Source organism: Blennius ocellaris (assembly GCF_963422515.1).
Source record: "Blennius ocellaris genome assembly, chromosome: 5".
In the NCBI taxonomy this organism is placed as follows: domain Eukaryota; kingdom Metazoa; phylum Chordata; class Actinopteri; order Blenniiformes; family Blenniidae; genus Blennius; species Blennius ocellaris.
In genome coordinates, this window is record NC_137654.1 from 26,310,886 (window position 1) to 26,588,385 (window position 277,500).

At 43.2% G+C, this 277,500-nt stretch overlaps 15 protein-coding genes across 19 annotated transcripts; 9 read left to right on the forward strand and 6 right to left on the reverse strand.

Moving 5' to 3' along the window:
- The first annotated feature begins 41,334 nt into the window (after positions 1-41,334).
- Positions 41,335-56,161, forward strand: LOC308130429 (rho-related GTP-binding protein RhoA-D). The gene is made up of 5 exons (XM_080496816.1): positions 41,335-41,433; positions 51,623-51,778; positions 53,228-53,348; positions 54,705-54,835; positions 54,950-56,161. Exons 2-5 carry the CDS (start codon positions 51,623-51,625, stop codon positions 55,121-55,123), a joined length of 582 nt encoding a protein of 193 aa, XP_080352942.1. The 5' UTR covers positions 41,335-41,433; the 3' UTR covers positions 55,124-56,161.
- Positions 56,162-56,558: 397 nt separating this feature from the next.
- Positions 56,559-68,449, reverse strand: LOC308130101 (putative helicase mov-10-B.2). Its single transcript, XM_080496293.1, has 23 exons — positions 68,186-68,449; positions 68,009-68,111; positions 67,199-67,380; positions 66,978-67,074; positions 66,747-66,888; positions 66,408-66,660; positions 65,301-65,414; positions 63,809-63,989; positions 63,468-63,610; positions 63,198-63,374; positions 61,933-62,045; positions 61,568-61,764; positions 61,244-61,341; positions 61,013-61,110; positions 60,821-60,919; positions 60,251-60,353; positions 60,034-60,151; positions 58,955-59,152; positions 58,216-58,287; positions 58,014-58,139; positions 57,854-57,942; positions 57,657-57,766; positions 56,559-57,084 (listed from the first exon to the last, which is right to left on the reverse strand). Exons 1-23 carry the CDS (start codon positions 68,314-68,316, stop codon positions 57,023-57,025), a joined length of 3,006 nt encoding a protein of 1,001 aa, XP_080352419.1. The 5' UTR covers positions 68,317-68,449; the 3' UTR covers positions 56,559-57,022.
- A 16,778-nt stretch (positions 68,450-85,227) lies between these two features.
- Positions 85,228-95,423, reverse strand: LOC308130001 (protein Wnt-2b-A). Its single transcript, XM_080496169.1, has 5 exons — positions 95,121-95,423; positions 92,296-92,516; positions 89,373-89,650; positions 88,351-88,615; positions 85,228-86,518 (listed from the first exon to the last, which is right to left on the reverse strand). Exons 1-5 carry the CDS (start codon positions 95,300-95,302, stop codon positions 86,289-86,291), a joined length of 1,176 nt encoding a protein of 391 aa, XP_080352295.1. The 5' UTR covers positions 95,303-95,423; the 3' UTR covers positions 85,228-86,288.
- Positions 95,424-114,311: 18,888 nt separating this feature from the next.
- Positions 114,312-117,135, forward strand: fkbpl (FKBP prolyl isomerase like). The gene is made up of 4 exons (XM_080497043.1): positions 114,312-114,402; positions 115,093-115,269; positions 115,370-115,650; positions 116,194-117,135. Exons 2-4 carry the CDS (start codon positions 115,095-115,097, stop codon positions 116,830-116,832), a joined length of 1,095 nt encoding a protein of 364 aa, XP_080353169.1. The 5' UTR covers positions 114,312-114,402; positions 115,093-115,094; the 3' UTR covers positions 116,833-117,135.
- A 1,018-nt stretch (positions 117,136-118,153) lies between these two features.
- On the reverse strand, positions 118,154-119,484 carry ebp (EBP cholestenol delta-isomerase). Its single transcript, XM_080497530.1, has 5 exons — positions 119,446-119,484; positions 118,969-119,281; positions 118,850-118,886; positions 118,618-118,748; positions 118,154-118,534 (listed from the first exon to the last, which is right to left on the reverse strand). Exons 2-5 carry the CDS (start codon positions 119,279-119,281, stop codon positions 118,314-118,316), a joined length of 702 nt encoding a protein of 233 aa, XP_080353656.1. The 5' UTR covers positions 119,446-119,484; the 3' UTR covers positions 118,154-118,313.
- Positions 119,485-120,810: 1,326 nt separating this feature from the next.
- On the forward strand, positions 120,811-122,307 carry vma22 (vacuolar ATPase assembly factor VMA22). Its single transcript, XM_080497124.1, has 5 exons — positions 120,811-121,023; positions 121,157-121,260; positions 121,349-121,446; positions 121,531-121,722; positions 121,919-122,307. Exons 1-5 carry the CDS (start codon positions 120,904-120,906, stop codon positions 122,119-122,121), a joined length of 717 nt encoding a protein of 238 aa, XP_080353250.1. The 5' UTR covers positions 120,811-120,903; the 3' UTR covers positions 122,122-122,307.
- Positions 122,308-123,335: 1,028 nt separating this feature from the next.
- LOC308130545 (zinc finger BED domain-containing protein 4) lies at positions 123,336-127,275 on the forward strand. Its single transcript, XM_080496948.1, has 6 exons — positions 123,336-123,691; positions 123,920-124,055; positions 124,107-124,210; positions 124,302-124,561; positions 124,653-125,253; positions 125,870-127,275. The coding sequence occupies exons 1-6, from the start codon at positions 123,449-123,451 to the stop codon at positions 126,710-126,712; spliced, it is 2,187 nt and encodes a 728-aa protein (XP_080353074.1). The 5' UTR covers positions 123,336-123,448; the 3' UTR covers positions 126,713-127,275.
- Positions 127,276-129,202: 1,927 nt separating this feature from the next.
- Positions 129,203-134,265, forward strand: apobec2b (apolipoprotein B mRNA editing enzyme, catalytic polypeptide-like 2b). The gene is made up of 5 exons (XM_080495998.1): positions 129,203-129,238; positions 129,395-129,720; positions 130,472-130,652; positions 132,043-132,390; positions 132,465-134,265. Exons 1-4 carry the CDS (start codon positions 129,218-129,220, stop codon positions 132,382-132,384), a joined length of 870 nt encoding a protein of 289 aa, XP_080352124.1. The 5' UTR covers positions 129,203-129,217; the 3' UTR covers positions 132,385-132,390; positions 132,465-134,265.
- On the reverse strand, positions 133,058-140,947 carry LOC308130546 (Fc receptor-like protein 5; the record flags this gene model as incomplete). The annotated part of the gene is made up of 15 exons (XM_080496949.1): positions 133,058-133,185; positions 133,283-133,351; positions 133,687-133,746; positions 133,851-133,919; positions 134,921-135,022; positions 135,132-135,289; positions 135,416-135,530; positions 135,611-135,883; positions 136,461-136,754; positions 136,843-137,112; positions 137,193-137,474; positions 137,574-137,864; positions 138,704-138,970; positions 139,668-139,955; positions 140,806-140,947. The coding sequence occupies 15 exons, from the start codon at positions 140,945-140,947 to the stop codon at positions 133,121-133,123; spliced, it is 2,745 nt and encodes a 914-aa protein (XP_080353075.1). The 3' UTR covers positions 133,058-133,120.
- Positions 140,948-144,396: 3,449 nt separating this feature from the next.
- mybpha (myosin binding protein Ha) lies at positions 144,397-161,314 on the reverse strand. Of its 2 annotated transcripts, XM_080496662.1 has the most exons (13): positions 161,045-161,314; positions 159,649-159,714; positions 159,363-159,428; positions 158,947-159,081; positions 158,372-158,539; positions 155,230-155,318; positions 154,937-155,132; positions 154,464-154,603; positions 153,523-153,682; positions 151,602-151,738; positions 148,671-148,857; positions 148,540-148,584; positions 144,397-144,720 (listed from the first exon to the last, which is right to left on the reverse strand). In XM_080496662.1, the coding sequence occupies exons 1-12, from the start codon at positions 161,289-161,291 to the stop codon at positions 148,550-148,552; spliced, it is 1,626 nt and encodes a 541-aa protein (XP_080352788.1). In that variant the 5' UTR covers positions 161,292-161,314; the 3' UTR covers positions 144,397-144,720; positions 148,540-148,549. The 2 variants fall into 2 exon arrangements, with proteins under 2 accessions (XP_080352788.1, XP_080352789.1); XM_080496663.1 differs by lacking the exons at positions 159,363-159,428; positions 159,649-159,714.
- A 297-nt stretch (positions 161,315-161,611) lies between these two features.
- On the reverse strand, positions 161,612-238,884 carry nav1a (neuron navigator 1a; the record flags this gene model as incomplete). 3 transcript variants are annotated; one of them, XM_080496784.1, is made up of 30 exons in its annotated part: positions 161,612-164,000; positions 164,696-164,884; positions 165,236-165,354; positions 165,443-165,648; positions 166,706-166,777; positions 166,867-167,018; positions 167,101-167,366; positions 167,790-167,961; positions 168,060-168,158; positions 168,248-168,336; positions 168,436-168,634; positions 169,028-169,190; positions 169,291-169,466; positions 170,277-170,398; positions 170,497-170,605; positions 171,378-171,461; positions 173,454-173,531; positions 174,023-174,075; positions 174,173-174,355; positions 174,460-174,608; positions 174,890-174,931; positions 175,598-176,119; positions 176,240-177,041; positions 180,595-180,898; positions 183,935-184,073; positions 212,688-213,029; positions 214,551-214,653; positions 226,603-227,427; positions 237,471-237,562; positions 238,019-238,884. In XM_080496784.1, 30 exons carry the CDS (start codon positions 238,882-238,884, stop codon positions 163,905-163,907), a joined length of 6,813 nt encoding a protein of 2,270 aa, XP_080352910.1. In that variant the 3' UTR covers positions 161,612-163,904. The 3 variants fall into 3 exon arrangements, with proteins under 3 accessions (XP_080352910.1, XP_080352909.1, XP_080352911.1); XM_080496783.1 differs by having other exon boundaries at positions 173,996-174,075; XM_080496785.1 differs by lacking the exons at positions 237,471-237,562; positions 238,019-238,884 and adding an exon at positions 227,670-227,692 and having other exon boundaries at positions 173,996-174,075.
- An 8,224-nt stretch (positions 238,885-247,108) lies between these two features.
- LOC308130110 (uncharacterized protein) lies at positions 247,109-251,690 on the forward strand. 2 transcript variants are annotated; one of them, XM_080496306.1, is made up of 9 exons: positions 247,109-247,159; positions 247,835-247,896; positions 248,052-248,249; positions 248,546-248,632; positions 249,308-249,561; positions 249,727-249,843; positions 250,382-250,522; positions 251,146-251,284; positions 251,357-251,690. In XM_080496306.1, the coding sequence occupies exons 2-9, from the start codon at positions 247,845-247,847 to the stop codon at positions 251,572-251,574; spliced, it is 1,206 nt and encodes a 401-aa protein (XP_080352432.1). In that variant the 5' UTR covers positions 247,109-247,159; positions 247,835-247,844; the 3' UTR covers positions 251,575-251,690. The 2 variants fall into 2 exon arrangements, with proteins under 2 accessions (XP_080352432.1, XP_080352431.1); XM_080496305.1 differs by lacking the exon at positions 247,109-247,159 and having other exon boundaries at positions 247,213-247,896.
- A 1,269-nt stretch (positions 251,691-252,959) lies between these two features.
- On the forward strand, positions 252,960-262,747 carry LOC308129938 (cysteine and glycine-rich protein 1-like). The gene is made up of 6 exons (XM_080496071.1): positions 252,960-253,193; positions 255,811-255,920; positions 257,517-257,685; positions 257,810-257,939; positions 258,032-258,128; positions 262,326-262,747. Exons 2-6 carry the CDS (start codon positions 255,812-255,814, stop codon positions 262,400-262,402), a joined length of 582 nt encoding a protein of 193 aa, XP_080352197.1. The 5' UTR covers positions 252,960-253,193; position 255,811; the 3' UTR covers positions 262,403-262,747.
- Positions 262,748-264,973: 2,226 nt separating this feature from the next.
- Positions 264,974-267,098, forward strand: phlda3 (pleckstrin homology-like domain, family A, member 3). Its single transcript, XM_080497125.1, has 2 exons — positions 264,974-265,613; positions 266,606-267,098. Exon 1 carries the CDS (start codon positions 265,175-265,177, stop codon positions 265,595-265,597), a length of 423 nt encoding a protein of 140 aa, XP_080353251.1. The 5' UTR covers positions 264,974-265,174; the 3' UTR covers positions 265,598-265,613; positions 266,606-267,098.
- Positions 267,099-273,829: 6,731 nt separating this feature from the next.
- Positions 273,830-275,791, forward strand: tnni1a (troponin I type 1a (skeletal, slow)). Its single transcript, XM_080496435.1, has 5 exons — positions 273,830-273,944; positions 274,285-274,416; positions 274,519-274,608; positions 274,700-274,876; positions 275,404-275,791. The coding sequence occupies exons 1-5, from the start codon at positions 273,885-273,887 to the stop codon at positions 275,506-275,508; spliced, it is 564 nt and encodes a 187-aa protein (XP_080352561.1). The 5' UTR covers positions 273,830-273,884; the 3' UTR covers positions 275,509-275,791.
- Positions 275,792-277,500: the final 1,709 nt, after the last annotated feature.

Genomic DNA, 277,500 nt, shown 5'->3' on the forward strand with positions numbered 1-277,500 from the left:
TTCTCGGTTGCTTAAAAACTGAAAGCATTTCTCGCTCTGTCCCCCGATGACTCAGCGTTCACACGCACTCAGTTGTGTGTCTGCATTGGCTGTAGGCACGGTTCGAGATATTTCAAGAAGTAACACTGTACGCACTCAGGCAAACAGATAGCGTGAATTAATTAAAAAGGCTAACGTCTGCTGGCTTGCTGTGGTAGTCGTCGTGAGACGTCATCTTGATCGAGGCCCTCGCCACGCCACCTCATCTGAGTAACGATTAATCACTCCCCTGCTTTTTATGAATCATGCTTACGAAGCACAGAGAGTGAGTTGACTTTCTCGTCGGTCTTGGAGGGAACGTGAGGAGACGCTGGCACCCAGCGCTCATCCACAATACCACACAGAACCGCATCTTCAGGACGATGTATTACCTGCCAAGCAAATGGAGAGCTTGTGTTTGTGCAGGCTGCACTCGTCCCACATTCGAAATAAACAGCCGGGCGGTCAAAGAAATGGAGACGCCAGATTAAAATAGATGAGTGTAAGACAAGAAAAGAAGGTAAAAGGCGCAAAGTCGTGTGGAGAGGAAGACAGACGGGAAGAGACAGAGGAGTGGTTAGTAGGTGGGGGACCTTGAAAAGATTTTGTTCTCTGAACACGGAGGGTTAGCGAGGCGGCACTTGGGAGTTGGTTCAAAGCAACCAACTCTAAATCAATCTTTTACAGCTTGACCAAACACACTCGCAAACACACACACACACACACACACACACACAGGCACGGACGAGGACGAACACACAACTGCAAAACAATGCCGACAACAGACTTTGTACTGTTTCAGACCTGCGTTGTTCAAAAAAACGAAAAGGTTTTCACTTCTTATGCATGATCTGGCTTGATACAGAGAGTGAGTGTGTTTATGAAAGTGTGTGTGGTCACTGGTGTGTTTCTTTAATGAGCTCGGTTTACACACTCCGTTAATTGGCTGGCACAGAAAGCAAAGGACTGTCGACGATCTACAGACTAGTCTACGCACACGCACACGCACACACACACACACACACACACACACACACACGCACACACACACACACACACACACACACACACACACACACATCTCCATTTCACTGTGCTGATTTATTCATGTATTAGTTAGTTTGTTCCACTAGGTTCACTTGCAGGCTGCTGTAGTAATTGCCACTATATTCCCTGCATTGATTTGTACCATTGCCTGCGATGCTGCATGTGAATGCACACGTGCACTAGTCACCGGCTCTGCCTGAAATCACATCTCCTTTGCAAAACGGAGAAAAACACTGAGAGCAAGTTTTATCCTCAGGCAAAATGGATAAATGGAGGAATAAAATGACTATTTCTCCATAACATGCATTGTATTCTGTAATAAAGAGACAGGTGAGAGGACAAGAAGTGCGAGCTTTCTAATTAAAGTGTCTCGGGAAGGAGGAGGGGAGGAGGCAAGCTTTCCTTCAGCTCATTCCTCATCACACCGGCTGTAAAAATAGTATCAACCCCACGGTCCCAGGCAGCGTTCTGTCTGCTTGCAGCTCAGGGCTTGTTTCTGGTGAGCAATATGAGGTACAGTGACGACATTCTGCTGTTGCTGCACAACAAATGCAGGCGGCGTCGGTCCGTAAAGGCATTCTGCCGGAGCCCAATGTGATATGTGAGAGAGCCATGCTAAACATGATTACTGAGTGTGTGTGTGTGTGTGTGTGTGTGTGTGTGTGTGTGTGTGTGTGTGTGTGTGTGTGTGTGTGTGTGTGTGTGTGTGTGTGTGTGTGTGTGTGTGTGTGTGTGTGTGTGTGTGTGTGTGTGTGTGTGTGTGTGTGTGTGTGTGTGTGTGTGTGTGTGTGTGTGGACAGGCAGGACAGGAGGTCTGCAGGGAGAGATAACTGCTCAAATCTGTCTTCTCCTTCTCACTCACGCCCTTCTGCTCAGACCTCTAAAAGCTTACCCCTAGGCCTACCCTGCATACACACTCACTCACTCAGACACACACACACACACCACACACACACACACACACACACACACACACACACACACACACACACACACACACACACACACTGGATAGCCCACATCAACCCTGTCCCCAACTCACATTTCAGTTGAAGTTAATTTGATAGAGACAAGAAAAAGGAGGGTTGGCGACAGAGCGCATTATAACAGGCCTCCGTCCCATCAGGGTTAACATCTATAAATGAGGTGTGAGTGTGCACGTGCATGCTCGTACGGCATATGCACAAATATGCTCGTCTGCACTTGCAAGCTTACACGGATTCAGACAGAGTGAGAGAGACCAAGTTGGAGGCGAGTTGTTAAATATTTAAACAGGATTCATAAATTGAATTAGGCCGAGCCCAGAAAGAGGCTAAACTTCCACAAAATACCAACAAAAGCCTCTCAAGCATTCTGCAGGTAATCTAAACACCATGAATGCTTTCTTCTAAATCTATATCCCGAATCTGTTGTTCGTGTTCTTCCTTTCAGGAATCTCTTTTTTTTTCTTTTCTTCAGCAGTTGCTCTTCCTTTGCAGTGACCTCTTGCACTCGCCTCCTTTCTTTCTCCCCCGTGAACAAACAAGTCCTCGTCAGATGGACTTTCAGCGCGCCGTGCCTCACTGCATTATCTCCTCTTCCTCACACACCTCGGGGTCGGAGGAATGGGTGCGGATGTAAGGATCATGCTATGTCAAGGAGAGTTTTAAGGCTTACGGCAGCTGAGACACACCACCTCCGCCTCCGTCAGGCAACCGGAGGGCAGCGCTGTCACCGCCGTGTGGGCTCGCCGTGAGACTCCGGGAGTCGCGCACGCAGAGGAAGGAGACGGGTTTGCGATCTGATGAATTCATGTCATCCGCTCTAAATGGGTTACAGCGACCTCTCTGAGAAGCCTCCCACAGCTCGGACGGCTTACAGCCTGATCAGCACCACGGACAGCTCCTCACTGTAAGCGGCGCAGCCCGATTACACGGGACAGCGGTTCTCAACGAGTGGTCCCAGGGTCTGCGCTGGGCCTCATTAGAGTCGTCACTGCACTGGTTACCTGTTGCTTTCAGAATCGATTTTGAGACGCCGAGCCTTACTTGCAAAGCTCCGAGAGGCTGAGTCCTTTGCGAAATCGCAGGGCTTTTAATTCCCTTTGTTCCTTCCTGTTCCCGGAGACCCTCTGATGTGTCATTGCTGGTTGGTATAAGGTCGAGATTTGTTCCGCGAGGGTGATAAAGGCTTTTGCAATTACAATGGTTAGCCTGTGTAGTCACCTGTTCTGGGATATCAAGGTATCGTCTGTTAAATAACCACCCACCTTTGTCATTTTAATTACAAGTGCGTCATGTCTTCCTATTAATGTTTAACAATTTTATTATACACATTGTGACTCCCAGATATTCTTTTCTTTTCTTTTCTTTTCTTTTTTTATTACACCAGAATTGATCCATCAGTAGCAGCAGAGTAGCGCCGGAGCCTGTGGGGACTGAGGATCTTTGTTTTTTGGGACTGTGGGAGGACACCCACACACACTTTGGGAGAACATGCAAACTCCACACAGGAAGGCCCTGGGCGATATCTAAACCAATGACCTTCTTACTGTGAACAGAGGGCACTAACCACTACTCCACCGTACGTCGACTACCACATTTTCGGGACTGTATGTCTGTTTATAGCCAACGATTAGCCTTGTTTTCTTCATTGTCTGAACAATTTATCTGCTTTGCTCTAGTTAGAGTTTTAGATTATGTTCTACTGTGTTTTTTTGGTGACATTGTTCTTGTGCTGTCAGTTAAATACGATAGAAATGCTGGCTTGTATGACTATTGTTTTACAGTGACATCTGGTGGTCTCAGATGGTATAAACCAATATTTTTTTTGACATGTAGGTCCGACTTATAGTCTGGAAAATATGCTCGTCCATAAAAGCCCTGTCCTATTTTTCTGAATTATTGAAATCCAATCTAAACAAGTTGCGCGACACCTATCAGGAAAGACCGTATAACCACTGTGACAGAAGAAGTGAATAACATCAAATTCTCTATTTATCATCGCACCTGTTACTGGTCTGGATATATTTAGTAGCAAGTGAACATTTTGCCTGCAGTGTTTAGAAGTAAGAAGCAGGAAAAATAAGCAAACAAGAGAATTTAAGCAAGCGAGACAAGTATACTTCTTTTGTGTGTTGCTGATCTGAAGTAGTTAGCATCCAAATCATTTTTGCAGGCAGGTCCCACAATGGAGCCTCAACAGGTATGGAATGCCTCATCAGTATAATACACAGTTTCAAAGAGTTGTTCATAATTCCACGTCGAATCAGTGCGCATTAGATCGTATCTGGCAGTGCGCAATGTAGATGGTGAAACGTTACCTCATGACCGCAGTTTCGATAGAGGGTAATTCAAGACAGATGAGTGACATTCAATCTAACAGGAATGGAGAACATAACAAGTACTGCCTGGGTGTTACATTACACACCCATGATGATGAAGTGTCACTAATAAACACTTATGCTCTCAACTGTGACTCGGTAACTTAATCACTGCAGCAATCTTTTTTTTTTTTTTTTTGTGAAAAACCAAACTGTTCGTGATCCGTGTCCGTACCTCAGAGCTGCAGGGATTTCCAACGCTACAATGCACTTGGGTTGTTATCATTTGTAAAATTATACTAATTTAATAGATTAAATCAGTGGAACTCAACCATTTGCATTGTGCTTTCTTACAACTTTGTAGCCGAAGCTCTTTTACATATTCAGAAATTGTTTACAGCATTGGAGAGTTTTCACCCTCGATTAAAGACCCTTTTCAAATGAAAACACAAAACTTTTATTGCGTTTTGGGGGTCTGTTTAGACGACAACGGTGGTCAAAACCCCTGAAAACCAAACTTTCTGGAAACGCTGAAATTGCGTATATCCACCACAGCTGTAGTAAATAGTTCTCCTGCACAGGCCCGGGTAGATGCACATTAACAACATCGCCACCCGTCATGACTCATCGTATCACAATAACAATCAAACTTCGTCATCTATCCAAATTAATATTGCTTTTGTTAATGTTTATAGCTCATTGTTGTCTGCATGTGTGTGTGATTTCATTATTGAAACAGCCAACAGTACCCACTCGTGGCCTATCATGCACATTACATCTTTTTCAGTGGTTCTGCAGTTTCCATGCAAATGGACATTGTTTTCAAAATGTTGCCATATAAACGCAAAACTTTTCTGGAACAAAAGCGGAGCAACGAGGCCTTTTCACTTCGTGTAAACGGGGTCTAAGCAACGTTCTAAGATCAAAAAAGGTCTAACCCTGGAAAGGTCACTGGATAATTTTACAGACAATTACAAGACTATTTTAAAACTACCAAATTAAATCAAATGGGTTTTTTTTTTAACCATAAGAGGAAAGCGGATTACCTGGCAAACTCCCAATGCACAGGGAGAACATGCAGACTTCACATAGAGTCCCATCTCGACTCGACTGACTGAACCGAGGAGGATCTGCGGTGATCCTTTTTGCGAAACCTTTGGTAAGTTCATTTTCCACGTCCTCTTCTGGAGAAACGTAGAAATAATAACGCTGGCTTAATCAAAAGACGTCGTCTATGGATCAAACCCAAAGCGTTTCAATTTAAGATAAGAGCGGGGAACATATTGACTAAAATAATTGACAATGTAACTCCTTGTGACCGAGAGCCCTGAAGCCATCGGCATCGCAAATTAAGCCCCTCTTTGTGCCCTTCGCTGCCACAGCTGCAGCCCTGGAGAGGACACAAGGCCGGCTCAGCCTCATCACATAAAGGCAAGCGGAATGCTAATAAAGTTGGATTCAATCAATTTGAAAGCAGTCTTTTGGTAATTCATGGCTTTAAAATTAGAATTCTTGTTCTGCATTCAGAGCCTCTCTCTGTCTCTCCCACACAGCGCGACTCTTATCCTGGCTCGACCTGAAAGAAAGTTGTGTTCCACGCTGACAGATGGATGCGTGTGGCAGAGTTTGACCAAATCTTAGGGAAGGGAGTGGAAAAAAAACAAAACACTTAATAACACAAGGATTTCATATTTTCAAGTGGTTGTGAATTAAATCTCATCTTCTTACCGTAGCGTTATCTTAATGTTTCCTTTTTTTCTGGAGATAGTCTTTTTGAAATCTTTTTTTTTTCCCATCTTGCACCATTTGTTGATTAAGTCTTGTTCTCTGCTGGCACTGACACGTATCTCTGTCTGCTTGGCCTTGGGCGGGGGGGGGGGGGGGGGGTGGGGGGGGCTATTGCTAAGTCCTTCAATGCAACAAGTCCTTGCGATGAACAACTGTGCTTCCTGGCAGCAGATTGAGGAGCATCGTTTAGATCCATCCACCAAATGTTGTTGTTTTTGTTGTTTATTTATTTGCTGAAAAATCCAGCTCTGTTTGTTACAGATTAAATTCTCAAATAAACACATTCTATTCATATATATAGCTTTGTATAATAGAATTGATGCTTGAATACTTGTGCACAGGCCACGTGTTATTTCCCCCCCACATGTGTAAGGACATACAGTAGATCCTCTCATGGTTGTGCCCTCAGAGTGCTGTGGCTAATAGCACTGTCATAATATTAGTCATATTAGGAGGGGATTAGTAAGAAAAACCATCTTAAGGATGTGATCCTTGGAAGGGTTGCCAGATCCTGCTTGTATTACTGTCAGCCGCGTCTCACGCACACATTGGGAGCCGAGCAGCCCTGCCTGCTTTCCTCAATGGGATCTGTGGGCGAAACATGACACACTGAAGCACACCACCTACTGCAAGCCCATTCCCTTCTTCCACACAAGTCTTTTATCTCATCTATTGAAGTGCTGGGGTGAAACATGTCTGGTAAGAAAACAGAAACGGCGCAACCGGGCTGAAGGGAACAGATTAGAAGAAGCAATCCTACGCCCCCAAGCTTCTTAACAAGGTGTTCGCTTTTACCAACAGATGGAAGTCACAAAGTTCTGTACGACTTCAGTACACGACTTCCAGTGTAGGATGCATCTTGAAATACAACGTGTTATAGATATCAAGTTAGTACTATAGGTAGTAAGTACAGTTGTAAATGGAATTTTATTTTATTTTTTTACACCAATGGTGACAAAACTCTGGGATCAATGTCTTGCCCAAGAACCCTTGGACTTGATGAGCTGGGGTCTCCAACCGTCATCCCTGGAATTGGGAAAACCTCTCGCTCTTCCAACTGAGCCACAAAAGTTTGAGAAAGCCAACTGAGTGTATCTCCCTCAACGCTGATTTCAACAAGATGCTTGAATGGATGCACTAAAGTAAAACATTTTAAATCTGAAAACAATGCAGACTAGATGAAGAAGGGAGACACGCTCTCAGACCAGAAAACATGCTGAATCTGTAGTCTGACAGAGAAGATTGTTCAGGATTCACTAACTTTGCCCCAAAGTACTAAAAATGTACAAGTGAGATGTTTTTAAATTAAAAGGAATTTAATCAAATCCATATTACCATACTATACCTGTACTTGTACTTCAAGGAGGAACGGCTGCCGTTTAGCTGACTCGTCATTTCAAATCACTACCAGAGATTTTTAATCTGTTTGAAATAGATTTGATATTTGAGTTCTAAATTGAAAGTATTCCCAAACTATACCCGGGGCCACACAGTGGTCTAGTGGTGGTCACTTTCTTGTCGATAAATCCCCCCTGTGTGGAGTTTGCACGTTCTGCCTGTGCCTGGGTCGGTTTACTCCCACAGTCTAATAACATGAGTTGGAGATTAATGAGTGACTCTAAGAAATTGGGATAGAGGATGGAAAGATGTTAACATTTGGTTGTTGTATTGCAGCCGGACGCTGTTACTTCTGTGACTTTTGCATTGTGGCTCCTCTAAACTGTCTTAGTGGAGAATCCTTCTCTGCAACTTGTATACAGAATAAACAATCTGACGGATTGTGAACACAAGCTCAAAGGTCCTCACTCTTCTTTTGTAGCTCGGTCCATAATCGCCAACCACTGGTTAATCAGTTGGCATAAAAGTATGAAAGTGGTTTGTTTGTGCATGCATCACTCTCCGTCATCTCCTTTATCTCTTTATCATTAGTGAGTCGTTCACACAGACCTCCGCCACCCACAAACTGTGCTAATTACTGTAGTGTATGTGTCCCAGCCCAAACATACCAGTCCACACTATATAAAGCTTCATACTGAAGTCATAATTGCATAATTAGACATAATTGCATGTGCTGTGGGTTTGCCTGACAACCTAATGAGGCAGCTGTAAAATCGCTTGTGGTTCCACTTATAAGAACATAATCAAAGACTACAAGATAAAAGTGCAAACACAGAGACACGCACGCAGCCGCGAGGCCAGGCCCTGAGCCACGCGCAGGCAAAAACAATAAAGTTGAAACCATTAAAAGAAAAGATTAGATGAGTGAGTGAGTTTAATGCTCTCATTATACTCCTGCAACAGTGGCTCACTTCATCAAGTGACAGAGAGCGTCAACGTGAATTCTGCGTCGCAGCCTGCAGGACGACGTCTTCTACCCACCTTCACTTTCCCCTGCTCAATCACCGCAGGACTGACCAAACATGCCTCAGGAGGGCGGAGACGGGACACACAAACAAAGCACCGCAACACAAGGCGAGGCGTAATTTGCCGGCCTTAATGACCACGGTGATTGTTGATGAAGAAAGCTGCCGGAGGGCTGCAATGTGCACTTTCGCTCTGACTCCTGGCTAACGTCTCCTCTTTGCCATCAGCCGTAATGAGTCAGCCCCCGACACTGCCAAAGCGGCACTGTCTGCGTCGGTCCGTTTATAATGGCCGCTGAAAGTAATACCACCTCCCAGCCCACACGCTGGTGGAGAGGCCTGTCACCGCAAACTCATTAGCGGGAGCTATCGCCGCGCCAAAATCAACAAATCAAATTGCTTCTTTAATAAGTTTGCAACATGTCAACAGGGTTGGATACTTTTATTTTAACCGTAGTTCACCTGCAGGCCTTGAATTTGCCATAAAATGCTGCAGCACCATCCACCGCTACCTATTGTTTCTGATAAATTGCTAATTATCTGTGAATGTGCACAACAATCAAAAGAAAACACAGTTTTACACCATCGAATCTGGAGAAACTGAAAAAAAGAAGAAAAAAAACAGCCGGTTCCCTTCGTTGTGTAAAGCACATTCAACAGAATTATTAAAAACACATACAAGAGAATAATTGTGCCGCCTCTGTTTTGAGCAAAGATGTGTCATCTGAGGAGGCAGATTTGATGTTCTTTGACAGTTTTATTATGTCCCTACCCTCCATAGAAGTGGTAATGTACTTCATGCATGTCAGACTTACCAAATGATCTACAAATAGGAAGCACTGAGGATTGCATGCAAAATAACACACTATTTGCAAAAATGTAAAATAACACATTATCAAATTAGCATGTTGCCTTCATGAATACAGTGTACCAGATCGTGCATAATGCTGGGAGGAGTTTATGCTGATTGATGCACAATGTGCAATGTGCTTTTCCATGTTTGTTAATGTTTGTTGGTGATTGTGTCTGTTTTTAATGCATTTTTCTGTTGCTTGTCTTTTTCCACACATGACTGGTGACAGAGCATCTCTGATATTCCCGGGTGGGTTTTTTTCTCTCTTTTTTTTTTGCCAAATTCAGATTTATTTTCTCCAACACTCTGATCAGTCTGATAGCTTCCTGCGCCAACACATCCAACTTCATGAAATCACATTTTATTTTGAGCTCGTGAGGGCTCAGCGCTCCATCCAGTAATAAATGAATACAAAAACAAAACTGTTTCCAGCAGATAAACTCAAGTGAAACAGCGATTTCAAAACTCTTGCTTGCACCTGATGAAGCTAATAGTGTCATTTTTCGTTGAGAGTGAAATGCATGCAAACTCAGAGCCACAATCTATTTGTATAATTGTACATGCTTTCTATAGGATCTTAGTAAATCAGGCCCTATGTTTTTGGATGGGATTAAACATTAGACACAACACAACACTGATCTGAAAAGTGGATTGAACACGTGAATAAATCGACATGGGACATAATGACAACAAACTGAAGATGAACAAAGGAGCTCAAATAGGTGCAGTCTTTCTCTGAGCCATACAGATTTCTTGGCAAAGCATGAAGAACTCTGATACAAGATTTGAAAACCAGCTAATAGTCATTGTGCAAGCTGGATATCAAAAGGTAAATTTAAGCTGCTTTATTGGTTTTCATGTGACTCGTGAAAAAAAAGAAGTCAACAAGCCTCACCAGCACAGTTGTGCTTTCTGTTCTCCTGGTTTGATATCTGAGCTGCGTCACTGAATCTATACATCAACACTGTTTTGTTTTTTTCTCCAGTTTTTCATTCCTCATACTGTGAGACACTGAGCTATTTTGGAATTTAATATCGACTGTGTTGCCTTATTTCTACGACTCAAAGACAAACACTGAGTGCAGTTTATGGCTCTCGTGGTTGCCGTTATGGTTTATCTAAAAAAACAAACAAAACAAAAAAAAAACTGTATGTAATCTCATCATCTTTGTGCCAGTTGTACGGATTTGGAAAAAAAACTGTTCGGCACATGTATGAATAGATATTTCTGTCCAATTGGTCCCAGAATAAACGAAGTCCTTAACAATAGACGTCACTACACGATGACATGCTCATAATAATAATAATCTGTGTTTTGCGCGTGCAGACTGAACTCACTGGCCTCCATGTCTCAGTGTCACAATCTGAGACACAATCATGCACTGATGTACTCCAGTGGATTTAAACAGTCATGTGTTCCTTTTCCCTTAGAAAAAAAAAAAAAAAGAGAAAACAATTGAAAGAGTGAGTGAGCCCAGAGTTTGGTGGAGAGAGAGAGAGAGCGAGATGGCTATTAACAGTGTAAATGAAGGGAAACTTGTAATGACAGGACCCCAGAGTCACTGATGAGGGTGATGGATGGTTTTCAGCTCAGATACATGGCAGTTCATCACTCACCTCAGACATAAACACCCACACTTTACTCCTCACACTTCCCAACAGTTGCGTCTGTCCCTTATTAACCTTCTATCTTCTCTATTGTTTCGTAGATGTAGCGCCGGCATCGAAACCGTGTACGCAGCCACTGAAGACGCCGCACAGCATTCCTCCTATTAGACGCTCTGGTCAGTGAAATACGGACGTCACTGAGCCTCAGTCCCATTATCTACTTTTTCCCATTTCCAGTAAGCGAAAATATCTTTACTGACTCTGAAAAGTTTTTTGTTTTTTTAATATAATATCTGCCTTGTACATATCACTTGTATTTTTGCAAAGTTTATTGTATACGTATGTATTTCTATTGCTCAGTGTTTGCATGCCACTGTTAAATTATTATGGGATTTTTTTAATTTATGTGGCATTCAGTGTGGGCAGCAAAGTAAGAATTTCATTTCACAGGGAAACACGTTTCTTTATTGTGCATATGACAATAAACACTTTGATTCTTCTTCTTGTGTACAAAAGAAGCATCTCCATGGGAATTGTCCATACAAGCAACCACCAAATGTTTGTTTGTTATGAATAACATAAGATCAGTCAGGCAAATACCTGATACGGGTATGTGTCAGAGTGTACAAAGTATACGCTGCCTTCATCCACAGTCAGCTGGGATTAGCTCCCAATAAATTAATTGCAGTTGATATATATATATATATATATATATATATATATAATGAAATTATCCAAGATATCATTATTTTATGATATCTTGGAATGGCTTTTTTATCAAAATGCCAGAGACAGAGCAATAGCTAGGGATAATAAACTGTTTGCTTTAGTTTCAAGTGAAAATGCTTTGTTTTTGCATTTTTCTTTCAGAAAGGTTTCATGTTTCCACGCCAACGTTTACAGGCGACTTTCCATTATAAAACCAGAGAGTCATGCCACTCTGCAGGCTGCCATTGTTGTTATTGTCCATCTACTCACGCGTGTGCAGAAGAACTATTTACTACGGTTGCAGTGAGCATGTGTGGTATCAGTGTTTCCCCTGTTTACACAGAGAGAGTCACAGCATTTTCATAAAGTTGCATTTCCCCCATTTAGACAAAGTGAATGAGTGAGTGAAAGCTGTTTCCAAAAAGTTGTGTTTTCAGTGTCTCTGGACCCACAAACTACAAGAGAGGATGGACAGAAACAGCAGCTCGACTAATGTTTTTACTGTAATTTCATCAGAGCTATCAATACACCTATATTACTGTTGAATGCAGTAGCAGCCGCTTCATGTTATTCCCTATACGTTTGTTCACTTTTTTTTTTCAAATTGTGGATCAATTTCCTCACAAATCCTTTAATATGACATTCTGGTCTGATAACTGATCCCAGTGACTCACTTAAGCTGGCATTCATTTCCTCCGCATTAATCAAACGAAAAATAATCAATTTACTTTCTTTCTTCTTTTTTTTTCTTCCTGATGAATTGTTTTCTACGCCGCACGTTGACCTGGATGAGACCGAAAACAGCGTTCGAAAAATAAGCTCTGTTTTCTCCCCTTGAAGCACCGCGCTCTTCCTCCAGCCTTCACCTGCCCTCGCTCTGCGGTGGAGGGAGGCGGCGTGGGGCCGAGAGGTGCTGGGTAAACACCGGTTCTGCAAAGTGCTTTTTCCCAGGCTGTGTATACCTGGGTAATAGAGGCAGTAATGGAGTTTGTTCAGGCTAAGGTAATCCTGGAGCAGCGCGCGCGCGGCATCCTGGCCCGCCGTGTTCTCCGTGACGCCGCTCCCCAGCAGCTACTGATGTTGTTCTAGCTGTCACCGTTACTGTCCCAACACAGGCCATTTGGGAGTAAAGCAATGTGTATTTATACGTGTGCGAATGTGTATTTTGAGAGAATTGTGTGTATCTTTAAAAAAAAGAACGAAAAAAGTAAAAACTGTGCATCTTGAGCAAAAAAAAACAAAAAAAAAAACCCTGCATGCAGATGGAGTCAAAGATATTTCTGTGGGTGAGAAAAAGATGTTTGGTGAAAACAGTGTGTGCAGATGTGTGCGTGCGTGTGTCGCAGGAGAGAGAGAGAGAGGGGGAATCTAAAAAATATATGTGTTTGGATGTTACAGCTCACCTTTGGGAGGTGGGAAGAGAACAGGGCTGGCGGCTAGGAATGAATTTACGGTGCCCGATCTCCCAGAAACAATTTCTTTATGTGGGTTACACACATTTAGAGTGGCTACTCGTCTCCCCTGGGCCTCGGCACACCACACACAGCTACTGGAGACGGCCAATGAAATACAGAACACCTTTTTATGGGACACATGCTTTTTATTTATTTTTATTTATCCCCTGTAGCTCCCTCTCTCTCTCGCTCTCTCTCTCTCTCTCTCTCTCTCTCTCTGTCCCTCCATCTCTCTCTATCTCAAAACTTTTTTTCCTTTATCTCCTCTCTTTTCTCATCACACAGCTTTGGAAGGTGGCAAATGGAAAAGGGAAGTCCTATAATAGGACACACACTTCTCATTTCTTCTCTCTTTGTCTCTCATGTTGTCTCTCTCGTTCTCTCTCTCTTTTTCCATCTTTCTCTCAGGCCAGGAGCTTTGACAATATTCCGACTGCCCGGGAGCCTTATTGATAGAAAAGATGGATAAAAGAAGTGAGAGAGCCAAATACAGGAAAAAGGGAACGTGTGTGTTAAAGGTGCTCTGGGAGATATGAAGTTGTGGGATGTGGAAACATGAGAGCTGGATTTTTGTGTCTTTTTTTTTTGGAGGGGGTGGGGGGGTCATGCTGCCACAGAGAAAATGGTCCAAAACTGTCGAGCTTGGATATGTCTTGCAGCTTTTATTCTAGATGATCATGTTTTACCATGGTGGGGTCTGTGAAGAGGCGGAAGGCAGCTTCAGAATGTGTCAGGGGACTGTTTCAGTGGTGAAAAATGCTGTTATCATAAGTTAATAATTGATCATTAACATTAACAGGTGCAACAGTTGTAGAGACTCATCACTGTGAGCTGTAAGTTTGAAGGCAATAGCATACAGGTTTACTCAATGCTTAAGAAGTGACACTTCTGCTTGAGTCACATTTAAGGTCTACTGTGGTGAATTAGATCACCTAAGTATCACACCCCATCCTGACACATTGCATCATGTGTCCAGAACTGGAGGTTATTGCAGGTAATAACTAATATTACAACTGTAAAATGATTAAAAGCAGTTTATAATTGCTCATGTTGAGCAATTAATACACTAGTTATCGATCTGTACTTCATTTCTATCTTACTTGTGTCATCTTACTCTGTCCCAACTCCGTATTTGAAGACCTTTACATTGAGGTCATTGGACATATTTTACGCCTTCCATCATTGAACAACAGCCTCTCTGCAGTACCGACATGTCAACACGTCTAAAAATAAGTGAAAGTCATCAATGAAATTGTGTTGGCGTCCATTTCTGCAGGAATAAATCCCAATCTTGACTCACTGATTCAGAAAGAAGACTGTCAATGTGGAAGGAGTTCAAATGTTCTCCCAATGTGCAAGAACATGAGAAAACTGTGTTTTTGTGGTTGCAATGGAATCCTGCCTCTCAGCAGACATGTCGGTGTGTTCATGTGCCTTATGCTGTCAAACACTTGGTTCCCTGCGCCTCTAATTTGATTAAGGATTTACACCACTCAATGGAAGGAATTTGCAGGAGATGCCCTCCAGTGGCCGTAGTGTTTATGACATGAACAACGCAGAATATGAGGACGCAGAGTGAGAACCATAAACACGTGAAAGTGGACTCGTCCCCGGTTGGGCGGTTTAATCCGCGAATGTGTTATGTGTGCTTGGATCTGACTGAGACAGTCAAGCTATTGAGACTTCTGATGTATTTTGTAACAAGTGCTATATAACTGAGTCCTTATTTATTTATGTTTGGAACTTCTTTTAATTTATAGCAGTCTATTAATCCCTGGAGGATAATAGAAGAACAGATAAGGGGCCCGTTAATAACCACACACCACACTACAAAGTATAAGTTAAATAAGTAAAGTTAGATTGATATATTTCGTTTTTTTCTTTTGCCATTTTGGAGTTTCATTGTAAAGAAATCTACATGAAAATAACACCACCTGTTATATCCATCCAGTCCCCTACATGGGAAAACTCCTGTGTTATAGTGTACTCCCTGCTTTTCTTAATTTTTACAGTTTGCGTCATTTGTGTATTTGTACATCTACTGTTTTCACATATGCAAGGAAGACGGCAACAACAGATCTGTGTTTCCCGTGCAAGTTCATGAATAAAATGTTGTCTTTTTAACATATACTTTATGTAACCTCTACCCACCAACCAACTGTTCTCACTTTTGAAAAAAAAGAAAACGTGCTTGATCCTTAACATGCACATCCTTTTCCCAAGGCCACACATTGTATCCATTATGTGATTTTTTTTCTTCTTTTATTCCGAACACTGAAAGAAAGTAGAGCATAATGTGATTCAGCAAATGGGGCAATTTGTATTGAAGTAATTGGAGGTGGTGTGCAGCCCTGGTGGGAGGAAAGCTGCAGCTACTAAATGTGGGGATATCAACTTAGTGCCATTATGTAACTTGCATCCACCTTGCATACCTGTAATAAAGATCTAAACTCTGTTATCTCCTGCTTCCTTCAGCTACTTCAATCCAGTGTTCATTGATATATGACATCAGCTATCCTTTTTTTTTTTTTTTTTTTTTAAACATTCTTGGGCAACAGTGACATGTGAGCACGTCGACTCTATTTCCCTTGCAGATCTTCTGGCCACCTCTGTGCCTTGTGCTCCTCCAGTCAGTCAGGTCTCTCTGTCAGTGTTCTTCCTCCTCATTTCAAAAGCTCCCTCTGTCTACTGCTCTGCCTCATTGCCTCTGTGTTTCTCACAGAGACTTGTGAAAGCAGAAGAAGAAGGTTTTGAAATACATGCACAGGAGGAATGACCATATTTGTTTAAATTAAAGCAGCTGCTAATCAGAGGACGCTTTAAATGCAGATCCAGTGCATTAAACGGTTGGAAGTTAGAGGATAATATTAATAATAATAATAATAATAATGTATTCATACTACTCAGAATGAAACAAAAGCTTCCACTGCAGCAACTCAGCAACTCTCTTCTGCTCCAATCTGGATGCTGCCATTGTAACCATGAAGTTGTCAATATCCTCCAGGAGATCAAGACGCCCACCTCTGGATCCAAAGCTCACATCTTTATACCCGTATGTGAAAACCATCAACAAATAAAGTTACAACATTGTGAATTTGAAACAAACCCTAAACCTGGAGCATCTGTCTGTAAAGAGCAGCTTATTTGTGCGTCACGGAAGGGAGAAACCTGAATGTTGCTCGTCACTTCGAGCAGTGTGTGTGTGTGTGTGTGTGTGTGTGTGTGTGTGTTTGTGTGTGTGTGTGTGTGTGTGTGTGTGTGTGTGTGTGTGTGTGTGTGTGTGTGTGTGTGTGTGTGTGTGTGTGTGTGTGTTGGCGGGTGGGGGGACACAATATACTTGTTGTTCAAGCACATCTGCAATATTTCCACTAAATCAACAAGAAGTGAGGTTGCTACTAAACCGCAGTTTTGCCCAAATATATATCTTTACGCAAGGACCTGCGCGCATCTATTTATATATATATATATATATAGAGAGAGAGAGAGAGAGAGAGAGAGAGAGAGAGAGAGAGAGAGAGAGAGAGAGAGAGAGAGAGAGAGAGAGAGAGAGAGAGAGAGAGAGAGAGAGAGAGAGAGAGAGAGAGAGAGGAGAGAGAGAGAGAGAGAGAGAGAGAGAGAGAGAGACGAGAGAGAGAGAGAGAGAGAGAGAGAGAGAGAGAGAGACTGTGCAACACCTGAAACAACCGCAATCATTGTCTTTGCTCTCTAAATCCCCACTGTGTAAACTAAACTCCACACCAACCCGGCTCAGACGGATGAATGTCCTCAAGATTTTTTTTTTCTTGGCGTAATTGTCACGCCTTCATTAAAAAAAAAAAAGACATGAAATCAATACAAAAATCTGACAGATACACTGCGTTTCATACATGTTGTATCCATCCATACCACAGTGGGAATTCACTTTTATCCACGCTCACTCTCCTCTGATTGTTTTGTGTTTTTTTTTTTAAAGCGCAGTGAGACCCGTGACTTGCACCAGGGTGCCGCCGTGCGCACACATGACGGCTCTCGAGGTGGTGATCCATACCTGTTGTTGCGGTGTGGTCTTGTTCCGTTAGCCCAGCAGGTGAACCTCTCTCCTCATAGCCGCTCCGCTATCCGAGCCGGAGGAGAGACACGCATCTCCGTCCACCGTCCACACTACACCGTGAAGCGGCTGCGCTCTGGCACCGGTCGCTCAGCTTCGACTCCAGCGGAAAAGTTATACCAAATCATCCACCCCCGGGGCCGGGCAGCACAAAGAAAGGGAATTTACCTCCTGGGAATTGGGAAAAAAAAAAAAAAAACAACAACCAAAAAAAAAAATACAATGTGCTCTCCTGCAAGAAAAAAAAGGTCCCTTGAAAGTTCCGGTCCTCTTTTGGCGCAGAAAACTTAAGTTATATTAAGCCATCTCGAGCGCTAGAGAAACACCCAACCTCAAACAGCCCGGTTTTGCTTTTGAACCGGGAATCAAAGCCGTTTATCCACAGTGAAGGAAGTGGAGAGAAAGTCTGCCGGTGACGGGACGGAGGTGTGATGCGGTCGGGGAGTCAAGCAGACTGTTGGTGCGCTCCTGCGCGTCCGCCTGGAAGATGGAGAGAGCCACCGGCGGCTCTGTCAGCTCCGAAGTGGAGCAGCACCGTCTAGTGGTTAAACGGGAGGACAACAGGCCGGGGAGGTGCGTGTAATAAACGTAAATGATACTGTACAGCGCTGTAGAGAAGGCCATATGGGCTGCGCCAAGACTTGTTGGATATATGATCTTGGTCATCTCTTGTCTGTAGAACGACAGTGAAAAGAAAACGAGTCACGTGGCTTCAGCACCACAACACAAAACACACTCACAAATGCAAAAATCTACACAGTCACACAACTCTGGATGAGTCAGAAATGCTTCATCAGAGGGTTGATGCTGGACAAGGGGTCAATGTTAAGAACTCAAGAAGGACAAATCTCTCTCTCTCTCTCTCTCTCTCTCTCTCTCTCCCTCTCTGTCTCTCGCTGTCTCCCTCACCCGGAGAAGTTCAAATTAACTTGAACTCACTTTAGCTGAGCTATGAGTATTTTCCCAGTAGACTACCCCAAGAGAAGTGGAGCAGTTGATCGACACTATCCGCTTCCATACCCCCCCCCCCCCCCCCCCCCCCCCCCCCCCCGCGCATGTTGCCTGAAATAACCTGAGCTGCCCAAAGAACTTTACTCACAACAAATGACTTTGTCCAGACTCAGTCACACTGACCAGTGTGCAGTTGATCTGAGGAAGTTTCCCCACTGGCTCTGTACTACTGCTGCTGCTGCTGCTGTGTGTGTGTGTGTGTGTGTGTGTGTGTGTGTGTGTGTGTGTGTGTGTGTGTGTGTGTGTGTGTGTGTGTGTGTGTGTGTGTGTGTGTGTGTGTGTGTGTGTGTGTGTGTGTGTGTGTGTGTGTGTGTGTGTGTGCGTGCGTGCGTGCGTGCGTGCGTGCGTGCGTGCGTGCGTGCGTGCAGTTCCTCCTCTGGTGGCAAGAGGAACAGCGAGACAGTAATGGGTATCAAAGCCACAGAAGTCAGGCAATCCAGAAAGCTGGTCATAAAACACTTCAAAGACTCCGTGAAACAAAGTACAGTTTAAGTTCCTCCGCTTGTGTGTGTTTGTATCTGTGTGTGCTTGTGTGTGTGTGTGTGTGTGTGAAGCATATACTGGAGTCAGCATACAAGTGTGTGTGAGATGCAATCGAGGTGATGATGTATGGCTGCACACACGGATGACAGGGTAATTGATCCATAGTGGGAGTGTGATTGTGCACGTGTGCGTGTGAGGAGGCCCCGCTGCCAGTCATATATCATTTCACCCAGCGAGATAATCTGTTACTCTGACAAAGAGTTCGGATTACCCCACTCTCCTCTCCTTTCTGTCCTCTTTCTTGGACGTTCAACACCCTCCTCTCCTCTCCGGCTCTCCATTCCGTTTTTGCCCAGCACCTTTTGTTTTTGTTTCTCGTAAAACACCAAAACATTCTCTTTCCTCCTCTGTCTCTTTCAGTGGTCTCTCACTCAAGTATCTGGATCGCGGATAACCTGGATAACATAACCATGGGATTTGTCTTCTCCGCTGCTCGCTGGCAGCACGGTTAAACTCTCCATGTGGACGGCAAGATAACAAATGGAAACACGCGTGTGTGAGATCCCAGGGCTGCTTGGAAGGCCTCAAAAATCAGCCTAATTCCTCTGGGATCTGTGGCATTTACACACATACACATCTTTAGCCACTAATTATACAAACACACACACACAGACCATTTGGTGGGCTCCCAATGAGACAAAGAAGGATTTAACACATGCCAGTCAGAGACCTTGGTGTATTTCTGTCACAGAATAGATAGCCAGCCTCCTCAGAGAGAAGCCTTGCAGATCACTTGGCAGCACACTTTACATATGTCGCATGTTACATATACATGCAAAGCGCGCACATAATGAAGACATAATAGCATATAGCAGATCTGTGTTGTGTAATTGCTTTCATTTGTCGTACATGACCTTCAATCAGATCACAGACAAAATGCGGGGAAATACGGTCAGGGTTTGTCATACTTCTCATAATCGCCGGAACAATTGATTAAACAAGGAGCCGTTTGACAGCTGTCACTTACACAAAACGCCAAGTGAACTTTGATTTTTTTTTTTTTAATAAACTGAGTGATTATTTGTATTTCTGTGACAAGGCACTCACAATGTGTGCAGCCTTTCTTTCACCCGGAGTTGTTTAGATAGATCCCGGCCCCCTGCAGCTCTCTACAGATTCTCAAGCTTTCTTTTCAGTCATGTAATACCTGTGAAATATTTTTTTCCAGCCAAGTAACCATTTTTTAAGAGAATAAACCAAGAGAAAGGAAGGAAAAATAGTCAGTTGTGAGTTTGATTTACTGTATCATAGAACAACGTCATAACCAACAAACTGTGGAAGCTTCATTTCTTAACTTTATGATGCTTTTTTTTTTCTTTGTTCCTGTAGTTGTGTTTCACTCCTCTCCTGAGCAGCTTTATGGGTGTTCAAGTTCTGAGGAATCCCTTTGAAGATGATAGTATTGAAGATACTTGTATAACTCACATTTACTCTCCTTTTTTCAGGTTTTGGTTATCAAATGTTTTAAGCCATACAGACTGTGTGTTTTAGTGAGTTACTTTGACAGTTTTAATTCACTCTCAGCGCGAGCTTTAAAAAGTTGATTACTGTAATGATAGCTTAATCAATTTGAGCAACAGGAAGTTAGAAAACCACTATACTGGCACTGATCTATCATTATGAGGAGAGGTTTTAACCTTTGCAACTGGGAATATATTCTGATATCTACTGTCAACATTTATGGTCGTTATTTATTTGTGGGCTGTTGATTCTAAACTGTACAATGAAACATTTTTAGTTGAATCTCGGGATTTAGGAACTTACAATGTGGAAATACAAAAGCAAATCTTTCTTTTTCGGGGGGACCGTAATGTTATCAAACTTACTGGAAGGGAATTCCTAATGCAATACAAGAACAACTTGGAAGTCACCTGCCTCTAGAAAGCAAAATTCTATTATTGGAACTGAAGCCAGAAAGTTGGCCAAAGAGAGATAAATATATGTTTAGTATCTAGTTAGCGGCAGGCAGAAAGAAGAGCCCAAGTCTGAAACTGTGGATGGACAGAACAGAGGATGCTAATATTTTCTACAATTTTTTCCCCCGGTATCGTTATGAACAACCAAATAAACTAAAGGGTTAAGAAGTGCATCGAGTAACAGACGAAGGAAATGGCTGTTAGTTGCAGGTGCACTAAAGATCAACCCTGCATTAACCGCTGAGCACCAATAACACACAGACAAAAGTAGCTGGTAAACACAGTGAGGCATTTAGTTGCTAAAGAGGCAGATATTTCCCCCTGGAAATGGTTAAACACCACAAACAAAGAGTGAACATTGGACTTACGGGAGGAAAGAAACTCGACTCCAAATGAATGAAAATGTTGCTCCTTAACTGCTGGGCAGGATGGCCATGTTGATTCTCAAAACATCAGAAGTGTTGACATTTTTTTTTTTTTTTAAGTAATATATTTTGCAAGAATTTGTCCCAATAAATCATCAATATGCAGGTCGATCTTGGATTAAATGCTGCTGGTTCACTTTGGTCAGCTGGGATGACGCCCTGTCATACTAAGCTGGATTAAATGATATAGAAGCTGGGTGATCGATGGTTCTTTCTCGTGGTTTTTTAAGATGGACTGTGATCCATCTACATGGTCACGTTATCTAAGTTTTGGTTGTAAGGAAACCATATCTGATTGTAACTTACTTATTTTGTGATAGGTAAGGTGCACCCTGAAATGGTCATCAGTCCATCACAGGGCCAATACACAATCACAAATTCAAATATACATTCACCAATTTAATAAACATAATGTCAGGAGAAAACGTGCAAATAGTACCAATCTTAGATAGCATTATTATCATGGAAGAAACCTGTTAGAATGCTGTTAATTGTATAAGTTGATCAGTGTTTTCCTCGGGTTTCTATTTATTATAGAATTTATTATAGGGCCGGCCCAGTCTGACATGTTACTACATTTCTGTGAAACATCCCATCTCATGGAGCGGCAACAAAGTGAAAATGAAAGCTTTTCACACAGCGGTGTGTGAAAACCATGTGTGCAATGGGCCGATGTTTCAAATCCCTGCCAGACGACTCTTATTATCGATACCATGTGGCACCGGCTCCATTGTTTCATTGGGAATAAAATCACACGCGCACATATTGTGTTTTTGTGTTGCATTGGCAGGCAGTTATAGCAGCATTAGCATATGAAAGACAGCAGCTGGAAGGTGTAGCTGTCGTTGCTGTTGTGTGTTGTTGCGGTATCTGTTGTGATGGCGGTTTCTTTTTCCGTCCTCGGTATCTTTTTGCTCATTAATGTTTGCTGCCGCTCGCCTTCAGTGTGTTTCTGTGTGTCTCCCTCTGTCAGTCTGTCATTCGGCTCCCTCTCCATATGACTCATCACCCTCCTGAGGGTGTGTATCCAGAATACAGTTTCTATATAAGCTTCAGATGTGAGCAGCCATATGCAGCTGGCTTTTACTTTTTTTTTTTTTGCAGGTTTATATGACTTTTGGTAAATCTTTCTGGATCAGGATATGTCTGCATTAGTTTACTGAAACCAAAATACTGCTGAAAAAGCCTGTTTTTTTTTTTTCACCAGAGCAGCTCTTCTTATCACTCCAGATAATGTGTAGCGAGTGTAACAAAGTTACAGTAGATCACTTATCAGAGACTGTAAGTCGAGTTGAAAGACGGCGCTGCTCTCAGCAGAGAACACTTCATCTCGGATAGCAGCGGGGTGCAACCTACTACTCTCGACTCACTCCCCTTCTTGTCTGCTCCCCTTCTCTCACTCGGAGATGTAAATGTTCAAACAGACTAATTCCTTCAAAGCTGTTATGAGCATGAAAGACCAGTCTCCGCCCTCATTCCTAATTGATGGCCTGGCATCACTGCTTGGAAGCCAGATGAGTCTTCCTTGAGACTCTCATTAGCTGTAACTACACTACAGTTAGCTCCACTAAAATTACATTACAGACATTCTAGACACACCTTATGCTGAACCCCTCTTAGACTGACTCGTAATGTCATGTACAGTACAAGAGAGTTTCTTTAAAGACAAGGAGCATGATTCGTCTCATTCAGTTTGTCTATATGTCAAGTTTGACATTTAACAAAAAAAAAGAAAAAAAAAAGCCCCTAATGTGATATCACAGTGTGATACTCACACTTTATTATCACCTCCAGCGCTCCTCTGCTATCCCTTGCCCTTCTCACAGCAGAGGTTACCCCACTGCCTTGTAGTGGCCAGTCAAAGACGACCACATGCTGCCTCTTTTGGATTGCTCCTTTTCTCCTGGGAATGCCGCTGGATGCCTGCGTGCAACCGCAGGCAGCTGTTGAACCCGGAGAGCAACGTGACGTTATGATTGACAACGTTTCAGGGCCGTCGTGGCAGCACCTGGAGATCCTCCAGGGAGCGCTGCTTTTAAAAGAACACCGGCGACGCTTTGATCACCCTGCAGACTACTCCCAAGACAAGGTGCTGGCGGGCGGGAGGATATAAAGATTAGTAACAGACACATGGCAGCAATGGAGTAGACTGTAAGCAAGCTTATTTACAATTTAAACTCATGTGGTGTCAAATTTTTGGTCCTTTAGTACGGGGGTGGGGGTGTCAAACACATTTTAGTTCAGGGGCCGCGTTCAGTCCAATTTCACCGAGAGGGAGTCGGATCAGTGAAAAAGTGCCAACCTATTTCTAGGATTCGGTGGACAGCCACATTGGGGCGCTCCAGGGAGTTGATCGACGTCAAGGGTCATGCTGAGGGACCCACAGTGGTTAACTCTCTGCAGTGGGAGTACAACCTGCAAACTTCTAAGTCACTTAGTCTAGTCTCTTGGACACTATTGCCTAAGCCCTTCTCACATCAGCAGCCAGTTGCAAATCACTCCCACACTTTTCTTTCCAGTGACTCTGTATTCTTCCTGATTAGTGGTTTGATAGTTGGATTTTCCACTGAAGCCCAGAGGAGATCGACACACTTGGTTTGTCGGTTGCTCCGAATGTAACAAGATGACTAACCACCTTACATCTCCATGAAAGATGGCGGCTTGAACTGTCCACTTTACACATTTGGGTGGGTCTGTGCTCTGTGCCACTTGTTCCCCATCAACAGGCTCCAGTGTCTCCAGAACTGAGTCACCTCTGCCTGCGTTGCTTGAAGTCTCTCCTCGGGGGAGCTGGAAAAAGTCAAAGCTTCCCACGTCCCCGCTGTGAGACGCTCCACGGGGCAGTAGGGTGTGACCTGCTGGACGCAGTTCTTCTGGCTCCGTACGGAGGCGTCAACTGAGCGCTCATTTGTGAGATTGGGAGTTAGATGAACAATTGTTTGGAGCTCACTGGAGCTTGAGTTTTTTTCATTTCACAGGTCATCCTGATTGATGGACAATCCACGTGACAAATTCTTTATTTTAGACTTAAACATAGGTATCCACTGCAGGATAGTCTGGACAGCTGCTTCCTCACATCCTGCCGATAAACACAGCAAATGGGCCACACATTGTGTCTCTGAGGCTGAAGAGAGAACTGTGCCACCGCTTGATGTTGTTTTCTCCTCTGTTCACAAAATGACACTTCCTTATGCTACCTTGTCAGGCTGTTCACTAATAACTGCTGCAACAGGGACACCTCTGGAACAGACTGTCCACGGCAAAAAATAAAGCAACACTACTATTTATGTCTTTATACAGCCGGCGCTTCGAGTGGTGTTTACACCGAGGGCCACACCTAGAAGTAGCGTGAAGCTCACAAAGCTTCTGACAGGATGCGAGAGGTGGGATTCCTTTCTATAACTTTCATCCGGGATATAATTTGTTCAAAGTGTGAAAAAAAAAAGACTTTTTAACACAGTTTGTCAGGGTACATTTTTAAAAACGTGTGTACAAAACGCTGCAAAATGCAACCGCTATAAGAGATGTTTTTTGGGGCGTTGCATTTAATTTTGCACCAGAAGGTTTGGCTTCATGTTGAGATTGTTGTCATTTTTGGTTTTTCAAAACTTCTACTTGACACCACAACAGTGAAAAACTTTATAGTTAATATTTAAAGGTTATCATGAATCTATTTTACCAGTCCAGCCCATTCAAGATTAAAAAAATGCACTTTATGTGGGTCCTGACGACAATGACTATGACACCCCTGATTTGAAAAATGGACAGCTGTGAATCAGTTGGTAAAGTGGATCATTTCTCAATCGTCCATCTCCATATATTGAAGTGTCCTTGAAAAAGACACTGAACCCCAGATTGCATGGATACCATCACTGCTGGTGTGTGAGTGTGTGTGTTATGAACATTGCACAATTAAAATGGGCTGCTAAATCAGTGAAAAATATACACGCAGATGTGTTTTTGTGAAGCACTTTGACTAAACATTGTATTTATAGGCTATATTTTAGTGCACAGTCTCTTAAAAATCGTGGATTATGGCCCTCTGACTCCATTAAAACCAACAAAGGTTACAAACATGGAAAATGTTAGTGTTTTTGTGAATATGTGCAGTGACACCTGTCACGTCCTGCATGAGAGGCCTTGCAGTGATGATCCTTCAACTGATCAGATGACGATGTGTGGACAGGAGTCAGTTATCTCATACGTCGAGGATGATATGCACACCAGCTGGAAAGCTTTCGCCGTGCAACAAGAGCGGGCGTAACGGACCAGACTTGTTTCCATGGCGTTTTAAAATATTCAGCGGTGAAGGTGAAGATTATGGCACAGGTTTGTGAGGCTCTCTATCCAGGACAGTGCAAATAAATTCATGTTGTTTTTTGTTGTTGTTTTTTTCTTTTATGTAGCAGTATGACATCCACTAGCTTTTATAATATCTGGGGACCAATAAAGAGAAAACATGGGGGGGATTTTCTGTTCTTTTTCTGTCATAGGAGGATTCTTGTCTTCATTTTTGGGCCAAATGTTCAAGGAAAACACCTCCTTTTTTTTCGCTCTCATCATCTCAAGTGTGCTTTCCTTGCATCTTGACCACTCAGCTGAGCAGCCAGGCTGTGGGGGTCATGTTTATAATCTGCACAGCACAACGAGATACAGGCATCACAATGCAACAGCCACTCATAATCCAAAAGCCTTTCAGGGAAAAACAACGTCCATAAAAATCTGGGATTATGTTGTTCCACGCTGCTGGTTCAGAAGAGGAATATCTCTCGCTTCTTCTCTCAATCTTCTTTTAATCCTCTCTCATTCTCAGCTTTTCTGTCTTTCACTCCCACCGCCTTACAATTGCTCTCTCTCTCTCACACGCTCTCTCTCTCTCTAAATCTCATAAACAGCTTTAGTTCTTATCAAGATGGAATCAGACAGAACGGGCTTCATTTAGAGGCTGGAGAGGAAAAGTTTTTCCTAAATGTATTTGTCTAGTTTTGTACTGGATGATAGTTCAGCTGGTAGAGACTCAAGAGAGGGGAAAGAGAAGCAGAGACAATATAGTTCAGAGGCTGTACCTTCCTACTTGCATTGAAATGCATTTGCAGATATTGTGCCCTTAACCCATCCCTGCTTCCTACATGGTGTCTCGGTGTACGTAAGCTGGATTAGAGTCTCACACGACACAGGCGCGGATGCTCGTCTTTAGCTTTACATATTTTAGCTGCACAGCTGGATATGGCCAAAGAGAAGAAGGATAAAACTTTTACTCTCTCTTCAGTGCCTCATTTTTTTTCCCCTTCTGTTTGTGGGCTCTCTCATCCCTGTAAAGCTGGTACAAGAGGGAGGCAATTGTTTTTAAAACTGCTCATGAACATGGCCTGCTAAACAAAAGCCTGGATTCACTTTCATACAGGTTTAAATTGCCTGATAGTCGCGCGGCCTCCCATCCATACAGATGTGCGTCTATGGAGGGGCATCGCTGTGCAAAGCACGGCCCTCAAAAGCAATTCAGTGTGTTTGTGTACGCTGCCAGTGGGACCACACTGCATCCATTCACCACCGCAAACCCTCCCTCACACTTCCTCCCCCCACCTGCTCACCCCTTGGCTCTCACGCCTCTCCTCTGACCTCCTCACTTCCCCCCCGATGACAACACCGACCAAAGATTAATGATAATCCATGCTGGTCATTGGCTGTGATGTAGCGCTGTTTTATATGAGAGGCACCGGGGGGATGTTTCTCTCACTCTTTCCCTGCTCCCACAAGCATCTTTTACTCAACTGACTGCGGCTTACTGAGGAAAAGACACCAGAGGGAGCCAAGATGAAAGACACTTTGGAGAGGAGAGAACCAGTGAGCCCACATTCATTGCTACTAATAGCACTATTTTGAAGAAAGATCAGTTCCAAGCAGGAGTGGGAGGAGGCAGACGAGGTCGGCGGTTCTAAATGTCATCCTGTGGAGAAATATGAATCTTTTTCTATGAATTTGGCCTAGTTTGAAAAATCCTAAACTTAACTTCGAGAGGGGTGAATGAGCGAGATCAGTAGACAGGTTGTGCTTCGAGGAATGTCGTATATTGTATGGTTTTTTTTGTGGGACAACGGATGGAAATTGGCCATGTACTAATTGTGGAAGAGACTGGTTATTCATTAATATTCACTATTAATACCATCCATACTTCTGAACTGTCCCAAATCAATCTATGTGCAATCTATCTATCTATCTATCTATCTTTCTTTCTATCTATCTATCTATCTACCTATCTATCTATCTATCTATCTATCTATCTATCTATCTATCATTTCAAAGAACTGATGACTGATATTAATGGTACTATAATATTACATTTCCATGTGTATGATTTGAGCGGCCTCTAGCGGTGAAACTTTGACATTGACTTTTACTAGAGGTCTGCGTTTTTAGAATGAAATATATAAACAAATATGAATGTAAATTTCAAAGATGTAAACACTTTTCAAAAAGCACACCTGCCCTGTCCAAATAAATATCAAATAGTGTAAAAAAAAAAAAAAAAAATGGGTAAATAAAATGGGTTAATTGAAGATAAAATGGACTGGTCAGTGCATACTAATGCAGCACACAAGAAAGGGCAGAGCAGACTTTACCTCCTCAGGAAGTTAAAATACTTTGAAGCCTGAAATGAAATGTTGTACCTTTTTTTTAAATCAATCTATTGTGGCAAGTGAAGGTTTTTTTTTTTTTTGCTGCTGTATGCTGGGGCAACTGTGTGGCGGCCAGAGAGAACAGACTGGACAAGCTGGTCAGGATGTGTGGATCAGTGATGGGGAGGGGAGTAGGCACTGTCGATGAGCTGGTGGACAAGAGGATGTGGAGCATGATCCAGACCATTCTCAAGAACAGTAGCCACCCCCTGCACAACATTATGGCTGATCAGAGAAGCCATCACAGTTAAGTCATCGCCATCAAGAGATTGTTCGTCCTGGCGGCCATATGACTGTATAACAAACCTCTGTAATGTACATTTTATATCTCTACTAAAGGTAGCTTTTAACTTATTGCAATTCTTTCTTTCATTTTTTTTCTTTTATATATGTACTGTTTTATATACATTTGTGTGTGTGTGTGTGTGTGCGCGTGTGTGTGTGTGTGTGTGTGTGTGTGTATATATATATATATATATATATCATACACTGGATGATGCTGGAAATTATGCTAAATTATCTTGTTCCCTCCTATTATTAACTTCAGGGAACAACTGATTACATCGTTTCCACAAGTTATTTTTATTTTTTTCTCGATAACCACTCCGAGGCTCCGTGTTCATTGTACATTTCAGAAAGCCAGTTCACGTCTCTTCTGCTTTGTAAGTAGCGAAAACTCCAGCTATAACTCTGCTCTTTCCTGATGACATATCTGGCCCCAGCCTGGTTCCTTGCTGGCCCAACGAAGATATGGAACCAGGATAGCCCTGGTTAAGCACCGGTTTTGGCGGTGGAAACACAAAGAACTGGTGCTTACTCTGGCCCTGGCTCCGAACTAGCCCCTGGTTCTTTCCTGTGGAAAAGCTCCCAGAAATATAGTTTGAGGGGGGTAGAGGAGAGGAAAGGATAGGTTAGGATAAACAGAGAGATAGATGACAGGGTACAAACCTTGGTTTAGGTAGGGGGCAAGAAAGAGCCCCTCCCATCTACTTTTCCTTAACCCCTGAAGTGTTTAAGTGGTGGCCATGATAAGGAACGTTTGAATTCACAATAAGCTAAAGAAAGTAAAGAGGCTCAACGCTTCATTTAGAACATCATTTAGTATAGCAAAGATTAATGCTTCATTTTCCAAAGGAGACCAAATAATGCTGCCACACAATTCCTTGCATCGACAACATTAAATGGGACCTGCTACCACGATGCAGATCGTGTTAAGTTACCAATGCTGTAATATGCTTTGAACAACTTTATAAAAGGGGTCACATCTTCTTCACCTGCTCAGAGAGGGGCCAGAGTCGGGGAGACCTCCAGGTGGGACATTTCAGACTCTCTCCATCCTCCCAGGTTCTCGCCCCACAGATCCAGGTCCACCAGTCTCCAGTTCCCAATCTCGTTAATCCCGTCAGCGCCAGTTCCGTCAGCCAAAGTCTCGTCAGTCCCATCAGCCCCAGTCTGATCAGCCTTATCAGCCCCAGCTCCATCAGCCCTAGTCTTGTCAGCCCCAGTGTCATCAGCCCTAGTCTCATCAGCCCCAGTCTCAGTCTCGTCAGCCCCAGTCTCGTCAGCCCCAGTCTCAGTCTCATCAGCCCCAGACACGACGCAAAAACAGACCCTGGCACCCCCCGCGGCACCTGCTCAAATGGCGTCGCCTGGCGCCTGGGCTGCTCCGTGCGCTAGTGTCACGGCGGGGAGCCGGCGCGTGGAGTGTCCTGAACCCAAAAGCAGACCTCAAGCAGAAAGTTGTTTGGAAACGTCAATGTTTTATTGAGGAAACAGGGAAAGGGGAGCTGGAACGGTGACGGGACCCGGGGGGAACTCTGGGGGGCCTCTTGGAACCGGGACGGGACCCGGGGGAATCTCTGGGGGGCCTCCTGGAACCGGGACGGAACCCGGACGGGGGACTTCTTGGAACCGGGACGGGACCCGGATGGGGGACTTCTAGGAACCGGGACAGGACCCGGACGGGGAACTTCTAGGAACCGGGACGGGACCCGGACGGGGGACTTCTAGGAACCGGGACGGGACCCGGACGGGGGACTTCTTGGAACCGGGACGGGACCCGGACGGGGGACTTCTTGGAACCGGGAGTCGGAACAGGAACGGGAACCACCCCAGGGAGGACAACACCGACTCACCTGCGGGGGCAACCCACAGGAGACTCTCCACACCGACTGAGGAATAGACAATCCTCTGGCACCGGACCCACCTCACTGCAGGGCTTAAGACTGCATGGCAATCAATTAGCTGATTGCCTGCAGGAGTGCCAGAGACGATCCGGTGCCGGAGCGAGGTGTGTGACTCCTGACAGCTAGCTTCTATCCCTGCGTTGTTGGGGCGGTCATAACCACTGAAGTGGCAGAGAGCCAGTGCCGCTGTATGTGACCGTCAGAGGCGGTTGGCGCCACTGGACGCGGCTGCCCCAGCCCCCGCGCCTGGCCGCAGTCTTCAACTCCCGCCTCCAGAAGAGCTTCTCACGGATCCCGGCGGAGGCTGGAGACATTGAGTCCAAATGGACCATGTTCTCCTCCATGTGACCCCAGCATTTTCCCTGTGTTTCCTCCTGTACTTCTCCGTGTTTTTTTTAACCTCTGCATGGATTATCGACAGCTCACCTCTGGGATCTTCCTTCTCGTTTTGTACGCCTGTTTTCATAATAAACCCTTGAGGAACCTAATCTGAGTCTGAGTTCACCTTGATCCGCGACAAACCATCATCCGCGGCAGCGACAGCGGCACCAACAGCGGCAGGCAAAGAAGAAGGACATAAACGACCAGAATCGAGATTTTGGGCGTTTGGGCATTTGGACAGGAAGTGCATTCATCACCTCCCTGACCTCTCTTTTAGATAAACCCTTCCACAGCAGCAAGTTGGGTAGCAGTTGCAGGTCTTCGCTGGAAGAAACAACAGCAAGTTAGAATCGTGCAGCTTCATCAGTGCAGCAGCACCAACCACAGAGGAATCACCTCAATATAAAAGAAACAGGCCACTGCTGAGAATGAAACCATTAAGTCCGTAACAAAAAAACACTGGTGAAAATATAATTGAAAGTGTTGATTACTGTAAACACTTCAAATGCAGATGGGAAGAGGAAAAAGGACACTGGAAAAACATTTAGAAGTTTAAATCTGAGTGACAAAAAGTGTTGAGAGAGCTCAAAATGAAGAATATGGTGGACAATTTCAGAGTAAAAAAAGTCAGAATAAAGAGAATACAAACCATCTATGGAAGACAAAAGTCAAAATGTGAAGACGAGAGGTAGAATATTTAAAAAATATAGTCCAAGTACATAAAATGAACATAATCAGAACCTATTGACTGTTAATGAAAAAGTCAGACTTTTGTGGAGAAAAAGTCAAAAGGATGTATGGATGTAGTTTTTGCGTTATTTGTAAAAAAAAATAGTGGTCTCAATAGTCACATTTCTTTATATGGCCTACATACACTCCTATCTGCACTCAATAATTTCAGTCAGGAGTAAAATCATCACATGAGATGCTTTGTTCACTAATCTGTAGCAGATACAATGGGGATAGAGAGCTCACCTCTGTCTTCTACACTCCTGCTGTGTGACCGCCATTATCAACTTCACTGCATCTATGTTGTTGTGGTTGTTTGATAATGTTATCACATCCTCGACTCTCAGCAGCAGTATGCTATAATTGTGGACATCTGAAGCCTGAAATGACACCAAACAGAGAAAAATCTTGATTGAGGAGCTGCAGAGCCACTGCCTCATTCCATCTTGGCCACTCGGTGGTGCTATTGGTTGTTTTAGTAATGAAAGCCCACATGTGCGACAGAGAACATTCTAGTGGACAGACCACCAAGTTGGATTGTCATTATGGTGACTGTCAAATTTAAACCACCAAGTTGTATTGTTATTATTGTGACTGTCAAAATAAAACTACCAAGTTGGATTGTTATTACAGTGATAAAATAAAACTACCAAGACCAGGAGAATGTGGACTGTGAGTCATGACACCATAGTGGAAACTTTGCTCCGATTGGCTCTACTGAGCATGTGCAGAACTACTAGTTATTACAACCACAGTTGCAGCTTTGCTGTAGTCTATACGGAGGCAGAGCCTGAGCGTTTTCAGAAAGTCTCGTTTTTGGCCATTTGATCGACAACAGAGTCGGAGCGTTCTCGAGAAGGTTGGCCTTGGTAGCAAGTCTTGAAAAGTTACGTTTTCAGTGGCTCCGAGCACTGCTGTTGTGTAAGCCGACATCCAAAACACCAAACAAAACTTTCGCATTTTCACTTGAAATTGTTGCCATTGAAATGGGCCCTTTGGTCACAGTCAGGCTTTACATTTGGCAGTAACGTTTTAGTAACAGATTTTTGCGAAACAAGCAAAGTTAGTTTGTGTCTTCTTTGTGATTTTACACAAAATGTAAGTTCGTCAGTCTATTGTGTGTGATTATCAGCTGACGGCAGCTCTCACCCGGGCTGAGATGATTCTGTGAAGCTGCTCAGCATCCCAGTGGACTGTTGTCCCGATGTTAGCACTCCACTTCTTCAGTTTTTTCCTGCTGGTTCCAATCAGATACTTGAAGTAAATGTGAACAATGGCCTTGTAGATGTCGTCCATCACTGCCTGAAACACAGAATTTGAATATGTGGCTCTGATGACGACTGGTCTGTTAACACATGATGCAAAGCCTCACCTCGTGTTCATCCACAACAAACGGCAGGCAAGGAAAAAGCTCCTCTACAGTGGCAAACGGGAAAGTCTGCGTGTTGTCCAATTTGAAGTATTGTTCGAGCTTTTGCTGCAGGACAGGAAACATGACCTTCGTTAACTCATACACGTTCTATATCACAAGAATCACTGTGAATAATGATCGCAGACAGGATCGGGCACCTCCACATCCTTGATCACGAATTCAGCGAGGAGGTCTTTGCTGAAAGCTATCATCTCCTCCAGCATCTCCACAGTTTCCTTGGTATTTTCAAACCCCTGCATGTGTCTCCTGAAACATATTATCATCAGTCATGTTAGTTTTGTTACGATCGTGTCCTGAAATAATATTTACGTCATCTGTATGTATTTCTTGATAATGGTTTTTGCCCCATTGTGGATGTATTTAGAATTGTTCCAAGAGGCTTTGTGACCAATCGAGGTATTTTTGTGGTTAATTTGTCCCATTTTCACCTCATTTGGTTTAGTTTTGTTTCTTTGTGTTGTTTGTTTTTTTTTGACCAGCTGTGTTAAATGTGTGTTTTCTGATTGTCATTTTTAGGTTTTCCTGCAGCCATTTTCATTCAGTTAAAAGGAGACAGTCATCTCCTTATAACCAATGTCTTTTTTTTTTTTTCACACAAATATTTGTCTCATTATTTGACTTCCTATGACATCTGGAGTTGCTTCCATTTTTTTTAAATCTCCCGCAGGTTTGTTTTTTTTGTCTTTCCTATTTCACTTTTATCAAAACAAAATATATTTACTTGAGAATGCACTTCTTTGAAGCCCTTTTACACATTTTCATTACATATTTGTGTTTTTTGTGTCTCACTCTGTTCTTTGTTTTGTTCCTATTTTGAGGCTTTATCTCTAGTTTCATGATGCAATACTGAAAATCGATAGAAGGGAAAAATTCTGGAACTCACTTGATTTCTCCACAGGTTTTCAAAGTCTTGAGGAAATGAATGGTTTGTGGTTGGGTCTGTTTGGCCTCTTCGATTAAAACCTCTCTCTGACGCTCGCTGTACCTGAAAACAAAGACCATGTGTTCATTCCACACCTCAAAACTCTCAGTTCAACCAGTGAACCACTGGAAGATAATAATGGTATCATTCAAGCAGTATAATTATTCTATTGAGTAAAGCTTAAGTCTTACCCTTGAACAAAAGTCAACAGCTCCTGAGAACAAACCTGCAGCATTTCATTACTCAGTTCCTCATCAATGGATTTGGCAAGTTCAGGCACGGTTAAGATGCACTTAAAGAGGGATAAACATTGTCAGGATTGTGTCATTAATCAGCAAATTAATGGACAAATGTTATTAACTTCAAATCAATGTATGCATGTACATTGTAAAATACAACAAGTTGACAACTTTTGAAATGTTAAGTGTTTCATTATTCTAAGTCAGCTGTGCGTAAGATAATTTAGTCCATAATAAATATCAGTATGAGCTCACACGAACTGAAAGTAATTTTTTTTAAACTTTGTGGTAACTGCTCCTTTTTAAGGGAACCTTATCTTGCATTTAACTAAGTGAAGTAAGCTTCAGTGAGCTTTTTTTTTTTTTTTTTAAATCACAATGTCAACATTTACAGTGTAGGAGTTATTTCGACATGCATTTCTACCTGAAGGACGTCCACATGAGTTGCAACATAATCCTCCTCAGTGTCGCAGGCCGTCTGTATTTTGTGATATTGCAGGATATTCTCAAGATTGCGTTTGATTTCTTCCTATGTACAAGAAATACAAGCACACAAAAATCACTCAGTCAGGTGCATTGGATGGAGATTTTAACCAAAACATCCCCATGATTTCCACCATGTTTGTGTCTAAAGAAGGAAGAGTTCTCACCTGCACACTTTGAAGAAGTTTGTCTTTTGTTTGTGTCTCCCACTCGTCCCATTCCTGGACCATCTGGCGTTCCAAACCGGAAAAGTACTTGTAACTGGGAAAACAATGCAAAGACCAACATCCGGCCTGGTTATCATCAGTTCTCAGTATTAACTTTACTTTAAACTCCCAATCTCAATTCAACGTGTGATCAGTGGGAGAGGGGGAATCGAACCTACAACCTTCCGATTGAAAGGCTGAGTCAGCCACAACCACTCCTAATTGTTGTTATTGCAATAATCTACATGTGAGGGAGGATGCAGCAGCTACATAATTAATACGGACACAGATCACGATAAAAAATGGTTTCAATTGATGAAATAACAGAAGATAACCTTGCTGGACTTTATATAAAATACTATAATATCCTTCATATTGGTAGGAGCCTTATTTATGGAATGAGAAATCTTGGTAATCAACCATTATTGGGGTAATCTGATTATTTCTGCAGCTTCGGTATGAATAACTCCACTGCTTTTATCCTTTCACCGTCACTGTGACTTGGTGGTCTTTCCACTGGTGTGCTTTCATTATTAACGTGTATGTGCTTTCGTTGCTAAAACAATCAACAGCACCAACAAGTGGCCCAACATGAAAACAGCATAGTTTTCAACATTTCTGCTAAACTGTTACGGAAGGAAAACCAAAAGACGTTTTCACTTGAAACGTCGTGGCGTAAGCTGGGCCAAAGAAAGGCTTCCTTCTAAGTGTGAAGAGTCCAGAGTTAACAGGAAGAAGATGAATACCTGACATGCTCGTTACGAGCCCAGTGCATCAGTTGGAAGTAGCACCTGCTGGAGCTGACGCGCTGGAGGATGCTCTGCAGGTGAGCGGCCATGCGGCGGCGGCAGCAGGCCACCAGGTATCCCATCAGCCCGTGAAACTGCAGCAGTGGTCGAAGTCTTTCCAGCTCGAAAATCACGTCCTCCTGCAGCTTACTCAGCTGCTCCCGAAGGTTTTCCTCGTTCACGTTCGCAGGCTGTGCTATTTTCTTCTCCCAGAACGTATCAATGAGAACGCTGCACTGTTCTTTGATGTCATGGCGGGAAACGCTCTCTGAGGGACCTGAGTGAGGAGGCACATCAAGACTATTAAGGACAGGGGACCCGTCTGGCTGTTCGTCAGCATTGTGGATAATCTGACCCTTGACCTTGAACAGCTGTTGTTTTTAGGCACTGCAAATGAAGCTAAATAGATCACTGTGACTCAAACCTGTGACATGACTTTAATACCTGCACTTCTGGAAGTAATTTCTGAACATTTATGAAAAGAGTAATGATGACTAAACTGTGAGTTTCAGCTTGTTATACAAGGATTTGGTCAAAACGTGAAAGAAGCTGTAGAGCTGCGGACCCAATAGCCTCATTTCTTTCTTTTAAGAACAGCTGATATTCAGCTGATTTTCAGATGATGGAGCATCCTCCTCCATTGACTACATTATAGAGCATCTTCCTCCTCTAACATCAGATTATAGAACATTTTCCTACTTTAACTGATGAAACGTTACTTGAACTTTATGAGTAAAACAAACAATAGGACCTGAGAGATTATTTTTAAAGGAAATTCTTGCTTTTCTTTTTTTTCACTGTATTTTTTTTGTTTGTCGCCAAAAACCAAAGACAGAACCGCATGACTTAAATCACGCCCCCTTCCCACAGTCCTGCTGTGTGAGAGGCCTGGGTCCTAGTGGCCGCCACAGCAGAACCTATTTTGTTTTTATGTGCACAGGGAATATAATCCAGGGCGCACCTCAAATCCTTTCTGCTGCCATTTGCTTCTTTACCTCAGACTCATATTTCAGGGAAAACCAGATCATCATATATCAGGGAAAACCAGGTCATGCGATCTGCTCCGGGACACACCGTGAGGTGGATCAGTTACCTCAGCTCGGGATTCCCCCAGACTGATCAAACATGGCCGCAAGTTTTATCACTTGTTAAGTTACTTCACTGCCTTTATGCCAACATTGCAAATCCACAGAGATGCAACTGCTGATGAAGTTGAGAAATCTTTGAGCTCACTATTAAAATAATCTCGCACTTTCACAAAAGTCACGCTAGTGTTTTAGTTTGTGTAGTGGGTCAAATAAAATTTGCAAGATTGTGTTCTGTTTATAATCTGGACATATGTTGGACCTGCAAGTCCCACCAGTCGGTTCATGTACATAACGCATAGACATGACTGGAATTTCCTCATGACTGTTGTTTTACTGTCTCCAATTAAAAATATCACGCTATAGCTTCAACGTGCCTTTAGTTTAAATCTTTGAATGTGTTTTACCTGAAGTCTTCACATACACAAAAAGCTTTTGAAAAGTCATTACTTTTCTTCTACAATTAAAACTAGAACGGGCACTCGGTAGAGCGCAAACCTTCGCCAATGCCACATTTGTTACCATCGAAACCAATGGATTTACAAGGCTATTTGATCCACCGCACTACTCCTTCCATCATTTGTCATTGTCATTTGGACTGCTTCATGTTAGTATTGTGTGACACAGATTTACACAAATTTTACAATTTCCTTGTGACCCCCAACCCCATGTGTCATTGCAATCAAGTTAGCATCGCTAGCATGATAGCCATTAGCGCCTATTGATGCACATGCAAGTAGCTACCTGATCTCCTTTGATCTTCTTCAGTTGTCATTTTTGGATAATTTGTTAACACCCTTTTGGAATGTATTCAGTCTGGCATTGAAGCTTCAGATGAAATCCTTGTACTAACTGGCTGAGATGATGACATTAGTGCAGTTGGGTTAGGATCAAAGGAGACGACAGGGGATGCAAGGAGATGAAAGGGACATATTTTCTCTCGGGATGGGGCTGATCTGAGCCAGCATCGGTATCCGATACCAACGCAATTCACTGATCCGAAATTTCCGATCCAATCTTCAGACATTTCCGATCCATGAAGCCTCGTCCACTTTACTGTTGCTGAAATGACTCCATAAGTGTTTCCCTTCCGCTGCGCTGCTCACTGGCTGCAAACTGTGGAATGGATTTCCTGAAGGGAGGGAGGTCTCAATGAGACGCGGAGTAAAGAGTCAGGAAATCCATTCCACAGTTTACAGCCAGCTGGCAGGCTAGCGTAGTATTAGCACTGTGCTATCAAACTTTTCATGACAACATGTTGCTGCTTGGACGTATTTTATGCTCAAAACACCGCGTGGCAACACACTTTCGTGGATGTTTGCAAAGCCGTTGTACAGTGAGGTGTCGCACTGCAGCCAGGCATCACCGGTTTAAAACGTCAGCTCTCAAAGGAGAATGGCACTTACCACGGCATCACGACAATGAACAGCATCTCCTCCGCGAGTGATGATTGAGTTTGAACGAATCGTTCAAAACCCGCGAGCCACTTTACTGAGCGGTGACTTACGAGTTATCACGTTCATAATCCGTTTACTGCCGGTTCAATTTACAAAATAGCTGCTGAAAGTAGCCATTAGCGACAGTAGCCGTGCTGCTAATGCTGATGGCTGCTGGGCACATGAGGCAGTTTCAGTTCGCTCCAGTTCGTTCCTCGGTGTAGTTCAGCACGCATGCTCGTCTCATTGGTTCAGCTCGAATGCTCGAGCGAGTTCGAAACTCAAAAGAGTCGTTCACCTACATTGAATCGTTCAGCACTGACGCAGTGAGCCCTCCGCCTTTCCCTCACCTGAAAGTCTGCAGCAGCGCTGCGCTCAGAAAGTTGCTGAATGACTCTGGAGAAAAAAAATTAATTGTTTCACAAAGCTTGTATAAATAAATACATGAATAAATATGCAATAAATAATGTTAAAATACGACTGTAGGGTGCATTGTGTCACATTTAATATTGTCCCCTATTATTAATTCTGCCCTATGAACATCACGTTATTTATTGATACAAGTAAAAAAGAAAATCAGAATGTTGGAGGAAAAAAATAAACTATGAAATCATATGTATCTATTAATATATACTGTATATATATATATATATATATATATATATATATATATATATATATATATATATATATATATATATATATATATATATATATATATATTCTGGTTGCCAGGTACTTATTCAGTTTAATAATTTATTTAATTTATTTACTGGTTCAATAAACCTCAGAAACAACACATTCTTCTATCTATCCATACAACAGAGACCAGATTCCGACTTATTTCTGTGATCTGGGTCGTGTCCGAAGATTGTTTGGGGAATTCAGTGACAGCTTCAGGTAATTTTTCCTCATAAGCGGCATTCAGAGTTGTACTAAGTCCAAAACACCACCGAGCGGCACTGTGTGCTCACATTTCAGCGGCTGCAGGCACCGGGGTGGGGTGAGGACATCTTGTCCACCTCGACTTCCATTGAGTCAACCTCCTGGGGGGATGTGAAGGGTGACTCAGTAGTTCACTGCAGCCTCCAGCTCGCTGTACACTTGTTTTCTTGAGTTCGCTGATCCATGCTTGGCAAAAAGATGAGAAATGCCATGTTAGGGTTTCACACAGGTTTTACTGACATTTTTAGTCTGTGTCCTGAGGGAAAAGCTACTTCATGGGCACAGTCCTGGATTACCGAAGGTTTGATAAATCGATGAGAGGTTTTAGGTCATTGGTTGTGCAAAACCTCTGATTCAGTCTTCTCAAAGTATTTTATTCTTCTTATCAACAACACAAGAGGCCACAAAGTTTGCTTTTCCTTTTCACTTTAATTGATATTGTGTCTGTTTGTACAAATAGACATTAAACTATATTTTACTCAAAATTAAGAATTTATGCAACTACAATGTTCCTATTTAATTTGCACAGGGAGGGTAAACGGTTGACCTTCTTGTTCCAGTGTGGTTTAATGACAATTTCATGCTCATTAGTATAGAAACACTCCAGTTTGTGAATTATAAGACACACAGTGTGTAAATAAGTCAAAGAGGGAAGCATTTTAAGTGAGTTGCCAGGAGAGTCCCAGAGTTTGGACCTATGAAATTTGACAGGAAGTTTATGTTCGGAGGTACGACAAAGTGGAAACAGCAAGTCTTTTAGTTCCCCGTTGGGTAGGAGTGAATGTCTGATTACAAGAGGAAAACGCTGTGAATTGTGTCTGGAAGGTCTTGTTCATTGTTAATGCTTTTACACATATGTATGAATGTTTGGGGAGTATTAATAAATTATTGGTAAAAACTTTTTAAACAGAGGTTTGGTTGGAACATGAGATCTTGAAAAAAAAATTTTTTAAATCTTTTTTGTCAGAGAAGTATTTGATGAAGTTCAGAAGAATGTGAGGCAGCCCAGAGGTGTGGATATATTAAACTATGGTACAGTGACATGAACCATGACTTATAGAATGAGATACCCTTGTTTGATCTCAAACACTTCCGAATATATCACAGCTTTACCATCAGTACCTCTGTGGCTCTCAGATTTGCAAAACCTTTATGTGAACCCGCCATTTGTGGTATTACCATAGAAACTGCAGAGGACTGTCCGAGTTCCTGTCAAGGAGCCAGGACACTGAGAAGTCACACACAGTATATTCAGCATGTCGGTGAAGCTTGTGGCTGCTGCCTATAAACAAACAAGTCTTTGTTGCAGCAGAAGTCTTTCCCCCCCTCGAGATGTTTTTCCTAGAGTAAACTTTCCTAGTTTGTCTTGAAGAGGATTGTGCCCTGATATGAAAGCGAGTGCTCATAATGGGCCACCTTCACAATCTGGGTCGTGAAATGTTCTTCTTACCCTTCAGCTGTTTGTTTTTGTGTAGTGTTCTCTGGGGTGATTGAACTTACGACCTCATTGAGAGAATGGCACGTTGCAAAGCTCAAATCCCTGTTGTGTGATTTCCTGTTGCACTGTGGGAGAAAAACACTAGGGTCAAAGTCCATGTACTTACACAACGAACAGCAATAGCAATAACAACAACAGCAACAACAATATTCAGTGGTATAGTAATAATGAGAGGGACGAGGAAGAAAAAGAAAAACAATGAGAGGACCGAAATAAAAGCCGGACAAAACCTGAATTAAATAAATGATGTCATTATGCTTTAACCGTAAAGGGGCGGGGCTGCTCGCAGTTAAATTATTTCAGCCAATAAGAAGCGAGCACCCCGCATCTCAAACGCCAACACACTGTGGTGCGTTCAAATGCAGCTGAAACTTAAATATTAGAGGGAAGAAGAAGAATAACTATTTAAAGAAAATCCCATAAACAATGATAAACATGATTTTCGAATAAACAAAGTTTAGAAAACGAAATTAAAGAAAAACACACACACGCGCGCGCGCGTGTGTGTGTGTGTGTGTGCGTGTGTGTGCATGCATACTATACATACACGTCTGTAAAGTAGCAAATACTAACACATTCCCCTGTGTTAATTCTCATTTGTAGATTTTAAAACAAATCTTTAATCAGCCTTTGAAAAAACAGTCACATCATTAACCAAATAAGACCTATAAAGAGTGTCGTCACATCGGCTGAGCTTCTATTTATTATAAACCTTCACTGGCCTTGCATTATATTCAGTTTTTCAAACTCTAAAAAAAAAATTTAAGAAACACACACCGGGGCATTTTTTAAATCTGGAAATAATGACAATTCCAGGAAAAGTTTCAACACAATTTAAAAAACAGTGTTCAGCACAGTATGTCTTTGATTAACGAGAGTAAAGTGAAAGTCAGTTCCTCCCTAAGAAGAAGAACAGGAGGGAAACAAATCAAACCCTAGAAATTGTCATCGGGGGTTTTGCTAGTCCCAATTCAGGTAGGTCCTCCCTTTGACAATCCCACAGTTAAATATATGTGCAAATTATATTTCCCAGTTTAATGAAGGATTATGGCGTGGAAGGGCTGGATAGGCATCTTGGTGTATTATTGATGAACATCAAGTTTGGACACTAATTCCCTTCTTTCTATGCTTGAAAGAGCCGCGTGTTAATTTTCCTGGATGTCCTTGAACGCAGCATGGAGGGTGGGTCTTGAGTGTCGGTTGTTCGGCTGCTTCACTTCACTTCAGCGGCTTCACGGAAAAGGGCGACGACCGGAGGCAAACACGGAGGACTTGGGCAACTAAAAGCACACTCTTTCGAGAGAGGTATGGCTTTAGACGCTCTTCGCCAGATTACGTTCATCGTCCGTGTGTTCGCGGAGTCGGGGTTTGAATGAGGAGCGTTTTGAATCGGAGGCTCCGGGCGGACTCGGTTCGTTAAAGCCGAGCTCGCGGCGGTGGCGGCTCCCGGAGCTGAAACCTGTTACTTTCGTCGAAGTTTGCCGGCGTGTATTCTCACTTTTACTCCGTAGAAATTCGACAAAACATGGTGTGGAAACTTGTGAACTCGCCTGTTTCTCAACCCCGACTTCATCCCGTAGAAGACGTGGTTTTTAAACGGCATTCCTGCCAGAACAACTAATCATTGCAAAAACATAGCTTGATTTTTATCACAGACTTCAGCTGTGTTTAATAACTCTTAATTCTGAACTTTATCTTCTCTCTCTCTCTCTTTTTTTTTTCTCAATGCGTTTTAAGCTCGACTTTGGTACTATCGTATCTTCGCCCTGAAAAGAAATCCCGGAAAGCCCAAAAATTATAATGTAATATATAAGAATTCCCTCCACATTACTGCTTCTTTTTTTTTTAATGGAATAATGCGTGTTGAGAGGAAGAAGTTGGCCCTCCTCTGTGGAGTTAAAATAACACAGAAACATTAGTCTGTCCCGAGGAAATTCCTTTCTCGGAGTCACCACACCCTTGTTGTGCTGCTCGGCTCCTGTAGAGCAGAAACCTCCCATCTCACCAGTTCCCCCAGCCTGAAAAACTGAAAGTACACGGCCGGTGTTTGGCTCATGTGAAGTGTGTGTGTGTGTGTGGGGGGGGGGGGGGGGGGGGGGGGGGCTGGCCTGTCTCAACGGGACTACCCACACTGTGGGAGTGTGTGTCCCAGGATGTTGCATTGCAGGCATTCAAAAGGACAAAATGCACCACACATGCTGCTGGTTTTGTCTTCCCTTTGGCCTGACTGAGAGGAAATGTGTTTATGAAAGTGTGATGTGATTGTGGATGAATAGATGGGTGTGGTGGCATCACTGTGACACACACACACGATGGAAACTCTTTAAACTACAATAACGTGGGTGGGGGGAGAAAGTTATAGTCGACAAAAGTTTATCACTCGAGTTTGAATGCGTCTTCATGGATAAAGGCCCAAAGTCACATTTTGGTGCCATTGATTTGACAACGCTGTTGGTATTAAGAAGTTAAAGGAATCTCAATTGTGGAGGAGTGTGGTTGCACATGATGGGGATGATTGGGGGGGGGGGGGTCATCATGATCACCAAAGGTTATCTCAGTCGTCTCGACCAGTGGTTCCAGACGTCATCTTTCTGATCTATAATTTGGCTGAGCAACCAGTAACAGGAGCATTCAAAACAAAATGAATAGGTGTGCCGCTTTTCTGATCTCTGGCACACATGAAGTTGGAAAGGTTGGATTTTATGTTTTTCCTGGAGCTCCTCGCATTAAAGTGAAGCCCCATTCATCCATTTCAAGGGAAAACGCATTGTTTTTGTGTTTCCATTGAAACACATTTATGGTAGAAAATCAATATTATGGTAATTCTGTGCATAGTTAATTTCATTGTGCCCCCCATGTTTAAATCGTGTTTTTTTGTTTTGTTTTTTCTTACAAATGTTTGTGCTTTTATGAGTCTGGAATATTATGATGTATTGTTGAAGTGAAATCCATCAAATTCAGTTAACACACTGGTATAGAATAATTCCACTACAGATTTTTATATTGAGCTTTGATGGCATAAATGAGCTTGATTTAATAGTTACTGGTTTGATCGGAAGAATTCCAGCAGAGGTGATTCACGCTACATCCTGTGAAAGTATTGCTCAAATCTGTTCATTATTAAGTCTTTTTTTTAAATTGAAATCGTCTCTTCTGCCGTTGTCCTCGCCGACGTGGCCAACAGTGATGTAATTCTGAGCTGCTCAGTGGGAAGTGGGCTTTATTAGGGTTGTGAAAGTAATGGAATTAGAGGTATTATTTGCACACGCAAGCACTGTTATTATGCAAGAAAAAAGGACTGTGGCAAAAAAAAATGAGGCTGTTATGAAGTTAAAACATTGACATTGAATTTATTGAAGTGGGACATATGGTCCCAACACAATATCCTAGTATTAGAGGGTATTTTTGTGATAAGGATATGACAAAATATTTAATATATTCTATCAATAACAGCTCATCCAAGCCCTTCATGTTTCAATTGTATTTTAATTGGTTCTGGAGTCTTGTTTCCAATAGTGTGAGAAACGGCAAACGTTTTGAAAACAAATCATTTTTATAGGATTGATCGAGGATTCTTTCCCATTCCCAAGGTTTTCTAAAATCTCCTGTGAAAATTTACAAGTCCCTCAAAAGTGATTTCAACAAAGTGCCACAAATTCATGTATCCATCATTGACTTGATGGAGTCTCTTCAAAAAAAGGTAAATTAAAATCATAACTCAATTTTCAGTGTGAAAAGATATTCTCCAGCTGAGATTGCAGGGGTGGTTTGTTGATGTAATGCACTAGAAGAAAAATAAACTCACCCAAATCAGCCAAAAAAAATGAAACGGCAAATGTCACAATGGGGTTTTCTATAACAGAGGATTACATTTGTGTTTGTTACTGCGAGCAATGCTTACATACTGTATATGTTTCTTACAAAATACCTCTTGTAAGTAAAGACTCTTTAGTCGCAGCAAAACCTGCAGAAAGAACATTTAGTAATGTGCATTTAACCAATAAGATTGGTGTAAGCCATCTATTATTCTTGATTAAGATTATTTTATTCTTGATGTAATATTCGGCCCATAAAATGTCAGAAAACAGTGGAAAGTTTCCATTACACAAAGTTACTGTATAGATAACCCACTTATTGTTTTAGCTGTGAACCAGGTATCACTTCTGTCGTGGTGTTAATACTAAGACAATATAACAATGCAGGTGTTTCTCGTAGTATTGTACCAGAGGACAAACATATGAAAAGTCTCATCATCTTGAGTGTAATTAAAGTACAATTGACTTTAGAAAGTTTGCATATTCTTTCCTGTGCAAGCAAAGTTTTTTCTCCAGGAGCTAGATAACACTAAATCATTACGACTGGGTGGTCTGTTGATGAATTAGACATAACAATGCGTGTCTCCATTTTTGGCATGCTGTAATTCTCATTTTCTCGTTGCATTCAGGGCAGACAGACCATTGAATGGCTCAGTAGTTCAGTACGAAAGCCTTCATGAAAGACCAAAATAGATCAAAAGCAGCATGTTGGCTCTCTCGCCAGATGCCAACGCACCCCGGTGCTGCGCCTCGTTTTGTTCCTTTTGGTCAGCGACTGACCTTCTGTGAGCAGTTTATTTCGTTGGAAGTGTTGCGCGGACATGAGAAGAGACGAGCGGTGACGTTTCCATCCGTCCGTGGTCATCGTCATACAGCCGTGTTCATTGTTGTCGGAGCTTTATCGAAGTGTTCTCACACAATGCTCCAGTATCCTGTCTCAGATTAATGCTGGCAAATTCCCATGAAGAACAATTTACAAGAAGCTGGATGGCCTTCTGATAACTGATGTCTACACCTTTTTACCCCCCATATTGTTTTACTTTTCTTTTTTATATTGGAATATTCTTCGTTTAAGCTGTGAGTAATTTCAGTAGAAGTCTTTGTTTAATGACTGAAAAGCTTTTTCCAAGGCGAACTGGTGTCTGTCAGCTGTAGGTTTTATCATACACATCCTCTGGGTAAAAAATATCTGAGAGTTTCCTGTTTGGATCTTGGAGCCTGCAGAATAAGAAAGCCTTAAAAGGATGTTTGGAATTTTTTGACGAGGGATCGACCCCAATAGATGGTTACATTTTGCATTTGCTTGTTTTGATCAGCTCATAAAAGTTAAAACGTATTGTTTCTCACTGCCATGAATTTAAAATGACACGCATTCAACTGAAGTAGTTAATTATACTTATCTTTATTTTAGACATTAGTAAATTGATTTCTTTGAGTTTGGGGATTTTGTTTATTTATAATCCGCTCCCGTTCTGCCTTCGACTTCCTGTGGATCCAGATGACGCTATTGTTTTTCAGACCCATTGAACAATTCATTACATTGTGAAAGTCTGGATAGTCTGTGGAACAAGGCCACAAAGTGCCGAAGTGCTGAGCTTTAAAGGAAATGAACACAAATGTTGCGTGTGTTTATTTTTTATCAAAGAAGTCATAGTAACATTATAGATAAAGAAAGTTATTCTGAGGCTGCAATGGTAACAAGCTCATGTCGACGCACTATTTTTAGTTATATGTGCAAGATGATCTCAATAAACATGTAACTTGGTCATGCGATTACCCATCATGCTCCTCTCGTTTGGGTTGTTAACGTTACTTTGGCTGTCAATAACCGTTTCGGGATTTCATCTCTGCAAAGAGAAAACCACAGTTGGAGATGTATGTGGAACATACAAAGGATCTAACAAGATTTTAGTTTCAATACAGGATATGGCAAGCTGCAAAATTCTCCCACATAAAAGAAAGCATGTTGGAGGCGGTGACTCCGTGGAGGCATCCTACACGTGGAGCAGCTTTCATTTGTGCTGGGTGTGTGAGTCTGAACGGAGGGATGCGGCACCCCAAGGATACGCATTAGCTCCCTGATGGTGACATCACACTGCAACACAAGTGGAGAGCGAGAGAGAGAGAGAGAGAGAGAGAGGGGGCGAGCATGAGGGAAGGGAAAGGATGAGATGAGGACAGATTGAGAGCAAGAGCCAGGCGGAGGATGGCTACATGAGGAAAAAGCGAAAAGAGCAGGATGCGATCAAAGTAGCAGGTCCGGCCGAGGCGCGGTGTGTCGCTGCATACGCATGCTTCATAATCGTGCAGCAGCTTCAGACTGGAAAAAGCAGGAATCCGTTTCCGAACCAAATCCCTGTTTACTGCGTTCCCACATCACGCCATGACTAATTCATCCATTTATTTATTTCACACTCCTAGAATATTAATCAAAGCCCGACTTTTTAGTATTTCTAAGTTTCTCCACATCTGCTGGCGGCTTCAGATCTCTCATGTTCCAGTTTTGTCCGCCACGCCTCTTTATCTCTATCCGTCTGGCTTTCCTGCTTTTTGCTGCAACTTGTAGGCTCGGGGTGGATGAAAGGAGAATTCTGTGTGATATTTCTCTCTCTCTCTCTCTCTCGTCCTCTCTCCTGAGCCAAGCTGTGTGCACTGTGATAAATTGGGCCGGGGGAGTCTCAATGGTTCTGTCCTATTTTCGGCTCCAGCTCGGTTCTCTGACTTCAGCCGCTTCCCTGGCCTGGATCGTGGGCAGCAGCCTCGTTGGAGCCGAGCATCAACTTCTTTCATTGAACCTCGGGCCAAACTTGTCTTGTTAGAAGAAAATTAGAGTTTGAAACGCCTCTTTGGTTAACTTTTATGGGATGATCTGTACATTCTGCAAAGCAGTCTGCATGTTTATCAGCTAAATTACCAAAAATAAATGGGGTTGTCTTAAACCAGAAAAAAAAACAAGAGTTCAACAGTTTGAGTGTAAAGTCGAACAGACACATGTCAGATGGTATACTCGGAATATTCAAATTTGTTTCCAAGTATTTTCTATTTATTTTACTTTTGATTACGGCGGCAGCAAGAACAGCTAAGAGATGTGGGAATATCACACAGTGGGATGATGTTTACTTGATGTCCAGCCAAGAGTTGATTATTAGATTATGAGAGTTGTGTAGATGTAAGCAATGCCTTTCACGTTGCATCTCTTACGGCCTGGTCCCTGCTCTGAGTCCATGATCATGGCAGATTGAAGGGAATTACCATTGGATCAGTATTTAGCACAGCTCTACCTCACCTGACTTAACTGGCTGTAAGAATACTGGTTCACCCAACTTGACTTTCACCATTTTAGCTTAAAAATGATCTTGAGCAGAGAAGCACGTGACATGGCCGACTGATGGCTCTGCTTGGCCGATGATGTCACTGATCTAGTATCAGGTACAGTGAATTAGGACCAGCACATAGTTAAAGGTTTAACTCATTTATTTCAATCGTTGTGCCCTTAGCAAACTCTATGAATGTAGGTTAAGGTGGATTAGCACATGAGATTTAATTGCACACTACTTCTCTGTAGAACCAGTGAGGTCAAGTACAAAGTACAAGTTGGTGTGAATAACACGTGTCTGTTGATCCACGTGACTAAAGTCTGGTTAATTATGGGTTAGTTCTTTTTCTTTTTTTTTTAATCTTACTGTACATCTTCTATCTCACAGAAGCCAGTATTCCTTTAATAAAGAGAGCTGGCTAATGTGTTACCACTGCAGGTGTGACTTGACCTGGGAGGAGCAGCAAAAAGAGGCGTCTGTGCTGCTCGAGCTGGGCGCGAGAACTTTGCCCTCTGCCAGTCCACACAAATATTATGCAAGATAGAAGCATCATTCATCCCAAGACATGTGCAAAGCTGCAGTGTGATGCAGCTTTTATGACCCGTCAGTGTTTGTGCGCACGTGTTTTCAGATTTTATTTGGTTAATATGATTGGGTGTAATTTGTCCGTGGTAGATTTTCCGTTTCACTCTGGTTGTGTAGTCGGTTCAGTGATGCTTCTGTCAGGGATTTCAATAGCACACCAGCCATCTGCATTTAAATTATTTACGAGTGTATTACAGTGTTGTTTTATTTCCTTAAATTTATGTTTCCCTTGCGTTGATAGAGCACTACTTACCACAGCATAAAATCCAGGGCACACTTAATTATTGATTGACGAATAAATCACAATATAGAGTGTTGCAATACAAAGGAAATGCTCCACAATATTATCTTCGGCATTTATTGCTCTCTCACGTTCAGCGACATCATGCTCACTCCCTCTCAAGTCCAGTTGTCAGTGCAGAGTCAGCACAAAGTTGTGAAATATTTTAGAATTGTCAGGTTTTTGAATGGTCTGTATGTAAAGATTAAGTGATGTACTTTCTGAGCATTAGGTGGCCATATTCAGGCTGTGCTGTCCAATTTTATCTTCAGTCCACAAAATCTTCAACAAGGCCAAAGGTTACTAGTGGGAAAAGCAAATTTATGAGATGGACCTGTTAAGGAAAAGTGCAGTAGAAATAATTGGATAATATTCATCTGAAATAGAACAAAACCGGCTCCACGTGTGCCTGCTGCGTGACCAAACTGTAGCACATCAGTGTGAGAACAAACAAAGTCCTCCAATAGAGTTGAGCGCTGTCTGGTGTGAGGATAAAGATCGAGGGGGACTGGTTGTGTCAGTCTGCTCCCTTCGCAAACATAGATTATTTGAACTGACCGCGAGGGGAGAAACTCCAAGGAATGAGGGGGGGGAGTGAGGAGAAATGGCAAAACTGAGGGACAAGAAGGAGAACAACTGAACTTTCCCAGTTGTCATTTCTGTCTTAGCAGGAAGTTACTTATAAAAAGTAAACAAAGAGCCGTGACAGGAAAAAGCCACAAAACGCGTTGGACACCTGCAGGCTTTGCCTTGACAGATTTGTTTCTCTTGGAGGATTTTTCCGGAAATTTGGCCTTTTTATTAGCCAACAGCAATGCTGTTTTGTTTCACTTCTCAATTAGCATAACATCGGCAACTTGAAAATATAGGTCGTTGGGGCTGCAAAATGCAACAACGATGAGTCAACTCATTAAAGTTTTTGGAGTGAAACACAGCTTGTTGTCTGTGTAATCTCTGATTATCCTATGTATCACATGGATATTATACCAGCGCTGTAGGAGTAAATTGTTCCTCGTCATATTTTAAAGCAGTGAAACGCGTCTAAATATGTTCAACTGGGGTAAAGCGCTGCTTAAAATCTGTGGCTGAATCGGGTCAAAATGACCCACGGTACCTCGCTGTGGGATCGATGCTATGAGCTACAGCTACTAACCACAAATGGAAAGTGACCTGACAGTAAAAGCAACGCTGCATCAAAGCAGTGTGATATGGTGGATTTCATCGTCATACTTGGTGTACACCAAGCTTCTTCCATGCATTATGTTGTTTTACCCAAACAACTGCTTGATATTTTCATATCTTAATTTATTTAATTTCCTTAACATGTCAGCAGCCACGTAGACGCCGTGTAATTAATTGCATTGTCCCTGCTATGAAATCCACGTTGTATGTTTATGTAACTGTCTGAATTTCATTCGTTTGGACGCAACAGAACACACCCAGTGATCAACTGTGTATATTAAGGTAGAAGTCCTTGGAGTCAGTCGTCTGTCCTTGTCCAGGCGCACCGTTCACACACGCGCACAGAAACGCATTGTAATGCAAAGTAAAGGGGCCATTATCCCCATTAAGCACCATGTGCTGCCACAGCCGCGGTGGGGATCCTGCTGTGTGAGCCATTATCATCAACAAGCTGTTATTTTATCACGACACCAAATCTGCACGACGAGGCCCGTTTTCGGAGGCTTTCTGGAGCGGCCGCCGCCGTATGCGCAAGTGTTTGCAGGTATCTTCCCTCTGGCAGTGACAGTATGATGTATGGAGTAGCGGCAGCCTGCTATCACGGAGAACAGGTGGCTCCCTCTCGAGACAAAGTGACAACACGCCGGCCTGATTTAATGTGCCAGAGGAAGAGCAAACTGAACAATTGTCTTTTTCTTCTGCTGTTGGAAATGGAGGCTGTTGTTGCAGTGATTGAAGGGGGAATGACTGAAGCCTGGACAAGATGAGCGTGTAAACACAAAGGCAGTGGAGATATTGTTTATTTTTTCATTCTTGCATGTACACAGGAAACCTTCAGGCTTCTTGTGTATAGATGCCCCTGAATTGAATTTAGTTTAAAAGTAATATATATCACACGGTGAAGTACTAACTCCTAAAACCAACAGTGACTACTTTCTAGGGATTTGGGAATTCTTGGAATGAAATGCAAACGCATAGCTCAAGCCTCAAAATTAAATTCCATTTATATATATATTGTAGTTGAACTGAAACTAACCGAATGTGTTTGTCTCCAAATTCAAAGCCTATTTCCTTAAGAACCTAGTGCATTAAAAACAAATATTTTAAACGACAATCAAAACTGACGAGAGGCTTGCCCTTTCCCTGAACTCTTCCTGTGTAAACACAGAACACTGCTACTGCTTTGAACAAGAAAAACAGGCAACTATGCTGGCTGTCCTGGCTACTTGGTGGAAAGATTTAGTTGGAGAAACTTTAGTTGGAGCAGTTTCTACTTTAATTTGTGTGGACTTCAACGCAAATGCACTTAAAGTTGTGGTCACAATGTTTTCTTGGGAGGTGCCTTCCCTGTCTGTCAGTCAGTCGGTCCTCAGGTATCCAGGTATTTGATGTGTTCCAGTGAGATCTACTTACTGACCTCAGTTGATCATCCTAGACAACATGCTGGAAGGCTCACAGTATCCAATACACTGCTAAGAACTGCAATCGCTTTATGGGTTTTCCACTATTCCCGCGTCCTTCATCTGCGCTACTTTGGTGTGTGTGTGTGTGTGTGTGTGTGTGTGTGTGTGTGTGTGTGTGTGTGTGTGTGTGTGTGTGTGTGTGTGTGTGTGTGTGTGTGTGTGTGTGTGTGTGTGTGTGTGTGTGTGTGTGTGTGTGTGTGTGTGTGTGTGTGTGTGTGTGTGTGTGTGTGTGTGTGTGTGTGTGTGTGAGAGAGAGTGTGAGAGTGTGTGTGTGCAGTCGCCGAGGTTGTGACCGTCCTGTCGGTCCAGGTACTCTTGAGATCTGTGGAAGCTGGTACCACTGGCAGCCAGCCAGGACGTTGCCTCATCTCTGACTGCCTCCTCTCCATTATAGTCAGCCTGTGGGAGATGGGATGGCTATTGATCTCTCTGTGTGTGTATGTCACACACACCCCTTTCAGGGATACAAGCAAAGACAAGGGGGGAGAAATGTGAGCATTATCGAGGTGTCAGACAAAGCTGGTAATGGCTGTAAATCACTTGACCACAGGGATGCAGAAGTGACACATTAAAGTTCATTACTCATCTGATAGTGTGTCAGAGGTTGTGGGTGTGGAACGCTGCGTTTCTCCTGCTTTTCCAGAGTGGCTCCGAGCTTTCAGCCCAGGAAAAGGAAGAGGGTGCGGCTCCAAAACAGACCTCATCATGGTTTTTTTTCTTCTTCTTCTTCTTCTTCTTCTTCTTCTTCTTCTTCTTCTTCTTCTTCTTCTTCTTCGCTTCTCTCGTTCTATTTATGGTTTCATTCTTTCTTTTGCGGCCTCTGTTTTACAAAGCGTCTCTGTTTGGATTTAGATGGCTGCTATCAGGAAGAAGTTGGTGATAGTTGGAGATGGCGCTTGTGGGAAGACCTGTCTGCTCATCGTCTTCAGTAAGGACCAGTTCCCGGAGGTCTACGTCCCCACCGTGTTCGAGAACTACATCGCTGACATTGAAGTGGATGGCAAGCAGGTAATTTATGTTTAATGTAGTTAATGATGGAAATTTGTAAAAATACACTTTGTGCTATGAGGAACTAAAAGAGAGTCTACACAATATTTGCCAGAGGGTTATTATGTGAATACATGCAGGTATGAACCTCACCTGAATAGATATTAGGGAATTACATTTTATCCAACCAAACAGCGGCACATTTCTCCAGTCAGCTGTTGAGGTTGAGTGACGATCGATCACAGGAGATCTTTTAATAGTTTTAATTTTAATCCCGAAGTTCTGTTTTCTGAAACAGAAGTTTCTTATCTTTCCCCATCTGCTTACTCCGAAGTTAATGTTGTGATGATTAGAAATAATCTTCAGAATAGGAGGGCTCATGTGACCCTGTTGACCTGGTCCTTTGTGAAAAAGACTGCGTTGTGAGCAAATCCTTGTCCATCATTGTTATACAGTCTCAGACCTCCAGCCAACAACAGGAAGTGGTCCAGTGCCACCTTCCCGACTCGGCCTGGATCATGACTCATGTCCCTGTTCCTGTTTCCTGTGCTGCTCGGTCTGGGATCAGCTGGTTCAGCTTTTACCTTTATCCTATATATAATATATGATATACCTATAATCCACATTTGTCAGCTGTAGGAGATGGATATTTAAAAAAAACTTGAGGATAAATATTTCATTGCATTCCAGTTCCTGTGTACATTGTAGCTCATTAATCTTTAGTTACACTCAGTTGAGGCAGAAGTAACTGCCAAACACGAGTCTCCAGAGACTCCTGAGAGACACCTAGTGGTGAAAGAATCCAAAGGAGGGAAGATGTTTTGGAGCTTATGTCCTGTGGAAAGTATAGTCAGGAGGTGTGTGTGTGCGTCTGTAAGTCCAGATGTGCTCTTCAGTTGACCTCTGGGGGATAAATTAGACGACTTGTTTATGATTCTCTAAAGTTTTCAGGCTGTTTAACTTAGATCTGCAGAATAAAGTGGGCCAAGATTTTCATGAAAGAGAAAATGAAACTTTTATGTAAGAAACAAGTCTAGATTTTTTTTTTTTTTTTTTTTTTTGATGTGATGACACTTCAGGCTGCGGTGTACTAAACACAGTAGGAAGTGCTCCTCCTAAACTCCAACAAATGTTGGGCATTAGTTTTATTCAGAGCGGATCAGACACTCTGGGACTGCTAACCGTTTGATTAACAGCTGAAAGCCGGTGGGAGCGCCCGCCGCCTCTGGGGTCTGCATTCATGAAGGAATAAATCAGCTTAACTCTTTTTTTCCACTCTCTCTCTCTCTCTCTCTCTCTCTCTCTCTCTCTCCTTTCCAGTATTTTTGCTTCTTGTATTGTTGTATTTATTCCATTTTCATATTTACCATCTGGTCAGTGAATCGAGGACCTGTCCTAACTGTAATCATGTACCTGTATTGGTGCCGTGTGACTGCGGTCGATTACATCACCTGCTTGTTTTGCTCTCAGGTGGAGCTGGCGTTGTGGGATACAGCCGGACAGGAAGACTACGACAGGCTGCGGCCACTCTCCTACCCCGACACAGACGTGATCCTCATGTGCTTCTCCATAGACAGCCCAGACAGTTTAGGTGAGGCTCAATACTCTGCGCTCAGCCACATACCTTCAACCAGAGTAAGATTTCGAGATAATTAGGAAGCAAATCTACAACTTCACATGAGGCTGATATGAGATTTGCTCTGTGAGGCGTGGGACTGATTTGCAGCCACTTCAATGAATAGGACTCGGTTACACGCAGTCGTCACACACCATAAGCGCGTCGGTTAACTGCATAAAGATTTTAAAGAGGCTTTGCGTTTAACTGTAAATTGTTGTTGTGATTCCGACGTTTCACTGGATAACAAAGTCAGAATAGTAGCCTGAGATCCAGATCAGTGTGACCTGTTTGAGTAGGTGTCAACGTACAGTCCAATCCGCCCAGTTGGAAAATTTCAGAATGGTTTCATTTATTTTCCAAATACAACAAATGATTTTGATGTGCAATGAATTTGCAAAATTCTGAAAAAAATGGACTCAAATTTTTTTCGAGCTTATCATGTTGGGGTCCAACACACCACCACCCAGTGCACCTTGTGCTATACTTTCCACCTGTGAGAAATGATGGTCGTAACTGCAATGTATTTATTTGACCACCAGGGGCGCACTTTAGTTTGTTTTATGTGCGGAGTAAGTTCACAGATGAGCAGGATTACTATACAGAAGTGTTGACATTAAAGAGTGTCTGGAACTTGACAGGTTCTTGTGATCGTAATACCAGCCTGCCTGCTATATTCTTGAGTTCCAGCTCCATGTGGCCAAACGTTTAATTCCTTTGAAGATGTAAATGGTTTCACAAAAAATCCACTCTGGTCTGTCAGTTGTAGCACATGGTGAATTGAGGCAGGGTATTTTTTGAAATTGCGGTTCTGTTATTCAAATTTCAGGTTTGTCGTGTGTTGTAAAATAATAATTCACTAATTGTGAATTTCTTAATGATTTCTTAATACTTTAATACGAATTTGACACACCTTGTGGTCTAAACCTCTTTCTACCTTTTTAGGAGAAAGCTAAAAAAACAAACGCAATTGCAAAAATGTAACCAAGTTGTCTTTGTTTGGTACGCTTCATGTTTATGATCACAAACGTTTTCTTAATTTTTGGGTTGTTGCGTTCTTGGCACTCAAATAACCAAACGAAACATTTGTTTTTGAAACGGCCGTAATGGCCTTGTACCCTGTGTTTTCATTCGGGCATTCCCACACATGGCATTCCTACTCCATCACATAAAGACGTGTCCTCCCAGGGAACACTGCTGCTTTTGGCCACATGTCAGCCAGAGGTCAGCAGCCTCTCCGTGCCCGTGTCTGCAGTCACAGGCGACGCCCCCTGAAAGTCTGGTGCTTCCACTGCAGTGACATTTTTCTTCTCCTTCTCCAAATGAATCCAGAAAACATTCCAGAGAAATGGACACCTGAAGTGAAACACTTCTGTCCCAATGTCCCCATCATCCTGGTGGGCAACAAGAAGGACCTTAGGAACGACGAGCACACACGCCGGGAGCTCGCCAAGATGAAACAGGTGTGTGTCTGTGTGTGTGTGTGTGTGTGTGTGTGTGTTTCTGTGTCCTGCTCGGTTAACACGCCAGCAGATCGTCTCCACGTGAAACTCACTGTGTCTCCATGACGCCTGCAGGAGCCCGTCAAGTCCGAGGAGGGCAGAGACATGGCCAACCGCATCAGTGCCTTTGGCTACCTGGAGTGCTCGGCCAAGACCAAGGATGGCGTCAGGGAAGTGTTCGAGATGGCCACCAGGGCGGCGCTGCAGGTCCGCAAGCGCAAGAAGAGAGGCGGTTGCCAGCTGCTGTGAGAGGGTGTTGGTTGGCCAATCAGCACTCGAGGGAGGACTCCTACCCCCCCACCCCCACCCCCACTCCCCCCACCCACCCAGATACACCGTGTAAACTTGGAGAACCCCAAAATCAATGGCTTCCATGGATTCTACTTACTTCACTGGCAACATGAAAGACTGACACACCCGTTTAAAAGCAAAACAAATCAGCCTTTTTTTTTTTTCTTTAAAAACAAAAAAAATATTCTTCTGCAACTCACTAAGTTGCCGCTTTTGTTTTTCGTTTTTCCCTCCTTCATCTCACCAGCCTGTACTTCTACCTGTATGAATGTATGTCTATTTATATGTGCATATACTTTGCCTCTGTGTAATGATTGTTTACAGAGAAGGTTGTCGTGGTCCAGGTTGTCCACTGACCGTCTTTTCTCTCACGGCTGTGAGTCGCAGACTCTTAGATTCCGTTTCCCTTCCTTGTGTTGAAACTTGCACGCGACCACTCCTCCGCTTCAGTCTCGACTCTTCATAGGTTTCCTGATGCCCACTACTAATTTCGCACCCTGCAAGTTTAGTTTCACTAAGTGCTGTGTCTGCAGAGCGCCACTGCTCACTGTTTTTGACACGATGGGACTAAATTTAGAGCATCTCAGTGCGTCGCTCCAGTGGAGAGGTTTTTGGACTGCCTCTCTCCCATGGCGATGGTTTTAAGCCGGCACTGGAGACGGTGGTCTTTTTTTTTTTTTTGTCTTTATGGACACAGAATTTATAGCCGATTCTGACGGACGCCTGTGTTCAGTCTGCAGTTTCACGCCACACTGTGCTGGATGTTACTGCACACTGTAACCTGTGTACAGCCACATTGATTGTATAGTACGAAGCTTATTCTGTGCATACAAGTCTCGATTAAATACCCAACTGACAATTCACACTGTAAACGTCTTTACCGCCACTGTACCAAACTATGATGGCCCTCGACTCGCCACGATTTTGTAGTACCGTTGACACTACAGTGACATTTATTCAAATGTGATTGGACTAATAAATGACTGCTTAAATCGATGTCTTATTTTTTTTTTTCCTTCCCCTCCCCATAACAATTGATATTGGACTTAAAATGGCAGTCTGAGGATGTGCCCAATTTTGGAGGAACTTTAAGCTAAAACAATAAAAATTAACTACAGCAGATAAGGCGGCTCCGAAAGAGCCCAGAACGTTCTGTATGTCAGTTATTGATCCTATCGCAAGCTTCAAACGTTCCGTTGTGACCTTGATCACAGTCCAACGTGCCGGGGATTCTCCCGTAACGGTGCCTCGGTATTCAACCCCCTCAGTTCAAAATGTTGCGACGACTCTTTACGAACAGGAGTGTGCGACGTGTTGTATGTCTGGATGCGACGAGTGTGTTAATAAAGTATTTTTGAAATACTACAAAATTGAGTAGTTGTTTTTGGTCGGTCAGAAAATAGCTTTATTACAACCTGCATTCATCATAAATTACAGCTGCTTCCATTCTTTGTGCCATGAGAAAGCTAAAAAAAACATCCAGCATTTCGAACCAGATAACTACATTTCTTTGGACGTTTCACGTTTGTTATATTTGTAAAAATACCAATTTAAGCCATCAAAAGTACATTCGTGAAAGTCAAGTGATTAAAAAAAGTTGCTTTTAAGGCACAGATCCTGTTGTACAAAATACATTGAATAAGTGCTGGGAACAAGTGACTGATTATGTTAAGAACAGTGAATTACAGAACACGCCTGAGATTCAACAGCTTTGATTGGTTAATAATAGACGTGATTGTCATGGGATGAAAGCAGCTGTTGGAGGTTAAAAAGTGTGACAGGTTAATTTGCTGGAGCGCTGGGGGGGAGGGGGGCGGGGGCCGCCGTCTGTCTGCCGTCGTCTTTGCTCGACTGGACTCAGATGTCGTTCCTCCACTCGGGGTCCAGGAGCTGCTGGACGTCGCTCTCCGCCGTCTCACCTGACGAGAGAGAGATGCAAAAAAAAAAAAAGTGTTTCTGGACTTGGATATTGTGGACCGCTTAAAAGCCTGTCGAGAAGACGACGTTTCAAGTTGAAACGCGTCGATTTTCATTTCAGAAACATTTCGCTTTTACTCGGCAACAGTGTGAAAACTTTCACGGAGAGCCACTCGAGGGTGCTGTTTGTTTTGTAATGAAAGCGCACACCAGCAGGGAACAGTATGCTATAAACAATGGTGACTACACAGACATTCCTATGGACAGACAGAGGACCAAGTTGGATTGTTATTACAGTTTGTCTCTGCTTGGGGGCGGGGCTTTCCAATTGGCAATTGCTATTACAGGATAATTTCCACTATAAAGCTCACATATAAAAAGTCACTAGAGAATATGGGGCAGATTTATGACACTCGAGGCTGCCATTGTTGTTAATGTCCACGTACAAAAGAATCATTCACTGCAGCCCGCATTCAAAGTAGCAGCGTTTCCACGACGACTGAGCCCCAGGCGTTTCGAAAAGTCCCACATTTTCAGTGGCTTCGAACGCCGTTGCCGTGTGAACCGGCGTTACCTTGAGGCTCCACCTTGAGGCTGAGAGCGGCGAGCCTCATGACCATGTTGTCGTCTTCCTCCGCTTCGATCGGGATGAAGCCTCCCTCGTCGTCGCAGTACTTGATGAAGCTGCGAACAAGCGGATTCGGGCGTTACATGTGAACGTCGCCATGCCGCGCGTGTGCTTGAAGGAATAAGTAGCAGCACGACACGTACTGAGCCCAGGTGTGGTCTGTGTTCAGCACTCTGGGGTTCCCCACCACGATCAGCAGGGCTTTGGCTCGAGTCACCGCCACGTTGAATCTCTGCGCGGGAGAGAGAGAGAAAGTGTTGGAATCAAGCTGGCAGCATGCGAGCGTGCACATTTGGTGTTTACCTTCTCGTTCTTGACAAAGCCGAGGTGGAAGTGTTTGTCTATGTTGAGATAATCACAGCTGCTCCGGACCGTGGACACAATGATCACTCGCCTCTCCTGGCCTTGAAATTCCTCCACTGAGCCGACCTGCCAGACCCACGGGATTACTCACAACATCCTGAAAATACTGCATTTCACGATATTTCAGTGTGAAATAAGTCACCTTCAGGGCATTCATGTACTTAAATTTGAAGTCCTTCTCGATCTTTCCCAGGGCCTTACGGATTTTCAGCACCTGTGTGAACACGTGAAAACAGCCACAGCTTTTAACGATAATACAGATTTTTACAGAAAAAAAAATACCTTTCTGTGTTGAGTTTGCATGTTGCATCTATTTACTACAGCTGTGGTGCCGGCGTCTACGAGCCCAGCTCTATTATTTCATATGGCATATTGCATGTACCTATACATATATTTATACATGTGCAAGTACACAATTACCATTAGTATTATTATAAGTATACTATTACTATTGGTATTATTATTATTATTATTACTGATATATATATATATATATATATATATATATATATATATTGCTACTTTATTGCTACCATATTGTTATTGTTATATTATTGCTACCATTATTAGTAGTACTATACACGAGTATTATACACTATTACATTGTTATTATCTGTATCTTGCTTATTTCTAAGTGCCCATGTTCCGTTCTGTGTTTTACTGTATGTCTTATACCCAGAAATTATTATTTTTTACTTTTATTCTATTCTATTGTATTTTATAATATTCGTATGTACCAGATTGCTGCAACAAAACAATTTCCCTTCGGGGATGAAGAAAGTAATTATCTATCTATCTATCCGGACATGCTGCAACATGTCGAGATCGAGACGAGCACCACTTTATTTGTTAAATTTTTTTTCCGTTTTATATTCAGTCACCTGCTTCCTGTAGGGAGCGATGATGCCGATGTCTTGGGGTCCAATGGTCCCCTGGCCTCTCTTCCCGTGCGACTCCAGCAGCTTCTTCACATAATCCACGAGGATTTCCACTTCTGCGATGTTGAAGAAGGACGGACTGCTGGCCTCGCGCTCATCAACACCCGCCACCCCGTGGAAGATCACCGGGAAGCCCAGCTTCTGAGAAAGAAAATCGAGCTTTTACATCGATGTCAAAGTTTTGTTTTAGTTCTGTGGAGAGGGGTGAAATAACCAAGGATGCAATACTTACCGTTCCTTCAACTTAAGTCTTTACTGGCTTAATAGGAACATAATCTGCTTCAGTTTTAGATTTTCTCCTCCATGAATATTTGCACTTTTTCACAGTCAAGTCAGTAACTGAATCCAGATTTGTATATTTGAAAAACAATTTACACAAAATTAGTAATTAGATTAACATGTATGCGTTTGTCTTTATCGTTTTGTACCACTCACTAAAAATGCTTAAAAGGGTCAAATTTCACCAAAAAACATTCTAAAAGTCACATAAGTGAGCTATTAGCACCACTATGTGTAATTCATTTATCATGGAATCTAAAGGGAAAATGATAAAACGTCCTTAATATAGATAAAAACGGTGTGTCAATGGGATACATTTCTCACTGGATTCTGTAACAAGCTATAAAAAAAAAAGATGCATTATCCCACAATGCAATGGGCTAAATGCTCTCCACAATCGCATTTTCTTTTGGGTACTAGAATTTGGATGTGACATTTTTACACACCGTGGGAGTAAAAAAAAAAAAAGTTCAGGTATCTGCTGAGCAGTTTTGAGAAGTTTAAAGCAACATAGTCATGCCAATGCATGACTATTTTGCCAATGCATTACATTGCTTGCATTGACGAAATCAGGAAATGACCAAATATAATCTGACAGAGGTCAAGGGTGAAAATGTAATTAACTAATGTCGTAGAATAACTATGTAGCAGGTAAATTATAGCACTGAGGTGGCATATTGAGGTGTTTTTGGAATACTTTTTGATATAAATGGGCTGCATCTGCTCACAAGGACACCACTTACTGGATTTGGGAGGTATTCCCATCGGCAGAAGGAGTTTCTCAAAATTTCATCCGCACAGATCTGCAGCTCGTTGTCATAGAAGCACTCGTTGGGAACCTTCAGAATGGCTGGATGGGATCTGTGTGAAGAATTAATATGTGTCTGAATTGCAGGGGAATTGTACATGTCACTTCTAACAATGTGGGAGCGGCCGTTTTTTGTTTTTTTTCAACCACACCTGTAGTTTTTCAGAAGTTTGGTGACGAAGGAGTTGTTCAATGTGTCGTCCTCTTTCGCGTACAGAGGGAGATCCGTCATCAAACGCTGCAGAAGGGACACTCCTGTAGAAAGTAGCAGTACTGTGTAAGTTACAGCAAATTGAAGTAACTTGTGCATTAATTTTATCGTCACTCTCGATCAAAATATATTGCATGAATAATGTCGTTTTCATGTGCCGTTTGTTTTTGCGAAGTTTAGCATTTTCACTTAAATGTTGCAGCATACACAGGCAGTGGATCAAACCAGCAACATGCAACACAGGTACTGTGGAGGTTCTTCCTCACGGAACCTTCAGTGAGTGTAATAGTAATCAGTTATTGGCAAAAGGTCGTAGTAATGTGTTCTTAACAGTGGACATGAGAGTCTGATGAAACGCCTGCATACGTTAAAACTGAGGCCGTCTCAACATCTGATAGCAGTATTTCTGTGAAGCTATCAGTCAGCTTTGTTCAGTCCAGTTTTTTAACATTGGGCTGCATGTACTCGATTAACAATTTGAGGTGTTTGACTCTACGTTTTTCTCACTCACCTAAGCCGTATTTCTGTGCGAATGGAGATCTGACGATCGGCCCAAGCTGCTTGGGATCTCCAGCCAGAACTACTTGACCAGATTCTGGATCGAGCAACCCTATTTCATATCACAAACAATAAAAAAACAAAAAAACAATTGCATTATAAAGCAGGGTTTAGTGCAAACTGCCGGCCATGATGCCGTCTTCACCTGCCAGTGGGATCAAGCACTCGGTCTCCACGGCGTGTCCGGCCTCGTCCACGAACACGTGAGTGAAATGTCCCTTAGGAATTCCTCCCGTCACCAACCTGCAGATAGCGCCGAGGTCACAAAGAACAGCAAACTCCCACCGCCCACAACTTCACATCCAAGTATGTAAATAGCACGGCGCGTGACGAGGACGATGATTAGAATGTGGCGTGCAGGCCAGCCTTCTACAACCTTCCAGCCGTCATCAGCGTGGTGACAACGATCCTGTACTCCATCAGCGTCTCTTTAGCAGGGAAAAGGTAACAGTCGCCGACGAGGTTAGAGCATGCCTGTGAAGCAGCACAACGAGCGTTTCAAACCAGTTGCGAAACGCCGTATGAAATTAACCGCGTGATGAATGCACTCGAGCCCACTGGGTGGCAGCAAAACATGCAGGAGAGCAAACGAATGAGCAGTGAATATGTTATTGTCAAAACGTTTAACTCCAGAGTACAGATTTAATGCATTTAAAGGTGGTTTGCAGTTACTCGGATTAAAGGAGCATCCAGCACTGACCTTTAGTTTCTCGGGGACGAATTTGGGGTCCCGGCTGGCGGCGAACATGCGGTAAACTTTGCGTTCATCCACGTGTTGCAAAATCTTCGTGCAGAGCAGATCGGCAGCGCTGTTGGACGGAGCGCAGGCCAAGATGTGACAGGAGGCCTCGGTCTTCTCGATCTGCTTGATGGCCTCCACCACAGTCACAGTTTTACCTGAATAGACCATCAGGATATGTGTTAAGTTTTGTAGTGACGTACACTAAAATGTCCCACGATTGGACAGTAAGATCCCCCGAGAGCGCAATTCAAATGGTAGGAAAACAGATCAAACCGAACTTGCTCTTAAAAGGTGGAACAGAGGAGGCGCAGTGGCTGCAGTACCTGTCCCTGGTGGACCAAACACCAGGTAAGGAGCCGGTTTGGATGAGCCAGCCACGATGTGCTGGACTGCTAGGTACTGCTCCTCGTTTCTCTCCAGCTGCCAGTCGAACAGCCTGCCAACAGAAAGAAGAGGGTGTGACGTTTGAGCTCAATCACGCATTTGAATATTACATATTTATGTTGTTTATGGGTAATTTCATAATTATTTTTTCCCCTTTATCTAAAATGGTGCGCAAGATATTCACGAGTTGAAATTTAGGCCCCATTTACACAACTTTTTGAGTTAAAACACAATTTTTGCATTTCCATTTCAGAAATGTTCCACATTTACACAGCAACATCGTGAAAATGCTGTCCATTTCCACAGGAATGGTAGAAATGCTGAAAACAATGTTGTTTTCCTGTTGGGCCACTAATGGATGCTGTTGTTTGTTTTTGTAATGATGCCACACGTAATATGTTTGTTTATTACTTAATCATGTGGCACATCAGAGGATAGGGAATTGCAAACTGAACATTGGTTGGTTTGACATGAATCGGATTAAAACTGACCACGTTATCACAAAAATATGTTTTTGACTTTTCATGGCATCGACCTTGACCTTTGACCTAATCAGTCATCAATTGGTCCTTGGGTGATGACAAATCATCCTGAAAATTTCATGCAATATTGGTCAAAAGTTTTCACCAATATTGACCTTGATAAAAGTTGGTAAAATACATAAATACAAACTAATAAAAAAATAAATACATGCGGCCAAAAATATAACCGTCGCCAAACTTTCGTTTGCGAAGGTAATAATTAAATTGCACCATGATTGGCTGAGAAGTATAAACAGGAGCCATTCCACCCCTCAGCCCCTGAACATGAATTACAAATGGTTGCGCCAGCCAATCCTGTGCATCTATGCAAACTAGCCACGGTCCAAAAGAGACGCCTAGCAAGTTAAAGCTAAACCAGAGTGTGAGACTGGCACACTTTAAGTTTATGTTCAAAACGGTTGCTGGTGCAGTGGGCAGAATGAACCTATTAAGGACCAGAACAGAGAAAGACCAGCAGGCGCTGAGCCAAAGCTAATGTTAGCCGCTACTGATACTAGCACCGGCTGCTAGGACAATGAATGGAAATGCTGCAAGTTGATATTTGAAGGGTTCTACTCTGGTTTTGGTTGAATGAGAATCACACAGCTGGTGTTTCATTTGTTCTTGTAACCTGACGAACAAACAAAAAAAATAAAAATAAAAAAAACAAGTTGATGACTAACTTGAGTTTAGGAAGCTCATTATTCTGGCCGGAGGTCGGCGGTGCAGCAGGAAACAAGACATCTTTCAGTTCGTGCATGGACGCAAACTCTGCGGCTCTCTGCTGGAGACGCATGGTCAGGCGGTTCACGGTGAACTCCACGTTGAACTTCATCCCATCGATGAAGCGATCCAGCAACCTGTCGGGAGAAAATCCCACAAAATGGAAGCTTGAATTGCCAGAAATGACCCGCTTGTCAAACGACATGTCTACTGTATCGTCATGAACTTACTCCGAGCCGAAGCCCAGTTTGACCTGGTCCAGCTGCACGCTGTGGACGTAACCACGGTACTTCACCCCTTTTTGTCCTACGGGACGCACCAGGAGCTCGTCTCCCCGGAGCACGGACGGACGGTTCTCCGACACCCCCGGTACCTAGGGCGAGCATAAAAAAACAAAAATCAAACAAGATTTTACTTTCACTTATGGCAGTAGACATACAGGGTGTGTGCTTTCAGAAGTCCTCAGAGTACACAAGGAAATTGTGCAAACAATAATTCGGTAATCCTATTTTCTGTATTCGTGTCGAAAGCAGAAAAATAAACAGGACAAGACACGTTTCCTCGTCTGCACCTCCAGAGTGAGGAGTCTCCTGTTGAATGTGTCTCTGTACATGACGGCAGGATCGTCTTTCTCGTCGTTGGGGATGTTGTATCTCTTGATGTCGACCACCATCTGAAGCTCCTCCAGAAACAGCAACAACTGGAATTTCTCGGAGTATCTCTCCCAGCTTAAGGGGCTCTGCAGCAACTCCCTGAAAATGAAAGAAAAGGCACAAAGCTGTTGTACTCAGGATTGTTGGTGGCAAACATCTGCATTGTAACTGTTCATGTCTACAGATCATACTTGTAGAAAGCGCTGTTTAAAAAAAAAAAAGGAAAAAGCTATGTTTGGCTGAAATGAGAGCGTGGCCTTCACAATAGTGGATGTGTGAGGGAGTAAATTTAGGTTACCATGGCTTCGGTGCCAGTGAGTATATTTGATTAGCATGGAACAAACTATGTTCCCTTTATGGGTGCCGATGATTTAATATGATTCTCCAGCTTTTATTGGAGTCAACTTAATTCATCCATATTGTATACTTTACTTTACTTCCTTTTATTGGTTTTTTCATTTTGGAAAAAAATTATATATGGTTAAAATAAAGTGTTACTGATTGAATCTGGGCCCCGCCCCTGCGTACTACTACACCCACTTCTATTCAATAGCTAACTGTGGCTGGGGTTACAAACGTGAAAACCATATCATTTCAAAGTGTCCTTTATTTTGAAAACCGAGAGTTTGACCCTGCTCCAAGACGTTACCGTAAAATTTTACAATACGAGCGACCATAAAAATCTCGGAGCGTCTCACTTCACCAAACAGAAACGTCAGGGGCGTCTCTAGACCCCCTGGGAGCCCGAGGCAGGAAGGACTATGGGCTCTGATGGGATCATAAATAAGGTTGCAAAAACCTCCTCTGGTCCAATAATTGAAAGTGGAAAGTCTAATCGGAAGTGTCTACATGACACAAGTTTAATCAGATTACTTGACAGTTATTTGGGTTGATTTTTTTTTGCAATATTTTTTAATGGTGCTAAAAATAAGAAATCTTTAACCCAGTCTCAAAACAGGCAAAAGGGTTGGGCTTGTGTGAATGTCATTTTATGAGCAATGCTTTAGTGGGCATGTAAAACAGAAAAGTTTCAGTTTTCTGAAATGGCTTCCAGTTGATCAATTCCTTAAAATACTTTTGCGTAAAAGGAATATTATTTGTATTCTAATTTTTTTTTTTTCTGTGTCATTAAAAGTGTTGAATTTATCTGATGTAGCTCAGTTAAGGAGCTGCTTGGGTTTCATTGTGCCGTTATTATATGTTGTTGATGCAGAAACTGGTAATTAAATGTTTTGATTTCAAGTTAATCTTTTACTCCTTCACTGTTGTATTTTGTGGTGCAGGTGAAAACTTTGGCATCAGTTTGAATTTCAGTCTTCAGGTCTCTCTCACTGGACATCGACTACACGGCAAGACATCCTAACTATGAAAGCAAAGACAACCACGCACAGGAAACAGAAATTAACGTACCTTTTATCTGAGAAGGCATTGGGCTGCTTCAGCAAGTTGATGAGCTGGTTCATGTACGGCGGGACCTGGTACTTTTTCAGCGGAACCTCATTTTGCAGCTTAATCACCGACAGCCTGGTCAGAGGAAAGGATGGAAAAGATAAGACACGCATACGCGACTCTCAAAAAGTTAGGGATGTGTGCCTTTTGGCTGAAATTTGAAGCTGGACCTAAAATGTACTATAACGTTTGAAACCACGTGTCCCAACTGTGCAACGCTTTAGTCCTTTTTGCGCAACAACACGCTTAACGGGAAACTTCACAACAGGAGTTTGATCTATGAATGGACCAATACATTTCCTGTTCAATTAGAATTGGTATTTAAATGGTCCTCCTCATCACGGGTACCCAGGCAGACATTATGGCCACTAACGATGTTGAAGACGCCAAGGATCATGTGACGCATCAGCCACCGTTGTCACGAGACGAGCCTTTGTTGGTTGGCGGTGTTGCAGTGTGGGCAGTTGTCTCTGGTCAACACGGGACTGACCCACGCTTCGTGAGCGGTACACACAACATGAATGGTCTTAATCCAGTCATTGGGTTCCTGCATGAACAACACGGGCTGAATTTCACCTTCATGGACGACGATGCTCCAGCTCATGGAGGCCAGGGTGGCTTGCACTCTCTCAAGACCTTCTTCTTCTTTTGGGTTTAACGGCAGTTTGCGCTACAGCCATCTGCTGGTTCTATCTATTTTAGATCGTTTCCCACCGATCTCGAAGTCCCTGATGACCGTTTCCTTCACTCTCTCTTAACACGAGCTTTTTCGTCCCTGATGATTGTTTCCCTTCTTCTTCACTTGGCATCTGTGAAGTTGCCATCTGCTGGTAATCAATACCATTCTCACCACTCCAAGGAGGAAAGTGTGTGTGTAGCTGAAATCACCAGTGCATGCTTGTAACTTCAATGCCGTCGTTTCATGATACAACATTGCTCTAGCATGAAGTTGTTTTTTTTTAACGGTTTCCATCAATTTCACTCAAAAGCCAAACATCTGTAACTCTCTGTGACGAGTCCATATGAGACAACGTGTAGCAGGCAGTGCGTCGAGTGAAACGCTGGTACCCTTCAGGTCGCTGCCCGTCCACAATCGTGCAGGTCGTCTCCTCGGTCCAGGCAGGGATGGAGCGAGCTTTGTACGGGGCGATGGCCACCAGCTCCCGCCCCAATGAGGTTATACATTTCACCTCAATGGAGCGCACAATGTGGAAAGGAGTGGAGGAATCCTGTCGATCTGCTTGGAACTCCAGGGCCAGCATGGCCGGATAGCAACCCACAAAGCGGCAGTTGAAGCTCACCTTGATTTCATAGCGGTCACCTGGGAACAGAGCAAGGTGACGATTAGTGGCCGCCACCGTCCCGTCCGTTTGCTTCAAAAAATGTTATCGTGAATTCAAAAGCTACCTGGCTGCAGTAAGAGAGGGTTCAGACGGGTCACTTTTTGCTCATCGGACAGAGCGAAATATTTGAGCCAGTGCAGCGGAGTGTAATATGTGAAGTACACAAGTTCAGTTCCAGTGTTTTCCACAAAGAGATTTATGACGTACTGGTAAAATAAAAAAAAATAAAAATACATAGAAGTATATATTATTGATCAGCCATCAGCAAAAAGTAGAAATGTGGTGATGTAAGTACCTCGTATTTGTTTTCCACCAACACGCTGAGCTTTCCGTTTTCAAACAGATCATCGGACGTGACACTGATGCCCCGTTTGTCAGAAATAAACTGAGACCTGCGGTTCAAAAAGAGCAGAGGATTCACTCAACTGCATCTCGAAAAGGAAAAGAAAATGTAATTAAATAAAACAAAGCACAAGCCCAGAGAGAAGTGACTCTACAGAGGAGGGTGGCCATTACCTGTCTGCCTCCAATCTTTTGATCAGCTGACTGGCCAGTTTTCGTCGGGCTCGGACTCCCGTCTCGGCCTCTTCTGCAGAAGTGAATTGTTGAGGCGCCTCATAAGCGGCAGCTCCATTTTGAACTGGCTGTTTCTGACGGGTACAGTTTGTCTGCCACTGATCCACATAAAGATCTTTGACCTGTGCAGATGAACACGTCATGTCATTTTTGTTTGGTCTCGTAGCATCAGTAACAATCAGCACAATCAATCAATATATATATATATATAAAACTAGCATGATCTTAAAATATTGAAAATAACTTGTGATGCAGGGAAACAACATGGGTGCCGGAGCCATTATTGGTTTCTGTTTTAAGTGCTGGCTTGGGAGTTCTTGATTTGAGTGACATTCTAAAGGGTGCAGCACATCAGGTGATCAGATGACTCTTACTTTGTTTATACAGCTTTCAGCTTTTGATTTGACACTTTTGATGTCACCAGAATTATTGGACATCAACTGTGGCTCTTTATTAGCAGCGTGTTAGAAACTGTGTTGTTATACAGTGATCAATTGTTTTAGGAAATAAACATGTCACATGCCTGTGTATCAGAAGTCTTTATACAATATCACACAAATTGATTTCTGTTTTTATCAGTAGTAATAGATGATTAGAGTATTTTTTTTTTTAATTACACATCACAACAGAAAAAAACCCTGTTTAAATTGACATTTTTTAATCTAAAATGTTGAGACTATTATTCATAGACCGCTTCCTTGAAGCGAATAAAGAGAAAAAGATGTTGACGTCAGAGGTTCTTTAATTCACCTTGGGGTTGAAGTTTATTGTGTCTCGTCGTCTTGTTATCTTGTTGGACACTTTCAGAGCATAAAGAACTGAACCAAAGTTGGGATCTTTTCTATCCGGAGTCCTGATGAAATCGAATAAACATTAGCTTTCCAATACGTTCAAAATATCAGTTAAAACAATTTGCAAAGAACTCACCTGCTCCTGAATTCATCGTTGTAAATGACTCTGAGTTGGAGTCTGTCTGTGATGGAAACCCGTTCGGTCTCCTTCAAAAACTCGAAAAAGTCCAGTCCAATCTGGCAGCGTGACAGATTGGACAACTTCATGTTCGGTCAGATGAATTAGTCGATTATGTTGACAAGTCTCACGAAGTATTAGTCTAAATGCACAAATAATGAGAGAGAAAGAAAAAAAAAAAAAAAAAGGTAAAACGCCCAGCAAACAGGGAAGCTGCGTCTCCGAGCCGAGCGTCAGCAGCAGCGTGGTTCGTTGCCTTTTAAACCCCGGGACATTCCACACGGGCGGTGTCGTCTTGTTTCATAACACAGAGAGCGGCGGTGAAACCGGGCGGATTGCGACAGGCGCAGCTACACAACGGAGAAACGAAACTCTACCGAGTTCACGTTCGGAAACGAAACATAAATAAATCAGATAAAAAACAAAAAACATGTGAGTCAGATACAGAAACACGTCAGGAATAAAATTTGCTCTCCGTCACAGGTGACTTAAATGAACACATACAGCTCCAAAGTTCAGTGTCTAAAAAGCTTACATTATGAATAATGAATTCATCAATGTATTAATCTAATAACGTTTTTCTTCTTCTAGTATTGAATATTAGTTTCATGCGCATTTCTTCCAATCTCACCACAGTAGGACATAAATGTCACTTTAAGTGAAGAATAGATAATATGCTGTTTTTCTCTATTAATAGCTTTCATTTAATATGGTCTATATGGCTTCCATAAAGGTTTTCTTCCGCAATCACTCCTAAATGTGTCATATACTCTGTTTTCACATATCATTTCAATACAAACTATATATGTTTTCATTAGTTTTTAATGCAATCCATTTCCTTGTTACCAGAAATTGGAATTCAACAGAAAATTGAAATCCATATTGGAGGTCTGACACGATAACCTGACAGAAAGGAGATTGCACATTGTTTTATTTTTAGTATTTGTCACCCCCCCCCCCCCCCCCCCCCACACACACACACACACACACACACACACACACACACAAAATCCATTAACTTAAGTTCAACTATATTAATTGAGCACCAAATACAAAATACACATTTCTAGGCACTTTTTTGTGCAGTGTGACTCAAAAGTAAGGAACATTATTTATTGGTGGATTTGAATAAAACAGATTGTTTCTCAACATGTTTCTCAAACAGCTCTGCAACTTGGTCAAGTAAGAACAAATGCTTCAATATTTAGCCAAGAACACCAACACATGGTGTTTTTTTCCCCATCACATGCATAGTGTCGTAGATTTTTGATGAATTGCAGTCCTGGGCCAAGTGTGACGTCAGACGTTTTCTACGAGCATGTGACAATAATTCTCTAACTATACTGATACTCAGCTAGTCTACAAAACAAATAAAACAGGCTGGGAGACGAGATCTGGGCGTAAACAGCGTTCATCGTATGTTTCAATAGTGTCCGCCATCTGGCTTTACTCTGGGTTTTTCCATGGCTGTACTGGGATACAGTTATAATTGACTTCTGGTCTTTCCATGGCCCTGAGATCGATTTCTGGTCCTTCCACGGCTACTCTGAGACACGGTTGTAATTGTTCGAGCTTGCTTTCCATTTTAAAAAAACATTTATAATCTTGTTACATTGTTTTGGTTCAATCATCATGCATAGTATGTTCGATTACACAGGCACTCATGGTATTACAGAAAAGGATAATTATTCAACAATAGCTAAAAAAAACAACATTTTAAGAACACACATGAGTATATATGAAAATCTAAGTGAAACCCTTGTGAGTTTTTTTGCCCAAAATCTAATGTGATAAATTCATCACCTGTTCACCTGCACACTGAAAATCCCATCATTGTCCAATTTATGGAGGAATGAAATTGCTCAAGTGGCCATGTAAGCAGCATTATGTTATATTCTTTATTAGACACCAGCAAAGTTCTGACGATGACGAATCGGTTTAACACAGTTTTTATGTTTTCTATACCCATTTATCGGATTTAATACAGTACCTTTTCCCGCTGTTTGTCTAAAACAAATTACTGACATGAGCAGACAACCAAATACAGACAAACATGACATGGCATCAATTCAGTTATTCGTCTCGATCTTCTTCTTCTTCTCCTTTCTCAAAATCACCACGGCAGAAGTAGCCTCCTTTTTCTTTGCAGGAGTTTATGAACCTGAAAAAATAGAAACACAACAGTGTAAATGTTGCCGTGGACCTACGTTTCAACAAAGGGGGTTTTCTTGAAGAAGAAGAAGAAGAAGATGACATTCCTCCTCCAGTTGTGATTTGTTCAGCAGGGCTTTGGCTTGAGTCAGAGCCACCTTGAATCTCTGGCAGAAAAAAGGTGGCAGCTTTAGAAGTCTGCAACAGTTTCTTCACTCAAGTGACTTGAGTAAACCTGTTTCCACAGTCAGAATGACAATGAATTATATTAAAAGGGCAAAGGCCATTTTATTTTTATTATTTTTGTATTTGGTTGAGGGATTCGTACTTTTCACATTTGAACCAATACGGTACCGGTACCTGGGAATTGATACCGGTATGCAACGGTACCAATTTCCAGTACTTTTTATTTTATTTTTTTAATATTTTATTTATGAATTTTCAATATTTAAATAACAGAATAACAAGTATGCTGTGTTAGAGTTAGAACAGCAAACAGTATGATATTGAACAAGTGTTCATGATCAAACACACAGAATAAAAGCACAGACAAAAAAGCCAAAAACAAAAGAAAAAGAAAAAACCCTTGCTCAAAACAATATATACATTAACATTCGGTGAGTACCCAGTAATATATAAAAGTCCGATACCTGAAGTTACGTTGACGGAGAGAAATGTAAATTGAACATAGCTGTTACTGTGAAGTCATTCTTGACAAATATTGTAGGAATGGTCGCCACATCTTATCAAAGGATGCAGAGCGGAGAGAGACGTTGTGTTGGCTCCTATCCATATGTAATAAACTGGTGACTTCTGCAAGCCAGGCCTTTTAAGGATGGCGCCTCGTCACCCTTCCACCAAGTTAAGATGTTCCTTTTTTTTTTTTTTGCAACAATCACACCATATTGTATAGTTTTACGGTGCAGACTGGTGAGCAGATAGGTGTTGGGATCGGAGGGATATTGCATTTATATACCTCAGAGAAACATTTGAAAACGTCAGACCAAAACTGACTTAATTTGGGACAAAGCCAGAAGAGGTGGCCCAGGGTTCCCTCGGCTTTGTTCCCTCGGTAAAAATGCAAGCCTTGGCTTGCATTTTGAGCAGATTGAAGAAACAGAAGGATAGAAGGAATGAAGCTTGGTGCAAGAGTCATGTAATCTGTGGATAACTTTAAATTGAATGAGCTGGTGTCTTGAGTTTATTGAACATCGGTGAATATCACCAAGATAGGTTTATCAATCGCTGTCACTTATTGACAAAGCCAGGTCTTTTTCCCCAAGCTTCTTTTAAGTGTTGGGTTCAGGTCGTATTGAGTAACAAATTGTGAAGTAAGTCTCTTAGTCAGCGGGTTGTTTACATCTTTATACAACTGTCACTGGGGCCTGGGTAGATGTTTGCCAGTTGAGCATTTGTGTCGTGCACTCGGAGGACAACTTTGCATTGCAACAAGCCGTGCCTCGCACATATTGAAGAGGTGTGAACTAAGCACAAGAATTTGGTCGCATTTCCTATTTCCTCCTCCCAGGCCTGTTTCAGTTTGATTCGTCTGGCTCAGGTTGAAGGAGTCAATGGAGTTGTATATCACCGGGATGGAGAGTTTCTGTGTCGGTTGAGAGGAAGCAGTGAATCAATCGGAGACCCGGATGGGTGGTTAGGGAAGTGGGGGTAGGTGGTTTGGCTTGAAGAAAATAGAAGAAGTGCAAGTGGGGTAGTTCAAGCCCGGTCGCAAGCTCTGTAAAATCAGTAAATATGTTGTTTTTATAAAGATCCTCGACATGCAGCAGGCCCTTGTTTCGCCAGACTTGAAATGCAGGATTTGATAGGGAGGGCAGTAAAGGTAAATCCTGTAAATCTGTGAATCTCCCAGCTAATATTATGGTGTCTCTGAAGTCAATAATGATGCGCAGGCCTCCTTTATTTAGTGACACGTAGGTGAGCTGAATCTTGATCTGCGACACTCCAGAAATGGAGGTAAGTCGAAGGAAAAGTCTCCTGATGGTCGATTATTGCGTGTTTGCCCTGCGTGGGTGTTTGCACTCGAGTCAGCTGCAAGTTGGCCGCCCTTGAAACGGCCGGAGGGCTGCGAGGTGACACAAACAACCACAAATATACAAAAAGTCTAACACAAACAGACACATACCGAAGCAACAACTCTAAAGAAACATTTCCATGTCTCAAGTGCGGTGGAAAATTTCTGCGCAGAGGCTCTTTGTCTCTTGATACGCATATGATCTTACTCTATATTGTGTTATTTTTAACTTATCAGTTTTAGCCTTTGACTTTCCATTGAAATCAATTGATTATGATGGTGAAATCTGCCAGTACTTGTTTCAGTTTTGTTTTGGGTTTGGTTTTTTTTGTTTGTTTTTTTACTTTCAAACTTTGGCCACTAGGAGGAAACACAGACTAATTTTTTACTGGATGCATCACCTGATCCCAAAGATAGAAAACTGCCACTGTGGTCACAGTGAAGGAAAAGTTGATCACTTTTACCAGAGGAATAAACTGCAATGGATCATTTATTGACATATGAGAGTTGGAGCAGTGTGAATGTAATGTGAATTACTGTTTATGTTTGTATTCGTTTTGTCCTGATATTATCATTAATTACTGTTGCTTGAACATCAAAAGTCATCATTTAACAACTTAAACAATGTGAAAATCTGTGACAAACACATTTTTCCGTTACAAGCTTAATCCACATTCACTCATCCAGAGGTGTCAAGTAATTAAACATTTGTACTTCATTAGTGCACAGAAGTAGATTTAGAATGTAGTTTTTATACTTTTCTTCAGGAAGTTGGACCACAAACATCTAAGAGTCAAAACGGACCGCCTCCCACACACCACCATCAATGACAGATTCACAATCTGCTGTCTTTTCTTATTGAGCTTTTCCGTTTGAACTTTTTCCTAAAACCTTCCAAACAACCAGAGATGTATGTTTTTGTTCTAGTGTTTGTGTTGTGCGTGCGTCTGGTGGTGTGTTTCCTGGTGTGTTTGTCAGCCTCCCGTCCAACACATCCGGCTACATCCTGCCAGACCCTGCGGGTGACTCAACCGCCCGGGTCTTCTTACTGTAACCGCCTGTCATCTTCAGTCAGTCACCCTCCGTGGTGTCCTGGAGGCCGTGACCCTCGTGGCGGACGCCCAGAAATCATATGAGTACTTCTATGTGTGTGTGTGTGTGTGTGAGATGTGAGCTCATTGCGTGTTTATCAATCGCCTTGTCGAGGCATCGTGTGTTTGTGCGCATGTGTGTCAGTGACCCAGAGAGAAAGCAGGGCCAAGAAATGGCCGACTTAAACGGCCGCAGCTGCGTTTTCCACAGTAAGGGGGTGTTACAGTAAGGGGGTGTTTTAATGGAGGGACATTATGGGCTGGAGTGCAGGGTAATGACCGCTTTGGCTGTCGGAATGCCTTGATCTTATCACCATGGCAAGAGGGGATGCTCCCACTTTCTGATGGTCTAATAGCCCCTGCTCTAATAGACTGGCGGCCCGGGCCACCGAGGTCACCCGGAAACACAGACCTTCCCACACACGCCCACAAACTCATAACGCTGCCCTGCAACCCGAGATCCTCGCGTCTGCTCTTGCGATGACACACGGTACATCTGCTCACACGGCGTTGATTAATACAGGATGGAACTGGCTGCACAATGCGGGTTTATTTGGACTTTTATTCAGATTGATCGCTCCTCTCTGCATGAGGTTTCTACTCATGTCGCCTACAACATGTCGATGCTGTCTGTTCTTGTTTCTCCCTCCCATCCGCTAACACGGAGGTTAAACTCTCTCCATTGACGGTACACATAAAAAAGTTACATGATCTCAAAATGACACTCAAAGTTTACTCAAAGATGCCATAATCCTAATATAAGTTTCTCTTTTTTATGTTGTATAAGAAAATAATATCGCTCAATTACCTTTTTGTCCATACATATACACCACATCCAATCATATTTTAAAGATACTTTAAATATAGATCCTACTTCTAAACTGGGTATCTAATTATCTAACAGCCGCTTGTTTTTGACTACAAACAAGTGCAGACTGAGTCTATGACAAATAGTAAATAGATTTAATTCATGAAGCGCTTTCCCTCTGCTCCAGCAATCAACTGGAGCAGTCGAGGCTTCTGTCTCAAAGACACCGTGAAGATGTGGCATTGAACCTGCCACCTTGCAACTGAGCCAATACTTCAGTAGAAATATTTGGAAATAAGGTATTCACACACTCCATAACAGAGCACTGGGTTCAGACAATTCTTTAAAATGTAATTCACTGAGAGGAAATATTAGAAAGAGCGACTATTATCAGTGCATTAAAGTGCATGCGTTAGATGTGAAACCCTGAAATTAGTGTGAAATCCTTTCAGCCACTGATACACGGATTCAAACTCTCACCTTGAAGGTCATACCTCACCCACCGCATCGCCCCTTAACGCTTTACACACCCTGACACGGGCTTCCTGCAGCTTCCAACACGCATGTTGAAAAATCGCGTGTCCAGCGTGTCCGATTGAACACTGACCTGTTTTGGCGCGTGTGCCGCATATTTGACACTCCTGTCCAAACTGTAACCGTTAAGCAGAACGCGGGGAAGTCTGTTCTCCAGTTGTCCTCCTGTTAGGACGTTTCACTGTCGCCGAGCCCTGCGCTTTGCAGGATCGCGGACTAATTTATCCGTATTGTTAAGTGCGGCGAGATTATGCCGTTGTACTTGGAGGACTCACAAAACAAACTGGATGGAATAGAAAGGAACCAAAGCAATAGACGAGGAGAGAACAGGAGAGAGATGAGAGCTCGTTGAAAAGCTGTTTTTCAGAAAAATGGCCTGTCACTGTCTTTGGCACCCTCGTACCCGCACGCCCTCAACCAAATCTCACACGGCGCAGCCGAGTGTATACACGGACAAATCCTATAAGTCCATTTGAATACCACGACAGACTTCCTTCTAATCTGTTTGTTTGAAATTTGTGATGAATCTGCAATTTCAGGCCGGCCCAATGCGAGCCTTATCCTCACCTATTTGTCCCTGTTAAGGGTCGAGTTATTTCTCAGCACAGTTGGTCGGGTGCCAGCGGTGGAGTGTGTGTGTGTGTGTGTGTGTGTGTGTGTGTGTGTGTGTGTGTGTGTGTGTGTGTGTGTGTGTGTGTGTGTGTGTGTGTGTGTGCGCGCGCGCACGCGCGCGTGAACGCCGCTTTTTTATCTCGCTCAATGAGTGAGTGGAGGTTGGTTGTAAGGCCATCTGTCCTTCTCAGACACCTAATCTGTCTCTGTCACCATTTGTACAGCCTACACACACACACACACACACACACACACACACACACACACACACACACACACACACACACACACACACACACACACACACACACACACACACACACACACACACACACACTGTTAGATGAGTCATGTACTTTGCAACTGATATGAGAAACTAATGAAACTTTTTTTTTTTTTTTTTAAACCTAAATGTAATCAAATAATCCTGAAGCTATGGGACCTTATTTGTCGGCCCCCAGTTTTCCCTCCGTCATGACGGGCAGACAGACGGTGCTCATGCCGCGTCTCCCCTGAAGTGTCCCATTGAGTTTGCTGAAGTGGACTTATCTCCTTCCAGCCCCTCTTGCGTCTCGCTCATTCCTGAATCCAGACAGGACCGCACGCCACACTCGTCCTGCGCTCCTCGCACCCAGAGAGGCCTCTCTCTTCTGGGTTTATTCCCACACTCAGACACCCTCAGCCGCAGTCGCAGTGCGCCTCGTGACGCTGAGGGTTATGATCCCGTGTGCGAGTACCGCTGAGTTGATGGTGATGATCTGTGCAGATGCGCTCGCTCGCATTAGGTCGACCGCATGCACACTGGACCCGGAAGGCTGACGCATGAAACAAGACTGTTTGCTGTTATAGCATGCAGGCCTTGCACACCGTCCACATTGAAAACATGTATCGAATCATCTGCACATGTTGCACGGTAAGAATTCCCAACTGGCTCTTAAGCCAAAGATTTAGTAAAAGTAAACTTACATGCAAAGATCTGCGCTCCGAATTACAGATGTGATGATAATCGTTTCCATAAACAGTTCCTGGATCTGCAGCGTCGGTGTAACAGTGTCATCAGTCATCTTACATGTTGTACCTGTGGTACTGTTACACTGACGTTGCATGGTGGAGTAGTGGTTAGAAGTCTCGTCTCACAGTAATAATATCTCTGGTCTGAGTTTGGGCTGGGGGGCCGTTCTGGGTGGAGTTGGCATGTTCTCCTTGTATTCCTCAATTTTTTTTTTCCTCCCATGCCTTTTAGATTAATCGCTGTCTCTAAATGTGTGACTGTGTTAATGTTTTTCTCTCTTTGTTTGCCCTGTGATCTCCTGGAGACCTGTTCTGTTCATAATCTGATCAAATTCAGATGAGTTTTGACTGCAGTTCCTCGTGATCCAAAAAGCCACTTTCATTTCGTGTAGTGTTATAGGCAATTTTCCACAGCAGCACAACCACGATATCATTCAAAACAACCCCATACAGGTGACATACGCAGTAATATATTGAAGCTCCTGCAGCATCACTTTAGATAATCCAAACTAGACTTTCGATGCATTTAAAGTCTATGAGAAGTGACTTATGTACTGTTTGACAGGTTTAATTATTCACATTCAGACATTTGCTGAGTACACCTATAAAAACAGTGACTATAACAAATGAGATCTCGCTTTATTTATCTCTCCTACAATCTTTTTACCATCACTTATCATATCTAATTTGCTCATTAGTCGTTTGAGGTCACTTTCAGTGAGTTGCTTTCAAAATTTTGCACTTGAAAACTGTTTCTCTGACGATATAATATCAAAAACTGTGATCCAAGGTCCAGTATGAAAAGCTTGCAAAGAAAATAGAACCATTAACATAAATACTTGAATCACCTACAAAAGGCTTCTTATGATTCTCAACCAGTTCCATCAAAATGAAACACAAATGAAAAGGATGATCATTATCCAGCAGACAGCGACGCGGGAGGTCCTCGTTCATGGACACACTAAAATAGACACTTGAAATTTACACACACACCCACACACACACACACACACACACACACACACACACACACACACACACGCTCCATACAAACACAAATACTTGCACATCAGATTAAACACACTTAGACTAAACAGCCAGATTGAAAAAAAAAAATTATGTTCAATCTGATTACTCATTTTGTACAAAAGTGCAGATGCAAAAGTGTTTTTTACAGAAACTGTAGGAAGCCACTGTGTCAATCAACAATAAGTAAATGAAGTCATACAGTTTTCTACAGTTCCAGAAAGATAAAACATATAACAAAGTGGCTGTTTATTGTTTTAAAAAGACATTGAGTGCATGTTTTTCAAGCACCTTGTTGAATCTGTTTGTGGTGAAATTCTGTGGGGGGTTTTTTCCCATTTATTTGTGTTGATTTCTCTCACAGTTTCAATCCTTAATTCTTCTTTCAAATCATTGCGTTCATCACTCGACGTTTGCAATCACAGGTCATTTTCGTGAACTCAGTGCAAAGAAAAATCTACAATAATCATCAAGCAGACTTTCCTGAGTAGACCCAGCTTTTATTCACTCACTCACTCTCCCTTTCCTAGTTTATACTGGAGAGTTACAGCAGCTGGATGTCCATGCCCCCCTCCAGCCAACCTGAAACACAAACCATCTCCAGCATCACCTTCACTCGCAGCGTTTGCGGCTCCATCAGATTACATGTTTCTGCACAAGGTTGTTGTTGTTGAATGCGGTTTGGCTCTCTGTGCGGTAAACAGCCCTTGGTGTGCACTTTAGTGTCTGATAAACACATTAGGCCGTTGTTTATTCCCCTCTAAACTATCCCGGTTCAAACACGACACACATACGGAGCTCCGAGCCAATAATGGAGATGCGAGCATCAGGATCAACAATATCACGCTGCATGCTCGTATTTAATGATTTCTGCATTCAATCTTTGGCAATTACAGACACTTTTTAGGATAAAGGTTGCAGAGGTGGAGTTTTGCATGTTGTATATGTTAATAATGTACAGCGACGATGTAGCGGTGACTGGTGCTGCCTGCTGCTCTGCATCAGAAGATCAGATCTTCTTACTGCACTGTAAGTCACAGACTTTAGTTAATTAAAGGAGATGACAATGCACCAAATAAACTTGTGATGAGACGTCTCTTCTCCGGATGATGGGATTTAATGAATATACCAAACCTTATTCCAAGTGCATGTGCCCTTATCTAATAGCGCCTGTGAACATCTATAAATCCTCACACATTTGAAGTCGCCTGTTCAGAGTGTACCCTGACTGGTCCCTTACCTGATCAGCTGCGCCCTGCCGACCCTGACCTGGACGAAGCGGTGTAGAAGATGGATAGTTCGGAGGAAACCTGGCTCAGGATTTGAATCTTTCATCACGATTATCTAAAACCGGCTCGTGCAAGCGCTCTGTAAGACTTGATTGACTTATCTCCACTCACAAAGTGGGAGGCCCGAGCGTAAACAAGCCACTCCGGGACTGGCGGGGGGCGGGGGGGGGGCAGATGAGTTTCCTCCTGTTGTTTTTGTTACAGCAGCACTTGATTGTAAAAGTGAAATGATATTGTTCCCCTGGCAGCTCTGTGTAAATGTTTTGTGCGCGGTATTCCTCCGTTTCATGCTGAGTGGCTGCCATGTTTACCACTGTTTACTGAGGGACTGAGGCTACTGTACTGTGTCCTCACTTTGGATCAGCTCGCCGCCGTAACTGGTAGGAGCAGTGTGAACTCAACACCACTGCAGTTCACTTTAATCCCATGAAGAATTCATCGTAATAGTACACATTAGATAAAGAGAAGCTGAGAGTTATACAAGTCTTTTTTTTTTTAACGCCACGTGAGATCGTACAGTATGTTACCGGGAGATGCGTAAGAAAGTGAACCGTGGAGAAAGCTGCACCTCAAAACACAAACAAAACGGTCCGCCGCATTCCTCGCGGAGAGTGTTTGTTTGTTGCGGTGTGAGTTTTGGGACTCGTAGGGGTAAATTTGTGTGTGTATTTTTAGTGGTTTAGTGTGTTTTTGAAGGTGAGGAGTCTGGGAGACCGGGAACGGGACGATGGCTCAACTCATGCGATAAACACATCGATTCCACATGGAGCAACAACAAATACACGGTCGAGCTTCAGGTAGACACAAACACTGTAACCTTTCACCCATTTGCAACCTCGAGAGGTTATGACAGTTCAACTTTTTAGAGCCCCTCCTCATAAAACACAACTTTATAAACCTAGTTTTATTAGGAGGGGCTGATTCATTTTTTGTCTTAATGACTCCATTACTCTGCATTAACTGGACCTTCATGGACGTGAATGAAGCGGCTGCTTAGGGGCCACTAGGGGGCCGCCAGGGGGCCGCCAGGGGGCCGCCAGGTAGACGAGGTAAACGCATCTGGTGGCAAGTGTCTGTGCAATCAGCCAATATCCATACTGCAGGTGCAGACAGTTGAATTTAATGGGAACAGAAAACTAAGGGAGTGGTTAGGCTCTAATCCTTCCTCGTTTATTTTACTCACATTTCGTGGAGGGGTTTTGTTTCTCCCAAATATATTTAATATCGATAAATACTGTTCTTGGTCATGTTTTAGACAAGAATTTGATTTTTTTTTTTTTTTTATTACTTTTTATCTGGTTCACCTTGTTTGAACTCTATCTTGTATTTTGATTTTCTTTCTTCTTTTTTTTTTAAAGAGGCATCTTGACTTGCAATATTTGCAATTTTTAATTTACTTATTTTGCTTGTATATGAATGTATTTATTGGCCGTTACAATAATAAAAATGCTTGAAGGGTATATTGGAGAAAGAGTCATGGACCTGCTGTGGATCAGTGAAGACAACAGATGTTGTCAACCCTCCCACTGGAGAAGGTCACCTATGTGTTGAAAGGCAGACAAAATGTTTTTGAGAGTGTCTGGGGGCCATTTATGTTGTATTTTAAAGGCCTTTGAGTGTGAGAAATAGTGTGATGGTTTCCTTTACCTTTGTTATTTTTTCTAAATGGGCATTGTGCTGTTTTCAATGCACGTTGTGTGTTATGTTCTAAAATTTAATTTAAAAAAGTAGGTTTTGGAAAACAGAAAAAGCTTGAAGGGTCTATTTATAGAGTTAAAGTCGTTTTCTACTCAAACACATAGTTAAAGCTGAAAAATTATATTTTGGTCAGTGGGCTTTCAGTGTTTCATTAAGTGTGCTCAGTTAAACAGTAAACTTTACCCCAGCATGTTGATAGAGGCAAACACTTAATGTATAATGTTTATAAATGCATACATGGTCTGGTTTAGTATTTTTAATTATGACAAACCTTTCCTCCTCTGGGCCTCAAGATGTTCAGAATGTTCAGCTTCTCTTGTTTTAATTGTTGCAGCCTTTACATTTTGGTTTGTTAAAGCATCATCATCATATTTGTATGATAAGAGATAGATAGAGTATTATCTTCTTTAAGGTGAGGTCAGTCAACATGAGATAATGTATCTGAGAGCAGGTGTATTGTATAAATTTTTTTGTTTATTTTGACGTTTCCTTGCCCATTTTTGATGTAGTGAGGCTTCTTCCAGTGAAGTTGTGTGTCGTGTGCTTGAGAATGAGGACGGCATTTAAAGCCGCTCCAAAATGTGCAATCCGGCTTCACGGTGAGTTAAACTATTAAATGATCCGATCTATCCAGGCGGCTCGTCGGACGTCGATTGGAAGCCGCAGGATTGAGCACGACTGTAGGGTAGACTGTGTGTGCATGCCGGGATGACTCGGTGCCATCTATCAACGTCACTCAGGTGGTCATGGTATCACTGTTAGTGTCAGCATCAGTGCGTGTCAGCTGGTATCACTCACTGGTATCTGGGTCTGTGAGGCCTACACAGTTTGACCCTGACCCTGTATCTCTCCCGTTTCCCACACCTCCGTCTCGCGTGCGTATCGTCAGCCCAAACCCCCAGATTCCCTGGTATGTTGGTGGAATTTGGACTATTTTTCCAGGTCACCGTTGTTTGTGCCTTGCGAGGTGTGTCTGTAAATTCCCACACAGGGAGGCAGATAAACACACTCACACTGTCACATGCATATACAAACCTTGTCACATCGCAGCCCACACCTTGTACGGCGAAGTCTGAACTCGGCACCAACTCTCTCCTCTAACTCGAGTAACTTTCTCTCGAGCTGAGTATTCGGTGATTCAGCACCAAGTCCGACACCCGTTATGGATAAATTAGGAATGACAGACTGTAGCCAGGGGGGTCACTTCACGCGAGCTTTTCACAGTGAGATCAATGTGCATGTGGTATGCACAAGCAGTTTTTGAGAGACATGGGAAATTTATATCAGATTTCCAGATCAAAAAGAGTTGTTTGATAAACATGTTTGCAAAAAGAAAACTGTCCCTGTCAAACCAATACTTTATTGTTATTACTACATGAAAATGACAGATCAAATGGGGCAATTGGTGAGCAGGGTTTGGGGGTTGGTGCACAGTAGAGATATTTAGCTTTTCGTCTGAGCAGATAAATGTTTTATGTCATAATCCACCCTTTTCACCTCAAAGCAGAGCAATGAAATTCATACCCATACCTCCTCTCTCTCTCTCTCTCTCTCTCTCTCTCTCTCTCTCTCTCTCTCTCTCTCTCTCTCTCTCTCTCTCTCTCTCCCCGTCTCTACGCTCCTCCGGTTGGCAGGTCACGTAAATATTAGTTTGAGCTCCCTAACAAATCTGCACCTCCTGCTGCTCCCACAGCCTCCCCGAGCCAAACCTGTTTGCAGCAGTGTTATACCAGCCTAATGCCGGATGCCTGACACCCACCTCATCACCCAGAGGCAGAGCAGGAGGATGAAAGACACACGGCAGGGGTTGACAGTGGAGACAGCTCACTGTAGGCCAGATTTTAATCCGGCAAAGCAGGTGTTCTTCTGAAGCGCTCATCGCTGGCCGGCCGCGGCCGTGAGCTTTGCTACATGAAGCGAGCTCTTGATGTCCGGGCGGTTTCAGCAGTGGTCATTCATAATGCTGACGGTTCCCCTGATGATACACCTAAACTTCTGTCACCCCTGACCCTAAAGTCTTGTTTCAACCAGTTAAAAAAAAAAAAAAAAGAAAAAAAATGTGTAAGGTCCATCTGGCCCGAGGGGATAAACTCATCCCACACACACACACACACACACACACACACACACACACACACACACACACACACACACACACACACACACACACACACACACACACACACACACACACACACACACACACACACACACACACACACACACACACACACACACACACACACACACACACACACACACACACACACACACACACACACACACACACACACACACTTGCATGCTCTTTCTGGTCATGAGCAGTGAGTGATGGAAGGCAAAGGTTTGCTAACATGCTGAGGTTTTACCAGACAGGTGATGGGTGAGTTCAGGGGGCATGGAGAGGATTGAGGCGGGGGGGGGGGGGGGGGGGGGGCTTGTTGTCCTGGCCTGCAGGTATGTACATGTGAATATGTGTCCATAACAGATCGCATGGCTGACACCCAGACCACCCCGAGGTGGAAACCCCAGCTTAGGTTTTCCCCAAAAGGAGCACGGTGGAAGGGAGACGGTCAGAGGGATGCGCGGGGTAACGATGATGAATTGAGGGGAATGTGGTTCCACTCTGATTACGATCAGCTGATAAACATGCCCGCAAGTAACACTATACGTTTCTATCTTCTCTACATCTGCCCATTCAACCCCTTGTCTCCTTTCTCCTCCCCCTTGTTGTTTGTAAAGCCCAGCCAGGTCTTGATTTGAGGAAATAAGTTGCAGTCTCTCTCTCTCTCTCTTTCTCAAAAAGAGTAGATGGTGGACATAGTCCTGTCCATGTCCTTCCAGCATGTGTGTCCCTGCGTGCATGGATGTGTATGTAATCAGAGTGAAATCCATTCTCTGCTTGAAGGCTTGTCGTTATTTGGCGAGGAGGCGGACGTGCATTACAGCCTGGACACAAGGCCGATAAATCTTTGTGACGGTCAGTGCTGAGACACAGGTGGAGGCTGTAAAGGAGAGAATATAGAACAAGTGTTGTTTCCTTTGTTCTTAAAGTCAACTTTTGAGAACATTTTTAGTGGATGTATTTGTGGCGACTTTTACTTTTCAATAAGAAACAGAAAATTCTGTAAATGTTCAAATAAGACTACCTACCCTTTTATTTACTAAAAAGAATGAGATTTATACTTTACTGTCGCCCATAGCTGGGATTGGCTCCAGTGACATGCAACCCTGAACAAGATGTGGTGGTATAGAAGATGAATGGATGTATTTTTTTTAAGGGGGGGGGGGCAATTTGGATCCCATTTTGAGGCTTTAACTATTGTTTCTTTTGGCATGAAAAATGTCAACCTGGCAACCAGTCTGGTACCATGGCAACACAGCTTACACATTTAAATAAATGGACGTTATATCATAATATTACCAAAACCAGGTACAAATTTACTTTCCATTTAATTTTGATGAGCTTTTAGAGGCTGCTGATGGGCAAACATACAAAGAGAGGATCCAAATTATAAACTACGGTTTGTGGGTCAATATATTTTTCTCTTCTTCTTTGCCACTAATGCTGCCAGCCAGCTACTGAGACTAATGATTTGTTGGTGATACTGTTCAAGAGGAATGCTCTCAGCCTGGCATCCAGGACACAGATAGACTCTGCCACAGGACACTGGCACTAGAATAGTCTCGGTGACTGGAACGGCTTGATAATATTACCCAGAGGGACAATAAAGCTTATCTTATCTAACGATATTGGCCTCCCAAGGCTATTAAAAGACCACTTATAGTATGTTGATGGATTTTTTTTTTCTTTAAGTGTCAATAAAGTTTGTAGACTGTGAGGTGAATTATGAATGGACGAATATAGGTCTTTTGCAACAGTGATGTGCATCAATCTGATAAAACACAATAGAGTAACTTGATTTCATCGTCCATATGTGCATTTGTTTTTGACTCCTGTGAATATATGATCCAGTCTCCGACATAGCATGCTGTCTTTACACTTTACTGAAATGGTAATAAGACAAGCACAGGTTTGCTGCGGTGTGTTTTCTCTTGATATTACGCCGGTGTATGTGATATCCAGTAGAATTCAGGTTATCAGGAGCCTCTGGACTCTAATATAACGCAGACTGAACTGGGCTGAGCGTCTGGGGGAACGGAGGGGGCCGAGGCACAGAAGATTGCTGGAAAGTATTCCCTTTGATAAGCCGGCCAAGAAGCCTTTGATTAAATGTGGTCCCAGCAGGAGCCCACACTGGGTCCTCTGTGGCACGACCATGTCCAATCACCAAGCTATCAACAGCCCCGGGTAATTACAGCCATCTAGTCATTAGCCTGGGACCCACCTGGAATTCCACATAGTGAGGGCTGGGACCGGCCCAGCAGGGGTTGGGGTTTAGGCTGGACCTTTAATCAAACACTTCCCTCCCCTTGACTGATATAACACACCCCACCCCGATCCACACAACATCAGCCTTTGTTGCTGATATATTTCGTATTATTAGTGCTCCAGTGTCTGTCAGCTCGTGTGTGTGTGTGTGTGTGTGTGTGTGTGTGTGTGTGTGTGTGCACGCGTGTGTGCATGAGAACCCAATGGCAGAAGCATGGTTGACCGTGACAGCAATGCACAAGAGACTTGATTTTTTTTCCCACCAAATGTTTGTTTGTCGGAACAAAAAACAAAGATTCGAGTGTCATACTAAAGCACCGTATATTTCATATGACATCTGTTTAGATAAGGCAATATACACAATGTTATACAAGCAAGCTGGAGAGCAGGAGCGCTCGGATCCGTCTCGTGTTGTGACTATAGGTGACTTCAGGCCTTAAGTTTTTCCTTCTTCATTCGCCAGCAGTAGTTTGTCATCTCATACGCTGCAGCGACAGCACACCGTATAATCACAGCAGAGGGAGTACTCCTCTCTCTAATAGTGTCGGCCAATGTAGTGCAGTCTCATACACAGATGAGAAATGAAACAACACCTCACAATTTAAATAAATCACTTTAAACATTTTTTTTTTTTTTGTTAAAATCTTTTTGTTTTCTCCTTTTACAGTTGCAGTCAACGTTCCAATGACGTATCCGTCTATTTTTTTCCCCCCAGCTAGTGTCTTTCTCATCGTCCTCTGGTAGTCCTTTGCCCGGACTCTGGTTTAGCCACACAGAATCAAACACAGGCTTAGATGTCCACTTCTGAAATTGCACTTACCAAGCCACTCCCTAAGTCCACCCAAAGTACTCTTTTTTGGTAGATAAAAATGTAATTCCCCCATAAAAAAAAATGAAAGAAATTAGGTGAGTATATGATGTTGTTGTAATAATACTGGATATGTTTGAAAGGCTCAGGTAATGTAAAAACATGTCTTTAAAGCATCATGGAAGGAGCAAACCTTTTTTTTTTTTTTAACCCAAGAAAAACAGTCATCTGGACTGACAATAAGGAAATCCTCGTCCGCCGAGACCCCCCCCCCCTCTCCCCATTAGCATCACTGTTATCGCTGTTCATCGGATCCCGGCGGTTCGGCTGCAGGGCCGTTCACACACGGGGGGCCGGGCGGGCGTTCGTTCATATTGATGGGGACTGAATCGTAGTGCTTTCACAGACGGGTACAAAAGCCATGCAATGAGTTGAGCCGTGTGGAGGGAGTGGAGGCCGAGACGCAGTGCACTTTTTTTTTTTTTTGGACAAACTTTCCCACACAATGCCATGTTCCACACAGGATGTCCTGCAAAGGGGAAAGGGGTGGGGGGTCGCATTGCAGGGAGCCAAAAAAAAAAAAAAAAAAGTAGTGAGGGAGGGCATCCTCAGGTCTGGTCCAGCCATTCTGCTCGTTTCGGGGCCTTGCACGTGTGTATGTCCACCGACTCCTCGCAGTCGTTACACTCCACGGCGCAGCACCATTTGAACTTGCACTCGCACTTGGTGATCTGCTTCACTCGGGTGGTGTCGTACCCGCGGCCGCAGCACATGACCTCGCAGCCGTCCGTCCCGCGTGACGTCCGGTTGCAGACGCGTCCGGCCGTGCCGAGGGAACCTGCGCAACGAACAATAAACTGTTAGAAACTGAAATAGCTATAACAATTTCGGAGGCGTTTGAGCCTAAAGTGCAAAAACGTCTTCAACGCGTAGTGACGGATTAATTTGCAAAGTTTATTAGAGCCAAATGATGAAACTGGTCAACATATATTAATTTAAACCGAACTAAGAGAGAACTCTAGTTTGTAGTATTGTTGCATAGAAAGGTTAATGTAATGTTGCTCTGCACATTTTCTCAAACTGAAATAACACAAGAAAAATTGTTTATTTGTAGGGAAGGCTAAGCCATGTTTACAGGACGATTTGTTACTCACTTTTCTACATTTAACTACAGAGAAAGATAACTGGGACAACCTTCCATATTGTAAACACTGCAGCTAAAAACAGGACTTCTATGCAACAGTTTTATGCTAATTACAGTTAAAATTACTCACAAAAATAAACAAAAACCCTTTATGGTGTTTAGCCTCCCCTGAGCAATTTGTGTTTATTGACGGTCACTACACTATGTAACCAGGTTACACTGATGAATTTAAAGATGCAAGCCATAAGAAGCATTTGTACATTTGCCAAACAGACAATTTTGTGTGGCATTAATGTTGCATTCCACAGAACAATGACGGCATCCTTAGTGTTGCTGCAGGTTCGTTCCTACTGACTGAACTGTGTGCCTCTAAGCTTCAGCGTAAGATGTGTCACGTAGAAGCAGAACGACAGACAATTATCATAAATAATACCATATAATCTTCATTTTGCATTGAGCTCCCAGTTCGATTGGGTCTCGTTTGTATAATGCTAATCAGTGCTCATTACCTAATGCCGTGGCATGTTTTCGGTGTCTTATGTGAATGTCATTCCCCACAGAGATTAGAGCTCATGTTTAGTGTGAGAAGCTCCCCGTCTGAACTGCTACCTATCACAACAAGCTGCCCGTAGAACAACAGACCCACACACACAACTATGCAGTGTTGGTAGAGTGGCCTATAGTTACACTGCCTTTCCCAAGCCAGTGCTCCCTTTGAAGCCACTCTGTGTGTGTGTGTTTGTGTGTGTATGTGTGTGTGAGGGTTAAATGGACAGTGGAGCGTGACAGACAGACAGGCTCTCACACTCTGAGGCCCACTCTGCCCTCCAGCTACGCTTAGTTCAGACAGACAGAGAGGGAGAGAGACTGTGACAGACAGAAAGAGGTGATTTTTTTTTTCCTTCTAAATTAGCTGCTTGTGTCCCTAGGCTGTGGATTCCACTGTGAAGGTGAGAAAGACGGAGGGGGTGGGATGAGAAGATGGGGGGGGGGGGGGACTGGACAGTGATGGGAGGTGTTCCAGTTAAATGTCCCAAAAAGAAAACGTCCAACAGTGTTCCCAATCGATTACGATCATCCATATTTGATTAGCCGCGTCGTATAAGGGTTGATGAAAACATCAACCGACGATCAGGGTCGTGTTTTTATGTGTGTGTGTTGACAGAGACTGACAGAGGTCAGGTGGTCACAGAGGGACCAATGTCCCCAGGGAACAAGGATATTAGCTTCCACAGACATCACACGGGAGGCCTGCTGTGTTATCTGACCACCATTACACACACACACACACACACACACACACACACACACACACACACACACACACACACACACACACACACACACACACACACACACACACACACACACACACACACACACGCACACACACACAGTCATGCATGAACATACACACAACAGTACTAAAACACAACACAGTCGGGGCAATCCATCAACATCCATGAGAAACGGCCCGTCCTGTCTTTCAGTGTCGCCTCGTCTTCTCTTCCTCCACTCTCTTTTACCTGCTGATTTGTCTTGCAGGCAGTAATCCGGGGAGTTTTCGAAGTAGACCAGGTCATTCTTGGTGGCCTTCCTGAAGGCTTTGTTGGCCACAGCGAATCCTGTCCCGTCCTGATTCATGGTCACCTCGATGGCCCCGTTGTATTTCCTCCTCAAGTAGTCGCCGGTCTTCCTGAAGTCCGACATGGCCATCCAACACGTCCGCAGCGCGCAGGAGCCGCTCACGCCGTGGCATTTACACTCCAGCTTCATGAAACGTTTCACCGCCTAAACCCAGAGAGGTTTTGTTAATTTAGCCTGTCCATTGAATTCTTATGGTAGTTTTTAGTTTTCCAAAGGTTTGTGAGAGTGTATTTCCTCCTTCAGTGAAACTGTGGTAGTTATGGATGGATGGATGGATGGATGGATGGATGGATGGATGGATGGATGGATGGATGGATGGATGGATGGATGGATGACAGTCTTAGATTATGGTGATGTAATCTACAGATCTGCCTTAAAAAGCTCTCCTTCACAAGCTGGATTCCCTGATAAACTGCTGCAAAATATTTTCAACCAAACTTAAAACTCTATATTTATTCCAAATACTATAAAACCAATAAAAAAGTTGACATTATTATTCATTATTGATTGTATGGTATTTGTGTTGCAGACGATTTGCAGCAGAAAATTGAAATGACAAGTAAAGCCGTTATCGATTTGTTTCTTAGCATGTTAGCGTTGTAAATACTTTCTTTCTCATACAATTGTGTGACAATGTTTGTCTGTATGTACACATTTGTGTCTATGTTTTTCCTCATGCCTCCTCTCAGCCAGCAAGTCATTGCAAATAAGAACTTTTGCTTAGTTGTAGTGTAGTTTGACCTGGTAAAATAATGACGAAATAAATTGATAAAATCCAATGGTTGATTGATCAAATTAAACTGGAACCTCCATTTTATTAGCTAATAATTTCGTAGAAATGTGTTCCGTCAGAAAATAGCAGTTGAAGATGTTCACACCTATATAGTAATCAGGCACTTACTGTTCTGCCACATCGATTGTTGTGTAAGTTCATGAGGGCCCGGGCGTCTCGGACCGTTCTCTCTTTGGCGTCTATGAAGGCTTTGGCGAACTTGATCCCATAGTTGATGTTGTCACTGCAGCCGCCCCAGTCGAATTCCCCTTTCTCGTCGCTCGCTCGCCCACGCTTGTGAGGGTCGCAGTTGCACATCTTCAACTCCCCCTGGCTGCAGGCGCGAGTGAGTGCGTACACCACTCCCGCTGAGGAGATGGCGTAGACGAAAGCCGCCTCACGGCTGCCTGAGAGGGAGAGACGGGAGCAGAAGGCACAGGGAACAGGCGTGAGATGGAGGCGGAGGTTAAAATGACACACGGCACTCCTCAGGACAAAGACTGCAGTTGCTTGCAGACTTTCTAAGAGCCAAAGACCCGGAGGGTGTGAAGCCCACATGGTTATCGTGCATATACAGATCCTCGTAATGCCATGACGAGGCCTGGGTGTGAGCCATCGGGACATGAAGGTGCAGCTGACGGAGGATATCAGGCCCGATGTGGAGCGTAGACCCGCTCTGTTTAAATATTATCGTGGAAATAATCCTGGCTGCGGGGCTCTCCTCTGCTCACATAAATTGTTTAAATACAGACAACAGTGATACCCCATTTGTCAGCGCCGGGGGTGATGTCATGACAGCATTATCTGCCATTGCTCATCTGTTCTTTTCGGCCCACTTTATTTCCTTAGAATATGACTCATCGATTGTGCGGACGAAGACGGTGGGAGGATTAGATACAGCGTTTGGTCACAGTTGCTTTTTGCGGCGCCTTTGGGAATGACCCCCCCCCCAAAAAAAAAAAAAAAAAAAAACCACAAAAAAAACCAACACGGTGGGAAGAAACATTACAACCCGGTCACTCCTAATCTCTTCGTCGAACCAGCAAACATAAAAGGATTTTCACTTTGTGACTCCGTCCTCTTATTTGGAAACACTCAAGCTTTTCCAACTTTACAAAATTGTCAACAAAAGGAAGCAAGTCTGATTCAATATAAACCTGCCAGTTGGTCATTTTGTCTATGGTCCCGCTCAGTCAACACACTTTAACAGGCATTCCAGCCTTGTAATGATTGTGGTCCAGGACTTAAACAAGTTCGAGATCATTGGACTACTGTCATAGTACCACTATTTGCCTAACAACAATATCTAAAAGTGTTTCAGCTGCTCTCTTCTGGGTTCGTTTGATTTGTTTTATAGTGGACGCCTAACCCTATCACTCTCTGTCAGCAGTGGGAATCAAACCAGCAAACATCCTCTTATAAGCTTGATACTACTTCAGTATTGGATTGATAATTGGCCTCCAGCCACAGCGCTTAATTAATCTGAGAGCATGTGTCCTTTCTTGATCAGTCGATTCCATTGTAGCGCCCTGCTTTCTTTTAGCACAGGCCCAGAATGAGCAGCTGCCAACACATTTTTTCCCTCATGATTGTCAAATGTCATGTAACTTTCCCTTGTAACTTCACAAATGCAATGCAATTTCTAACCATATTTTCTGATATACCTATTCTAATCATGCTGCACAACATGTATGGATTGTCCAAATCATGCGTAACTGACCCAACGTGTGAAAGCATGTCGGTTATCTGCAGCACCGTACAGTCCTCCACAAGCTTCTAGCTTTCACTGTGCTGTCCAGATTTCCTGATAAGAAGATGTTGAATGCAATTTTTCTTGGTTTTATTGCTCAGTCCCTGTTTCTTCCAAAGCTTCCTTCCATCCTCGCGCAAAGAGATTATTTTCATTATGAAATGTGCAGTGAGCGAAAACTGCATCGTTCATTCTCAGCAGTGTTCCGCTTTCACCGCGAGTTGCAGTGACGGGGGCGTGTGTGGGAGAGGACTGAGGTGAGCGCGGCTTGCCATCCCTCAAACCTGTGCTGTTTGCCCGACAGAGAGAATATCTCTCTAAATATTTACATCTACATTACTGTTTATTCCTCTCTGCAGCCCTTCACGCTCAGGCGCTCTATCTCCATATCTGCTACTCCCCCCCCCCGTGCATCGTCGGCCCCAGCACATGCTCGGGATGGCTGGAGAGCTGATGACGTCAAAAACGGACTTTAAGGAGACAATTGAGGTGGTTATCTAACCTGAACACTGTAATAAACAGCAGCAAATGAGGCATTTAGTAAAATACCTCGCTCACTATCATAATCACAGGTGCAGTAGATGGTAAAAAGACTTTTATGTACAGAGCACACTGTGACTTTAGCTGTCTCACTGTGCCATCAGTCACATTCGCTGATTCACACACCAAAGGCTGCACACCATGAGGGGCAATTTGGCTTTTGAGTGTCATGGCCAAGGAATTCTTGACTCATGTTCACGTCGAGAAGACAGATCTGACTAACCAGGCAGAAATCTGTGCGTACGTCTGAGTAAAGAGTTTTTTTTTAGTAGTGCATCTGAATCTACGAGTGTCTGCTTTCTACCTTATCTATCACTGCTATCATTGAGTCTTTCAAGACCCCTGCAACAGTCCATGTCTCTTGTATTTAATAGCTGCAAGTGCACCGACTTCTTTCATTTATACAAAGGACGGAGTTGGCATGTTCCTGTCTACATAAGCCAAAATATGTGTGTGAACATGCATGTGTGCCTGTGTATGTATGCGCATGGCTTGTGTTACAAAACCGAGAGGTCTGGCAGGAGTGGAAAAAACAAAATGACGACAAACCCACGTCTCGAGGCCCGTGTGTTTATTGACGAGGCGTAAGGCATTGCAACAGACCATTAGTGACTATAAACATGAAGCGCAACATGCGTAGAGAAAGAAAGACTGGAGAAAAACAGAGTGAGGATAGTTGGAGATAAGAGGGGTCGACGTGAAGAGGAAAAGCGAGAATGAGAACTGGGACGCTAACGTTCACGCACACACATATACACTCACTCCGCAGCAGGACACGTCCGAAGACGGTGTGGTCTCGGTCCAGCGTGCTGCAGTTCCAGCGATGGTGTCTGAACTGGTGCTGGCACTCTCTGATCCACTCTTTGGTTCCCTCGCCGATGGCCTGCATGATGTCGGGGTGACGCTGGCAGAGTTGCCGCTGCTTGTTCACCAACCCGGGGATGTTGTCGCAGATGACGCGGGCCCCTAACGCACCGATGTACCTGAGGGCGCCAAAAAACAACAACAAAAACAAGAGACATTCAGCCGGGTCAGGCAGAAGGATCCGTTTATACAGTAGTTCTGGAGGTCGCAATGACCGATCCAATGTTGTGAGAGCAGATTATTCTTGCACACAATGTATGTCCAATGTATACACAAGTGGATACACACACTCTCATAGGTGGTGAGTGGCATGAAGGAGAGCTGCAGTAACACTCCTCTGTGAGTCAGAGTTCACTACACTTAACAGTTTAAGGTTTGCAAGTGGGGTTGGGGTGGGGGGGGGGGGACCATTTACTCCACTCTCCAAATAAATAAGCACTTAACCTCTCCCCACAGGACCTGCGTGTGTTTAAATGGTTCCCAATGAGATTGTCGAAATCACGTCGTCACAAATCAGGGCACAAAGTCTGGGGCCTCCAATAACCCTGTCAAACTAAGAACCCATTTACTCACTTTACTCCTCTCGTTCTTTCGCCTGACTGCTCTCATCTTGCTCACAGTTCTGCTGTCTGCTTCTCCCTGTCTTTTCTCTCTCTCTGTTAATTCCCCAATAAAAAGACCGTTGCGGTATCTTATCATGCTAAATGCAAGGAGAAGGCACAAAGCAAGCTCGTATTGCAGAGTGCTTCATGTGCGAGAGAGGTCTTGCAGCCTGGTGGCTGCAGGGCTTTGGCGGGTCGGCGACGTGAATCCCGGGAACGTGGAGCTGTGTGGTCGTGTTTTATGAGGCCGGGTGAGAGGACGGAGACTCTATACTCCCCAGAGAGGGATTAGAGAAGAGGGAAAAAGAGCGAAGTGCTCATCAAAGGAAAGTGCCAGAGCAGCAATTCACACTTAATTTTCTCTCTGTCTCTCTGGAGGACTTGTGGACTTTATAGGATAGTAAATCATTATCCACAGGTCTAAAACAACGTGCCGTAAAGTCCTGCGGCTCTCCCATGGATCACGGGGAGACAAGTGGGAGACGGAACAGGGACACTGGACTGACAGAATATGATGCAGCCACGTTGACTTTTGGTTCTTCTCAGTTGTAATTTAAATCCATCCTCCATCATAAAGAAGCATCAAAACAAAAATACTGATAATTTACTCAGTTCATCTCAGCTTTAAATGTGATGATAAATTTGCTAAAGATGCAAATAATAAGTACAAAATGTTGCTTGCAAGGACTTAGTGGAGGTTATGTACTAAAATGAATTAGTTTCTGCTTGTATGATGGGTTTTTGTTTTGTTTCCTTTTACAGTATATATATTTTTTTTTAAATACATAATTTTCAAGGGGATATAACATCCTGCAATTATTCCTCCAACCAGCTCAAGTCCATATTATCACTGGTGGGTGCTCTCCTCCCAGAATAAAGTAAGAAAGTGATAACATCGGTAGTGTATCCTCCATACATCAAGTTTCCCGCAAAGCCAGAGCATGCACATGCGCGCACACACACATGCACACACCACTGCTCTCCATAACTGCTTTTAATCTACACAAACTATTAGGCATTCCATCACCCCCACACCCGCCCACACACAGACACTTCTCCTATAAACACACTCACACACATGGACATTTTCACTTATGTTATTGCACAGGCAATGAGATATTTTTTAACCCTTCACCTATGCTCTAGATGGCTGGCTTTTGGTTGGAGTGTGTGTGTGTGTGTGTGTGTGTGTGTGTGTGTGTGTGGGGGGGGGGGGGGGGGATTTCAGTGAAGTCATTTGTGAGTGTGAGAGTGGTACCTGGTGAATTAATGACTGCTCTGCAGGCTCCAGCTGAGACGAACACGCGCTGCGCCAACAGTTGCGCACATAAATTACATTTATCGCTCTATTATTATTGCTCAGCATGTCAGGCCAACAAACTGACACCACGAATAGGCATTTTAGACACAGAAAAATCTTCATGCAGCTTGAATCTCATAATTTATGTTATTTCCACTCCTAATGATTTCTGCACAACGGGCCAGCCAAAATTAGCTGAAATTAAATGATGACAGAAAAACACTTTTTCTTTTTTTTTTTTTTCTTTTTTGCGGTCATTACCTCATAAAATCACCAAGCTGCACACTCAATCGTGGGAGAATAACTGCATGTGAAAGTACTTGTAATGCACATCCATGCATTTGATCATAGCAATTAAAATATTTAATTAAGCCCCAAAAAACAAATCTTAAAACGACGCCAGTTATTTTTTCTTTTTAATCAGCAGCACTGTCAGCAATACAGTCAGTCCGTGACAATAAATTCAATGAAAGAAATCCTCATAATGACCTTGTCTGTCTGTTGGAAAATCCCGCATCTGAATTAATTCGAATGTGGTTTGTTTTTGTTTAAAGAATATGGTTATTAATATAGTCATTAAAGAGTTTGCGACCTGTATGAACTCAAAAAAGTTTCCAAAGAAAAGCAAAATCCCTAACCTTTCCTTAACAGTCTTTTTTTTAATATATATAATAATGTGATTGATATCAATGTTGAAAGGCTTTGACAAAAATTTTAGTTGATACTTTATTCGAGGGGAAAAAAAAGAAAAGAAAAAAGAACTCAGCTGTAATAAATCAGGTTGGCGGGCAGGTAGGACTGTCTGATGGATGCAAACTCACCACCAAGACGAGTCCACTCGAGGCGTCACGAGCAGCAGCAGCAACAGACACGCACAATAAATCCTGGAACTGGCACCGGGGTTCTGGCACGAAGAAGCCCGGGATGTGAGTCTGGCTCCCGGCGAACCGCAGCGCTGAATCCGAGCCGCCCGGAGGCTGAGGATCTTGTTCAACCCCAGCATGATTTTTTCCCTCTGATTTCGTCTCCAAAACGGATTTCCCCAAAAACTTAAAAAAAACAAAAACAAAAACAAAAAAAAAAACTTTATAGGTAAATCCCTAACTTGAAAAGAAAAGTTTGGATACGAATTCTGTTGGAATAAATAGGCCTCATTATCCAGTGTGAGGCTCCATGTTGCGCAGCTGTCAGCAGGCTGAGGCGCGCGCTCTCGGTGCCATGTGCGTAAAAAAGTCTCCCCTTGGTACCTCTGAGATTTTACCTGACGGGGCGGGCAACAAGTCTGTCAGTCCAACGCTCACACGTATATCCTTGATTTTTGTGCTCTGTATTTTTTGTTTTGTTTTGTTTTTTGGGGTTTTATCCCCCACCCCCTCAGGTACAGATAGTAAAGTCCGAATCAGAGGTGAAGCCAAGGGTTTCTTCATGCAGGACTGAGTGACTCCGCCGGGTCGGATGCTCTTGTCGGACCTCTCCTTTATTAGTGGACAGAGTCCGAGCCGAGGGAGAGAGAAAGGGAACTGGGAGGAGGGGTGAGGGAGGACTGGCTGCTGACAGCTCCTCTCGCTCATTGGGCAAAGGCAGGGGTTACAGAGTTTGACTAGGAAGGAGATATTAAAAAGGGATGGATGAAGAAAGAAAGGTGTGCCGGTTCTGGGGTGATACTGGTGCTGATTTGGAGACGCACCTATAGTTCATCTGTAAACCACAGACAGGAGTTATTATAACTAATGATGGCGCCTTTTTTTACAACCTTGGGGAAAAAAACGATCATTAAACCACATAAAATTCATTTATTTTCATATTTTGCCTAGTCGGGGGTTGTGTATGTGTGCGAGGGTGTTCAATTTGGCAGTTTTCATGGGTTAATCCTGTTATTTTTCACTAGTTATGCACCCTTTCAAGAAATAGCCACTGCATTCCCACTTCAGTTTGTCCCTCTAATAATAAAATAGATACCACTCTCTATTAACAATGTTTTTTTCACCTGATTGGTCACTGTTATCAAACACGTTGGATAAACTTCATGTCTTCAGCCATGCATGTAAAACTTTTAAACAAGTGAAAGTCAGAAAAAAAGGGCAGGGAATGTGGGATTGAAAGAACAGAGCCAAATCATCCAGTGGAACAGCACTGTGGCTTAAATATGAACCACATGTGAGAGAGAGAGAGAGTGCTGAGACAGCGCTGAAATAAAGCACATGCACACACACACGCACACACACACGCACACACACCATCCTCACCTTGATTGTTTGTTTGTGTGTCTTCATATTTTCTTCAGATGTGGTCTGACACTCTGCTTCTCATGGTGCTTGAAATGGCTAAAAATGAAAAAGAAAATCACCTTCAAGTATCCAAATACTTTCACAAACCCCCCCCCCCCCCCCCCCCCCCCCCTAAAACAAAAAAATAAATCACTTTGCTGATATGAAATCACACATTTTCTCTTTTCCAGAGCTGAGCCTTTTGGGAGTTTGTGATATCGGACTGTGAGCAGCGCCGGCGATTCAGCTGACCCCATTAATACTGACAAACAAGTAAACAAATCAGGAAAATCCCTGTCGGAATTGAAACTATTAGAATTAGCAATAGCTGTCGCAAAGTGCGATTTCATCAAAAGCTTGAGAAAACGGCTCCAGTGTTTATGCCAAAGCCGCAGTTAAAGCTAAGCCTCTTTCAGAAACATTTGTATTTCTGCTTAGAGCAGGCAGGCTCCCGCTGTCACAATGAAACCCGTTTTCATTGTTTTCAGGGACATAACGACAACATTAGGTAGAGGCTTGTGAGACAACGTGAGCCAAAGAAGCCAATTTCTGGGGAATACTTTGTGCGTTTCAGCTCAGCTCCCAATTTTCTGTTAAATCAAAAGGAATTAGGGAAGCACAAACATGGCTGAGTTATGCCGTCTCTCTCTCTCTCTTTCTCTCTCTCTCTGCTTCTCTCTATCTTGGGTTTGGAGCTGGAACAGACTTTCTCTTTCTCTCATTTCCCCCTCCCAGCCTGTGAAGTTGACCCCAGCGTTCTCTTCATAAACAATAACAGAGTCAAGTGCCTCCTTGTCAGTGGGATGAAAAGTTTGCCCTGATGTCCAGGGTCCAATCTGGCAACCGTCTCCTCGGGGGAAAAGTACTGGCCGGGGCTGCTGTGTCTAAACGCTGCACTGGGGGTGACAGAGGGATAAAGGTGAGATTTACCGAGGCACAGGACTAATCCAATTGATTTCTGTGTTGATACATTATAATTACTGTGGATTATTTCCTGTCAGGAAAGTTGAAGTTAAAAAGGTAAAAGGCTGAATGAACCGGAGCCAGGCCGGAGTCATGCTGACGGTTGGACCGATGACCAGTAATGTATCCCCTTGTGGAGATTATGCCGTGGGTTGCTACCAGTCAGGCAACCCAGGGATGAGCTCAGTGCGTATTCCCATCCACTGGCAGGCTGCAGCTGGAGGGCAGCCTGTTGTCAGCCATGTGTGAGTTCCCCCAGATGGTGACACTCAACGGGGTAAAAAAGACAAGCACAATATCGGGCGTATTGCATTTGATCTCAAGCCCTCGTCACAAACAGTAAAAACACTTGTTCTCTACGGTGCGATTTAAGATGAAAGTGTGTGATGATGATGTGTTTGCTTCTGCTCTTTCTCTCGTCGCCTAATTGCAGCCGCGAAGCCAGACACATCAGCTCAGTCTGATTGGCCAAATCCATTGAAATACAAGTTATTGCCATACGTTGTGTCACTTGTTGAGATGGTGAAGGACGTTTGTGCCTTGAGGCGCTACACGATATGGATCTCATCATCTACGGCCTCTGCTAAAGAAAAGCATGCCATGTCCATATGAATAACTTCGAGGAACATATCAAGAACAATTTCGATATAGAAAAATAGAAGCCAGTGGGGATTGAACTTGAGAACTAAACTGTCATCTGAAATCCAATGTTGTATTCAGATAATTATGTGTAATTATAATCGTACTGTGGCTCTACAACAGCATCAGTTTCTCGCTCCTTAGTTTTCACGTTGGTTTGATCTCCTCCCAACCACTGGAGGGCGCTGGATGACGTGAATGTTAATTGTGATACGTTTTTTATTTGTTGCCTACTTTTCATTTGGAAAAACATCTGACCGTGACTCATATCGATCGAATGTTAAAAAGCAATGAGTAATATAAAAGAAGATCGGCTGTGTCTTGTTATTCTTCCCCTTCTTTTTGGCATGAAGACGATCTTTTTGTGATTTTCTTGGAATCGTGTGATTTTGGACTATGGGAGGAGGTTGTGGTGAGACCCAGCTCCCGACCCCAAACTCCTCTCACAATGACTTCTTCTGTTTTCTTAATTTCTGGATGAGTATTTAAGATGTTAAGTAGCCGTGAGGATGTAAAGGATCAGGCTGGAGGGCCTGGTAATCTATCAATCATCCGAAAATCCAGTAGCATTACCTGTGGAGCCAATGAAAGATCACACACATCACAGAGCCCAGACATATACAGTCCTCCGGGGACAGACAAACCACAGCGTACATAAACACGCGGGCAACCCCGAGACCCAGATCGGTGATTGTCTTATAAATTTAGACCTGCCGACGGAGATGAACTGCTTCGCAATAGCGTGGTTGAACTTCTGGCGAGCTCTCAGAGACGAGGTAAGAGCCGCGAGCCACACATACACAGACGTACCAAGTGTGACACTGTGTGCCCTGGCGTTATGTCATGGTTGGCCTGTACAATGGCTTAAGTTCTGCATGCATGCAAGAATTTCTTTCCTTTATCCTATGGTGAGACCGTCACTAGATTTTATCGCTCCCATGTACACACAAAATGCCCATACGTGAGATCGCTACACATTTTGGTTTCCCAAACATGTCGTCATGCTGAGCATATATGAACATCACACACAAAACACGCACAGGAGTATGACAGTAGAGCAGGTGCTACTGCAGTGTCACAGATATACAACACTTTCCATTATATAGACTGAGACAATGGCACACACAGATGATGATAATAATAATAATAATAATAACAATAATAATAATAATAATAATAATAATAATAATAATGATAATAATAATAATAATAATAATAATGATAATGATAATAATAATAATGATAATAATAATAACACACGTCAGTTAAATAAAACTTCTTTACAACATTAAGACATTTATTTGAGATTTTAAAGATAACAAAAAAAAATTGAAACGTACCTTTATGCATGCTGGTTGATTCCATTGTGGAGACAATGTCACTGCTCCCACTGAGTGGAACCGAGTTTGTGCTGAGCAGGTTCCTGTTTTAGTGGGGAACTGTCTGTGTGACGTACACTGCAGGTCATGGGCAGCCGATCACATGGCGGTTAGCTGAGGTAGCATGATGAGTAAGTCCAATATACTACCATTTTTTTTTTTTTTTTTATGGATTTGATAATGAATCAGCATCTTAAATAAGACAGAATCCCTATTTAGCTCTGAGACTTTGCTTTTACAGAAGTTGAGTTTAAAATGTTTCTCAAAAGCACTTTATCTGCATCAAATGTTGCTCAAGATTATCGGCTGTAATCATAGATGATTTCTCACTTCCAGCTCAGGGTTGAAAAACCATTTTTTACCATTTCTTTAAAATTGTCAAGGTCGCATCGACTCAGTTTTTAGCTTCTTTCTCTTCATCCACATTTCATTGCAGTGGCAGTATACAAAGAATATAAGACCCCACGACTTCCTCCAGCTCTTCTGGGGGGGACCCCAAGCCGCTCTCCGACCAAACGAGATGACTATTCTGACCTCGGCCTCCTCGCAGCTGAACGTACCCGCGCAGACCTCTAATTTGAGGCGAGCACAGGGTATCCTCCAACTACCTCCACTTGTTTTCTCTCAGTCTGAATAAGTAGCAGCCATTTCACTTTTACAGTCACGACCCAAAGTTCATGAACATATTTGAGGCTTTGCTTTACGGTTCAGCTCCATTTTTCCGCGGTAAAGGCGGAGTCCGCGATGTTGCCTCCTGCATCCTGAGCGCTGACTCTCGGTTGCAATCATTTTTTCAGGACGGCTGCATGGACTTTCCCGGCGACATTGAGAAGTGTGATATCTTTAACGGTCTGTTTATTCAGAAATCTATTAGTCAGATCGGATTGACGTCCCACTCGACATGGAATTCTCAAATATTTTCACGCAAGTTGTAGATTCCCTGTGAATGTAGACTGGTGTGAGTATCTGAAATTATATTCATGGAACCTATACAAAGGTATTGAGAGTAATTGTTGAGAGTACTTTGAGCTGGTCAAGTGGAGACATCAGCAGGCATAGGAAAACAGATGGATGGACGTACACAAAGGAGGTCACTATCTTAACTCACTGTTCACATTCTTCATCTGTAAGCCTAAATAAAACCCAATGCAGTTTCAGACTTAATGTGGAATTGCCGCGTGCCCAATAAAGGTTAACACCTTACAACGCAGGTGTCGCCATTCACGCACGAATGTGTGACCACTGATATGGCGTGCTTATCGGGAAACAAGAATACATCAAAATACTTCTTCATAACTGTCATTGAACTTCTGAACCCAACAAAAGGAAGAGTTAGATGAGCTCTGCGTGTCCTGTGATGGATGTGACATGATACAAACGGCCGCAGGAGTCCTGCTGCGTGAACGCTCACTGAGCAGACGCACTGTGTCGTTAACGCTTCGCTCCGAGTTGCTGGCGTTGTAGGTTAAATTCCTGAGCGCAGGTCATTGTGGCCCTTTGGCAAAAGGATGTGTGGCGTGGACTCTTAAGTTGTAGGAGGGGTCCCTCCACGCCCTGAGTGATGAGAGCAGGCTTTAACCGGCTGCAGGTGCGCTTGAGACAGGCGGGTCGGGGCCTTTGAAGTGCAAGCCAACTGGGACCCCGGCCCATCTCTGACCAGCAGCCAGAACAGACACATTCGCTTTCAATTAACACTCTCCGTTCTTTCTCAATCCTTCCCGCTTCACTTTCTGCTCTTTATTCGCAGCGCTAATCTGCGCGTCCGCTCGGGGGACACGACATGGCGACTGTCATGAATCTGCTTGTGAATGGCAGCTCATAATAAACTCATGAGTGTTGGTTTTTGCAGTTGAAGTTCGGCGCTCCGGTACATGAAACATGCATGCGTGTGTGTGTGTGTGTGTGTGCGTGTGTGTGTGTACGTGCGTGTGTGTGCATGCATGCATGCGTGTGTGTGTGTGTGTGTGCTCTCTGTTCTTGCTTCACTTCTCAGTCAGGCTTCATGTATGTCCATGTGTCTTGGGGCCAGGTTCTGTATCCAGAGAACTATGATTCCTGATTTATAGTTTCTCATCTATCTTTATGTGATGAAATCATGGATCTCGTCACTCTCAGGCCCGTCATCTAAACAGGATACATCCTGTCTTCGGCGCTGCAAGACAAGCAAGCAAAGTCATACTGGCTTGATTATTAGTTGTAAAAAAAAAAAAAAAAAAAAAGTGTGGTTTATTGGCTGAAACGTACATGCACATGCAATCATGTATGTACACATGCATGCACACATCTCATTAAAAAAAAAAAAGAGTGAAAATCAGAACGAAATGGCTGCGTCGATGGTAAGCTCCCTGTGGGCAGATACATCTGGCTCCTGTTAGCCACAAGCGTATAAAAATCAAATGCAGTTTAGTCCCAGGCATTCTGTACCCCACTGACACACACACACACACACACACACACACACACACACACACACACACACACACACACACACACACACACACACACACACACACACACACACACACACTGGGAGGTAGGACTCTCACATGGTGGTCACCCCCACTGGCCTCGGCCTCCACAATATCAACCTTAGTAGACTCCGCAGACATGAAGGGGCTCAGACAGAGACTTAGAATTCTGGCACAAAAAGTAACAATAACCCATATAAACAACGTGTATACCAAACATTAGAGCCTTAAGATGCACAGAACAGAAACCTTTCTGTTGGATTTCTAATAAGTCTGAATATGAGTGGGTGGGCAGTCAACAATGGGGGAAAAATTGAAAAAAAAATCCCCCACTGCTTGTTTAATGGTAGTTGTAATAGTTTTGAGTCATACATTTTGTTAAATTAAACAAACAAAAAAAATTGTATTTATACGAAGACAAAGACTTTTTGGTGATTTCAGCTTGAAGTTGACAATATTTTGTAATTCAGGCTTGCGATCTCGTACTTTTTTTTTTTTAATTTATCTTGATAAACACCTACATTATCCACAATGTGACTTCAGTTGGAAGTTCACTGTGTTCATATCTGCTTCAGGCACATATGAAGTGCAGTAATTTTCATTTATTTCGTTTTCCAAAGTCTTTATCCGACTGACAGTTGGGTTATACTGGAACAGGGAAGTTACTCGATATTACACCTGGACAGGCAAACTACCACACAGTGCAACTCAAGAGTCACCAATGATCTTAAGCGCATGTTTTTGGACTGTGGGAGGAAACTCACACATATACAACATTCGTGGGAGAACATGCAAACTCCATTCAGAAAAGAATGCGAATCCATAACCTTTTGCTAAAATACACTATTTTCTATTCTATTCTATTCTATTCTATTCTATTCTATTCTATTCTATTCTGTTTGGCCCTCAGTCGAAAAAGAATCATTTTATTTGACCCAAAGTAATGTAACTTTTCCACGCATACACCAGCACACCTGATAAAGTTAGACGTGTGAAACTTTAATTATCAAGTCTAACAGCAGAGTCGATACGTCTTAATTCTTTTTTGGCCAATTAATACCAAGAAACCTATATTCATAACTTTACTCTTGGAAAACTAAGTCAGATTTAGCAGTAGTAGTAAGAGTGAGCAGACGTAAAGTCCTCATGCGTGGATTTGAGAGCACGCTACTGTACAGAACGAGGACGGCGGAGACGAGTTCGTCGGCGGCACGCAGCGGACAGTTTATGCTGCATAAACACACACTCACAGACAAGCAAGTGAACTCGGGGCAGACTACCCCGACGACTCGGACGTCCAAACAAAATCCGGACACACTCGATGACACACGGCCGTAAGATACTGCACCAAACCGGCGACTCGCTGTTGCTGATAGTGAAACTGCTGACACACGCTGAAGGCATGTTCTCTGGCTTACGATTCATTCGTGATAGTGGATTCATACAGAAAAACAAAATCACATTCAAGTTGATCTCGACTTCACCTCATCCGAAACTCCTTTTTCATATGATTCATGAAATGTTTGTGTAAATGTCCCAGAGGTCAGAGTCGGCTCATCTTGTGTGTTCCTCCCATCCCACCAGGCTTGTCTGAGATCTTCTGAACTCCCGTGAGTCCGTCTCTTTCCTTTAATTTCCTGCCACGCTAAATCCTGCACACACACACACACACAAAAAAAAAAAAACAGCGATTTTTGATTTAATCTTGGGTGGCACAGAGAACCCCTATTAACTTTTCTTTCTTCTTTTTTTTTTGCTAATAGCATTTTGAGTTAAATCCCCTGATGAAAGAGAAGAATGGTGGAAAAAAAAAAAAAGGGCGAGTGCAGATCTCGGGTGTAAAGTATGTGCTTTACTCTTGACAGTTTGAGTGCTGGCAATATCTGAAGCATTTGTTACACACACTGCCCTGCGTAAAGTAGCGACAACATTTCACCGGCTCCACATATGAGTCTCTGTTCGAGCCAAACTGATGTCAAATGCTACAAAAGACTCCCGGCATCAAAAATGAAAACCTTTTTCTTCTCTCTCTCTCTCTCTCTCTCTCTCTCTCTCTCTCTCTCTCTCTCTCTCTCTCTCTCTCTCTCTCTCTCTCTCTCTCTCTCTCTCTTATTTGGTGAAGATGGGCCATAATTTAACAATAGTTGTGTTGTGGCCACATTGAGCGGTCCAGTAAAAAGCTGGCTTGTTGTTGGCAGCAGGCTGGCACTTGTCCTGGACTGTCAAGAGTGAAATGTTGCCCTCGTGTCGGCTCTCGGTGAACTCTCCCCGCCGTGATGGACGGGCCCTCTTGTGGTCTCCTCAGATCTACACACAGCGAGATGCAGAGAGGCTTAGATCAGCCTCTGGACCGCTTTTAAAAAACTGCTGGACGCAGCTCCCGACTCGCCGCTGCCAGATTTCAGTAGATCACAGAGTTTAAAGCCTGATTCTTTTGCATGGTTGCAATACACTCGAGGCAGTGATGGAAGAAGTGCTCGACTCTTTTTGCGTAACTGAAAGCAGGGGTGGGAGGTTGCAGGAGATCAATACTTTAGTTTTGCGTGTCACTCTTCTGGAGGTTTTCAGAAGTTTAATCCTATTTTGATACAGATATCTGCAGTTTTTAGTTCATGCATCTCCAAAATACGTCTTTAAATTTTTATTTATATTGTGTATTAATTAGTTATCGTTATGAATGATCAGAGATAAACATGGAGGGTCTGCATGTACAGATTATATCTCTAATCTCTTAAATCTCCTACAACTGCAATTATTTAAATTACTGGCAGTGGCATGTCAAAAACTTTCAACAGAGTCATGCTTATAATTGTGATATTTGACACATTTATCTGGAGGGTTTTTTTTTTTTTTTTGGAAAATGATTGTCCAAATGTTTTTAGGGAGTGTAAAGTCTGGATTTCATGCAGGTTTGTTCTGCACCCGGATTTCTCATCTGCCGTTTAGTGTGACATGTGCAGTATGTGGTTCTGGATTGTTTTAATTAAATCAGAATATTGTTTTTTTCCCCCCAACTCACGTCTTTTTCAAGGCCACAATTTGATCCTTCTAGTGTGCTGGAGCAGTACAAATCTTCATCTCAACTGTAAAATGGTAACAATTCCATGATTTCCTTCATATCCTTGCAACGTTTTTGGAGAACAGTTAAAAAAAATAAAAAGTTAATGAAAATGAAAGTGTTCACTGATGTGGCACTGGTCTCTAACTCAAAGGCTTCATTTCCTGGGCTCAGTGTTGTGTTATGATCACTTTTCAAAGTGCGCATTAGTCAAACTTCAAATTACAAACAATTGCTTCTTTTCAAAAAAACTGCAGTTAATGTCATCTTATTGATTTCTGCATTTCACAAGCTCAGTCTCGGAGCTGTAATCTGCTCTCTATGAAGTTGGTTTTGGCTTTGGAGCATCACACCCCTGTTATAAAGCCTCTTCCTTCAGCCTCGTGAAGAATGTCATTTGAACGTGATGAATGATGACTGTCGGTTCTCCGGAGAAGAGCACATCGACAGGAAGTATCCCGGCCCACTGTCCCGTCTGACATCCCGAAAACATATCTGACCTCTTCTACCAACTCTGGTCCAGAGCAAATGTTTCAATGTCTGAACATGTCAACATGTGCTTCCAATCTACCTCCAAGGCCCTCTTTGGTGGTCGTCTGCCTCTCCAAGCTCCCATGCCGAGCTTTCGAAAGTCTCGCTTAACCCCCTCTGATCTTCATCCTGTGGTTCATCCCGAACCTCACCGGGCTGTTCGACACTCATTTGTCTTTGAAAGGCCTTCACTCGCTCACATCGCTTCTATTTATCTAGAATTATGGGTGTCACCATGTCTCAGTTAAAAAAAAACAAAAACAAAAACATGTAATTCTGTTCTAAATGTGTTCCTTACTTTCAATATGTTCATGTGGAAACTCGTCTAATCTGATGACACTGACATTCTGTATACACTGAATTGAAATTCACTTACTTTCATCAGCAGAACTTTAGAAATGGCTGTTGTATCAAAGTTCAAAAGTTAATCAGACTGTTTTTTGCTCACCTTTCAGACACACTTAGCCAATAATTGATATGAGCTGCATCAGGCTTGTAAAGCAGCAAAATACATTTTTCTGGCACATTGTATCATCAAATTATCGTTCATGAGTGAAGACTTTTTTTTTTGTATAGAAATTATCTGGGTATGAATTATTTTCTTCCAATATTATGCCTAAAGTCGGCGCACTACCTAATTTTATTTTCACAGATTTTAAAATTTTGAGGTGAACTGCAATAGAATTTACATGCCGCTCCATGAACATCAAATTGAAGCTCTTGTAAATCCCGCAGACTATCAGATGGTTGGTTTCGTCTGTGCCCCGTAGCGGCCCGTCAGCGCAGGGAAACACATGTCCACATTAAGCTGTTTCACTGATGACGCTGATACGACTGCAGATGAAAGAACCGAGCGGGAAGCGGTGGCCTGGAGCACGGCTGCTGTCGGCAAAACAATACTCATGTCATCCTTAAAACAACTTAACAGTGTGCGATAAAACACAAAGGAGAGATGATCCGAGTAGATATGAGTGGTTTGGATGGTTTTATGTCTGACTAAAGGAACTTCACAAGGTTTTTGGAAAGGATAAGAACACCGAAGAGCAAAAGAAGGACAAGAGGTGCAGAGGAGTGACTGATTGCAGGGTAACGGACCAAATGGCAACCAGATACTGTGAAATGTCAGAACAGTGTTAGATTCATTTTTTTTCTTTTTTTTTTTTTTTACGTGCTCCCCCGAGATCTTCCACACATACACCTGCTCAGAGCGCGAACCGAGTCACAGGTCAAACGGTGCGAGAGGATGAGCAGTAAAGGCCCGCAGAGATGAGTGAGGGATGGAGGACCGGAGGAGGAGAGGAGGGCAGAGTACGAGGGGGAAACAGCAACATCAGCTGGCTCTTATTTAGATCAACCTTTTGTACTCCGAGAGGAGCCCCGCCTGTACATCTGCCCTCCGCATGTTGGACTGCGATGGGTGGGCTGCCCTCTTCTCTCACTGCCTGGTGTCTCCCTGCAGGCTGTGTGTATACCAACCATCTAATCCTTAATATGTAGAGAAATCAATGCTCCGGTTCGTTTTAACCATAAAGGATGTCCATTCAGATCAAGATTGAAGTCGTTTTTAATGCTTTTGCTGGAGCAACACATTTCCTCCTCAGCAGCTTCTTTCCCTTCATAAAAAGATGCAGAAATAGACGATTGCACCAAATTTCAAGAAACTTGGTTTGTGCTCACATTCACATTAGTCACATGAGACTATTTTGACCGATGTTATTTTCAGGGTGTCATTTCTGATGAAGGCGTAAGGAAGGAAATCAATGAGTTGATGGTAAAAATAATGCAAATTTTTAATCAAAACACAAAGTTTTGGAACTGCAAGTTTTCATGTTTTCTCATGAAGTCATGTAATAAATCTCAGAATGGGATTCAATGTGAAGTTGGTGCAGTTATTTTAGGTAATGAGCTTTTGAAAGCTGAAAGAAAGCAAATGTATGTTCAAATTGAACCTGGACATTTTTATTCATCATTAAATTGGCAAAGTAAAGATGAAGGTGGGTGTTTGTTTCATTTTATCGTGAGCTGGATTTCTAGAGTTAATCATGTGTTTCACTCTCGATCTGTAGCTTCAGTCTATTAGAGGTTATCAGAAGGGAGAATGCAGCTTATTTTTTTCTTTTAATGGGGAAAATCTTACCGGCTTCTCGGCTGGTTCTCACTCGTCACCGAAGAGTCGAAACATTAACAGGTTTTCTTCCTCTGCTCAACTCAACACCGATGATGAAGATATGCAAGGTGCAATAAGGAGAACCTGCTGACACCTGTCAGATCCTGTAGATGGTCCAGATAGACGTCTGTACTGCACAATATTCCGACTACATTCAAACTGCAGCAGCGTTTGGAGACTGAATGTTTTCCATCATGAAACATACAGTTGAAAACAGTAGATACCAGGATGTCCAATAATAGAATAAGTCACCAAGCTTAAATTATCACAGAAGCTTCACACATCTGTACTTATTCAACTCTTTTTGAAAAACTTGAAAGAAAAAAACAACTTCGCTGAGATATGCTACAAAATAGCTGAGATATGCTTTAAAAAACAAACAAAACAGAACTGTTTAAAGGATTTGTTCAGTCATCTAATGCTGATCTGCTCTCTTACCTTACTCTCACCCTCCAGGTAACCCCCCCCCCCCCCCCAACCGCAGACAGCTTGTGGAAACCAGTACATGAAACCACCAAGTGTGACTGACAGACATGCATGACAAGACGTGTCCCGGTCCACCAGGCATCAGACCGCAGAGCTGCTAGCAGTTACTTTGACCGGAGCCTGGTTTGAATTAAAGCCCCTCCTGCAGACCTCATACCCGGATCCAAACCTAACACCTGTATAAATCACATCTGATTATAATCAATACCAAGAAACACTGAATCCCAACATTTTTTTTTTTTTCCCCCTCCCAGGCCAACTTAGCCTCTTTTGGCCTCTTGTACTCTTTTATTCAGTCGACTTGTTTATAAGGACGAGATGGGAGCGGACGCGTCCCACCTGTATGTAGTTATCGCTCGAGACCTCGCAGACGAGGCCCGTCCCGCACGTAGCTATAAACTCTTTATGAATATGTCGCACCGAACGTCCTCACTGGCTGTCGGCGGATTGATTTGATATGAGCCGATTCAGTCCCACGCGTCAGCAAGACAAAGATCATTTCCTCTTATCGCATAAATTTGTCAGCATCGGGAATTTGTGGACTTAATATCTGGCAAAGAGACGAAAAAACACGAACCGGGGGGGACGGGACGGGACGGGATGGGACGGACGCGTGTGTCTGTCGTGTCATCGGGAACCGGCCCAGACGTATATGAGATCTAACGGGCCTCGTCTAAAAGTCCTCAGATGGTATTAGAGGGTCGCATGGACTGCCAGACCGTATGTAGGTGTAGCTGTTTGAGAAGAAGTACATCCAGATGTGTGGTACTACGAGTGCGTGCGGAGGCCTAATGGTCCACAGTGACTGTCTCTGATCACAGAAATCAACACACACACACACACACACACACACACACACACACACACACACACACACACACACACACGAAGAATTCAGCAAATCGACATATGAAAGCACTGTCCAAGAAAATCTCCCAAGGCCCCCTCACAGGAAGACCCCATTACAGCGTGTGCATCGATAAAAACGGTCCCCCCACCTGCCCTGTGGCTCCTGATAGCCATCTCCTCCCCTCGGTGGGTTCCTACTCAGGCTGTGGACGTCCCGACTGTATAACTGGACCCCAGAGGGGCAAAGTAATGGAGTTAAGGAGCCTCTTTATGCTCCAGATAAAACAAATTTAGCCTTACTCGATGCCAGATTCCCCACAGTGCCGGTGGGCAGATTCATGCTCGCATGTGGTGTTTTAAACGTGCGCCGTAATGGCAACATAGTGGTACACTGTTAAATGTGTGTGTGTGCTGATAAGAGAGGAAGTTATTTGTATCAGAAACGCAGCGTTTGAGATGCACGATCCTCTTTTCGTTACAGTTTAAGGTGTAAGTAGACACTTGAGCCGCAGGAACACATGCGGGCAGCGAACACACTGCATCCAGCCGTTCAGTTTAAACTGAACACCCATATAGTAAGAATGTTTGAATTGATTGAGAATTCAGCCAGTTTTCAAAAAAAACAAAAAAACAAACAAAAAAAACTGAACCGAAATACTTAATGTCTTTGCGAATTGGATCTTGTCCATCAGTAAATCGATCTATAAATGCATAATTTCAGGACTCCACAGCAAACATAACATCTTGGCGACTGTAATCTTTGTGTTTTCAAGACTTTTGTTCCAGCTGGACTTTAACAGGGAGTGTGTGTGTTTTCCCTCGCAGTTGAAGTAATCTCATCATGACATTATAATGTAGATAAATGACTCCGACCTGGAAACTCTCATTTTACTTCTCTGCTCGGAATTGCAGTTAAAAAAAAAAAAAAAAATATATATATATATATATATATATATTATTATTATTATTGATAAATCGAGTCACAGAAACCATACATCTGAAGGAAGGCTATATTTCGCCTTGCTCTGATCTGGCTCCCTTGACCCTGTCGTTTTAAAGGCTTTAATCAGCTGTAGGATCAACTTGATCTCCACTTGACCTGAAAACCTCAGTAAAACAAACTGCTCCGCTCATTCGTACAGTCTAACGTTTTCCCAGGTGACTCATTATATATGAAAAAGCAATTCAGATGTTGGGGGTTGAAACTGTTATAACTGTGTTCTGAGTTTTTAAAAAAAAGAAGAAGAAATTTGAAACTTTTCTTTGCTCTTATGACTGAAATTTAGGAAACTGATCAGTCTGAGTGTGTCGGAGGCTCTTTTGGTGTTTTGCCCCCCCCGTAGTTCCTTCTCTTCCTGAGTGCTCCAAGTGTGGCGGGCCGATGCGAAGCACCCAAACCCAGATCCTTGGATTACCTAATCTGACCTGATTTAAAGGTCTGGATGCATCAGCTGCAGGGTTTCTTTCTCCTCCCAGGCTGATGGAGGTTTGGTCGTAGTTCACACCTGGAATATTGATTCATATATATTTCTAACCTGTGTGGTCTTCTCAGACTTGAACTGGTTGATGAAAGTGTAAATTCAGCCATATTGAGCCATATTCTGTCGCATCTAATAATCCATAATTCCTCTTTGGTCTCTGATCACGGTTAGTAAAACCAATGAGGTGATAAAACAGGGGTGGTTGTTAATAATCAGCTTCAATTTAGCTCTTCACAAAGGAAATCCACTTCGACGGCTCAGATCCTGGAACGAACATCAACAGCTTTTTGTCTCAAATCTGAAACAAAAAGAAGAAAGAAAACGTTTGATTCCTCAGCAACAAAATTCAGTATCAATCGTTTTCCATATTTCCAGTGATTCGTTCTTCTTCCAATGGAGCAACGACTTTCTAAATCTGCTTCGCACAGAAAGGCCCTTAAATGACTGTAACAAATATGTGTTGTGCAGCTTGAAGAACGACAGGTCCTGCTTTCTGACTTGGTTTCACGTTTGAAAAGTCTGAGTCTGTCGTCGCTGCTTCTCATCCCAGATGAAATGAAGTAAAGCAGCATGCGCTTTGAGGTCCATTCCGCCGCGAGGGAGTAAACACCCGGTCGTGTGGCCCGACCTGCTCGCGAGCCAGGATCCATCCATCTATCTATCCATCTTAATGATTTCCTCTTTCATCCTCCCTCCGTTTGTCTTTTTTCCAATCACCTGCCCTCCTTCACCTCCTCCCAGAGTGACGCATGTCGAGGCCCTTCGGCCCTGGCTACTGATGCTGCAGCTGTCCTACTGGACCCAACTACTGTCGACTTGCTACGCCCTTCTTCTTCTTCTTCTTCTTGTTCGTCTTCTTCTTCTCCTGGCGAGCGCTCCGCTGATCCACGGGCCCTGCGATGCTTTTGAAACCTACCCATAGGAGATGTTTCACAAGAAGCCAGCTGGGAAGTTTCTGAGAGCCAAGAGGAAGAGGTGAGGGGGTTGAGGGAGACAATAGATGGGAGGAAGAAGGAGATGATGTGTGGAACACATGGAGGGAGATTAAAGAAGTGAAGGTTCTGGCTTGTCAGTGAAAAAAAGAGAGAGAGAGAGGTGCTGAGCACAAACACGCTCTTCGCTGTTGACACAAATGTGTAATGGCAGGTAGAAGTTTGCAAGCCTTTAAACAAAGGAGGTCGCAGCTCCGCATACTATCATAAGACTTTAGTTACTGATTCTTTTTGTTATTAGAAGAATTATTAAATTAAAAAAAAAAGTTGTGGCACACTGTTTTGAGTTAATTTATGCCTCCGAGAGTAATTATATATATTTATAATACAATCACAGTCATTCTGCTGATGTGCAAAAGTTGTTTTTTTTCCACACATCACGAATCCTCTAATGTCACAAATAGACAACAGATTCAGCCTCAGCTGCTTTTCTTGCTTATTTGGCAGAAGTTAGTCATAGCAAGTTCATAAAGTGGAATATTGGTTGAGTAGTATTTCCCCAGCTGGAGCCATTTTTTTTTTTTTTAAACAACCTATTTGCTGTGTAATCTGTTGTAACTTCGTGGCTGATGTGTTTTGAATTCGAGTTCAATCAGTCAGTGGTGACTGAGTTCATGTTGGTTCTTCCTTTATGGAGTTTGAATGGAAGCTCATGTCTCCTACAGTTCGTCACGCCATCAGTTATGGATGAAGACAGTTGTACCTTGTACGGCCAATTCCATCTCCCAAAAGTGGAAAGAAAAAAAAACTTTGTCTGCCGGTGTAAACTTCATTTCTCTGCGTTAAATCTTCAGTCAGGATGGACAGGCTTCAGTACATGGTTGTCCTTTGTAAGATAAACCAGGTACGGATGACGACAGATCCGTGCATAGTTTATGTTGTGTGTATGTAAGTGGAGAAATATCAACTTAAGATGAATAACTAATACGACACTAAAAGCAGCCAGTGAGTTCAATGCACTTCATGTGTGAGGCTCAGACCTCTGTCACGTTGTTGGAAATAGAGTGACCCCTACTGGAAAGTTCTGTTTATAAGAAATCCAAACTACAATTCAATATGTTGAAACGATAAATGCTTTCAAATTAAATGTTTTAGCTTCTTAAGCTTCTTTGCAATTAACTAAATGGCTCCATGAGTCATTTGAAATAAAACAACAACGTTTTTTTAAATGCAAAATTAAACTTGTTGATCAAATTCAGTATGTTTAATATAAAATCAAAAAGCTTGGATTAATCCCTTGAACACATTTTTTTGCAGCTTGTGAACCTTTCAATTCATTGCTGCATCAAAAATATTAAAACAAAAATGCTTCTAGTGAGGTAAAGGCAGCAGCCTCATGACAGCAGACAGTTTACTGCTTCTTCTTATTGTTTTCAAGGGTCAAGCAACCAAACACCCCGACAAGAACACAGTTTACAGAACAATAACCTGAAGCTGACATTAAAACGTGTTGAACATTGATTGCTCTCCCTCAGGATGATCAGTCCCTTCAAACTCTTCACAATGTCAGATTTAAGTTATATAAACAGATTCAAGTGGTGCAGGCTCGCACACAATCGCCACAGTGTGACATTCCTCTGACAGAGCTGAAGGCTTCTGGTGTTCAGACAATAGAGACGTAACTCCTGCCGACAGGGAGGATTAACACGCAGGCCTTCAGTGCAAGTGGAACCAGTCAAAGGTCATGACAGAGACAGAGATGTGGATTGTGCAGGTGATTCTGTACATGTGTTGGTGTCTTTAAGACTCCAGTGAGATACTAACCTGCTTCCGCTAAGGGGATTGTAATGGATGATGGACTAACGGACATCACTTGACAGTGACATATTGTACCCATTATTTCAATGGCAAAGAAACTCTTGTGGAATAGTAATGCAATGATCAACGAAGAGCCTTTTAAAATCCCTATTTGAATTAAACTTCAGGGCCTTTCTGTGTGAAGTTGTATGTTCCTCTTGTAAGTGGATTGTTAGTTTTTTTTTTCCTCCAGGCACTCTGTTGTGATTTAGTAATGTGTTTTTATTGTGTTTAGTTACACTAAGTGTTTTTGTAGTATTTTAGTGTATACTGGAGTTGTTTTTTCCACTAAAAGCTTTAAATCGTTACTTGCTGTTTGTGTCTGCAGGAGAAGTAGCAAACAAACAGAAGAGCAACGAGGTGTAATATTTCTGATCAAGGAGTGAGATGAAACAGGTAAGCCCCCTTTAAGTTTGATCTTAAATGTTTACTAAAATCATAGTGCAGCTCAAAATTTGCAAACACAATAGAAAACTTCATTTAATTTGATTCGAACAACTTCCATACAGTTTGATTTATTTTCCTTGTTTTTAAACATACAAACTGATTTATGCTGGGATTTGTTAATTCAGTATCTTTAACTCGTATAAGATATTCATCCATCTTTTATTCCACTTTATCCTATGCAGGGTTACGGAGCACTGGAGCCAATCCCAGCTATCTATCTATCTATCTATCTATCTATCTATCTATCTATCTATCTATCTATCTATCTATCTATCTATCTATCTATCTATCTATCTATCTATCTATCTATCTAACAATTGAATTTGGCTGGATATCTACTGTATAAACTATATGTACGTACACCGGCGCCCACCAGAAGGCGCCAATGCGCTTCATATTACCTTTCTATCGCGACACACACAGGAAGAAGAAGTCAAAGTAGAAGAAGACGAAGAAGAAGTGCTTCCTGTATTTTTGTTTATTCTTGAACAAATCGATCATTTTATTACTTTCTGATTTATGGGACTCTACAGTTTTCCTGTCAGACGTCCGTTAAAGGTGAACAACGTGTTTGTGGAGGTAAGCGTCCTCACGGAGCGTCGACCTTTTTACGTGGAATCATGAAATCCAGCTGGAATTTGGCACGAGAGCTAACTGTTTAAATGTGCACGTTTTGCATTTAGTCGTAAAGTTTGCTTTATCTGCAGCTCTCCACGGTAGGAAATCTCTTCAACGCGGTTAACTTATTTCGCCTGTGTCCATTGTCCTAAACCACTGGTTGCCTGTGTGTCCCGTCTGCCTTGTAAGTCTTAAATATGGGCGTAAACATGGACAGATTTAGAGTTTGTGTGATTCATGGACGTCTTCGACGTAATGGAATTTATTTTCTTGTTGGATTATTTCATGTGAGATAAGAAGTCTGGCCTCCGTGCAAGTTCGTGTTTGGTTAATGAAGCATTTCGTTTCTATTCTAACTTAAGAGGGGAATTATTTTACAGCTTCGCCCAACACAGAATCAATACAATACAGAAGTAAAATATCATAAGATAGGATAAAAATTAAATATTAATGTGGCTAATTGGTGACTTTGAGATGTTGATTAACGATGCAGTTTTTGCGTGGTTTGATGTGTATTCAATTTATAATATTTATTTAAATCTTTTAAGTGTTTGTAAACATTGTCGAGGTTGTTTTTTTGTTTGTTTTCAAATATCATTGCGACAATCATTTATATTTTTTTCCTTTTTGTTTTTGTTTTCCTGAGCTCAGTAATGGAACCCGCTGATCCTCAAGACCCTCCGCATGTCGATGAGGACGATGACGACGATGCTGGCATCAGCGTCGCATCCTGGCTGTCGGTGTGTCCTCGGGGACTCTGGAAAGTCCAGCAGAAACGATCACGTGAGAGTCGTCCGCAGACTCCATCGAACTCTGAACGTGATGCATGTATGGTTACTCTTTTCACGTTGAATATATGAATCTCATTGTCATTGTTGGAACTTGTTATAGTAATCGAACTGACGTACACTTTCTTTATGTCCTCCAGCGTGTCCGTCCAGGAACTGTCCACAGCTGGGTTCACTGTGTCGAGTCAGAGTGCGGTTAAAAGCCAGCGTGGACGAAGTGCAGAGCTCAGTAGCCGAAGAGCCAGATGAAAAACTGTCAATCATTGATTTGACAGACGCGACACCCGCAGCCTTTCCGCGGTGCCACGACTCTGTGCTGCAGATCCCGCTGGAGGAATGGACAACGCTGAGACTCGGAGACGGCCAGTGCGATGTCGTAGAAACGTGTTTGGAGACGATGAGAGCTGGAGAGAAATGTGAGGTAAGAGTTTACTGGACATTTACCGTTATTTTTAATGTTCTGTGACCAGAATATTTTGCGTATTTTCCTGTCGAAGCGGCACGTGTAAGATTATGTGACATTTATTATGAAATATAGATGTTTGTATTTTTTGTTTTGCATACACAGCATGTGAAGAATTGAACATGAAAGCATTCAGGAGGACTATCTTTATAAAAAAAAATAATAATAATGTATTGATAGTTTTTTTTAACGTTAGTATATCTTTCGCACTTTTAAAAAGTAATCTATCATCTTTTATTGTCATTAAACTACAAGTACAGTAATGTTTTAGGTGTTTGTGCATGTATTTCTTCAATAAATTTCATAAAAGACTGAATATTAACCCATAAAAAATAGCAGCAAACTAAAAAAGAATACAGTTTTAGAAAATCCTATTCAAATAGAAATCACCACGAGAGCAGCTTCAGCAGGAAAGGTGGCTGCATGAATTAAATTTTTCTAAATTACATCTCTTTATTCCATGTGTGTCGCAACCCTGACGCTTGTGTTCTATTTTCCAAGATTCTACTTACTGCAGTGGGAAAAGGACCAGATGTTTCCAAGGAACCAGGTGAAAATATTCCTCTCCACGCCACGCTTGAACTCCAAGCCTTCACGCCGGGCAAGGCATCCTGGGAAATGTCCCCTGTTGAAAAATGGGAGTGGGTGAAGTCGCACAAGGAGAGGGGTGGAGCGAGATTCCGGAGCGGGGACGTGTGGGGCGCCGCGCACAGCTACAGCCAGGCGATGAAGCTCCTCGTCACCCTCGCCGCCCCGGTGACGGAAGCGGAGAAAGGTGGACGCGAGCACGACGGCCACGAAGCGCGCCGTCTTCCCACCGCTCAAGAATTCAAAACGATGAAAGCGGGGCTCCATTCCAACATGTCGCTGTGCCAGCTCAAGCTGAAGCAACCGGAGCGGGCGAAGGACAGCGCCGCCAAAGCCACCGAGCTGGAAGCCGGGAACGCTAAAGCCTGGTACCGCCTGGGCCAGGCGTGCCAGGCGGTTGGCGAGCTGGAGGAGGCGAAGAGGGCCTTCAGGAAACTGCTGGAGCTCCAGCCAGAATCCCCCGCCGCTCTGAAGGCACTGAAAGACGTTGCAGTGAGAGAAAAGGAGACAAATGCACAGCTGGGACTGAGACTCAGCAAAATGTTTAGCTGAATATGAAACGCCGTACGTTTCTTTTTCATGACTTGCAGTTGAAGGCGTCTGTAGCCGTTGAGACAGTCCCAACAGTAATGTGAGCACTACGCTGTTAGTACGCATGAATGTAGCTTGAGAGTAAAAACAAAAAGGTTAATTTTGTTTTATTTATGCAACAAGGTTATGCAGAGATTGTGGTTGTATTTATGAACTAGAACAGGAGTTATTCATAGCTGCTCCCTGAAGCATTCCTGAAATCAGGTTTAAATAAACCTTTTTTCAAATCTGCTCATCAGTAAAAGTCTTAAACATGTGAGATGGATAATATACCTCAAAGATTGTATCCAATAAAACTGACATGGTAAAATTGTTCAAAACTTTAAAAAAAATACAATAAAACTGTAAGCATTCACGAAACTTCTATCTCTACCTTCTTGAGCCTTGTTGCCTCATTTTAAAGGTTCAAAATGTTTTGCGGCCCCAGATGAACTTTATTCGAGCTCTGAAGGTTGCAGAAGGCCCAACTGGAAGAATGTGATGTAGTTTCGTAAGTTGGCCACAAGAGGTCGACATTGCACCGCAATACACTTAAGCGTAAAATGCTCAGTGTGACGATTCGTATGCAGTGAACAGTTCACGAAGTAGCAAAATGCCGAAACCCGGGATCGAACCAGGGACCTTTAGATCTTCAGTCTAACGCTCTCCCAACTGAGCTATTTCGGCGAGATGCGCTATGAATGTACTGACATCATTCAAATATATGTACAAGGTTGCTCAATACAATTTTTTTTTTTTTTTTTTATGTTTTAAAAGTGGGAATAGTTTTGTGTTGCACTGAAGCGATAAATTAAGGGCTGTTGCAGAAATGTTGAATGTTGACATTTTTACCGAAGGTCAAAATTAAATCTCTATACTTCCATTTGTTTTACAGTAAATATGAATTGCTTACTAGTTTAGTAAGCATTAGCATAGCATAGATAGTACTCTATCCATCTCTATAAAATACACTTTCTTTGGAGGACAAATATGGTCCTGTGTTTATGTTTGTGATGGTGGAATTGAAAGAGCAATGCTGATGGGATATGAAGCATTACCAGTTGCATACTGTTGGATGAATAGTGAAATAAGATGCCCTTTTCAGTTCTTACTATTGTAAATCTGAATCCAGATGAGTAAGTGACTCACGAGCCACGCTTGTCACTGATGTTTTCATTCATAACCAATAGCCTAATTTAAAATAAGAACATTTCATAGTCTGAAACAGTTTTCACAAGTTTGCACAAAATAAAGAAAACAAAGTACATATAGAATTTGATTAGAATGTTTTATTGTTGCACACTTCAAAATGAACACCTTATTGCTGACGGATATATAAAAATGTTTTTGATTGACTCGATCTCCAAACATACGTGTAGCCATTAATTCAAAGTACGAGCTTTTCTTCGTCCAGTATTCCTTGCAGTCCAACAGTCCCAAAGTCCGTTCATGCCGTATTGCTTTTACTTCCTCTTGGCTTTGTGAGACTTCGCGTTATCGGCGTGCGTCTGGGCCGCTGACAGCTGCGTCCACGCGTCCACAATGAGCGCCAGTGGAATGATGATCCACAGCACGTTCATGAACACAAAGTAGAACCAGAAGTAGACTGGATGTCCCAGTTCACTGTGAGAATAACCGTCCCTGTGCTCGGTGAAGAAGTAGAGCACCGCCCCGTACAGCTGACCTGCAAACGACCGGACAAGAGACGTGAGATCCGGCAACGTTCTAATGAAGTCCCTTCCACGGTGCGCATCATTTTCTTCTTACCTAATGAGATGATGAGCTGCAGAACGAATCTGTAGGGTTTATTGGTTAAGAAAGCGTAAACAGCCCAGAAGCTGAACGGCCCCCACAAACACGCAGTCACAGTCTCCATGCAGACAGTGAAGTTGTCAGCTCTGGAGAGAAAATAAACTTTGTTTACACTTTTTTTCATGAATGATTTCTTAATATTGATTTGAACAAAACTTTGCAAAAAAAAAATTTTTTTTTTACTCACATTACATATCGACTGTCTCCTTTAGAGTACTCCTTCCCTGTCAGAGAAAAAAACAACAATATTTTGACCCAAAATGCCCCATCGGTGTTTATGTACTTTGCTAACTATGTTCTACTTACAGAGCTGCGACAGGAAGCCCTGGTCTCTTGGAATAATGTCATAATACAGGCAGAACCAGCCCTCGATGACTCCATGGATGAAGCCACAGACGGCGAACCAGCACACTGCCAGGCGCCTCCATGACCCCAGTCTGCCGGTGGCGCTTCCTCGGCCTGTGACGAACCAGGTGACCAATAGAAACACTCCAGACACCGAGAAGAGGAACGCGAGGATCTCTGACATGGATCTGTCATTGGGCACATAGGTGGGGATCAGAAGATCCCTGGGCCAGTACGGATGGAGAACCCGTCCTGATGAAGAGCTGTCCATCATCTGTATGAAGAATACACACAAATCCATAGTGAGTTTGACAGTATTGTGTTTACTTTCATTGCAACCTGACACTGAAGAATTTAATACAAAAACTTGAAAAGTGGTATATTTAAAAGTTATTAAATAGAAGAAAAAAAAGTCATCAGTGATTCTCATGTCCTTACCAGAGATCGATCCAGCTGCAGAGTGTAGAAAAGAGAGGAATCCCCTTTAACTCGCATGTAATAAAAGTGCACTTAACACGGAAATGGCTGAGGAGGGGGCGGGCCTTTACATGCCAGCCACCAATCAGACCGCGCTGCTGCTGGAACGCGTGCGATGGGCTGGCTCTGTGATTGGCTGCTCGCCTCGGAACATGGAGGCAGTGCATGGAGGCAGCGGTTGAATAAAACCAATAAAGATGCAGCTCTCGCTCCTAAAGATCCACCCTTGGGGTGATTATCTGAAAAATTTGGTGAAAGGTGAAATGCGGAGCTTTTCTGGAAGGACAGCGTTTGATCATATTTCAGTCATGAGGTATTTCACGTGGATGACGTGGAAGTGGAAGGGAACATAAATTATGCAGAAACTTCTTAAAAAATCACAATAGATCCAAATATTCCTGTTGTGAATATTCATATCAGTCGTTATAACTTGTAAAAGTAAATGAAGTGTTACGCGGCAAAAAGAACTCCCAAGCCGTGTCAGGGATTTATCCCTGCCGTGACCCGGATTCGAACCGGGGTTGCTGCGGCCACAACGCAGAGTACTAACCACTATACGATCACGGCGAGCTACTGGGAGCGATGCGTCAGTAGTCGTCGGAAGGGTTTATGAAAGCAGACGGTATACATACGAGCCACGTATTCTGATGAGTAATAGGTGAGATCGGTTCAGTTCCTCAGAGGGTCCCTGAAACTTTCAGAATCTACACTGTGAATAAATATTTTCCACATTGCTTGATGACCACTGATTCTCAGAGAGCTTGACGAGATGAAAATGGGAAACTGAAGTGTCAAAAAAAGAGAAGGAAAAAATAAGTGCATCCCACATTGATGTTAAAAAATGCTATCTTAGCATTATACACCGGTCAGCTATTTGAAAGATAACTGACCTTTTGGTCCTGGTGATAGTAGTGGCTTGGTTAGGATATGCAGTGTATAGCCACCCTGAGTACCAGCGACAACTCCTTCCTGTTCACTGAACAACTTGGAGATCAATGTGGTACCACTTGCCTATAGTTATCCTTTTAAACCGTCTAGGGTCTTTGTTAAACAGCGTCCCATATGGTCTAGCGGTTAGGATTCCTGGTTTTCACCCAGGCGGCCCGGGTTCGACTCCCGGTATGGGAACACCCCTTTTTTTGCTCCGAGTCATTTTAATTATACATTTCCAATAATAACTTTATATTATCGTGATTCTGAAGGTTTTATAATTGAGAATAAGCTCAAGATCATTAAATACAGACATAAATTCGTTATCTTGATCATATTAACTGCCAAACTGATGACGGTATGATCACGTGACGGAGTGTGTCACGTGACGCAACACGGAAGCTTGAGTCGCTTTCCAGCATCTGATCGGATAGTTTTGTCCCTTTACGAGTGCATCAAAAAGAGTTTGGACTTGTAGAAAGAGTCGAGATGGGTGTATCCGAGGTGGAAGAAGCGTCTCTGTCTCTGGACGAAAAGCTGCTTCGTTTTATGGACCAGCTGGAGTCGCTGGAGGAGAAACGAGCCAAACTCAACTCTCTGATCGAGCAGGTATCCCCTATATCAACGATAGTGTCTGCTCCGGAGGAGGCTGCTACTGTTCTTGGTGTGTCGCATCTTTAATCTGAAGTCTCGTGTTTCACTTTGTATAAATGTACAGCTGTTGTTGTTTTGATCCTCACAGGGATGGTTTTCCATATCCAAGGCTCGATATTCAATGGGAAACAAACAAGTCTCTGCACTTCAGTACGCCAGTGAAATCGAGCCATTGGTCTTTGTTTGTTCCAGGTTCGTTCGTTCGTTCGTTCAGTTTCGATCCATACGTAGGGTCAGTGTTGCGCCACTTTTCTGAGAGACCCTTCTTTGTGGCTTACAGAAAGCTGGACAACTGTGGGGTTGAATTCTCCACAGAGAGACTGAATAAAGAGGGAAACACGTCAAGGCCTGTAGAGGACATTGGACCGAAGGACATAGGTGACGTACAATCAAATATGCATATTTTTGATATATGGTAATCATTCTTTTCCTTTACCATTGTCACTCTTTTTGTTTTCACAGGCATCAGGAGAAGGAACAAACCACAAAAGGATGCCGCAGAAAAAGAAGGACGTGAGGACGCCAATAGTGAGAAAACTGCTGAATTAAATCCTGTCAAAGAAAGTCAACAGAGCCCTCAACAAGACCCTCTAAAGTGGTTTGGGATTTTAGTGCCACAGTCTCTCAAACAAGCACAGTCGTCTTTCAAGGAAGGTGGGTTTGATGATGTGTTGCTTTAAGTTGATATGTTCCAGTAGGTTTGGTTTGAAGCTGTACTTCCTGAAAAAAAGATGTTTTTTTTCCTTGTGACTCATGTTTTTTCCATAACTAAAAATATCTGTCACATTCTCATCAGCAAAACTCCTCTGAAATTATGCCATATATATATATATATATATCCATTTCGCAGTGATCGAACTGTCTGCAGAGATCGCAACGCTCCAGGATGCCATTTCAAGCAGCAGGCGGGAGCTGAGCCTCAGCTTGAAAAACAAACAAACTCCAGGAGAGAGGCTCAGCAGTCCCCTGGGACAAGGTGACAAACTGAGTGGCTCTGGAGAGTCAAAGCAGCAAGAGTTTGGAGACGAGGGTCCCACCACAGAGAGCCTATAGATTATGATTCACGGTCTGAAGAGCTCAGCAGGGTCTGTCTGGTGGGAAACAGCAGAGGTCCCGGATGAAGAAGTTCACACTGTTTGATTTATTGTAATTATTGTTGGTGTTGTGTTGTTTTGAATTATAGATGTTTAACTCGTTTGAGATACGTGTTTGTTAATGCAGTATTTGAGGATTTATCAAGTTGAGCAAAATGTTTTGTTAACTGAAATGGAATAAATATCCACCTTGAAAAAAAACTACATTTCAATGATATGTTTGAGTAGTGTGTGCTATATAACGTGTCTATAACTTACAACTATATTATATTTAGAGTATTTACAGATTTTAAAAAAACAATGCCAAATAAACTGGGATTTAAATGTATTTAGAGAAGTCCTGTTCAGTCTGCAGTAAAAGTTCAGTGATCTGACATACTCATTTTGGAAAATGAACCTGAGGTAAGATAATACTTAAATTCTGCTCCACTATGAGGAAAGATGCATTGCTGCAGCAGCAAGTAGAATGGTAGCAAAGAAAGAAAAAATACAAACGAATCAATGTGTTCAACAATATGATTTACATTCTGACAGGTTTTACGTCTCCCTATCCTTCTATTCAGACATGTTGAATCAGATATATGTGCTTTATGTGTGTTTCTGGACAGTATTTGTCTCTTGGTAGGTATATATATATATATATATCCTCCCCATTACAAAAACAAAGAATCGTGGATGATTGGAGACAAACATCGTCTCGGGCGGAGCTCCTCCACCCTCAGTCTGAGCAACATGACCGGGGACAGCAGCCGAACATTACCGGGATCTGCCGACACGGGAAACGAATAAGTCCCGTTTATTGTGTGTACTTCCTGGTCCAATTATCGCTGTGTGTGTGTGTGTGTGTGTGTGTGTGTGTGTGTGTGTGTGTGTGTGTGTGTGTGTGTGTGTGTGTGTGTGTGTGTGTGTGTGTGTGTGTGTGTGTGTGTGTGTGTGTGTGTGTGTGTGTGTGTGTGTGTGTGTGTGTGTGTGTGTGTGTGTGTGTTTGTCTCGCGCGCCGCTCAGCCTCTTTCTTTACTTGCGTCCGAGCGGCGGATGGCAGCGCAGGAACAACGGATGTGATGTGGCCTCACTATTATATTATTGATGTTACCAGACATCCGCTGCAGCCCGTGTAGTCCTGTCGGGGGGGACGATATCTTTTTTCATTCTATTTTATTTTTTTGTGTGCAAAGCGTCGGCAAAACTGCTGCTTGAAATTCAAATTTCTTTTGTCTGCGCGGCTGGAAGCAACATTCCCCGATGTGCGGTCGCGGATTCGGATGTAAACACGCCGGCCTGCGCTCATGATCGCGGGCGACGGGAGGAGATCGATACCCGAGATTGTCCTTGATCCGCAAGTTGATTCCCTCTCCGGAGCGGAGGAACTGCGGGCTCCAATGGCGTCAGTTTCCAAGGTCTCTATCCTGGATTACTTTAACATCGTGTTTGAAGGTGAAAATGGTAAAATCGAGTCCAACTGTAAGGCTTGTGGCACCAGAATCCAGGCGAAGAGGAGCGTCACGTCCAACTTCGTTACGCATCTGAAGGTAAGGATTTTCAGAAAAAATTCGCAACACTTATTATCCAGCCAAATGTGGGCTGAAACAAGCTGGCTCCAAAGCTCATCTTATATTGGGTCAGCTGTGTAAACACCACTCTAATGACAGTCTGTTGCTTCTCTCAGGAGGCTCAGTCTCCATCCACAGACGTCTAAGCATGCAAATCAAGTATTGAACGTGTCATCCAGTGGAAATCTCTGTCTCTCTCCTGTTCAGCGTAAGCACCAGGCCATGTACGATGACTTTGTGAAGAGGAAGGATATGAAGAGAGAGGGTTATTCCTCTGGTTCCCTTCACACTTTCGCCACCAACGGGGGCAGTGCACGCTACACTCTGCCCATCAGCACTGGAGGTGGTGGAGGTGGTGGTGGAGGAGGAGGAGGAGGAGGAGGAGGAGGAGGCGGAGGAGGAGGTGCTGTTGCTGGAGGGATGGGAACTCTTGAGGGAGGAGTCGGAGGAGGCTCTGGCGGAGGAGTGACAAAGTTTGACCGACATGACCCACGTCAGGTACGTGCTGCGGGCCCCCACGAACGCCGCACAAACAACGTATTGACAAAAATCTAATTGCCACGACGTGATTGGTTCCCTGTGGCTGCAGGTTCTGATCTCGGAGGCGATCGCCAAGATGATCGTGCGCGATCTCCAGCCGGTGTCGATAGTGGAGAATCAAGGCTTCAGGGAGCTGCTCCAGCTCCTGGAGCCACGCTACACCCCCGAGCCGCAGCACTACATCCAGAGTCAGCTCCTTCCAGCCTACGCCTACCAGGCCCAGCTGGCGACCCGTCAGGCGCTGGCCTCGGCACACGCCCTCAGCCTCAGCCTGGATCTCTGGAGGGGCTTATGCGGAGCCGCTTCAGGGTAAGGAGGTAAAATACACTATAGAAACGCTCAAATTACACCTTGACTTGATGATCTCACTGAGAACTTTGCTCTTGTTCGCACGGTGCAGGTACCTCGGCGTCACCTGCCACTTCCTGACCTCTGACTGGCAGATGCGCTCGGCTCTCCTCGCGTGCCTCCCTCTGAGCGGCGGCAGCTCGGGGCACCGAGTGCTGTCAGACTTCGACGAAGTGTGTCACTCTCACGGCGTGTCCGGGAGGGCGTATCGCGTCGTGGCCGACACTTTCCTCTCGGCGACGGCCCCGAAGCCGTGCAGTCTCCCGGGGTTCCTGATTTCCCCTCACCTCGCCGGCAGCCGAGGCGGCGACGACGGAGACGAGGCGGACAACGGTGACGAAGCGGAGCAGAGGATCGGGAATGGCCACGGCGAGGGTGGAGAGGATGGGGGATGGGAGGACATGTTGGAGCAGGGCCTGGGAGTCTCCCGGGTGGACTGTTTCTCCCGCTGCCTGGAGAGGTGCGTCCAAGAGGGCCTGCACTCCTGCCCGCAGCTCTCCTCCACGCTGGCCAAGGCCGCCTGCTTCTACAATTACATCACCTCCGCCGTGCCGCCGGAGAAACTCAGCCAGGTGTTTGACGGTCCAGCGCTGGTGGCGAGAGGAACAGGAAATAACACCAACGTGCCAATAGACTGGGCTACACAGCTAAAGGCAAGAAATCTTCAGCATTTTTTTTTTTTAGCTTTTTAAGGGCGAATTCAGTGATTTCACAGTATTCTTACCAGTATTTTCATTGTGCTATAACTCATAATCAATAATTCTCAAAACAAGCTTTGAATGTACATTAGAAATTGGGTTTATTTGTTTTTCATGTCTGTAAATGCGAAATGGAAGCATTATAATGAAACATCTGTATGCAGTATTCTTAGTTTATCACAGTAGTTGTTTTTTTAGACCTACGTCTATGTCGCTGTTTCATTACGTTCTGTTATTGTTCAGTTATTTTCAATTCAGTTTAATTTATAACAGAACTAATTATATCCAACCATTTCACACAAGGAAGCATATGTGACAGTGAACATAATTAAATAAAAAAACCCGCTTTTATCAGGAAGAAACCAACATTCTACCTTGGTTGGGGTGTGAAGCAGAAATCACAAACTTCCAGTAATCCACAGGACGGTGTAAGGAGGGATGATTGAGAGAAAAAGCCACAGATGAAGTGATAAATCTGAGAATGAATCTAAAAATAAATACAAACAGACATGACAAAATGTGTTCTTACGGATGTAAAAACAAGTTTTTTCTTGTTGCGTGTTCTCTGAAGGTCCTGCGGCGCCTGCTGGACTCCGTGGAGTTCCTGGAGGAGGTGAGCGGCCCGGGGGAGTTGTCCCTCGACGGCACGGAGCGATCCCTGCTGAGGGAGCTGCTCGACACCTTGGAGCCCTTCGCCGAGGCCTGGGACATGGTGCACGGCGACCGGCAGGCGGACGCTCAGGCGGACCGACACGTCTCCGTCAGCCTGGCGCTGCCGTGTGTCCTGGGCCTTCGCAAACATCTCGCCGAGACGTCGGCGCCCCACTGCCCCCCTCTCTTGGCCGGCCTCAGCCAGGCAGTGGAGCGTCTGCTCGCCCCCATTTTGGAGAATCCCCTCTACGTCACCGCCACCACCCTGGACCCCCAGTTCAAGCTCACCTGGAGCAGCAACCCTGACTGGCACAGACAGGTCCTCATCGAGGAGCTATCCAAACATTCCTCCGCCTCCAGCCCCGCGGACTTCAACACGGACCTTCATCCCCAGTCCCAGACGCCGCCGGCTCCGGCGCCGTCGCCGGTCTCCTCGCTGTCTCGGCCCTGCAAGCTCTTCTCTTTCATCAAGCAGAGACCTGCCACGCAGGCCAAGAGCCTGGAGCAGGAGCTGGCGGTTTACCTGCGCGAAGAACCCACGGATGAAGAGGCTTTGCATTATTGGCGACGGAAAGCTATAGATTTTCCTCTGCTCTCCCAGGTGGCCAGGCGGGCTTTCACCATACCTGCTGGAGGCACAGTGGTGGAGGGCGTTTTCACTACAGCCGGACACTGTCTGCTGCCAGGGAGGGGCTGTGTCTTACCAAAGAACCTGGAAACACTCATCTACCTCAAAGCCAACTACAGATTATTATGGACCTAAACAGGGAAAAGTCACATATTTGTATTTGCTTAAAAAAAGAAAAAGCAACTGAAGGCTTTATGACTGCAGCAAAGCTACTTATTGGCTACTAACCCCTTCTTCTCTCAAATGGAGCGAAACAAGCAACATAATCCTTAACCTGCACAGTTTGTTATGAAATATAATTACCAATCCACAGTTTCCATCCTGAATACAGTTTCCAGGTTAACCTTACATATAGATCGCAGTCTCTAATAGCGCACTACATGCTGTGGACTGAAGCAGAGGGTGACAAGCAGATCGATACTAAAGCATTTACTCCAACATTATTTTACCCATGTCGGGGTCTCCAGACAACACAGTCTGTACTCTTTGTTTTCTCAACTCAAAATGCAGCTTCTGCCTGCAGAAGCCGTATTCAGCCAATGAAAGGAAGCCGTAGCGTCTGATGTACAATAACCGCGGAGATTGTGATTCATTCGTTTGACAAGGCGTCACAATACGTTCGTGCACTCATTGTTTTTCTTTTTTCCTCTCGATGTATGTTTGAGTCCTCACTGGAAAATCATAATAAATGGGTTTTACTTCCATGTGCAGAGTTACATAATGTGAATACACACACACACACACACACACACACACACACACACACACACACACACACACACACACACAGGTGTGCATGTCACAAGATTGATTTTTTTGTGAATAGAACAAAGTTTAAATCTCCATTATGTATCCCAGCTTTGGCCCAGGTCAAGTCCATTTCTTTTTTTATTATCGGCAGTCTTTTTCATTTTCCAATTTCTTGTCCAAGTCTAGTTGTAAACTTTGAAAAAGTGGAATGGGTTTGACCCTTTGTCTGCCACAGGGGAAAAAAAAAAAAAAAAACCCCAGCAACTTCGCCTCGTCTGACCTCAAAGAAATATCCTGAAACAACTTGGCCGGCCATCGTTTTGAAGGAGAAACGGTGAATGCAGCAGTGTGTGTGTGTGTGTCTCTGTGTGTGTGAGTGTATTATGGGACTTTGTTACTCTGGGCTGAGCCAGTGGGGAGGCAGGGTAATTGCAATAATTCCATTACAGTTAAATTTGAGTCAGCAGGCAGACAGCAGTCACTTCCTACACAGCCCGTTTTACCTCACGGCCAACTGGCCTCACAAAAACCTGAAGTACAGGGGACGTGGCAGATGGCAGAAAACTATGAGGCTCCGCTTGTATTACGTCAAACCGAGTGCTTTAATGCGTCAATTAATGATCCATGAGTAATATGGACCAATCGATAACGGCACCAGTGAGTTTAAAGATAATTAGATCCTGCAGATTATCGGGACCGTCTCCAGGCTCACGTCTCTTTTTCATCCACAGCTTCAGTGCAGCGTCACTGTTTCTGTTGTTCCCCCAAACCACTTCAGAGCGAGTGTATTACAGCGAGGCAGACAAAATGAGATTTCCCTCATAGATCATAATTATCAAAGATTGCCGGGATCTTAATGATTATCACCGCGGGACGTCTCCGTGGATTTAGATGATGTCTGCGTGAATGTGTCCACGGCGCGTTCCGTCTTCGAAATGTGTGTTTTCGTCTCGTACTTTGGTGCTTGTTGTTGTTTGTCAGAGCATGTGGAGCAGCTTGCAGTGTCCCCTCCCTCCCCCCCTCCTACTCCCCCCACTGGCTTTGACAGCTCATCCATTCGAGTTAGACGGCCAGGCCGGGATGCAGTCTTATTGGTAATTGCCTCTGAAATGAATTACTTGGCAGAGAGTGAGACCGAGGGAGGGGAGGAAATTGTAATTGAACTGCCCTCCCTCCCTCCCCCCCCTCCCCCTCCCTCATGCCTCAAGTTATTACATCTGCAGTGCAGAAAGCCATTTTCCATCCCAGCGTCGACACGCACAGACACAAAAGTACACACACCCTTACAAAACCAATTGCCCCCCCCCCCCCCTCCATACATACACACACACACTGGCCTCAGTAGAAGCACCATATTGATGCAGGGTGATTTCATAGATTGATTGTTCATGGACATATGCACACTAGGCCGCTCTACCCACTCCTACACCCACGGTACACAGGCAAATACTTTCATACACGCTGTGCCGGCATTTGTTTGGACTGCTCTGTTCTAAATATTGCCCTACTTTCGTTGCCCTTTAGTTGGCCTTTCTGATGCCTAATGGCCTACAGGACATTTGTATTTGGCACAAACAAAAGTGGTGTTCAGTATCAAAAAAAAAAGAACCCTGGTTACCCTATACACAGAGAGACACACAACCAGGCCCTGTTATTAATAACCCGCCTGTTGCTGGCCTGCTGACAGTTCGAAGCCTTGATGGATTAAAGAGGCACATCTCGTTGTGTTTGATGCCGTAGATTTATACACACAATAAGGACTTTCCCTTACTTCATTCGGTGGCTGCCTCAAGTGTGGAAGTGATTTAAAGCCGGTCTTTCCCTTGCTTCATCATCCAGCTCACAGGCTCTCAATCTTGTGTTATCCTTTGGCCTTTTAATAGCCGGGCCATGGAAAAGGAGGGAGGGGGGGTAAGTTTACTGAGTCGACTACCCCTGCCGCAGCCACGCAGGCACATGTTGTGACTCCAGCATTAGCACACAATAGGGTCTATTTCTGTAAATGCACTGGGGTTATCGCGCCACTCACACCCACTCTCTCCCTCTCTCCCCCTCTGTCCCTATCAGCCCCTCGCTGTATCTACTTGTCTTGCCCTCACACGCACAATCATGGCGGACAGAAACAGCCGGGTCAGTGTGAAGAAGAAAGAGAAGAAGGTTGAAAGCAAAGCCAATGACGACAAAGAGAAGGTGAAGGAGAAGGAGAAGGCTGTGAAGAAGCCGGAGAAACCCGCCAAGAAGCCGGAGAAGCCGCCCGAGCAGCCCAAAGCAGGCGAGGAGAAGAGGAACGGGGAAAGTGAAGGGGCAGCAGGAGCAGGAGCAGAAGCCAAGAGCGGCGAGGAAAATGGAGAGTTTCAACCAATCGAGCTGCCCCCTTTCGAAATCGTCACAGGGTGGGTTAAACACAAAATATGAGCGATGTCAGCGAGTGTGAATCAGGGTTCTACTAACCTACTTTGCTCTTTAACATTTCCACATCATGGTTATTTGATGCTTTTTATGTGTTCCCTGTCAGTGCTGTTATTTAGAGCCTCGATGCTTGATTCCAGTGAGTGAAGATACTAATGACTTTCACCTGCCATCCTCACTAACCCGGTGGTAAGAATAGGGATGAGTCACAGGGCTAACATAGACAACCGGCCCCAGCGATATTGCTCCGCCGAGCATCTGTTCCACAGCCTCTGTCCTTTGAGCGCCGGCTCTCTGATTATCAAAGCAATAACAGATTTATTCTTGTGATCCATCTGGCTCCTCGTATGCAATTTAACAACAGATTAATAAAGAGAGGCAGGTGGGGGAGCGTGCGCCACACTGTGACTGAATCATAAAGGGCCCGACACATTCACCGGTCCTGTGATGATGTGGGAGCTCAAACTATTTATGGAAACATCAGATTATTCACTCTGTGTTTGCTGCCGTTCTCGTATGCATTCATTACTTTACGTAGATTGCACTGTGTTGGAATAATACCAATTAATGTTTGCTTTTGTGTGAGGTCAGTGAGGCTACTGATCCACAGTGGTGTTATATATCAAACGTTGAAATCGCTTCTGTGCATACCGACGCGTTGAGCCACGATCACTCATTTTATGATGCTTCTCCATATTGAATCTTTTTTTTTTTTTTTTTTTAATTGTCCACCAGGGAACAGATGAGTCCATTCTACTTCAAATTTCAGTTCAGGAATGTGGAGTACTCGTCCGGGAGAAACAAAACCCTCCTGTGCTTCAGAGTGGATGCCCCTGGAAGCGGCGCAGAGCCGCTCAAAGGTTACATGGAGGATGAACATGCCACAGCTCATGCCGAAGAGGCTTTCTTTCAACAGGTAATACACTCTCACATACACACGGCTGTTAACAAGAGTGGAAAAATACTCGCATTCATTACATAAGTAGCAGAAAAAGTAAGTAAGTACAGGTTCTGAAATGTATACACTCATTACAGCTTCTGTTATTATAATGATGTTTTGGTTTGTTTGTGTGGATAAATCCGCTTCATCGGTTGCACGGATCAGGAACTTGTGTCATAGTCGTGAGACAGAAACCACATAACATGAAGAATATTAAAAGTGAGACAAACCCCGAGTGGACTTTATTTCAAACATGACATCTTGGCATTAATTACGGTAGATGTCATTTGATCATGTTGAAATGTGTTCACTTCTTCAGATTTAGTCATCATTAATGATGTGCAATACCACTGACGCCTCTTCATAACTAATACTAAGTAAAAGCTGATATCAGTTCAACAGTGTTCTTATTTTTTATTTAAGTACAAAACATGACTCTTGTTAGTCGTCAGCCTTCATCTGAGCCCCTCTCAACCTCGGACAGGATGCGTTGACATCACTAAACACACATGGAACAAGAATCAGTAAAGCAAACCAGTAAGACTCAAGTAACATGATGATTTTGAACTTTGATGAAAAATAATCCAGGGCTATTTAAAACAACACAAATATCCACAATTCAACTCAGTAATGAATCCTAAAGCAGATGGATAGTCTGGTATTAATCTGCACATCATTGTATTGATAACTTTGACCATCAGCTTTATTGATCTTTTCCTGCAGGGTGTCAAACACTTTTTAGTTTAGCAGCCGCCACAAACAGCCCAATTTCATCTTGAGTGTGCAGGTAAAATGTTGCCATAACATGTTTTCAGAGTAAACTTTTAAATTAGTCTTTGTTGTGGTGCAGCGTATATGTGATAGAACAGTTGCAAAACTAAACAATTACCACTGAAAATGACTACAATTGGAACATAGAGGTGAAAAATACAGTGAAAGGTCCAAAATATGCCTTCTTAGCAGAGCTTTGAGGCTACTGCTGTTTGTTATCTTTCATGAGAGCATCACTGATATCTCAGCTCAGGTCTCAGTGTTGCATTGTGTCGCTACTCTTAAGCAATTTGTTAAACAATAAGTATATTTATTAAAATGTCCTTGATTGGACCCTCTCGCAGGTTACAGTTTGTCTTATTGTAACTCTGAATTACAAATAAAACAGTTTAGGAGAAAGCATACATATTTATGTTCAAATGGAGCATGTAAAATTTAAAAGTCATCAGTAAAGAAATACTTTGTGAATTGTTTTATTGTGTCATTCCTCTTCTACAAATCCAATACATTTGCTGTGTTTCCTCATTACTAATAAAGAAATATGTGTTTCAAACTGGGTGTTTCACACAAATTGCCCCCCTGCTGATGTGCACAGGTGCTCCCTAACCCGTCGCAGGAGTGCGATGTGACCTGGTATGTGTCGTCCAGTCCGTGTGTGGCCTGCGCAGCCAAGCTGACCACCATCCTCCAGCAGCGCAAGAAGCTGCGTCTCTGCATCTTCTGCTCCCGCCTCTTCGACTGGGACCAGCCGGAGATCGTGGAGGGCCTCAAGGCCCTGGCGGGGGCCGGATGCAAGCTGAGGATGATGAAGCCGTGCGACTTCCAGCATGTCTGGGAAACATACGTGGAGAAGGAGGAAGAGAGCTTCACGCCCTGGGAGGACTGTCAGGAGAACTACAGCTTCTATGTGGAGAAGCTGATGGAAATCCTCAAGTAGATCTAGGTCAGTACGTGAGAGCAAAAAGAAACTTGTTCACATTCCTTCAGATAATAACCCCCCTCTCTATGTTGTTGCAGGCTCAAAAGATCTCCAGGCAGACCCAACAGCAGCCTATATTTGAGGTTTTCTATGGTTAAATGTGTGTTGTTGTTTTTTTGTTGTTTTTGCAGATTAGAATAAGCTTGAATGAACACTGATGGCAAGATTTTATACTTTTTATTTTGATAATTTCCTCGTGAGATACAAAATCCTTTAAGATGCAGATATGAAACAAGTAGGTACAATGAATAAACACAAGTTGCAAAACCATTTACAGCATTAAATAAGCTTTGGAGAAGACTGAGGAGCATCTACTGACATCTGGTGTTCGTCTGGAGAACTGAAAGTACATTTTCTACAGTTACTGTAAGCAAACCATGAGACTTTAGGCTTGTTACATAAATAAAATTTCATATTAAAACAGTGTCTTTTTTAAAAAAAATAACTGTATCTATCTGAAAATTGTAAAAGCGAGTTATGTACAATTCAAGAGGTGTTTTATGTTGACAGATATTTACATACAATGACTATAGCTGAAGATCTTTTCTTTTTTTTTTTATAAGCCAGTCCTATTTTCAGCTGTACAACTTAAAAGAATCCAAATGTTTTACATCAGGTGAAGATCAGATAACAGCTCAACTTGTTCTGTAGCCTGACAGGTCTGACATGATAAGAATAAAAAGGCTCTAAGGGATCAATGCTGAAAGGAAGTTAGCCCGCCATTGTTTTCTGCTTGATCCTCACCATTGCTGATCACACCTGAAAGCAGAAGAAGTGACACGTCGAATGATGGATCACAAATGTGTTCATGTAGGGAACCTGGCTCAGAATCATCGTGTATTTTTGATTTAAATACCGTTCTCCTCCTGCGAGCTTATTGGCAAAGGTGTGGTTTCACTGCAAATGGTTCCATTTTCTTCCCCTTCTGCAAATTATTTAAAAACACAATCAGGAAATGAAGTGTCAGTAGAAACCGTGACAGAATAAACACTTATTTTCGCAGCTACTTGAGGGAAACTATTTGCTTATAAAAAAAATTTAAAAACCAGCAAACTTGATTGTCTCTGCAAATGTAATTCATTTGGCCCCTGGACAAGACAATAGATTGTCCTTGTTTGACATCTAGATGGTAGGAGGGATGTTTCATGACATTCTATAGAACCATTAAGTAGTTATCCAACAGAGGCAATAATCTGAATTTGCACCTTTACAAGAAAAACAACTTATTGAGCCAGATAAATCCATCTCTGAGTGATTTACCTTTCGGTGTTGCAGTCAACGAGGCATCAGTGATGTATTCGACCAGTGGACAGGGAGCGTCTGCAGCAGGAGGAAGTAAGAAAAGTCATTTTCAGAAAGTCAGAAGAAAAAAAAATAACTTAAAAATGTCAAACCACAAGCGATGGACGCAGCTGTCAACGTACCAGTCAAGCCCTTCAGTTGAGCCAAGGAGAGAAACAGATTGGCCTCTTCGGGCTTTTCATCTTTTTCAACTGGACGACAAGAAGAGGAAAGAGGTGAACCACATTGACGCAACTAACTGAATGAAAATAGGTGTCAACTAATTTGACTTAGTCTCAGTTTGATGTGTATTGGGCTGTAAGATCAGAGCACGATAACCTAGAAAAAGGAAGCTGATTTTTTTTAAACAACAGATTTCCAAGCAAAAACAACAAAACACTGAGATATCAATGATGCTGAGATGAAAGCTTCAAAGCCATGCTGTCAGAATCTGTTTGTAAATACATGCATAATGTAACAGTTATAGGAGATCTTTTAAGGGGGACATTTCAGAAGATTTTGCACCAGAAGGTTTGATTAAAATCTGCTTTATGTTGAGATTGTAGTCATTTTTGGGAGTAATTATTTGATCGACACTTTCATCATACATACCCTGTGTCACGGCAAAGAAAACTTTATTATTATGGCACTATTTTAGCAGTCAGGCTCACTCAAGATGAAACTGGCATGTGAACCCTGAAACTATAACGTCTTTGACACCCCTGCTATAAATAGAGACAATGACAACTTACTCTCTTGTTTCAGTCTCAGTGTTCTTCTTTGGACTATTATTTACAAAAGCCCACACTGATTCAGAACATGACATTTCCTGCAGCCATGAGTTTTACAAACAAGCACTCACTGTATGGCTTTGGTGCTGATGTTATTTTGTAATTTAAAAAAAAAATAAAATAAAATCTGGCTCTGGCTGATGAGCACTATCTGCTGTTGTAAGTTGTTCATTTGTGAGCTTTAATCTACCTGAAGCAGTGAAATAATAGTAGTTAATATCTTCTTTATTTTGACACTGAGGTCAAGGTTTTGGCTGCATGTTTGACACGACTGAACTCGATGTTACTTTATGTGTATATGAACACACTGTTCCTTTAACGATGATTTGCTGAAAACTGGAATCAAAACAGAGAAGACGGCTCAATGAACATAAAAAGCCACAGTAATATTGATTTTTCAAAGACAAAAACTCAAGGAAAACCTGGTTTGCGGAAGACTCTGAAGACAATAAAGCCGAGAAAGATGGCGATGATGCCGAAGAAGATGATTCCAGAGATGGAGAGGAGCAGCCTTCTCTTCAAAACTGTCCATTTAAAAGAAACGAAGAAAACAAAGTGATTAGAAGAAAAAAAAAAATTTAAAATAAAAAAAAGCAGCAAAAACTGCTCATTTCAGACCTAAACTCTACTCACGAAGGTTCTTGGTCTTGTAAGGGCTGCTGAGTTTGGAATAAGCCGGTCTCCCGCTGCGAATGCCACTGCACGTGTATTCACTCTGAGTGGGGTCATTCTGGGGTGTGACGGTGTGTCTCTCAGAGGTCACCAGCTCGATCTCTTGCTTCTCTTTATACCTGTTTTCATTTAATTTGAGTGAATTTTCCGTTTTGGGAAAAAAAAAGCTATATAGCTATATATATATATATATATATATATATATATATATATATGAAAGGGGACTTTCTATTTTAGGTTTTTACCATGTGTAGTTCCACTTGTCTTTACTGTCCAGCACCTCGCATTCCAGCACCAAGCTGTCGGTGGAGAAGACTTCTGACCAGCCGGTTTTCAGGATGACGCTCGCCTGTGGACGCTCTGCAGAAAACACTGCTGCTATCAGCACATGCGACGGACAAAAGGGGGTCATCTAGAAAAATGAAAGAAAAAACACTCACCCTTAATCTGGAGTTGTACAGCGTGACTCCTCTCCGAGCTCAAAATCGTTTTCTCTCCCCTTTCAACTTGGCATTGATACGACCCCGTGTTGGCGGTGGCAGCAGAGCTGATGTTGTGATGGTTTCCAGATGTGACGATGGGCTTACCATCTTTGAACCACCGGTAATCCCAGCCGGAGGAAACGTTAACGTGACAGCCAAAGGACACCGAATCCTTGGTGTGCATTAAAGTGTGGATGGGATCCTGCATCAGTGTGACCACAGGTTTTTTGTCTGAGGATGGAAAAATAATTGATAACCATTAAATTATTATAATCTTTTTTTAAATCACTCCATGCAGTTTTATTTTAAAGAGAACTTGGCTTTTATCTGAGCCACAGCTTTCATCAACTTCCTCATTATAATTGAAAAAGAACAAAACTGAAGGAAAACAGTTACTGTTTTACTCTAAATGTCATCAACTTTCCAAAAGAGTTACACAAGAAAGAAGAAATCATGCCAACTGTATCCTGAGGAAGTGTTATTATGCTTATAGTGACAGTTTTGGAGGCGGGGTAATAGATGCCTCAAACTGCTTAACACAAAGAAATTATCTATATTTTTCAAAATATCAATCTGCACCTTTAAAAGGCCTTTATGTATCATATAAGTTAAGGGTTTTTGTACACTAGATGGCAGTGGTGAGGTACTTTTCTTAAGTTTGTTATTGATATAAGTAATTTCTGTAAGCCGCCAGCTTGTGGGGTTCTTAACCATCTAATTTCGTATTGGCCTGAGGACAGGCAGCTGGTATTCTCTAATCTCTGTTTGTTGTGAAGACCATTTCAAATGATGAGTAGGAGAAGCTCACCATAAACATGCAGCGGGAGCGGAGAACTGCCGTTGCTCCTTACAGACCTGCTCTTCAGTTTTCCCGAGCAGCTGTAATTTCCACAGTGCGACACTGAAGCATGAGTGATGGAAAGACTAGTTTTATCCCTGCCGAAAGTCACGGCCTTATCCTCTCCGACCTCGACTGCGTCTTTGTACCACACGTACTCCCAGATGGAACCGTTGAGCTGCATCCCACAGCTGAGCGTCACGCTTTCAGTGGGGAACACGTCGGGCCACGGGGTCACGCGTTTCAAGGAAGGTACTGGGATCTCTGCAGAAAGTCACATGGATTAGAGGTTGAACGCGTTGTAGCTTCAGTTATTTTCATTGCAGTCACGTCAAAACTTTCATCGTCTCACCAGATATGAGTAGGTGCCGCTGGTCGCTGTGCTCGGTAACGAACTTTGTTTTGTCTCTTTCTGCCTTGCACTCGTACGTCCCGCCGTGTGACAGACTGACAGCATCGACTTTAAACCTGCCGCTGGTTGTAGGAAGAGATTCTCCATCTTTGGACCAGTAATAATTCCATTCAGATGAGAGTTCAAGTTTGCATTCGAAGGACGCCGGTTCTCCAATGTACAGCTGGTCAACGTCTGGCTGTGGAATGATGGAAGGCTTTGGCGTTTTCCCTGATCAGGAAATACATTTTGATTGGTAAATCACAGATTTCACACAATTAAATCTTTGAAGGAAGTCCGTGAAAACTTACCTTCGACTTTAAGCAGTACGGGTTGACTTGAATCAGTGGTAAAAACCTCACTGCTGCCTCTTTTTGCCTGGCATTTATAGGAACCACCGTCAGGTGTTCCAGTAAGCTGACGTGTATAGTTATTATGTGACTCTGTAAGCGGCTGGTTGTCTTTGTACCACATGTATTCCCATTCAGGTGCATTCCCAATCACGTCCACGTGGCAGACGAAGGACACAGATTCTCCAGGATACATCACTTTGTACTCCGGATCTTGTGTTACAGTGACAGTGGGCTTTTTATCTGACGGGAGGTAAAGATACTATTAGGGTTACTGTGCAAAATTTTCTAATACAAGGCCTAAATATAAAGCAATATTTTTTTTTTTTTAAATGGCCTCACCATACACTTTGAGAACAAGCTGAGGGCTGGACCGGCTGCTGAGCGGCCTGTCCTGCAGGTTTCCTCTACACTCATACCGTCCAGCACGTTCAGCCGAGGCAGAGCTGATGGAGAGAGTAGCTCCATCCGAGTCGAACGACACGGCATCACCAGCCCGGAGCTGCTCTGAATCTTTGTACCACGTGTATTTCCAGCCAGATCTGCCATGAACCCCACAGTGAAGCTTCACACCCTCCGTGGGAAACACGTCCACCCACTTGGTTACAGGCGTCAACAAAGGAGTCGGGATTTCTAAACAAAGAAAGACGTGTTAACGCTTCAGAGAACACTCCACAAGACATGAGGAACATTTAAATGTGTTCTAAGCCATATTCACCACTGGGTCGCAATTATGTGACTCTTTTGCAAAGTATCTTCGACCTGACAGAAATCCCACAACATCTGCAGTTCAAACATTCTCAGGATTTAGAGGGTTGTTTTTTTTGTTTGTTTTTTTGTTAAATTATTGAGTTTTACAATACAGTTAAATGTGTCACTTACAAAAAAAAAACCTAAATATTACTGGATGTATGTTTAGACATGGATGCTGTCACTTGCAGTAGTTTTCTGCGTATAGTACCGATGTTTTTGTTTTCCTTTCCATATTCGGAATATAAATTCATAAAAAGGAGTCACCTATTGGAAATAGGAGATGCTTTGCTAAATGTCGTTAAACAGAAATAAAAATAGCATCCTTATCAATGACTAGCACAATTGTTTTTGTAATTTATTATATATATATTGCTATGTATTATTACTGTAACTTTACTCAATAAAGTTAAAATCAAATAGAATTTTAGAATAGAAAATGCTGTGCTCGCAGTTTCAGCTTGTCAGTCCATATTAACCCGCTTCCTCTCAAACAGATATTCTTTCCATTTGAACCCCACCCGTGTCAATACATCTACCGCCCAGTGCCCAACACCGCACCACAACATCCTGTTTCATCAGAAGAAAAGTATAAAATGAGAGAACCAAGAGATCACAATGCCAATATAAAGCAAATACAGAGAACATTTCTGAGTTGAACACATCTGAACTGCAACATTTTATCTATTTAAAAAATAAATAAATAAATAAAATTTACTTACCAAGAACATCCAGTTGTATTTTCTCACTGTGACCTGTTGTAGTTACTCCACCTCTGTGGGCCTTGCACAAATAATTTCCTCCATCAGAGGAGCCAAGTGAAACACTGATGATGGCTTCACCAAAGTCAACAAGTTGATTTCCATCTTTGTACCACAGATATTCCCAGTCAGAGGCCACAGAGACGTTGCAGGTGAAGTTGGCCGTCTCTCCAACATACATCTGGCTGAAGGCGGGATCTTTTCTAATCGTGGCATTGGGGAGGTTTTCTGAAACAGGCATTGTTTAATTGTGATTGCAACCAACTGCAACTCTGTCGATTAATATAAAAGGGCACGACATAAGAAAATATTCCCTACAGTAAGAAGACCATCACCGACTACAGTAATGCACTCATTTATGAGAAACTATAATGAGGCTGAATGGAAACCTGTAATATTATTATAACTTCCCTTCATTTACCAGGAAATTATTGTGATGTCCGGTTTTTCTACAAATAGACACAAATAACACTGACAGCAGAAAACAAAAATGATGATTTAAAGTTTACTGCATTTGAACTAAAAGTGTCCGAAAGCATAAAACTGTGACATGTTTCCAAACAGCATGCATGTTACATTTTAACTCAGACTGTACTGATTTATTAGTTAAAGTGAATAAAAATTAGATGAGAATTGTAAGTTTAACTGAAGCGCTAAAGATTATTTTAAAGCCTATTACAGTTATTAAGTATTATAAATGACACACTGGGTTTACCCATTCATACAAGGATGTTTTGAACTGTTAATCCTATCTACCGTTTAAACTAATATAATAGATCTTATTTAAAACTCATAATAAAGAGCATGTAGATGTTTTTTTAAATTTTTTTGTCAACAGGGACCTCATGATTTTACATCCACATCACATCAATGTTTTAGATTCAAATATTGATCTGACTGAATGTGCAGTGACATTAAAGCTCACCGTAAACTGTGAGCCTGGTGATTTTGCTGAGTCCTGAGCTGACTCCTCTGTCTCCCAGATGAGCTCTGCAGCCGTAACCACCCTGATCCCTCCGACGGGCCGACGTGATATTGAGCGTCCCCTCGTCTTCATCCAGGCTCAGGACCGAGTCGTCCTGGAGCTTCTCCTGATCCCTGTACCACGTGTACGTCCAGTCAAAGTCGTTCACTTCGCAGCTGAATTCCACTCCCTCGTTTTCAAACACATCCGGCCAGGGAGTCACCAGCGTCAGAGACGGCGTGGGAGGCTCTGGAATCATGCACCACAAACAAATGCTCATTTTAGAAATCATCAGTGTAAACGTGACTGAAAATCTACAATTGTTATAGTTAATGATTGAACTGGATTGGAGTTATTTAAACAGCAGGTGAAAATGTGAGCAACATAAACTATCCACAACAAGTAGGGAAAGTTATTACTTAAATCTAACAATATTTCTTGACTTATCTTTCTCCATTGAGAGCTCAGCATTGAAAATCTGCTTAATATGCTGCTCAGCCCACAAATGCATATCCATTCATAAGAGGAGTGAAATTGCAACACAAATTAGCTTATTTTTGTGCATAATTTAGCTACTTGGCACTATAAATTGACTCCTTCAGGTCATTTGACTATTTCCATCCGACTGTGCTTGAAGCTGTATTACTGCTGTGACTCTAGAGCTGATCTACCGGCATATTTTAGTCAGTCTTGTAAACGTTTTTCTCAGCAGCTAAATTTGGATCTGTTATTTGAAGAAAACTAAAGCGAGACAGAAACAGAAAGGTGATATTTATGTAAGGCTGATTAAAGCGTCACAATGAGGATGCAAGGTCACGTTAATGTTTAAGTAACAGGGTCAAATGTGGCATGCCAGTAAATGGGAGTTTTGTGAAATAGCAACAGAGGTCATGGGCGAAACAGCTTCCGGTATTGATGACGCCGCCATTAATCTGCTGACTAAAATCTCGAGTGACACGTCAATAACTGAAACTGAGTCTCTCATGTCGTGGCGGTTTGTGGCATCGCAGCAACATGTTGCTTTATGATTTGAAAACACCAACTCTCCATATCTGTAATCACTTTTATAACTGGCACCTGCAAAAGGGCGTTTGCTTACCAGAGACGTGCAGAGATGTGGCTTCGCTCTCCGCCGAGAGGCTCGCGAATTTGCCTCTCTTGGCCCTGCAGTGGTATTTTCCACTCGCGCCAGGAGAAACGACCACCTCGTGAGTTTTACCGCCAACTGGAAGTTCAGTCATGTTATGGTACCACAGATATTCCCATTCAGAAAGCTCCTTCAGCACGCATGTGAAGGTGATCTTTTCTCCAGGAAACATTGGGTTGAAGTTTGAACTGCGTGTCACCGTGGGCTTGGGAATATTTCCTAAGAGAGAGAAATTATGAGGTACATCCCACAATACAGAATAAAATGCAGAGGGTTGAATGCAAACAAGCGTACCAGTAACTCGGAGTTGCAGTGAGTTACTGCGGCGACTGGACACGTTTCGTGTTTTGTGCAGACCTTCACAGGAATAAGTCGCTTCATTTTGAACCGTCACTGTAAGAAGTGAACGATCTTCTGAAAAATAGAAATTTGGACCGGGGTCTACTTTTCCCCCGCCGGTCGTGTACCAGGTGAAGGTCCAGTCCGAGCTCCCGGGGACACTACAAGTTAACTCCACTTTCTCCGTGGGGAACGCATCCAAAGAGAGTTTCCCATTCAATAGGACTGATTCAGGAGGCTCTGAAAAGTTAATACAGGAACACTAGAGAATGAGTCACAGAAGGATCCGAAGAGTAACAACAGATAAAACACCTGACTAGACGGATGAAAGTCCAATAAACCGGCACAAAACTTTCTCTTGAAACATCAGCCGAGTGTTTTGGTTAAGAAAAGTACTTGCCGGTGTTCAAACAATTTCAACTTCTATTCTCATATTTTCTGCATCGATACCGAGGTTGTTCGAGCTCCTGATTGCAGGAGGAAGAAACGCCATTTCCAGAAACATTGAACATGCATGCATTTCACGTAAGTTGCCCCCAATAGGCTGAAAAAAGTGTGAAAACCTGCCACAGGTGACCTGCAGACTTCTAGTCACCCACATACTTCTTGCATGTGTACACACTGGAAAATCAATCAAATTATCTTGTATTCTTGCACTTTGTGCTAATTCATGTAAAATTAGTTTGGAAGCTTGTTTGCAATCGAACAACAATGACAATTTTACCACTTCAAGCTCTGATCTCTCAGAGAAATTCAGAAAAAAATATTTGGTGCCTATTGTCTCTGCACTCTTTGAATTATGGCTTGATTGATGCAGGAAGTGAGTGTTTATCACAGGAAGCCACCTGAACATTTTGACCCATTTTAAGCCTTTTAAAATGTACAAACTTGACAGGATGGTTTATGAGAAGAACACGACATCAGGGGATAAAAACTCACCGAAGGCAGTTGTTGGCTGAAGAGTCGACGCTAGATGAAAGTTATATGATAGAAATTAGAGTTGCAATGATTAAAAATCTGCACAACTTCTTTCCAGCTCTTATTTTCAGCTAAACCAGGCGAGACAACGAGTCAGCATCACAGGAAAAGTGAAGTTTAAACTTGCAAAAGTGTGCATTTAACCGCAGGACATTGAAGAACTTCGTGTTCCTCATGACAGTGTTTCCTATGAACTACTTCCTAAACATTCATTACAGCAAAGTAGTTTAAAAACACTTTGCACGTTTAAAATGGACATTTTGATAAAAAACATGACTGATTTCAGATGTATTGTCTCTTCAACATGTATGTTTTTGTTTTTGTTTTTGTTTAATTACCATTTTGAGGATCCTGAGCTGCACACACTGCAATCAAATCTGTCAAATAATGCAAATGATTAATGGGAATCAGATCAAAAATGACAAAACTCTGCTCATAAATAACAGAAAGGAAGTCAAACTTACAGAAGACACAGAGGACCTTGGGAAGCCACATTTTCCATTCAGCTGCACATGTAGAAGCTGAAGTGACTCATTTATGTGCTGCGTTCGGTAAAGGAAGCAGACGACAGTCTAAATGGGTGTGTGTGTGAGAGAGAGAGAGAAGTTTGTTTCTAAACTCATCTCAGGACAGCAGCTTTCCTGTGACATCTGCTTTTTTTTTTTCATGCAACAGGAAATGTGTTGGCAAACCACATTCAAGTGTTTTGTGTTCTCAACCTGAAATTAAACCTTTCTGCTGAAAGGTGCCAGCAGCTTTCAGAGGCCTCTAATAGTCATCTTATATCAAACAAACATGCTCTTTTCTGCATGTTTTCGTGAAAGGTTTGGGTGATGGAAGCAGCTTATCCTTCTAAATTCACAATATATGAAACACTTAGTGGGGGTTTTTGTTCGAAGACAAAGCAACAACCATAACGTGCACATTTAACAGGAGGAATAACAAAAGATGAGGCTGTTGAGGAAACAAAACTTGGGTTTTGAGTTGTGCTTTAGTGCAAAACCCTTCAGAAAGGTGCCTGTGGTGGTGATCTAACGGAAGTGACAGACATTTTTCACAGTCCTCTGAACCCAACCTACAAACCACAAGCTGCACAGTAACATCCTTTTTTCCATCTTGTGACACATTCTGATTCTGAATAAACAAAACAAAACACCATTCTCTAAACTTAATTTTCATGCACGGATACATAATGTCCAATGCTTGTGTATGATGGTCAATAATACACACAAAGAATCTAAATGTGAAATGAGTTGAAGTGAGAACAGGTGTCTGTTCCTCTTACAGTTGTCACTCACCAAACACACCATGGGGTGTCAGTGTTACACAGAAATCTCACCAATAGAAATGTGTGAATGAAAAGGAGAAGCTGTAGTTGTTTTTTTTGTTTTTTTTCATTCCTCAGAACAAACACTGACATTCACACTCGTAGGAAATTTAAAGATACCATGTTTTGGACCCCCACACACTGGGAGAACATGCAAACTTCACACAAACAGACACTCAAATGGACATTTACCAAGAGAAAAACCTTTCGTGCCTGTTATTGTCATATTTTGGTAGCAAAGTAGTAAATCTGGTGGGAAACAAATGATTTGACTAAAGTAGTGATCGGAAACTAACTTTTCCAAAAGACCACAATAGGTGACGTTGACTTGAGTATTGCTCAATAAGAAATATCTGTTGCTAAAAATAAATAAATAAATAGATAGATAGATAGATAGATAGATAGATAGATAGATAGATAGATAGATAGATAGATAGATAGATAGATAGATAGATAGATAGATAGATAGATAGATAGATAGATAAATAAATAAATAATATTATTATGACCTATTGTTGCTCTGCGTCACTTTTCCTTTCCCAGTCTTTGTCTGGAAGTCATAAAAATTAAGTTCAGCACATGAGAAAATTAAAAACTATATTCTTTCATTAACCATCTTATTTCCAGTGTGAAACATCAATTTTGTGGGGTAAGAATTACTTGACACAAGCAATAATGTAATTATGGTCAATAATGTGAGAAATTTGACCATTTTAAATGTAATGAAGCCAATAGCTAAAGTATTTTTTATTCGGAGTTAGGAATTCGCAGTGACACTCTAACGGCCCCTCAAACAGGGCTAAAGGGCCACAAATGGACCCCAGACCGTATGATGTAACTGGTGTATGTGATCACAGTCTATCGTAAACACGAGTCAATCTATATGAATCCACGTGATGTATAATAAAAATATTTTTATTGAACATCCATACAGTCATTGGTATTGCAAGTCCGAAGATTCACTGTTGTATTGCGGAACATACTGTTTCGCAACAAAGAGGTGACAGGCAGACAAAACGTGATAAATACAGTCGTACATACATGTCACTGTTTTAAATAAACAACATTTATCAAGCTGAGGGCGGCGCGTCTCCTCGCTGTGTCTCGGAGGGAGCCGGAGAGTCGGGATGTGCGGGTGGAAATGGATCCGAAGATGTTCTCTCTTTCTTCAATGTGTACATTGAGCTGCACAACCAGTTTGTTTTCTCCGCTGCTCGAACACTCTGGGTGGAATAAGAAACAAACACAGTATGTTAGACGGGATTATTATTATATTTGAGCGGCACGCAGAGTTGAGTTTCCACGAGAGGAGACAGTTTAACACAAATGTGACTTTGCAGACGTGAAGGAAAATGCAACCCACAATGCAACAGCACAGGGAATTTAAGATTGAACAGACACTGAAGGAGAATAATGAGGCAGCTCCTGGGCGTGTATTCCATCCAGGATTATCTGGCTCAGTTTCTGCCCTCTGAGCCCATTCCGCCTCCTTCTCGCAGCACTTCTCCGGGCCTGTCGACTCATGGTAATGTGAAGAGTTTGGCAGTGTGTCAGATCATCTGGAGACATTTTTAGAAGCTGTGGAGCTCATCACCCCTGCCTCCCACCCAAAGACGCTGCCGGCATAATCCCTCTCAACAACACCCACCCACCTCCCCACTGGGCCCTCCCATGTATGGCTGCACCTTACGGGATTGCATCCTGGCGCTCTGTGATGGCTCACAAGCACGATCGCGTCATGAAATCACTCCTTGAGTAATCTGACCACAGGGGGACAGCTGTAGCTTCTGATGTGAATGCACATGCGAACGCAGCGAGGATGCGTCAAGATAAGATCGCCGGGGCGGTCGGGGAGGCATGTGGGCCCATTTTACAGAGTGTGAACACCGTGACCGCGCTGAAGGTCACTCCGCAGTCTGCAGGGCCCGAACCCATCCACTTCACTTTGTCATGTGGAAACATCTTAAGACAGGGAACTGAGATCAGGCGGTGAAATAATACAAGCGGACAGCATTTCTTCATAATTAAGTGTTCAAAGTTAGACTTCATCATGAGTACTTTTCTTACGGCCAACATGTGTCACATTGAAATCTAACACAACTGGAGATGTATAAACTCACACCAACAAATGCACGGAGGAACTATATCTACTACAATCATAGTTTGTTATTTTCTGCATTATGTTTGCTTAACCTTTTGTTGGGCCTGTTATTGTTTCATAGCTTCCTCTTTTTATGTTTATTTACATTTCTTGAAAAATCAAGACAACACATGATACTTCTGCTTTAAAACGGTTTTGTTTGCACCATCTCTTTGAAAACTGAATAAATATTGTACACTGTTCCACTTTTGTCATGTATTTTAGTAATTTTTTTTGTATTACTATGTTGTTTTAGTGCTCCCTTTTGTATAGAGCACTTTGCAATTCTTATCTGTGAAAAGTGCTTGATAACTTTACTTACTTACTTAAAACAAATATCAAATGTAAAAACAGAAATATGTCTAATTAGAAAATTGATGTTTTGTTGCCCAAATGCACATTATTAGCTCATATTTTATCCTATTTTGGATCCACAGACGTTTTCTGTTTATGCTTTTTTCTAATTATTTGGGTTCTGTTTTTAAGTTTTTAGCACTTTCCCTGCATTAATATAAAATCAGGCTGACAGCTGATATCAGAAAGGAGGAGAAAATCTGTCATCTAATAGGTATTTGATGTAATTGGCTCCGTGCTCACATGTTCTGAATGTACAGGCGGAGTAGAAAGGTGGTCGTGTTTCACCGCGCTGTAAAAAGAGCCGGTGGTATGCCCTCTGCTGTAAGATTAAACCATTATCCTTCACTCTCAAATTCTTTCACAACCTTGAAGTGTCCAGCGCTTCACACACACAAACGTCCCTCTTTTTCTCTTTGTCCCCATCTCTGTGGAGTTTATCACCCACTCACGCCACTTTCAGAACACTCAAACCTAAATGTGGTGGGCGAATACTGAGAGTTACAGATAGAAATAAGAAAAGCATCAGATTTGGAATTTCGTCTGGCGTGACATTAATCTTTGCCACATTACCACGTCCCGAAACATCTTCCAGAGGAGCAGAGGGGAAACCAGGCACTGTGGGTAGATTGGTAGTAACTTTTACACTTGATAAGGTGAATCAAACATGAGTAAAATGTGGATCTCAAATTATTATGGAAGAACGTTTTAAGCTGGAAGACTGATGGACGTGATGTGATGAGACTAAACAACTGGAGCAAAACAACAATAGTTGACCTGGACAAATCGCAGAAAAAGGGTAACATACTACATAATATGATTATTATGAAATAAGTGACACAATTAGACATGTTTACATTCAAAGAGCTGCTCTCTTTACCTACAGGTATCAATAAAGTCACTTTTGACCTTTGACCTCTCGCTCTCTAAATATGTTTTTGTCACTATTTTACTGGCTTCCTATTAGGAGGATAAAAAACACCATATAAAACCAACTGCATGTCAATGATAATTAATGAAATCTGTTGTCTCAAACTCAGTGTTTCACATTATACAGCTACAAAATAGCAGTTTATCTGTGTACAGGGTTTTGTTTTTGTTTTTTTTGCACCTGATACCACTTCCTGAATGCCTTCCTGAGCATTTCAAGTCAGAACGCGTCGTTTTTTTCCCTCCATTTCAGAAAAGTTTTGCATTGAAACGGCAACATTTTGAAAATGGCAGAAACACTAAAAAACAATGTCGTTTTTATATTGAGCAACTCGTGGGTGCTGTCGTCTGTTTTTGCAATGAAACCACACACACACATGCGCGCAGAGAACAATAGTGTAAAAATATTAACAGTGGCGACATTCATGTGGACAGACGACCACGTTGGATTGAAATTATGGTGACTCTCAGCTATAAAACTATCAAGTCCCAGGAAAATACAGACTGGAAGTCATGACACTCTGGGGGCAAACTTTCTTATTATTGTCCATCTCCTACTTTGTGCAACAAACATTGTAGGAAAAGTGCCATATCAATAATGTTTGATTTGAATTTTGTCGTTTAAACAGACCCTTAAAATGCACTTGAAATGCATAAACAGAGCCTGAGTCCTTATGTTGTAAAATATAAAAAGTTATATACAAGAAAAAAACTCATGATACGAATTCGCAGACTTTTTACATGATCAAATTGGATTCAGAAGTATTTTTGATTTTTTTTTTACCTATTTCCTGGATAAAAGTATCAACCAGCTGCCTCTTTGATGGACTTTGGGAGTAAAATATGCTTTGACAAACACAAAAACACAACAGGGTGAAGGAGATGTGTTCTGCTTTATTATCGCTCTCACACAGACTTAATTAGCAGAACTTTATCTGCCACAATATCATCATGAAACTTCCCACGTGTCGTTTAAAATGAATGTCCAAAAAAGAGGAAGTCACCAACAACAGTTGTATTTTGAATAAGAACGGATCATTATCAGTATAGTGTGCTACTGTGACTCCAGGCAGCTCTATCGTCTTGTCTATTTTCCAACTTTTGAGTAAAATTTTAAGTACGATCTTCCCATGTGGACCATTATCCCTTGACACAACGTGGTTTAGGATAAAAAAAAAAAAAAGTGGTATTAAATGTCATTTAAAAGACGTGATGTGACATACAAATTTTCATCCTGACAAAAAAAGATCAGTGTGAACAGAAAGCAAACCAGCCTAAAGAGGAGAAATGTTAAACTTTTTTTTTGTCTCTCTATATACATGAGAAAACGTGTGAGAACATCAGAGGGCTGCAGGGTTTAGAAGAAACTGCTCCTCTGGAGTGAGAGAGATATTTGTATGGCTGTTCTTTTACTAGCTGCTAAGCTAGTCTGGAAAACCATAAAGACTCACACGGCGGGGGCAGCGAAAGTCGAGGTGGGAGGTTGTGCTCACAAGGATTTACAAACCATCTTCACCTTACCGGCCGGTGTTTTATAACAACTTTACGGAAGCGGGAGACGAGAACTGATTCCGGAGAGGAATCATTTTGTTTATTCATTGGTTGTGCAGTTACTCACCTCTGGAGGTTTATTTCCCCTTTTCAGAGTCCGGATGAATGACCTCTGTTGGGAAAAACAAATATATTTATACTTTAAAAAAAAACCCAAAGCACATATCTAAACTTCTCTGGCAGTTGGTCGATACGTACGTTTGACCTCCAGCTTGCAGGAGACTATGGCCTCGCCCTGCTCGTTCTTGGCTCTGCAGGTGTACACGCCACCGTCGAAGCTGCACGGCTTTCGGATCTCCAGGGAGCAAATGCCCTGATTGGAGATCTGGCGAAACTTGGGGTCATCACCGATGATCATCTGGTTCTTCAGCCACTCGATCTTCGGCTGAGAGGAAGAGAGGAGACATTAGAATTGATCCTTTCTTCTTAATGTTGAAAGTATCGTCCTTCTTTTTCGTCTCCCGTCTGTGTTCCAAACTAAAATACATCCCTCATGTTTCCACAAAGCCAATCGTTAATAGTTTAGTTCTTTTTCTATAAAATAGTTATATGTATATTCTTTAGAAAAGAGAGTGAGAATGTACAGGAACATCAAGATCATTGAAAACGCATAATTGATTATAAGTACTAGTTACTTCTTCACTTCCATTATGAGTTACTAAAATGAGTACATACGTAAACAGTAACCTGTTTAGTTACTTGTATTTGTAACACACAAGTTTCACAGTGTGCACATTGTTGTTGTTATTGTTATTGTTACATACAGAAATGGAGAAGCACTCTGGTGGAGGCGGTCGGAGAGAAACATTTACATGAAACATTCACACAAGTTATCAGATCAAAATACAATTGACAGTTCTATCCCTTTCATACCTGGTGACAACAGGACAAGAGACACAAATCCAGAAAAAAATGACTAAACTCTAACAAAACTGTCTGTATTTATAGCAAAATGTATTGTTTTCTCAATACTCGTTAACAATAATAACAATACTCAACAATCCAGATTGCAATTAAAGTTTCACTTTAGTCAAGAGTCAATTCTATTATAATTATACATTAAAAATCATGCTTTGTGGTGGACAATCCTTTATGCCAGATTTATTTCAACCGTCTGTATAATAAACCATAAAAACCTTCTCCTGAGTTTTGACTTTTTGCCCAGTCTTTTGTTTGTATTTGTCCGCTGCATCCAAACATTCATTCGCGCTGCTGCCAGGACTGCAGTCTGACTGGGTGGCAAAAATAGGACCTTCAGTGAGAGAGCAAACCTGTCCACTCATCCACAACAGGCCAACGGGTGACACTAGTTATCATTGTCTCCTCTTTGTCTTCGCTGCTTATCATTCCTCTCTGGGGTCCCGCTGCGCTGTTGTCTCTATTCTCTCTGTGACAGCTCCATATCGGTGGCGAGCTTATCACACTACCAAACATGCCATCCAGCCGGACCACCTCAACAGCTCTCCACACTCTCTGGACTCCATACCAGAGAAGAGAAAGAGGCTTAATAAGCACATGATATATGATACTTCCACTCTGCTAAGTACGACATGATTTAATTAGGAGTGGTTACATAAAGACATGAAGATGAAAAAAAAACACACACACACACACAAAGAGAGAATGACACACACGAGCTGGGAGGATACATTTAAAATTAGTGTAATTATACGCATTTGCATGGTTTATAGTCTCGCATGAGAAGCTATATGAACTATTATTGGTGACTGAGGGATTCATCTGAGGCAGCAATTTCACATGCGTGATGCCAAACATGTGTTAAGCACACATTCAGAGTATGTCCTGTATGAAAGGCGTATTGCATGCTCGGTGGATCAGCTGCCGCGACGAGCATTCAGGAGAGACTCTTCTCCATATGGCAATAATGAGTTTGTGGATAGTAAGCGTGGTTTCTGTACATTCCCATTTGTTTTTTTGAAACACCTGAAACGTCAATCGCCTCTCCTGCAGCAAACCTTAAGACAGTCGGGCACGCTGCACGAATTCGCTTTGATTTGTCACATCGACCCTGGCATGCGCAGATCATCACACCACTGCTGTCCTCAGTGGAGGAGCCAAGGACGGCCAGGACGAATAATCAACCGCATTTCCACCCTGGCCTGCCACCTAATCTGTCTGCGTCGGTGAGACAACTGTAGAGATAAGTTTAACCGGAGCAGCGGCCAACAAGAGCAGTGTGAGACATGCTGAAACTTCACACAGACATACCAGTGCAAGCCCTGCTCCAGTTCCACAGTGGATCCTTTTAGTTGTGATATTAATACCTCATTTGACGCAGTACGCCACCGCACACTCAAATCATTTATTGAGGCTGCATGTTTGGAGTGGAACACTTTCAAACCAGTGAAATAAAGCATCCGTCTGTGTGTACAGAAACAAGGCTTTGAATGTTTGAATCAAACCGGTTCAGGCAGGCAAGAAGTCTGCTTTCCATTCATGTCTGCCAGGAGAAAAGTACATCATCTTCTTGTCACACATAGTCTGCAGACTTCAATCTGAATGAACAATAACCTGTGTGATAATGAGGTTTTTTTTAAATGTATGGCTGTAAGTGACCTTTTGACATCCAATGTGACATTTTAATGAGCTAATAATGTGTCTATACTGTAAATTCCTACCAAGCAACCAAGAAACCCAGCAACTACTTAACAAATGGCCCAATTGACCAACCAACAAAGTGAGCAACCAACCAACCAACCAACCAACCAACAACATAGAGACATATATACTTATATATGAATGAAAACAGATACATACTGACATGCAAAGCACAAGCATGCAAGTGTCGAGAGAAATTAAACTCATCCATTTTAAATATGGAAACCATAACTGATAGATGAAATGATTCAATAAAAGGTGGCTTAACAGTAAATAAGAATTACAGGCAATTAAATGTAAACCTAACAAATACTGTTTGGTCTACTTCTGAAAGCATTGGTTCCGTTTGATCTAGTAAAATATCTGAACACACAAAACTCCAGTCATCAAATTACCCCAAACCTCAAGGTGACCAGTCGTGTGAGGATGATATGCAGGAAACTATTTGCGGCTCTATGGAGCTTCATGCAAACTATACTGATATTTACACAGTAAGAGTGTCTGCCTAACCTTGGGAGATCCGCGGACAGAACACAGCAGCTTGGTGGTGTATCCGACCGTGGCAGCACGGTCGCTAAGAGGCGTGGTGAACTTGGGAGCCTCACTGAAGTCGTGCTCTGGGTACTCTGGAGGCTTGTAGTGGATACCTGAAAACAAATAAAGGGCAGGTTTAGAACGATGTGGGACGTCTGCATGGGACTCCATAAGACTGCAGTTGAATGATAACTAGAATACCAGCCATATATGTACATACAGTATGGACGTATGCCACTGCTTTATCATTTAAGTCCTCTATGGTAATAGTTTAAAATGGAGTATATTATGGATTTATAAAAGCTCAGTAATTGAGAATGTCTATATAGATTTGGGTATTTGGTCAGTCACTTGTCTTGGAGTTGATCAAATATTCTTGTACATATGACGCCTCTGTTTCATTTATTTGTAATGTCACAAAATGTTTGGATGATTATTAGAACTGCACAATATCTCGAAAGGCATCGTTCTCATGAACGTAAACAATATACGGATTGCAAAAGCCGGAATTGTGATCATAGATGTTTCCATGTAGTATTTATGCAAATTCAAAATGACATAATTTGTAATTTGGAAGAATGTTACAATGCTTCCATGTGCATTTGCACATGTTTATTATTGTAGGTTGTTGGTTGTATGTTTCTTAAGTTTTGATGTGAACATAATATTAATGTTATGTAAATCTCTGTGAGTATATATGTCAGTTGTTTTATTCATTTGTCCCCCCAAAAAAACAAACTAATCTCACGTACGCTGAACATACCTGCCAAAAAAGATGTGTGTGATTCACGCACAAGAATTGTGTGAAAAATTGTGCAAACGAATTAAAACAATGTCAACAAACGGCTTCACGCCTGAAACACCGCTATAGTGTGAAGTGCAGGTTCACAAGCTGAGGGCACGAGAAAGAGCGCTGTTATTATGAAGAGCAGATGCCAAACCACATAATCTACTGATATTTATCGCAGTGCTCTCAACATGGTCACGTTTTCCTGATATTGTGCAAATGATCAGTACAATGCTCTTCTGGTAGACACTGTAATCTGCCTCCCAAAATGGCGAGCTCTCGATTTTAAACATTTAAAATAAAAATAAAAAACAATTTGTCATTTTTGCGTTGCCACTTTAAAAGTCACTGAGTGCCACTGCTCACATGTTGCACTTCACTTTGTTCTTGTCTGTCACTCTGACTGACAGTGTTGTAAAAATACCGTGAGGATATTTTGTTTTATTACTCATAACGAGACAGACCAGAAAGGGTGGACATCAAATACCATCTCATTACATGATGGAGCATTATCACACTGTAATGTTAAACATTTCTTCGGCTATAATATGCAGCGTTATAAATGATACTGACATTTCAGCAGTGAAGAATTAAAAATAGTAGAATTTAGTTGTATAACTTGATACCAAGTCATGTCAAAAATGTCACGCAACAGAGTAATATGTTAAAGGTTATGCCATATTGTGATACTGTTGGTGGACGTCGCCAACTCCCAATATCAGCGGTTCGATTCCCCGTCTGTCTGAACTGTGTACACGTCTGTGTGTGTGAAAGGGTGAACGTGACTGCTGAAGCTACAAAAATGAAAATATTGGCTTGAAGCCACGTCTGCCGCGTCGCAGTGACATTTCCTTCATTGCAGATCTCACAGGTACAAATAAAAAGACACGGCAACTCTGCCCTGCCAGCTGTTCTAATCTCCCCTCGGTCCAATAAAGTTTTATTTCAGTAATAGCTGAACGCCGTCCAACTGAGCTCCCCACAGCTATGTCTAAAGCAACGCCAAGGTCGTTATCCCGGCCTCTGAGGCCTCAGTTACTGCGGCTCAAAGGGCTTCTTCTTGTAAACACGTCCACCCTATAAAAAATTATAAACAGAAAGAGGAGTCACCCGTTTTCTGGACGGTGGCCACTCCCTTGGTCACGGCGCTCTTCTCGCCCATGCCCACCTGGTTCTCGGCGAACACCCTGAAGGAATACGAGTTGCCCATGATGAGGTCTGAGATGGTGGCAGTTAATCTGTGGTAATGCTCCAACACTGTGAACCACTCCTGCAGGGCGAGACGAGACAAACTGCTTCACTCGTGGCAACAAGAGCAAGAAAGCAAGCGGCTGGGTGTTCATGGTTCTAACCACGGTGGTCTTTTTGGTGTTTTAGTTTAAATAGGTTTAATTAAGTATTCCTCAAAGCTACAGTTACTTTCCAGATTCCAAAAGCATGCATATAAGATGATTTAATGTCATTAAGTGGACATGTGTGTGTGGTTTGCAGGTCTTGCATACCTTGATGGCCTGCTTTAAGTATGAATATCATAACGAGGAGATTTTACTTCGGGTGAAAGCATGCAGTTGAAATTATTGATTTCGTGCATGAAATAATCAACTTATTTTCAGTTTTTATATAATATATATAATTTTGTTTCTGTTATTCCACTCTGAGGAAAATGTCTGTAGATGTTATTAACCTCTGATGAACAAATGATCACGGAAAGGATTCTTTACAATGTTTTCTATGTTGCTTTATGTATTTTAACCAAATTTAATCTCATGGTGGAGGAGCTTGTCTGAAGTAAAATCAAGAATGTCTAATAAAAAGGTATGGTTTCAAACAGAAATCTGGATTTTCTTGTCTGCCACTGTAAATGAAATAGAACTGAGGTGACTTTACAAAATAAACCACATTATGTTTCACGATGTTGTTTCTTTCGGCGACTATTTCTAGTCTCGACAGCGATGTTTCTGGTTATTGTTCTAGCTTGAAGTGCCACAAAAGCCGCTTTGCAAAACCGGTTTCAACGCCATGCTGCATGTTGATACGACGATCCGCGGTACCCCGGTCTTCCTGTCGGCCTTCTGCACGGTGTATCCTGTGATGTCTGAGTTGCCATTATCTTTGGGAGGAGTCCACTCCATGGCGGCGTTGAATCCCCAGGAGTCGACCAGCTTCATACTGGTCGGGGGTCCGGGCAGCTCTGAGGAGACACACGTGTTACATAAAAGATTTAAAATCGCAATCATAACACGGAAGGTGTCTGTTCCCGAGATCAAGAGTGAAGCAAGTCTCCACTGTAATGCCTCCAACATCCCGTCACGCATTTATCAGCGGCAGCTGACGGCAGCTCGGGGTCAAAGGGCATCATTGCAAGAGGTGTCGTTTATGTCGGGCCAATGCTAAAAATTGTTGCCGGAGCGAGTCGCAAGACTGAGAAGTCAACGAGTCGGCCGCGCAAGCAGCTGAGCAAATTCATAAGTGAGGTCTAAGATAACATTTACACATGTCGCATGTGTGAACCTGTGAGACTCACCAACAATCTGGAGGGTGATTGTAGCTTTGTCCTCAAAGCTGTCCACTTTAACGGCAATCTCATAAACCCCGGAGTCCTCCCTCTGAGCACTGCGGATGAATATGATGCTGTCCTTGTCGCTGTTCCTGATGTTCACCCTCTTCGTATCCAAAGGCTGACCGTCCTTCAGCCAGGACACGACCGGTTTGGGCTTCCCCTGAGGGGATGGAAAACCACAACACGGAGAAATGTTAGTACAGCAGTTTGACCCGGCGTTCGACCTGGATGGAAGAGTGCGTGGTCGGCCAGCTTACAAGAAACGGGATGACCAGGTTGATCTGCTCTCCGCACTGCTTGACGTGGCGGGATCTGAGAGCGCGGGGCATGCGGATTTTGGGACGATCTGGAACATCAAGTCAAACGTATTCGCCATCAGATTCCCATCATCAGATTAGATCCTAACTTAATAGATCCTCCAGACTAATAGTGGTCAATGTGACGGACAGCAGAGTTTTCAAAGGGGGGGGGGGTCACACATTTTTAAAACATATTTCAACAAGACCTAAATAGACCAGTCACTGACTGCATGTGAAAGCTGACAAGAAAACATGACTGAAGTGGCTAAAAATAAGCCAGGAGTTAATTCACGAGGTCCAACTGCACAAGCTCTCTTAATCTAGTTTTATTTCCTAATCAATTATAGTTATGGTTTTAAAGTCTAACGCAGAAACAGCAAATGTCTTCTTGAATGTGGTCCCAAATTATAAACATATTCATCTTAGAAATACCAAATATCAAAAATAGATTACGCCATCACGTCAATTGTGAGATAAAATGATAGAATATGATGCCAGTCGAAGTGAGACGCAGTGTGACATTACGCTTTGGGTCAATAAAAATGCCTGGCCTCTGAGGAAAATAGCAGTTTCTGGACTGACAGACTGAAAATAAGAAGATCCAGTGTCCAACAGGTCCTAAAATATCTGTGTTGACAAGAAAGTTTTGAAAATACTCTGACACGTGTCCCTTCTTGTCATGCACAGAGAAACTGCACAGAGATGTCGTCACTTTTTGGGCAAATGAGAAAAAGTCCCGAAGGCAATTCAAGAGTTTGCTGCAAAAACTGCCGGTCAGCTTCTCGGCGCGAATAAAACCCACATGGGTGAAATTGCATAGTGGTCATGAGTTTACCCAGCCATCGGATGCTGGATGATATCATTGAGGCTGGGCGCTAAGTAACACGAACAGCATCCCTCACATGTTTCTGCATAAGCAGCAAATGTCTGAAAAGCTGTCTTGGCTTAGAGGACACATAAAACCACCAAGCTGCTGCCCTCCGTCACCTTGTCCAGCCCTCCTGCATCTCGTTTCTCCTTATCCACTCAAAATGTCCCCTTACCTCACGTCCCGTCACCCTTCCTGTCCGTCTTCTGTCACGCCTCACCTTCTGCTGCTCTAAATCTGACCTGGTGTCACATCCTGTCCCTCTGCTTACATCTGTCCCCATATCATTGCTGCACAGGCTGTGCCGCGGAATCATGGAACCGTCGTTCACCCAGGACGTTGAGGTCTGCCTCCAGATTTGGCTCAAACGTTAATCCCCGCTAATCAGCACACTTCCCAGCAATGCCCCGAAAGTGCTGCCGGCATGACAGCATCCAGCAGCCAGCAAGTCCCCCCTGCAAACGACCCATAATCTGCCTTTGTCTCTGGATAAAGTGTCTTTGTGTATATGTGTGTGTGTGTGTGTGTGTGTGTGTGTGTGTGTGTGTGTGTGTGTGTGTGTGTGTGTGTGTGTGTGTGTGTGTGGGGGGGGGGGGGGGGGGGGGTCTTTCAGCATATGGAGGACAGCACGTCTTCATCAGAAGCTGTCGTGTCTGGGCGGCCCGGTCGCTGACACACAGCTGAATTCACCCCAACAAGCCGCACAGAATTCGACCAATTAGTCTCGCGTTTCGCTCTCCTCACTTGACCAGCAGCTCCGACTGTCTGACGTTTCCCGTTTGTTCACGCAGGTTTGAACCTCAACCACGAAAGACATTTAAACAGAATGTGTGGATAACTGCAACAGGTCAGCTCCTTTTGACGTCAATGTGACTCCGTCCGGGAAAATCACTCATTAAATAAGTAAACTAACTGGCAAAACTAATGAAAAACTGGTGAACATATTGAGTGGTTTATTTGCAGAATTAGCTTGGAAGTTAGAACAGATAACAGGGGGTCATGTACCTTCATATAAGTAAAAAAAACAAAATAAACTATGACACATCAGCAGCATACTAATTGGAAAATTACCAAATGATTGCTGATATAACACTTTTTTTTCCCAGCAGTCTGGTTAAAATGTAACTGCAATGAAAGTGAAAAAGCCAAGAAATCAACCAATTTCCAAAGACACTTGCAGCAAAGCAGCACCAGTATATTACCATACCTTTTAAAATATCTGCGTCACTGAAACTTAAGATGACCCAAGCTGTAAATTGTGCACCCTGATGTTGTCGGGTATAGTAACTAAATTTACGCACAATTTGAAGTAAATCCAACGGGGGGGGTCAGTCAGGGGGCCTTCACAAGGACGAACCCTATATTTAGGTTTTCTCAAGATGTACCTGCATCAGACAGCAGGAGAGCTCGAGAGGCCGGGCCGTAAATAATGTGACAGTGAGGCGGCAGTGACAGGGTTAATGTCAATAAATAACGGGACTGCCAAGAGGCTCGGGAGCCAAATGTTTTCCTTTGCTTGACTGAAGCTGCCATTAAATCACCTTAAAGAGAGACGTGGCGCTGGAAGTTTCTCCTGTTTCTACATATGATCAACAACATCGAAACAGCAAAGAGCTTTCTCCTCATTCAGCCACTGTGGTTTTGTGTCATTACATTTGGGGTGCTCACTGTTAATACTACCCCACATATAACACGGATTTTTATTAAATATTCGGATTCATATCGCCAATTGTGAAAAGTATTTGCAGTTTTTTTAAATAACTGCTGTCAGAACTTAAAAACGTTTGTCTGTATTGAAACATAGATGATCTGAGTCTTCGTTGATCAATTTGATCAAAGAAAAAGACAAAGTTCACCTTCCCTTTTCGTGATGTTAATCCAACGGCCTTGGTTTAAGATGTGTGTACATGCGAGTGAAAGCATGATATACAGCTAATGAAAGCACTTGTCAGCAGCCGTGGGATTTATGTCCGTGCATCTGTGCGGCCCATCTGAGGCCCAAGCTGTTAACGCCGCCACTGCCTCCCGGGCTGCAACACGAGTACCTATATCATGAATACGAAGCTACTACTGTTGTTCGGATAAAGAGCTGTCTTCTTTTTTTTTTTTTTTGACTGTAGATGTTTGTTGTCTTGCAGGATTAGAAAGGAAGAGAGAATTTAATATTTTCAGGGATGGACCAAAAGTTTCCTAATCAGACCCCTCACTGGATCAAAATCGGACACCGCTCACCCCCGACCTCCCGGATGGGCACCGGCTCAGCGAGGACCCCGGGTTCGCTGCGGCCGCCAGGGTTCACGCCCACCACACGCACACGCAGCAGGTCGCCGGCTGTCAGGTTCTTCACGCAGAACCGGTTAGCCAGAGTCAGCTCCTCGTTAGCTGTAACCCAGTCTGACGCTGTGGAGAAAACAACAACAACGACAACAACCTTAACTTTATTGAAAGGGCCTCGGGTGACATTGAAAATAATGCCACTACTCGAGGTGACCGGCACCTTTTCGTCGGGTAACGAGCACCTTAATTGGTCAATTTGAGTAGTTTATCGCCTGTCGACACAAGTTTACAAACAACCTGTCCATAAGGAGCAGACTTGGCTCCCATGTTGAAAACCCAGGAGACACGCTGTCATCCGAGCAAATGAACGCTTCTAAAAGTGGTGTCAGGGGATACGGTGACAGATGGTGAACTGATGCCGGCCGTATACGGCCTGCACCCGGCCGCGAGTCTGCCGCCCTCTGACACTCCGGGGAACAGGTGCTGCCTCCCACACACACACACACACATGCACACACACACAGACGTACTTCCATCCTTGCAGTACTCAACAGTGTATCCGTCCAAGCCGGAGTCTCCAACGGTCTCTGGTGTCTTCCACTTGATGGTGAGACTGTTGTCATTCACATCCTCCACAGAGACCTCCAGAGGAGCACTGGTGGGGACTGGAACAGAGTCGAGCAATGCAAATTAACCAAAGCTGGAGAATAGATAGAGAGGCGAAAACTACACTGCAGAAACATCAATGACTAAATGGTTTTCATAAAGGTCAATGAAACATAACAACACAATTAGGAGCAGATTTATGTAATATACAAGCAAGAATAAACTACAAGCTCTTTGATGTCCAAGATGGATGGATGGATGGATGGATGGATGGATGGATGGTAAAACTCTTCATCGCTCACGCACGTCGGTGCCTCTCCAGCACCAGAGGCAACATTACCTGCAGGAGGAGGCGGCGTTGGGGCCTTCGGTGGTTCCTCCACTACAGCAGCTTCAGCAGGAGCAGCTAGCATTAAATAAGCAGGAAGTTAATGCCGTTCAACACAAGCAGAAATCAGCCTGAGAAATATCCAGATTTTGAAAAGTGAAAAGGTAAAAAGTTTTATAAAGAGTCCTTAAAAGCTGGAGTGAAAGCATGACAGGTAGTAGTTAACTGACAGTATATTAAATGGGTACGGTTGTCGTCGAGTCATCGTGTCGTCGCCTGTATTGTGTTTTCTTTTTACCGTCTGCTGGAGCGTCTGCAGGAGCAGCAGCAGCATCGTCTTCAGCAGCAGGGGCATCGGCGGCAGCTAGCGTTTAAGTGCCATTAAGAAAACCAGTTAGCAGCGTACAACCAGACTCTGTTCATGCAGGCAAACGGTCTTTTTCTAGCTTATTTCATCACTGAAGCAAAGCAGCAGGACGGAGCGGTCCAGATGAACGTTCAGGTTCTCACAGTGACAACAGCACATTGATTCACGAGCCACGAACCGACTCCTGAACTCAGTTTTAGACACATTTGCACTCAACGCAACACCAACTCCATGTCCACAAAAGGAAACCTCACGGGTTAAACAGGTAACTGATGAACACTTGACACTCGATGATGGAAATTCAAGGAAAACACAGGTCAGGGTCAGGAGAAAATAAACGTGGGATACAACACACACACACACAAACAAACACACGTCTTGCGTTACAGCTTGTGTGTGGCCTTCCCAGGGTGTGTGTGTACCCTCTGAGGGAGTCGTTGAAGCCGCTCCTTCCTCTGTCACAGTGGCATCAGCTGAAGTTTGAAGTTACATGTCAAGGTTAGCAGGCTGGAGAATAAGCCATTCCTCCACTGGTGCACTTTAACCACCAAAGGAGGTGAAACAGGGGCGAAGAGTTAAAATGAAGCCAATATAATTAAATTAAATTAAATTAAATTAAATTGAATTAAAGTGATTTTCCTCTGCCTTTACCAACCTTGGTGGTGAAGTATACATTTATACATTCCATTTGTTAGGTAATTGGTTTAGCAGCACAAAATGTGTTCATTAAGAACAATGTGATTTTTGCAGCAAGTGTATCAACTGTTAGGATCATGCAATTAGATTTATGGCATAGCATAACATAGCAGTAGATAGTTGATTGTCTGAGATGTATGTAGTATTTGCATTGTAAAAATTCAGGGTAGTGTATTCATTTCCAGAAACAAGAATGCATATTCTCTATATCATCCAAGACTGTGCTTTACTGTGCACTACAATGAGCCTCACAGAAAAAAAGCAAATATTTAAGTCAGTAAAATGCATTTATATGGTACCTTTCACAGGGAAAGATCACAAAGTGATTAACAGCATTAATAGCAGAAAGATAAAAAGATAAATAAAAGTTTTCAGCGTTCTGATTTACTGATAATTATTATTGCTTTATTATATTTAAAGTAACTGCATTTGAGTATTATGAGCATTTTTGGCCAGAGAATCCATCATAAACGCACCAAAAACTAAAATCGCATTTAATTAAATTAAGGTTCTTGAAATTAAGTACATTTTACAACATTTTTGTGAGTATTTTTAGTTGCACGAGTTTAATACAAGCCAGTTGTATTTGTCATGAGTAGTGAAACATTGTTAAGAGTTTTATTCCAGGTACCTGGAGGTGCGTCCTCTGGAGCCGGGGCTGCGTCCTCTGCAGGAGCGGCTGCAGGAGCTGCTTCGGCCGGTGCATCTGAAGGCGGTGCGTCTGCAGGTGGGGCCTCAGCAGGTGAGGCTTCTACAGGTGGAGCTTCTACAGGTGGGGTCTCTGCAGGTGGGGCCTCTGCAGGGGCAGGTTCAGGCTTTGCTTTCTCCGCAGCCATCTTGGCTGGAGACTTCTTGATGGGTGCAGGTTTACTTGGCATCACGCTGACTGGATGAGCTCTGGATCCTCTGGATGGACACCCAGGAGGGTCTTAGGGAATATATATAGTGGGAGATGGGGGGGGGGGGGGGGGGGGGGGGGGGTTATGATCAAGCCCACCCATTCTGTTTGTACCCGCCTACTCCCTGCTGTCGCATCCTCTTTCACCCTCATGTTCCAGCACAGATATCATAAAACGAAACAATTAAGAATGAGGAAAAAAAGAAAACAAAAAACATGTTCGCAATAAATATCTGACAAACATACAGGAGCATTACCGCCCTCTAGTGGCTCACAAGATACAACACACAAGAGTCGCAGTGACGTGAAGAATGGCATGACTTTATTGTGTCCATTGCTCAATGTTAGACATATGGGGTTTGATGGGTTATAGAGACATGCCATACATCCGATATTTCTCCAACCCTCCATCCAGCCCACGGAGCACGACGCTCCTCGTCCGCACTCGGGGCCAAAAGCTTTCTCTTTAGATCTCTTTTAAAGTTTTCGTGATTGTTGTCGCAGATGCAGTGACTATTTACAGTGTTTACAATAGTGACGTCATGTACAAAAGAGAAAGAAATCTTTACAAATATTTGCATAAGAAAAAAAAAAACTATGTGAAAAGAGGAAGATATCCAGTTCTTTTTGTTAGAATAAAAAAAAAAGAAAGAAAGAAAGAAAGAGTCCCTCCTATGATAAGGTTAAAGTGTGGTAGGTCCAATGAAAGAAGACTTTAGGAGGGGGGGGCACATGCAGCAACACTACTGATTTCTCTTCTTACACCGTTTCCTCAATGATGTCAAATCACACTTTAACACAGTCCAGTCATGATACACATTCACTGCAGTAAACCATCACACACATCGTCTTTTGCCAAAAGCCGATCGCGACGAGGACGACGACCCGCCAAAAAACTTCAGATCAATGACCCACTCCGCGCCCACATGCGGGCGTTAAGGTGACGGGATTAAAGTGACAGAGAGGGCGAGAGGAAGTCAATGGTGGTTCCTCTAAAGGGAGGCCTCTGCGTGGTCGATCGAAGCAGCTCGGCATTGATTCAGGCCAAATTGTGTTTCAGGCACATAAAACTTTAGGCATCACGTCTCTACTTCCAAGCCTCGACTGGAAAGTAGAGCAGCATCTGACAGAATACGGCAGTCTGAGGTACTCCGGGGCTCGACGGGCACAAATCAGAGAGGTTCAGGAGCGTCTGTCCTACAGTCTCCTCTTTAACATCACCGGTACACTTTGTCTTGTTTCATCGCAGTAACAGTCCGGGCGTGAGCAATAAATACAGCAAACGTACTACTTTCTAACATGTTTCATGTGCAAACCAACGGCAGGAGAGAAAGCCACTTTAAAGATGCTTCACTCTGATGAAGAAACTGAGCTGAGAGACAATGAAGCATGAAGAAAAATGATTGATGTGGATTTTCTTTTCTTCTTTACTTCCCTTCACTACTGTTGAGCTCTCAGACTCGATGACATGTTTGGGTGTACGCAGGTGAACGTTAAAGATGACTCAGTATAAAATCCTACAAAATCAAGACTTCCAAAGCTGTATACTCAGTTATTACAAGAGAAGTTCATGTCTGAAAACCGATATCTAAAAACAGAATATAATGTTAAGCATTTCAAGGATTTGGTTCACCTGTTCAGCACACTGGATAAACAGGTAGTTGTTTTATTTTATTTTATTTTTTTCTTCTGTGTTGAGCTGTGTGGCTCATTTTCTTTATCGTCTCACCGTAAAACTGATTATTCTTTTCATGTTTTACCCATGCATCTTTACAGCTTCACAGTTGTGACGTTTGATCCATTGTAAATGACAAAATGGATAAAAGAAAGAGAAAATAAAACATTCAAGGCCGTTTTCAAGGTTTAGTTTCGCCTATGTGTGTGTGTGTGTGTGTGTGTGTGTGTGTATTGTATATCAATGAGCACCTTTAATAGAGACGGGAAGCGCACCAGAGAGCTCAGTGGCAGGAATCGATCGACACTGCCATCTGCAGGAGGAACTGCATTTCTTGGCCAAACCCTCCTTTAAACACAGTCACTGACTCAGCCTCCTCAAATCCAATTATCACAAGTAGAAAATAAAGTGCATTTTTGCTGTCGTCGAGCGATGGTTCTACGTTTTGTCACTTCTGAGGGTTTTACTTCTTCTGACGTGAATGTGCCTTCGAACAAAACCTGTAAGCACCAAAAAACCGTAGAGGAGATTGTGGAAGTCAAAACGAAATAAAGCAAACAAACGGGTTTGGACTGACAGGATTACAGGTAATATTTTGCATCATACTATTCCGGTTTCACCATGCAATTGCAAATTCAACAACAACCCATGTGGGACAGAGTGAGGGGCAGGGAGAAGACAAGTCGATATCTTTTCCCTGATCATCACAGCTTCCTTAGAAAGCAGTTTAATAGTCTTTCCAATGTTCTGACAGCAGGGCAGAGCAAACCCTTTGTCCATTATCACTGTCTCACCGTGGATCCTTTACATTTTAGCTCTGTAAACTGCTCACTGAGCACACAATAAGGTTCATCATTGACTCGTGGTGTCAGCCGCCATGTCCGAGTCCCCGGTTATTTCACGGCGTTGACAGGAAGCTCAGAGCGTGGCCTGCAGAGAGGGATCCAGACTGCCTTCCCTCTCCGGAGACTCGATGTAGTTGGCCGACTCCTGAAGTTTCAGCAGCATGGCCATCTGAGGGCAGAGAGGAAGTTAAACCTCAGATTAACTCTGATATACATTATGTCTTGTAAAATAATTGTCCTGTAATGTGAAGAAAAGTGGTAATAATCAAGTCAATATGTCAGTTAAGCCTACCGAGGCATGGAAAGACAAAAAAAAAAGTCTGTTAGTCTCTCATTAATTCTATTTTAAACTGATTTTGTTTATAGAGCATCACAAAATAACAAATCCACACAGCAGCAGATTCGCATCTAAAGACAAAGTGTTAGTTTGTAGTTTCAGACTGTAATTTTTGCTAAATGGAGGATCAAATAGAATATATTGTTCCTTATCAGTGTGTTTGCTTTCTATTCAATTCAATTCAACTTTATTTACATAGCACCAAATATAACGCAGTCGTTTCAAGGTGCTTTTACCAGAGAGAAACCCCAACAATGAAATCAACGCTTCACATTTGACGATAAAGAAAACAAAACTTGATTATCTGTAATGTTCATTGTTTGCATGAGAAATGACTAAAACGTCAGGTTTTAACGGGTCAACACCGCTCACAACACCACCCATCAAGATACAACTCTCTCACTAGAATCAATATCTATATCACTAAATATAGCCGACTATGCTTTACGGAGCCATGACACCTGCACACACGTCACTGCGCTCGCCGCTTTTGCTTCGGCTACTATTGATCGTAAAGCTTGACTCACCAGGGGGTCTGACTCCAACGTGCTGGGGGGTGGAGTGTCTTTGGGCAGCTTCTTTTCCTCACCGGGCGGGCCGACGCTGGGGGGAGGTAGGTGGAAGAGCCTGGACTGGTCCTGCTGTGCGTTGGGCCAGGGGAGGGTGCCTCTCACCCACTCCACCGGATCCTCCCACACTGCTTTAGGTCCATGCACCTAAGAGGGGTGGAGAGGAAGAGAGAGGGGGGGGGGGAGGTTGTGAGGAGGTGCAACTGCATCGGTAATAACTCAAATTTCACTGTTGTCATGCAGGCGTCACATCCGTTTTAGCAGGTTTGATTTTGACTTTGCTGATTTGACTCGACTTTCTTTATTGAGCTCAATTTTCTGGTTAATAGAACATTTTAATCTAAAATGAGTTATAGGTTATGCCATTTTTAACTAAAGGGTTTATTGAATGTAGCCTGAAAAAACTATTTCATAAACGATGCATGATTCAAATTGATGATTCTAAACTTGCAGTTTTATTCCTCTAATTGTAGAGATGAGACCGGTGAGTGCCCCCACCTTGATGCCGTCTTTGGCTCCCTCCTGCAGGTACGGTATGATAGAGTGGTTCCACAGGTCAATGAACCACTGTCTGAACTCTGCCACCGACACCGGACACGACAGGAAGAAACACGGACCTGCGGGGAGACGCCAGTTCAATCATCCGGCGTCGAATCAAACCACTCGTCTCTCCGAGAAAAAAAACCTCAAGTCTCTCCATCTCACCTATGAGGAAGTCTGAGGTGCTGTGCTTCTCCAGGAAAGTGTGCAGATGGTACCAAAGCTGAGGGATCCAGTCGAGAACCCGCAGCAGAGCCTGGTGGCGCGCGGAGTCCTGCTCCTCGTTCTGATACGCCTCCGCAGCTTTGCGGTGCAGATACCTCAGCAGGAACCCGTTGGCTGGTTCCACGTTGTTGGAGAATGTCACCATCCTGCGGCCACACAGCAGAAATGTTTCTTTTGAACCAGCGTCCGGGTAAAACACACACACCGGAAAAGCTTGAAGGCAGAATGTCCTCATGTTCTTCGCATTTTGAGATATTAACGTTAATGGCTGAAAGCGAACAAAAAGGAAAAAAAGACCTGTCTAATGTAAATGATTTTAATTTAAAATATCTTAACAGCAGGAATGTCAAACTAATTAATTCAGGGGTGTTTTGTTTTTTTTCAGCCTAATTTCATCTTGTTGTGGTGCAGAGTATACGTGCATGAAAATGACTGTACTTTTTACTACCTATCAGCATAAAGGCGATTCTAATGAAACCTTCTGGTGCCAAATACAGTGAGATGTCGACAAAAAAAACAACTTCTCCTATAGCTGTTGAATTATGCGTGTTTTTACAAACTCACCCTGACAATGTGACTTTGAGCAATGAGATAGCCTGCTTTTATGCCAAAATATCGGCTACTCTGAATTATTTAAAAAAATTATGATTTTTTTTTTTTTTTTAATCAATGAAATATTTACCATTCTCTTGGTGGTTTGGCAGGTTGGATTAAAGCCTCTTGCAAGCTGTTTTTTTTTTTTTTTTAATCTCATGGGTCTTATGTTTAACACCTCTGCTTTATAGATAGTTTGCATGTGTTGTAACTGCTTTATTTTATACATTTAATTCCCCTCTTAAAATAGCAATTAATTCCACAAAGAAATTGGAAGCATTAAAAAATAATAGTGATTAATTACACCCTCCACTCATTATTTTCTGCTATTATTTCCTCTCAGAAACTAAAAAAAAGAAGAATTAATGTACTCCTGTATCCGTTGTTTATATAAATTTTAAAAAATTACGATGGCAATCCTTGGACCCGCTCATTAAAGATCTCTCGTGCCCTCCAGTGAAGGCTGGCCACTTTTTATTAATTATTTTCAACTTTGACATGTTGTATGAGAGATGGCCTAATGGTCCTTATGATTTTACCCATTTAGCATAGGTGTACATGAATTGTTCTAACAAAGAAGGACATTTATTTCATGATTTAATGACTCACCTGAAGCTGAGGTGCAGCCCGTGGTTCGACGTCATCCTCACAGGCTGATTGGTCGTCCCAAGGATGTACGGACTGAAACACCGACGGCGACAGTTCCATCAAACAGTCACGCAACAAATGTTATTTTTACCGTTTGACGAAAATCGAGCTGAGCAACTCACCATTTGTGATACTTGCAGGTGAGCGCTCCATTAACCAGCTCGGTGATGGCCGCCGAGTCGCTGATGTCATCGATGATGACGACCAATGGCAGCTCTCCTCCGCTCTCTCTGTCAATCTGATTGGCCAAGTTCGACAGGAACAACTGCAGCTCCTGTAAAACAGAAGAACGTTTGATATGTACACCGCCGCGTTGGAATGATCCCATTTGTCCATTCAAGGAAGTCAAGTTTTACCTTCTGGGTCTGACGGTGCATGTTGAAGGTGACGGCCGCGCTGCGACCCGGCAGACACGGCTCGTGGTCGGCCTCGGACGAGTCGGTCCTGCTGCGCTGGAGGAGGTAGTGGGCCAGACGCTGGGCCAGGTAGGTCTTCCCCGTCCCGCTGGGCCCGGACAGAACCAGACGCCTGTGCTTCGTCAGCAGGCTGATGTAGTGCAGCATCATGGGTTTGGGAATCATCGTCTCAAACACGAGGGAGTCCACACATTTTTCTCCGAGACCTAGAGAGAGAGGGGGGGGGTAGGACAAAAGACAGGTTTGTTTTCCATTTACTTCTCAATCCTTGTAAGTATATAAACTTACAGAGACATTATCAGTAAACCGTGCAGCTTTACTTGGAATCGATTTCCTCCCAAATAAGTTAAATTACACTGTATTACTGTGACCATGGAAGAAAAATATCTTTACTTGTTCAGGGTAAAGAATCAACAATGATCATTTCTTTCTCTTTGCAACATTCCCTCTTACTTTGATTTGACAAATTATCAGTATAAAATGACATTTTCCACGATATTTGGATTTAAATGGATTATAATGCCGACGATAAAGCGGCATATATTTTACCATGTAAATTGCATTAAACAATAATACAACACACAGTTCTAATGTTTCATGCAATCTCGGGTTTGTATTTTCCTGCGAACCTTTTAGGGTGACATAAATACGAGCGGGGCCATTGCCAAGACATCTATACGGTGGCGTTTGCGGTTTGTCTCCTCCTATAAACCTCTGGCACCCCTGTGTGAGCTGGTACATTTGTAGACAATCGCAGGTCAGACCCAGGCTGCCCGTCGGATCCACTTGGCTTAAATAGTCCTGAAAGAAAAGCGAGAAAGAAATGAGGCGATCACGATTGAGAAATCTGAGCAGCAAGCAATGGGAACGAATAAAAAAAAAAAGAAAAAGAAACCTACTTTGAAGGTCTTTGCTACGAGTGAATCGAGACAGGCCCAGTCGGTCCTCGCACTGATCGGCACCGAGCCCAGGTAGAAGTCCTGCTGCTGTTTACTGTCCTACAGAGGCAAGAAGAGGAAGAGCACACCGCTTTAGGTTGATCTGATGAACTGGATGCTGTGACAGTTGAAACGACCTTTTAATTTACCTCTGCTTGTTCTCCAATACGGACGATCACTCGCGCACACACGTCTTCACGCCGAGATGACACGGCGGGCGTGTCGCCTTGAGACACTTCTGAAATGCAACGAGCGCAACGGTTGAAAACGCAATCGGCATGCATGTGGGTGTGCATGTGTGTTAAAAGACATTTGACATTTCTTTTTAGCTTCTTACCCGGATCTTTACAGTCGTTCAGACTGAGGCTGAAGGATTTGGTGAGCGACATGCTCATCGGCTGCCTCAGCGAGGGGCCGAGGAAGGAGGCCAGGCCCGACGGCTGGGAGGTGGAGGAGGTGGGCCCCGAGCCAGCCAGCTGGACCTGACTTCCTGTTTTTAGATGGTCATTTTCCGCCTTCAGGTTCTCCACTGTTGACTGCAGCACAAGCGGAACACAACTTCAATTCTAAGTTACAGTCATAAGCAGATCACATGTCCAAAACCATCAGTCCAAAACCAAAGTGTTGCTTCCACGGCTGATAAGTAAAGTATTTGTACTTGACTTGAGTATTTTCCCTCCTGTGAATGTAAATATTTGTACTTTCGTTCCTTACATTCTTAAAACCGGAAAATTGCTCACTTAAGCCTCCACTGATAATGATTCAACAGTTATTGTTGCTGAAAATGCAACAAAAAGATCAACATGCATTGAAAACACTTTCAGTCTTAAAAGAAGTTGACATTTTTCCACCTGTCGTCTGTTTAAGAATTTCATCTGGTCCTAAAAAGAGGCATTTATTAAAAATGAAAACTTAAAAAAAAAACTAACCTGCATGTTGTTCATAGTTTCTCTGAGCTGCTCCAGCTGATGAGCCGAGCTTAAGGCCTCGAGTCGGATGTCCGTCAGCGCTCTCTCCTTCTCCCACAGCTCTGAGCGAAGGTCCGAGACGGCCGTCTCCTCGCTGTCGGCCTCCTCCGTGGTTTCCACGATCCTGGAAGAGGCAAGATGCTCTCATCAGAGACGGACACCCCGAAAGGTTAAACATCTATCCTCTAAGAGAGGGAAGGGGGGGAAAAAAAGCATTTGTTTACACAGAGGAAGCTGAAGTTTGGAGGGATGACAGCTGGTCCTCTTCTCCTTCTCCTCCTTCGTGATTCATCTTTGGGGAGTTGGGAGCCGAGGAGTCCGGGGTGGCGATTTCCTCAATGTCCGAGTAGGTTTTAGAGCCTTTCTTGATGCTGAATGCCTTGTTGAAGGAGCTTCTCAGCTACATAAAGGAAGGAGAACAAACACATTAGCTGATATACAGAACCACAGTTAAACATATTTGAGAAAGCAAAGAAAAAAAAAATGTTAAACGTGTTAAAATTCTCAACTTAAACATGCTAGAAATTAATGGAATAGTTTCGCATTTTATAACAAAGCTCATAATTCAGAACCAATTTGGAAAAGAAATAAACCACATATAGATTATCTGTTACTTTTCCAGTTCAGTTTTTGGGCCAATAACATGCAAATACTGTATATCTCACTATTAATCAGGTATAAATCAACTCTTTTGAATAAAAGTGTGGATGCTTCTCCCAAATATGAGAAACTATTCCTTTAAACTTTCAGTCATTTCCTGCAACTTGGTCAAAGTTATTGTTGATACCGATGGATTTAGTACTCAGGGTTACATGTAAAAGTTGTATGCAAGTCACAATAGTCTGAAGGATACATTACACAATAAAAAAAAAAAATGTAAAGGCGATGAAAATTGCATTTATTAAACAGTGAAAAGTACATTATTTCTACTGATTGCCCCTTTGAATGAATTGGGTTCGTCAAAGGAGGTCAGTCAGCAGAAAGGGAAGAAACTCTGCCTTTGTCACAGTTCACCATGCTGTAATGAAATGATTTCACTTTTAACACGGACTCAATGACAGCACATACCTCAAAGACCTGAAACAGCAAAATAACACAAAGAAGGGGAAAGAGCAGTCACACTTCAGCCATGCAAGCTTTGTCATTTTCAGTGAGGGCGGCGATGAAACACCCGGCAGCGAGGACGAAACGGAGCGTCGTTCATTCTTACCCAGCTCTTCTTCTTCTTCTTCTTGGCGTCCTGGTCCTTCAGACTGCCGATGCTCGACATGCTGGTCAGGCTGTTCAGGCTGGAGATGCTCTCACATGAGTTCTGACGTCGAATACACATGTCTGGGAGGAAACGCAAAGCATCAAATCTCTGCCATGGTGTTTTAAAAAAAAAAAAAAAAAAATGAGAGAAAGAGGGGGAAAAACATCAGTTTACACACCTTTCAGATTGTCTTGACTGTTTAGAGCACCATGAATGACGGCCTGGGCTTCTTCGTTTCTGGTCTTCAGAGCCTCGATCGTCTCCCGCAGCTCTACCAGCTCGGAGTCCTGCGAATAAATAAAAAAAAATTAACTATCATCAGAGTTTGAGTTCAGCTTGTAGCCGAGAACAACTTTTAACAATTTAAGAGGATGTGTTTGATTATTTTTTTGGTTTTTTTTCCCCCATGGTTTGGTTTATTTTGTGATGTTTTAGCCAAATGAACAACTCCAAACAATCAGTATGAAGCTCATCCACCTGGTTAGGATTGATCCCCCCTCGCAACGGTTCAAAAGGACAAAGAGCACAGAACAGGACAACAGAGGCCCTCTGTGCTGCTTAATGCCAGATCAAGACGATCCCACTCCACGCTCGATTGAACCGCCTGGCCACCTCTCTTCGTGGTTAAAGAGCGTGCGCTCCGGGCCGAGGTGCACAGGTCAATGCGCTGGCTCAAACAACAAAAGACTACTTTTTTTTTTTTTTTTTCTTTTTAAATCAGGAGCGGTCCAGACATTTGCTTTCAGAGGGAGCAGCAATGCATGAACCAGTGAGAGAAAGTCCTCACGGTTACTCCTGCTGCCTCGGGCGCTGTATCGGCCCGTTCACACCAAAAGGCAGAAGAATGCAGGACCGTGACGTCCGCGGTCATGTTCACGTGCAAACTCTTAAGGCTGGACGCTATTCACTGACCTGTTCTTCTTGAACCTACATTCAGGCTGTGATTAACTTCTGCTCGCTTCATGTTAGCCCTTTGCTGACCGCTCATGAGACATGCATGGTGGTGGAATGCAGAAGAAATTCGGGTGCGTTTAAGAAAGAAAGAAAAAGTAGCCGTACCTTCTGCTCGTGGCTTAATGACAGACTCTGCAGTCGAGACGTCATCAGTGTCAAACTTTGTTCGAAGGCAGCCACCAGATTGGCCTATGTAGAAAAAAACAACATTAAATTACAAAAAAAAAAAAAAAAATCAACATTTAATTACACCAGTTTATTACAGGATACCAAGAACATAAAAATAAACTCGTATACCATTAATGTGAGGGACTCTACTTGAATCTTTTAGGAGAATTTTAAACTGGAAACAGATTTTTTTCTTTATCCCTCCTTTATGAGGTGCTAAAAAGCTGGGAAAAAAACCCCCCACAAAAGCTGACCAGGATGTCTTCTATGAACACCACCCCCCTGCTAATCTTTCCCTCAAACACGCCTCCGTTAGCCCAAGGGAGGACGAGAAAATTACTTTCTATTCTCTTTTACAGAATACATTAATACAGTAAAATAATGGCTTGAGCTCGGTCATTAATCCAGCTCATGATAAGGTTGTTTCATGCATCTGTTTAGCCTGTTCACATAATAAGGTCAAACAGTCTGAGAGAAGTCTGAGGGCGGGACACGAATTCACTCTGGAAGGTTTGATTGATGCGTGCTGTATGAAGCTGTGCATAATGCCTGTGTTTTATTGCTGCAGTTGAAAACGCTGACGGGGTGGTCGTACACGGACAACCTTGCAGTGAGGAGAGAAAGGGCAAAGCACCTGGCTGTGCGTGCGTGCGTGTGTGTATGTGTGTGTGTGTATGTGTTTCAGAGGGAAAGGTTCAGGAGGAGGTGAGATGAGAAATATGCTGCTCGAGCACAGATATGATTCATAAATGTAAAGCCACAGCAGCTCTTCTTTTCCTGTTTCCTGTTTTAAATGTTTAAAGGTAAATTATTTCACATGAATTCAAAGTAAGGCCATTTTGGCAGACATCTGATAAAATTATATATACATCACATTTTTGAGAAACTCATAAAGTTGCCGTGCCTTCAGAACAGAAACACAGAAATATGAGGCTGTTATATTTCACAGCCCTCCTAAAAACATCCAATTTTCTGCATCTTAAACGGAACTGGCTGCTTTAGCCAAAGATAAATATAATGCTGAGATGCTGTGGTCCATAATAAGCCAATTAACTACGAAAAGTAGTGAGTAAAAAAAAAAAAGGAAAACAAATTCATTAATTTTGTGAGGACATATTAAGTAGATTGTCTTCTTTGGTTGATTATTTTGAATTTATGTTTCAGCTGAAACTATATGATTATTACGTGTTCATTGCATGTAGAAAATGTGAATTATTCAGAGTGGTAGAGTAACATATAAAAAGTGAGATGCCACCGTAGACATGAGTGTGGAAAGATGTCCTCCGTCAGTTTTAGTTACAAGTAAGGCAATCACCAGCACACCATAAAACCTGATCTTTTATTTCTATATCAAAGTAGCTTGGACAGCAACTTGTTGGGACAGTAAAAACAACATGATCTGAAACTATAGTTATTTTGAAGAAGTACCCCTTGAATTCTTCTTTTCTTACCCCCTTAAAAACTCCCACTACATGATAAATGGCTATAACTGCAGACTCAATAAGCACTCCCTTCATCTAAGATTTAAACATCCACTCCTCCCCCAGAGAATAAAATTACGATGGGAGCATTTACAAAGAAAAGACAAGGCTGAGACGCCCACACGTTGTTCATTCGTCTTTGTCTGCGACTACCTCTTCATTATTTGAGGCATCCGTGTGAGTATCGGTTACATCTGCCTCTGGGCTGTTGTCACTGACGGTTCATCAAGATGAGTGACAAGTACTGGACTGTAAAAATTAGGGGGGGGGGGATACTGCTAATGCTTCAGTCGCCTCGAGGTGAAAGGTTGCCTATTGTGGCTTTAATGATTATCTTAAAATGTCATTCAAATACGTTGGGGGGGGTCTGTAATGGTTTTGTTTTACAATTTCTTGAATAGTTGGCTGAAGGTCTTCCACCTTTATCTTTTTATGGTACATTTTAAAACTTTCAAAGACAAAAAGCATTTTGAATTTCAAGGTAAAATATAAATATAAATAAAATCAAGCTGCTGTGTTAATGAATACCTACATTGGCCGTCAGCTGCGTGGTCAGGTTGGAGACCTTCTCCTGAGACGACTCCAGCTCTCTCCTCAGTTTGCGGATTTGCTGCGAGGACAAACAGTAACGTTACAAGAGAATACAGCCAACTGGAACCAGAGCAGACCATCAGGTGAGACGCACAAATCAAACTCCAGCCGTGCTGAAAGGATGGAGCTCATGAAATGAATAGCAGGCCTGCTTGTCCACAGACAATGAGGGTGATGAATGGAAGGAAACAAACGGATGAGACAGGAGAAAGGACAGGAAGGAAAGCACTTACCTCTCCCTGAATCCTTTCCTCAGCCTTCGTAAGACAGGGGAATAGAAGTCAAGATGTTAGTGAGGAGAGGAGGGGAGAGGAGAGGAGAGGAAAGGAGAGGAGAGGAGTTTGGAGAGTTTCATGCAATTTAAATTGAGAAACAAAAACAAACAATGCAAATTCAACACCCCCCCTACCCTCCCCCCCCACCCCCCCGCCACACACACACACACACACACACACATAGACACACAATGTGAACTGTAGCTACCTGAGTCTTCATGGGACACACACTCACCGAGGAGTAAGTGGACGAGGCGTTGGATGCTAGCGAGAGCACCGACCCGTGGACTGAAGAGAGAGTCAAAATCAACAAAATGTTTAGCGGTCGATTTAGAAACAGGGGGGCAAAGTCGAATTGAAACGACGAACTATCTCCTCTCCTCACCGTCGTCGTTGGACTCCCTGTCCCGGAAGGACCCGGAGCGAATCATCCCAATGCTGCGGGGGCGGTCGGCCAGCGACAGCGTGCTGCCCAGCGGAGACGCCCCGTACAGCTCCAGGGAGGCGTCGTGGGTGGGGATGCTGTTGGATCGAGTCATCCTCGGAGGTCCCCCAACAGGACTGGGTACTAACAAGCGAGCAGAAAAAAAAGCCTGTTAACCAACACATATATCACAAATAAACACTTTTGTTTTTGGGAGTGATATTCCTCAGACTGTGGCGCATACACACCCATGCTGGTCTTCGAGGTGCGAGGCAGCGAGGTGGGCGAGGACAGCAGTGGGAGAGTGAGCGAGTCGGTCATACTCAGAATGGTGTGAGAGTGTCTTCGCTCTCCTTTCTCCTTCCCTTCCTCCTCGACCTGACAGGCACCGCTGAAACTACAGAGACGGTGTGAAAAGGTAAAGTCAAACCAGCCTTTCGGTGAGGGGAAGGGAAAAAAAAAAAAAAAAGAAAACGGCAAAAAAACGAGACAGGTTTTCATGAGATTAATTTCTTTTCTTAATAACAGCAGCAGATATTATGTCTTGAAGCCTTGCAGGCAGGATGAACACAATCTGCCATGCAGACATGATCTTATCAGCAAAATGTGCAGTTTAAGGAATGTACCAAATTTACATTGCAGAAGTGTGTGTGTGTGTATGTGTGTGTGATCCCTTACCTTAAACCTTTCTTTGGCAGCGTGTTTCTGTCTCTCTGAGAGCTGTGGAGATTAAACAATGTCGTTATTTAACCACTGGAGCAGGGAGTTATTAAACTCTCCAGAACAGACAGCAGAAACAAAGAGGCACAATAAGAGAAGTAGACTGCCGGTGTCAGCCGGTAATTATGAGTTCAGTTAGCGGTGCCGGTACAACGCTGATAACAGGCGTGAAGAAACAACAGCCTGGCAACCCCCCCTCCCCGTGTGTGTGCATGTGTGTGTGGTTGCCATCACTTCTTGTTGGAACTTACAATAAAAGTGACATTTTTAGCCAACAAATGTGTCACCTAATAGCTCTGTTTGTTTGATATTTATCTTTTGTAGCACGTTTTCTGGCTTGAGGGTAGACCTAATTACAAATATTCCTTTTTTGATTTTGTTTCAATGATGGATGCATCCTAAGCCTAACCCCTTGCTTTCACAAAAGCACATGTCAATCGGTGGTGTTTGATCACTCGTCCACCTGCCTTTTCCTTAAGAAGAAGAGCCTGTACTACAAAACAAATTCAACACCACATCAAAGCCTCTCAACACTCCGACATGAACGATGCTGGTGCAGTTCTTCAGTCGGCCAGAAGGTGGAGCTACACGGTTACTTTGTATATCATACTGCTGATAAGTTGGGGTTTGTAAAACTGTGCAAGATCATATTTCAGCAGGACTGACCTGTCTGTGAGAGTCAGTGGGACTTTGCTTCCAGAGCTCCAGCTGGAGGGGGGGCCGCGGTCCTCCTGTTTATCTTTGTCCCGAGGCTCCAGGGTGGTGTAGCCTCTCACCAACCCCTCCCTCCCCCTAGTCTTCTCTTTCTCCTGGGGCTCTGGGGCCAGGCTCATGTGAAGAGGCAGCGACTCCATGCTGCGGTGCAGCCCGGACATACGCGGGTAGAGCAGGGGAGAAGTGCTACCTTCACTCCGTTCAACCCCGAGGGAAGTGACCTGTCTGGGCCCCAGTCCTAAACCCGAGCTGGAGAAACAGCCCGAGGAGTTGACGTTGAGCAAAGGGGCGGGGCTGGGGGTCAGACATGAGGCGCTGGAGCCGCCTGAAGAGCTCGACAGTTCTTGGAGCTTCGAGTACGGAGGGATTTTCGGAGGCAGGGAATCCAGAACTCCGACGTCCAGGCTGTTGGAGTTCAGCTTGTCCAGCTGGGCCATGGATGGAGGCTTCGCAAGGCTGCGTACTCCAGACAACCTGAAGACACAGAAAAAGGACAAGGCTGAAGCAAAATGTACAGTAACACTTTAAGCTTCCCTTTTTGCAGGTGAAAGTCTGCATGTGTGGAAGTTGCGTCATGCGACTGCCCACCCATACCTGTGTGTGTTCGGGGAGGGGATTTCGAGGTTTTTTCCACCGCTGGGAGGCCTCAGCCCGTGAAGCTTCCCTCCGTTCTCCGACGGGGTCTGAGCCGGACTGTTCTTCAGAGACCCTCCACACTCAGAGTCAGACACTACAGCTTTAGCTTTGGCTCGCTCCTTCTCCTTTTCTCTGTCCGTCTGATTGACGGGACCGGGACTCGGGATCCCGCGGCCTCCACTCTTACTCAACCCGGTTCCAGCTCCGATCCCCGAGGCGGGCTCTTTGAGCCTCGACCCCTGGGACACTGTGGTGGAGGGCTTGACCAGTCCCGAGCCTGCATCCATGGTGGAGCTCACAGGGCGGGCCGAGCTCGGCCGGGTTAACGTCAGGGTGTTGGTCTTTGCTGGGCGGGGCAGAGAGCGGTACTGAAGAGACGTCCTGGCATTTGGAGACAAAAAACCACTTTGGTCGCTGCTTGAGACATCCAGACTTGTCTTTCTTCCTCCACCGGCTGCACCTGGTTTGACTGGGATGCCTGATGTTTTGGGGCCTTTCCCCGCCGCTGCGGACGGTATCCCCGTTACAGCGGGTGCACCGCCATTGTTTGTGCCATTACTGGTCGCACTGGTCGGCTTCTTGAAGCCAAAACTTCCACCTGTTGAGGGTCTCACCAGACCGGACGGAGGTTTACGTTGTTCGCCAGCTCCAGTCCCATTTCGATGGTCTTTACCAGCATCAGAAGAGGAGCGCTGAAGACCTGAAGCCTTCACGGCTAACCGAGACTTATCCATGGGCTTCCCATCTGATTTCACTGAGCCTACAGCAGGGGAAAAAAAAAAAAAGAAGAGGAAAAGATGAGCAGTTTGAACATTAAGCGGTGTCTGGTGATGACTGAGACTAATAAGGCCATATTAGGTCATGATATCTTATCTGAACACCTACGATGTCTGACTGTGTGCTGATAAAAACAAAGCCCTGTCTGAGCAGAAGACTCACAGCCAGCTTCACACACACGTGCACCGTTATCACGCACTTACTCCTCTTTTCCATCCTGATGAACTAAAATAGTTTTCCCTTTCCACAATTTTTTTTTTTTTTTTTTCAGCTCTACAGTAAGTGCAGGTCTCTGTCCCAGCTGTAGACTGCTCAGATTAACATGTGTGCCATGGCTATGGAAAAGCGGTATTCACGTTCATGGAGCGTGTCTGCGGGCACAAAACTCCACGAAACACCCAGTAAGACTGGATTTGTCTCCCGCTGAAGAGCGTTAGGGGAGAGACAGCAGTGGGGAAAGAAAATATAGCTAAAATTGGAGCGAATGTGTTCATGATCTAAACATTTCCCAGTTGGCAAATTATTTGGACTCGTTATTGGGAAATTATTGAGAGAATAACAAGTCTATTAGGCACATGCGAACTGTGTACACCACCCACACAAGTCCACACTGCCCACAATCTTAATTCGTATCTAATGGGACTTGTTATGTGAGGTTTATACAAAAGACATTAACCGAGTCAAAGGACTGCTGTTGAATGAGACCCACCGGCTTGCTGCATAGGGACATCTGGAGTCACTTAAGAGTATTTATAAACCCGCAAGAAACACAGACGCACGCACCGGGGCAGACACTCACATACCACACACATTCAGTGTGATTGGATATTAGAGGAATGTGACAGTGACAACACATTACACTTTAAGCTCCATTATAAATGTGAAAATTAGGTTTACTTGTCAAATCATAAACTCAATTTATTGTGTAACCACAACTGTGCCTGTTCCAAGAAACACAAACGCTGAAGACACACACACACACACACACACACACACACACACACACACACACACACACACACACACACACACACACACACACACACACACACACACACACACACACACACACACACACACACACACACACACACACACACACACACACACACACACACACACACACACACACACACCGAACTCGGGCATGTGGATTAGTTTTTTGACATTAATGAAGCCTGATTTACCGATGCTGGATGTGGAGACAGTGAAACTCACAGCTTGACACGTGTAACGTGTGCGTAGAAGAAACAATTGTCTCATTTGACTCGAGTGGACCGCGGAGGCGAAGATCTGAGAGCGACGGTGGAATTCAGACTGAACGGTAATCAAGGGAAATAGTTTTTCATGAAATTTCCAGCCCTCCCATCTGGACCTTAAAGCCAAAAACCTCAGCGCAAAAGCCAACAGTTACCTACTTTCTTATTTAAAGCCACTATGGTAGCACGGAAACGGTGGTAAGACATACAAAACACACCAACTCATCCAATTCCATAATTTCTAGGGTTTTCCCAGGGTTTCATATCAGCATCCCACTAAACTCAGCAGTTTCTCCGAGGTATTTTCGCATCAAACACGACACCACTATTATGTGTATGTGTTGTCGTGGTTAAGATACAGTATCTCTCTCTCCATCTGTGTGGACATAAAACAGGTCTCCACAAACTCATGATACAAAGACACCTGACCACAACAGCTTAAGATCAGCCCCTGCAGGAACAATAACAGGTTTGTTTTTAAAAGCAAAAAACTAATATGATGGACGCAATCTTGGGCACTGATAAATCTATATCTATATCAACAACATAACTAACCATTTTGCTATAATATTAATTGATTTGTTTTGATTTGATTTAGATTGTTAAAAATATGCAATGGTGAGTGCTTCAGCCCCTTTGTTTCCACTTCTACTTTCAATATCTGCCAGTTATTCAATATTACTGTGTGTTCCTTGCTTGTTAGAAGTATGATACATTAGAGAATGTGATTTATAAACATCCTGGTTGGCACCGTAGCTCAATTGGCTATAATTTGGAGCAGGTTTTTTTTTTTGAGATACTGTTATCCTTACAATAACAAAACATGAATCTGCTACCCCTGTTTAGTATTTGCTGCTGTGTTATGTTAATAAAACCATTAATCATTCTCATTACGTTAGAAAATCTTTGGTAAATTCCAGATCCAAAATCTGTTCAAGACCAGTCTCTATTTTTTAATTTGGGAGCCGGACTCTTCCAGGAAAATGCTGCGTCATCTGGACTCTACAGGTATCCAAAGTTTACAGTAATGCATATAATGCATAATGAATGTTACTGTATGGTGCAACCCTGAATTAAATTCTTAAAAAAAAAAAAGATTAGCACGATAAATCCCAGATGGAGAGTTTTATTGTCAGAGTATGGAATTGTAAGTCACTCGCTGTCAAGCCAATGCACGGGAGTTCCACTGAAAGATGTCACACTCACTATATCTCCTCACTACCGCAGGCGTGCGGACACATGACAAATGAGACAACCAGCAACCCACCGCATGATGCCAAACTTCAGCAATGAACTCAAGGATAAGCAATAAAAGACCACCACTCAGTTCAGCAGAGTCTGCGCCTGGCGATGATTCATGAGCTCCCAAAAACTTTTTCCAATCTGTTTTCACTTGACTCCACAGCCTCTGATGAACTTCAGGCTCGAAGCTCGGCGACGATCACGGGCTCACGCCATCACTGACATCGTTAGCAACAGCTGCCTGGCACGCGGATCACAGGCCGCCTCGACACGTTTGTTTGGCGTTTCAACAGCTGGCAAAGCAAACGCAAGGACGGAGGACCGTACACACAGACCGCCACTATGTAGACTGGCATACAATACTTTGACTAATATTGTCCTGTTTAGATTGTCGCCCATGCGTGTGTGTGTGTGTGTGTGTGTGTGTGTGTGTGTGTGTGTGTGTGTGTGTGTGTGTGTGTGTGTGTGTGTGTGTGTGTGTGTGTTTACGTAAACAGCACACAGATGGTGTGCTTAAAAGGCAGCTGCACAATCCCTACTATTGTGCTGTTAATGCGCGTGTGCGTGTGAATTAGGTGTGATTGTGACATTCTGCGAGGCTGGCACAATTGGTAACGTGTGTATGTGTGTATTTGTGTGCGTGCGTGTGTGTGTGCTGTCAGAAACGCACACCGTCTATAAAGGCCTTTATTTTAGTGCTATAAATTCTCCCTGTTCAACAAAAATAAAGGTTGGTTAGGGAGAAAAAGCAGTGTTGGTCAATGTGTGTGTGTGTCTCTCTGTATGTGGTTGGCTGGCAGGAAGGGTGTGGGTGGTGATGGGCGTTTGATACATGGCACTGCTTTGTGAAGGTCGGGGTGGTGGTGGGGGGGGGAGTGATGGTGGTGGTGGTGGGCTGCAGCTGTGGATGAATGTGTGTGACAAAAGACAGAGAGTGTGTCTGTGACTGTGTGGGTGAGACGCTGCCCGAGAGAGAAGCCGATATTAAAACGACAGCCTGAGAAATGCGTCAAGTCGCTGCGTCGGTCGCCTCACCTGCCACTTTGAGTCCGCTCTGCGAGGTGTGTGTGATGGGCGACGTGACTCCCACAGGTGGGTTCCTTCCTTTCTTCAACACGTTTCCCTGACCCAGACACTGAGGTTTCTTCAGTTCGCCCTTCCCTCCGTCCGGCGCCTCCCCCTGCGGCCGCGTCTTTTTCCATCTATTGGCAGATTCAGACTTGAGGCTTCCTGTATCGTAGACGCCGCCTCCCAGGCTTCTGCGGCCGGGCTTGTTATCATCGGAGTCCCAGGACAGACCGCTCTCCACCAGACATCTCTTCTCTGCGTCTGTGCGCATCTAGAGAGGGAAAACCGACATGTTCAGACACAGCGACCAAAATGTGTGCAAAGTGTGTGTTGAATGAAAATACGACTTGTCAATCTCAGGTTGGATGTTTGCTTTTCTCCTCCCATTGCAATTCATGACACCCCCCCCCCCAAAAAAAACCAAAACCAAAACAGCGGTGCAAGTGAAATGAGGTCAAACTGAAGAGTGAATTAGGCAAGTTTATTTATATCGCACCATTCAGACACAAGGCTATTCACGGTGCTTTACAGGGAAATAAAAGAAACACAATGACACAAAGGAAATAAGAATTATTAGCAGCCAACACTTGATGAAGTTTTGTTAGAAGGCCACAAAAACCCGAACGCTAGGCATTCCTCAAACTGACTGTGGTCACGAATGTGGTGGTTTGAAAGCAGTGGAAAAGCTATTATGAAGACTGTATATTAGGACCATTTCAAACTATATTTGATAGTCTAATTTTTGTTTGTCAGTAGATTTTGACCTTATTTTTTCTTACAAAAGGAAAATCTTGACGACAACATTGTATTTAACACAGGGTTAACAGGTCAGTTTGAATCATTCATTAGATGAAGTCCACAGAATTCAGTATGGTGAGTTTATTTTGAAATGACTGGTCGCCGACTGGAAAAAAGGATTTTCTTGGCGAGTTGGGCGGCTTCAGAAAGATCCACAGACTGTGCCTCATCACGGAGCCCTCTGAGCAGAAAAACATGTCCGACTCACTCAACCCCAAAACACGCTCGCTGGTGTCTCACCTTCCCCAGACTAAATCGTGCTGTAACGCTCTGTTTAAACACTTCAAAAGAGACGCGAACCGAGACAGCAGGAGGAGGAACTGCCCAACAAAAACAGCCCCCCCCCCCCCCCCCCACCACACACACACACACACACACACACACACAGGATCAAAACAGACACAAAGAGTCTGACACTTTACTCACACAGAGACGAGCATAAATATAATGCAATAATGGAAAATAGTAAGAAAAAAACAGTCAAAAGAAAACATGAAGGTATTATAAGCATGCTTGAGCGCTTCTAATTGTGGGGCTTGAAAGTAAAAGTACAAATTTTTTTTAAAAGTTTAAGAGTGGCTTTAGGGGTGTGTGGGCTGATGTGTGTGTAGCTACAGGAGTACGGATATGACTAGTTATATTAAGATAGATTAACCCCCTGTAGTGGTTTGAATATTACACAATGCATACACGCACACAATGCATACACACACACACACACACACACACACACACGGTGTGTGTGTGTGTGTGTGTGTGTGTGTCAGTTAAACAGAGAGTTTCATGAGGACTCATGTGCTGAATTCCTTTTTTATTAAAACCAATAGACCCCATGGACAGGTTCACATGACATGAGTGAGGAGGGGTGTGTGTTACGTGTACTTTATGAGTGTGTGTTGTTTGACCAGACCTTGTTGATAAAACAATGTCATTTCCTCACACACATTCCCTGATTATTGAAACAGACAGCGGGAAGATACACATCTGGCCAGAAAGGTGTGACATAACATCGATAACACACACACACACACACACACAATTATTGTACGGATGACCATGTCATTACTTTGCAACAGAGATAATAAAGATAAACCTAATCTGTCTATTATGTATGCAACAATTTTCCTTAAATTTGTCAATAACAGCAATTGAGTTGTTTTTGACTTAAATTTCTTGAAACGAACAATTACTATTGGACGCAGGGGTTGCATTTAAACATATATATCACAAATCTCATTTAAGAATCAACCCTGTAGACTTCCTTGTGGAAATGAGAAAATCCAGGGTCTTGTTGGGCCCGTAGAGACATCTCCTCTCTTATCCTCTCTCATGTCTCCTTTGCATCTCTTTCATTCATTATCTTCCTCCTCTCTGCCCACATGTCCCTGCTGAGTATGTTATACAACATGTGGGGGTGCTGAGAGATGGAAGCAAAGCCAGAGTTGATGGAAAAAAAATCCACAGAGACAAAAGAGGGGAGAAGGTGCATCGATGAGAACAAGAGGCAGAACTGGCTTTGGGGCACGCAGACAAAGAAGAAGAAGAAAAAAAAAAAAGCATCAGCTAAAAACAGCGAGGGGATGGAGACCTCATGTGCATTAGTCAATTTGGGGTGCGTGATTATTGGTTGCCATAGTAACGATGCCATGGGGTCTGTTGGTTACTCTGATGCCTGTGACTGGGCATGGAGGGAGGTGCCCCGGTTCTTCCGGCTCGCTGGCCCGGGTGCAGGACGTGCAGATGGCCCTGTGTGTGTGTGTGCGTGTGTGCGTGTGTGTGTGTGTGTGTGTGTGTGTGTGTGTGTGTGTGTGTGTGCGTGTGTGTGTGTGCAGATGGCTCTGCTCTAGACCTGTCCTTCAGTATAAGGGAGAAGACAAAGACCCACACTCTGAGCATCCCTGTGCTTGCGTTGCTATGGTTACGCCGATTCCAGCTCTCTCTCTCTCTCTCTCTCTGTCTCTCTCTCGCTCTTAAAATCCCACTACATAAACCACATTGCAGAGGTGTGACCTAAATCAGGCGCTCTGGGAAAACACTCTGAGGATTTTAAAAGCACTGAGGTCACAAGTCCCACATCTTCCTCTCCCCAGAGTAAAGCCCGAACACCACAGCGCACACACACACACACGCACACGCACACTCACAGTATATCAACTTTCTGTGCACAGTCTTAAAGCTTAGCGATTTCTATAAATTTTAAGATTCTAAACCGACTGTTGCAGGTTCTTATGCTTGAATAGAGAGAAATAATGCAGCTGCCCAGGAAGCACTACATCTGTTGCAGCAAACACTGATCACTGCAGATGTAACATACATTCTGTGTTGTGTTGTGTAGAATACTTAATCAGGCTTTGTCCTGCTGCATAGGACACATCCTTCAGCCCCTCATCGATACATCAGTGAATTAACTGATTACTCATTGCTACTGTATCTAAAAGCCGCCGCTTATTAATTTGTGCGACACAGTAATGTGTGTACGTGTGTGTGTGTGTGTGTGTGTGTGTCTTACCACAACGGCTGAGTTTCTGCGGGAGCCAATGGGAGTGGTCGGGAGGGAGTTGAGAGTGGGACTGGTGTTGAACTCCTCAGAGCTCAGGTTGTCCGAGCCGTCACTCAGCCCGCTGCTAATGGAGCTGCTCTCGTCCCAACTGCAGGAGAGGAAGACAAAGGCAATACATCAGTTCCATTAAAAAAAAAAAAAAAAAAAAAAAGAATCAGCGGCGGCTTCACATTCGTGGAATATACGGTGTAACACACCCATATTTGCTAATGTTCAATCTGTGAAGAGTCGAAGGGCAAATGCTAAACTACTGAAACACGGAGAAATATTATATAAACCGATGGGAAACTTCACCTCAGTTCAACTTCCAGCAGCAGAAGGTAACTTAAGGTAACGTGAGCTGGGAACAGCCGAGAGGAATGAGAGAAGAAAGGTTTCGGCTTCTCTCATTAGTGAGATAAATACTTGACAGTGCGAAGAAACGGAGCACAATTGATGCATGAAAAAAAGGTAGTAAATTAATACAAAGAGGACAATGATCTTTAACCCTTCTATTCCCCGAAAACGATAACGGCATTTGGCATAACTTGGTTGACTGTGTCCAGAATATTCTGTCAGAAAGCAGAGAAATATCGCTTTGGCTCATATGAGTCATTCTAATGGCCCCTAAAACGTCCTCAGTATAACCACTAATCATTCACCGCACATTTTTTAACATGAGCTACTCACTATCAGCTAAAACACACAGCGATACTGAAAGTTTGACTTTATCTTTGAGCGAGAGGCAGAATGATTCATTTAACAGCCATACAATCTAAATAAATGGTCGCTCCAGCAGTAGGAGGGTTTAGTTGGACACCTCTCCGTTAAATGATCCCATCTAGTAGCAGAAAGACAAATACACAGATCAAAGGTGACATTTCATCAGCTTTATAGCAGCTTTCTCTGGGCGGATGGAAACTGCTGCAGCGCCACGGTGACTGTTAAAAACAGACCGATGAAAGGAGGAGTTCTCCTCTTTGAGGTGCCTAAAGGTTTCCTCCAGGTCGGTGGGTCAGAGAGTCACACTGGAACGAGTACTCCCGTTCACCAAAGTGTCCTCGATCAGGATATCAGACTTCTATTAACATGCAGGAGATTTCCAAGCAGAGACTAAACTTGCGTCACATCAGTTTTTTGTTTGTTTTAGTTTATTGATTAAATATTCAAAATGAGACCTCATGTACAACATTGGATCTCAAACTAACTTTCACACTGCGTGAGCTGCAACCCCGGCCAGTAAGTGGAGCAGCTTCTCGTCATGATCTCAACCCACACACACACACACACACACACACACACAGACAGAAATAGCAGAGAAGAACTCTCGGTGATGAACGCGCCCACCAGTGCACACGGGCCCGCGTCGGGACTGCATCAGGACTATGAAGTGCTGCCACTTGGCAGGAATCTGCTTCACCGTTTCTCTTTTTCACCCCGGAGGAACTCTTCAGAGAGTCCGGACGAACCACAGACAGGTTGTGGGCGCCTCCAACAGCGGTCGGCTATATTTAGCTGGAATAATAATGATGTCAACACTTTAAAGAAACAGCAACTTAAGGTGTTGAAATTCTTCTTGGTGTGAAAAATTGCTTTACACATAATCAATGATGTATACAAACAATGGAGTGATTACTTTAAATTCGATTAATTGCGGAAAATGTTTGAATTAGTTATATAACAAGTTTGTGTACATCTCTACGATTATAAAGCACATAAGTAATCCCAAGCTCGTATCTATGTTACACTTTTGTGTGCACAAAGAAATAAACAAAATAAGCTAGATAAACCACAAATGCTCTCATCATAAAACTATATTCTACCAACCAAGACGCAGTTTTTCTTTTGAAGCGAGGAATTCATTATTTAATACAATTTATTTTTCACACACATACATGCCTCAAAAAACCTGTGCATTCATTGATAGTTATAGTTTTCCACTGTTATTTATTCATTCACGACATACAAAAGTTAGTTTCAAGCATTTAAAACATTTTAATTCTGAATATTTTAGGTTTAAAGATGAAAAAACACCTGATCGCATAAAATGTGAATATTTGAAAACACTGTAAGCTAAGATTTTGTATACAACACGAGTAAAGGCTTTACGTTGAATCTACAACACAAAGAAGATTCACTGTTTCTGTACAAGTATAAGGAGAAAAAGTAACTCTTTTGTCGTGTTATTATAATTTTTTGAAATGCATTTTACCACCACCACGTGTGCTTGTGATATTTTAACACATTAATCACAGATGTTGTTTGAGGCGTACTCTACACATTAGTATCTCCAAGTGGACACTATTTCACAAAGACTTTTTGGAGGTGACGCAGATCGGGGAGGAAGAGCCGGCACGGACTCTATGTGACGTGCGTTTTAATTGAGTTCAAACTGTGTTTATTAAATGGGTCACGTTTAGGAAGTCAGGGGGTTTCCTCTCATTAGGGTCAATAGGTTACACTGATGTTGTACTGTAATGTACTGTAAAGCCAGTTAAGAAGGCTACCCCTGGTTAATGAGGTCATATATAGATATATGTGCCAGGGCAAAGGGGAGGATGTAGACAGGGAAAGTGGTGCGAGTCATCCGGTCGGGTGCCTGTGTGGGTCACACTGTGGCCTGGGGGTGGTTTGATGGCGGAGATCGGGGGGGAGAGGGGTGAGAGGGAAAGCCCTCCCTGTCTAGCCCGTGGATATCTTGGGCATAGAAAATAGCAGACGAGATTTTACGTCTCAAGTGGCCGTCATGCTGCCCTGTCTATATGTCAGGTTGAGATTAAGGGCAAATTTATGATCCGCGAGACAAAAGCACAAAGACGTCCGACACAAGAAGTAAAATAATACATATATTCTAAATTTAGGTGCACTGTTATTACAAAAAATAAAAATAAATAAATGAAACATTAAACATTTAGAGTCTGATTGGAATGCTTCTCATTTAAAATTAATATTCATGAGGATTTTATTTACTAAGAAAAAAAATCATAACAAAAGATCCAGCTGGTTTTTCATGAAGCCCGATATCAAAAATGACCAGATTTCTCTTAATCCTCTTGAACAAAAGAAGCACAAAAACAATAGTGGCGTGCATAGATTGCGAAAATATTTAAAGACAATGTATCATTACTTTCTCACTGAATAAACCCATTTCTGGGTGAAACAGCTGTGGTATACTACCTATACCGCTGTGCACAATACCTGTCTCTTCATAAACCATCTCTCACTATCTGCCTGTCCACCAGACCCTCTGTGAATGATAACACTTCCTCTGATGAATAATTCAAGCCTCAGAGGAAACACAACTAACATCATCTCAGTGGGTTTCGGTGTCAGTCAGGCAAAAGATGCAAAAACAGGACGCCGCGGTAGATCGGGGCGAGGTCAGGGGTCAAAGAACATCAAATAAATATGTAAAATATCTGCGTGGATCACATCTGAAAGGGGGTTATGGCAAAAATGAGCTTATCTGGCTCAGACTTGGCCAGTGATGGATTGTGGGCCACGTACAGCTCCAGTCTCTACTCTTTGATCCCCGTGAGCCAATTTCCAAAAATCATGTTGATTTCACAACACATACACCGTTAATTACTGTATTAATGATTGTATTTTTAAAGTTTAAATTATCTGAGGCATGCCCGTTGATTTACTGAACCTAATTTAGACAGAGAGAGTGTTTTTCTTGCAATAATAAATCGACATAATTTTCTTAATTTCCTGTTGTAAAGGTCACGAGTTATTCATCTCGCTTTTACATATCAAATTTTCCTATTCTGTCACATTCACCCATTCAAACACATAATAGTCCCTACACAGGGGGAAATATGGGATGGGACCATCAACCTGAGGATTGGAAGCCTTCCTGAGGTAATGAGGATTATTACACTTACCCATTTCTCGTGTTGACACAAAAACTTTTGGAAAAAAAAATAAAACTGTGGCCAAATGTACTAAAAATCTCAAATCTATCAGGTCAAAGTGAGGTGTTTCATTAAATACAATTTTTGGAATATCGCAGACTGATGTTAAGGGTTTTGTTCGTCTTGGTGTGTGTGTACCTCAGCGTGACCTTCCAGGAAATAAACCGAGTCAGTTCCCACAAAAATCAAATTCAATCATAATCCTCGCACCTCGTGTCTCTCAGATGTGTGACTTAGAAACCTTCCATCCCCGAACCCAAAATATTTAAGGGGATATCTGCTGAAGACCTTAAGCTTTCGGCAAGTGCATTTTTGTGAAACAACTCGGTCCAGAGGTTTTGTTGGCCGAGAAGAGAAGTTTCGGATTCCCCTGCCAAAGCCCCGATATCTACAACCAGTATGGAGCTGCACGGGATCCACTGGCATCCAGCTCTACTTGCACTCCTCTGCCGTGTGATAGAGGGTTTGAAAAGGAGGCGATGAAACATGAGGACACTCAAGAGAAGAGGGTGAAGTGTCATGTGATATGCGGAGGAAGAAAAAAAACCGAGGGCGAGAAAAAGTATTTAAAAAAAAAAAAATCACAAAGGAGAGTGTAAAGTGAAGGAAATGCTGACGATGACATATGAAATACTTCCTCAACTTCTCAGGACACGACGCCCTCAGTGGAGAGGATCATCCCTCATTTGCCCCTCTGGTATAATCTCATCTCTTCGCCCTTTTAAGCTTTTTCATTGAAGAGCAGCAGCTGCAGGGACCGGGTGGGATAATATTAGCACCTCATTCATCTACTTTAACTCTTTTACATATTCATACTGAATTTTGGACAAGATACTTTCCCGTCACATCTTTATCCATTTCAATGGAGCTTTCCGACCTGTAGTATTAGAGCTTATAGAAGCTATGTCGCCACGCCGAAACTCAAACCCTCTCAACCCAAAACGACACCCAATAATGAAAACCTGCTTTCGACAAATCAAATAGAGCATATTACATGCAAACCATAGACGACACCTGTGTGGATGTTGGATTTCATTGGCCTTTTGTGAGCTTTAAACTGATCTGAAGCCAGACGAGTGCAGCTGGAGGTGAAATACGAACAGGATGCTGAAAAATGATATCTTTCCGACTGTAACTCTGTGAGCAAAAATGAATAGCAATGTTGATTCAATTTAGGGCGCAATAAATGTCTATTACGTTGAGATGCGCTTGATTAAGCTCATTCATCACCGTCACCTGACGGTGTGTTTTACCAAACGCTGTGCAGAAAAGAAGCCGGGCGAAGAAAATGCCAAATGGCGACGGCGTCGTCTGGTGTGTGACGCGCACGCACGCGCAATCTCGTCTTATCAATGAACCTCAGAAAGAGAGGACCCAGTGAGACAGGCCGCGGGACGCCGTCGGTCGAGAGCAAACTTAAGACTCCATTATCTCGCAGAAAGTGAGAATATTTCAGGCACTCGCTCGCTCGCTGAATATTTCAAACGGTTTAAATATTTCTCTGACATTTACTAGCTCCGTAAAGGTCCGAGCGCTCCATATAAACAGCATCCTCCTTTCACAGAGACATGATTTCTTTGTTCCTCGCAGTCTGCAGAGGGGACCAGCACACCCACACAAATACTGAGCCTCACCAGTTCTCAAGTGAATGGTTGAAGAGCTGAATAGCCAGCGTTTAATAAGAGGCTTCTGTGTCTCTTTTCTCCTCAGATTATGGAGCTAATTGCACTGATCTCACAGTGAATGGTTCTCTCTCCGCTCCTGACCAGAGACACAGTTGAAGAAATACAGTAGTTCCACAAAGGGGAGAAGGAAAAAAAGAAAAGAGCACTACAGAGACAAAGCAGCTTTGGCTGTGGTTTAAGGGAGCAGTGCTTGCTGGGAGCTGGAGTCCTGCCAACCCCAGACAGCAGACTTAACAGTATTTGCTGATAAGGCGTCCATCTAAACAAACACTGGTTAAAAACTGCAGGAGGCCATTTGGTGGGAAGTGATGCTCCTGTGTTGGCCTGATTACAGAGACGGTTTAACAAGCTGCAGAGCCACCGTGGACTTTGGAGGCACACTGTCCTATGATATGAGCATGAATTAAAAAAATAAAAAAACACACTCAACTGGTCAATATTCCGTGCATTTTTGGTGGACATGATGCATTAAGCAAAACACACAAGCACACCAGATCAATAGGAAGTAGAAGGAGGAAGAACAGACTATTATCAATCTTGTTATCTAGTCATGTGTGACTCAGTACTGAAAGAACAACACTCCACTGGATAAGCAAGTTAAAATGTTTGCACATGCTTCGCGATGCCGTAACACAGCAACAGTATTAACACATTGAGGTTATTAGTGTGTAACCCACCAGACCAGACGAGAGCAGATAATATAAAAGAACTGTTGGAAGGTGCCATTAACAACACACGGAAGAGATTCGTGAATATTAAACTGTGCATTTTGTTCCGTGGTGGCGGTAACACGTCCTAAGCAGGGTGATATTTGGACACAGTCTCTCGCACTTGTGTGAATGCATGGAAAGTGTTCCCGCAGTCCAACAGTGGACAGGAACTTTCCATTCCTATTAAAATCCAGTGTCACATGGCAGAACCCAAAATGGCAAAATCAGACTGGTTGTAGTGATGCCTTTTCAGGCGAATGGAAAGTGGGGCAGTGCCAGACTGGCACTGTCCGGTCAGCTTAGAAAACCAGAGGGGGGGGCCACGCATAAAGGGGCTGCTCAAGTCATTAAATCATCTCAAGACTGGATGTGTGAGGCTGACGAGACACGACACATGAGTGAGATGCATAATCATTGCTTTAGTGTCTTTCTGTATAATTGGACTCTGCTGTAAAGAGAATTAGTCTGCAAGTGGACAAATATAAAAAATACTGCAGTGAAAAAAAACAAACAACAATGAATCGCACTGAAAGTCGTAGCCCTGTGGCTTGGTTCTCACAGTCTGCCTTGACACCCTGGACAGGTTTTAGTCAGGATACGTGAAACAGGATCTAAAACCAACTGACAGTTTCCTCACAAATACCCACAATAACACTTGGGCAAACACACGGTCTCACTAAACTCAATGAGTCACTTGCAGAGGACAGCCAATGTGTGTGTGTGTGACCGGCCACACCCGTTTCACAGGGCTGCTTCTCACACAATACAACCATGGAGGCGCTGACCGTGATCGGCGGGGGACAAAAGCTGTGTGATCGATTCAAGTGCGAGATCCTTCGCAGTGAAAATGGACGTGAGCTGTTATCAAATACGTGTGGCCCGAGCTCTACCTGATGATATCGAGAGAAAGGATGAAATGTGGTCAGTGTGCACAGATGGCAAACAATATGGGTCCCTGGACCACTTCAGCAGCTTCGCACCAGGAAACACACACACATACTGGCCCCAGTAAAATTATTTTTAATAAAAAGGTGTTCGGAAAAATTGGCTTGAGCCATTTGTCCTGAGTCTTTTTAATGGGATAAAGAGGGAAAATAAATATTTTACATGAGAAACTCTTTGAAATTTTGTAAAAAATACGAATGAGGTGAAGCCCCAATGTGACGAACAACAAAATAAAACATTTGCCATAAAGCAATCTTTAACAAACTGCACATTTTTCTCATGTGCAGATCTATGGCCTGTACATGTAAAACACTGAAGATCGACTGCTTTTTAAAGATGCTGTGCTTTTCTCCACACATGTATCCATCACCACAGCACCATATAGGGATGTGAAAGAGTTTCCACTGCAGGCTGAGCCTCTTGTTATATCTCGACAGCCCCGAGATACTTTGACACATAACACCAAGCAGACATAGCACAGTGTGCAGACACAGCCACTGCAGACATACTGTAGCTACTGTACACATCACCTGGTACTGATGTACTAAATCTGCAATTAGAAACACTTATTTACATGAATTTCCAGCCATCTGCTGCGTTTTAGGGTCCTGGTATGTTCTGATTAGAGACCGACACGCGGCAGCGACATTTAAACATTCTACCACATTTTAATGGTGCCACGTTGTTGTCTGGATGCTCCGGGCACTTGCACTTTAATTAACCATGATTCTGTCATTAAAAGTGGATTTTAATTAGCTCACAGCTACAGGTTCTCTGTTGCACTGTAGAGCTAAACACTTACTGTAAATCACTGACAAAGACCCAATTAAAAACTCGACTGTGCAAGCAGCCTGCCTTTCGGTACACACTCAACAGACACATTCATTTCCTCCTCAGCGTTATTTATTATTTCCTCTCTGTCGTGTTTCCGTGATGAGTGGAACGATGTGCGATAGCTTGCATGGACACTCTTTTGTCCACATGGACACCCACACACACACGCGGCAGTATTCGGGCATTACAGGGGATTACAGAACAGGCTGGAGTTAATGAGCTCGTAATTACTGCTAATTCCATCTGCCACCAGGATCAGAACGGACCGGGGGCCTCGGCTAGAAGTGCCCGACATGTATGTGTGTCTACATGTGGGAGTCCATGGAGGGCAAATAGGAAGTCACATCTCTAAATGGCCACTGCAGAAAAAGAAGTACTTCTCTGCCTTTGACGGGCGAAAACTTGACAGCAATGGCCGCAGGGTTTAGGACACACACACACACACACACACACACACACACACACACACACACACACACACACACACACACACACACACACACACACACACACACACACACACACACACACACACACACACCCACGATCACATGCGTACACTTCACATGCATTAAATTGCTGCTGTCCCCCGAGCGGGGCTTTGAATTAGCTGTCAGAAGTGTGTGATGTTAAGAGCTGGGGGCGACGGCAGCTTCGATAAAGCCACTGCTCCACCGGGGGTCAGACTTATTGCCTCCAAGGAGTGTTTGTGTGTGAGAGAATATTGAGGTACATCACTCTTCCGAGTTTTCCTCGCAAAGACAGGGTCCCTTTCTGTTAAAGCTTTGGGGTTTCTGGGCGGAAGGTTTCGATCACGGTGATGCATTCGATAGTCTTCTCAGCCCTTTCTTTCTTTCTTTCGGTCTGAGTGCGAGGGAGGCGGAGATGCAGGGACGGATGCAGGGAAACCTACAGTTCAAGAAATTCTCATATGACAGCAAATTTATTTCGAAATCCCTGTCTTCGCTGCGTGACCTCCCTGGGGCGGGTGGATAGATTTTTCTTGGGAGTTCAACACGTCGCATGTGAGCGTCGACTTGGCTCTGCTCTATTTCAATCTCTTGAAATGAAACAGGACATTTTGACGAGGGGACGTTTCCAAACGTCATATATGGACCTCTGAATGAAGAAACTCCCATTTAAAACGAAGAAAGAAGAAAGTGTGTGACTGTTGATCATGCTGACACCTCGGGGGTCATCTTGGTCTTTTCACAATGTCGGCCCCAAAAAGGGAAACAGTAGGAGCCATGAGAGGCGTGCACATGACTCCTTGAAAGGCAAAAGACTCTCTTCTTTGTTGTCTTCTGTCACCTTTGTCTTTTTGCTTCGTCAGCTCACACGAGGTTAAAGTTTAAAGGTTGTTGGCCTCCAGTTTAAACAAAGTCTCTCTGGGAATTTGAAAGCAGCCACAATACAAACAAATGCGGCTCGAAGGTATTTTTTTTTTTGCCAGAATTGAAGCATTTTCTGTGCAGCCGCTCAGTCAAAAAGGAAGTGAGTTCAAAGACTTCTTCCCAAAGTGTTATTGTGTTTGGTAAAGCGGGTTTAGATTTCATAACAAGCCGTTAAAATGTATGTTTGTATGTTAAGAGGTGACCAGCAGACAGAGCTCCGCCGCGACCCAACAACCGCCGACCCTCACAGTCTGCCTCGTCCCCACAAGAGAGCAGGAAGCAGAAGAGGGACGGTGCTCCTGGGACGAGGTGGAACCGGCCTTTTAAATCACCTTCATAAGTACTTCAGTCTGGGGTGCAGTGTGGAGCACCTCCCAGCCACAACTCAACAGCTAAGAACCGGGGAGGAGCTCACGGGGGGAACCCCGGCGCACAGAGGCCCGGGACAGGGGTAGGATCTCGGGGTAGAGTTACCTCTGGCCTCCCTCCAGACATGTCAGCTGACTTAACGGCTGTGTGAATTAACGGTGCGCAAGGGGATGTTTTGGTTTGAACGAAAGGGACCAGTGAGAGCACCGAAGAGGAGAGGGAACGAGAGGGAGGAACCACGTTTGAATGGGAGCGTGCGTCTTCCAGGTTACTGTTAACTTGAAGCAGCTGTGCGGGAGATGGTGCCACACACACACACACACACACACACACACACACACACACACACACACACACACACACACACACACACACACACACACACACACACACACACACACACACACACACACACACACACACACACACACAAGCATTTCCACTGATAGCTGCCTTTTGATCAACGCAGTACAGTAAAGCAACAAAGCCTGGAGCTGCGTGATCCGAGCGGCAGACAGATGTGCGGAGAGCCGAGCTGAAAATACACCAACACTGCTAAGCTGTTTGGTTTCGGAACGTGAAAATGTTGCACAAACACCACTGAGAGACACCTAAGAGTAACGGAGCGATATTCATTTACAGTCAAGAGGACGCCGTCGGGTGTTCGGTGCGCCAAAACAGGAAACGATCCTGTGACAACAAACACCGTCACACAGACACAAATACTGAAAATAAAGGAACAGCAATGTCGGTGTGATGTGACTCACAGTTCATGTGAGAGACGGACCGTGGCCGCAAATAACCTCTGGCAGAACAACGGGCTCGAACCTGGAAGTAAAGTAAATCCTCACCCTGATTTGATTTCATCAGACAAAGCTGATGAAAAGTAATCAACTTATTTCAAAAAGTGCTTGGGTGGCTTTAGGTCTCGTTCACACAACGTTTCAAGTGAAAGAACCTTATTTTTTTGTTTCAGGAAAGTTTTGTGTTTGCACGGCAATGTTTTGAACACAATGTTTCCACGGAAACTGTGAAAATCATGTCGATTTCATGTAGGGCCTCTAATGCTGTTGTTTGTTTTTGTAATGAAACCACACACACATCCGCGAAGAGAACAATACGCTACAAACTTAAACAATGGCAAGTACACAGACATCCGTATGGACAGACGACTGTTTGTACAGGTGACTGTCGACTATAAAACTATCAAGTCCCTGGAGAATATGGACTGTTAGTCATGGTACTCTGGAGGCCGCCACTGTTATTGTCAATCTTCTCGGGCATGTGCAGAATAACTATTTACTACAGCCCAGTTTGCGAGTGCAGGAGCATAATTTCCTCCATTTACATGACGGAGCGTTTTTCGAAAAAGTTGTGTTTTCATTGGGCTCGAGCATCATCCTCGTGCAAACAGACACCAAAAACGCAACACAAGTTGTGCTTTTTCACTTGAAAATGTCATGTAAACAGGGCCTCAGTCTTTACCTTGAGAGTGAAGGACCCGAATACAAACTCCAAAGTGGAAGGAAGGGAATCCTCCATAAAAAAAAAAAAAAAAAGTCTACAGGGGAAGTTGCAATGAATGGTGACCCTTGTAAAAGAGAACAGCTGATTGGACAAAAGTAGATTGATGGCTAATAATACCTGCAATGCTTAAATGTCTGCTCAGTTTTAATAGATGTGAAAGAAAAATAAAGACTGAATAGTATTTGTTGAATCTTGGTTAAAATCACTTCGAGCCTGGCAAAGTGACATAAAGACCACGAAGCACCTGCCAAAGGTTCTCCAAACACCACCTGAACAAAAAAGCATGAAAGACCCTTTGACTGGAGCAGAGATACTCTTTCATTTCTGCTGGCTGAGATAAAACAGACACCTATTAAAACACACAGACATGACTCTCAAGCTGCGGGGGGAGTTGGTTGGGGGGGGGGTGACAGACAAGCCGTTGTATGTCCGCGTCTTTTTTTGTTTTCGTATTTGAGTATGCCAACGTATGTGGTAGAGACTGAGGAACCCCGAGGCGCACCCTGCAGGAACCCGCACCCATCACCTGCTGTCACTCATTTTACACACACACACTCTGGGCATGCCACTTAAAGTAGTTACAGTGCATTTGGGGAGACATTCCTTTCTCTTAGCCCGCTCAAAACACACACTTCACATTCCAGCGAGTGTATTCTGGGGTCCCACTCCCTGATCCACCAACATATGCAGACACATATATGCATACCAATGCACGAGTGCACAGACAGCGGCAGAAAAAAAAATGACAGATCCCCAAGTTCCGCGCAAGACAAAATCCACAGACCTCAAAACTTTCAAAACAAAGCAGGGGAGTGTCTCGATTCCAGTTCGAACCTAAAGGAATTTCAATCAGATGCACTGTCTGATCTTCCCACTCTGTCAATACTTCCCATCTCGCCACACCAGGATCAGGTGGAAATGGTATCCTGAGGTCTTTCCTCACTGATGTTGGCCTTATGGCTTTCCAGTTTCCCCCCCAAGATGCCAGTTAAGGTGCACTGTAGTCGGGCTGTAGATCCTCCTTTAGCTTTGATGTAACAGAGGAACTCACTAAACCACAGGAGGGACCACCTCGTGAAAATATGAGCTCTGTTTGTGAACACTGACTCCTGTGTGCACAATAAAAGAGTGTATGTGGTTGTGTCTTACAAGCATCTGTTGTTTCGCTCCCAGGTCTCCCTAATGACCTTGTGGACAGAGAAAGTAAAGTCATTCGCTTAATTACAAAGCATCAAGATTAACATTAAAATGGCTCAGGCTACATGTCTTTTGTTGTTTCCAGACACAGTAACCTCAGACCGGTGACCAGGGAAAAATTTGGTATTGTGGACATTTTTTTTAAAGAAATATATATATAAAAAACAGGTCTTTTTGAAAACCTTCCCAATTGTTTGATCAGATAACCATACATTTTAATTGAATTCTTTCCATTTCAATTTTCTCACTCCAAAACCTTTTTTGTTTTTTAACTCAACTTCATCAGGTTTCCAGCAGGCTCAGCAGATAATAAACAGTTTCAAAAAACACTGCAGGCAATTGGTCACAGACAACAGTGACCTAGGACATCCTGCACAAACCCATAATTCTACTCTACTTAGAATTTACTGGGATAGTCTATTAAATAAACACCAGTTGAATAGGAGCAGATGTTCCTCCGTTTGGTGACGGATGTGGGTTCAGTTATGCAGTTTAACAAAAATCACTAAAACCAAAAATAACAAGAGTGGAAACAATGCTTCGGTTCACTTTAATTCACTGATAAAGCCAAAAATGATCCAGTTTCAACACCTAATTCCCCTTTATCCTATTTATTTATCACCACTCTTGCAGACATTATGCTGATAAGTATCAGACTCCGTTAATGCATCACTATTCATGAAGGCTGTAGATGCTTTTAACATAGCCAGTGCTGGAGTCAGCAGAATGCGTTTCCAAAACATCTTAATCCATCTTTGACTCAAGTCAGTAACTTTAGCACAACAGCCAAAATTTGGATCTCGAATCCAATAAAAACAGTTGTTTATAAGCCGATTTGCACACTTTTTTTTTTTTTTACTTCTTCTAACTACAAGATAATAAGGGTTTCCAATTTTACATTAATTTAAGAGAAAGTAGTGAAAGTGTATTTTCAAATGAGAAAATCGAGTGAAAAATCAACATTAATGAACATTGGCACCTGAAAAGTTGCCGCCTGACAAACCCGATCACGCATTTCTGAACGGCGAGGCAAATTTACCATCTCACCAGATTTCTTCATGCAATCGACCCCATTTGAACAATTAATTAAAAAGAATCACAGTTTTCATTTCTAATTACTGTGCTGCCTCTCAAAAGATGCAACCGATTCCAGGCTTCCACAATCAAACACCACCGTTTCACTGACCGAACAACCCATTACTCATTACCCCGACATAAACTGAGAGGCTCGAACATAACCCCTGACTTGGATCATACAGTTTAGCGACTGCATTGAAGGTATACAAGCATGTGTGTACACTTGCTAGTTTCTATGAGAATCACCATCTATGGTTTGTCTTTTGACAGCCAGTATGTCCAATTCAAACACAGATTAAAAAAAACAAACCCCAACATGGTCCCTTGGGACTCAAAAGTGCATGTATGGATAAAAGCGTGTGTGTGTGTGTGTGTGTGTGTGTGTGTGTGTGTGAGACTGAAGCCCTGATATCAGGGCACTCTGCTCTAATGGGTTTACATAAAGGGTCAGTAGAAGCTACAAGGGTCAGTCGACCAAAAACAGCAAAGTCGACCTCCACAAACCCACCCACCCACCCACGTACAAACTGAATCAATACTCCCAAGAGCATCTCTGTCTGCCTATGCTGTGCAATGACTTTACAAATGCAACATTTTAAATCTGCGTTGTTGTTTTTTTTAATGTATGGAGTACTTTAAGATTACGACAATTTGTCACAGGGGTGGGATCTTCTTCGGTTATCCAATATTGACCCTAGAAATATGTTATTATTTCTATACTTGCAGAATTGTGATTTATTTGCCACTTTTTGACCATATAAGCTACCTTTTTCAGGTTCATTCACTAACAAAATATTGGCAAGAGAACTACAGTTCATTTACTCAGCACATCTTCACCTTTATGGTCTTTATGGCTTCAGTATCATTCACGCACAGATGGTGATGGAGCTGCTGTGCATGGTGATAACCCTCAATCAGCAGTTTCAACTTCTTGCCATGTTCCTTGCCTCTGGATATGTGATGATGTGGGAACAGGTCAGGGCCGGGATTGCACTGCAGATTCTTAAAAGTGGAGGATGACTGAATGAGCCAAGGTCAAGATCAAGCTACTCAACTGCAGTTTACATATACTGGACGAAACAGTGAATTTATGATCAAATATAGCATTTCCCCCACAAATACACCGTCAGCGGCTATACCTTTGGAGTTTAGAAAACAGTTCATGGAAAATAATTGGTCTAAAAAGGGAGATGAGAATTGTACCAGACAGAAAAAAAAAACCGACTCCTCATTCAGTCCCCTATAGCTAATGTATAAAATCAGGTCTCGTCCTTTTTTTTCTTCCAGCCACCAATAGTCTTCTTTACATTAATTGGCCTATATTAGCCCACACATTCAGACACACAGTTAGGTAACTGTCACATGGCGTGGGCATAAAGATGATTTTTGAGGAGGCTTGCTGTTTTTTTTTACCCAATCATAGCTGCTATAAGGAGAGAAGGCGTAGTTCAGAATGTAGGTCAGTCGTTCAGTACAATGCGGTCCGGTCCTGCAGCGGATCAATGCGAACACACCCACTCACACAAGCCGGGATGCAGTCGTACCTGCCACCCGCTGACTGAGCCACCAAACGCCAGCATGCACTTGTCACCGCATGCCGCTTAATAAAACAATGGGTATACCAGCAGACCGTAAAATGCAAGCACTTAAAAGACGCACGCGTTTTACGCACGCGCGTACACATCTACATGCTGCATTCACGCGCGCCCTCTATAGCTTACTCATTATGATGATTTGCACTAATGCATTTGCTCTTATATAGATTGCTCTTAAGGTAAGAGAGAAACAGCATACTGCTGTGTTATGTTGCTGATGATAATACAATTTTAAAAAAAAAGACATTATGGCTTTGCGCATTGAGGTCTTCCTATACACTGTATGCAGACTGCTGTGGATCTATACGCTCATGAAAAGCCCGTTCCTCACCCCATGTCTGAAGGACTAACACATACACACTCCTACTTCAAGCAGATAATATCGCACGCCGGTTACAATACATGCCACCATGCAGCTGTCTGAGTTTTATCAATGAGATGTCGATGCTGGTTTTTACGCACAGGAGCTGGCCGAGCCTCCGCACCGACGTCCGCCACATTCACACATTCGACTGGCGCTAACGCCACCAAAAGCATGTGTCATCGGTGTGTCAATTAGTTCGCGATCCGGCACCCACAGTCACATGCAACCATTTGCTCTCATCCGTTTTACCTTGACAGAAAGTGCATTGTCCTCCCGGCGCGCTGCCGCGGAGCCGCCGGGAGCTGCAGCATTTTCCCGTTCAGCACGCGCCCGCTCATCCTGCTAACGTCCAGTTTTCACGCGGCTTTGTTCCCGTTTGGCATATCCCGCATGTAAGGCTGGGAGGCTCCGGAAGAAAGAGAGAGATATATAGAGAGAGTCGACCCGTTGCTTTCCGCCTCTGCTGGCCGAGGAACCGCCTGTGAGAGTCAGCCGCGTTAACTGACTGACCCGCTCCCGCAGTGCCTCCACTCAGACACACGCGCTCTCTCTCTCTCTCTCTACTCACGTTCACAGACGAGGGGAGGGGAGGGGAGGCATGGATAGGAAGGCAACACCCCGAATTCCTCCCCCTCCTCCTCCTCCTCCTCCACACCCGCTTCCCTGATCGCGAGCAGCTGCGTCTTTTCCAAAAAAGCGCACAGTGGCTTCAGCGCGCACTCAGCCGCAAGATAAGCACAGAGTCATCAAATTCCCTGAAAGCGGCACGTCAGGGACATTTTCACACTCTTAAATCTCGAGAGGCGCACAGGAGTCAGGCCATGGACTCTGACAGTGAGCCAAAGCTGCGGAGAGCTGCAATTTACTTCATAATGTCCCGATGAAACAAACGCTGCAGAGGTTTAAACTTTATTCCCCCCTTTGTATTTAGTATAGGAAGTAAAAAAACCACCTAATTTCACTGCACTGAACTTTAAAACATGGGTGTTAATCACAAGGCCCATGAGGGGCCAAAAAAGGTCTGCCAGTGGAGCCAATCTGGCTCTCACGTTATCTATAAACTGTAAAAACGCTAAACAAAATATTGATTGGATTTTAAAAAATAAATAAAAGTTGCTCATTTATGTACAAGGGATTTAGTGAGAATAGTTTCATGACAATACTGAGACCTGAGCTGAGAGATCAGTGATGGAGCAGTGACAGCTCATCACCTCTGTGGAAGTGAAAATGCAAAACTTTTGTTGTGTTGGGAGCCACTGAAAACACAACTTTTTGAAAATGCTCAGTGTGTCTGACTCCATGAAGATGACGGAAATGCAGCTACTGCGCTCCAGGGCCCTAATAAATAGTTCATCTGCATGTGCGAGTTGATGGACAACAACAAACATGGCGGCCTCCAGTAATGGCTCCCAGTCTGTATTCTCCTGGGACGTGGTAGTTTTATAGTTTATTCACCCGTAATAACAATCCAACTTCGTCAACTCTCCATACCAATGCCATTGTTAATGTTTCTAGCTATACTGTTCTCTGCACATGTGTCTGTGGTTTCAAAACAAAAATAGCAATAATGACAATTAAAAATGGCTTAACACTGGAAATTTGTTTTTGTAAATTTCAATTTGTTCCGGTTGACATGTTTGTACTGAAACAAAAGGGAATATTTGGAGTTGCCTCTGGGTATATTGATACACAGTGTTAATATAAATTATTTTCTGATGCATACCAGCACAATATGTACACGTTTTACTATTCTTTTAGCTCAACATAACCGATTGGCCCTGATAGTCAGTAACTACAAATAAATAAACCACAATCCTAATCTCTGTTGAAAATAACATGAATATAAATATTGGACTATATACTTCTGAGATACAACAATACATGTACTTCATAACATAGTCACGTTAACACAAAGTGGACGAAATATTTTTTCCACTCATTGTAAATATATTTGAACAGTCACTCACTGTCTGGGAGAAATTCTGGCCCATAGCCAAACCATCGGTGGCACAAATGGGCCTCAATCACGGTGTAATGAAGCAGGGAGGGTAAATGACTCCAGTGTTTCTATTGTAACAAAGTGTGTATTGGCTATTGGAGTCTTGTGGAGGAATAGAGTGGATATCATGTATCTCCCCCCGCAGCTCTGCCCTCTTGCAACATCCAGTGGTGGTTAAACACTTTTAACTACCGAGCGGACCCCAGTGAATAGCTCCGCCTGTCTGTGGGTCTGCTCAATAAGCGAAAGAAGGAGACGGAGGAGGAGGAATGGGGGGGGGGGAGATGGAGATAATTAACAGTGTCTTTTCAGTGAGGACAAGAGAAAGACAATGTGTGAGGGGTCGAGGAAGAAAGACAAGATAGAAATAGATTAGAAAATACAGAGAGAGAGAGAGAGAGAGAAGCGTATCATTAAAGTACTCTTTTTGAGGATGGGGAACAAGGACAGGATTCTTCGGGCCGCAGACCTCCCGTACCAAGCAGGGCCAGGTGGGCGCACAGTGCTTTATGTGTGAGTGTGTATTGGGGCTCGGACTGGCAGGCTGGCATGCTGAGCCGCAGGTGTGTGGAGCCGCTGCCATCGACGTTGCCTCAAGTTACTAATAAAGACAAAAGACAAACCGTTTCTATGTGCACACACACACACACCCACACACACACACACACACACACACAAACACACACGGACACTCTCAGCACTCCCACATCCACACAAGCACTCACCCATGCAATCCTCTTTAAGTCAGTGCGAGCCTCCGCCTTAATTTATGCCAACGCTCATCCCAGTTTCTGGAAAGGTTAGTTGGACGGCACTCGGTCTGTCTGGCCGGCTTTTACTTGGACCACTGACTCATGTCCAGACATGTCTTCTGTCTCCTCTCCTCATCAAAGGGTGCTTCTCTTTTTCACTTGCTACCCTCTTTTTTTTTTTCTTTTTTTTTTTTTCACTCAACATGTGAGATTGTTTTAAGGTACATGTGGAGCAGCAGGGCAGTATAATTAGGCGGTGATGTAATTGTGTAATGACAGTATACAGGCGGGGTCATCCGTATGACCCTGGGAACCTGTCACCCCCTCCGCTGATGAAAGAAACCGAAGACCTGGGAAAGCTCATCCCCCGTTATCAGACCACGAACACACACATACACGAACACACACACACACACACACACACACACATGCTTGCTAAGCCACATAACTGTTGTAAACAAATAGAAAACAAGCCCTCGCATGCATTTATCGGATTAGAAAAACTCGCTTTGTGATAGCACAAATTGCACACTCACTCTTTCTCCTTCAAACATTGAGCATTAATTCAAAATGCCCCGGTATAATCTCAAGCATATGTTTCAGGAATTAAAGGAACTCAATCTGACTTTCTCAATGAGCTTCTTTCTATGACAGAATTAAAGATCTGAATCTTAAGCGCCAGTTCTGAGAGACCACAATGAGCTGCTGAGCATGAGTGATGTGAGTTTGTACTTTTCTTTTTGGTACCACAGCCTAAAATTGATTGCATACATATGTCACATTGCAAAGGTTATGTCAACACACACACAAACACACATTCCTTTATTTTCTGGCAAATGACCAAACCATAGTTTGCATACCAACCTGCATGCCCAGTCTAGTAGCACATGAACAAAAGACAATGTTGTTAAAGCCTGAAAGCCTCGCAGTGACACACTCAAGGTGGAACGTTTCCGAGTTTGAAAAGGCACTCTTCAACTTAATTGCTGGACCTTTCTTGTCCAAAGCATGTCATTAGGCTCTTACTACTTGAGAGGTTAGTAAGGATGAGGTTAGTTGGTGAGAACAATATGAAGTGGAGCAGTTGAGCAATATGCTTTCTTTTTCAAGAGAGAGAGAGAGAGAGAGAGAAAAAAAAGAAAGAAGATAAAGCAGGCCAGCTTAAGAGTTCAGATAAAGCCGGAGAGGTTTCTGCAGCCGGTTCAGCCTGTTCCTTCTAATGAGGATATATGAGAAACGGTGCATAGTTGAAAGGATGAGATTAAGAAATGGTGTAATAAAGAGAACAGGAAGAGAGAATGATGGCAGGAGGGCTGAAAGAAAGTGTGTGACTAATGTCGAAACAACTCCAGAGAATAACACGGTGGGAGTCAATGGGAGGGAACAGGGGCAATTGTTATGCGCATTACAAACCCCCATCACACCCCACTGTTAAACTTCCACAAGCTTTGGTTCGCTCCCTGGTGTGTGTGTGTGTGTGTGTGTGTGTGTGTGTGTGTGTGTGTGTGTGTGTGTGTGTGTGAGTGTGTGTGTGTGCACGCGCACGCAGTGTACATTTAAGAAGGCTGTCCATCCAAGGCCCCCAAAAAGCTTGTCTTTAGCCATGCAGTTTCATTTACCCCCCATAGATGAACTCAGCGTGCTTTTTCAAGGCCGTACAGATGTAGAGGAGGATATGAATGAAGGAGAACAAGCGTGCGTGTGCGTGTGTGTGCGCGTGCGTGTGTACATGTCAAGACTTTTATACTGTTTTAGACTGTGGGAACCAAGCTTTTGCGTAATTAGTCAGATCACTTCCTCAAACCACTTTCTTTTTAATAACATGGAATATATTCATTTCCCCAAGAAAAAAAAGAAGGCAGTTGAGATAGATAAGAATAAATATTCACCTCAAATGGTACTTTTTCATATAGTTGCTGCTGTATTGGAAAGACATTGTGCCGCTCATAAATCCAAACATAATGAAAAAAGTTTGTTTTAAACGTGTGAGATCAATTATGCATAAAGTACATTTGACACCTTTTTGTTTGATTCTTTACAAATCGTTACAAATTCTTAAACAGGACAAAAAAATGTAAAGTTTTAGTTGTCATGTTGTAAGTACAGAAATATGTGACAAAACAATCACCCTTGTAAATGGTATTGTATTGCAAAAAGCCCCCCCAAAAATGCATAATCAATTCTATTGAAACTATAAAATGAAAGTAGGCTGAAAAAAAATAACTAAGAGGCAAAAATAAATGTTAAATCAAATAACAAAGGAACAATCTTAAGATCTCAAACTTATTATCTGATTCTAATCAACACTGTGACCTGAACAGACCTTCTTTAGCTTTATTGCTAAATTATATATTGCTCGGTGGAGAAATTATGGTTTGAGTCGATAGTGGCATTAGTTAAGAATCACTAAAAGCAGTTAAATATTTCATCAAAACTAAATTTTTGAAGTTTAAAAGTTCCACTGTTTTTAAGTATAGTCAAATGACAGAGCCAGTACTTATCTCTAAAGTGTATATGTCACTGTTAATGTGTTTGTATGTGTGTATCTTAATGTCTGAACATATTTGAATGTATGTGTGTGTATGTGCTACATGTACATGTAACAACACATCATGGGGTGTATAGTGATATAGTGCTAAATTAAGTAATCATCAACAGAATGTTGCATCTAAACAAGTTATTTCCGAGGTGGAGCAAATGGTGATATATATAGTTTTGTCATTGCAGCTGCGAAAATGTTAAACTTTATGATACAAACTCATGTTTAGACTCCAGAAATGTTTCTTTTGGTCTTGTTTGGGCTTCAAACAACCATTAGTATGCATGTTCTCCCTGTGCTTGTGTTGAGTTTTCCTTTCATAGTCCCAAAAACAAGCATTTGAGGTCACCCTAAAGACGCTACAGATGCACATCCCTCAAGCCCCCATGACCGCAGGCACTGGAAATGAAGCAGCTATTCCGCACACGGAGTCAGAATATATTGTTTGTTGTTGTTAAAACTGAATTACAAATTCAATCCGAAACCTTCCAGCAAAAGTCTTAAAAGCACATGTCTGCTGAATCTGTGATGTCGAGTCTTTACGGTTCATATTTCCTCTTGTTTGTTTAGTATCACATTCGCCGTCGCCCGGTTTTGTTTTCAGGTCGTCTGTCTCCTTTCATCTCTTCTGTAGGTCGAGTGCGATTATATCATAAGAAGAGAAAATAAAGCGAATCCAAAGCACCTCCAGGAAGAGCAGGATTTATCTCTTTCCTTCAAGGAAGTGGGGTGAAATTGGTCACCGAGCGACAGCCGCGACATTTTGACCTTCGTGGGTTAAGAAGCAGAAGTCAACACACACTGTTCCTCCTCATTGCTTACACATCCCTCTGAACTATGTGGAGGTCCTGCACACACACTCACACACACACACATGACGGCCATTCTAACTGCCAGTCTTGCACTCCCTTGTTCTTGAAGACCAAATCCTTGAGCCGTCTCGTAGTTTTTCTGAACGTTGCCATAAGAGGAACCCCGGGATTAGAGGGGATTATGCCATAGCGTCTCCAGAAGGGTTTACTAGGAATCTGCATGAGGGGTGTCCCTGCAACAGCAAGCCGTGGCAGTAGTCGAGGGGTTGGCTTGGTCGATGTGAGGTCGTCTGGCCCAACAGGGAGACGCTGCAGCCATAGTGGGAATAGTTGATCTGCGCAGTCCAAGTTTAAGGAAAAGGCCTCTCATGCCATTTCGTGCTCAACACATCCATTATGTTTCCTCATGGTCAGATTCTTCCAAAGCTTTTTGTTCTTTCCAGAGTAAATTGTGGGAAAAATCTGTCCAAGGGATGTAAGTGCAGTTCCCAAGATCCAATCCAGAACATGTGTTTGTTGCTCAACACTACGTTTCACAATAATGAAATGGCCTGTAGTCAAACCAAACATATCCGCAGAGACCGACAGGAGTCGAAATCATGCATTCCTACAACGACTGAGGGCAGCACAGTGGAATATGAACACTGGTGTGTGTGTGTGTGTGTGTGTGTGTGTGTGTGTGTGTGTGTGTGTGTGTGTGTGTGTGTGTGTGTGCGTGTGTGTGTGTGTGTGTGTGTGTGTGTGTGCAGCGGGAGACACATGAGCAGAAAAAAAAAGAAAGAAGCAAAAAGCTAATTGGGAAGTCACAGCAGATCAGCCGACTGCCATGAGAACCTCACACTTGTTGCTTTGTGTGTTCAATCTATCTTTAAGTAAACAAAGTAGTGTGACGTTGTTCCTCAAGGAAGTTAATAATGAAGCCTCAGCACAACACTGGAGGGTTAAAAAAGATTCACGCGGATATTGTTCTCAGTGATAGAGGAGGTGTCAGGGGGTTTCGAGCCCTCCAAATCCTCCCGAAGCCCCATATGTTACTCTCTGTTAAATCTTTTAATGTGTGTGTATTAGAGTGTGCACGCTTCTGCATGTGTATATTCGTATATGTGCTGGCGCAGGGGTATCTGTGCCACTTTAGCGGATTAATGTCATTATTGTTTGTCAGCGGCGTCCTGCTGTTACAGCTGGAGCGGGTTACATCATCACGGGACGTAAAACAATAAAACAATACACACATATGCAAATGATGCCACTAAATATGAAGAGAAATTGTAACCTGTGCAATCTGAGTGTTGCTTTTCTTATTCATGTATGTGCGCACTCCATGGGTGTTCCCTGCATTGTTTTGCCCACACGTGCTGGAACAAAGAAACGGGTGCATGCGCTCCTTCGCTCAGTCAAGTTCCCTCCGCAGTGACAGGAAAAGTAATTGATTACACGCCACACCGAGCAGACAGAGCAAGGAGAGGCTGGCCCTGGAGGCCCGGAGGCCCGCGGAGGAGCAGGTAGAGTAAAAAACAGAACAACACGGGCTCCGTCAGCCTCCTGTGCCACACCTTCAACCGCCTCCAGTCGACTTTTCCACGTTCAAACGGGGAAGAAGGAAGAAAATCTGCAAAGACGAATGCAAAAAATACACAACGATTCACAAACCTCTCGTGGGTTGTTGACGAGGAAGAATACTGACTATTGTCCAGTGTGTTCCTAATTTAAAGAGTCTTTACTTCCTTTACTGGCAGCCTTGTGTTTTTTATTCATTTTCATACGGTACGAAAATAAACAGCCAGTCCGTCAAAGCCTGCAGACGTTGCAAAACATCCACAAAAACCACAATCAGCAAAGAGTTGGTTGTTTTTTTTTTAAACATCTTATTTCGGTTTAATATTCAGATTACCAAAAAAAGAATCCAACTGTTTGAGGTTTTAACATGTCAATTTTTTTTATTTTTTTTTACAGTGGTGAACTGAAATAACCCAAAAAGCCTGGATTCATATTTAAAAACGATTATAAATCACTCGTAAAGTCTTTGATAGACAATATGAGGGAAACAGCAGTCAGTCTGAGGATGAAGCTTTGATCTGCTCATTCCATTTAGATTGCATATCTCAAGATTTTAAACAACAGTAAGAAATTCAGAAGTTCAAAAGTTCCTGTTTTCATGCGTTTTACACGTCTGAATTTCTCTGAGATGTTTTCTTTTTTCAGTCAACATTTATACTCGACCTCTTTATACATTGAATAAATGAATAAAGGACAAAAAGTAGCGTGTCATGCGTGAGAGTTGTACTTCATTTAAGCATCGCATCTCAACCCAATCTGACTGCAGCTCTCGTCATAACGAAGAGACGGGGAGCGGGCCGAGCTGTTTTCTTAGGAGGTGGGCCTGAAACTGGACCGCAGGGTGACTCATGAGAGTAAAGATCTGGGTAAGATCTGAGGGAAGACCTCCGTGTGTCCACTGAGGACCGCAGCGGGAGGGACGCTACGTGAGAATCAGATAGGGACCGAACGGATCCGTCATACATGAAGTCAGGTCCAGATGTGGGGAGGAGAACCCACAGGGTTCCTGGTTGCAGTGTCTCTGAGTGGAGGGGATTCCCATTTATGGCCAGAAGAGGGAGACGGTGTACAACAAGACTGAGCTGAGCTTAACTTAAAGCTGCTTCAACACACATCTACACACTCATATCATACACATAAAGGAAGCCTCTATTAGCAATATACAAATACGTAACACTGGAGATAAGGTGTAAAGACAAAGACCAGGTCTATTGACTCAACTATCACTGTGGCCGGCTCCAGCCAAGAGATAAGGGCGAGATATTGACCTTCAGAGATTCAATAAAACCAAACATTTAGTCACACTCATGAATCCCAAGTAACTGCTGATGACATCCACGTTTGTTCCAGGCATGATTAGCTTTCCAAACACATTACTTCTCTTATTAAAACATTAAAACATTCCTGCTTCAAGTCCCCACGCAGCGCTGGACCGACATGATGTTTTTCCACGAAGCACATGATGCTCGAAAGCAAAACACATCAGCACTGTGTCTGTGTGTCTGTGTGTGTGTGTGTGTGTCTGTGTCTGTGTCTGTGTCTGTGTCTGTGTCTGTGTGTGTGTGTGTGTGTGTGTGTGTGTGTGTGTGTGTGTGTGTGTGTGTGTGTGTGTGTGTGTGTGTGTGTGTGTGTGTGTGTGTGTGTGTGTGTGTGTGTGTGTGTGTGTGTCCTCGTCTACAACAAATGTTTTCATAATTCAGGTGTTTAGTGCAGTGAACCAGCTTGTCTCGCATGGTAACCATGGCGACGGTGCGTTATAGGGGTTTGCTGAGGACGGAGGGGGGGCTCCTCCATTCGTCTGCACCCAGCGGGGGAGAAAACAAGCCACCCGCTCGCACCAATCCTCTACGTGTGTGTGCGTGTACGTGTGTGTGTGTGCGTGTGTGTGTGTGTTTAGATCCCATTATCGCCACTCCAACCACATCAATGGCAATCAATACTGTCCATCAGGGCGACGTGGGGCTCGGACCCCCGCTGGAGGGCGACCCGCGCTCCACTCAGGGTGGCTACACATAATCACATAGACACAAAGAGTCATTACTCGGTTTCTGGGCACATTATCATTGCCTCTGGGTATTTCAAGACATTACCAGTCAAATCACAAGACCGGTTTCAAGTGCTCAGAAATACAAAGACTGATGAGGAATGCCACTGCAAAAAAACACAGAATTGACCATTTCTTGCCAAGCTTATTTAGTGAAACAATGTGCCTGTTCAAGAGAATGAAAGACGTGTAGCTTTGAAGTAGAAAAGTTGATGTATTTGGTTGCGTTGAAGCACAATCGAAAAAGGCAATGATGCAACAACGTCGCCAAACTATTGAAATCCATTCAACGGGGGCACATTTTAGGAACAATGACAGTAGCATAAATATTATATTTTTGTTATGGGATCTGGATTTAGGTGTTTGTGTGTGGTGAGCATGTGGTTTCTATTGACATATAAGCTTTATTTGGAGAATTCAGCCCGTTGGGACTTTGCTTCATGCCACAAAATGTTTCTCCGGAGTGATGTTTGACTTCTGTAGCCAAAATGCTGAATGTGTACACCCACATCAGGCTTTTGTAACTTTCCTCACAGTATATCGACATGGAACCACACCTAAATACTTTAAGTACCCTCACACATGCACTCTGAGGGGAACGACCTCCTCATGGTCACCCCGCTCGCTGTTTCCGGGTGGGAATGACGTGTGCGTGAGTGAGAGTGTAGGGGGATACCGGGGGAGTCTCTTTCCAGATGTAAGTGGAGCTCAACAGGCGCAGGAAAACGCCCCGTACGGGAAAAGCACAGGAAACACATAACTGACATAAAGGTTTGTGACTCAGACTATATACGATCCGCTCTCTGCCAGGTCACGGTACAGTCACGGTTAACGTACCTCTGTTGGTGAAAGTGACTCACGCCAGTGCGGAACAACTCAAGTCTCCAAAAGTGAGTCAGATCCTGCTCGCTTCTATATGTTTATGAAGAAATTTAAGTTTTATTGCACTGTTTTTATCTCCTGGTCACAGAACAAAGACATGAGGGATAAAAAAAAAAAACAAACCCAAACGCAGACGGCATGTGTTATGATCCATTAGAGGGAAATTCGAAGTATTTTCTATATACTGAGATGTTTACTGTGACCTCTGTGTGACACGACTAGTGTCTGCATGCATACTGAATGAGTACGTGTAATAAATGATGAGATGAGGGAAAAAGATTCAGAGTGGGGATCATTCATGTTGATGTGGGTGGGGAACTCTTAAAGTAAAGAGGGAAGAGCAGCACTGTGCTGCCCTCTAGTGGTAAAAACATATTGGTTCTTTAAAACTGAAGCGGGGAAATTCACTCTCAAACTTTTTTTTAAATCTGCAAAGATAATAAAAACAGCCGAGCGTGTGTGTGTTTCACCCATTTTTAAAATCTAAACTTAGGGTTAAAGGGTTATTTAAAACGATTCAGTTTGAGCTTATAATTTGAGAAACTATTCCAATATTGTATTAAATCTGCTTGAAACGTTTTATTTTATGAGATCAGTGTATAAATAAATGACAAATAAAATATTTTCAGTAAGTTTTTTTGGGTTTTTTTTAACATGCGGAGGTCCTCACCATACACAATGTCGAAATTACCAAAGATAAAATCGTTATTGACTTGGTTTCATGGTGTTTTGGGGGGAAAACTAAAAGCAATCCGGTTCTCACAGGCAAAACTAACTTCCATTATTGCATGTCAGATCTTTTTTGCTGCAGTTTGACCACTTTAAAGGATTTAAACATGGTTTTGATATTGATATACAAGAATAAAAGCAAGTTTATTTTCACCTTTTGTCTTCAATCTTGTGAATTTATTTTCCCATCATCTGTTTGTCCTCAATCTTCCTCACTGTTTGGCCTTTTTGTTCACAAACAAACACCATCCTTTATTTTAACTCTCGACACAAAGCCTAACATAAACTGACCACTAAGTATATGTCAGACGAAGAATACAATGCTAATAGTGTTCAAACGGTGCTGTGATTGATTTCCTGGTGACAGGAGGAGCATTCCTGTGGCAACTGATCAGATGTGAAGCCGTGGCCACATCAGGATCTTTGCAGTTGACTGTGAGACATTAAAGACGGTATGTAAACAAGATGCTGAGTCTACAATTGATTTGGTTTGTCAAAACCCGAAATTTCTCCAAAACTGAGCGGCAGAGTTCACAGACGTTACCACATTCTGCAGCAAATGCTCTAAAATCCAGTAACTCTTCTTTGTGTTCGACTGGGAATCTTGTAATCACAGAAAATGATTCATAAAGTGGAAGGATCATGAAACGTTTAGGACAGTGATTCAACTTCCTGTGTTCAGAAAATATATAATCTTCATATGACCAGCTCACAATTATCAGTCCATTAAAGACAGACACTCAAATGATTATTAAAATCAATTGAAAAATTATATTAATTTACTATTTAGGAGGCAACATATCAAGCTTAAAGACAAATGATTCTGCTGAAAACTGCTCCGACAATGTTTTAATGCATTTTTTATTTTCATCATATCTATTCTACAACAATAATTTATAAGCTTTCTGCATATATTTCATTCAGATAATTCCTTAAAATGATGGGAAGCAGAAGAATAATTTTGCGAGGAGTCGCCGAGCATTACAGCCTACAACCTTATGCAGCGAAGACTTTATACCAAGCAGCTATTTCTATTCTATATGTATTATGTTAGTTATTGAAAGTGTATATTTTATAACTATAGCTGCAAACATGCAGATATTTCAGGCAGATATTCAAATACTTGCAAACGTTTTAAGCATTTATTGTTGGTCATCACGGACGTCATGCTGTAACAGTGTTATATTTGCGTTGTCTAATATACTGCGTACATTCTTTTTTTTGTGTGTGAATATTTTCCACTCATATTTGCATTATTAATGACGATGTCGTTGCTGTGAGCATATATTTGAGGACACGCTGAGGAGTTGTTGTGAAAGCCAAGCCGGCATTAAATCTCTCTATTCAAAGGATCCATGGCGACTTGAAAACAGAGACCATTCTGATCTTGACAACTCTGACTGATGTCACACTGGCTGTGCCGACTGAGTCACCAGGTTTCTGCCTATGCCAGCTTCTTTTAGTGAGCCAACACTGGGGGTGGGGGGGGGTTCCCACCACATGGAAAGCCTGTTAGCAAAGCCGGCAGGCTCTCAGCTCAATGACAGGATGATCTCTGCTTGGGGTGGGGTGGAGGGGGTGTGGGGGGGTAGATAACGGTGACACTATTAGCAGCGCTGTGCCAGAGGGCGAATTTCTGATTATAGCAGAGCCAGCTGCGACTAAGGGTGCGAGAGCAGACATTACCAAGACCTCTGATGATGCAGCGAGGCGTTGTTGTCGTAACCGCACAAACAACGGTGGAAAGTTTCGCCTCACGAGCAGTATGACGAGGATCAAGGTTACGAAAACTCACCCATTCCCGAGATCGTCAATGTCGTCGTCATCGTCGTCATCGTCATCTTCGTCGTCGTCATTCGGGCTCTTCCCCCCGAGGTCGCTGTCGCTGAGGTAATCTCCCTTCAGGAGGGACGGGTCCGACTTCTCCAGGGCCTCGATGAGGTGGATGCGAGAGGCGTGGCTGATCCGGAGGGGGACCTCGGACGGGGCGTTGCCCGTGGACGGGGCGTCGCCGGCCTGCAGACGGGGGCTGGCTTGACCCTGCCGCCATGACAGTGGGGAGGAGCGATTTGACAGGCTGGAAATCGAGAAGGCGGCGGCCTCGTCGCTGTCGTAGCACACGGTGCCGTCCACACAGCTGTGGGAGGTGAAACGCAGGAACAGTAAGAAGAGTGTGTCCTCTAAAGAGCCAGAAACAGGTTGAAAATTATTTTTCGAAAAACTTCCCCATTCAATGAGCTCTCTTTTTTTCTCTCGCAAACCAAATACCGTCTTTTCTCAGCGGGACCTCGATATAAAAAGCCTCATGCCGATTTTAAAAAGGCTTGGGGATTATTTGGGACGAGCATGTGTGTAATATACTGTTGTACATTTACAAGTCATATTTGCTTTTGTGTGCGTGTGTGTGTGTGTGTGTGTTTTCATCACAGTGTCGTTGTCTATCACTGCGCTCCACATTAAGCTTGGAAACACACAGCGCTATCACCACACGCAGCGGGAGGCTGCAAATATCAGCATCAATACCTTCACAATCACATGCGTTTGCCACAGCAGCGGAGCGCATCACTGAGAATTAGCATATTAAAAGTTCGTCTCTCTCAAAGTGTGCGACAGTACGCCCGTCTGCCTCCTACATTAAAACTAATCCGGCCTGCAGGATGCAAATTCAGCTTCATGAAAAATGCCAATAAAGACTTTTTTTTTATTGGAATGAAATGCTTATATGCTAATGTCAAAGAGAGAGGTGCAGAGTGGATGTTTCTTTTCTTGTTTGAATTATTATTATTAATGTTTTTTTGTTTGTTTGTTTATTTTTACAAATGTTCTGCTTGTTACATTCAAAACTACTTCAGGTTAAATATGTGTACACAAAACAATTTTGCTCCCTCAATTTCTTGAATTCATGCAAATGCGCCTCTCAAAGCAATCATCCCTCACAGTATATGTGACATCTTGGTTGCACATTACGGCTGCAGGCCTCGAAGCGAAATATGTCTTTGGGGATATCAGGGAGTGATTCAAGGTTATTACTCTGAGATAAAAGTATGAATGGCAAAGGGAAGTGTATTCCAGCAGGGAACCATCTGCTGATTTGCTCTTCACGTCGGACGACACCAACTGCAGGAGATTCACGGGCCGGCAAACAGAGGAGGAAGCTCTCAAGGACAAAATGTGAAGAAATTGAATGAGACCAGGAAGGAAACCGACACACACAGGAGCTCTTGTGTGCAATTATTCAGAGGATCATACACACGACATGTCTCGCTTGCGTTGTAAGAATGTGAGTCGTGTGTGTGCATCGGCGGCCTCGGCTTTGAAGTCGGCTTTGAGCTAATCCTGCTTCGGTTCCTTATTAACCAAAGCAAACGGAGAGCAAACAGCCTATCAGGAACACTGCTATCGATCCGAAAGCCCACAGGCGGTTTAACATGACACCCCGAGACACTGTCAACAATGTCAATAACAATCTGCCCCTGTCCGTCTGCTGCTGCTTTTTTTTTTTTTACTTCACCCTTCTTTGTTTTTGTGTGTGTGTGTGTGTGTGTGTGTGTGTGTGTGTGTGTGTGTGTGTGTGTGTGTGTGTGTGTGTGTGTGTGTGTGTGTGTGTGTGTGTGTGTGTGTGTGTGTGTGTGTGTGTGTGTGTGTGTGTGTGGCTGACCTGTGGCTGAGCTGCACTCCTCTCAGGCTGCTCATGGTTTCCTCCAGGTTGTGTCGAAGGTCGAGAACATTTTGGACCGTCCTCTTCCTCTGGGACTCTGGATCTGTAAGACACACGGGACATTTTTAGAGATAAGGTGGCATTATGCATCAAAACCAAACCGCCTTGGAAATGCAGCCACAATTGAACAAAAGGTTTAATAATGATTAAAAAAAATATCACATCTATTATTATTATTATTAATTATTATATATTCACAATGCTCAACTAAAAGCTGACCAAAAGAACTGTAATGTTTGTTTCCTTCCAGTTCACCAAAAACTGTAACATTACACTGTATCATCAAAACAAAACATGAGTAATATATCTACAGCGAGGGAATGCATTTAGGAATTAAAACAGTGTGGTTAGTGATGGTGGTTAACAGTTGCTCTTCCAGATGGCAGACGGAGTAAAATCATTTGAATACAATGGGGATTGACAAAATGACAGGAGGAGACCTTTAAAACCAACATGGGTCCTCACAATAGCAGCGAGTGAGTGTTCGTCCCCATCGCCCATCTGTCTGCTTTGGATAACTCTCATCCTCCTCCTTAAACCACCCCTCAGTCACAACGACCCCGTGCCCGTTCACTGCACTGTGCCCCTTTGCCCCTCTGCTTGCTCGGGGGGGTAGAAATAAAGCAAAAGCTTTTTTTTTTCCTACTTAAACTCAACAGAGTACACGCTGGAATTTGCCTCACTGCTTCGTAATATGCTGTAATCTGCTCAGATTCGGCTCCACTGAATCATGCTGGGCCTGGAAACACTGATAGTCTGTGTGGTGTGTTTTTGCATGACTCCCACGGGGGGTCGGGAGGCGGCGGGGGGGGGGGGGGGCAGATGATTGGATGCAATCGAAGACAATACGATTTCCTAAATCGTTTCAAAAACACTTGAGCCACGAAGACATAAAACTGACTGAACCAAAGCAAATCAGGAGACAAGCATCAGATGGTAAAATCGACCTCAAGGTACTGTTTTCTATCAAAATGTGTCACAATCCACAAATCTTCTGTCTTTTCTTGCTGCTTTTTGATGAGAGTTAAAACAAAATCCACCTGCATGCAACGGACGCACAATGTTTGATTATTGACAGCAAGGCAAGGCAAGAGGGACATCTACATTTCATCCTGTGACCTTTAACCTTGCTCTCTCTTCAAATCTCTGATGTGTGTTTAGTTGTAATGAGGAGGTGGTAATAAAAGGCCTGTGGTGATAAGATACGGGACAGTCGCTTCACCCCTGAGGTTCGGTTCAATAGGCCATTAGGACCGGCCAGCTGACTCTCCATTGAGCTCAACACCGGATTTACTACGATCAAGGGATAGGGTAAGACGGAAATAAAAACTAAGTGTACTTTTACAGGCAGCTCCGGGGGAAATAATTGCTTTAGACAATCACACACTATCTGAGCTTCACATCCTGAAGCTTTTTAAATTCTGATCTGGTTAAAACATACACAATCCAGTGTTGCATTGAATAAATGAGAATTTCTTCTGAAAGTAAAATGACACAAACACTCACTATTCACAACCAGCCCGCACCAGTCCAGCTGGTTAATGAGGAGGTGAAAGAGAGAGACGGCATCCTAATGAGTGAGGAGGAGTGACCGTGAACTGTCAGCGGTGTCAATCTCAACAACAGCTGCAAAATGAAACCCCAAACATTGGCCGTGTGTGTGTGTGTGGCGGCTCTGCTCACACGCAAACACTCCGCAGATGCAGAGAATCGTTCACAAAAGATCTGAATTGATTTTGTTACAGACAAGTGATTAGGGAGCCCCGGGAGTCACTTTTCAGTGAAGAGATGATGATGAAGTAATTGTGATCTAAACCTCAGCTGCCCAGAGAGATCTAAAAAGGACACGCTATGGCTACATGAAACAGATCTAGAAAAATGTGATTCCTTAGACCAACTAGAAATCTAAAATATGCTTTTTCTCAGTTTGGATTAAAAGTTTTATTGGCATATTGTAAATCTTTCATTTCGGGTGAAATAATCATAAACTGTTGAGCTGCAACAAAGAATCTAATGCATGTAAACAGATTAGGCTCGACACTCTGTTGGGGCACACGCACGCACATGCAGCTTTTAATTGGGCGATTTTAATTACCCTAAACGGGAGCTTTGTTTAACATTGGCGTCAAATTGATTAGATACGGTCTGTCTTTTTGTGTGTGTGTGTGTGTGTGTGTGTGTGTGTGTGAGAGAGTGAGAGAGTGAGTGTGTTCGCCTGTAAAAGACTTCCTGTCCCGCCGCTGCCTGGGCCCCAGTGGTCCCAGCTGGCATGGGGAGGGGATGAAGAGGCGGCGGTGGAGAGGGAATTAGGGATGCAAATATCCCTGTCAGGCCTGGCAGCTCCCCGGGGGTGCAGATGAATCACAGTGATCTGCTTTAAACGGAGCGTGCGCGCGTCCGTGTGCACAAGTGTGTGAGCGTGCCGCCATCCGCTGGGCCGGTACCTCCACCTGCCTCCTCTGCAGACACTCTTCAACACGCTCCGGCTCTGAAGAGGCACGGAAACCAGCTGAGGCGCCGTTCATTAATGGCCCACTCAGACTCTTCAAATGAGGGCTCAGCAAGTTTGGAAGGAGAGTAAGTGTCTGCATGTGCTGCGCGCTCAGGGCAATTTCTGCATCTTTATGCAAGCCAAAAATGGACCAAAACAACCAGACAGACCGACAGACTTCAAAGAAACCAAAGTAAAGAGGAGAGAGAAAAGGAGGCGAGCTCACGGCGACTTTATTTTAGAAGTTATATTCTGCCTGCCGCACCACAACAAGAATACAATAATCTACAATGCATGTGAAACAAAGCACTGCCCATTTCTCTCTTATTGTATGTGGTCAGGTCGGATTCCCCTTCAAACAGAACTGCTGGTCTTTAAATGGGCAGAAATGTTATGATGCTTGTTTTTGAATCCAGCCAGATGTTTCTGTGGCGCTCCAGACTTTCAACGGGTGTGTTAAAGGCTATTTACAGTTGTGGCCGAATAATCCTTCAGCCTGGACCTACCAGAGGTGCCTTAAGTTCACGGTCCTTACGAGTAAAAACAACAACAAAAAAACCTAAACCATTCATCAAAATCTCAAAAGTGAAAATGCATATTCTAAATATTGACTATACATAAGTAAAAACCACTTGAGGACATTTCTAACAGATGTTTGTGGATAGTGCTTCCCTTCCTTTCATACTTTTCATCTTTTTAGGCCTGATGTATCGGTAATACCACGATGGAAACGTGAAAGGACGGCCCTTTCTATATCACTGCCCCATTCATTCAACTTAGAATCAGTGTTGTTTGGAAAACTCACAAATATGCCAAAAACATTCATCGGTTTCTTTGAAATCCTGACGGCATGAGCTGCTGGTTTGCCACTACTCTGTTCCAGATGGAGATGGAAGTGTTCACTTCTGGTGGACTCGGTTTGACAAGTCACAGTTTAATGGGTAGAAATCTAATGCACCGTTTACATGTCCCCTGATTGGATCATAAACAGGTTTACACCACCTCTTCCAATCATTTTAATCAGACAGGAGCAATCTGATTAAGGTTAACTGTATAAATGACACAATTTCAATCAAATCAGCTTCTCATCAGACTACTTATGACTGATATAACCACAGTAAGACGCCCCTGAGAAAATCCAAGGAGAAAAATCGTAAACATTAGTGAATTAAAGGAAAATTGTTGCCTGAAATGTACCTTTATACTCTGCATATTGTAGGAGTATTAATTGCCTTTCATTAGTTCCCACCTTTGACATTTTCAGCAGCAGGGTGGTGCATGTGGGATGGACTCAAAATAAATCACTGTGCCTCGTCATTTGAGAATAAAACTGCCTGACACAGTGAATCAGTGTGACTCACATGTTTACAATAGGATTTAGAGAAAGGGTGAGGGATGAGCTCACTAACTGTTGCTGGAATAAACCATTTTCTGATTCGAGTTAGAATATTTTACACTATGAAACCCATAAAACAGTACTTCTAAAAAAGAAAAGGATGTGGTTAAAAATGCTGCATTATGTGGACTTAAAACAACAAGAGGGGAAGAAAAAAAACTGCTGTTTACTTGGTTTCCTCTCTCGACTTCCCTCGCCATCAGAAACAAACAGAGTCCCAAAAGACACACTAATAGCTCTGTCCTTGCAGGGTTAGTCTGCCATTTTGTGCATTTGTGTGTAACGGCCACATCCTTTTCTCACAGTGCCGTTCTGTTATAGAGAGTGTAACCGTGGGCTCGTGTGCATCTGTGTGTCTTCGCCGGGGCCCAGAGATTCGGCTTTGTGGAATTTGAATGAAGGTTTGATTAATGGCTCCCATTTCTATTCTTTCCTTCCTTCTCTCCGGAGTTCATCCGTCCCTGTCCCCTCCACGTGTGTGCACATACGTTAGTGTCTCTTTGAGCGTCCTCGGGCTACAGCACCCTCGTCGCATGACAAATGGGTGCGGCTGAGCTTCACTGGTACTACTTCCTGTGGTATCTGCACCTCCTGCCGTGTGTACGCCTTTTCTGTGAAAGACAGTGATTACAACATACCTAACAGGTGACAGAGAATAACACAAACAGGATGCTAGTAAAATCTCTGCAGTTAAGGGTATTGTTTAAGGTTCTTTTATGGCGGGAGGACGGAGCGTATAAACACCTGTCACACTCGATCTGCTCATGCCTTGATCAAACCAAATCAGTTTAATATTTTTTATTTTTATTTATTTTTTATTTCCATGTGTTCTCTGTCTTTTTCTGGGCTGCAACTCGGCGCAGCTTTGCGTCGCTGCCCTCAGATGACCTTAGACAGTTTGCAAAACAGGAAGCGTTACAACACAGCCATTCCTGCACATCTGGACGCGGAGAACAAACACATGCTAAAGCAACCCGAATGTCCATCCACACACTTGTCGCGCGCACAAACACAAAGTTTCTCTGCTTCGCGAGGATGTCACAACAGGATATTAAAGCCCTTGAAGATTGCATCTAATACGTGGCATGAATGGTTAATGAGGCTATCAGAGGGAAATCGCTGCATCCGAGTACAGGGGAATCTAAGCAGTTGTTCGTTCGTTGTGCTATAAATGATGCAACAATCTTCCCATGACCGAACAATTAAAAGTGTCGATACACATTTGTGGGAAGAAGAGGGGAGATATTGAAAGCTAGTCAGTGGCACTTCAGACAGCTGACCGTGAAATCCATTTCAAAATTGGAAACCCTTATGCAGGAGCAGTTTCCGTGAGAGAGAAACGGAGGGTTAGCGGCACGACGGGCCGCCTGAAAAACACAGCTGCACAAGTTTGTGGACAGACCGATGAGAATATACATCCAGGAGTGTCTGTGCAAGAAACCAGCACACAGTCAGAGCTTCCTGGATACAGTGGGACGTCCTCCCGGCACAGATCTCCTCGCCACAAATCCTGGCTCACATAATGTTGACCCAAACACAAACAGGCAAACTTAAACACACTCAGCATATCTGCTTAACCACAGCGCGATCTGCTTAAAAGTGCTATCCGCTTACAGAGTGGAGAAGAGGGAGCCTGGGATGAGTCCAGAGGACTTTATCTTCATAGGAACGGAGGTGGAAACTTCACAGAGGTAAAGACTGACAAAAAAAAAAATGAAAACATCTCACCGCTAACCTTCCTGATTAGACATGAAAATACAAAAGGGAGTGTGTGTCTGTGTGTGTGTGTGTGCCTGCTTCTCTTTATCATGATGCACCGTGAGCATCAGTTTGAAACAGAATCCGCGCAAATCTAAATAAAGATCACAACACACCTCCACTCGCGTACACACATGCTAAATAAACCTAGCAACGGGCCTCGGCAGACCGTGATGTGTGGCAATGTTTGGGTGTATTTTTGTTTAAGAGAGTTGTTTCCTGTGGAAATGTATTTTACAATGTGCTTAAACACAGCTGCGGCTCCACTCGCACATGTCGGACAGACGGCCTGCACCCCGTGCGCAGGATCGCACGCTTTTAATGAGGTGATGGGCGAAACAGCAGAACCGATGACACAAAGTAAGTAAGTATAGCCGGTAACGTGCCACAAATTGCAGCCGGCGCAGCACAGGGGTGTAATTTAACAGCGAGATAGGTGTGAGACGACAACATGGGTTTGACAATCTGACTCTACAAAATGTATTTCCTGTGACATACTCTGTATGTAAAGGTCAACGACTGGATTAAGGCGTCGTTTTTTTTCCAATGCAGAAGTATGCATGAAAAATACTCCAATATCAAGTTCATTAATCAAAGTACAACGATAAAATCCGGATAACTAAAACTATTCCTCCACTCCAACTATTTATTAATTAACAGAAGATTTCTTCTTCTCTTGTCGCAGCCTCATCGTAGCAGCAGCGGAGAAAATTCAGTTTTCAATTGAAGCTTCTCAGCGCCCGTGTCTGGTTTTTGACATCTGATGGGAATCAAGCCCCAAGCAGACTTCTGTGCATCTGTAAGATTTATTACTTCTGACCCTATTTTATCCTTTCCTGACATCACTAAAATGATTTTATATTTTGTATAACCATAACTCTTGGACGACTAATGATATTCCGAATGTTCAAAAACTACCGGAAAACATAAAAGTAAAGCTTTGCGGCAGTAGTTACTGCAGTGATCCCTATAGTGTGAATCTTCCAAGCACAGATAAGATTCACCAGTGTCATAATGTGGAAAATGGGCTGCTCTCACTCTCAGAAACACATAAAGCTGAACATCCTAACATCTGAAAGTTGAAATGATCTCATAGAGAAAAGGCAGAAACACTCGCTGCACATTTTTTGACACCCTATAGCCATAAAATGTACATTAATCCATGAATTCTCAATCATAAGATGGTGAACCTAAAGACGTATTTAAAAGACAGAAAATCCCAAATAACCTGATTTTACATCGAGTTCAGGGGAGGATGCCCGTGGGTAACATATCAGTTTCACTTCAGCCTCCATTACAGCAGTGAGCTGTTGTAATAATGTCACAAGACTTTTAAGGCAGTAAAAACACCGGTCGAACTACATCAGTAACAAAGGACACTTTCATGTGGAAGCTTTCATAAGAGGAAAACACAAATAGAACAGGAATAGATTTGCTTCTGATCACAAGGCGCCTTGCGTAACACTCCCTATGTTCTTTACATCGTCTTCTTCACATGAATGGATGTATTGATTATATCTCATCGTGTTCTAGATCAAATTTTACTTGGTAAGTTCAAAAGAAACACATAATTATAGCATTGTATCAATTAATAAGACCTACTTTCTGTTTTTAGGAGAGAGGTGGTATCCTATTATTTAGAACATATGCTTTACTGTTCACCCAGTGGCAATTTTAAGAACAGTTTTCCCCAGACACTCATTGGAGGCAAGTTGTAGCCAAGTTCAAGTGCCCCCGCTTTCATCAATAAGCACTTAAATCTTTCAAAGGTCAATAAAATATAATAAAATACAGCCACGCCATTGTCAACAGAGTATATTACAAATGATAGAACAGTAAGAGCATAACAGCTGGCTTGTTTTTAAGTGATAGCCAGTGTGTATGAGTGCTGTTGTGTAAGAGCTGAATGGACAGAAACACAGAGAGCACTAATATGATTTAGGAGGAAGATGGCAGGAAGCAGACGGCACTAATGCAATGGCTCCTGCATTAAGTCCTGAGAGACTGACCACAGTGCACTGTAAACACAAGGTCAAAAAAAAATAAAAATAAAAATCATACATGCATCCGAATGTGCAAACGCTCTGACAAAAGTCTCTGTCACACTGAAAAGATGCCCTCTGGCCTCCTCCTGAAACGTTCGTACCAGAAATATCCTGACTGATGACAGAACGCTGCTACCCATCAAGTCACATCAGAGCTGAAAGAGAGGAAGAGCCACAGAGAGAGAGAGAAGCGGAGACAGACAGGTTTGGAGGGATGCTTTATTCCACACTTTCCTGAGGCGTTTGTGTTTATTTGACTTGTCACCACCTCCTCCACGGGACGACTGCCCCGAATCCTTCACTCAGCAAAGCCCGGGGTAAATCCAACTGCTCTGACCGCACCCGCATGACATTAAAGACTCAGCAGCGCTTCCACAGTGAAGGGACTGGGTATTAAAAACACCCTGTCACAGGTAAAATGATGAATACAAAGGAGAATCGACAGCCGAGTGTATCAGTGACTGAATGTGCATGCGTGAGCATGTGTGAGCTTAGGAGGCTGCGGTGCTTTGACGCTATTTCCTGCAGTGCGAGTAAGTTCTGTTCAACAGCCTGTGTGTGTGTGTGTGTGTGTGCGTGTGCGTTTCATCAGAATCTGTGTGTGTGTGTCTTCTTTTTCTCCGAAGGGTTTATTGTTCCACAGACAGCTGAGGAGAATACAAGAGGAACCATCAACCACACACACACACACAGCACAATGCCAGACTAAAATAACAAGTGCATCAGTAGTCAGGGCTGCATTAATGAGCATCCATGTGCCACTGAGTCACATTTAGGCTGTTTTTCAGGCGGGTGGTGCGATACCCTGCCCAGGACCGAGTCACGGAGGAGAGAATATAGCATTTTATTATGTTCGAGTTTGCATTTTTAATGAAAATGTCTAAAAATGCAGCGTTTGCAGGGAATTGTGACCACGCCAGTCAGATTCTGTTGGCTCTATCTATGTTTGTTTTGTGGTTGAACAGCACCAGAGTTAATTTGGGCTGCACTGTTATGAAAGAAGAAAGTTTGAATTGCACACAGGTACACCAGAATATATTCAAACCTGGTTCTCCTTCCATTTGTGATTTAAGTAGGCTTACATTTCAGTACATATGTTGTCATATCTTTAAGAATATTATATTTTTGGGGGGGATATGTTTGGATATTGTTGGTGTTTTTTCGATTTATATACACATCCATCCATCCATCCATCCATCACATGACCATTAGCTCAACTAAAACCAAGACCTCCCAACTTCTCCAAGATCTCCAAACCTAAATCTGATCCTTTCTAAAGTAAAACTCCTCCAAATCCCCCCACATATCCAACTTGGGGGGGGGGGGGAACAGATGTCCTGAGAGCTTTAATCTTTAATTCACTCATGGTTGGCCTTTTCTTGGGTGATGGATCTCTGATTAATGAAAATGGGAGTTGAATCTTCTCATTATCTTTATGCGAGCCTTAATCCGGATGCTTGGTTGGTATCTTAAAGTGGAATCTCTCTAAACTGTGCCGGCCCCATGCTGGGAGAGGCCACTGCTTTAGGGAGCTTAGCCTCTCACACCACACCTCATTATGGGCGCTGGATGGGACGGGGAGGTGTCATTAATGGCACACATCTGAGGTTCGGTGCTTTACGTTATTCTGGCAGTATATGATGTATATACATTCTAACAAGTGCCACTGAACTGTTTTTATTGGAAGAGCTTTGAGTTTACATTATCTTCTATTTGACTTCTAATGGTGATTTTAATGCCACTAATAAGATAAGAGTATTTCACAAGCTGCGTTTGGGAGTATTACCTCTGCAAGTCCAAAGCTACTGACTGTGGGCACACAAGTCGGGTAATTCTCTTAATCCAATTAACAAAAACCTCTTCATCAGTCAGTGTTTAAACATTTACGGCGAATTACAGAATCACTGATTACAAATACAAATCCTAAATCACTTCACTCGATACACATATAGGGCTAACCATGAAGCATGGGGGTTTTGTTGTTTTCTTTTTGTCAGTCGTTCAGCTGGATGGCCGGGGTTTCGTGTCCCGATTATGCTTCAGTGGCATTCCTTGTTATCTTTGTCTATTACTGTGGGCTAATCTCGAAAGGACAATGTCGTGGTGCATGCTGCTGTATGTCAGACAACATGAAATGTACAAGACACAGGCCCATATTGTACTCCCTGTAGCTAATAGCTGACGTGTAGCTTCCATAACAACAGGCCGCGACCAAATTAAAGTTGATAGATCTGGATATAATACGGTACTGTACAGTGATGCATCACGTTCGCATCTCTGGGCAGGAGAAAAAGGTGGAGTGTGCATGGGTACAGGAGGAATGGATCACCGGGAGTGATCCATTGAACATCCATAATCTATCTTCCTATGACAGTGCACATGGAGCAGCAACCAATTAGGCCGGCCTCCCATCGGAAATGGAGAAGTAGATACGATAAAGGATGAGCCCACAGCTGCAAGCTACAGGGCAAGTTACAATTAACCTTTATAACTCACACGCTCGCGTACACACACACACACAGGCACACAAATTCACACGAGCATATTTGCACAACTAGCCGATATTCCTGCAGTGGGGTCTGTAATATACCTCCGGCAGGTTGCGGTTGGCTGCAATGACCCAGAGCTACATTCGGTCTCACAGGATGGCAGATAGAAATTTAGGTCAGCAGCTATTACCATCACTTTAGTCCACAGTCTCACTCTTTTCCTGTCGCTGTCTCATTTATCTCACTGTGAATCAAGGCCCACCTTTTGCATTCCTCTCATTAATCTCAATTCCTCCCCGTTTTGCCTTTGCCTTACCTACTTGGCTGCATGGCAGACACACACAGTAAGACACCACAGAAACACACACACACACTATGTACAGTGCATTCACATGCAGAGGACTACAGGGGCAAGGTCATCCATGCTGAGATTTTGGGCTGAGCTGCAGGACGTAGGCTTGTGAAGAGAGAAAAGAGGAAATGTAGAGAGCCGATTAAAAACAGAGAGAGGTTTGATGATGGGCACAGAATAATTGCCTCGCATCAAGGCAGATATAACGACCCGCTGCACTATTCTCTCCTTGTCTCACTCGGTCTCTGATGCTTTCTGGTCTGAGAATGAGCGATAGAAAAACACTGACTCTCACGGAGCGAGCGTGTTTGAATGAATAATGGATGATAGGTGTGGATTCAAACTGCTTTGACCTATTAGTCACAAATTCAGTCATCGCTGTCGTAATTCATCCCCAGAAACAAAACCTCTGATTTTCCATGCCTCCCAGGCCGTCCCCTCCTGAACTCAAGTGATATTGCCGTATTAGTGCATGAGAGTTTGTGTGGAAAGGTACCTGCCAATGCCACCACCCACTCAGATTCCCCTCTCTCCTCCTGCACGTTGCCCACGGTAACGGGGGGAGGAGGTGGGGGGGGCCGGGGTGGGGTGGATAGTGACCATCTGTCAGTGGCCCGAAGATCAATGGAACGAGAGGGGTGGAGAGGGAAAGGGTGAGAGGGGGCGAGGGAGTGGTGCGAGGCTAAATATGTGGCCCACTGTGACCAGAGCCTGGCTCAATATGCAGCCGTTTTATTTACCGACTGAAAACACACTCCCCCACCAGTCCCACTCACACGGCCTTTAGTGACGAATGGGTGAATACAGTGTGGGCCCGAAGACATGCACATACATGAGTTTACACCCTCGCATTACTGCAAAACACCGGCAATGTGGCCATTCCGTATGGATGGAAAAACGCAGCGGTACACTATGAAAAGTGGGACTCTTGATGGGTTAATATAGATCTAGCTCACTGTGGCAGTGGGTCAGATGAGACGAGGACAAAACACTCTCTGCTGGTGGATGAATCAACAACAAAACAATGTGAGCCTTCTGGAAATGCTTACTTCAGCTGGTTTACAGCAGCGCACACTGATTACACGCACACACACACATCTGGGCAAATTCAGCATAAATCAATTTCACACACATTTTTTCCACGCGAGGCATGTGGGACTAGTACAGTGTTGTGAACAGAATTATTTTCACCTTCTCCAGACTAAAGGCTGTCGCAATGAAAAAGAGAAAAGAAAAAAAAAACACTTGAAAACACTCTGACTTTATGGTCTGCTGCAATAGAGACTGAACTCATTTAAAATTCGCCGTTGATGGCAGCGCTAGAGACAGAGCTGGAGGGAAAGGTTTGGGTGTGGAGAGGAAAAGAGAGATATTCAGGTGGTATGTTACAGTCACAGAATTCACTCTTTCTTCACTCTCCACTTCAATCCAACGTAGGTACAAGAATAAAATAAGACTTACCAAGCATTTGGCTGAATAGCAGCTGTTCAAGGTCTCCCAGAACCGTCACCACCAACTCTGGGTCCACCTTTAAAAAGCCCTTTTCATCTTCCCCCTCTGTCCCCTTCTTCTCTTTCTTCTCCTCAGTTGAAAGTGAAGCCGATCTCCCCTTTTCTCCAGGCTTCTTGGCATTGCTTGTAACACTCCCGGCTCCATTGGAGCTAGCTTTAGTTGGGTTGTCAGAAATGTCCATGTCTGCGCCCGGGCCCCCCTCGGAGGCTTTACTGATGGGCTTGACCTCGGCATAAGGTCCCCGTGGCTTTCCCGGTGCAGGAATTCGACTGGGCTTGCCACCGTTCGAAGTCACAGGTGGGGAGCAAAAAGATTTGGGCTTCCCCTGAAACAGAGACTGTTCTGACTTTGAGAGTGTCCGTGACAGAGGTGGTCTCCCACCACCAGCTTGACCCGTCTTAGTCTGACCCCCTTTGTTGGCAGCGGTGACGGGCCGGCCCGTGTCGTCGTTCCACCGGGGGGATTGGTACAGGTGCAGCTTCTTCTCGGCATCGGTGAGCACACACAGGTTGCCAAGGGATCGCTGTTTGCGGAGCTTGGACGGACTAGGGGTCGGGATGGGGATGGAGCCGGACGTGGGCCGGTAGACCTTGAGCTCTGACCCAGAGGGACGTGGGGGTCCTTGAGGTAGGGCGGACGGCTTGGCCGGCGGCTTCCGAGAGGCCATGGCCTGCGCTGAAGTGTCCTGGCAGGAGACGGCTGCGGACCTGAGGTCCAGCTCTCTGGGCTTAGCCGTCATGCTAGTGTTAGCCGCACTAGCCTCCAGCATCCCTCCTGCAGAGAGCCAAGCAACAGCATCAGTGACACATTCTGAAGTACACACAGGAGGACACAGAAGCAAAGGGGGAGAAAGGAGGACAAAGAAAGGTGTAAAAATGACAAAGGCTTTCTGGCTGACTCTCCCTCGGGTCAGGACTGAGCCAGACTCCCCGCAGTGGGAGACGGTGGGTTTTACCCCGTGTTGAAAATGATGAGGTGGTGGTTGGGGGGGTTAGTGGAGTGACAGCCTTACTCACTGCTGATAATCCATGGATGTGCAGATCTGTGTCCAGTGCCTGAAAACACTCCCTCGCAGCGTGTCTGCGGTTCCCCGAGCAACTCGGATGACAATGGTACTGCTGGAATAAAAAATACAGCGCTGACCACCCTCTTTCTCTGCGTCCCCCCTCGGCCTCTCTCCTGCTCTGTGCTGCCTCCTGCTCACCAGGCGAGCAGCAGCCGACTGACAGCAGAAACAGTCGCAGCAGCAGCAGCAGCATCCCCCCCCCTCCCTCCCCTCCACCTTCTCCCTCGTTCTCTCCTCCCTCCACCGCTCCCTCTCTCGCTCACTCGGGGGTTTGCTCGCTCTACCCCCGCTGGCTCATTCACCCTCCCTCTCCTCCCTTCCTCCTCTTTCCTTCCTCACTTCATCACCGTCTCTCTTGCTCTGCCTCTCCTCCCACCGACTGACTCACTGCTCTCTCGCTCTCTCTCTCTCTCTCTCTCTCTCTCACATACACACACACACAAACACACGCACGCCGCAGATGCTCCGTTATGCTGCACACCAGCGAATGTGAACACAAGGAAGGGCCTGACGATAAATTACCAGTATCTCTATAAACTCAACTCTTCACTGTTCCTGTACTGCAATGACAGCTATCTTTTTTTTTTTTTAAACACATCCTCTTCCAGGGAGGGGGTTTCCTTTTAAATCACTCTTTTCTTTTACTCTCCAGAAGCTCTTTCTTTCTCTTAATCCCTTTGTTCCTATTATCTCCTCTGTTTTTAGAAATAGAGACAAAAAGAAAGTGACATAAAACAGAAAAGAGTAAAAAGTGAAAAAAATATCAACTTCGCTGTGCGTGACTCCAACTGCACACGTTGGCAAATATTGCAGCCACACTAAATTCCCCCCCCAAAAAAAGACAATTTTTTTTCTCTGGAGCAATTACTTCTAATCACACTAGCTGTCCTATTCATCTTTTCACATTCAGATTTTGTGTCCTAATCACCTGAGGCCCACCCATGATTAAGCTGATTCACATTATCTGTATAACAGCCGTGACTGAGGGATCAACTTAGGAGTGGAGAATGCACATGGACCAGTCTTTAGAACCAAATGACAGGCCATCATCAAATACGTTTCAATTAGAGGCCAACGGACCCCAAATGATCATCGCATACCCCCCCCCCCCCCCCACACCTGCCTCAGATTACCCCTCCATTTATTTCCATCAGTCTTTTTCTCATTTCCTTGCCTCCTTTCCCTCTTTCCAGTCTGCCGGCCGTCACCCGTATCTGGTTAATACAGATGTATGGGCGATTGCAGGGTATAGATTCATCACATCCTCACTCAGCAGCACTGTTAAAGTACCTCAGTGACTTTTAAAACGAGCACACGTGCACATGTGGGTGTGTGAATGAATGCTAGTGTCTATATTTGTGTCCATCTTCCCCCGCATGAGAATGAGTGTGTGTGTGTGTGTGTGTGTGTGTGTGTGTGTGTGTGTGTGTGTGTGTGTGTGTGTGTGTGTGTGTGTGTGTGTATGTGTGTGTGTGTGTGTGTGGGGGGGGGGGTCTTTCTCTGTGAGTGTGTCACATTGATGAGACAAGCGATGAGAAGGCAAAGCTCCAGTCCAGAGGCTCAGTTAGCTTGGGCGCGTCGAGCATTTCATCGCTCTGGACATCCCAGCTCAATTGGCGGGTAATTTCTTCGTGTTATTTATTTATTTTTCTTATTTCCACATCCTTTTTTTTCACCATTATTTTTCTTTCTAAAAAATTGTGCTGAGTAGATATCCAATAAAGCCGGGAAATACAAAGAGACGCATCTATACTCATTGGTTTTTATTTCCATTACATTTGGTCATGAAGAAAAAATAGATCTTAAGGCCATTATGACTCAATAAAATCAATACAACTACTGCAGTATACTTTGCTTTCTTGAGTATTAATGTATCCTGTCTGCATGCAGGTCTTTTGTATCTGGTGGAGTGTTTCTGGTGTAACTCACTTTCTATTCACAAGCACCACTGCACACTTCTTACTGCACTGGTCCTGAACTTTCTGCTTTCTGATTCATTTGCATGAATCGGTTGACATTAAACCCGAGTCCGAAAACAAGCAATGCTCTGTTTGCTCACATTCCACGCTTAATATTTGAAAAGCACTTCAAAATTAACTCGTTTTTCAACAGTACCCAAAGTGGCGCCACCTAAAACCTAAAAATGACAACACCGTGCATTGAGCTGCGTGCACAGCATGCTTCTCCCCAGTCTGACATCAATTTGGTCTGAAATAAGTGTGTGTAATACAGGAGCCGAGTACAGACAAAACCGCAGGCGTACGTTTTGCTGTTTTACTATGTAAAGGCCATAGTCGTTAATTAGAGGCAGCTACAGTAAATAAGCGAGCGATGTTGAGGTGGTAATGCCACACTGAAGCCAGAGCCGCGTGGTGACAGTTATGGGGGCTCTTGGGGCCGGTAGCAGTCCAGTGGTGGGGGGGGTGGAGAGATGTAATTTAAGGCTAATGGGTGCTGTACGTCAGCTCTTATATCTCCCTGATGAGGGATTAAGGTGAACCAAAAGCGAGTGACCACATACAAGGCGACTCTGTCAAAGCTCTTGAAAGCACATTTTCACACACAGGTCAGGCGAGTGTTGGCGGCACACAGCCACTTGTCTGTTACGGTGCTCGTCTTTCTGGCTCCCCAGTCTAATGACCTAAAATATATGGCCGATATAAACGCACTGTATATTCTTAGCCTCCATTTCAGCTCAGTTTGCTGGAATGGACACACACACACCAGCGCACAGAGCATGCAGTCTGTGCAGGGTGCCGGACTGACCTGAGCAATCTGGCCCAACTTCAAAGAAACGGGCAGTTTGAGAGTGTGATGAGTGCCAGTGCCTACGCATAGAAGCCTTATGCATTCAGTTTGTTACAGATTTGTGGTGTGTGGCTTAATCGTTGGGAAATTTGCTGTGATGACAGGCAAACACTTACATAAAAACTTAAGACCACGGTTAAGAGAAGGTAAGTAAAGGTAAGAGAGCCACTGTAAAAAAGAGATAGAGACACACATCTGACTGACAGAAAGCGGCAGTGTCTCACTGCTTTGCATGAGTATATTTGCCTTAGCATCTCTAAACAGTTTGGAACAAATTCACCACTATACGGTATTCGGGAGCACACGCACTCTCAGACACTGTGTGACACAGTGGATGCGTGTTTACGTGGTGAGACACGGTATGCTGCTTTGAGAGGGAAAACGCTGTGAGAGAAGAGGAAAGCAAAGCAGATCTGGACGCAAATAACTGAATCGCGGTGCCTGAAACTTTAAGAGGAACGGCTCCCAATCGGCGAAGCAGATGGCACGCATTCTCGCTTTCACCCACTCCCTCTCCGTCCCTCTTGTTTTGCCTTTTTTCTTTTTCTTTTTTTTGTTTGAGTGTGCAAGTACAAGAAAAGAACAGTTTTAAAGTACAGGCAAGTGTGAGCAGGGTGCAAAAGTTAGAGTGTGACAGAGTAGAAGATGAAGAAAACAACAGTCGGAACACGATGCCGATGAATCCGACTGGATGCAACCGTCGAGGGGGAAAGAGGAAGAATGTAAAAATAAAACTCAGAAAGGCTCTGAGGAAAGTGAGAGGAGGAGGAGGAGTATGGGTGAGGAAGGATCTCTGCATGTGTGCCAGAGGAGCAAAGGAAGCCTGTAAGACAGAGAAGGGATATCCTGTCTCACTGCTTCGCCTCTCCTGCTTCGATTGCTTATGTCCGCTAACACGCTTACACATGGGGTCCACAGGACACGATGAAGAATACCAGACCGTGACACACATACTCGAGGGACGACTCACACACACACACACACAAAGACACACAAACACACTCACACACTGGTGCTGCAGCGACACAGTGACACAGCTCTCCATGTCCTGTTTACACACAAAACCCTGGCTGATGCATACCGCACAAAACTTCCTCGTCTGAGTTCTAATTGTATGAGCGGTGCGACAAAAGCGCTGGTGATGCACAAGCGTGACTCACTGGCGTAAAGCACGAGGGCAATTCAGCTGTCAATGACAACAGTGTTAGTGCATGAGCCATGCAAACTCTTTTCTTTTCCCCCCGAAGCGCACGTTAATCCTGCGAAAACAACCATTCTCCTCCCCGTCGCACACTCATCGTGACTCACACGGCAGCTCCGAGACGAAAAACACCGGCTGCCATTCAGAAAACCTTGAGGCACGTAGTAAAGAATGAATTTGTGTTTGTTTTAAAAAGTGTAACTCTTTGCAGACGCTCCCTCACAAACAGCCCAGTGTTGACATTCTCAGCACACTTCCCAAGGGTATCCCACAATGCTCTGCTGCGGAGAGTGGTTGCCTGGTTACAGCGTGGTGTGCATACAGCAACAACTGATTATCAGTGTGTCGAAATGTGGTCGGAAAAATAAAATACGACATCTGTATAAATGCCGGGTACAGTGTAAACATGAGGATACGATGCACGTATGTGGAGCGCAAAACGCAGTGTGTCAATATTTTGGAGTGAATATGTGAACGTATGCTAGATTCTCCAGGGGTTATTAATTTGAAAGATAGATGTCTATGTGACTTCATTCCTCTGTGCATGCAAGTGTGTGTGTGTGTGTGTGTGTGTGTGTGTGTGTGTGTGTGGTCCAACAGAGAGGTTACACACATGAATGACTAAACTGGACTCCCTGGTTGGGAGTCACCCCATAGGTCAAGAGGGATCCGAGCGAGCGCTCAGTCACCCATTCCTCTATTCATCCTTCTCTTTCCATCCTCTCCTCCTTCACCTCCTCCGCTGCCATGCAGCTGTGCATTACTGTGTCTCTCCTGCATTGTAAGGAAATGTCCTGGGGGACAAATGTGAGACAAATTGAGAAAAAAACAGCTTTTCTGTGCATTCTTGGAGGTTCATTCACATGCATTTATATGTGTGTGTGTGTCTGTGTCTTTCTGCTGATGGATGCATTAGACACATCTGAAACATACACCTCCCCACACTTGGGTGATATCCTCCCCATCAAATTCCGCACTAAACCACAAAAGCAATAACTGAGCCATCACTCCAGCCGTCTCAACATTAGAGTACATGACTCCCAACGGGTCAAAGTTCAGGTCAAATATAGACATTAAACCATAAACAGTGATGGCTGCCTCACTCTTAGTGATAAACGGGGACACAATCTATCCCATTCTTATCTCCAATCATCTCCTTAAAGCTACTAAACCACTCATGACTGCCGGGTGCCAGCGCGGCATATGTGGCCCTGATTAGATTGGCCAAAGAGGATTACGCACTGTCTAAGAGTGGATGCAGTCGGGTTTATCAAAATGCTATTCAATAGACTTTCCAGGGGCATTAACGGGAGGGCAAGCATCACTTCTATAAACTGCAAGCTGATTTCATGGCTTCATTACTTTCCTGGTCTGGTCACCAAGGGGGTTCAAAGGTACTTCTCTAAATGCACAGCACGTTTGGATTGAATGTGGATTTAAGAAGTGCAACAACATCATATCTCTGCACACCCGTCGTAAAGCATTCACCCCGTGTGCAGAATGAACACCGTCAGAAGTGATTGTAACAGCAGTGGTTAGTATTCTCTCGTCGCAGTAAAAAAAAAAAAAAAAAAAAAACATCTCAGGTTCAAGTCCAGGGCTTTAATGGGTTCATTTGGTTTACTCCCACAGTCCAAAACTAAGTGGACAAGTTAATGTTTTACAACCACTGAATTTATTAACGCTGACAATTTTTTTTTTTCTTTTTTCACAGGGTGACACTGTTTTCTTTTATAAACCGTTTTTAATAGGGTCTGAAAAACACATACAAGCAGGATGGGTACGATGTAGAGCTCTACTGGCATTTGGGGCATGTGCAGGAGTGCTGTGGAGCTCCAGAACCAAACAGCTCCAGACACTTAAGTACAATACAAAGCTTTTTACAAAGCTATGAGGTTTTCAAACTGGAATACCTTTTTTTAGGAATGCATGTACCGTAATACATTGTTTTAGGATAAAGATAATAAATTTGCTGATCTTCTCAGATGTTTTATATTTGACATTATATTACATCATCCCTATAAATCACTGAGTTCATTGCTTTCGCCTGACAACTTTTTGCATAATAACACCACCAGCTGAATATCAAATCCCGGATTTAAGACGAGCCCCCACCTACTTCCAGGAAAACGCCTATAATGTGGTATCGTGATTGTTGTTCCCTGAGGTAACTTGTTTTGCAATAACACACTAGATTATTACCCAAGATGTGGGAAATATTTTTTTTAACAGTTTTATTTAAAAGAAATTAACTTCCACCGTTCAAAAGGAACACCACTTTTTAAATGCACATCATTGTACTCATTGTTAAAACCAAATAACTACTTTTGAAATCATTTGTTTGAATTTTGCACATTTTCAGGTATTAACCACTGAAAATTATACAATCAAATACTTTAATATTTGCCCTGCACTATTTTGAGGTTAACTGCAACTCTAATATTGGACTGTGACTGTGTAAAATTGGTAACGGCTGTTATGTTAAGCCATGGAGAAGATGGTTAGATGGATTAAGAAAATTACATGTTGCTGCATTGCAACAAAAATCTTTATCCAGTAAAGCTAATGAACATTTCAACATTAAAGAATGACACACAATGCATAAAACACGGGAGCTTCTTAGTGCCTAATGCTGAATTGCCTTCAGAAACATAAAATATCTGCTCCAGACTGGAACAGATGTATCTCAAAATGTCAATCTCAAACCTCTATAACGTGTACTCGTCGTTGAATTTGTGGCTCAGACGCCGCGTGCTGTCTCGCATCCTTGCTTGAAGCATATTTTGACCTATTGTGCACGCCAAGTCGCACTATACTGTGTTTTTGCGTTGCACATTTATGAGCATTTGAGTGTACGTGCGTATTTGTGAGCCGGAGAGAGCTGACAGACTTTGTCAGCGTCTGGAGGGAGTTTGGGGCCGTACCCTTGCCGAGAGATGAAAAATGATCCTCTGTCCACATCGCATTTATCTTTCCAACACCATCTGTGTACTGTCGCAAGCGCACATAGACACACGCATGGTGTGACACAGACACACGCACAAACACACCTCTCTGGAGGACGGCAAGGTCGGAAAGGTCTTCGGTCTAATTGAAAGTGCACATGGTGCTACCGTCATTTTGAATGTTCAGGTCTTCATTAGGACCCCACTTAGAAGATGTAGTGGTCTGATTGTGTTACCGCTGATCTAATCTACTCAAAGGCAGGCATATGGAAAACGTTAAGGTTTAAAGACGAGCGGCTCTCGGGAGAAGTATTCCTAAATTAAGACACAACATTAAAACATGTAAGCGCCATTCAACCCGTATTTTCGTCTCAGTGATTTCCAGTTCATGTCACGCAAAATAAAATCCATCAACCGACTGTTTTCCTTTGTCTTGCCTCATCTGCACCCTCCTCTCGCTTTCCTCTCCTCTTTCCCTTCCACCCTGTTTCCCTCCCTTCCTCTGCTCCCTAAATTACAGTTATTACGGTGTCAGCCCACCCTCCATGTAAATGCAGCTTCAGAGGACTTTAGGACGCTTTGGTTCTGTTTCTAACGCCTGATAAGGACCAATTACAAGGCCACAAGCATCGCCCCACGACAGCCAGAGGCTTTTAAAGACCGGGGCAGGACCAACCACCAGGTCCCCCCCCCTTTTTTTTTCCACAAGCAGCTGCCTGAAACCTCCAAAAAGGTTTATGTGCACAGAGCTTCATCCTGGTAGACACTTTTAAACTAACCAAACAGGAGACTAAGACAATGTTGAAGCAATTATAGTGTGATATATTTTTAAGCAATTAGCGATATTGAGAATGACGGATGTCGGAATTCAATATGTTGTTTGTGTGGAAGGTAAGCTCAGTATAATGACTTAGAGACTCTTTCTCCAATGAGATATTTTAAATTTGATTCACTTAAAGGCGGTGTTTTCCACATATGTAACTGAATATGTGACCTCTTTGACTGTCTGATTTCATAATTTGGTTAAGCCAGTTAGCATATTTTAAATTTAAACTGTACTCATGACTCTATTTTGTGTTCTTATGTCGCACACCGTACAAGTCACACTCAAGATTATTTTCTTTCTGGGAATCAAATCATATTAATGTCTAAATAAATTCAGATCAGATTGTTACAATCAGTAATGTAATAATGGTAAATTAGGTAACACTAACAAATAGTGGAATGATTTTGTCAATTTTAAATGTATTATACCCCAAAACTGCAATAAAATATCTTATTTTCAAGGAATGCTGACATGTTGATGTATTACATTATTGTGTGCAGTACTTCAATAATGGAATAACGAGCAAGTGATATAATAACTTGTGAAATTCCTGTAAAAATTATATTATACTATTAGCAACTTATTACATTATTGGCTTTATTACATCTAAATTGGCACAGAAATGATGTACGTTACTGTCCATTATATGCTCAGTCAGCAAAATCCTTCAAATCAATGCTGACAGTACCAGTAAGGATGTGATAATGATCATTTTAGTGTCAAACATATATGCAGTTGTCAACAATGGAAGAGTTTTAAATTGAGACAACAATACAGGTTATACCTGTTTATGAACAGGCCTCGGCTACTCAAATGGAGATTATAATTCCATTTACATTTGAGCGATGGTGAAAATTGTTGCAGATCTGTGGACAGGATGCGAAGGAGGGGTTTGCCTGCACTGATGTTTTCATAATAATTTCGCTTGGGTTAAATGTAATGCTTCGTAGAAATTGAAGAGGGGGGAAACACGCTGGGAACAACTGGTGTAGATCCATAGAATTCATTAAGTTTCTTAATATAAATTCCGTCCTACGTCAGGCTGCTTATTTCCAGCGAAACATAGAAATTCTTTCCCCGCCCTGTCCGCACTGACTCTGGAACAGCACTTCTTTCAAAACGAGCCGGGCGATCCCGTGACCGAACTGTGACACCACATCAAAAAGAATGAATCACGAAGCCACTGATAAAGTCATATCACTGAAACATACCCGCGTCCTCCGAGTCAGGCTGACCACCACAACGCATGACTGTAGCTGTGGTACAGAGCAAAACCATTGCTCAAGAGCGACGGGGGCGGGACAGGGAGGGGAGGGATGCATACTGGGACCGTGGCTTTTTTTTAGGTCAAAGAAGTTGGAAAGAAAAGTGCGATAGCAGTGGAGGAGGGAGAGCGCGAGTACAGGGAGGAAGGGTTTGAACTCCTCAACAGCTCGTACTTGAAGTGGAAATCAATGTGCATGTGATGCTGCCTGGCAGCGACTTAAGAAGAGCCCCACTTCACTCCATTAGTGACCCACATCACGACTGTCAGCGTCCTTCATCTCAGCATCCTGGGCACATCTCTCTTCATCGGGGAACCACTGCAGTCAGCAGAGCCCGAGGCTGAGACACACACTAACACACACACAGCACCTAACTGCAGACATGGCTCCTTGAGGGCTGAGGAACAGACAAGACAGACACTTGGACAAAGAATGGTTGTCCCTTCGTATTCACTGAGTCTATTCAGGTTCCACAATGAGACCTAAAGTCCAGCTGCTGGCATGTCCTGTTTATGACTCCGTCGCAGTGAATACGTCTGGTCGGAAGGCAGACATCATCCCTACCGGTACAGAGAGGAACTTGGCCTCTTGGCGCCCTCAAACTCGGCCCGAACTGGACTCGTCATTGTTCGTCTCGGCATACTCAGAGAAATTAGAAGCGTTATTATGTCTACTAAAAATGTACTCATGCATGAGTGAGTCTAACCTGGCGTGAGGTCGTCACAGCAGACTTCGATGGATCCAGACGAGCAATCACTCAGTTCATCCAGGGAGAGGTCGCTCTCTTGTACGTGCAGCCTGTCGACACGTCGTGCAAACCGTCGCAATAATTAATGGTTACGATCAAATACCAGGCGAAACAGTAGAATATAGAGCAATGATCTGCACAGAAACTAAACATAAAGTCACTACGACAGTAATACACAAAATAATTTATATGAATTTGCATCATTTTATTTAAGAATTAAGGTTTTCATCTAACATTTTTAAAATTTTCTTGTGGATTTTTTTTTAATGGTTTTAATTGTTATATTAAAAACCCTGAAATACTAACAAATGTAGACACATAAAACACAAACATTTAGTTGAAAAATAAAATGTTATGTGTTTTTCTCTTTTATTGCTTCACGAGGGGCAACGTGTGAGTTTGTGAAGGAAGAAGTGTACTGAGGCGGCCAGAGGCGGTCAAGAAGACACTTTAACAATCAGCTCTGCTCCAGAAAACACAGTGCCTCTGACGCCGAATTGCATTACCTGTAGCTGAAAGGCGCCACGGTCGCCATGTTGACTCGGGGGATCTCTACGGACGGGACTTCTCTGTACAAGCTCTGATCCTCCACATCACCAGGGACCTTTGACATGGCGGGCATGGTGAACGTGACGGGTGGAAGTGGCAGAACACCGGGAGAGGAGGCCGCGCTGCTGTCCTCAGGAGTCCCCATCTCCTCGTCCGATTCGCTCGAGGAGCCGCCTCGACCTCCGACGGCGAGTTCGTAGCCCGGCTGAGTGAGAGAGGGCCGAATATTACCATTGCTGACCATGGCGGACTGCTGTGGGCGGTTTTCTGGCGGCTTTTCTTCTCCAGCCGGTGTGAAGTGTGGCTGGGTGGCCGCGTTCGAGTTGTCCCCTCTCCTGAAATGCAGCGGCGGACGCAGGCCGCTGCCTCCAGACGCGTGGTTCTTGTTGGTGAACGTGCTTTTGTTACTGTTGCCGTCACGTTGAAATTGCGTCGGCACGTCAGCAAGTTTCTCCAGATCCAACGTGTCCTTGGAGTGAGGCGGCGGCGGCGGCGCTCTGCGCTGGGTCAGCGGGCTGCTGTAGGCGGATCGGGACACCTGGGGGGCAGGCGGAGCGCCGGTCCGCTGGAGGAGCTGACCTTTCAGGACGTCCCTGGAAGCGGAACCCGGGATGCCGGAGTTTCGCGGGCGAAGCGAGGGAGACTGCGCGGGTGTGTGCGTGGGCGTGTGTTTGGGGGTTTGCGTGGAAGGCCTGGGCAGGTCGCCGGCCCGGCGGCGGCGTGGATCGGCCTTCGGAGAGGAGGGCAGCAGGCTGCGGGGGAGGGGGATTCCTGACGAGGGAGGCCCACGTGGGGCCGACTTCACGTTGACTCCCCCACTCATAGTGATCTGAAGGAGGGAACACAGAGAGAGAGAGAGAGAGAGAGAGAGAGAGAGAGAGAGAGAGAGACATCAAAAACCTGACCACTGAGGCAAAACCTCCACTGTACACATACGAGGCCGCCGCTCATAAAACCTCCCAAAATCCGTGGTTATCCATTAATATGTTAATCACCCCCGGGTTAAAGTTTTACAGGAGACAAGTCTAATCAGTCAAGCAAGTATTTTCTGTTCTGGACACAGAGCGAAGGAATGTGAGACCAGGCACATATGACGAACTGAGTCATGGTAAAACCACGAGTTGAACTTATTTTCAGCGAGACAAGGAACGCCTGTGAAATCAAATTTCCCTGCCAGAGCTCGAAAAGCACAAACTGCTTTTCACACAGACAAACACATGTTCACACAAAACATCCTCCCTATAGCCTTAAGACCATAATGTTCTTTAAAAAAAAAAAAAAAAAGAAAAGAAAGAAACCTCAACGACATCATTACAGTCAAGCGCCCTGTTTGAGAATCGGACCATCCTCACCTGATTTCCTCGTAGGCCAGGTAATCGCGGCTTTCATTAAACTCCTCTTTGTCCCGCTACAGAGCAAGAAAAACCCTTCAGAGGACTATGATGAAAGTTACATTTGGTTTTGCCTCCTCATATCAAAGCCCATTTGAATCGAATGGAGCATTTCATGAACTGTCACATTATTTTGCTGCCTCGTGTTGCTCTGCTGGAGGGAGAGAGGGCGGGAGGTTTTGAGGTTGGAAAAGAGGCAGTGAAGGGAGGGGAAACAGAGGAAAAAACAGCAAGAGTGTGTGTGTGCGTGTGTGTGTGTGTGCGTGTGTGTGTGTATAAGGAGAAGGATTGAGTCTAAGTGGCTGCAGATTGATTAGATTTGCTCACCATCACGACATCATAAAGTCGCGCTTGACTTTCAACTGTAAAATTGAATTAATTTTACAATGTAAATGAAAAGTCTCGAAAAGTTCAAAGGGGCGTTGCTGTGTCTTTTTTGTACTGTTAACAAATTGACGTTGGCTGGAAAAATGGTGGAGTGGTTGACACTCTCACATCATAGTGTCCCTGGTTTGACTCCAGGTCGGGCTTGAGGGCCTTGAGTTCACATGTTCTCAATGCCTGGTTTTACTCTAGATACTCATTGTTTTCAGTAACTACAAGCCATTTCCATTCACCTATATAAGCACATTTAAAGCAACCTTTTCCTATTTTTGTTTCCGATCAGTTGTGAAGAAAAGCTTGACAAATCCATTTTATTATTGTAATTACACACATACACACACACTGGAAATGTGTGGATTTAGTGCTTAACCCGACTTGCCCCGTCTTAAATAGCAGAAATTCGGCTGCCAGAGGACTTGATGAGAAGCTGCCTTTGGTAAAGCAGTGATGTATCAAATTAAGCCGTCAACGTCACGAGGATGAAATCTTGGATTATTTGACAGCGCGTCTAATCGTGGTGCTGCACATAGTGTCATGAGGATCACACAAACACACATGAACACGCACTAGTGCAATTTTGTTGGGGGAAAAAAAAAAATCTGTACTTAACCCTCCAGCAGCAAAAAAAAAAAAAAAAAAAAACCCACATCATCGGAAAAAAAAAAAAAAAAAATTGAAAAACAGATTCTTTCAGGCATGTTGACGCAAAATATGAAGAAATGCGAGTCGTGCTTCGTCTTTGTTGACAGATGCTTATAAAGACCTGCAGAGCATGGAGCAGCAGGTAAACACAGACAGATGTGATCATCCATCAAGTCCTCATTCCTGTAAACCGATCTGTCCCTTTCTCGCTTTCCACTGATGAGCATCAGAATTTTCTCTCCAGCTGATGGAAGTCCTGCCGGGATTTTCCGGGAGCACAGGTGCAGTCTGGCTCTCGGTCTATCTGTATGGAAATTGACCCTCCGGGAACAGTTGGGGTCGTACCACGAGGACTTCCGGCCATACCAGCGGCTGATGATGAGACCCGTGTGCACGTGAGAACGAGAGAAAATACTTCTGCTGAGTGAAACCAACAGCTGTGTGCAGGTGAAGGATCGTTCAATCAATTTCACGTTTAATTCTTTCGCTGATGACTTGTTTCGAGATATTTTACAGCACAAAATCCTTGTTCATGTGTTCAGGGAGTCTTCAGGCTTCACAGATCTCACTGGATCGTCGTGTTACATAAGTGCCTTCTCAATAGGTACACTGTAGGCTTGTTCACCCTTTGACCTTAAGTTTAACATTTAGTGTACATATTCTTCACATGTGATCCGATACCGAGGCACTCCATCTATTTTTATACTTGTTCTTCATCGAGAGATTAGATAACTTTCAATAGAGGTCTATATTTCCCCTTAAAGGGAAAGTAATGTAAGAGTTCATGTAAATGACCAGGTTAGATTTCTAACTTCAGCATTAATACGTACAGGATAACACATAAAGATCAATGAAATCTTGTTTTAAATATTGTGCCTTGAGAGGAGTTTGTTTGAAACTCGTGTGACTTTGTGAATAATTTCAGCGTATTCTTGATCTGACGTCTCTCCCACAGTCATTCTGCCTTGGAGGTGCTGACATCTGCTGGATATTAAGTCCAACTACAAAAAAAAAATAAAAAGGGTCTTTCTTCTTTCCACACGATTCTCCTATTCTTTGAAATTCGTTTTCCCCCACTTATCCAGAAGGTGAACTGTGTAAGCGGATTAAAATCATCCTCCACTGCCGCCGTGGAGGACGGCAGGATCACAGCTGTACTTTCTCAGGGAGACGGGGATTACGTGGCAGCGTTGGCAGTCGAGCTTGAAACTTTTTGATGACATTACCCTGGTTTAGCTCTTCCGTCCCATGACAGACTCCGGCTGAACCGAGTTCCTGTAAGCGTGAATCAAAAGGAACATGTATGCTCCCTTTTCTCACGGACACGTACGCTCACCCTTGTGATGAACGGCCGCTGACTCATCTCCAAATCAATACACGAGGTGGCAACACAGAACCTCTCTCTGTCTGTGAACTCAAGGACGCTGCCAATGTTTATGTGTGTCACCACAGTTTGGAAATGACTTCTTTTTTTTTTTTTTTTTTTTTTTAACTACATCCATAATGACAGAATCCAAAATAGCAGTGTTAATGTGCGGTCATAAAATCACAGCTCAATGAGCGAGTGACGCCCAGTGGTGAAGCCGCCACATAACTATTGTCAGAAGATTCCTCGAAAGGCCGTTTTTTTTTTTTTTTATAAGACAGTCACAACAGAATGGAGATAACACCACGTGAAGCCCTGGAGGAAACGTCAGAGAGCTGCTGTCTCACACCCTACCTGTCAGTGGGGCTCGGGGTCCTGAAGTGTGCCGTTAGGCCGAGCAGCCGGAGCCGGCGGGAGGGAGGGAGGGAGGGAGGTCACGCTTCTCCGACGTCCCAGGAACAATGGGCTGTTTTTTCCTGGATCACGTTTGCATCCTCACCACCGTTCTCCCATTGGCTCGCGGACCCCTCACCATTCACCCAAGACGGGAAGCTGTGACAAGCAGAACCGCCACATTCAGCCAATCAGAGACTCCCTCGCCCCCCCACAACGGCGGTGACTCACTTTCAAAGTCACTTTCTTGGATGAAATCAGCGTTCTCATCTTTGGGCAGAAAAGCAACATTTCGCTCACGTCCTGCACGCGGGGACAGATGTCTTTTTGAAACAATGAGACTGTTTATGTTGTCGTGAGTCACTGACCCAAGTGGAAATTTTCATGGCCTACAAGTGACCCACGATGACACACGTTCATTCTCAGTGACAGCCTGAAATCCAGTCCAACATGTGTGATGTTGACCCGAAGTATTTCTGATAAACATTTTATTCAACGAAAATAACAAATATCCTAAAACTCTGCTGTCCTGAAGTTGTCCTGTGCAGCACAGTGGAACCACATGAAGAACTCACCATTCGAGTCTCGCAATATTTCTACAGAGAGCATGAATCCCTCGCTACTTCAGAAAAAGAAAAAAAAAAAAAGTGTGTGTTTCTCACAAACACGCCTGCTCTGACAGCACTTATTATAGAAGCTGGAACAGTGACACAAACACGTACACCCACAAACTCAACAGGATCGAGCCCAACGGAGCTACCGGCGCCATAAATATACCCATGTGAGTTCACACAGCGCGCCTCCATTATTCCTCCGTGCCGTCAACAGTCCGGGGTGATCTTCCTCACACGTACCACACACTTCAGTGTGTATACTATGGATGCTACACTGAGTCATACCGCCCCGGTGATGCTGACTCAGGCTGAGAGACGATCGAGTCACCCCTGGTTATCGAATACTCTCCCTACCCCCCCCCCCCCCCCCCCTGACCCCCCTCCGCTTGCCCCATCTTGTCATCCCACTTAAGCTCTCTCTCGATCTACTTCTGAATGTGAGACAAGTAGACCAAAGCCACAAGAATTTCCAATATATCAAAACATTAATAGGACAACATATCAATGACAAAAAAAAACAAATTCACAACACTTGAAACTGTACGGGGCTGTAAAGTATGATCCCAAAAGAGCACTAAGCTTCACTCACCCCGTTATTCGTACTGCTACTCCATCTATCCACAAGGCAAGCAAGTGAGGTATGTGTCCGATCTGTATGCTGCTTCAGTCTCTGCTGTGCTTCTGCCCACTTTTGCCTGTCTGGTCTCGGAGCAGCAAGCATGTGCATCTGTGTGTGTGTGTGTGTGTGTGTCCGTCATTCCACTCCTCTATCACGTCATGCCGCTCTGCTGCTGCCGCAGTACGCCTGCAGCCCAATCCCCGCCTCTCTCTTGCTTTTTGCTCCCCCCCCTCTTCATCACAACCTCTCTCTCTCTCTCTCTCTCTCTCTTGCTCTTGCTCTCTCTCTCTCTCAGTAATGGACCTGTTGGCTGTACTACCTCCCTCTCACTGGTGAAATATAAGCCCAGGCAGCAAAGACAGACCGCTCCATTAGCTGGATGAGAGTGATTTTGTGTGTGTGTGTGTGTGTGTGTGTGTGTGTGTGTGTGTGTGTGTGTGTGTGTGTGTGTGTGTGTGTGTGTGTGTGTGTGTGTGTGTGTGTGTGTGTGTGTGTGTGTGTGTGTGTGTGTGTGTGTGTGTGTGTGTGTGTGTGTGTGTGTGTGCGTGCGTGCGTGCGCGGTGACACACACCGCTGCTTCTATATCGTGAGGAATAAATGGTAATTAAGCAGATGTAGCCACAACCGTGAGAAGCCAAAACCCATCATCAGGCTTTCAGGATCTAATTGTTGGTCAGGGAAAGGGGGAAGAAAAGTGGAACAAAATAAAACACTATGGTAATGACAGACCTGCTGACAACACGTGAAAATTGTGTAACACACAAGGGTATATACATACACACACACACACACACACACACCCACACACACATCTGTTGTCTATTTCTGCGTCTATACGGGCGCGCAAGCATCAGAAGGGAGAAACGGCCCATCCATCACTCCTCTAATTTGTCCCCCACTTTTAATGAAAAGGGAAAGGGAGGCAGAATGAGACATAAGGGTGATACAAAAGAGGAGAGAGGTAGGAGGAGCAGTGGAGGAGAAACCAACATGTGCTGAGTAAATGCTCCATTGACAGCTTTTCCCGGCTGACAGAGTGAGAGGAACCAAATCCATCTGGATCTGACCTTGAACCCGGCCGCTTCAAAAACTGTGCCAGGCATCATAAACCTCAGACGTTGTGCAGCTCGACATTTTTCAAGTGTTTAATCAAGCTCAGCAGCAGCGAGACACATCCATTGGATCTAGAATATGAAGATGAAATGTAATCATGTGCAGGTTTATTACATGCTTTGTCTTTTCTTTCCCTGCAGGATCAAACCACAGTCGGTTATCTTGTGACGCTTGCGTGAGCGATCATTTTATTCCTTTTTCTGCTTTCAGTCACACTTCCCTCCCGATCGACCTCTGTGTCTCTCTCAGTGGTTTAGTCCCTTGCTTTCCTCTCCATGTCTCAGAATATTCTCTTCTCAGATTTCTGCTGCGCTGGCTTATAGTTTGACAGACAAACCAAACGGGACAGCGCTTGCATATTTAATAAAGCCTGTGGATCAGACCTTTTAAATGTGTCTGTGGTGCTCTCATTTCACAATGTTATGTTTCAGTTATTCTTTACGGGAGGATCTCTGGGGATTTGAATAAAAACCTGCTCTGGATATTAGGCTGAAGTAAACAAGCCTCAGAGCTCTCTGGCTGATCACATATTGATCGGGAACTGACTCCGGTCTGCTGGACATCAACATGAATAATGGCAAACACGCACAAAGACAAGGTTTTAGGCTAACAAATGCATAAACTGTTCGGCCAGCCGTGATGAACTGGCACATGGTATAAGGAATGGAGCACGTTGTTCTGTGCAACAGCACCTCCCCCCAACAAAACACATGCATACTGTACACATGACCTCCCTTCCTCCATAACACACACACACACACACACACACACACACACACACACACACACACACACACACACACACACACACACACACACACACACACACACACACACACACACACACACACACACACACACACACACACACACACACACGTATTCTCTTAATGTAATGAAATCAATTTACAGCTCACCTCCAAAGCTGCAGTTACTCCTTCCTTCAGCTCCCAGCAGAAGATCCAAACACACTCAGCTCCTCCAAAATCACATATAAAAACACACACATGACCAATAATCTGTTGCTTTGTCTCATGAAACGGGAAGTGACTTGTAACAGAGGATTATGGGTAAGGGCATACAAGCGTCTTCATTGAGAGTGCGTGTGCATGTGTGTGTGTGTGTGTGGAAGGGGGCAATGGGGGGAGTTAATGTCATAGCTAATCTTCTGATGCCCCCCCCCCCCTCTCGAGAGACAGACGCTGCTGTCACAAAGGGGCGCTTGTGTCACTGTCACCCTGAGGGGCATATGGAGGGAGCGAGGGGAGGGGAAGCAACTCCAACATGTTGTGTGTCTGGAACGTGGGGCCTCAGATGTGCAGTCGAACTAAGATTAGTCAAATATAGCTTGAAAGGAAACAAAAAAAACATTACAGAAAATCAGAGGAAGCGCCAATAAAAAGCAAACTTAAAAACCAGAACAAGTTAATGTGGTTTAGAGGAAGTTACAAGTTCTCTGTGAAAGTAAGTGTGTGTGGTTATCTCATGACTGCTCACACACTCTTGTTAATCTGCACCTAATGTAATTACACTCAGGCCACGAGATGGCGTCAGAGGGCCTCAAGCTTGAACAGTCTCAGTCAAAGAGAAAGTCATACAATGAGCATAATTTAACAATATCAACATATGTATTATGCAATTATGTGATTAGCAGCCCCCTGTACCCAATTTGAGTGTAGGTCTTCATTCAGTCTGATTTCAACTTCATCTTACCATGAAAATCATGACGAAGGGCCTAAACAGCCTAATCTGACCTCAATAATAAGACAGAATAATAAATTCTTCATAACAACTGAAAATGTTTTCTTTTGGTTGCTAAAAAAAAACCTATTCCCAAATATACAATTAATAAAATATCTTTTAAACAAAATATGACAAAGGTGAAATGAAAAATGTTACAGTTGTCATTTTAAATGAAACCTCCTACAACAAAACATATTGAAAACAATGTCTTCCATTCAGTTCAATTGTTCTCTTTGACAGTTGTAAATTCTTGCAACCAAATGTGCAACAAAGGAGTTTAATATAACAAAAAAAGCTGAAATATCTGGAGCCCAATCAGCTGTGTTTCTCTTTAGAATAATTTGCTTTCACAAATTCAGCTGCACAGTCGGGCTTTCATGCTACTTTCTAGGCCTGATTACTAGTTTGATCCTCAAGGAGAATCGAACCGCCGACATTCCAACTTAGAGAGAATTACTCGACCGACCCAGCCGTACCGATAGCAGGACCTGTGCGGAAGTATGACAGGATCTTTGGTGTGATCACCTTCATTACTTCTTTGACACCTTTGGGTCAAATGAATAGAAGTAATTTCCCCAAGTGGGTTAATGAAGTTTACGTACCCATTTTAAACTTTAGATTTCTGTCTTTCTTCTGACACTTTTTTGACACTTATAACATTGATAAACAGTTTGCTGATGCAACATCGCTGTGGTTTTGAGTTGTTTACAAAACCTGCTCTGACGAGTCAAACCAGCTTTAACTATTCACAGTTAAAGTCCCGTCAATATGGTAGTGAAAAAAACAGAGAGACAGAGAGAGAGAGAGCGAGAGAGAGAGACAGATCCTCTCGGGTAAGCACATCTCTAACTTGCTTCTGAACATGACTTTTTGCCACTAATTTGTCTTTTTATGGCATAAAAAAGATGCCCAATGACTCGTATTTGATCTAATATCTTAAATTACTAGAAGAATAAAACACATGGCATTCAATTATTAGAAGACTGCATTGTTTTAAGTCCAGAGTTGGTGAGTGTACGTGTGATTTTAATCCATTCTTCTTGTTTCTTATCCAGAAATGTCTTGTATTTTCTGTCACTTTTTCCAACTGTTTTATTTATTTTACAGTATTTTTACTTCATAGACAAACTACAAGAAATTCCCTCCAAATAGTAACTAAGGTTAATTTACAAGCATATTAATGCTTTACCTACACACAAAAAATATATTTTCCAGAAAAGATAAAATATTTTATTTATATTCAACATTTATTTTAAAGCAAATTACTTCAGAGCCAAAATAAAAATAAAATCAAAGTGAACAGCTGGGGTAAAAAGATGAGGAGTGTTTTGTTCTTCTTGTTTATGTCTCCGGAGAGAAGCCGCAAAGCTGCATACCTCTAAAATAGCTGCCTTGAAAATTCTAGACATGTCGAAGCACATACGTGTTTTCATCAACCAGGACTGAACTGGTCTGAGGTTTAGAGGTTTTCCTAACAGGATTTGCTTTGGTCACATTGTGAGAGGCAGGAGAATCACCATGGACGGCTCAGTGCCTGCAGACTCCGAGGAGGTCGAGGAAGGCATCACAGGTACTCGACATGAACTCTTCTTTTAAAAGCTTTCTTTTTAAGTCCCTTGAATTACTTTACAAATGCATGAAATGAATAGGTACTTCAAAATGACCTGAACATGTTCAATTTCACATAACCAAAAGCTTTCCTTCTGCGTTTTCGATGCATGCCAGAATGGAGAACCGTCTCAGACCCAAAACAGGCCGGTTGGATCTTTTCCCAAGAACTTCTGCGCAAAAACAAAGATTTAAAAAGGCTGTGTCTCAGCGTGGATATCAGACAGGACATCCGAGAGCAGGACCAAGCTTTCGTCGCCTTCTATAATAGAGACACGGTTCAGTGGGCGTCGCCACTGTACTGCAAACTTCAAGGTAAACATTTTGTCATGTACAAGCTCTGAACAAACACGAAAAGCCAAGTCAAGATATTTGAGGCACACCGGCACGGTTTAACACATTAAAATGGGGGAGAAATAACAGGTTGTTTAAAACAGGTGAATAGATCAGGTGTTTCACCATGAGAGAAAGGCAGTGGGCCTTGTTTGTGTCAGTCGGAACTATTTATTCACGAGCTCAAGCATGGAAGATATTATGAAGAATGATTCCGTACTCACGGTCACGGCGGTTGAGTCGGTTCAGTGATTGATGGCTGACTCGTTTTTCCACAGGTGACGTCGCGACAGGAAGCGGGGTCGACCGCCACATGATGTCAACGGTGATTTTCAAGCTTATGAGCGGATTCCATTTCAACTTAGGTCAGCGGGGAATAGATGAGCATGTATATGCTTACACACATGCACGCACACTTTTGTCGATGTCGCACGCTATTACGTTCATTTAATGCAGACCCGCTGCAAGTGAAGTCATGATTACTACTTGCAGCAGCAGAGGAACAGGTTGTAGATCTGATCTGGCCCTTTAACTTGACATTTATTACTGATTCAACCCACATCTGCAAAAACACAAATTCATTCAGCCTTAGTTTCTTTAAACAAAGCCTTAATTGAATACCTATGATTGTGTTTATGTAATAGATGCGAGACGTGACAATTATTTGAGATAATTGTTCATATGATTATTGTTCATATGCTGTAAGTTGAGTGAGTTTTCATTATATGTATTGCAGTTTAAAAAGTCTGCACCGCTGTGGCGAGTCATTCTGCATTTCAGTGTAATCAGTCTACATTGTGTTGCTAAAGCAGAGAGCGAAGACGTTTGGGGCATTTCATAGTCAGTTAGATACATTTTTGTAGGAAATGTAAAAATAATTCTGCATGTTAGTTGTCTTTTCTAACAATATATTGTTTATGTGGTTATTTTAATTAAAATGCAGAGAAGAAAACATCAACCTGAAAAACCTAACAGAGTTTTTCATGCTTCCTGCTGTGCGGTAAAATTAAATCCTCATACTCAACTTGTCACCGCCGCAGGAGGTGCAGCAGTCACCAGAATCTTTGAAGGTGAGCCTGATCACCTCATCCCCTCAGTTTCCGATGATCTACTGTCCAACGACATGTTCGCCGTGGCCGGCCGGATGATGGGTCACTCCTTCCTGCATCACGGGCCGAGCTTCCCGGGACTCAGCCCGGCCGTTATTCACATTTTATTTGGGGGTTCGATGGAGACGACTCCCGTGACAGTTCGCGACTGCCCCGACCTCGACATTCGTGACGCCGTCACAACGGTGAGTTCAACCGAGGTCAGCACTTTACACACTCCATCTATCACTGGCTGCTCTGGAGATGTGAAAAACAAAAACAAAAAGAAAAGAAAAAATACCACCATCAATCACATTCATCCTGTGCAGGCTGCATGAATCAGCTGCGTTTTCCGTGATGTTTTATTCCAGCTTGATGGAGAAAGCGAATTGAAAGAGTCCATCCATCAGCTGTGTCTGTCCTGGAACCTGCCTGCACCAAACGCCACTAACAGGAAAAGGCTTGCTGAAAAGCTCCTGTTGCATGCTGTAAAGTCCAAGTGCATCTTTTCACTCTGCTTCACCTTTGCAACCCATGTCACCTTCTTTACACCACCGCTGAACACCGCCTCCTCGTTCCTATTAGGCCATAATGTCAATATGTTGCGGAAATTAACATTAATTGCATTTGTTTCCGCTTCGAAGCCACGGTCTCAGAGGGAGTTTGTAAAAACATGCATAACGTAACAGCTATAGGAGAAGTCTTTTGGACTTTTCATTGTATTTTGTATCAGAAGGTTTCATTTAAATTGGCTTTATGTTGAGATTTTCATAGTAATTATTTAGTTTTTGCAAAAAAATCAACATTTCTATCACATATACCCTGCACCAAAGCAACAACAATAACAAAAAAAGACTTTACAGTTTACATTTAAAAGTCATAATGACACTGTCAGTACAAAGTCACATAATAACTAGTTATGAACTGATTTCAAACAACCAAACTGGTCGTTAAAAAAAAGAAAAGAAAAGAATCGAGATTCAGTTTAAAGAAGGATTAAGGAATCTTGTGTCTGTTGGATCGCAGGTCATCGAGCAAACGTGGAGCCAAATCAATCAACTTCGAAAAGGTTTGCAAGAGACCGGCGTGTGGCCGCTGCTCATTCACAGAAGAGACGTGATCCCGGTGTTGTTTCCCAGGGAATCAGACGCGCAGGTCACACCGCAGGTACTCATGTTAAAAAAAACAACACATCGACTGCAACACACTCCTCCCTGCGCCGGCAAGATCCTTTAATGGTTGAGATAAGCGACGTTTTGTTTCTGTTGTAAATCAACACAATCTCAAATATTTTTTTATACAGCAGTATTCACAATGACAGATCATTTTGAGGCATGTTGTGGAATTCAGACCAAACTTTTGTCTTGCAATGCATGTAGTAGTAGAGGAGAAGTTTTCTGAAACCCTCGGCTACTGCACAGAGGGTCAGTCCTGCCCTGGACTCCAAGGCGACACTTTTATTGTGCACAAACAAAAGCTGCCGATGAGTCATTTGCGTAATTATCAAAATACATCAAAATCTAAATCCGGTGACTTTAATTTGAGTGGAAAGTGATGAATTAGTGTGAAATACATGCTACAGCTAGCTTATGGTGCTATTATATAAATACTCAACTTCATCCATATTGGTATTTCTCAATATCTTATAATGTAACAATTTTTAACATAAGCTTGTGTCATTTAAACAGTCAAATCTATACTTTCCTGATAATTTTTTGTTTCGAAAATGACAAAATTGTCTGTTCCACAATCTGAGCTCACCCTCCCTTTTCCTTTCGTCATCTGGGAAGGTGATCCTCGACTGCATCGTATGGCCTTCGTCTCTTACCGTCATCTTCGAGAGCTACGATGAAGAAGAGGAAGACGAAGAGTGCGGCACGGAGGACGTGTGTCGAGTGTCTGGCTACTTGAAAACGTTTATTGAAAATGGTACGCGCCCGTTTCTGAAGAGGTATTTCTCAGTGCGCTGACGCGTGTTTAACACTTCTGAACTGGTCGCAGCGTCTGCGGCCGAGCTGAGGAGCCTGGTCAAGTTTTGGATCGGATGGGAGCTGCCGGCCAGAGAGATGAAGGTGGAAATAGTGGAGGCCACGTTTCCCACGGCTCTGACCTGCTTCGAGAAGCTGAGGCTTCCGAGACATCACCGGGCGTACGCCACGTTTCGCCAGGACCTGTGCGCCTGCATCGCACATCACTCCAGTGGCTTCGGCTGCCGGTGAAAAGCGACAACATGAACTGGAAAAGAACCTTCAAATGTGAAACTCTTAAGTATTTTAGTTTGTCTGCACAATTTGGTTCATAAACAGTTGCATGTTTTCAGTTGTACTATATTTAAAGCCCCCAAAATGTGTATATATGTCCTCATTAAAGTTTAATTCAAAGTCTATATCAGATAAAAGTCAAATTATTTCAGGTTTTGTCTAGTCAGTTTTTTTTTGCCAACCACAATCAATACAGTGATGATGGTTAAGTTTCTTAATGATTTGTTTATTGTTTTGGTTTTCATTTTACGACATGTAAACTAAAGCCTCCCAGGATCATTTCACAAAGAAAATGTCTAACGGCTGTTGTACCTGATTCAAATCTCTAAAAAAACAAAAAACAAAAATCCACTTGATCAAAGGAAAATGTACAAATTTAACCAACAAAATGTTTTTTGTCAATTTTTTCTCAGAAATAATCAAGATTTCTGCAAGTAATTGCAGACTGGCTGAATGAAGTGAGACGTCTGGAGTGATTTAATCGAGGAAAAAACCCTTAAAAGTACTATTTGAACTCATCACAGCTGGTAGAATCAGAGTATATTGTCCCGTATTCATGCTCACAGTAGTAAATTTGTTGGAGAGGCTGTTTATGCACACTGAAGTCACCGGAAAGCGTCACTCTTTGGCCAAACGTAGTCGCGTTCATTGTCAATTATACCCACATGATGGCAGCAGAGGTGAACAAACACGAGGTCAGATGTTCGTCATGTGCTCTTTTCTCTGTCGGCACACAAACAAGTGACTCCAGTCCATTTCTTCTTAATTCCTTCCCGGCCATTAACCACGTCTAAGTGACCTTTAACTGCCAGACAAAAGGTCACTTGATGTCCTGGCAATGAAGCTAGAATTATTCAGAAACTACTGCTGCTTCCCAGCAGGAGCTCCCGTCTGTGTTTGGGGTCTGCATGATCTCCCTGGGCGAGGAGGATTCTCCGAGTGTGTATTTCTCTCTGTCGGCTCTGCCGCAGATAGTTTACGTAGTTCAGGTGAAATGCTCTTCCTCCCCATTGATGTAATCGAATGTTTACATATGATTAAGCACATTCAGTCTTTACACAAACACTGTGGAGTTCACACAGTCTGGGCTGCAGGTTGTTTAAGGCCTCTGATAACACGAAGGTTGGGACGAGTGTGTAAAGTTTACGACAAAGGTTAAACAACAACAAGCAACTCTTTCAGTTCGTACCTTTTATGCTCACACAGTATAAATTGTCTCAACCACACAGGACAGAATCAGTCTTTGTTCCCTCCCACCTCTCTCTCTCTCTCTCGCTCTCAGTCAGTGTTTTCTCAACAGTGTTCAGACTGAAGTAGGAACCACAGAAGCTCCTCCCTTCCAGTCCATCTGGCACTTTGAGGCACTCGCTTTCTATCACAGGATCCAACCTCCACAGGAAAAACTGATTCAGGTTTTTAAAGCAGGACCTGCTTCCCTCCTGAACAAAGTGTGTGTGACTTCGGGCCGCCGGCTTCCTGAACACACCCTGGAGCTGCAGGCCCACCGACGTCTCCGAGCAGTAAGTGAAACGCCAACCTGCCAATCATCACAGACCGGCAGCAGCTTCCGACTGCAAGTAAGTAGCGAGAAAAGAGCTTCCAGCTTTTCTCTTTGCTTTTGTTCACATATACTCTTCTGGGGGACGTTGTCACAGTAACCGAGATAAGAGAATATTGTCCTGTAACATGTTTTAAGGTCATAAACAGACGTCCTTATCTACAACAAGACCACGCCGCTCACCTCCGCTATTAAAGCATTCCTGTGCAAAAGGTCTGGGCTGAGGCAAGTTTAAACACGACTGTCGGAGTGGAATAGAAATCCTCCGCAGGTTGACCGCGAATAGCTCGACACATGTTCACGGAGCTAAACCTGTTTGTGCTGCAACGAGAGTGATCAAACGCTACCTGGCTGATAATCTCATCAGGGAGTCATGTGACATGTCCTATTGTAAAAAAGCACAGAAGCTCACATCCAACTCTCACTTCCAAAATCACTATAAAAAGACATGAGGGACAGAGGGAAAGTTATTTGAGATGTGAAGTCAGACTTTCCACACCAGGCTGCCACAAAGCTCTAAAACCCCCCTTTTTTTTTTTTTTTAAACCCCACTGCCGGGTACAAAAACATTCCAGACATTTCAGCTTTTACTGGCATTTGTATTTTCTAGATCTGTAAAATACACAAACTGCAAATCCTTCACGTGGCAGATTTCCAAAAACACCAGCTTGGTTTTGTGTGGTTGTGACCTTTAAGTCATTTCCATTGTTTCTTTTTCAATTATTTTATTTTATTTTTTTTACAGGATTGACTAAAACTCAGTAATATGACAGGTGGAAGTATAGAGTTGAAAAGACGAGGGATGATCCAGCAGCAACACCAATTTCCTGTCACTTTTCTCACTGAGTAACTGAGAGAATATACATTCAAGGTTAATTGAGGGGCGTGTCCTGTCCATTATGAGATGGGATCGACCCGCGCGCCCTTTGGTAGAAGACGGTTGAATGACAAATCACAGGAATTGTTTAAATATCAATAAGTTGGATGATCTTCATTGAGGTCGCACCAAAAGTCAATCCCCCTAAAATCGACATGAAAAGTTGCTGCTCGAAAGTTGAAAAGCTCGGCGAAGGTGAAAGGAGCCAATACATGCACATGTACTACGGTATAAATAACAGTAAAAAAGAGAGGAAGAGATTCTGATACTGGGCGAGTCGCAGGGAAACAGGAAACATGTCCTGGAGTCTTAGGAAACACTTTCATACTGAAAGTCCAGTTCATTACTTCATTAGGAAGTGATGTGGAGTGAAACAGACAGGCGGGTGGGACCCCTGCACCGGGTGGCCGGGGGGGGTGGGGGTGGTATGGTCAGGAATGTGGGACTGGAGGTTCGTACCGTTAGACGGAGGCTGGATGCCAGGGCCATTCACATCCGACCTACTTCAAAGACATGATGAAACGTCCGTGTTCAAGTTGCTTCCACACTACGAGGGAGCGCATGGTTCAATTCTGACAATTCAACAAAAAAAAAAAACCAAGCAAAAAAAAAAAAGAACATTTCTATTATTTTTTTCCATGCTGGTTTTAAACAGAAGCCGCAGCGAACTGGCAGCAGTGAAATTCCAGCGTCTGGACGTGACTCAACAAAGCCACAATTACAGGCCAGCAAAAAAAAAAACTTAAATGGCCTTAAATGTTAAATGGACCTCAAAGAACAAAACATCTGGTGTTTGTGTTTCCCTGACCACCGTGTAAAGGAATTTATTAACAAACTAATCCATCTGTTGTTTCAATAATACCCTGCTTCTCTACACACAGAGACTCAGAACATTTGTGTTTAGTAGGAAATTATTGTGTACTGTTTGAGGTGCCACAGTTTTGGAGGGGGGGGGGGGGGGGTTGCTGTTGATTCTTGTTTGGTAGGTTACATGACTAAAGTCTGAAGAAACAAGACCTATTGTTCATGTAATGAAGAACCACAAACAGCCTCCTCTTCCTCCTCCTCCTCCCCCTCCTCCTCCTCCTCCTCCTCCTCCCCCTCCTCCTCCTCCTCCTCCTCCTCCTCCTCATGATGGTCACCACTCAACTCCCATTCTGCAACCAGCACGGTTGTGATGCGTGTTTGTCATGTCATCACGGCCAAGCTGATCACTAGCGTGTTCAATGAACTTCAGGTCAGGAAGTTATTCCTTTTGTCAAATCCAGGATCCACAACCAAGACATATTAGCATTATAAATATATAAATAACTTTATGCGACTTTTAGCGCAAAAAAGCATTAATATATCATTGAGAGGTTCACATTCAATTAACTATCCTTTTGCAATTTTAACATCATGCTTCAGTTTACGTTGTGCTTTGCTGCGTACAGATCACAGTATGTTTTTTATTACATTATTTATATGCCCAAAGGCGTAAAATATTTAGCCACATGTAGCCAGAACTCAAAATACAATAGGGTAGTTCATGTTATGATCAGAATAACTTGTCAAATCCTCAAAATCATCTTTAACATCAACACATTTCTATATAAATCCTGATCACCTGAACTGACTGCGCCCCTGGTGGTCAAATATATATACGTATATTACAGTTCATGTCATAATGTCTTCTTTACCCACATTATGGTTACACATTCAGTCTCTTCTTCATTATTTACCAGCGACTGATCTCAGTGTGTTCATCACTTTGATGCAGGATGCCTTTCGGCGGCGGGAACAAGTGCGGCTGCTGTTCGAAGACAGTTTACTTTGCTGAGGAAGTCCTGTGTGGAGGCCGGAGCTACCACAAGTCCTGCTTCCTGTGCGGTGAGTCTCCGCTTTGCTCCTGCTTGTGATTGTCCATTTCACATTTGACTTAGTTAAACAGATACTGTAGTCCACATGAGGAAAACGGATCGTATGGTTTTAGGAGATGTGTTTGAAACACAAACAGGGATGTTGTTTAAAATGTTAATGGAACACACTACATTTGACCTCCTTTTTTTAAAAGAATATAATATATATTTTCAATTGACTTCCCACCCTTCGTTCAAATATATATCCCTATATTAGTATTGATTAACGAGTATTTTGTGAGTAATTACTGAAAAAGCACTTTTAGATTGGTCACAATAAATTATTACAAGGACGTGACACTAAAGCTGGTGAGCTGCCTCGATACGCTCTGTAAAAACAGAATATTTTCTTGTTTGTTTTATTTATATATATATGTATATATATATATATATATATATATATATATATATATATATATATATATATATATATATATATATATATATATATATATATATTTATATATTTATAAACGTTTAATTAAATGAAGCTCCAAACCTATTTCTCACTGTGGAAAAAGTCATATTCTTTCAAAACAATAACTGTTTCAAATTATGTGATACAGCAATAATACACATCTTACATGAATTATATCTAGATTTGAATTACATATCTTTCCTTTATTAAAAACTGCTGTTGTTCCTAATTGTGGCTCCAAGCATATATGATCAAAAAAGATAAAAGATAAAGTACGGCAACATGTGATAAGTTTAATTTCTATGTTTTAAAGCTGTCGCTTTGTTTATTACGGCTGTAGTTGGAAAAGTAAGAGAAGAAGTAAACATGTATTTGGTTGTAAACTGTAACTGTAAGACGTTTGACAACCACTGAAATAAAACGTTTTGAGACATTTGTGACTCATCGTGAACCAAGTTTTTAATCGGTGGAGTTGGAAATTGTGGCTCACTGCAGTTTGTATAGGCTTTCTGGCGCCCCCTTGTGGATACCCTGAGCTTCACCAGAGGGCATGACGACAACAGAAAGAAATGTAGGGGGTCAAGGGGGATGCCTTTTCCAGGCAGCTTGAAAAAACAAAATTATTTTCTGATCTAAATTCATTGAAAGTGTAATGGACACTAATCGATTTTATAGAATAAGCCACAAATCTAACAGTAACAAGTAATAAGTTCCAGATTGTGTGAAAAGACTTACCAGATATTTCTTATCGAAGCCGTCTCGCTGGCGAGAAACACACAGCGAGAATAGACTGATATTAATCAAAGCGATAGCAAATATGTAAAACATGCTGGTTCATGAGTTTTTCAGAGTTTATTTTTTTCTCTCTCTCTCATTCAATTCAAACATTCCTGTGATGGAATTTGGATGAAAAAACACATTTTTTTTGTTGTTATTTTTTAAAGTCAAGCTGTTCCTTAAAAGGAGACATGTAGGCCAATGAAAAACAGATGAACGAACTCCATGGCATTTGGACAGACATTTGAAAACATGTCCGTGTGTGTGTGTGTGTGTGTGTGTGTGTGTGTGTGTGTGTGTGTGTGTGTGTGTGTGTGTGTGTGTGTGTGTGTGTGTGTGTGTGTGTGTGTGTGTGTGTGTGTGTGTGTTCAGGAGTGTGTGGAAAAAGCTTGGACAGTACAACAGTGGCTGTCCACGAGGAGGAGGTCTACTGCAAGGCGTGCTACGGCAAGAAGTACGGTCCGAAGGGTTACGGGTATGGACAGGGAGCGGGGACTCTCAGCATGGACAAGGGAGAGCACCTGGGTATCAAACACGAAGAGTGAGTCATTCTTCACACACACTTCTAGTTCAGAGGACGTCTCTTCTCTCTCTCTCTTTTTCTGTCTCTCTCTCTCTCTCTCTCTCTCTCTCTGCTGATGGTTTTGGATCTTCCTCCCCATCAGACCCGCTCCTCATCGCCCGACAACAAACCCAAACCCCTCGAAGCTCGCTCATAAGTTTGGAGGCTCGGAGAAGTGTCCTCGCTGTGGGAAGGCCGTCTACGCTGCGGAGAAAGTCATCGGCGCTGGGAGTGTAAGGGACACACACACACACACACACACACACACGTGCCCATGCATGCAGCAAACGGACCTCTCCTAAAATTATCTTACGTGTGTTTTCAGTCGTGGCATAAGATTGGATGTTTCACCTGCGCCACATGTGGGAAGAGCCTGGAGTCGACCACATTAGCCGACAAGGACGGAGAAATCTACTGCAAAAGTAAACGTACCACACACACCCGTCACAATAAAAGCTGACAACATGTGGCAGGATTACCGTCACACGCACATTTAATTCACCTTTGTCACAACTGACCCATGACACAGATCCTACTTTACATGGATACACTACTAAATGTACTGCATATTCTTGTATGGAGGGACAGTTGGATGCTTTTTCAGAGGAGAAACAACTGTTAACAATATTATCTTATAATGTACTACTGATGTGAAGCAAAGTTTGTAGAAGAATAGAATAGAATAGAATAGAATAGAATAGAATAGAATAGAATAGAATAGAATAGGCAGTTTTCAGTTAATTAAAGCAATAATGTTCGTCTGTTGAACGATGAGCCGCATTCGTCAGGAGAATATACAGACAATGTACGATATTCAACATAAAATTCATAATTTCTGCAGTGTGACTGCTAAACTTGTATGATTGTCAAATATGAGCAGAAGGGAGGAAAAGCTTGAATTAACAGTTTGATAGATAAATCACAAGATGAACAGCTGGACTGAGGAGAGCTGATTGTAATGAACACAAGTTTCCACTAGAGGGCCTCAGAGAGCCTCACTATCCAAAAATCCCACCCAACGATGAAGTAGTCAGACATAGAAGTGGAACTGATCAGCTTTTTAAGTATTGTGGGTGTATTTTTTTCCATGCAGCACAATAAATACAACCATACTGAGATGTACATATTTTCTTCACATGTCAGCGATAATAACCTGAAGCCGACTCAGCATTAAAAGATCTATTCAAACTCTGGTGAAATGGTGAACTATTCAAACACTTGTGGCGTCACGACTTCATCGACAGACAATCAAAAGCACTGAACGCTTTCAAAAGTCAGCCCTAAATCAAAAAAAAAAATATATATATATATATATATTGAATTGTTTCAACGATGGAATATCCACAAGATAAATCTAAAATACATTTACTTATTAACCTAAAACTTCAGGCACCAAAAGAGGCTGATTATAGAAACTTCTAAAAGTGGCCGACACAATGCAGCCTTTCAAGACTCTTTGTGATTTGACCTTTGACTTCCAATCAGCGAGAATGTCTTAGAATAGATTCTAATGATAACTTATAAAAGCTCTTATTTTCCTCACACCTTCACCCACCGCTGACCTGTGACATTCTTTTGTTTATTCACGCCTGAATGCAATTTAAAGGAGACTTAAAGGAGACAGCACCTTCTCAGGTCTTTTACAACGTTTCAGTGAAAACACACAATTTTTGCATGCTCGTTTCGGAAAGGCTTCACGTTTACATGTTGGCAACGATTTGAAAACTATGTCCATTTGTGCAAAAACGACAGAAGCGGTGAAAATGGTGTAGTTTTCACGTTGGGCCACTAGTGGGTGCTGCTGTTTATCTTTGTAATAAAACCACACACAGAGAAAATACATAATACATTATAACCATTCCCTGAAGCAGCATGTAATGTTAAACTTTAAACGTAGCATATATTATTAGGGACCTCGCCAACGGGTGGGCCCTAGGCCCAGCCAACGGCAGGTCTCTTTTGGATTTCGTCGTCGCCAAAAGTGCGGGCCCTCCGAACCCCCTAAACACACTCAAAAACTCACCAAATTTGGGAGACTCGTCAAAAGTGTGGCACTCCACAATCTCACGTCAAAAAATTCCCAAAAAATCCAAAAATGGCTCTCTAGCGCCACCTAGAAAATTGCAATCACCCGCCACGGTCCGTAAGAATGTCGTAGAGAAAAACAGCGAATACGAAACTTCTTCGTCTACTCGACCCCTACGACTCACGCACTCTAACTTTTGACCTAACTCCAACAGGAAGCCGGCTATTTGCCTTTCAAAGTAAGGTGTTCGCCCAAAAAAGGGAGAAAAAGGCTGAAACGGAAAATCTAAACCATCATAGGGCGAAGGTCGTATCGGTTAAATTGAGATATACAAAAATAGAGGAGATTGTTTACTACAAATATTTAGAGGGAATTTTTCTTACCTAGTCCACTTTACTTTTTATTAGCCGTCCAAGCTCCCCACCCCCTAATCGGCTTTTTGGCTCCTGTCATCCATTAACATGGGGAAACGGACAATTCTCGCCGAAAATCAACGATTTTAAACTCCCCGAACTACTCTTAACTGTTTGCAAACCATGACTCTCAGCCACAAACCGAGGGCATCGCCACGCCCACGAGACCCTGCCGAACAAGAGGATGTAACATATGTGGGGAAAATTCCAAAACAAGTCCCCAGAATGACGAGTTAAAGCGACACAGTAACATTTTTCTCGTCCGAAATCTTAACACTATAGCGGATGGAGCCAAATCTGCCGTTCCTGCCAAACAGCGCCCCCTGGTGTCCAAAGTTTACCTCTGACTGCTTCCGAACCCACACAGTATTAAAGAGGAAAAAAATTCCTACAAAAGTATGGTATTTTTATCCACATACTCCCCCGATAAGTATAGATTAAGAGCAGTTGTTCGCAAAATCTTCTAATATAATCCTCTCTGGCTCACTCTACCGTCAGAGTGTCCGCGCTCGGCGCAGCTGTGAAATTCTCCACTGTGATTGGTCAGTGCATCACTCCATATATGGGCAGCTTCCTGTAGCTTCAGGCTCATCACTGCTGTGTGATTGACAGCCTGTCATATCCTGCAGTTTGACCTGAGAGTGACCTCACCAGTCATTCTCAGGTCAGGTTACTCTCATGTGACCTGACCTCACTCTCATGTCTCATGTTCTCCTGTCATGAGGACATGCAAAACCTGTACGAGGCCTGGCCTGAGACATGTAATTCATGTCGGTGAAAGTTTGTGAAAAACCTTTATTGATGCATCATTCACACCTTCGTACACCGCCGACAAAGGCCGGGCCTCCTAGGCCCGGCACTCCACCAGGTCAGTCTCATGTCCCACACTGACCTTTGTTGGAGGCTTGGCCTGAGACATGTAATTCATGTCGGTGGAAGTTTGTGAAAAACCTTCATTGCTGCATCATTCACACCTTCGTTCACGCCGACAAAGGCCGGGCCTCCTAGGCCCGGCACTCCACCAGGTCACTCCATCGTCCCACACTGACCTTTGTACGATGGAAGTCGGTGGAAGTTTTTGAAAAAGCTTTATTGCTGCATCATTCACACCTTCGTTCACGCCGACAAAGGCCGGGCCTCCTAGGCCCGGCACTCCACCAGGTCACTCTCATGTCCCACACTGACCTCTGTAGGAGGCTTGGCCTGAGGCCATGTAATTCATGTCGGTGGAAGTTTTTGAAAAACCTTTATTGTGCCATAAGTGCTGTGTCTTTTACACTACAATTGAAGTAAGACCAGATTCAGGATCGGGGCCATCTGGGGAGTACCTAACAGACATTTTCAGGCAGCTTGGCTAGCTTGCGGCTTAGCATGCCTGCTAGCATGGTCGCAAACATTGTCTGATTGAGCCGAAATTTGGTAGGTAGCCTAATGGGGTTGCTGCGATCACAAATCACTAGCTAATTAGCTGGTTTTGACGCCGTTTTTTCAAAATAAAAGTCTTTTTTTTTTTTTTTTTTTTTTTTACTTAAAAAATTGTCTTTTTTATTAACCGTTCATAGCCACCCCCCCGACGGGCAGTCTCGAGGTCCCGGCCAATGCTGCTTGCAGCTTTAATTATTATTGTTACCTACAGGTTGTTAAACAGAACGAATTGCTCCAATAAACAAAAAACTTCTAACAAAACAATATATCAATATCAAAGAGGTTTCTTTGGTGTTGAAAATAGTTTCCACTGAGTCTTCTTCTTTAACCTTTGAACTTTCTTCTGGTTTCAGTTGCAGTCAAAAATTCTACCTTAAACTTGATAAAGCAACCGGAAACACCCCCAGATTCCTGTTTCTTCTAGATTTGTTTTTTTGGTGTTTTTTTAAACAAACATTTCTGAGAAGGAAAAATGAAACTTCACCTCTTTCAACACGTTTCTGCAAAAATCCTTAGATTATTGACAGGGTTTTATGAAAGTGAACAAAATGGTGGAGGAAGTAAAACTCTTAGAGGAAGTTAAAAAAAAAAAAGTGACTTTCTCATACAATGACACTGACGACAACCTATAATGGTAGTTGAGCTAAATGACCTTCAATAGAATGGGTGTGGATTTAAATGACGAAGCGTGACATCATCAGACTTGGTTTTAGAACAATGCTGAAATGTAATCCCATTACCTTTGATTTCCACAGGCTGCTACGGGAAACACTTCGGTCCGAAGGGGTTCGGGTACGGTTTGGGAGCGGGGACGCTCTCTCACACGAAGTGAAAAGCTCACCTGCTCTCGCGCGTTGCTGTGGGCGGCTGCAGTTCCGTCCCTGTCCGACAGAGGCCGCGCTGCTGCTGCAAAGGCTGCAAAGGCTGCTCCACCCGGCTGACACGCTTTATAGAGAAAAATAACTGCAAATACAATATACACAGAATCAATTTTCTCACATGTTTTTTGTCAGAGATTGATGCAACATAATACATAAATATGATTAGTCCCTCAAAAGATGCATCTCTGTTTTACAGCTGCTTTAAATTATTCTTTTTGTTTTTGTTTTTTCAACAACGCACCTTCTTTGTGGCACACTCTGCAAACAGCATGATAATAAATGAATTACAACGCTGAGAGCTTTATTGTTTGCGTATCATCAAAGATGCTTCACATTCAGTTCAGTAAAGGTGGAAAATAAGCATATTGCAAATTGGTCACACATCCATGGTTTGGTTTTGGGCTTGGGGAGTCATTCATTTGTCTTAAACATCTTTTCTAATTGCTTATAATTATCTAAGCGCTCATAATAGACATTGACAAAACAGAAAATACATGTCTGACATCAGGATTGAACCACTCCTCTGCACCAGATTAAGTAACTTTAAGGGCTTGAGAAAAAAAAAAGGTGTGGAACTATTTACACCCATTGAACGTATTCACATAGGATTTAAGTTACTTAGGGAACCCAGAAAGGAAAGCGGCATCAAGTAGAAGGAGATTGAAGATTGAACCCATTCACCAACACTGATGGTTGTTTTAAGTTTTAAAAACACAATGAGATCAGGCAGGGACTTGTACGTGTTTCTAATAGTTTTAGTGTGCATACCAGATGTCACTCCACATCAGGAAACCGAGCCACATCCTCCCACTAAGCCCTTCCAGAATAATCAGTCCAACTAAACACAACACGTCAGAGCTATTTATGAAAGCAGATGTACAGTATATTGGAGACTATCTGGGTTTTACATTTGGTATATCTGTGTAAGTAAAGCTTGAATTTGTAAGTTTACAAGGATTGATGCCACATCCGACCATATCAGTATTAAACGTCAAACTCGAAACTATATCTTTATGTACAAGTTATATAGTTTGACCTGTTGAGGTTTATCATACTCATTTATTTAGTGTCGAGCCAAAGCTCCTATGTCTCAGTAACATGGTTTGGAAAGCAACTTTTACCACACTGCATCAGTCAAGTTCTTGTATTTCTTTGCATACGTATTTCATGTGATAATATGAATAATAATATCATTCAACACGACAACCATCCTGAATCTATTATCTTGAGTTCTATCAGGCTTCAACCCGACAAAATGTGTATCCTTCTGCAAACTTCACCCAGAATTTACAAACACATTTATATTTTCTTGAGGCGTTACAGCCTATCACAACAGATGTGTCGGCGTTACCTATTGATGGATTTAATCAGGTTTCAGGAACGGGAGAAGCTGGAGCAGAGGTCACACTGACTCATGCAATCTGCCTCACGCCCGAAGACCATTATTAAAAGAAACTGCTTCAAAAGACGTGGAAACATGATTTGTATGACTGTGAACATTCATGGAATCAACGACCATGAAGGTGGAGAGGAACAACAGCTCCGTGTCCTCAGGTCTCTGCTTCATGAGGGAGGAGAGTTAATCAACCTTGACTGGCCTCACACATTCTCCGCCTAACGCTGTATATGGCGAAAACGGTGGCTCTGTGTCTCAGGAGATGATGACACAGGTACATTGTGGCCATTCCTATCATAACTACAGACGCACGTCAAACTGCTTGGATCTCATGACATAGTGTAAATCCAGTGTCTTGGAAAATAAGGGGAATTACAGCTTTGCTCCACCCACAAAGCTCATTTGCCTAGAAGTGAGGGAAAGCAATTAATTCGTCACAACAGATTTGATCAAGATAATATAAGAACTTAAAAGTCGGATGGTCTTTGATTTTTCTGTATGTAAATGCATTGATATATGTAGTTTGCGAAGAATGTAAAATAGAAGAATTGAGCTAACACAAAGTTTCCAAAAGGTCACGATAAGTAATTTTCCTATACTTATCTGTTAACTCCAAACAATTCTTTCCTGGACTTTGTTTCCTTCACACACATTTACACATTACAACCACCCACACACATTCCAGCTCAAAAATGAAGCCAGATTTAGCAATGTGGTGTAAACACTCACGAGAACTTAAAGGCATAGTGAAAAGTGATTTGAAAAAGTTTGATAGTTTGGAGGTTTTGAGTGGCAGGTGTCACAACAGCAGGTGCATGTGGTGGCTACACTACTTGTCTGCAGTATTTCTGTTGACACATTGACAACACGAGGCTGTAAAACCAAACTGTCTACTTGCACTGACTCACCGACTCTTTCAAGTGGAGACACGCGCGCGCGCGCGCGCTCACACACACACACACTTGCACGGAGATTCGTAAACAGCCCGGATCTTCTCCTGTCGTCACCGGGGAGGAGGAGGAGGAGGAGGGGGAGGGGGAGGAGGGGAGGAAGAATAGGAGGAGAATATCCAGAGAAGCCGGGCATGTTCAAACATATCCAGGCAGAGCAGCCTATTAAACCCGTGCCGCCTTTACGCACAGTGGATTCCTTCCAAAACTGCACAATGAGGTCTTTAAGGTATTGTTAACGCCATGTCGACTTGTGATACCCACGTTTACAAGTAAGATTACGGCATTTGATGGATCCATCCTGATATCCAGCGGCGCTAAAGACTTGTCAAGTGTTTTGCTTCTTCCTGACGATTTGGGCTCCGCGGCGCGTCTCCATGTCTTTCCCGGCCAAAGTGATGAGAGACGGGCTGCTGGAGAAGCGCAGCAGCGGACTCCTGCAGCTGTGGAAGAAGAAGCGCTGCGTCCTCACCGACGAAGGTCTGCGCCTGCACACCTGTAAAGGCGGCGGTGACGCGCCTCCCGGGCCGGCCTTCAGCTCCAAAGCCAAGGAGCTCCGGTTCGAGCGCATGGCCACGGTGGACTGTGTGGAGTACAAACGCGGGCTGGTGTATTTCACCGTGGTCATGGCCACCGGGAAGGAGATAGACTTTCGGTGTCCGCAGGACGGCACCGCCTGGAACGCGGAGATCGCCCTGGCTCTGGTGCGCTTCAAGAACCTGCAGGCCGTGCAGACCGCCAGGAACCGGCACCTGTCCACCGTGCACCTGGGCAGCACCGGCGAGGAAGAAATGCTCTGACATGGGGAAGGAAACGGTAAGATGGTTTGGGGGTGGGGGAGTATATTTCTTCAGTGTAAACCTTGTGCCTCTGCCAGGGAAGAAGCAGAAACGTCCACCCAGTGCGTAAAGATCAGATTTCTCGATCTTCCTCCCAGTAGGTTTCTATCATTCCATCACCACACGCTTAATAGTTTCAAGGCTGGAAGCAGCTGAGTTAAGTTAATATGTGTAATCACAAAAACAAGCCAGACACACACATTCACGGGAATCAGTTGCACATGGCTAAGAATGAGTCAAACCTCTAATCAAACTTAATGTTTTTGACAAGCGGTGTTTAGATCATGTTCCTGCTCTTTGAGTCATTTCAGGGTTTTCTCACTTTGATCATCTGGCCTGACTGAGGAAGCAAACTACTCTCACTTGAGGACATAATTACAACGCCTCCAAAATAACATCTGCCTTCCTCTCCCTCACCAGGCACTCGAGTATTTTTAAACACTCTCGCACATCGAGCGGTGCCTTCATGACTCCAGCAGTCTGATCCTCACAGAGAGACTGACACAGTAACCTTACAATCATTCCTCCTCGACTCCCATCAGAGAACACACCCCTGTAATCTTCACACATTCTGGTCTGACCCAGACACAGACTCCCTCAAAGGCTCAGTGAACATGGAGACAGTTGGACGTTCCGAGGTGACAAAAGCCCTCTTGCATCTTTTTTGGCTTTCAGGAAAACAGGGCCATCATATGACAGCAGAGTAATTCGCTGAAAGTGGCCACAGAAATCTCAACTGTTCATGAACTGAGGGTGTAAGATTGAACTATGAGCTCACGGCCCAGGAATCCACAGCCATGCTTCCTTAAGAGAGGCAGCCGTCAAGTGCCCAAATTAACTTAGTAGCCGTGGCAACAGTACAATATAACTCCCTACAACTGCACTTTGTGCAACGCCAGATACCCCCAGTGTCCAACACACCATCTCGATATCAGACTGTTTATGTTTTGTTTTGTTTTTTTCCCGCAGCCTTCGTGAAACCAAACAAGGAACCAATCAGCAGGGAGAAGAGCAGCAAGTCACTTTATCAACGCCTGACGGGGGACGTACAGAAAAGCCATAGGACGATATGGACGCACAAGACTTGTGTTTCCCTCGTGAATTTATTCACACTCGTACAAAGAATAGGAGAATAACGACAGTGGGAACGCAGCCTTTTTCTGGCCTGCCCTGATCGGACGGGGTCACGGTGGAGAAGTCAGCATAAGGAGAATATGACACGCAGAACAAGTGGAGCCGGGACACTGTTTACCTTTAATGCCTTAATGTTCGAAACATAATTGTCTCAATACTTTTTTTTTTTTTTTTTTAATGCTGCTCACGCAGGCGTCACTTTTGTTCTTCAGTCTTGCCCTTTAAACAAGTCTTACTTCTTGTTTCGAAACGTTTTTGTTACAGACTGATGTGATCTGCATGCTTCTTTACAGCCGATCATGAAGTATAATTACTTTGTCCATACTCGTCGCACATTGTATTCTATATATGTATATATATATATATATTTGCTGAAACCATGTACAGTATTAGTTTCAAACGAAATAAAGCATTTTGTAATCCCAACATATTTCCTCAAGGTATCAAAGGTTTTTGTTTTGTGTTTTTTTTTTGTCATAAACAGTCAGCCACAATTTTTTTCAAGGTTCAGCCCATTAATTGCTCGTCTGTTTCCAGTTGTGCTGTAACCTTGCTGTTATAGCCTCTGGAAAATACGCACGCACACGCACATGCACACACACACTGTGGTATTGCTCTCCTGATATTGCGTGTGTGCTGAAGTCAGGACACCTTTTGTTCTGAGCGGTTTGGAGGACTAATGAGAAGCGCAGTGAGCCCGAGGCATGTGCACACAAACATCCACCCACACGTATTCACCTACAAGGAGCGTAAAGTCAGTGCACACCCAGGATGAAATCCAACGAGGCCAACGAGCATCAGCGGACTCTTGTTAGCAAGACATAGCATTTATTGTTCATTTAAGCCTGCTGTGCGTGTGTGTTAAGAAAATGGCAGTCTGTGTGAGATGTGTGTGTGTGTGTGCATGTGTGTGTGTGGTACAGCGTAGTGCAGGAATAAAGGATTGGTTGTGTTACGACTTCTCTTGTTACTGTGGAAAACCCCGACTCCGCCACACCGCGTGAGTCAGCAAGAAACCAGGAGTGTTGCAGTGACTGTCGGACACACCAGGAAAAAAGAAAAGAAGAAAAAGAATCATTCCACTAAATCTGTGTGTGGTTTTGGATGGGGACAGGTGTAAAATACTGCTGCAAATAATATTGTATACGCGGGATGACTGTGAGCTGTGTGTACCTTCAGTGTGTGCTTATGGATTCGCACTCCTCGGAGGAATGCTGGACGCAGACGTCGGAGTGTCTGTCCAGGGCATCTGGTTTTCTTCGCAGATAAACGAAGACACAGACCTGAGAGCTCATAAACTCCAAGATACGCTTTGCAGAGCGACCCGGACGTTAGATTCTTTTCTGTTGATGCTTGGGTTTTGTTTTGGCTTTTTTTCCCCAGCTCTTCAGTTTATCAGTGTTTGCATGAACAAAACTGAAAAGAGTGGGTGAGTCCCTCAGTGACCAGAAGCTAAAATATATTTAAAAAAAAAAAAAAAAATTATTGTCACAATATCTCAACTGGAGCTGCTGTGGGTCGGTTTAAACACTAGAGGTCTGTCTCCCTCCTGTTAACAGAAAATCTAACTCTTTTCACTGATGCGCAGAGACATAGATATAAAACACGAGATGCCTCACGGCGCTGCCTGTGACTAGCCTTCAGCGCCGCCATCTTGGGGAGGTCGTCTGCTTGTGGTAAAAATATAGAGCCCAGTCTAGAAAATCCACAAAAACATGTGTAGCTCGCTTGCTCGTCCACACAGCAACCCAAGTAATACCTCATTTTAAAGCTGAGGAAAAGCTCCCGTGGAAACCTCATGGAAAAATTATTGGGAGGAGGAACGGGTGGCCTCTCCAAGATGGCAGCGATGTAGGCACGTCAACAGGCGCTGATAGGCCGTGCGACATCTATTGTTTATATCTATGTTCGGCGATTTGAATTGTTAGACACTGAGGTTTCATCAGGTCATGTATTCATGACGCGCCACTAAAAGTCCAATGCCCCAAATGTCATCTATTCTTGGTCAGAACTGTTGTCATCTTGGTATTTAACGAGCATTTCAGCAGCATTAATGAACACATTCCTGGATTAAGTTATGTCTTTATCACCTGAGGGTGAAATCACGCCGGAGTTCACACAGAAAATATTCCTGGTATGAAACTGTTGGTGTACAAGTTCTTTCAGTGAGGAGTTTCAATGAGCTCCTCGTGTCTGAATTCCCACAGTCCAAAGCCGTGGTGCTCATAGCAATTCATTCTAAAAAAAAAAAAAAAAACTCAATGCATTTTAAGTGAGAAATGGTCCCGTACATACACTATCTATATCTAATAATAAAAAAATAACTTCACATTATAAAAGTTGAGATGAAAAGAAATGCATTCAAATGTAAAGACATGAGTTGTGTATTCAAAGAGAGGAAGCTCGTGCCCTCCACTATGACCTAAGGGCATAGAAGATGTATAGATAGATGTTATACGCCCAAATAAGTGGCATATTTCAGAAATTACATAGCTAGTGCCTCAGCATTAAAGTATCCCTGTTCACTCTTGTTATTATTACTATTATTAGATTAAAACGTTGGAACAGGGATGACACATGATGAATGACACAAATCACTGCAAGTAAAAAAAATAGTGCATCATATACCTTTAAAATATTAGACATATTAATCTTTTAATGCACTCCTGCATATCCATCCACCTGTTCGAAAGGAACAACAACTGCCACTCTTTTGTGTGGCGTGTTATTGACTTCATTCATTCATTTATTCATCATGTCTGTTATGTCATTTCTGTCCTGGAAGCTTAAAACAACACAAAAACGACCCGAGGGCCTGACTTCTCGCTCCTCCATCGTTAAAGTCTTCCCTGCGAGATTCATGTGTGAAGAGTGTAAAGTCATGTTGGTATTCCTCTGCATGCCAGTCAAACCGGGGCAATCGAGCGTCGCTATATGCTCACAATGACAATGATATGTTCAGCTTCTGATTCAGGGCACAAGTGAGTTCCCACGACTTCTGCTACCAGCCGTACGCTTTACATAAAGATATGTTGTGAACCTATAATCATACATAGTCTCTATTCAGGTCAAAAAAGAGATTTCTTTCATTCTTGTGTCGAATAATTTTCTCAAGCCCACGTGACTTAAAATAAAGACTTCTTCTGTGATTGACACACACACGTCTCTCACATTGTCTACAGATAATGTGGCCTATCTTCACCACGACAGACATGTGAACAGTGAATAAAACCAGAAGACACGATGAAACCGAAATAAACTAGAACCAAATGAAGAAGAAAAATATATATCTACTGTAAGCAAACGTTCAGGAGAATAAATCAACAGATATTTTGATGGATGCTGACATGAGCAGTGAGAGTAAACTCAGTTCAAACTCTACATTTCTGCTGCTTGCTGTTGATTCAACGTGTGTTTTGTCTGCATTTTCTCACCTGTGTCCAGTCCTGACCTGTCATTGGTCAGATACTGACTGGCTGTCATCCTTGCAACAGGTGAGCAGATTTCCTTCCTCCTTCCTGCTCCTCCTTGTGTGAGGTTTTAGGAAGCCAGGAAAAGTCACTTTACCACCACCTACTGGACTGGAGCTGGAATCAGTTGAATGGGATGTGGAGCTGATCCACACTCCTTCATTACTCCAATCAAACCAGGGTCTTCCTCAATGTGGCAAGAGTGCAAACCACTATACACTGTGGAAAATTCAGAGGTAAATTATTTTATATAGTACCATTCGGACACAAGGCAATTCACAGTGCTTTTCAATGAAATATAGGAAAAAAATGAATGCAAGGTCATAAAGAAAGTCATACGAAGCAAAATCTTTATTAAGATAAAAAATGATGAGTAGAATCTGTTTTCTAATGGAAAGCATGAGAAAATAATAATGTTTTAGGGCCTTATTTAGAAGAACTGAGTGCATCAGTGTCTGCAAAAAGTTGGTTTAACAGGTGACGAGCTGCTGCTGTTTGATCCTGCCTCTGAGAAGGTTTAGTGAACCACTTCACTATTTCATATTCTACAACTAAATCTGACATGTCTTTAGATCCAAAGCTTTATAGAACAGAAGTATGATTTTGAAATTTGATGTTACGATGTCCACACTGGCCGAATGGCATGAATGCATATTTAGCCAAACTGAGGAAAATGTGCAATGTGTATTGGACAAAAGGGCGTTTTTAATTGTGTGAATACATTTCCTGCAGTTTGTGTCTGTTTATTTTGTCTTTCGTTGGTTTGATCAACCAGTGATTTTTCATGTCGTTATCACCGGGGAAAAAACAAAAAAACAATCAAACAAACGGGAATCACCAGGGTCATTCGGGATTTATAATCTGGGGACCGTAAATGTCTGGATAAAGTCTCATGATGTTCCAGCCAAGAATTTCTGAGATATTTCAGTCTAGACCAAAGTGGTGAATAAACAGAATATACTTGGCATCTTTTCGAGCTGCTGTTGGCGTGGCTATAAATAATAAAAAATCCTAACCACATGAAAAACCCCTGTCATTCTGCGAAGCTCAGGTGTCGTCGCATTTTCTCAGCACCCGTCCAGAACGTCTATAACCATCATTAACATATTTAACCACCTGGCCTGCAATTCATTTATTTGTTGCTGTCATATCCCTGTGAGGTGAATCACCAAAGCTTGGCCCTGCTTTGGTTGAATCGGCACGCAACAAATGGCCAAGAGCCTCATTACTCAGTGAGAGAGATGGGGTTCACTAATAATAGCCTCCACCAACCGAAAAGAAGGCGAGAGCCAGACAATGGGTGGCGCAGTTAAATAGAGGGACACAAAATCAGTGGGGCTCAGCCTTTATCTTTCCGCCCCGCTCTGTCGAGGTCCGTCTCCTGCCTCCGTCAACCGGTAAGATGCTTTTAATGGTGTGTTTCGTAAAGTGTTTCTCTCCACTTCTGAAAAGTTTGACTGCATATATATAAGAAATGCAACCATATCCATCTTCTAGAAATATGTTGTGTTTTCAGACAGTTGATCTCAGATCTCTGGGCACGAAGGGATGAGTAGTTTTCACAAACAGAGGAGATCATTTCAGTTTCCAGAGAGAAAAGCGTGCGTGTATTATCTCAATCAAAATATAAAAAATGAACCTGTAAAATCTGTTAATAATCATTTTGTTCACAGTTTCATCATCACCTTTGCAAAAAAAAAAAAAAAAAAGCGAATTTTTTTTTCAATAAACAGTATGATGAAGTTGGTTTGAATCCAAGGTTGACGTAAAGTTTCCGGGCCGCCTTGGGCAGCATCTTCTTTTGTTGGCTGCATCACAGAGACACACAAGCATCCCTGAGTTAGTAGCCCTAAATCCCCGAGCCGGGCCGGGCACCACGGTCCACAATCTCCCTCCACAGCTGTCTGTCAGATGTCCTCTGGTCTATTTGGGGAGGCAGGCCACTCTAAATTCTTCTCCCTGAGATAATCCTGACGAGAAGGATGGGGATGAGGGGCAGAAGAGATGGACGAGGGACGGCTATCAGGCAGGAATTTTCCTAATCCACTGAAGCAGCTCGTAACTCCGTCATGCTTGGAGGTCTTACGGGGGCATCGTTCTCAGCTTCACCCAAACAGTAACGTGGCCAAGAGGCATGGAAGTGAAAGGGTGAGATAAGGTGAGGGAGTTAGAGAGACAGAGAGAGAGAGAGAGAGAGAGAGAGAGAGAGAGAGAGAGAGACCCAGCAAAGTCCCAGTTCAATTGATAAAGGCCAGAGGGTCTCGAGATCCTGAGAGGAGGGAGGGATAAGTGAAAACAACAGAGATCAGACACACAATGCAGAGTTCAGTTTCACCAGATCAACTTTTTCACCATACAGAATATTCAGGAAAAAAAAATACTTCCGAAGGGGGGGAAAAAATGATATTAATTCCTGATTGGATCAAGACATAATGATCATTTGCTGAAATAAAACATCAAATAAATCCAAAACAGAAATCTAAAAATTTGAGTAATTTAGGATTGCTTAGAAAAGTGGTTTAAATATGCTTTTTTTTAAAATAGTCCGACATCTTTTTGTCTCTTTTTAGATCAAATCTTAAAACTCCAATAGAAAAATAAGGCAAATTTCCAGTTTCATCAATGTTCACGGTCTTCAAGCTTTAGTCCCCCCATCCATGTGCTCACAATTAGAGAGAGAATGATATAGATACTTTTTCGTTATATTTCTAATCTGTAACCAATTTTTGTGCAAAAATGATCAAAATCCTACATTTTTCAACAGCAACGGCCTAAAAATGCTTTCAGAGGATGACGGTTAGATTATTCTGAACTTGTCAATTGTTCACTTCACTCAGTCCCGCTGTTCCAGAATTTTATTACAGTAAGTGCATGCTAAACAAAACAACAACAACAAAAAATAACATATATGCTCTTGGATTCTGTAACTTAGAGGAAATGTGGTTCAATGAGGGAAATCTCTTTATCGTCCACCTCAAGTTCAATCTTTGCCAAGCGACAGGATGTGTGTCTTTTGTGCCTTTTGATTCGCAGCTGTTTTAGTTGATCCATAAGTTTTCCACACAGCCCAGCTACGAGAATGAATGAATGAATGAATGAATGCTATTTTTCTGGCTCAGACTGCAAATTTCAGCACAGTAAACACTTCAAACATGCTTCACCACCATGAGGTTTTAATTACTGGCCTGCAGTGTTTGTTTACATACAGTAAGAGTGACCCCACATTGTGAGAGAACCGCAGGAGTGTGGGAAGATGATCTGCGGATTGAGCGTGTGTGTGTGTGTGTGTGTGTGTGTACGTTTATGAGTTTGTGCTTCTAATCCTTCTTGTGTCCCCTCCAGTGAGATTTCATCAGCAAGATGCCTGAGCATGTGTGAGTGATCAAGTATTTGTGTGCTTTTAATAGACCATTTATTCTGCCACACACATAGACACACATGCAAATATTCATTTGTTTGTATTTTTTTTTTAATTCCTGAATTTAATTCGGAATTTTGTTCATTATTCCTTCACAGGCAAGAGGTAAGACATTTTTACACTGAGCTTCTTTTGCTTTTATTGCTACAAAAACGAATTGCTTTTGAATTGGTATTTTGAGAGTCAAATAAACTGTTCGGATCATAATGTATTTGTCTTCTCATCAATGTTCTTGTCCATACAGAGGAAACCAAAGATCTCAGCTTCAAGGAAGTTGATGCTGAAGGTAAAAGAGATCGTGATCTGTTCAGACTAATGCAATTCGAATATTCAACCTCAAGAGGGCAGTAGAGATTTGATACTTGACGTATGCAAGAGTTAGTTACTGAGTATGTCAGAGTATATTCAATATGATTAAATGTGTTTCCAAATCCTACCACCTGCATAAAAACATCTGCAGTCCCTCTATAAATCGCCTGCTACTTTTACACCGAGGTTTTTAATGTTATTTCAATCATTGTTATTTTTTGGTATTTTTGGTGACGTTCATACGGGAAAATGAACTTTGTCTACCCTGACATTGCGTCTGTTGCTCTACATTGATGTACTCAAACTTGAATGTGCAGAGTCTGATGGTGGCAAAGGCCAAGGAGGAACTGGAGCAAGAGATCCTGGTCAAAGAGGATGAGAAGAATAAATACCTGTCAGAGAGAGCTCCTCCTCTGAACACTGGAGGCCTCAGTCTGGCGCAGCTGCAGGTAACAAGGCCTCTAATGTCCTGAAATCTCAAACTGATGAATCGAAACACTTTGTGGTGATTCATAAAGCACACAAGTAAAACAATTTGTGTGTGTGTGCAGGATCTGTGCAGAGAGCTCCATGCCAAGATAGACGTGGTCGATGAGGAGCGCTATGACATCGAGGCCAAAGTCATGCTGAACACGCGCGAGGTAATCCGGCATCACTCTCACTGAGGATTCCCAGATATCTTCAATATGGCAGAATTGGACACGTTGGAGGACTTTCTGATTGTGACACCAGATTAAGGACCTGAGCATCAAGGTGTTGGACCTGAGGGGGAAATTTAAGAGGCCCAGTCTGCGCCGGGTCCGTGTGTCTGCCGACGCCATCCTCCGCTCGCTGCTGGGCTCCAAACACAAAGTGTCCATGGACCTCCGAGCCAACCTCAAGTCCGTCAAGAAAGAGGACACGGAGAAGGTTTGAAAGCAAACCCGTGCACACAAGACAGGCGGCCTCCTCCTCGGGGTGCTGGGATGCATTTACGCTGCATCAGATGCACGCGTGACGTCTGTGAACGCCGCGTTTACGGGTGTGTAAATGGTGTTTGAGATATGGAGCGGTAGGCAGGTGCAGGGTGGAGGCCGAGCATGAGTGAGAGGAGGTACTGTTGAGAAGACAATGATGCCATTGTGCAGCGAGGGGGAAGCTTTTGTGAGAGGTTTTTTGCTCGCCGGTCAGCGACGTCAGCCGGCGTGTATGTGCATGCGTGCCGGATGACTCGGTGTATTGCATGTGCTATAAAAAAAAAAAAAAAACTAGTTCTACAAGTACGGTCACACAGTAATCTCCGAGGGGATTCCCGTCTGATAGCAGCAGGTCTCAAAGGATTACGGACAATGAGTTGGTTTAACAGTCTCTTTTCAAAAACCATAAAACTGAAACACAACCGTCGTGACTGCTTGTGAAAACAACTGCTGGAGTTTAGAAATGTCGTCTCTCTGCAGAAGAGGCCAGTAGAGGACAGCGACTGGAGGAAGAACGTGGAGGCCATGTCGGGCATGGAGGGGAGGAAGAAGATGTTCGATGCTGCTAAAGGTCCGGCCCAGTGAAGGTGGACGAGAGGCTGGCGGTGTTCGTTCAACATCGCTCCTGTTTTTTCTACAGTCTTTGGCAGCTGCTTTATTTTTCTTTGTTTTGTTTGTTGAAATCCTTTGGGTAAGACTTGTCCGCAACCTCCTATGTAAAAGACAACTATTAAAATTTCAGGGCAAATCTAAGTGGATATTCAACATTTCTATTTGGGAATCAGCCATAAAGATGTGGTGCGGACCTGTTCGCTGCGACAAAGGTTGAATAACATGAAGATTGAGACAATAAAAAGATCCAACAGCATTTATCTGGTTTGCTTTTTTCCTGCATGTTCAAAGTTCAACCTCATATATAAATAAGGCAGCACTTGGCAGGACAGTTTTTCACCTCAAATCGAGTCAAAATGTATTTCCAAATGTTTTCTGGCTGAAGCCAATCCCAGAAAAAACATCTCGGTTTCCATTCCAGCAGGCCTCAAACTTGAAGAATTAATGCTGTCGGCTGAATCTCTACACCCACATGTCGCTTGGCCCTCGAGCTATCTGAGCAAATCAGATTAGAATATCTGAGATTTGCACTTATTTGTGTATTTGAGTACTTCTATGTGATAAATCATAGCAGGTTAACATTTAGCCATACAGCGAAGAGATGCTTGATGCCTCACACACAGAGGCATTTCTGCAACATCGGTGCACATTAAATGGAGTTTTTCAGCTATGATGCAAATATAATATCTGTAATAACTAAAAAAAAAAAAAAAAAAAAAAAAAAAGAGGGGGAGGGGACATGCTCTTTGAGTCTGTAAAATGGAAAAGAATTGCAGTAGTCTTGTTTTGGTAAATAATTTTGTCTTCTCTGGAATTTCTTCTGTTATCGATTCTATCGGTCAGTGTTAACGTGTGTGTGTGTGTGTGTGTGTGTGTGTGTGTGTGTGTGTGTGCGTACTTTGTTTGTCCAGGAAGTGTGATATAAACCAGTTCCTCAGGATAACATCTTGGTGTTTCCAACGTTAAAGAGAAACTTCACCATTGGTGCAATAAGAGTCTTTGGACATAGATGTACAAAAATAAAGGGGGAATTGTGACTTGTGTTATCAGTTATCATAGCATTGTGTGTACTGATCCGAGGCACTCTGTACCATAGAAGGTTCCGGTTTGGTGTGACATGAAGGTGTGTGTCAGTATGTGTGTGTTAGATTGAGGCTTATCCTGGGTCAGAGTCCGACACACTGGGATTTACAGAAAGGTGTGGCCTCTCTCAACAGAGCAAACAACTTGAAGTTCACTGCTCAGTGGAACAAGACATCATCCTGAAAGAACGTGGTCACGCACACATGAATTCTTCCATTTAATTATAGATGATCCAATCATCTCATCTCTTTATCCCGCTTAATTTTCAGTTAAACCTGGATCAGGGTAACTGGAGTTTAGTGGTTACCACAATATACCCACAGTTTGAATCAAGGTTTGAACAAAGCATAATAGATGAAAGGATCAATGTGAGCTATCACACTCACACATCCACACTTAGGGACATCAAGATTTATCATTTAGCATCACAAGTATGGCCAGTGGGGGTGAGATGACATAAAACACATTAAATTTGATTAATAAACTCCACTGAAGTACCAGCCCTGAACTGAACCCAGACCATCAAAACTATACATACATCAGTGCCAGTATCATAGAAACACAATCCAATTCACTTTAAATACAAACATCTTGTTGTTGTTTTGTATACATTTCTAAATGAATTTAATTCATCACTCATTTTCTTGTGTCACAGTTGGTCAGTAAGTACTAAGTATGATTTTACAAAGCTTTTGTGTAATCTTATAAAAGGTTTAATCATATTTTCCATTATTATATATTTACAATGTATGACTGCTGGATTTGTTGGGTTTCTCTCTGTTAAAAGCACCTAGAAATGACTGTGCTGTATGTAGTGCTATACAAATAAAGTTGAATTGAATTGAATACTAAGAAAATGAATACTAAGATAATGATAACTAG

What these genes read in the sequence shown, in the direction of transcription:
- LOC308130001 (XM_080496169.1), bottom strand. Translation starts at nt 95,302, where the DNA reads ATGCTGGGGTTGAACAAGATCCTCAGCCTCCGGGCGGCTCGGATTCAG. An exon ending in CGAGTGGACTCGTCTTGGTG is followed by an intron (nt 92,517 to 95,120) that starts GTGAGTTTGCAT and finishes TGGCGCCCTCAG; the next exon opens with GTACATCGGTGCGTTAGGGG. An exon ending in CCTGCAAGACAAATCAGCAG is followed by an intron (nt 86,519 to 88,350) that starts GTAAAAGAGAGT and finishes TTCGTTGCGCAG; the next exon opens with GTTCCCTCGGCACGGCCGGA.
- apobec2b (XM_080495998.1), top strand. Translation starts at nt 129,218, where the DNA reads ATGGAAAAGGAGGGAGGGGGG. An exon ending in TGGAAAAGGAGGGAGGGGGG is followed by an intron (nt 129,239 to 129,394) that starts GTAAGTTTACTG and finishes TGTCCCTATCAG; the next exon opens with CCCCTCGCTGTATCTACTTG. An exon ending in AAGAGGCTTTCTTTCAACAG is followed by an intron (nt 130,653 to 132,042) that starts GTAATACACTCT and finishes TGATGTGCACAG; the next exon opens with GTGCTCCCTAACCCGTCGCA.
- ebp (XM_080497530.1), bottom strand. Translation starts at nt 119,281, where the DNA reads ATGATGGACAGCTCTTCATCAGGACGGGTTCTCCATCCGTACTGGCCC. An exon ending in GGGCTTCCTGTCGCAGCTCT is followed by an intron (nt 118,887 to 118,968) that starts GTAAGTAGAACA and finishes TTTCTCTGACAG; the next exon opens with GGAAGGAGTACTCTAAAGGA. An exon ending in GCAGCTCATCATCTCATTAG is followed by an intron (nt 118,535 to 118,617) that starts GTAAGAAGAAAA and finishes GGTCGTTTGCAG; the next exon opens with GTCAGCTGTACGGGGCGGTG.
- fkbpl (XM_080497043.1), top strand. Translation starts at nt 115,095, where the DNA reads ATGGAACCCGCTGATCCTCAAGACCCTCCGCATGTCGATGAGGACGAT. An exon ending in GAACTCTGAACGTGATGCAT is followed by an intron (nt 115,270 to 115,369) that starts GTATGGTTACTC and finishes TATGTCCTCCAG; the next exon opens with CGTGTCCGTCCAGGAACTGT. An exon ending in GAGCTGGAGAGAAATGTGAG is followed by an intron (nt 115,651 to 116,193) that starts GTAAGAGTTTAC and finishes CTATTTTCCAAG; the next exon opens with ATTCTACTTACTGCAGTGGG.
- mybpha (XM_080496662.1), bottom strand. Translation starts at nt 161,291, where the DNA reads ATGCCAAGTAAACCTGCACCCATCAAGAAGTCTCCAGCCAAGATGGCT. An exon ending in AACGCCGCCTCCTCCTGCAG is followed by an intron (nt 159,082 to 159,362) that starts GTAATGTTGCCT and finishes ACTCTGTTCCAG; the next exon opens with TCCCCACCAGTGCTCCTCTG. An exon ending in CTGTCCGCGGATCTCCCAAG is followed by an intron (nt 148,858 to 151,601) that starts GTTAGGCAGACA and finishes TCTTCCTCTCAG; the next exon opens with CCGAAGATCGAGTGGCTGAA.
- LOC308130101 (XM_080496293.1), bottom strand. Translation starts at nt 68,316, where the DNA reads ATGAAGTTGTCCAATCTGTCACGCTGCCAGATTGGACTGGACTTTTTC. An exon ending in CCCTCTCTTACTGCAGCCAG is followed by an intron (nt 66,661 to 66,746) that starts GTAGCTTTTGAA and finishes CTCTGTTCCCAG; the next exon opens with GTGACCGCTATGAAATCAAG. An exon ending in GTTTGGTCCACCAGGGACAG is followed by an intron (nt 61,765 to 61,932) that starts GTACTGCAGCCA and finishes TGGTCTATTCAG; the next exon opens with GTAAAACTGTGACTGTGGTG.
- tnni1a (XM_080496435.1), top strand. Translation starts at nt 273,885, where the DNA reads ATGTTCTTGTCCATACAGAGGAAACCAAAGATCTCAGCTTCAAGGAAG. An exon ending in CAAGGAAGTTGATGCTGAAG is followed by an intron (nt 273,945 to 274,284) that starts GTAAAAGAGATC and finishes TTGAATGTGCAG; the next exon opens with AGTCTGATGGTGGCAAAGGC. An exon ending in TCATGCTGAACACGCGCGAG is followed by an intron (nt 274,609 to 274,699) that starts GTAATCCGGCAT and finishes TTGTGACACCAG; the next exon opens with ATTAAGGACCTGAGCATCAA.
- phlda3 (XM_080497125.1), top strand. Translation starts at nt 265,175, where the DNA reads ATGTCTTTCCCGGCCAAAGTGATGAGAGACGGGCTGCTGGAGAAGCGC.
- LOC308130545 (XM_080496948.1), top strand. Translation starts at nt 123,449, where the DNA reads ATGATCGCGGGCGACGGGAGGAGATCGATACCCGAGATTGTCCTTGAT. An exon ending in TCTGCCCATCAGCACTGGAG is followed by an intron (nt 124,056 to 124,106) that starts GTGGTGGAGGTG and finishes GAGGAGGAGGCG; the next exon opens with GAGGAGGAGGTGCTGTTGCT. An exon ending in TTATGCGGAGCCGCTTCAGG is followed by an intron (nt 124,562 to 124,652) that starts GTAAGGAGGTAA and finishes CGCACGGTGCAG; the next exon opens with GTACCTCGGCGTCACCTGCC.
- vma22 (XM_080497124.1), top strand. Translation starts at nt 120,904, where the DNA reads ATGGGTGTATCCGAGGTGGAAGAAGCGTCTCTGTCTCTGGACGAAAAG. An exon ending in CATTGGACCGAAGGACATAG is followed by an intron (nt 121,447 to 121,530) that starts GTGACGTACAAT and finishes TTGTTTTCACAG; the next exon opens with GCATCAGGAGAAGGAACAAA. An exon ending in ACAGTCGTCTTTCAAGGAAG is followed by an intron (nt 121,723 to 121,918) that starts GTGGGTTTGATG and finishes TCCATTTCGCAG; the next exon opens with TGATCGAACTGTCTGCAGAG.
- LOC308129938 (XM_080496071.1), top strand. Translation starts at nt 255,812, where the DNA reads ATGCCTTTCGGCGGCGGGAACAAGTGCGGCTGCTGTTCGAAGACAGTT. An exon ending in AAGTCATCGGCGCTGGGAGT is followed by an intron (nt 257,940 to 258,031) that starts GTAAGGGACACA and finishes GTGTGTTTTCAG; the next exon opens with TCGTGGCATAAGATTGGATG. An exon ending in CGGAGAAATCTACTGCAAAA is followed by an intron (nt 258,129 to 262,325) that starts GTAAACGTACCA and finishes TGATTTCCACAG; the next exon opens with GCTGCTACGGGAAACACTTC.
- LOC308130110 (XM_080496306.1), top strand. Translation starts at nt 247,845, where the DNA reads ATGGACGGCTCAGTGCCTGCAGACTCCGAGGAGGTCGAGGAAGGCATC. An exon ending in TTCGTGACGCCGTCACAACG is followed by an intron (nt 249,562 to 249,726) that starts GTGAGTTCAACC and finishes GTTTTATTCCAG; the next exon opens with CTTGATGGAGAAAGCGAATT. An exon ending in ACGCGCAGGTCACACCGCAG is followed by an intron (nt 250,523 to 251,145) that starts GTACTCATGTTA and finishes TCATCTGGGAAG; the next exon opens with GTGATCCTCGACTGCATCGT.
- LOC308130429 (XM_080496816.1), top strand. Translation starts at nt 51,623, where the DNA reads ATGGCTGCTATCAGGAAGAAGTTGGTGATAGTTGGAGATGGCGCTTGT. An exon ending in TTGAAGTGGATGGCAAGCAG is followed by an intron (nt 51,779 to 53,227) that starts GTAATTTATGTT and finishes TTTTGCTCTCAG; the next exon opens with GTGGAGCTGGCGTTGTGGGA. An exon ending in AGCTCGCCAAGATGAAACAG is followed by an intron (nt 54,836 to 54,949) that starts GTGTGTGTCTGT and finishes TGACGCCTGCAG; the next exon opens with GAGCCCGTCAAGTCCGAGGA.